At 43.5% G+C, this 288,358-nt stretch overlaps 1 long non-coding RNA gene across 1 annotated transcript; it reads right to left on the reverse strand.

Annotated features, from left to right (window-relative positions):
- Positions 1-4,112: 4,112 nt before the first annotated feature.
- Positions 4,113-142,908, reverse strand: LOC144761718 (uncharacterized). The gene is made up of 4 exons (XR_013595866.1): positions 142,770-142,908; positions 43,433-43,508; positions 10,483-10,595; positions 4,113-4,197 (listed from the first exon to the last, which is right to left on the reverse strand). It is a non-coding gene; the product is annotated as an uncharacterized LOC144761718 (long non-coding RNA).
- Positions 142,909-288,358: the final 145,450 nt, after the last annotated feature.

The raw sequence follows: 288,358 nt of genomic DNA on the forward strand, positions 1-288,358 counted from the left end.
ATATTGTTCTAGGTTTTTTGGCGCTCATGACTGGGTATCTCAGGAAAATTGTTGAATCACTGAGGTGCAGGGCCATGAGTACAAGGATTTCCTCTACGAGGATCCGAATGTCTTGCCATTTTTTAGTATCTATTCTAACCTATTTCAAAAGAACACATTGATCCTAAATGACAGTCTTCACTGTAATTGTCAAGTTGATCTCTATATCCAAGTATTTTGTAAAGGACATAATCCTTGACCTAAATATTCCTTCAGAGGTCCAACTGACTGTTTACTTTTTATCTTTCAATGAAGGTCTGGGGCCTGATTGTTTCCTAGCTACTTTCTATATCTAACAGGCAGAAGGGCAATCATAAATACATCCTGGGAATCTACTGCACATGTAACTATCCCAATGGTTGAGTCAATGTTATGCTCATTCAGAAATCGTAGCAAGAGAAAAACTACACAGAAAACAGGACGATCATAGTACTTAATGAGAGTACAAAACGTTTTTTTAAAGGTATTAGACATCTCTTTAGCTCATCACTTGTTGGACATAGCTCATCTAGACAAATCCAGTTTTGTAAAATCCCTCTGTATTTTGGGCATTAGGGAATCAGCGAATGCACCTGACAAAGCATATAGGGAAAGTATGCTTTTTTTTAGGTACTAACCTTAGATGTTGTAGAAGTTTTTGATTAGATGAACCGGTTGTTCATGGATAAAGTGGTCTCAGATTTTGGCCAAAGACACCATCGGACTTGAGTAATTTCATGTTGGCAACTAATTAGTGCTTTTAATGGACATACATTTCTGATAGGAGAATACCAGTACTCTCCCATTAGAAATATCTGTCCATTTAAAGAACTGTCAAGAGTCAAACGGAATCGAATAAAGTCAGAGTTAATAATAGTGCTTCTGACAGAATCCTCTTTAATTGCTTAACGTAGCAGGGCTGTCCATTTTCCCCAGAAACTTTGTTCTTGTCATGGACACTCTTATATGTGAACCCATTTTATCACAGCATAATTGTGGTGGGTCAGGCACACCAAATGCTGGCAATGTACTCAGGCGACAAGCTAGTTTTTTGACCAAACTGTGACTTCTGTGCCACATTTCATCAAAGAGTTAGCTGAGTTCTGCAAGGTAGTGTGTTTTAAAGCAATTTAAGGGAGTAAGAGAGGTATGCATGTGACAGAAACAAAGCTCAAAATATGGGCTGCTTTCCATTTCATGGGCGAAGCTTGTAAATTGCAGTACACACTTGTACTCCACCCTCTTCTTTTATGGTCATTGCTCCCCCCATCCTAGAGATACTGTGTGTTTTTAGAAGGGAGCATATGTGAATAGTAATGTTCTTCTGTTCCACCTTTATCTGGTCCAGACACTACCCATTTTGGTACCTTTGCGCAGGTTGAAACAGATTCAGAAACGTTATCTAGTGGGGCAAGCCTCAATGGTGGCCATGTGACTCTTTCATAGGTCACCTCAACTGGGTGATTAGGCAATCTCAGATGTGAATTTTACATAGTAACAACAAATCCCTGTGCCACCCAAGTTAGTAGTGCAACAAAATGGGGAGAGATGATATTCACTGTATTAAGCCTTGTCAACTCAACTTCTTTCAAGATGCTATAGATCCCACTTCTATAAATACAATACATAAGCAATTATGCTCATGCTCTGCTAGCATGGAATGTTGGGTGATTGCCATTAAATGGAAGGGTATATCAATAATCAAGATATGAGAGACTAGCTCACATGATAAAATGTAGCATGCATGTTAGACCGGTCATCTTAAGGGTGGTCTTCCCCCAAACCGTTTACCTGCTTACTTCCTCTTTTTTCTGTAGCGCTTTGTTGGCCCTAGACCTCTGAACACTATACCAGTGCTAACCAGTGCTAAAGTGCATGTGATTCTCTCCTAAACATAATTACATTGGTATATCCATGATTGGTATATTTAGTTTACTTATAAGTCCCTTGTAAAGTGGTATCCCATATACCCAGCGCTTGTAATCTAAAAGCTACTTATGGGCTTGTAGCACTGATTGTGCCACCCACACAAATAGCCTTTCAAACATGTCCCAGGCCTGCCATTGCAAGGCCTGTGTGTTCAATTTACTGCCACTAAGACTTGGCATTTAAAACTACTTGCCAAGCCTTGAACTCCCCTTTTATTACACATAAGTCACCCCCAAGGTAGGCTCTAGAAAGCACTAATGGCACGGTGCTGTGTAACTAAAAATTAGAACATGTACCTTCAACTTTTACAGGTCCTGGTAGTGAGAAAATGTCAAATTCATTTTTCACTACTGTGAGGCCTACTCCTCTCATGGGCTTGCATTGGGAATTCCTTAAAATTCTTTAAAGCTGTAATTTTCTATTAGAAAGGAGTAGCTGCATCATGTTTCATATCTTTGGAATGATAATGATAAATCCTCTTACTGGTAAAGTCGGATTTAATATTACTGTTTTAGAAATGCCACTTTTTGAAAGTAGACATTTCTCTGCCCTTACTGCTTTGTGTGCCTTGCAGTCTGTCTCCAATACACATCTCGTATGGGTGAGAGCTACACTTGTGCATTACCACTAGACAGCCACTAGCACATGAAGGGTGGATGTGACAGACAACTCATCTGCATTAATCTACATTCTGACTGCTATTCCTGGGCAGGAAAAGGGAGGGGGAGCTGACACCTACACCTGAAAAGGCAGTGTCCTGTGTCCCATACAAAGGGCTAATTACCGCCACAGATAGGATGGCAGTCAGGACTGGGATGAAAGGGGTCCTGTGAACTTCAAGGGTCTGCATAAAAATCACCCTCAGTTCAGTTGCACAACTGGGTATGAGTACTGGGCTCTGGCCCTACCAAGACAGTATACTACTGGACTAATGAAGGACTGTTCCAGGAGTAAAGACTGGTGTGCTGCAAGGATTTCCACTCTGTATAACTGCTGCTTTCTGTTTTGCTGAGCTGCCCTGCTGCCTGCTGAGCTCTGCCCTGCCAAGTGGTGCCAATCCAGCCCTGGGCCCTTGAAGGGTGATTTCTGCTGTCCAGAACCATCAAAATCAATGCAGTGACGACTTTGCACTGATCAGAACCAATGCATCGCTCTTTAACGCTGATGCAGGAGCCTATAGATGACATCGCCTTGACAGACTGCGCGGCTTGACGATGATGGACCGCGCGCCTCAACAACGATGAAAGTCTTCTCTGACACATCAAGGCTTCAATAATTTGATCCATCCAACGTATTTTCTCAGCGGGATCTTCATGAGTCCTGTAGCTGGCCTGCCCTCCATTCCTGTCAACCTGAACTTTGGATTTGCCCGTTGCAGAGCGACCTCAAGTCACTCCGTAGCACTATTAACTTCCAAGCACTATTTTTTTTATATATTATTTAAAAATTCATAACTTCTGTTCTACTTATTACATTTTTGTAATTTTGGTCTTGTTTTACTCCTACAAATATTTTCTATTCTTCTAAACCTCCATGGAGTTATTTTGTGGTATTTTCATTGTGTTACTGTGCGGGTTGGTTGCACAAATACTTAACACATTGGCTCTTTATATAAGCCTGAGTGCTCTGTGCCAGCCTACCTGAGGGTGAGCACAGATTATCTTTTTGTGTGTAACTAGTATAAACTAACAAGTATTGTGGTCACTACTTGGAAAGGGTGCATACCTCTGACAACTAAAGATCCTATTTCTAACAACACCCTTATGCTTATGTGGAAATGGGGGTTAGATTAGAATATAGATTTGTGAATTGACAATGTTTGATTACTTTCAAATGTTCTCTTTGTAGAACAGTGCTGGCCTTACATTTCTCCCCACTTTAACTATATATCTGTGCTGTGAACAGAGCTTGAAGTTTCGGACATGTGCTCTATGAAACTTATTTTGCTTAAGTGTCTAGCAAAACTATATTAAGGAAAAAATCTGCACAGTTTACGTGAAAAAGTAAGAAAAGAAAAGCAGGCAAGATTGACAATAATGTAAAAAAAACAATATTGGCAGTTTGTGTGTTTCCATGAATGCTATGTTAATATTGCCAATTTAATGGTAGTTTATTAGTTCATGTGGTTAGGATAATGAAGAGAAACAAGAATTTTGCCATCTTACCTTACTTCTCTGATTTCTGGAATATAGTCAGCAGTCACAATAGCAACAGTCAATGGCAGGGAGGCAAACGGGAGTGAATTTTCACCTAGATAGAGCAAATAGATAAGGGTAATTGAACTTATTTCTTTTTAATGAAGTGAAGGTGAAAATTATAGCCCCAAAATGCTGTTCAATGTGGTATTACTGACTTTTTTGGATTAACCGTTCACTTTGATTCTTAACCCTCTCATTGGAAATAACCAAAACTGTAGACGAGCTCCAAGGACATCAAGATAACATATTGCAGGAAACAAATTGGCAACTCTATGAGGAAATGTGGGAAAAACATTTTTGTACAACATCTGGGAATAAAAGAAACACTTTTGGTAACAGCTGTGATTCTTTGGACAATGATCAGACCGTTGATGATAATTACTCCAAGGTCCTTCACCTCTGTTGTGGGTAGTAGCCACTGGCCAAGAGCGGTCAACCATCAGGATTAGTTCCATAGAGACTGCTTAATGTCTGTGCAGAGAACCTCTGTTTTGCATGGTCTCACTCCAGGCAAATATTACTCATTCATGGCCAACAATTAATTATGCATGAGTTGAACATTTTTCTGCTTTGGATAATGAGTAATAAATATTGTTGAACAGTGATACCTCAACAGCATAAAACAATGGGCCATCATAGCGAATTTCCTGAGTGGATATTATTTATTTATTTATGGTCTTGTATCGCGCCTGAATAGACCCCCGGAGGGGTATCTCCGCGCTTTTGTCTGGTGTGAGAGCATAAATGTGCGGGTGAGAGCTCAGAAGTGACTAGGTGGGGGTGGTATGAGTTAGCTATTGGCGAAAAAGGTGGGTTTTAAGGGTTTTCCGGAAAGACAAATGATTGGTGATTTGTTTCAGTGTCTGGGGGGGGAGAGTTCCAGAGTACTGGGCCTGTGTGTGCCAAGGCTCGGCCTCCCTGTCTGGATTTTTTTATTCTGGGCACTTGCAACAGCTGAAGGTTGCTTGAGCGTAATGATCGCCCAGGGACATAGGGTTGAAAGATTTTAGTCAGGTATTTTGGCCCCATTCCTATCAGGCATTTGTGAATGGAGCAAAGGATTTTAAACTGAGCACGTTGCCGCACGTGGAGCCAGTGTAGTTCTAGAAGCAGAGGTCGGGAGGGGGTTCTAGGTGGAACATTTAGAACTAACCTCGCCGCCGTATTTTGGACTACTTGCAGTTTGGTGAGTTGGCCTTCGTTGGATGATAGGAGAAGGCCATTGCAGTAGTCCAATCTGCTTATGACTAATGCCTGAACTAGGGTCTTTCTGTGCGTGTCTGGGAGGTATGGGAACACTCTCCTCAGAAGTCCTATCGCCCGGAAACATGTACTGGCAACCTGGTTAACATGATCTTTGAATGTTAGGGCTTGATCAAATAGTACCCCCAGGTTTTTCACAGACTGTTTCGGGGCAGGAACAGGCCCTAATTCTAAGGGCCACCACTCATCAGACCATAGTTTCCCCGCATCCCCAAACAGCAATACTTCAGTTTTGCCCACATTGCATTGAAGGCAGTTCTTGACCATCCACTCTGATACTGCCCTCATTCCATCTGCAAAGGATTGTTTTAAAGCAGGTGTAAAGGTTTTGAAAGGGAACAGGAGTTGGGTGTCATCGGCATATGACACCGGGGTGAACCCAAAGGACCTCACTATTAGAGCAACTCTCCTACAATTACTTCAAATAAACTCTTATGTGCATTCATAGAATTCTTCATTCCCATTACTGATCTAATAGCTGCTAAACAAACATAAAAAAGGGCTCAGGCAACAACTGCACCCACTGTTTAAAACACAATACGGAAACGATGTTATTGGCAATATCTGCCTTTTGTGTTCCTAACCCAATGATGAGATATGTTTTTATGACCTAGGTCAAATGCAGCAACCCAAAACATTTTCAAATTCACAGACAGTCACAATCCAGTCCCACCAGTTGGCTGGTGCCTGAGAGACTTTGGGGAAAGGGACATTTTCAGAACCAACTACTGCCTGTTGTTCTAGGAGGAAGCTGCCGCCTGATTCATCAAGCTAAATTGCACTCGCAAAGGGCAAGATTCTCAGAATCTTGCCTTGTGCAAGTGCAATTTTTGCATTTGGGATTCATCATCCCAAATGCAAAATTCGCTATTTAAGAATTCGCACATTTGCGAAGAATTGAATTTAAGGAATCTCTATTTGAGATTCCTTAAATGCAATTCATGAAGCATTTTAAAATTGCGAAAATGCAATTTTGGGCCGCTATTTACCGAGAGGTCAGACCTCTCGGTAAATAGCAAAAACTTAGAAAAATGCATTTAAATGCATTTTTCTAAGTTGCATGTTACACACACACATGTCCTTTGGACATGTGTGTGCGCAACACCAATGTAGATTACATTTCAGGGGTGCTACAGGGTGTCCTTTGGACACCCCTGCACCCTTGAAATCGCATCCTTATTTGCGATTAGCTAATTGCTAATCGCAAATAAGGAATAACTCCCCATTCATTCCTATGGGCCTGTAGGCCCATAGGAATGCATGGGGAGTTATTCCTTATTAGCGATTAGCAATTAGCTAATCGCAAATAAGGAACATGTAGGAATCGCAATATTTATTGCAATTCCTACATGAATCCCGTTTTGCATGTCCTTAATAGCGATTCGTTATGAATCGCTATTAGGGGCTCGCAAATCGGGAGAATGATGAATAAGGCTGCTGGTACTTCGTGTACAGTGAATGACAAGAACCACCTTTCTAGTTTTTGATGTTCAAGCCATAGCCTTCCAAGATTTCAAGACCTTTCTCTTGAAAGATACTACAGAGAAGATTTAAAAGTCCAATAGCATATTAAAATATTGTTCGCGGAGAAAGTCGCATTTACCACACTACTGTGGACAGTTTGGCTTACCCAAGAAAGCAGACCATGGGTGCAATTTTATGTGTTAAGGCATTAAAGCCAACGTGTAGTGTCTGGCCTGCAAAGCTGCATCTAATATGATCTATGAACTTGGCAAGTGTAAGTCTTACTGTCTTCTTTTGATATATGCCTGTCAAGCTGATCAGCAAGCTTCAAACATACCAATATATAGCTTGGAGTACTTTTGGGGAGCACACGTTGAAAAGTCACTGATTAGAACATTACAGATGTGGTGAAGTGCCTTGGTCTTCTTCACACTCTACTGTTCCTGGCCTTTCATAGCAAGAATGGCATGAAACATTTCTATAGCACTTCAAGAGAGGCAAATTGCATCTCAGGTTTAAGTTAAATGGCGATATTCAAGGTCATTTGCAGAGGTCGATATGTCATAGTTCATACAAAATATGACTGTTTCAGGATTGTGAGGTGGCGCCTTGGCAAGCTGGTTGTGAATACCCATTGTCCATTATTTTGCTTGCTCTTTCCTCTTGCCTTCCTGATAGCAGGAATCTAGGTGCCCTTGCATGCATCCCTCAGTGGACGGTGACAAAGAGAGCTCAACTCCTGGCAGCAGTTAATTTAAATTGGGTAGGTTACAAGCCCACTTGTCTAATCAAGACTTTACACTTTGGTTTGCGATCCATCCACAATGCACTAACAGCTGGGCCATTTGTGTTCAAAATGTTACGACCGGTTCTCAGACTATTGATATCCCATTCTCTTCACCAATTTTCACCAACACACTCTTCTTTGGACTGTAGACCAGGCTTGGCAGTTCGGGCTGGACTGTTCCCATGAGGCAGAGGGTCAAGACTGATTTGCATATGGCTGGGTCTAAACTAGGGTGGCCTGGTGAGCAGAAGAATGATGGATTTCACCCAGATATCTAGACTGATGGTAAATGCGGACGACACCCAACTGGTGGTATCTCTGGGCCACGATGAAAGACCATTGGATGGGCTGGCACCCTGCCTCGAAGCAGTGGCCGGATGGATGAAGGATTCTTTTCTCCGCCTTAACGGAGATAAGACGGAGATCATGCTGCTAGGCAACCCCTCCCCCTCACTACCAATTGCCCTATGGCCCTCATGCCGAGGACCAGCCCCTCTGCCTAAGCCACACATAAAGAGCTTGGGTGTGTGGCTTGATGATAAACTTAACTTTAGCCACCAAGCCACTGCTTTATCATCAACATGTTATGGGCTGTTAAGGATGCTTCGTAAGGTTCTTCCTCTCCTTTCATTCGAAGCACGCAGGATCATGATCCAGGCGTTGATTTTATCTCGGCTGGATTATGGGAATTCCCTGTATTTAGGAGCCCCACTGTCTACATTGAACAAACTTCAAGTGGTACAGAACAGCGCAGCAAGATTGCTCCTGCAAGTTCCGAGGAGACAATCTGCTAGGCCCGCCCTTCGTCAACTACACTGGCTCCCTATGGGCGCCAGGGTTCAGTTCAAAGCACTGTGTATAGCCCACAAAGCTATCTGGAAAACAGGTCCCACCATTCTTCATTCTATACTACCACTCTATCAATCATCTAGATCCCTCCGCTCCAGCAACCTAGTTCTAGCGGCTACTAGGAAGGTTAAGAAAGCAAGATGGGGAGGCCGCTCCTTCTCTTATTCAGCGGCCAAGCTATGGAATGCTCTTCCTCAGTTAATAAGAGAGACCCGCAGTTTAACTGCTTTTCGCAAACTTTTGAAATCGCACCTATTTAATCAATAATCTTGCCAAAACGCTGTAGCTGCTGCTTCTTGGCTCTGAAGCGCTACGAGGCCTCCGGGTAGTATAGGCGCTATATAAATATTCTTTCAATTCAATTCAATTCAATGTGTGATTTGCTCTGCATTCCGTCCACCATCTGTGTGTCTTTTGCTTTAGTGGGAGAGAACAGCCAATATTCCTGTGTGTTGAGCAGTTCTTCTTTGGATGGGTGCAGAAGTGAAGATGAAAAAAACTTATGTTGGTCATAAGCCAACTTAAATACTCAGAAAGCAGAAGGTGACTTAATTGTTCTTGCAGAATGAGTGCCGCGCTTGACACGCTGGGAGAACCAACCAGGTTTAAGTTCATTTTGCTCAATTTGAGATTGATTTCTTATGTTATGTATATTGATTTGTATAATGTACTAATCACCTGTGAGGGTATCTAGACGTTTGGGCAGGTATGTAGGTGTGTGGTCTCCAATGTGTTTTTACGAAGAGCCAGGTCTTCAGCTTCTTGCGGAACTCACAAAGTGAGGAAGGGGCTCTGATGGGTTGAGGGAGGTTGCTCTATGTCTTGGGTGTGATTTAGGAGAATGAGCAGCTCCAGTTTTGCTTTTGCGGATGAGGGGAATGAGTGAGAGTGAGAGTGAGGTAGAGTTTAGGTGTTTATTGTGTTGATGAAAGTGTATATCGTTGTTCAGGTATTCTGCTCCTGTATTGTGTAGGGCTTTGCATGCGTGCATGAGAAGTTTGAATACACTTTGCTTGTGAATGGGGAGCCAGTGAAGTTTCTTGAGGCGTGATGATCGTGCGGTGTGGGAGGTCAAGTATGAGTCTTGCATCTCAGAAATGGACATTGCATTATGGGCTCAAGTTACTAGTGCCATGATGATGAAAGCCATCCCATAATACCACCATTGATAGTGAATTCAGGCAAGATTTTTCAATAGAAAATCGACTTCCTCTTTCTGGGCTCTAGTTCTCTTCTACCTGAGCTACCTACAAGGGGCAGTGATGATTGATTGGGCATTCAGCACATCTCCTTTGTTTGGCTATTGTCCACAGTCATTGATATGGCGACGCTTCCTTTCAAGATACAGACTGAGCTGCCCAAAGTGGTCTGAATAAGTGGGTTAGGCATTAAGGATCTCTCTCTGTTCATTAAGACTTTTGTAAAACAGAATCATATGCAGAACAGTCTGTCTTCAGAAGCAAGGGCAGGAATTGGGCTAATTCAGGGACAAACGGGTGCCAGTAGAGGTAAGTGCCTCATTTCCTATGACGTCTATTATAGCAACTCATCTTTTTGAGGCTACACATAGACTGGGGAATATACACACACCCATGCACACACACTCTTTCTCTATCTCTCTCTCTCCCTCTCTCCCGCTTGTAAATATATAATTAGCATAATCTGGTAGTTAGTCATGACATGGCATCTGTATGAGACATAGTCCCCAATGTTAAAGTTAAAGGGAGTGTCTCTTTGGATGGGCAGAATCTCCAGTAGATTCATGTACCATTCTAGTAAATCTTTTACAAAATATTGCAGCACATTTACTAGATGACTCCTACACAGAAAAATACCCTGATTACATAAGAAAATGGTGAAATCTAGAGCAGGGTGCCACAGTGTAAATGTGGCATGAGCATTTGACCCCAAACCATCCAACTCCACTAGCAGTCTTGCATAGTTCACAATATCTTCCAAAATCCAACACTATACCTTGAAAATTGTAACCCAAACCACATTATTTGGTTCTCATGATCTTGCCAGGTCTGAGAGTGTTGTTCTTCTTCATTCCAGCACCGGATTCTCCTAGGCCTCTCATTCTGCACCTAGATAAGGATGTATATATTACAATAGTGTGATGGAAATCAGAAATGCTACGTTCTCAGAAAAAGGTGGCACAAATTCAAATTCAGACATTTCAAGAGCTAAAAAAGGCAATGAAACAGCTCGATTTTGCACCATACATTTAATCCACAACGTTAGATAAATGCAACAAATGTGACAGAAAACATAAAAAAGACTGTTTAATTTTGTGTACCACAAAAAAGACTACCCTCATGCCACACTTAAGGAAAAGGAGTAATCTACGCATATGGTGGCAGGTTCTTCCAGCAATACTAAGGGGTTATTGAGTATTTATATGGGGCTGGGCAAGCTTCACACTTCTCTAAGGATTAAAATTAATATATTACAATATATTTGTGCAGTTTGGAAATCTTCCCAGTCTGGAAAGGTTCAGACCAATGTCCATAAATCTCTTTTGTCTATAGTATAATGCAGGCCAAGCTTCAAGAATCAGCAAAGCGAGATTAAAGAAGATTCTCATTACAACAATGCAATGGGGTAATGCAGTAAGATGTCTGGGTTCTGGTGTCTGGGCTCTGGATTGGGATCACTGGATGTTTGGGGGAGTGATGGGTGGGAACATGTTTCTGGGACAGTAGAAGGCAGTTCACTGTACATAAGAGGTAATCAACCAAATGTATGTAAGAGGTGCAAAAATAGCATAGTTGTATAAGCTAATTCAAAGATGGAAAAGAATGCAAAAAGTGAAGCTTACTGTAAATAATAAACTGGATTGTCATCTTAAGGTTTGAACAAATGACGGTCCTAATTTCTGAACAGAAATTGACATTAAACCTGAAGCTAAATAAGTGTGGAGGTTAAAAAATATTTTTTAGAATCTCATTTGATGAGAGCAATATGGATAATCCAAGGAAAGATATGGTTATAACAGCAAGAGAAAAGATATCGACGTTATTCATCTCAAGGAGGACATTGCATGGAAGCACTGCAGATTTAAATTATTTTAGCAGAAACATTGTATTAGCAGTGCTGGCTTGCATTTTGTACTTACCGTGAATGCTATAATGCCACTACACTCCAAAATGGAGGAACACCCATAATGCTCTAAATGCCCCTGCTGGCTTTATCCACTTTCTTGAAACGTAACAACTTTGAGCCGGATTACGATGTTGGGCAGACTCAAGTCCACCTGACACTGTCTAGGTCCAAAGACCAGCCGACCTTCGGTCGACTTTCCCGGCCAGCTAATTACAATGCGACCATACACGGTTCAGTCGCATACTCCCATTTGTCAATGGGAGCTCGTGTTACGGCCATAAATGGGAGGTATTGTTCATTCCTGCACCCCTCGGCAGACACATCAAGGTGCCTGCCACAAGGTGCTGGGATCTATAGGGGGGCCCTTGACCCCAGACCGAAGGCAGCATGCACAAGGGGCCCCAGCTGGGGGCCCCTAAACACGTTTTCTAACATGCTTTTTATGTCAAACAGGCCGTCATGGAAACCATGTGGGAAACCATGCAGCATAATTGCATGGGCAGAAAGGCCCACCCTGTGAGATTACAAGCCGTTTCCAAGTGGCCGACGGGCTCCTTGAGCCAGTCGGAAGGCAGCCGGAATAGCCAGTCGGTTTCATTTCGGACCGCCAGTATTGTAATGCGTTGGTCGGAAAGTAAACCGAGCGGCCGATTATGTTGCGGCCAGGATGGATCCGAACATCTGTAAATCGGCCCCAAAGTGTTTATCTTGGATTCCTCCAAAGAGCAGAGGGGTCTTCAAAAAATTACAATTCTCTTTTCCTAGTATGTATTGTGCCATCTGTGAAACACGGCCTAAATGACAGTTGCTGTAAAGGCTACTGAATGGTGAGAGGCTGTCAATATAGTTAAGGAGCAGCACATTAGATGGTGAATATACACTTCCTATTTTTTCAGTGCATTATAATTACATTATATTAAAGTGCTTAACTTCTTTAATGTTTAGATGTCTTTCCCATTATTTGGTTTATATATTCAATATTTGACTTGAATTTGAACCTCCAATTCTTTATTTTAATGATTATGCAAATGTATTTATTTCTTCAATTCTTATAGTATATGAACACACACATAGCCTGTCTCTATACCTGACCAGCCAACCATAGCACTCTTATATCATTAAAGGCCTAGGTCAAGATATCAACGTATTGTTTATTATTCAGGATTTCTCTGAGGGTAGTCCATCAAAATAGGTGCACTAGATTGTTGGCTAGAGCACCAAGTTAAATGGTCACTGACTGCTTGATTTGCCTGTTAGCAAAGGTTGTTGTTAGATAGTTTAATGCCATCCCTGTTCTCACTTAATACAATGAGCACGGCACTGACGTGTAGTACTGTGCAATGCTATATGTATGGTTTTTGTATTCTCTTGACAGGTCTTCGTTAAATTTTCCCTATTTTGAACTAGAGTTTATTTTTTATACTTAGGTAAGACATATGAGCACTTGCCTGCTCTTGACTTCCACCACCACTGCTCACACTATGGCATAAGCACTGCTGGTGTCTTCGGATAAATGTATATTGTATTACCTTTGAAACACAGGATCTCTCATTTGACATGAAACAGCATTAAATAGTGAAATGAGAAAATTGCCCAGAAGATCACTGTGCAATTAATTCATGACACAATTGTGAAAATGTAAATACCACCAGATACATTAATCTTGAGGAAGTGTCCATCTGAACCGATTTTGAGCATCATACCCTTATGCCTTAGAAGAAATTGACTAAATATTGTACTATAGTAGAATGACTACATATACATTGTGGGTTAACTAATTGATCTTCATTTGGAAGTTCTGAGCCTTCCACATAAATACAAAAATGCATTATTTTTCATTGATCCTCCAAGTTTGTTGATTAATATGTGAAATACTGCCATCTTGACTCCTCAATAACACCAGGCGTGGGGGTACCAAGACCAATTTGAACTCAAAGACCATTAAATTTACTCAGAAAGTAAACTTCTATAAAATAGTTTTAGCAAACATGTTGTTGTAATTTAGGGTTCCGATGTACTAAAGTTAAGTTAATCAGTTACCAGTTTGCGACTGGTTAGCGAATGCTAAATTGTGACATTGAAATGCATCAACGAAGAAAAATAATGTTTACTGTATAGCGAACCGATCATATTAGGAATCATTAAAAGAGACATGAAGTAGAATGAATACTGAATACTACTTCGCCAAAGACATGCATAAAATATTAGCAAATAGCAATTGTTCAGAAAAATTTGATTTTGAACTAGCAATTCACCACCAAGAGAAAGCAGGTAGTAACCTGGTACAAACTGTAAAAGGGGGGGTCAGAAAGGAAATCTGTCTTTCCAAAATGGCAGGACTATATGCAATAGAAAAGATGATAACGATTTTGACAGCACAGTACAAGAATAGGAGGAGGCGGCAAGAGAGGATTTTTAAGGGTCAGGATAGTATTTTTTAACGCAAGAGACAAGGGCACGTATTTAGAATATAGGTTGAGCTGCAAAGTCATATGTGGCCTTATAAAGTATCTGGACCCAGCGCTAGGTAGACAAACACACAGAAGTCACTGTTCCAACAAGTTGTCAGGTCCTATGTTCACTTCTGCTTTTAGCACTTGGCAGTTTTAGGCAACTGCAGGCACATCAGGGGTGGTAACACTGAGAGGGGCATATTTACAAGAGCTTATTGCCACCAGAACGTCACTTTTTGTGACGTTCTGGTGGCTATAAGCCCTTCACCTTATTTACAAGGCAACATTAAGCCACTTAACGTGGCTTAACGCCACCTTTTGAATAAGGCCCCCTTTCAAGCAGCACTTAGCATGAAAGGGGCGGGAAATGGGAGTTGTGGTAGGCGTTCCAACGCAACACAATTGTTTTTTATGCTTCCCCCTATTTACAAGGGTGACGTAAATATGGGGCAGCGCCATATATAAGACCAAGGTAAAACCTGGTCCTAACCAGGTCAAACGAGAAGAAATTATTACTTTCTTCTTGTTTTTGCTGTTTCTATGTGTGCTGTGCTCTGCAGCACACATAGAAACAGCAAATCACCACTAGTGATTGTACCTGTGCAGGAAGGGACACCTTCCAACACTTGCACAATCATTCACCACAATGCAGGCACCCTGGCACTATGGTGCAAGGGTGCCTGCGTTGGTGCTAGGTAGCTACATTTAGTATTAATACCAGGGGAAATGCAGGGTAGCATTGCATTCTGGTAAATATGGTGCATCCCTGCGTGTGGAAACTGTCGAAGTGCAGAGTTAGCAATCGTGGCTAAACGCCATGCTCCAACAGATTCCTTGTAAATTTGCCCCAGTGTTGTTCCAATGTTTTTCAATAATTTCCTCAATGCTATGTAGTCAAAGATGCACAACTAAATAATGAATTACAAAATTCAGCGAAGGACTTTGATAAATACAAAAGTTTACTTAATGCGCAATTTCCACAAATCCCAGGTTGGGTAGATGAGACCTGCATCAACAAAAGTGCTATATAAAAATTGTAAAAGTGAACACTGACTAAACATTTAGGTTGCATGCAGTGCTCTGTATTATTATAGACCTTTGTCAACATTTATGCCCAGACCAACGCAGGGGCTGTTGCACCCAAGATGAGGGCTTTCAGATCAGGAGATGCCACTGCTGGCAGACCAATTTGTTTTATCCTTAAAGGAACACTTAAGGCTATCCAGGCTGTGCAACTCGGGAAGGCACCAGACCCAGACAAAGTCCCTGGTGACCTGTTTCACTCTGAGCCTTCTGTATGGGGACCCTATAATAATGCATTGTCTAATGGGATACTGGCAGGTGGGAAAGTTCTCAACTCTTGAGGAGGCACAGAGATTATCCCAGTTTACAAAAAGGGTGACAGAAATGTTCCTAGTAATCAGTCCATCAGCCTCATTGATAACCTCCAAAAGGTTTTTTGCCATAAAGTCCTGGATAGACTCAAGGGGCCGTATTATAGAAGGGGCTGCTGACACTCATGTGTCCCTTCTGTAATACACATACAGCCTGATTCATGTAGCCAATAGCGCTCGCAAAAGGGCCAGATTCTGAGAATCTGGCCCTTTGCGAGTGCGATTTTTGCAATTGGTATTCATGATCCCAAATGCAAAAATCGCTATTTAAGAATTAGCAAATATGCGAGGAATAGCATTTAAGGAATCTCTATTAGAGATTCCTCAAATGCTATTCATGACACATCAAGAAATTGCGATTTAGCACTTTTGGGGCCGCTATTTACCGAGAGGTCAGACCTCTCGGTAAATAGCAAAAACTCAGAGAAATGCTTTTAAAAGCATTTTTCTAAGTTGCATGTTGCACACACACATGTCCTTTGGACATGTGTGTGCGCAACACCTGTTCAAATGTGCTTTTTAGGGGTGCTACAGGGTGTCCTTTGGACACCCCTGGCACCCTTAAAATCGCTATCTTATTTGCGAGTAGCAAATTGCTACTCGCAATTAAGGGATACTCCTCATTCATTCATATGGGCCTCTTGGCCCATAGGAATGAATGGGGAGTTTTTGCGAGTAGCAAATTGCTACTCGCAAATAAAGAACATGTAGGAATCGCTATTTAATTAGCAATTCCTACATGAATGCCGTTTTGCGTGTCCTCAATAGCGAGTCGCTATGATTCGCTATTAGGGCCACGCAAAACGGCCTGTACATGAATCAGGCTGTTAGTGCTGTAACACATAAAGTGCCAGGGCTGTCAACAGAGGCCGTTCCCCATTTGCACAGGGGTGAAGCCTCATGCAAATCATGGAATTCCTTAGCTTCTGTGCCTGTGCCGTATTACCGATGTGGGGAGAGAGGCAAAGCAGTTGTGAGGAGGGGCACTAACAGTGCGCCACATAAAGGTGGTGCACTCCCAGTGTGTCCCCTGATGCCAGCTCTCTGGAAGGGGAAAAGAGGTCCCATGGAGCCCCCAGACATCCCCTTTCAGGTGGGAGCAGTCACCCACTGCAACTGTCTGCAAGGGGATCGCTAATACCCCTTCAAAGAGCAGGTGGGTTGCCACTTGCACAGTGAAACACGGATCAGCTTAAAAACAGAAACTTCATTTTCACCGGAATGTGCTACCTTCAGCTCGAGTTTGCGCTGCCTTGGAGGCAGCGCATTCACTATATTGTAACACGTTGTCCTAGTTAGCGCTCTGGATTCCTTTTGAAAGGAGCGTCCAGCGCTAACCAAGAAAATGTGCTGGATATGTAATATGACCCCTGGACTGGATTGATGAGACCTCCATTCTGTCCCCATTAGAGACAGGTTTTTAACCCAAGGTGAGTACAATAGATCAATTCTTCCACTTTGATCTTATCAATAGCAAAATCAATCAGGCTTGCAATGGACCATCTATACATGGCTTTTGTGGCTCTCAGGGCAGCCTTTTACCTTGTCCCTAGATACCAGATGTGGTCCATCGTACCATCTATGGGGATAGATCAGGCAATCCTAGACATACCCATAAGACTACACGACAACATCTTTGCTCAAGTCAGATGAGGTTTGTGTGCTGAATCTACTGATCATATATCTGTATAGTGTGGAGTACGCCAAGGGTGCGTACTTGCACCAACATTATTTTCATTGTACATAAATGATATGGGCATGCACTTATGTTACTGTGTTCGTGACTCCCCAAGGCTGGGAGGGAGTTTCACTTCTGCGCTGCTTTTTGCAGATGATACTCTTCTGCTCTCGCAAACTGATACATTCATGGAATTCTTTGACTTTCATGGCCTGGACGTGAATACTCTGAAAAGATAATGGCACTCAAACCTCACAGATCCTGCAGAGGTGGGTTTTTAATGAAGGGGTCTACTCTGCAGGTGCCTGAGAAATTTGACTACCTGGGGATTAGATTTGACAAATCTAGTATATGGAAATCACACATAAAAAAATGCAATAACACTGCTACACTCCACACCAGCAATTGCAAGGAGGTACAAGATGACTGCCCCCAAATCTGTCTCCCCTGCCATTAAATTTTACTGGGCAAAAGCTCAGGATGCTGCACTGTATGGGACAGAAATCTGAGGGTTTGTAAACATTCAAGTTTTAACTTTGAAAGAAAACAGTTTCTTGAGATCCTTGTTCAGTAAACCTCAGGGCACCCCATGACACCTTCATTTTTCAACACCTGCCTCAAAAGGGTTGACAATATGGCAGCAAGGAAACCCTTTTTATATTGGGCTAGACTGTGGTCCACCCCAGAACTTCAGCAATATAGGCTGGCAGCTGAGGAAGTACTATACCTGAACAAGACAGACCTTCCACCTTGGATTGAGTATGTCAAACTTCATATACACCACTTAGGCCTGAGTGATTATTGGAACAATACTTCTCCAATCAACTCTGGTACCAAGGCTAATATAAAAACCGCCTTCTGGAATAGTAACACCATCCGATACCATCAAGAAGCCAAAACTATGGTTTTGGTGGATGTTTTTCTATATTTTAAGCCTACACCTGCAAAGGAATTGTATATGACTGTGATACAATTATCCTTGGCTCGTACGTTTTTTTATTGAATTTAGGATGGGTACACTATTAGTCAACAAATGTACCAACAGATGGAAAACGTATTGTCTTTATTCACCAGCATGTGTATTCTGTAAATACAAGATTGAGGATATTGAACACATACTATTTTTTTGTCCTGCATATGATAGACCCAGGGCCTATCATATGCTTCAGCCACTCTGCATCTCTACAGGTGTGAGAAACTACAAGGAGGCATATCGAATCACACAGCCTGACACCAGTCAGCTTTTGGTATTTGGCATCAGCCGATATTTATATGCAGTGTAGCTACTCAGAAAAAAGGAGAATGTTGCATTCCAAAAATGACACATATTAACCCTGTGAACCTCTTCTGTTCTTCTTTGCTGTTCCTTACCAGTGCAAACATATTGGAGTCGTGAGCACCATGACCTGCAAATTGCATCCTTCCTAATCTTCAAAATTATCCTCATGTTGCTATTACTCTTTTAAATAGTATTTTTTACTAATTTTAGCATTTTGTTGACAATGTATATCTTAAACTTTGGTTGCTTTAATGCGGGAATATCTATTCTTTTTTTTTTTTGAGATGATTCAGGTATTTAAGGTAAAAAAAATTCATTACATATATCATTACATATACCAATTCATATATCAATTCATTACACTGTCATTACACCATCGGGATAAATAATCAGAATAAATAGACACATCATCAGTAATACATAGGCAGTAGAAAAAACAGTAGAAAAAAGCGGCGTGACTAAAAGGGAGATAAGACAAGATTAAAACAAGCACTATAAATAGGCAAGAGTATACATGAGGACCAAACAATCTTATACACACTTCATCTTGTATCTTCAGTGTCTAGATTCCCTCCATTTTCTAACTGGTGCCCATATATTTCTACCCAATTTACGTTTTTTCTTCCCCTTAAAATCATATAGGCACTCCTCAATGTTATGCATTCCTAAGAGCCTTGAGAGCCATTGTTGGAAGGTGGGCGCATAGGTATCTTTCCATCCAGCTGAAATTAATAAAGGTAATATAGCCACAGATATAAAAACTAGGGCTTCCGCCCCACCTTCTGCCTTCAGTTTTCCATCCAAGCCCACTAAGACCACCGTAGGGGATAGAACGATGTTTTGTTCTAGCAGCCCCTCCAAGAATAGCTGTATCTCCTTAATAATTGGTATCAAATTCGGGCAGTTATAAAACATATGGAGTAAATCTGCCGGTCCCGTATTACACCTAGGGCATCTATCATTATCTCTTACTCCCCAGGCAAACAGTTTTGATGGGGTAAAATACAAGTTAAAAAGGGTCTTATAATGCTGAGTCCTTAGATTTGAGTAGCGACAGATCTTTTTATTTAATACTATGGCTAGATCTAGGTCCACATCTGGGTCACCTAGTTTTTGAGCTAGGGTGGTTTCAATCTTTTCCATATCATCCTCTAGCTCCTGCAGAAGATTGTTGTAGCACATTTTAATTTTACTTCCTCCTTTTTTCAAATATTCTACTATTGAATAACTCAACAAAGGAGATAGCCTAGGCCTAAGTGATCTAATTGTTTGAGCCAGTTGTGCATATAGTAACCATTGACTGGATGGGAGCCCAAATTTATGTTGCAGTGTATTAAAGCCAAGAATCTCGTCACCTGATATAACATCGCCTAGACACTTAACTCCCAGCTCCCTCCAAAGGCGACTATTTGTGTTTTGGCCTAAATGGGCAAAAGTGTTAGATTTCCATATGTCAGTATTAGCATGAACTTTTGGGATGTTTAAAAATTTCCCTACCGACTTCCAAGTTCCCCATGCACCCATCAGAATCTTATATCTGGATCTCTTGTAGTATCTCCTTTCAACCTCACACATCAGCAATCCCACTGCCTTCCTACCCACTAAAAGCTCATAAATAGTAGGGATTGTTTGAACATCAAGCGGAGGTTCTGCTCTTCCCGAATCATATTTTAACAATATATTCATTTGAACTAGCAAACATGTCCAATGATATAGCCTGATATTGGGCATCGCCAGGCCACCCCTCTCGAGTGGTAGAGACATACGTGCAATCGACCTTCTAACTCTCCCATACTGCCAAATGAAGCGGATAAATGTTCCTTCAATCTTCCTAATTGTCCCCTCTTCCAACAGCAATGGTATGGCACGAAACAGGTAGAGCAGCTTAGGAAACATAGTCATTTTCAGAACATTTACCCTACCGATCAATGATAAATGTAACACGTCTATCCTCTTAAGCTCCTTTTCAATTGACTCTAGCAATAGGAGATAATTATCCGGGATGATCTTATTCACATTGGCATTCACCCTTATCCCCAAGTACACTGCAGAGTCCACATATCTTTGATCCGATTTAATAATATTATTTGTGCAAATGATCTGTGTTTTTTCCTCATTCAGGCGATATCCTGACTGTGCACCAAAATCCTTAGCCAATTGACATATCTCAACCATTGCTTGTTGGGGGGCGGTTGTGATAATTGCCAGATCGTTGGCGTATGCCAGGATTTTGGTAGAGTGGCCATTAAATATCACCTGGATGATCTGTTCAAACGTCAGAATTTTTTGGATCAAAGGATCTATATACAGCGAAAATAGTATCGGAGAGCAGGGGCAGCCTTGTCGGGTACCCCTTCTGATTATTATCTTATCCGAGCTTTGACCCATGATCATAACCCTTGCAGTCGGGTCACTATACATAGCCTTGATTGCCTTAAAACTCTTCTTCCCAAACCCTCTTTCGGCCAAGATCCCCCACAGGCATTCCCATGTCACACGGTTGAATGCTTTCTCAGCATCGAGAAGGATCATGGCCATATCCTCCCCCCTGGCAGCATGGGCATCAAACAGGGCTACAGCACGTCTTATATGATCTGTAGTGCCACGGCCTGGCACAAACCCATGCTGCCAAGGGGAAACCAACCGACCAATAATCCCTCCCAACCTTTTCGCCCAAACCTTAGAATATAATTTTGTATCTGAGTTGATAAGGGAAATCGGACGATATGATCCTGGATTATTTTTGGGTTTGCCTTTTTTATGAAATATGACAATGTTTGTCTCCTTCCAAGTTTCAGGGATTGACCCTGAGCACACTATACCATTGAATAGATCCAGCAGAATTGGGGCAATTTCCTCCTCTAAACACTTATATACCTCAAGGGGGATCCCGTCAGGTCCCGCTGCTTTACCAGCAGCTAGCTCCTGAAGCGCTATCTTTACCTCCGTTAGAGTCAGATCAGATTCCAATATCTCCCTACTTCTTTGATCTACTTTTGGGCCATCATCTTTAAGAGTTGCGGTCTGTACTGTCCCACCACCCCCTTCATCATATAATTTTTGGTAGAAGGTCTGAAAAACTTTCAAAATCTCCTCCGGTTCAGTGTATTCAATCCCATTTTCCTGTATGCAGGAGATCAGATTATTAGATCTCTCCTGCCTAATCCGAAGTGCTAACACTCTTCCTGCCTGTTCCCCCGTCTCGTAACGATTCGCCCTTGAAGACTGGTATTCTCTAGACTCCTTCTGTGTCACTAGCCCCTGGAGATCCGCTTTGATGGTAATCATTCTATTTAAACTTGCCTGACCATCGATCCGCTGCCCTATCTCTTTAATATGTTGTGTTTCCACTATGCCCAGTTTCCCGATCAGAGTTTCAACCTTCTCCCTATCCTCCTTCCTCAATCTGGCTGAGCAGCTTATTGTCTCCCCCCTCAGAGACGCCTTAAACGTATCCCAGACTGTATTGCGAGAGGCACTATACCGGTTTATCTCATGGAATTCCTATGTCCATTGCCTTATATGTCTCACAAACCTATCATCAGCGAGAAGCTTTCTTTCAAATGACCAATTCGTTTGCCGCCTTTTTACATTATCTACCACACATGTTAGAATCAGAGGGTTATGGTCAGAGATATATTTGGGCAGTTTCGTTATATTAACTTTACAAAGCTTATCTGAGGAGAGAAGGAAATAGTCCAGTTTAGAGTATTTCCGATGCGGGAAAGAAAAATAAGTAAAACCCGATTCAGTAGGAAATTTTCACATTCCACACATCCTCGAGTCCATGCGATCTCATAAGTGAGGTAAGCGCCCTAAATACTTTTGGCTTAGATCCTGCGTAACTAGCTACCCTATTCCAATCCACCGAAACATTCATATCCCCACACATTATAATAGGTGTTGGCCAGTCTACCAGCTCTTCCTCTAGGATATCAAAGACTTCTGGGTCATCATAATTTGAGCCGTACACTGTACACAAAGTATAACCAAGGGTCAGTTCTGCTATTGCCCATCTTCCTGAGCTATCTGCCTTCACTCTCTTTGCCCCACCTAAATTTTGTTTGGCAAGAATAGCCACCCCCCTAACCATTGAGGTTTGTGATGAGCAGGCCAGTATCTCATAACCCCTAATATATAATAGATTTTTACTAGCCCAGGGCAAATGTGTCTCTTGCACGCAGAGAATGTCCAAATTGTTATATCTCGCGAAGTGACCCACTCTCTGACCCTTCCTCCAATCATTTAATCCAGCGACATTAATGGAGCAGATTTTAAGGTGTGACATAGTCTAGTATTCTCTTTTCCTGATAGTAAAGAAGGCAAAGTCTTGATTCATCGACTGAAATTACTGAGGCTCTCTGACTGAAACCAACACCTTTCATATACCGAAACATCTCATTTTTCGATTTTTGCTCCCTCCCCACCCTCCCCCTCCCTTCCCACCAATCTCCCACCCACCCCCCACTCCAATCCACCCCACCCCCCCCCAGCACCACCCACACACCCACTCAAGTAAGGCGCTCAGACCTAGTCTGTGCACGTGATGGAGAGTCGATTGAAGCGGTGGAGATGAAATTTTCTCAGAACCGTTCATAAAAAAACCTCAAAAAAAACAAAACAACCATGCCCTGGATAGTAAACTACCATTACTTAGTAACTTAGTAACTGAATACCTTAGGGTAAACGCACACCACACTTCATATAGCTATAGTACCAAAACAGGGGAAATAGTACATTTAACCTGTTGACCGTCTTATCGACAATAAGGGGTGGTGAGGGACAGAGTCTCTGAATTAAGCAGAATACTCTCACCCAGTCCAAAGATCAGGGCTAGATCCAACACCGTTTTTTAGCTCATTGCACCATCCCAGTTTCAGAACCTGGCTGTATGCAAATTAGTCTGTTCCTGTCCCAGTGCATGATGGGAACAGGGCAAACCAAACTACAAAAGCCAATTCTTACACTGGGAAGGAAACAAGCTTCCGGGGACCGGTTTCTGGCATTACAGCCGTCTTCGGCCCGGCTTGCTTGAATCCTGATGGTGCAATGAGCAAGGGACTCATGTCTGAGTATACCCTTCCACGCTTAGGGTGGACAAAATAATTTACAATAAGGGGTGGTGAGGGACAGAGTCTCTGAATTAAGCAGAATACTCTCACCCAGTCCAAAGATCAGGGCTAGATCCAACACCGTTTTTTAGCTCATTGCACCATCCCAGTTTCAGAACCTGGCTGTATGCAAATTAGTCTGTTCCTGTCCCAGTGCATGATGGGAACAGGGCAAACCAAACTACAAAAGCCAATTCTTACACTGGGAAGGAAACAAGCTTCCGGGGACCGGTTTCTGGCATTACAGCCGTCTTCGGCCCGGCTTGCTTGAATCCTGATGGTGCAATGAGCAAGGGACTCATGTCTGAGTATACCCTTCCACGCTTAGGGTGGACAAAATAATTTACAATAAGGGGTGGTGAGGGACAGAGTCTCTGAATTAAGCAGAATACTCTCACCCAGTCCAAAGATCAGGGCTAGATCCAACACCGTTTTTTATCTCATTGCACCATCCCAGTTTCAGAACCTGGCTGTATGCAAATTAGTCTGTTCCTGTCCCAGTGCATGATGGGAACAGGGCAAACCAAACTACAAAAGCCAATTCTTACACTGGGAAGGAAACAAGCTTCCGGGGACCGGTTTCTGGCATTACAGCCGTCTTCGGCCCGGCTTGCTTGAATCCTGATGGTGCAATGAGCAAGGGACTCATGTCTGAGTATACCCTTCCACGCTTAGGGTGGACAAAATAATTTACAATAAGGGGTGGTGAGGGACAGAGTCTCTGAATTAAGCAGAATACTCTCACCCAGTCCAAAGATCAGGGCTAGATCCAACACCGTTTTTTTAGCTCATTGCACCATCCCAGTTTCAGAACCTGGCTGTATGCAAATTAGTCTGTTCCTGTCCCAGTGCATGATGGGAACAGGGCAAACCAAACTACAAAAGCCAATTCTTACACTGGGAAGGAAACAAGCTTCCGGGGACCGGTTTCTGGCATTACAGCCGTCTTCGGCCCGGCTTGCTTGAATCCTGATGGTGCAATGAGCAAGGGACTCATGTCTGAGTATACCCTTCCACGCTTAGGGTGGACAAAATAATTTACAATAAGGGGTGGTGAGGGACAGAGTCTCTGAATTAAGCAGAATACTCTCACCCAGTCCAAAGATCAGGGCTAGATCCAACACCGTTTTTTAGCTCATTGCACCATCCCAGTTTCAGAACCTGGCTGTATGCAAATTAGTCTGCACTGGGCCAGGGACAGACTAATTTGCATACAGCCAGGTTCTGAAACTGGGATGGTGCAATGAGCTAAAAAACGGTGTTGGATCTAGCCCTGATCTCTTGACTGGGTGAGAGTACTCTGCTTAATTCAGAGACTCTGTCCATCACCACCCCTTGTTGTAAATTATTTTGTCCACCCTAAGCGTGGAAGGGTATACTCAGATGTGAGTCCCTTGCTCATTGCACCATCAGGATTCAAGCAAGCCGGGCCGAAGACGCCTGAAATGGCAGAAACCGGTCCCCGGAAGCTTGTTTCCTTCCCAGTGTAAGAATTGGCTTTTGTAGTCTGGTCTGCCCTGTTCCCATGATGCACTGGGCCAGGTACAGACTAATTTGCATACAGCCAGGTTCTGAAACTGGGATGGTGCAATGAGCTAAAAAACGGTGTTGGATCTAGCCCTGATCTCTTGACTGGGTGAGAGTACTCTGCTTAATTCAGAGACTCTGTCCATCACCACCCCTTGTTGTAAATTATTGACCGTCTTATCGAGGCGTTATCGATATACCAGTCCACATTATTTTCTCATGCTCATGCCCCTTGAGAGTCCAGATATTCTTTAGCTTTCACCTCCGACGTGAAATACAGTGTTCTGCCAGCATTAATTATTTTTAATTGCGCCGGATTGATCAAGTAAGCCTGCATCTTTTTAGCTTGAAAAGGTAATATCAACTGTCTCAATCTCCAACGTCTCTCTACTGTTATATGGCAGAAGTCCGGCCTAACAAAAAATGAAATCTCCCCAACTGTTTTTCGTGCGTCTGGTCTTGCTTTTCCCGATATTGCTTGTCTCAATAAAAAGTTGCCCAAGAATATCAATATCGCTCTAGGCTTATCCGCTTCCTTTGTATGTTTTTTTGGCTTAAACGGAGTACGATGTGCTCGCTGTATTTCCTCTGCCCAGTTCCAACCAGGAAGATCGACAAAAGCTTGCTCAAAGAGCTTGATGATAAAAGCTCTTACATCCGACCCTTCGGCCCCCTCCTGTACTCCTAAGACTCAAAGGTTATTCCGCCTTTGCCAGTTCTCCAAATCCTCCAGCTTCCATTGTATGTCCGTTATCTGGGCACTTTGGGCATCCACCTTAGTAGTGGCAGCCGCCGACTCAGCCTCCGTTGAGACCACTCTTTCCTCTAAGTTCGATACTCGGTCGCCTAGGTTGACACACACTTTAGACAGTTTCCTTACTGCGCCTTGCATTTTTCTAACAGCCGCCTGTGCCTTACGGCTGTCCTGGCGAGTCACTTCTCTATGAGCAAGGATCTCTTTGTGTATCACCTCTAAAAGGGACATCTGTGCTGCCTCCCTGTGTGAACTCCCAAGTAAGGGAGAGTCTGACGAGTGGTCCCAACTAAGCTCCTGGATTTTAATCCCAGCAGGTGGTCTAGCTGAAGATATATGAGGGTCAGGACCATATTCTGGCTCGCTTTCTGTATCCAAATTACTTCCTTCCTGTACTGAGCTGTCATCCTCCGACCACTCACCGCCTTCTGAGACAGAAAAGAAGCATTCGCTGGGGTTTTTTTCCTTATCTTTATCAATTGGCTTTTCATGACCAGGGTGGTTCACCATATTAACCATATTATCCATGTTATCCGTGGTACCCTCTTGGGCTACTGCAGATTTCTTTTCTATTGCCTCATTTGCACTCAAAATTACAACCTCTGAGTTTTCTCCAGCCCCCTCCTGAGCCTCTATAGCCTCCTTCTTCGAATCTGGGCCATTGAATTCCCCAGCCGTTTTTAAGTTAGTCTCCGCTGAGCTACTAGGAGATTCCGCACTTGTTTCCGACAGATAAGGGGGTATAACTGCCCCCCCCCCTCAGCAGTCACCTTTTCCTGCCCCCTCTCTACAGCCACTGCGCCGGCTTTGAGGTCTTTCTCTTTGCCCATTTTAGCTAGCATATCAATGATAGGGGTAGTTGCCGACTTAACTTTACTCCCATGTTGATGTCTCCTTACCGGGGGCGTCTGCCTCGTCTGATGAGTATCCCTTCTTCATTCTCAGCTGCGGCTTCAGCAGCTGCTTTCCTTTTCGCGGCGGCTTTTGAAATCGTATTCAATTTCGGCGCCATGACTCCTCTCAGACTTTTGATCCTGTTTACCCCTCGGATTCGGCAGCCTCTCCTTGATGCAGGGATCCCCTGTCTGCCCCGCTGACTTCGCGGATTTCGTGCCTCCGCGCTCCTCCCCTCCGCATAGGCTTCTCCTTTCGCTGATGCGGGAATCACCTGCCTGCTTCACTCCGCATAGACTTTGCCTCCCGCTGCTCTCACCGCTCGCGTTAGCTCCCGGAGCAGACGTCCAATGGGCCCGCGGCAGGTGATAGGCCGGAACATTAGTCGTTCACCGAGCAGCTGATCGACTGATCTCGCCTTTCTCCTCCGTTTTCTCACCAGTTATTTCGTGGAAAATGTTAAGGAACTGTTATGGAAATGTTATAAGTGAGTTTCCATGCCGTATTGCCGTAATGTGGTACCCTTCGGCATCCGCGGTCAGACCAGGGTTACACGCTCATCTCCACTGCCTCCATCACTCACAGTTGTTCTACACGACTGCCATCTTGCCGGGGGAATATCTATTCAATAGACATTCTTTTTTATCTGTGTGATACTTTAAATATTGTTTGCTATGTTTTTTTATAGACCTTGTACCATGTTACTGTACGAGTACACTATTCATACATTTTCATGCATCGTGGCACGTACAATTGTTTGACAAGAAGAGATTTTAGAGACAGATTACTATTTGGCAAGTCTCAGTAAATGCACTGTGATTGAATTATTACTGTAAAAAAATTTAATGTTCGAAATGGACCTTTTCTCTGAAAGTGATGTTTCTTATTCAATATGACTTTCGATGCTCACTTCATTACCTTAATGCTAATACAGCTAATGAGAAGAGACATAACATAGCACATAGACGAACAAGGTCGCTAGTGGAAGGAACCTTTGGACCATTAAAGAGTAGGTTCAGATGTCTACGCCAGAGTTGTATAGCTCTACAGTATTCCCCAAATAGTAGTGTGGTATTGAATAAAACCCTACCTGCTTCTTCATCACATCGTGTTCCAGTCTCTACATTCGTTGGGAACACCACAATTAGTATAATGTTTTATGCTACGTAATATAGTAAGAGACAACTGTGGTTCCTAAGAGTTCATTTACAGGGCATTTCAATTTAAGGACATATTCAATAGCAATTCACACTGTAATATTGGGAAATACATATTTCTGAGCACCATTTTTTATTTTATAGAGTTTTATATAGCGCGAACTTGAACTGAATCTAGTATCACAGCGCTTTACATAGCACCAGTTGCATTACATGAGGACACATTCATTTTTTTTTGGCTCGAGGAAATTAAGAGATTTGCCCAGAATCACAGGATGTTCAGCGTCTCGAACCCAGTTCCATCAGTTTCGAGGTCGACCGCCCTAGCCGTTAGGTCAACTCCTCTTCCCCATGAAAACATAAACAATGATATTCTAAAATATAAAAGAATTGATCACTGAGATATGAATTTTGTGGAAAAAACTTGCTCGGTGCTGTAGGTGAATCACACAAAAAAAATTAAAATGAGGAAGGAGATGTGGAAAAGCAATGAAAGGCCTAATTTATATGCAAAACATTTTTAGATTACAAAACAGACATGACTATATCAATGTTTGTTCATATGCAGCCTAATTCGAACTGTAGTTTAAGGTGCTTGGCACCAACAGTGAATTATCAACACAGCACTTATAACAGTCAGCCACATGGTGGCTCTGTTTGCCTAAATTAATGATCAACACAGCAACAGTTGTTTATTATTTCAGTATGAAGAAAAAATTCTTATACCTGCTGCTTAAGCCATCCTTATAGCTTTGGGGGTCTGGAATAGTCTGTATTGTCACACTTGTTGGGTGTGACTATTAGGAATTGGCAGGGGCTGGGTAATGCAATCTGCAGTGGCCTCCTGACGGGGCCCTGACACTTATTTTTTGTATAAATTAGGCCCTGTTCAGAGGGTGCAAGTCAAATGCATTTCGGCTCACACTAATGACCGGGTCATCATTGGGATTGAGAATTAGAAAGGAAGCCCAAGGAGTAAGAAGAAGGGGTTTGTGTCCCAGTTCATTTGTGTAGGAAAGTGCCCCTTTTTCCATGGTTACCCCTCACTTGTTGCTTGACATCTTATGGATCCTGACTTCATGTGCCCTGTTTCCCTGCCAATCATGTTCCCAGGTCCTGTGTTCTTTGCCAAGACTGTACCTATGGATCCACAATTCACACATCCCTGCCCACAGGTAAGCCCCTTGTAAAAGATACCATTGTTACCAAAGGCACTGTGACCAATAAAGGCCTACAAGAGCTGCAGCACCTGTTGTGTCACCCTTAGAAGTCCTGCACCTTAACACACAGGCAAGCTGCGTGTTTTTTGTGTGTAGAGACAACTGAAGAGTCCACATGGCACACATCCCTATGTTATCACTCTATAGGGGTTCTTATAAGGAGGAATTATTACCATCCACAGTACCACTCCATAATACTCAACTCACATAAAGGTAACCGGATGGTCTGTGTACTGATCTCAGAAAAATTTGTTATATATGCTAGGGAAAGTGCCCCTTTTTCCATGGTTACCCCTCACTTGTTGCTTGACATCTTATGCATCCTGACTTCATGTGCCCTGTTTCCCTGCCAATCATGTTCCCAGGTCCTGTGTTCTTTGCCAAGACTGTACCTATCCACAGTACCACTCCATAATACTCAATTCACATAAAGGTAACCGGATGGTCTATGTACTGATCTCAGAAAAATGTGTTATATATCCTAGGGAAAGTGACCCTTTTTCCATGGTTACCCCTCATTTGTGCTTGACATCTTATGCATCCTGACTTCATGTGCCCTGTTTCCCTGCCAATCATGTTCCCAGGTCCTGTGTTCTTTGCCAAGACTGTACCTATGGATCCACAATTGACACATCCCTGCCCACAGGTAAGCCCCTTGTAAAAGATACCATTGTTACCAAAGGCACTGTGACCAATAAAGGCCTACAAGAGCTGCAGCACCTGTTGTGTCACCCTTAGAAGTCCTGCACCTTAACACACAGGCAAACTGCGTGTTTTTTGTGTGTAGAGACAACTGAAGAGTCCACATGGCACACATCCCTATGTTATCACACTATAGGGGTTCTTATAAGGAGGAATTATTACCATCCACAGTACCACTCCATAATACTCAACTCACATAAAGGTAACCGGATGGTCTATGTACTGATCTCAGAAAAATGTGTTATATATGCTAGGGAACAGACAACTGTATTTGTTAAGACGAGAACCCTCACTCATCCTAAGATGACATGCTTCATCATTGGGTTCCCTCTTACACACTGCAACCGCAAGGTACACAGTATGGGCTACAACTCTCCCTCAGGAGAGGAGCACAAGGTGTTTTGCGTCATCCAATGTAGGTTTGTATGAGGGGTGTGTCCATTTACCCATCACACTATACAACTGGATATAGGTCTTGAGACACCTTGGCGATTGAATAATCACACTAATTGCAATGCGAATGGGGTGATCTATATAATTACATGCCCCTGTTTAATTAAATACATAGGGATGATTACACGGAAAGCTATGTCACAAAAAAGGGGAACCAGGAGCTTTATTTGGCAGGTTCTGCACACAAGCTCCAGGGCGTAATGAGTTTCAAAGGGGTGTGCAGTTCCTAGGGAAAGGGGAAGGGAAAGGGAGGTCTTTCTTCTTGATGCCCTCACACATGCTCGGAGGATGTCATGCTTAAACATTGGGCCTTGCTCCTTGTCGGGCCGGCGCTGAAATTCCCGACGGGCCAGCGTAAACGGGGCTCTTTGGCTAAGATCTTTTGAAGAAGCCGTTGGGTGTGTGCGGGTGTGAGGGCTGGGTAGTGCACTGGGCTAGTGAGATAAAATAAGTCTAGAGCTGTCCTACTGTAATGTATCGTATTCCTATGATAGCTCTAGCCTAATTAAACTATGGGTAAGCCCCTGCAAGGGTGTAATGTTCCCATAGGGCTAAAGTAGTGTTATTGGTCGACATGTTTGTGCATGTTGAGCCCCTAACGGGTCTAGTGGCACTTCTTCAGGACCATATGTGAAAATTGTGCAGTAAGTGTGCACTACCGTAGGGCTGATTCGATCAATTATAGTAAGGTAGCCAGACCCGGTAGCGGACCCCAGTTGGCATTGTCCTGGGGTGCGAAAGACCTAGAGGAAATGGGGGGAGTTAATAAAAAGGAGAAACCAAGGACATTTCAGACACTGCAGACAAATAAAATTACTTTTAAGTGGGTAGAGTTTGACGTGCTCCCTTGGTGGCTAGGTTAACTTCGTGTCGTGCATTGGCGCACATGGTGGAAGGCGATGGGAGTTTATTTGGAAAAACCTAGTGCACCGGGCATAGTGTTGGGAATATACAGTGTAGCATTCAAAACATAGATCTGTATTCAATTCATGCAAAACAAACTATTATCTTATAAAAATATTTTTTTTATTTCATTTCTTTTTCTATTACTTTATCTGATAAATTATTTCACATCTCATAAACAACATTTACACACATATATTCAATAAATATACTGCAAAGATTGGGTAGTAGTGTTCCCTAAGGAGACGTTGCACAATTCACCAGCTACAGTTGTATTTTGTGCATCATGTAGAGCGTGACACAATTCATGTAGAGCACAACATATGTATAAAGTTCGGGTGCTATCTGCCTCAAGCACCTACTACCCTAAAGTGCTGTTGGAACCCACAAGCAGTGAAAACCATATAGAAAAAACAAAGTTGAGGCTACCCAAAGCACACCTTATCAGTCTCTCTTTCAAATTTCAACTAAGTAATAATTCATTCAGGATCAATAAACCCTCTACTGGACAATAGGACAAAGGGTAGCAAATATAATCTTCAGATGCAAAGATCCAGACGATTCAAAAGTAAGTTCATAGTCAATCTTCTTGTAATTTCATCAGCTCTTTATTGAAAAAAGTATTCGTATAAAATCCCCCAGCACATGATTTACCAACACGCGTTTCGTCTTGCACTAAAACTTTTTCAAGGCATAAGTACTGGTGGTAAGAGTTCCAATGTAAACTCAGATGAAGAATAGACGCTTTTTCGGTCCACTCGTCCGTACCCAATCTCCAATGTTTATATCTATATAGTCTTATACCTAATCAATAGCATAGCAATTCGTCTCATCTTACCAGCACTATTCCATTCTTTTTCTGAATTACATCATATCTGAATACAATGGCTGATAATATGTAGTATCTCTGAAATGGCAAAAAACGATAGTTTAGAGCGCTATGTTTTGTGTGTGAAATCCTGCTTGTTAAGCTGTCAGGTCGCTTACCTAAACTATCTAAATGATGTTCGTCTATAGTTTATTTCCCACCTAGGTTTCACAACGGAGATAGACTGATCAATAGTTGAATTGTAGGGAATGTAAGACGGGGCTGAAAATGTAGATGGGCTTTTATTACTTATTATAACTTTATTTAACTTTTTACTATCCATAACTACTGTCCTCATTATTATCAAGATCATTCACAGAACACTCACCTTATGTTATGACATTTTAATTTTGGTGTACCAAGTTCTAATTTTACAGCCTTTTATCAATATGTGTACCTGTAACTAAAGTTAAAATGAATCCATTATAAATGGTTCAATTTTTAGGGATTATATTCCTATCTATTCCTGCCTTATATGTACAATGTTAGTATATAGCATACTGACCTCTGTATTATTAAGCAGTTTAAATGCTTCGAGGGATAGCCTGGAATTGTATTGGTCCAAGTTGACGAAGTATACATAAAGGGATCATGATGTGGCCTAGCAGAAACGACATGAAGGAAATTAAGCTACTACTAACAAATTCTTCCTTGTCTGTTATGACCAAAAAGAAAGAAAAAGGTGGAGGTTTGTAAAGTACAACATATTGCGCAACTAGCCTTTATGGCCAAAAATATCGATATATATAAACGGCACTAATATCCTCAATATATGTTGCTAGGGGAAGGAGTCCCTTACATATGTCAAGATACTAACTCCTCCTTATTGATCTAATACTCTCTTGAAAAATCACTTACAGATCCCGATAAATGCCGTGCCTACTATGAAGCTTAAAATATTTTGCTAGAATATATATACTAAATAGACAAGACTTAACTGTGCCTTAAGCCCGATTAGTAATACATTTCTACTCGTTCTTGTAATCGTGGCAGTACGCGCTAACTAACAAGCTCTTGCCTCCATCTGTCTTGCACGGTATGTCATACGTCCACGGACCACGGAAATAGGTGGAGGTGGGGGTTTGTAAAGTACAACATATTCCGCAACTAGCCTGTATGTCCAAAGATATCGATATATATAAGCGGCACTAATATCCTCAATATATGTTGCTAGGGGAAGGAATCCCTTACATATGTCAAGATACTAACTCCTCCTTCTTGGTCTAATACTGTCTTGAAAAATCGCTTGCCGACCCCGATAGGTGCCGTGCCTACTACGAAGCTTGAAACATTAAGCTAGAATATATATACAAAATAGACACAACTTGACTGTGCCTTTAGCCCGATTAGTAATACATTTCTGCCTGTTCTTGTAATTGTAGCAGTGTGCGCTGACTAACAAGCTCTTACCTCCATCTGTCTTGCACGGTATGTAATACGTCCACGGACCATGATACAAACGCGGTCAACCAGTTCTCGCCCTTAAAATGGCCTCACGTTATCTACGTGCGGCACGCGATGACATCATAGTCCTGCGTCCTTGTTTCGGGTTGAGTGTGTATATGGGTCCGCCATGTTGGAAACTGCATATGTTGTTACAAAACGATAAGATCCCTCAAAGTAGTTCCTTTAATCTATGCCATACATATATGCGTGAAGATTAATAGGTCTATATCGCTATTATTGCTGTTTCTAATTTTAATGCAGATGGTATTCTAAAAATAAATAAAGCCACCATCTCCCTTTGTCTCACTATCAACTTCAGGATAAAGCGGTACCAATATGTTGGAAATAATAAGAACAGAATATTGGTAGCCAAAAAGAAAAAGAGAAGCCGCTTTTTTATTCTGATGTTTTCAAGCTACATTAATGAAGAAACCTGCTAGCGATATTGTCCAGTATTTAGATTTATATAAATATGAAGGTAGAACCGCCATATTGGTGTATTGCATCCACTACTATAGAATGTTAAGACTCTAAGAATTAATTCTGCTGTTCAAAAATATACAAGGACATATAAATCTTATGAGATCTTAATATTGGTACACCTATTGATTCTAATTTAGATGGAATACTTAGGGATAAATTAATCCCTAATAACTATGTGTCATTAATTATATTGGAGGGGAAGTGAAATACCAATTTGGTATTAGATAATAGAATGGAGTTGTTTATTACAAATTATGGTAAAAGACTAACTGTTTCTTTGATGTTATCACCTGTGTAATATATAAATAGAGCCTCACCTAATTTAGTAACTCTTCCCATACAAATCTATTTTATGATGGAATTTTCTTCCCTAGAATAGAAATAAACGGAATTCAGTTGAAATAGTTAGCCATATGTATGCATTAAATCAAGATGACTATATCCCTTTAGTTAATTGCCTGATCCCATGGTATTTCATGGTTCAGGCCTTTAGACGCTGTACCTAAAAAAAAAATCCAGTAAACTTCTCTCATTTGTCGAATGGACTCCATGGATTTCCCTTGTTTCGGAGAAATTCTCTCAAGTATATACCAGTGCATTTCATCTGGTGTGTGTTTTTTTTCTAAGTAGTGGCCTACCATAGGTGCTGTAGTTTTTTGCGTCCTATTAGCAGACCTGTGCTCTGTTAGCCTCACGTTTAGGGCTCTCCCTGTTTCGCCCACATATCCCAAAGCACATGGGCAAATTATCAAATAACTGACGTTAGATGTCCTGCAGTTGTTTAAATCTGTTGGTATTATTACTTGCCCATTGAAGTGTAGCATTGGTGAATCTATTGCTGCTTCACAGGATTTACAGTTAGCACATTTAAAATAACCTACTACTGTTTGAAGACCTGTGATACTCATTTGTTTTGTAGTTGCTGCCTGATTCATACGAGAACGTACCACATGGTCTTTGATGTTTCTATTCCTTATATAGGCTAACATCGGTTTTGCAAGTGCGTCTCTGTTAGGGACATCAGCATTCAAGATCTGCCAGCTAGAATACACTGCTTGCCGTATCCTCTCATTTAACATTGAATGGCGTGTAATGAATATGAGGCTAGGGTCCTTTTTAGTCTTGGTGTTCTGTAAAAGGTGATGGCGATGAAAGAAACGAGCCCTTTTATATGAGTCTCGGACAATCTTTCTGGGGTAACCCTTAGCGAGGAACTTGATCTTCTTGTCCTCTGCTTTGTGATCATAATCGCAGATTTTCGTGCAATTGCGCCTGAGGCGCAAAAATTCTCCAAAGGGGATACTGTTTTTTTGGACTGTTGGGGGATAGCTATCATAATGCAGGAGGGTGTTCCTGGCCGTTGGCTTAACGAATAAGTCAACAGCCAGGACCCCCTCACTGCACTTGATCAGCACATCTAGATATTCCACTTTCTCTGTATTGATGGTATGTGTGAAATGTATATTATCATCACATAAGTTTATTCATTCGATAAACTGGAGCAAATTCTCATGGATGTCGTTCCATATGAAGAAAACGTTGTCAATGAATCGTGACCAATTGGTCACTGACTCATAGAAAGGGGCAATTTCATTAAATACATATTTTTTCTCAAAATGTCTCATGTATATATTAGCAATAGTAGGGGCACAAGATGCGCCCATACTGACACCTTGTTGTTGCTTAAAGAGATGTGTATTGAATTCAAACACGTTGTCAGTGAGGACAATCTTAACGCACTCTAAAACAAATAGTGTTGGGCATTGTATCTTATATATATGGATGAACCAATGCACAGCTGTGATAGCACCTTTAATCAGGATATAGCTGTACAGAGCTTCTATATCCATAGTAGCTAGAAACTGCCTATCGTGCGAAATGTTACATTTTCTACAAGATTGATAATGTGCCTTGTGTCCTGGGCAAAGGCTAGTGTTCTCGATACATAAGGGCAAAGAAAGGCATCCACATATTTGGCCAATGGCTCAATAACTGTTACTATTGGTCTTAAGGGGGGGTTCGATATATCCTTATGCACCTTAGGGATTCCGTAGATGCTGGCCATTCTTGGTGTTTCTACATTGAGGTAAGCCCATTCTTTTTGGCATATGTCTTCATCTTGTAGAGCTTGATTAGTAAGTCTACGAATTTTGGCAATGACTTGTTTGGTAGGGCCTCTGGCTATGGGTAGATAAAACCTAGTGTCACCCAACATTTCTTCCATTTCGGTCACATAGGTGGAAGTGTCATAGACAACTATTTCGCCATCTTTGTCACAAGTTTTAATGACTTTATCTTTACATGTTTTCAACATCTCTAGGGCTTTATATACATCTTTGTCCATATTGAACGGTGTTTTCTGGACCTATTTAGTTATATTCACAAATTTGTTGTATAGGACTTTTTCAAAGATAGCTACTTCAGGCGGCATTTGATCAACAGTAGGTGTGAAGGTAGATTTTAATGTGAGCCCTGATGGGTTCACATTCTCATATTCACTAGGCCGGTCAGAGAAAAAAAATGTAATCTGACTTTTCTGAAAAAACGTCTGTAAATCTCTAAACAGTACAAAATTGTTTAATCCTGAGTGAGGAGCAAATGTTAAACCATTTGTGAGTACCGATACAACTGAGTGGGAGAGAGCTGTCCCACTCAGATTGAATATGGGTATGGTCGCTGCTCCCGCCAATATCTCTTGTTTCTTGTCTCTAGATATTGGTTGTACCCCATCTGGGGATCTGATTGATATTGCTTGTAATCCAGATGTGGTTTGGGTTGGAACCGTGGTGGATACTGTGGTCTCCAATTTCCTCGACGATTTTGGCGCCTCCCTAAAAAACCCGGGGGGCCTCTTTGGCTACTATTTTCAAATCTTTGAGTTTGGAGGCTGGTGCTCCAAATTGACCCTCTCCATCTGACTCGGAAGAATCGGAAAACATGGTAACCTTTTTGCCATATTTGAACTGTCTGTTAGAATATTGATCACATCGACCCATCTTAGTATCTTGTGGCGATGGGAGGGCAGGGGGTGTTGACAGAAACAATGGTGCTGTACCGAAGCTGGTAAGGTAGAGGAGTTTAGTGAATGCCACGCTCTACAGATGGACGTATAACAAATACAGCCATAGGTTGTTGTGCCGGTAGCATGACTATCGAGTAAGGGTGCCCGGTTGCATGGTACTTGGGGTGCGGATTAAATCGCTACTGTTGGTGAACGCATTGGCAGATTGGCAACTTGTACGTAGGATTGTTTAGGGTTGAAATATGATGCTAGTAAGTAAAAGAAATATAAAATATAAAAACTCAGTGGCCACGCAGTGGCCTTGAGGTGTTAAGTGGCTGCATAGTGCGTCTGAAGTGTAATGATCAGTCCTTATTCATAGTAGGCTAACTGTTGGGATCAAAACCGGGCGTCGTATGGTAGCAGGCGTGATGCCTGTGAGGTCGCCGGCATGTCTTCATAATGTGCAGAAAGTAAGTCATAGAAGCCGTAGTGATCGCGTTTAAGTTACATGAAAATAAGTTGACAATACACAACAAACAACAGCGACAGACTTATACATACATAAGGCGCGCAAAATCTCAGCCAATACCCTCAATGGCGCCTAAAACTCACCAGAATTAAGGATGGTCAAAGGCTGAAGGGGTAAGGCAGAGCACTTAGTGGCTCGTGGTGGCAGGGGGGTCTGGCAACCTGCGGTGATCCTACCCTGGCTCTGAGCCCCGTGGAGGTGACTTCTGGGTTGGAGTCTTATAAATGAAATCTTACCGATAGTCTGGTGCGTGAACGGTGGCGGACATCATGGGTAAGTGGTTAATAGCATAACGAATAAAGTGGACCCACGGGAGAGTATTAAAAGCATGGACAGTGTTGGCAGCCATATTTGGTGGGTGATGTTGCAACTGCGAAGGACTTAGACGCATAGCCAAGTTTGGCGGCCATATTGGGTGTGTAGTGTTATAACAAGGCCATGGTCCTCATAATGGGAAGTCGCCTATATGAAGAGAGGGGGGCGCCTGATTTGCGGTATGTGTCAAGTCAACTAGAGAGGCAGGAAGTGTTCCATATATTATTATGGGTGGTATATGTAGTTGAGGGCTGTGGTCCTCCAATTGAAAGGTGACCTATATGGACAAAAGGGAGCCTGATCTATGGTATTTATACTGGGTGACTGGATTAAAAGGGGCCATATGCCTCGCAAGGTGGAATGTTGGATGTGGTATGTCAGTTAAAATAACATATCTAGATGGTGGTTGTTAGGGACCTGTGATCCAATGTGGTCTGGTCCCAAGTAGACACATATGGAATGATCAAGTGTAGAGAGGGATATTCATGAACAGTTGAGCTGAGCCCAAGGAATGTCATCGTTCAGACCTCGTGTATGTGAGGACAGTTTGAAAACCCAATTTTGCTCTTTTCTCAAAAAGTGCCTCCTTGGACATGTGTGGGAATGCTTCCAGAATAGTCCATGATAGATCATTGATGGTGTGGTGTGGTCAGCGAAATGTGTGTAAAGTTTTGTGTTGTTTTTTTACATCTGATGTTACTTCTATGTTCTGTCCTTCTGATTTTTACTAGGTGGGTGGTCATGCCTATATATTGTAACTGACAGGGGCAGGTGATGAGATAGATACAATTGCGTGTATTGCAATTGGTGTGTTTGTTTTGGTACCATCTTAGAGTGTCGGTAACCATGATGTTTTTGGAAGCTTTCGTAAGGGGGAAGATGGTGCAATGCCAGCATTGAAAATGCTATCACTGGTGGCAAGTTCCATAGGGTATTGGTGACTGCAGGAGGTCTCCTTTTTGGTCTGGTGTTAATGAGTAGATCTTTTAGGTTTTCTATTCATTTGAAGGCAAATCTGGGTTTTTCTATGGTGTGGTCTCCTAGTTGAAGGATATTCCAGTTTTTGGTGATGGCTCGTTTTATGATATTGGACTCTGGAGTGATGGTGGTCACACAGGTCACGTGGGCAGTGTTGTTTTTAGTTTGCCCTTCCAATAGTGACATTCTATTGGTGTTGCATGCTCTTTTTTGTGCCTGATTGATTTGTCTAATGGGATATTGTCTTTTTGACAGGTCAGTTGCGAGTGCAGCTGCCTGTGTTTTGAAGTCCCCCACATTGCTGCAGTTAAGCCTTATGCGTAAAAACTGTCCATGGGAGAGGTTCTCCCTAAGGGCCTTTGGATGGAAGCTGGTGTACAGTAAAGGGCTGTGACTATCCATACGTTTTTTAAAGGTGATGGTCTCTAGTCTGCCTTGTCTGCGTTGGATCATGAGGTCTAGGAAAGGTAGCTCTGTGTCCAAGCTGTTAGCCATACATTTCAGGTAGGTGTTCAGGCTATTACCCAAGTGAGAAAGATGGGGATGAGAAGCGCATCTCCTGTCCAAAACACCAGGATATCATCGATGTAGCGACGCCAAAGAGAAATAGGGCATTTTGGGGGAGTCGTTGATCAGGAAGCCCACTTCATGCTTTGTGATCTACCCCTGATTGAGCACTGTGGTCACCATCAGTTTGATGCATGTGGAGAGGCCAGGTGTCAGGTCCTCAGTGAGGTGGTTATAGTAGCGGGTGTTACTGAGTTGATATAGACATTCTGTTCTGTAATCTGAGGTGGACATGATTACGATGGCCCCTCACTTGTCCGCTTCTTTGATGGTGATGGATGGGTCTGATGCCAAGGTTTTTATAGCCTCGGACTCCAATCGAGATGTATTGGAGAAATCTGTGTTTTTGTGTTTTCCATTGATTTCTTTCAATACTGCTATTTGAAGGTCAGCACCTCTGGTGGTACCATGCTGGCATTTGGAGTAAACGTGGAGAGTTTTCGAAGGCCTGAGTCCATGGGTGGAGAATCCTTGCCAAAATATTTGAATGGTAGCAAAGATAATAGTCCAGGTATACAAATTGTCAATCATTAGGTGGAAGATTAGAAGTAGAAGAGTGTGTAGCCTTAATCTGTATGACAGTATAGGCAATTGATAGGTACATTTACAAAATGTGGCAGGAAAGCCAAAGCAAAATAACTCTGCCCGTCCAGGGAAGCAATGGACTGCCTGTAAGTATTCGCTGCCTGGAGAAAATTGGTGACCTGATGGGAAGAAGATTCCCGCCAGAGAAAGATGGATGGATGAACTCAATTAGTGCAGCTGTTCAAAAGAAACAATGGGCAGAAAAAGGATCCCCATATTGCATTAGGTAGCCTAGATGGCACAGTGAACACTCTGTATCCATGAAAGGTAAAGCCGAGTGTGGGAAATTGGGATGTTGGTTGCCTGGGATGTGAGCCCGGTCAGACAACAACCACAATCCATTGCAGGGCAAACCACAAAAAGGCACTAAACTGTGCTTAACCCTGGGTAGCTAGGCACAAAAAAGCAGTCAGGCTTAACTTAGAGGCAATGTGTAAAGTATTTATGAAGCACACAAACAGCAATAAAGTGAAAATACCACACAAGAAAAATACCACACCAATTTAGAAAGATAGTCTAAATTTTAATAAATAATTTGACACCACACAATGGCAAAAATCCAATCAGTAGAACAGGAGTGATGAATTTGTAATGCTTTTACTTTTAGTAAAAACTAGCACCTGAAAGTTCAACGCATCAACAGTGAACATCTAGTGGCATGCGACCAGGCCAAAGTTGAAAAATATATCAGAACGCAATGGAGCGCAATCAGATACAAGAAACGGATTGGGCTCCGGTTAGTGCTTTCCCTCAGGTTTAGTAAGTTTACTGAGGAAAATATTCTGAGAAGGTAAAGTTTAGTGGGGCTAGGATGCAGGAGGTGTCTGAAGAGGAAGTGTTGTTGTCGAACTTGGCCTTGGGTCGAAGCCACAGTGAAGATACCAAACATGATATAAAGACCAGCTCCTATTTGGAAATGAGTCTAATAAATGTGATAAGGAATTCCCAATGTTATCCTAAGAGAGGGGTAGGTGTCACAGTAGTGAAAAATGAAATCAGGAGTTTTGCACTACCAGGACTTGTAAAACTTAAAAGTACCCGTCTAACCTTTTAGTTACACAGCACCCTGTCATATGGGCTACTTAGGTCCTACCTTAGGGGTGACGTATATGTACTTAAATGGGAGTTGAAGGCTTGGCCAGGGGGTTTTAATGCCAAGTCGATAAAGCAGTTAAAACCTGCACTCAACCTGCAGTGGCAGCCCTGGGACATGTTTTAAGATGCTTCTTAAGTGGGTGGCACTAGAAGTGCTGCTGGCCCACTGGTAGCCTGTAATTTATAGATCCTGGGTATATGATACATGTCTCTACAATCATGTTTAAAGGAGAGAGCACAGGCATGTTCACACTGGTTAGCAGTGGTAAAGTACACAGAGTCCTAAGGCCAACATAATAAATTCAGTAAAAAGTGGAGTGAAAAAGGCAAAACATCATCCCCTGGCCTGAACTGCAGTGGGAATACTAATTATCATCCTTCAAAAAGTGTAGATATATGCGCATCTGATATGCGCTTAGAGTGGTTTTACCAAGGGGGACAGACCTCCCGGAATTTTCACAGCTAAGGGATAGATTGTTGGACAAATTTATGCTCCGAAAGGCCATGTCACTGACCTATAAGAAACTTCTTCATCATATTCACGATGTCTTGAAGCAGTTAAGGGAGCAGTAGGAGCAGGAGGTGGGAGGCTTAGAGAATGGAGAGTGGGAGTAGTGTGGCCATATGCTCAGAGTTTAGTCTAACCCAGCTACAGATCATTCATTGCTCCTATTATGCCCTAACGACAATGACAAATATGGTCAGGACAGGGGACACACATTGTCTCTGTGACTGCGGACAGATAGGTTCTTTCATGTCCTCTGGGATTGCCCAGTACTGCAGGAATACTGGATGGTGGTTGTGTAGTGCCTGCATGAGATAGGAGGTGAGGGCAAAAGTGTCTTCACAAACAATGTGTTCTAAATATTTGGGGAGATACAGACATCAACAGGGCGCCGCAGACATGGATGACAGTGGGTCTGGTAGTGGCTAAAAGGAATATTTCAAAGCTATGGGGAGCCAGGAAGGCCCCAGACCTAGAGACATGTAAACATGACGTGGGTTAGTGCAGGATTGTGGAGTGGGTGGTCTATGAGGGTATGTTATAAATGTTTCTAGAGCACAACCAATACCCTTGGGTGTCAAGGCACTAAGCTCAAAGTGATCTGATATGATGCCTGATGAGTTCCTTAATTTGCAAATAGCTATGTTTCAAGAGCCTTCCTGACAAGAGCATGGTTCTGATTTGGAGAGGAAGAAGGTTCCACTCTTTAGCTGTTGATATGACAAAGCTTCTTCACCCCAGTTTGAGAAACTAAATCTGTAGGTCTATAATTTAATGGGGGCCACGAATCGGAGCATTCTTCTTTATCTATACCATTTAAATGAGTTCTGCAGAAAAACAGGACCAATGCCATAAGGGTCCTATGGGCCAGGCATAGTACCTTAGATTTCACACGCTGCCTAACCGGCACCAGTGAAATTTATTGATAACCTGTGAGTTGGAAGAATGTTTAGGTGTCTGTTTTAATATTCTGGCTGCAGTATTCTGTACTACCTGAAGCCTATAGATGCAGATGCTGCATATCAGGAAGAGGACATTGCAGTAATCCAGTTTGACAAGCACCAGAGATGACATTACAGTTTTCCGAGAGTTTAAGGGGATGAAAGAAAGGATCTTTATAAGCATCCTAACTATAAAGAAGGCTGAGGAAGTGACAGCATTTACCTGTACTCTGAAGGTGAGCCTATTGTACATTACTACTCCTAGATTTTTAGCCTTTTTCACTGAAGTTGGCCCATTTCCTCAGGCCACAAGGCAGGAGGCGATAGGGATGGGTTATTCCCAAACGGAATCACTTACATTTTCCCTGAATTAAGATGGAGACAGTTTTGGCCCGTCCATTTTCCAGTTTCTGTCATGTAGTCATGGAAATTACCATCCCCCAAGTTATGGGGAACATACATAGCTATCACCATATGAGTACCGTCTACACCGGAGGTGAGTTCCAAACCAAACGACTTTATCATGGCCACCAGCAGTTTCACATAGACATTAAACAATGTAGAATTGAGAGCAGATCCCTGTGGAACACCAAAAGTCAGAGTAAATGGTTCAGAGGTGTACGGGCCAAAGGCTACCATTTGGTCACCAATTGGCTCCTATCTGATAGAAAAGATCATAACAATTTTAAAGCTTAACGTAGAGGTTTCCCCTGGTAATGGAAGACAACTTGGAATGGATGGAAAGCCTATTGAGGATATGTGGAAATATTGACCAGCCTGAGGACAAATGGATAAGTCTTAGAGACAATACGGGATGATCGAACAGAGTGAAGAGTTGAGGGGTGGATGGTGAAAGGGGAAAGGGTGCTCGAAGATAGAGTGAAATATATGACAATTTATTTACAAAAATATCACTGCAATTTTAGACACACAATTCCCAGTTAAGTATTCCTCACTATAATAAGTTTGATTACTTACCCACATTAAGAAATCGTATCTGGCTTCCCTCTTGCGTCAATGCTTTAGCAACTTCATGATGATTGATTTAACACAGCTGGTGTAAAGAAAAAAGACAGGTGTCAGATAATTGCTGAAATCAAGGCGATATGCCATACCTTAAGACTGTCCTTGTTCATTGTTTAAATGTATTTAATGAATTGTAAAGTAAACATAAGGCAACACAACTTTCAGGGTTGCAACATAAACTATATTATTCACATTAAGAGAGCAATGGTTTAGAACCTATTTAAGTGTGTAGTTGTGAAAAAGTGACACAATTGTTGTTAATATGCTTTTTCCAACTTCAAAACATGCAAAAGTTCACAATACCTTTATTACAGGATGATCACATTCAATCTATTTAGCAACAGGTGTTTACCAGATGTCTTATATGATAATCAATTTTTTAATTAGCAAAACTGATTTTCAAACAAATTACTTAGCAGTCTTAACTAACACTAGCAGTTTGAAATTTGATGCAGATTTTTTAAAACAGAAGTACAAGGGAGTTGCCTTACACAAACATGAAAGTTGTGCTCAATTAACCAGGCATGTATTTCACAACCCTAATGTCTCGAACTCTGCTTATACGAAAATTGTCATTTTTTTAATCCAACTGGATCTCAGTTCAAACATTCAGCTATCTTTTTGTAAAATAGATAAACTATACAGTAATGCTCGACAAAATGTGGAAAATGCTTGAAGAAAGTCACCAGTTGTTGTTTGTTGGTCAGTTACATAAGGATGGCTTACATTTCAATGAACTCTAATTAAAAATAACAATATACATCAAATACTTTGAGAGGCAAAACACAATTTTCAAATTTAAATGAACAATAATTTCACTACAGAATATATGATATACTTGATGTGAGGTATATGCACATGCACATTAAACTGAAGCTTAGAAACATGTTTATTAATTCAGAAACACCGAACATAGGTCTTGCTACCCTTCATATGATGTTCTATGAGTGAATATTAGAAGTCTAGATCAAGGTAGAATAAGCACTAATATAGGGAAGCAGCTCTCAAACGACCGCCAAGCTGTATGCATGCTCACATTGGGAATCACTCCACTTATTTTAACTTTGGTTTTCTACTTACTGTAAGTGCTACAAATGCATTTATTTCATTTAAATATTTTACTCTTTACTTCATTTTCATCTATAATTGTTTTGGATTTAGGTCATGATTGATCATTTGGATGACCATGTGTATAAGGACAACAATTTATGCCTTGATTTCTACAACGGGAAATAGACATTACAACGTTGGCATTACATCGAGATGCTCTTACAACGCAGTTGTTACAACGACCGCGTTGTTACCACGCAGTGCCATTACTACGCAAGTCATTACATCAACTTGCAGTAAACTACATGCTAACATTAGAAATAGTATAGTTTACTATTCCAACCCCTTCCCTACTGTTACATAGGCTGGAGTTGGAATAGTAAATTATACATTTCTAAAGTCGATGTAATGACTTGTGTTGTAATGGCTTTGCGTGGTAACAACGCAGTCATTGTAACCACCACATTGTGTTGGCACGCGTTGTGATGACTCGTGTTGTAACAAGTCATATTCCTCTGCAACATAAGTTAAACATTCATATTTTAAGTTCAAACATGTGATATTCAAGTGTAATACAAATAATTTGTTCATTCTTTATAAACCAATAGTTAGCATAGCTTGAAAGCGTTAACGACTCTGATCCCACTTGATAACATTTTTAGGTCTATCTGAACAGTACAGCTGTCTGCAAGACATATTATTGCTTAAAAACAGTGATTCTTTGTCTAAAGTCTCGGAGGGGTTTGCAATGCCTACTTAAGGTGTCCACTGCCGTTTAGAAAATTAAATATTAGCAGATGATACATACGAAAAAAAGTACAATTGAAATGTTTAAAATGTTCGATAAAGGAGAAGGAATTGAAAATTGGGTGCTAAGAAACTCAAGTTGGTATCCATATTTTGGTTTGTGAGAGCAGCACAAGTACAATGAATCTAGTATGAATGATTGGTGGCCTTAATTGAGACAAAGATATATATGCCCACAAAAAGAAAGCAGGTGTTGGATCAAAAAAGACAAAATGATATGCTAGCATACAGCATTTCACTTTTCTTTTAGAAATAAAACTACATTTTTAAACACTCCAATGTTCCGATTAAAACCTTTGCATATTTGTTAGTTGACTAATTAGGCAAATAATTTAATTAAATAACCAATGAGAGAGAGCCTAACTCTATGTCCTGATAGACCCCTTGATCTGCCAAAGGGTGCTTCTATTTTGTTGTAGAAGAAGCCTCATCCACTAATATTCATTAGTTGCATGCTTCATCATAGGGTTCCCACAAAAGATGCCTAGTGCAACAGGGTGTGCTTCGACACCTGAATTACAGCAGAGCTTGTTTTTCTTTATCGGGATCAAAACATGTTAAAATGACCTTAAGGTATCCCAGCCAGGAAGGGTGATATTTATTAATGGGAACCTTAGGTAAGGTTAAAAAATCGCAAGGTCGGATGAAGAGGGAGACAGTTATGATCTCTCACATTTTGGTCTACATGTTTCAACCCTGTTTCAAATGCCACTCAGGGTCAAATGGTTTTCTTCAGGCGTGATAGCTTGATCTCTCTTATATTATCAGGTGTTTGCCAAACATTTGTGTACTTGTGCATTTTATGAGTTGTGATATTCTGCCATAATTTACGGTCTCTGTTATGCTCACCACGTCCTGTGGATTAATATTTGTCATAGTTGTCCATTATATCATAGAGATTTAGAAGTGGGCCCTGTAGTCACACATTCATCACAGTGTCACGCCCGATATGGACCTGAATGGTGTTCTCCAAGCTCTGTATGTTAGCATATGCAAGCGATCAGGGCTAGATAAATGTCTCCCAGGAAAGAGGCTTCATGCCAGCACACGTGTCATGATGCAGGAGGCATATGTGTGTTGATTCTGATTGGGGGAAGTTGGATAACTTCATTGTTGCGTGGCCAAACCTAGGATCTATTTATTCTAAAGAGTGGAGCGAGCACCATCAATTCTCCAAGAAGTCAGTATTTATAAAAGGAGACAGACACATAATTTTCTCATGTCTTCAAGAAATAAACAAAGGATTTGTACTTATTTTTTGTCCACAAACAGTTGTCTTTGTTGTAACACATCTGTTGTCTATTAGTATCCCAGTGATAGGTCAAACTGAGATATATCATTTACATCCTTTTAATATATATGTCAGGTAGTATAAGAATTGTCAGGGGTATGTCGTCTGACCCAAGTGTGAAAACATGATGGAGCTACATATTGGTTATATTAGAACTGCATTCCAGGGTATATTATCATTAAGCCCTGTTTTGTGGGTTGAAAAGTGGTAACTTCATCTTTGTTCTGTTACAAACACGATCCTATGTAGGTTTTTTATACCACTCCCAGGTTGTTCTATTATGACCCAACTCCAACCATTTGTTGTGTGTCCTAGCGATAAGAAATATTCCTTAATCTTCGGGGTGCTTCATTTACATCGTATGTTGCTTCGATGTTCAAAAAGTCTGGTCAGTTTGTGGGTTTTCTGATAGTCCACATTGTAGGTTATTGCCTATGGATGCCCGCAGAACTTGTCAAGTCCCCAACCAGATCACGATTAGATAGAAGGGTTACTACAATATGAGGGATGTACCTAGACGTGGCTCACAAGACTATGCTGGGCACATCGGTCTGGGAGATATTGATTGACTGAACTCACCCCCTTCATGCCCAGCTTTGCAGGTTGTCCTGCGAATGGGAACTTACCTACAAAGAAAGAGCCCCAGGGAAGTATAAATCCAGAGATAGAGAGAGCAGGACACAACACTGTAAGCCTAGTGGCATCCATTTGTGGGATTATCTGTGGGGGAGCTGGGCTTGTGATGTCTTCTTACAGGCAGGGGAGATTCTGTGAGGGGGATGGGTGTTCAGTACGAGGAGCCAGTCAACCAAGCAAGCCAAGGAAATGAAAATCCTGTCTTAGAATTTAGCTGGGATAGGTACCAAACTGGGGGATGCTGACTAGGGCAGCTCATAGGAAAATATGACATCTGCTTTATCAGGAAAAACCAAGCATGGTGCTTGTCACCAAGGGCTGCTATACTTTCTTTTACGCCCACACAGTTCCATCCCCTAGAGGCAGTTCCTTAGGGGGCTTGGGAACAAGGATTCATTCAGCTCTGCAATGTTTTCCAAGTAACCTCCCTGTCAATTCCCCAGATGTGTTGGATGTAGAGTGGATTTTAAAAGCGGAAATTCTACAATCATGTTGCAGGGAGGAATGTAGGAACCCAAGTGCTGAATATTCTGGATGATTTCCAGACTGATCTTTGGGGTGACAGGGAGCTTATTGCACCGGTTGATCTGAGCATACCTTCAACAGGCCTGGTAATAACTGCCTTATTGACTATTTCTTTATTAGCCTGAAGAACTGGTAGTATCTTCAGGACATGGCAGTTCTCAAAAGGGTAGGCTTCTAACACAATACCCTTTGCTTGACTAGGCTCCCTTGCTAACACCCTGATAGCCTAAGGTAATACCCCAAAACAGTGATTCTTTGTCTAAAGTTCCGGAGGGGTTTGCAATGCCTACTTAAGGTGTCCACTGCCGTTTAGAAAATTAAATATTAGCAGATTATACATACGACAAAAAGTACAATTGAAATGTTTAAAATGTTCGATAAAGGAGAAGGAATTGAAAATTGGGTGCTAAAAAACTCAAGTTGGTATCCATATTTTGGTTTGTGAGAGCAGCACAAGTACAATGAATCTAGTATGAATGATTGGTGGCCTTAATTGAGGCAAAGATATATATGCCCACAAAAAGAAAGCAGGTGTTGGATCAAAAAAGACAAAATGATATGCTAGCATACAGCATTTCACTTTTCTTTTAGAAATAAAACTACATTTTTAAACACTCCAATGTTCCGATTAAAACCTTTGCATATTTGTTTGTTGACTATTAGGCAAATAATGTAATTAAATAACCAATGAGAGAGAGCCTAACTCTATGTCCTGATAGACCCCTTGATCTGCCAAAGGGTGCTTCTATTTTGATGTAGAAGAAGCCTCATCCACTAATATTCATTAGTTGCATGCTTCATCATAGGGTTCCCACAAAAGATGCCTAGTGCAACTGGGTGTGCTTCGACACCTGAATTACAGCAGAGCTTGTTTTTCTTTATCGGGATCAAAACATGTTAAAATGACCTTAAGGTATCCCTGCCAGGAAGGGTGATATTTGTTAATGGGAGCCTTAGGTAAGGTTAAAAAATCGCAAGGTCGGATGAAGAGGGAGACAGTTATGATCTCTCACATTTTGGTCTACATGTTTCAACCCTGTTTCAAATGCCACTCAGGGTCAAATGGTTTTCTTCAGGGGTGATAGCTTGATCTCTCTTATATTATCAGGTGTTTGCCAAACATTTGTGTACTTGTGCATTTTATGAGTTGTGATATTGTGCCATAATTTACGGTCTCTGTTATGCTCACCACGTCCTGTGGATAAATATTTGTCATAGTTGTCCATTATATCATAGAGATTTAGAAATGGGCCCTGTAGTCACACATTCATCACAGTGTCACGCCCGATATGGACCTGAATGGTGTTCTCCAAGCTCTGTATGTTAGCATATGCAAGCGATCAGGGATAGATAAATGTCTTCCAGGAAAGACGCTTCATGCCAGCACACGTGTCATGATGCAGGAGGCATATGTGTGTTGATTCTGATTGCGGGAAGTTGGATAACTTCATTGTTGCGTGGCCAAACCTAGGATCTATTTATTCTAAAGAGTGGAGCGAGCACCATCTATTCTCCGAGAAGTCAGTATTTGTAAAAGGAGACAGACACATCATTTTCTCATGTCTTCAAGAAATAAACAAAGGATTTGTACTTATTTTTTGTCCACAAACAGTTGTCTTTGTTGTAACACATCTGTTGTCTATTAGTATCCCAGTGATAGGTCAAACTGAGATATATCATTTACATCCTTTTAATATATATGTCAGGTAGTATAAGAATTGTCAGGGGTATGTTGTCTGACCCAAGTGTGAAAACATGATGGAGCTACATATTGGTTATATTAGAACTGCATTCCAGGGTATATTATCATTATGCCCTGTTTTGTGTGTTGAAAAGTGGTAACTTCATCTTTGTTCTGTTACAAACACGATCCTATGTAGGTTTTTTATACCACTCCCAGGTTGTTCTATTATGACCCAACTCCAATCATTTGTTGTGTGTCCTAGCGATAAGAAATATTGCTTAATCTTTGGGGTGCTTCATTTACATCGTATGTTGCTTCGATGTTCGAAAAGTCTATTCAGTTTGTGGGTTTTCTGATAGCCCACATTGTGGGTTATTGCCTATGGATGCCCGCAGAACTTGTCAAGTCCCCAACCAGATCACGATTAGATAGAAGGGTAACTACAATATGAGGGATGTACCTAGACGTGGCTCACAAGACTATGCTGGGCACATCGGTCTGGGAGATATTGATTGACTGAACTCATCCCCTTCATGCCCAGCTTTGCAGGTTGTCCTGCGAATGGGAACATACCTACAAAGAAAGAGCCCCAGGGAAGTATAAATCCAGAGATAGAGAGAGCAGGACACAACACTGTGAGCCTAGTGGCATCCATTTGTGGTATTATCTGTGGGGGAGCTGGGCTTGTGATGTCTTCTTACAGGCAGGGTAGATTCTGTGAGGGGGATGGGTGTTCAGTACGAGGAGCCAGTCAACCAAGCAAGCCAAGGAAATGAAAATCCTGTCTTAGAATTTAGCTGGGATAGGTACCAAACTGGGGGATGCTGACTAGGGCAGCTCATAGGAAAATATGACATCTGCTTTATCAGGAAAAACCAAGCATGGTGCTTGTCACCAAGGGCTGCTATACTTTCTTTTACGCCCACACAGTTCCATCACCTAGAGGCAGTTCCTTAGGGGGCTTGGGAACAAGGATTCATTCAGCTCTGCAATGTTCTCCAAGTAACCTCCCTGTCAATTCCCCAGATGTGTTGGCTGTAGAGTGGATTTTAAAAGTGGAAATTCTACAATCATGTTGCAGGGAGGAATGTAGGAACCCAAGTGCTGAATATTCTGGATGATTTCCAGACTGATCTTTGGGGTGACAGGGAGCTTATTGCACCGGTTGATCTGAGCATACCTTCAACAGGCCTGGTAATAACTGCCTTATTGACTATTTCTTTATTAGCCTGAAGAACTGGTAGTATCCTCAGGACATGGCAGTTCTCAAAAGGGTAGGCATCTAACACAATGCCCTTTGCTTGACTAGGCTCCCTTGCTAACACCCTGATAGCCTAAGGTAATCCCCAAATAGGAAATGTTGAACTTTCCAATAACAGCAATGCCATTAAATGGGGATGAAGCGAGAGGCATCCTGGACTCGTGGAGGCAGTGAACTCTATGGCCACAGAGCATAGATCTATTATTGAATAATCTTGCCCCAGAAGAGAAAGGGCTGTTTTTGGCAACAGCCCATGTCTTTCTTTAATAACATAATTGAATTGTTGGCCCATGACAGAAAATGACAGAAAAAAGAAAGAATTAGAAATGCGCAAGAAGGACAGGGAAGACTCTCTCTGGGACGAGCTTTCCTTTCCTTTGACATCAAAGGATAATGTAAGATTTTGGGCCAAATTGGCTTTGCGACCCAGTGGTGGGCAGAGATCTGTGGAATACATTGTACAATCAAAGGAATGGGTTTCCCATTTTAGCAATTAATATTCCTGTCTGGACAATTCGGAATGGGTTTATGTGGATCCCCTGCTGGTGGAAAAACTCAAGGACCATAGAATCTCCATGTCATAAAAGAAGGCACCTAGTCCAAACCAGATCCCAAATGAGCTCTACAAACTTAACCTGGTTGCCTAGGGGTGTTATCTGAACCATTTCTTGAACACCTCCTGACGGTTTTCAGAAGTTATTCCAATTCACAAGAAGGGCCAGCACAGTCTACAGAAATTATTAGTCTTCTCGACACCTCTTAGAAGATCTTTTGCAAACAAATACTAAATCACATTTTAGAGTGAGTGGATAGGTGATAATAACATACTATCTGAGGTCCAGGCAATGTTCAGGAGTGGAATAAGTACAGTAGATCAGATCTTCCACTTCAACTGTCTCTTCTGGAAAACTGTGTTGGTAAGCAGGAGACAACTCTCTCTACTTCATTGACCTTCGCGCAGAACTAAATAGCGTGAAAAGTAAATTCATAGTCTTTAGCCCTGCTAGAGCCAAAAAAATTGTTGAACTCTAAACTCTGTTGAAACAGCTTCAATAGAGCAGGTATACAAAAAAATATTAAACTTAATTTTATTGATTTTTCTTAAGAGAACATAGACATCTCAGTACAATGTTGCATATCATATATTGCCATATACATGTTGTGGGTGCCATCTATCAATATCTATGCTGCTATCAAATTGGAGCCTAGTACCCTATTACAGTTCACATCTATCAAAGAGATACTGTTAATGTATATAGCCTATAAAAGCGGTATAAACAGTGGTGTAGTCCACATCAGTACGGTCTGATATCATATCCATACATGGAAGCAAACATCTTTGCTATGACTAAGTATAAACAATGATCTTAAAAAACGCAACCCCAACACCCGCTAGCCCCATCCCTCCTGTCCCATGTACATTCAGAAAATCATAAATACATTATTATGAACATTGCAGGCTCTTGTAATAGTAATGCAGTTGTATACAAAGCCGCTTCATGTCATGCATCATTCGGGGAATGTTCGTCCTATTGTACGGTCAACTGTGTGAGTCCAAGGGTTGACTGATTAATGTCTACTGATTTGAGGGCTTCTAGAAGAACATCCAAGTCTAACGCCATTGGAGTCTTGCGTAAGACTCTAAGTTACTCTCTGTGTAAGGCAGCACTCTCTGCACTGCCCCAACGCAGTAGTTCAGTGTGCCAGGTAAATATAGTGGGGGGTTCCGGCGACTTCCATCGCATGGTGATGGCAAGTATCGCTAAAATAAGTGCCAAGTCTATAAATCGGTATGGTTCTTTATAATTGGACACCTGTTTATGTAGGCCTAAAATACATTCCTCTACGGTGTTTTGAGTTTCAAGGTGTGTGACCCCTCCGACTATGTGCCTAACATTGTCCCAGAATCCCTGCACTTTCAGGCATGTCCATAACATATGCAGCAGGTTCGCTCCCTCCAATAAACATCTCGGACAGCAATGCTGTGTCTGTGGGAACATTTTATCTAGTTTATGGGGAGTAAGGTAGGCCCGGTGGAGGACCATGGTCTGAATAAATTTGAACTTTGCATTCCTGGAGGCTTTATTGGGGTGTTCAAGAACACTCAGCCATTCTTTGTCTTCTAATTCCCTGTCTATGTCCCCAGCCCATGTCGCCCATAATGAATCCAGAGCAATAATTGTATGGGAGCACAAACCAGTATAGAGACACTTAATAAGGTGTCTGCCTCTGCCCGTATAGTAAAGCTTCTTGACCAGTTCATGTGTGGGGGGTTCCAGTCTCCCCGGGACCCAGTGCATTGTTATATATTGGAACAATGAAGCGTGTAATAGATATAAGTGCGCCGGGGCTCCTGTTTCATTGACAAAAGTGTCATGATCTAGTAGCATCCCATCCACAAACAGATCAGCCACTGTACTAACCCCTGCATCTAGCCATAGTGTTATTCTGCGCTTAGTGAGCCGGCGATCCATCAGTGGGATGCCCAGAAATGGAATGTTACCTGAGTATGCCATGGGCGCATGTGTATATTGCAGTGCTGCTTTCCAGCACTGGAGCGCCGTGCCTAGCAGAGGAGGGAGACCCTTTGGGATTCCACCACCAGGCAGTAACAGGGTATGTAAGATACCACGATCTATGTCCACCTCTGTATACCCTATGTCGTGCAAGTTAAGCCCGCCGTCCAATATAATTGCCATTGCTATTGACATGCGTAGTAGTATGCGCGCAGGTCCGGAGCGCCCAGACCTCCCCACACATATCCAATTGCAATTTCTTAAGACTGATACGTTTCCAACCAGAACCAACCAGAACCCCAGATAAGATCAATGAGTAATGTGTCCATCAATTTAACCGTAGTGTGTGGTATCATAAGTGGTAGGTTAGTGAAATAATACAGCAGTCGCGATAGGACTACCATTTTTGCTAGGGCCGCCCTACCATTGACGGACAGTGGCAGCGTAGTCCAGAAAGCGATACTGGAATGCAAGGCTCTAAGCGCTCTGTTCAGATTTCCATCCACGATGTCCGTATGGATCCGATATAACTGTATACTAGATATTTGAATGTATGTTGTGCTACCTGGAGTCTGGAATCCCCAAATTCAATGTCTGTGATCTCTGCATGGTCTGTGAAGAAAAAAGCATGCAACTTAGTAACATTAATGGCTAGGCCTGACACTGCTTCAAAATGGTGAAATACCTTGTAGATCCGATCCAGGGGCAATCGGAGATCTTGAAGGTAAAGAATAATATCATCAGCGTATGCAGAAAAAAGATGCGTCGTATTTCCTAATGGTATACCCCTGTCAAGGAGATCCTTACGCATCATTATTGCCAATGGTTCAAGGGCCAGTATGAAGACAAAGGGCGATAGAGGGCAGCCCTGTCTAGTTCCCCTGTGTATGGAATATTCCGCTGAGATATTACTACTAGTACAGGCACGTGCTGTGGGAGCATTATATAGAAGCTGCAACCATGCAAAATAGCCCTCTGGAATCCCAAATTTCTCCAGCGCTCGATACATAAACTCCCCTTTTATAGACTCAAATGCCTGCCGTAGATCCAGAGATATGCAACCCGCATGAATACATCGCTTTGGGCATCCGTCATCAGATAGTGAAGTTTTCTAGTGTTCAGCGATGTGCTACGGGCAGGTAAAAACCCTGTTTGGTCTATATGGATGAGTTTGGCCAGAGAGGGCAGTAGTCTATTGGCCAACACCTTACTGAGTATTTTATACTCTGTGGGTAATAATGGCAGTGGACAATGGCTGGCCATATCTGTTGGATCTCTTCCCTCTTTCGGGAGTGATATTACCAATGCGTGTGCCGTGGTGAGTGGTAGAGAGCCCCTCTCCAATGCTGTGTTATATAAAACTTCTAAGTGGGGCACCAGGGAATCTGCATACGTAGCGTAGAATTCAATTGGCAGACCGTCCAGGCCAGGGGTTTTGTTACGCGGGAGTCCCTTCATGGCTGCCCTAATCTCAGACTGAGTGATGGGCCTTATCAGTTCTTTCTGGGCTGCTGTTGTGATTTGCGGATAAGTGAGAGTGGAAAGAAAAGCCTCTGTGTGGGCCTCCGTACTGGTAGCAGATGCACCATATAGAGGGGCGTAATATTGACAGAAGGCAGCATTTATATCCCCTTGAGTGACGGCTCTAACACCTTCCAGAGTATTAACCTCATTTATAACAACCGCTGGCGGAGCATTTCGGATCAGCCTGACAAGCAGAGTCCCGGAATTATCTGCTTCAGTGTGGTTCTGCCACGAGTATGCCTGATAAACTATGACCCGCAGATTCCAGTAGTTCCGCATGCTTGATTGTAGTTTCCTGTAGTGGTGCCCTTTTGTCCTCATCAGTTATTGCATCTTGTTCTAGCCTACCCATAGTGTGTTCTACCTCCACTAGGGACTTATGGAGTTCTTGTCTGGCTCCCACAGTCGCACTGATTGCCCTTCCCCTAACAACCACTTTGAATGCATCCCATTCAATCAGCCTATTAGATGCTGTGTTGCTATTTTCTGCGAAGTAATGCTCCATAGTATCTAGCATATCGGTGCGGAATACTGAGTCTTCTAATAGCTGCGGCCACATACGTCAGGTGGGTCCTGAGGTGGGCCCCCTGCCCCAAGTGAGGTTATGATCCAAGAAGGTCTTTGGTAGGTATGTGGCTAGGGGCACTTGCATTGCGATCCTGTTGAAACAATATATTTGATCTATTCTCGTGTGGAGTACATGAACGGAGGAATAAAAAGAGTATTCCCTGTGTGTTGGGTGTCGCATCCTCCAGACATCACATAGTTCCCATCCCTCAGCCCATCTGCCCAGCACCTCTGCTTGTTTAAACACTCCTGCTCCATGAAGGGGCAGGTGCGATCTGTCCAAAGTAACATCCATTACTGCATTACAATCACCTCCTACAATCCATGGATGCAATTCCCTCCCCATCAATGCGATATTTAGCACACCCCAGTACTTATCTTGATCAGAATTTGGAGCATAGATATTGCCCAACACCACAGGTTGACCATCAAGCGTTCGTCTCACAAATATGTACCGCCCTTGTTTATCTATCCTTTGCTCCAGGGCTAAGAATGGCACTCCATGTCTCACCCAAACTGTGGTCCCTCTTGCAAAGCTGGAGTACGCAGTGGAAAAAATGTGCCCTCTCCATTTCTTACGAAGCTTCACCACTTCACTATCTACCATATGAGACTCTTGCAGATATATGATCTGTGCCTTACGGCATTGTAGTTGTGCATGTATTCTGTGGCGCTTCTGCACTGTCCCCATTCCCCGAATATTCCATGTCGGTATGGTGTATTTACCAAGTGTATGCATTGTGATGTAGTCAGTACTCGCTGAATTGCAAGTAAAGTTCCCAAGTTACCAAGCCTACCTGGATTAATGTCTACAATGGGACCGCCACCCCTCCTCCCCCCCTCAAAAACCCCAATACTCGGTCTGGTCAAAAAACGATACCGGATCATATAACACAACCAAACAACTAAAAATATGTTAAATATGTAAAGCGCTTCGCATGTGCTGTGACCTTTGTTTCAACAGTGCATGTAAGCTCCTACAGAACCCTGGGCCATATCAGCATGTTACTACTTGAAACAATCATACAGATACTTTACACATCAGTTACAGAATCGTACTGCCGTCAGAAGCACAATATGAGTAAGGGGTAAGTTAACCATATAGATCATTAATTAAATGCGGAGTCGCAGAGGGAAAAAGGGCCACACTGCCTTCTGAGTTCGTGTCGTTTTTGTCTTCTTCCTCAGAGGAGGTATTGGCTTCCCGCCTTGCAGCATGTGTAAAGGTCGCCGTCGCAATAATTGCCTGTGACCTGTTCGTTGTATCTGTTGTGATGTGGGGAACTTCTGGGCAGGAGTCCTGCGGGAGCGTCTGCTACCACGGCCCATTAAGACTCCAGAACCATTTTGATTCTTGGTGGTGGGTTGAGAAACAGATGCTGCAGCGCTGGTTAACTACATTACCTCCAGCCAGTCATCTGCATCCCCAGGGATTTAAAAAAAATATGCTTTCTGGACGTGCAAGATATTCAACCGGGCCGGGAAGAGAAGGGCATATTTCAAGTTTAAATATCTAAGCTTCCTCTTAATCGTTAAGAAGGAAGAGCACTGTCTCTGTACCATGACCGTGTAGTTAGGATACAGCACTATTTTGGCATTCTCAAAACTTATCTGGGGCAATTCACAAGCCTTTTGCAGTAGCATGTCTCTATCCCGAAAGTTCAACAACCTTACAATGAGAGGATGTGTGGGAGCCCCCGGTTTTGGTCATCCGGTAGGTATTCTGTGCGCCCGCTCAATACTGTATTGCGTGGAAAAACCCTCAGCTGTGACATGGTCCTTGAACCACTGCTCTATATAGCGCATTGCATCATTTCCCTTACTTCTTTTGGGCAGGCCAATGACGCAAATGTTGTTCCGCCTAGCTATGCCTTCCACATCCTGCACTCGGTCCAGCAGGATGCTAATTGATCCTGTAGCTGTTTGATGTGGGTCTTGCTCTGTGCCTGATGTGGAAACATCTTCCCCAGCGTCGCAGTGTTGTCTTTAACCTTATCCGCAAGCTTGGTATGGTCCGCTCTAAGCAAAGTGAGGCTGGCTTTCAGGGTCCCAATCTGGAGCTCTATCACCTTCCTGGAGTCCATCACCTCCTGCAGGATTAGATCTAGTTTGTCCACGGGTTCGGACAGAGCCGGAGGCGGGACGTACCCAAACGTGAGCGTGGCATCTGCGTTCTCTGCGGGGTCAGGGTCAAGACCTCCCTGATCCTGCTGCTTTGGCCTGTGGTGCCCCATCATGCAGGTCGGTCTAGGTATAGTCAAAATGACGGTCAGCGTGAACAGTTTCTCAACACCCGGGCAGTGGTCTCTTAATACAGTGGCCTAGCATCCACCACTGTCCTCCTTTAACACCTGTCAATGGCACAAATACTATTGGTCGCAAACCAGTCCAGCACGGGCTTCTGCCCCCCCAGCTCTGCCACTCCACCCCTGGGGCAGGCCCTCATCGCAGCAGGTCGGCACAGCAGTGGGGTGGGGGATAACTGGCTATCTTCTCCAACAGTACAGAGTCCTTGGCCTTAATATCTCCAGCGTGAAATGCACCAAGCCCCACTCTACGCTGCCCACAGGAGAACTTTGCAGCGGTGAGAGGAGCAAAGGAGTACACAGGTAGCAGACGGGGCTCCACCTGCCCGCCGTTCACATCAAGGCACGCTACACTTGCTGCGTGGCCTTTCCAATCCACCACAGCCGTGCAAACAGGGTCTCAGCGTTTCACTATTGCCTTTCACCGCAAACTCTAATGTGGGCGGGCCTCTGGCACCGGGCTCTATCAGTTTCCCCGATCATGTTCGGGGGAGTAGGCCGCATCTCATCCTCGGCCTCGCTTGATCGTCCTCCCCCAGCCGCAGGGCCGCAGTCGTATCCCCACCACAGGGAATCACAAACAGCATCCACAGCGCCGCCTTCTGCACCAGCGCAGACAAGCCTCAGCTCCTACCGTACACCGCTCAGGTACGTAGAGGAGTTGGCCGGGGTCTAGCATGTCCGTTGCAGCCGGGCCCTCCCACCCGGGCCCACGTCGTCGCACCGCCTCTGTCCGTGCAGTCAGGCTTCGGAGACATTATCTCCGCATTCGCCTGTAGTACTCAGCAGCTAATCGGCACTGAGTCTCGGTGCCACTTCCAGCGAGTCTCCCACACATTTGTAGACCACTTCCTGCAGTTTTCATCAAGTTAGTGTCAGTATATTGCGGCCCAGGTCCAGAGCTCGTCTAGAAGACGACCGCCATGCTTGGCTGCTAGCCACGCCCCGTGTGTATACAATTTTGACGATTTTAGGCTAGGGTTAACTCTCAACCTAGACTGGTCCTTACAGGTCCAAAAAGTTGACGGTACATCAATACTTATTCATCGCAACTGCTAAAGTTATACAACAAAACCTTCTCCAAGAAATTTGCCCCAGCGATTGTGATTTTTAATATCAAGGCTCTGGGGGCAGCCCTTTATGGTGCAGACTTGGAACTTCTCTGATTGTAGCATCCTTTCTCATTCTGAGAATAGGCTAATTAGATAGCTATTTGCACTCCAAAAGATCACACCACTGGTCCTATTGAATCTGGCATTTACGGAATTTTCTTGGAAAGACGATCTTCCAATCTTATTGTATTGGCATAGGATGTGGACATCATTAGCTTTGGTGACTTAAAGACATTCTCTAAAATGTATCCTAGCCCTAACAGGCATCCAGGGGATACCTTGGCTCATGCATATCAGGTCCTTGCTTGGAAAGTTGGGGCTGGGAACCTTCTAGGATGTACCAGAGCCCCTCACATATGGTTCCAAAACATCAATGAAACTGGCCTATAGGCAGATGGTACAACAGGAAGTTATAAGCATTAATATAGGTACCTTGACCTTGGATTTTCTGGAGCTCAGCTGTTTCCTAGCTACAAAGACACTATGGAAGGGATCCCTCCTACCCTGCCTAGGAAACAGTTTTTACAATTTAGACATCAGATCCTACCCATTATGACCATTCAAGTGGGAAAATGCGAACCAACAGAGAACAGAGTGCCTGTCATGCAAGGGGCGTCTCGAAGATTTGGGTCACTTTTTATTTTAATGTTATTGTCCAGCGTAGGATGTTCAGATGAGAAAATGGCTACTACCTTTGTGCAGATCACTGCATGTTAAGAGTTCCCTGGTTGCTACCAGTATCCTAAGATCCGACACCTTTAGGTTGGTAGTGTTTGCTGTAGTTTTTGCTGTAGCAAGATACCTCCAGGCAGCTTGGATATGTAGGTCAAAGTTTATCTCTGCTGAATAAGATAGAATACCATAGGAGAGCGACCAAGGGGGGCTAGGAGGCCTTAATTTGTGCAAGGAATAGCATGTGGTAGCCAAGGGGATTGATTATAGTGGGTAGGTGTGTGGAATTAATTTAATAACTCCAAATGTTTCTTTTGAAGCAATGTCCTATCCAGCAGAATTTTATGTTCCTAACGAAATTCATCATGCATTGTTTATAAGTGGTTTTAGGTACTTCTTCTATTTTTCAAGTTGTCTCAAACACTATTTTATTACAAAATGTTTCACAAATGTTTATCTCCCTCTTTTTATCTGAGGGATTCGATATATTGCACTAATCACCTTATTCTATGTGATGGCCAGTGGATTTGCGACTCCTTTTACGGGTACTTTTCGGTATGCTAGATAGCATAACAGATCCATCAGGAGCCATTTTCAGGCTTTCTCTTGAGGCTTTCTGCTTTTCTAGCACCTTGTCTTAGTATGTAGTTATTTTATCGAGGAAATTCCATTGGATCCATCAAACCATTTGTGCTAAAGGTCACAATTTGTATAAGTTCAATCAATTCAATTGCACTGCAGCAAATTGGGTTTTGCAATTTATTGAGTGTTATGTTTTGTAATGATTCCCATTTGTGTGCTTTTATGTTTCTTCAAACCGAAATAAAGTTGTTTGATGATGATTGATAGTCCACATTACCTCAAGTCCAAAATCCAGAGTTTTTGTTGTTATCATCAAGTGGCAAATACTGAAGTTACCGCAGGGGTATTGCCCTGCAATATTCAGGAGGCCCCAACAGTTTAGGATGGTGCCTTTCATATTATGTGCTTTTTTGGTCTGGTGCATACCAAATGTTCACATGTTTGTACAGCATAGGTTTATCCCATTTTGTGAGGCTGGTGTTTAATATGCACCAGTTTTTATTTATGATCTGTTTAACCTGGTTTCAAGATGAAGACTTTGTATTCAAAATTAATTTTCTAGACTTTAGAGTTCAGTTGTTCCCGGCTTTAACACAAGTAGACCTGCATCTGGATTTAAGACATACCATCTAAGATGAGATATGGGATTTTACTGGAAAGGTGATTGGACTGATTAAAAGACAAAATACAGTAAATATAAAAGTAAGGCCAGATACAATATTCCCATGAACTGAACATTCAAAGTTTCCAAAAGAAGCAGAAGAGGGAAGGAAGCCGATGATTTAAAAAATTGACTGGAGCGGAGAATCCTCCCCCAGGTGCTTGGTAGTTCTTGTAACTCTCTTGTAATGGGAAATGGTAAGTGGCAGATACTTCAGTATTTGTGCAAGATTAATAAAACTGGCATCCCGTGTTGTCTTGTGGTACTGAATCTGGTAGTGATGTCTCAAATTCCTTCAGATACAGGATCGTATGCAGTCATTGACTTATGCCATGTGTTCTTCTAAATTCCTCTGCATGAGGAGAGTCACAACTTATTTGCATTCCAATTTTTGAATAAAGATCTCATGTGGTGTAGGATCCCACAAGGGTATACTGAAAGCTCTTTATCTTTCATCCAATCCTGAAGAAAGATCTAGAAAGTTTATTGTTGCCTGTAACTCAGTCTCAGTGCAATATATTGATAATCTCTTAGTAGTATCTAAAACATAAGAGCACTACAAACTTGATACAATTGCTTTGTTAAATTATTTAGCTGACAGTGGATGTAAGGCCTTTCCAACTAAAATGCAGTACTGTAAAAAAGAAGTCATTTATCTTGGGCACCATATTGAAAAGGTGTGCGGAAAGTATCAAACGAACATTTCTCTGCAATTCTGAAAATGATCCCACCAACCACCCACAATAAAGTTTGTATGGTACTAAAAATTGTTGGCTACTGTCATCAGTGGATTGCAGAGTTTATCTTAATTGTAAAACCTTTAGTGAGGCTGACCCACTGTAGTATACAAGATCTGGAACCATTTTACAAATAATTTTCTGTAGCATTCAAAGAGTTGAAAAAGAGTCTTTGTCAGGCACCAGCACTTGGAATGCCAGACTGCAGTCTAACCTTTTTCTTGTTTTGCCGCAAAGGAATGGATGTGCATTATCAAACCTTACCTAAAAGAATAGTGGGTTGATGAGACCCATAGCATATCTATCAGCTGTATTGGATTCAAGTATCTCTTCCAGTGTGCTTGAAATCAGTTGCAGCTGTTTATGTTCCCACTGAACAAAGTGAAGGAGTAGGTAATGGCCATACTTAATTTGATGTCCCTCACCTGGTAGAGATTCTATTGACAAGATCGAGAACACAGCACATGCTAAATAGCAGGATGACACATAATGAGCACGTCATCGTGAAGCTGAAAACATCTTTAATAAGAGGTGTAGTATTTTGAAATAAGCACCGCTGCTTCCTATTTCACACAGAAGTCTCAAAAGACAGGTAGATTGATAAGAATGATGAAACTGTTCATGAATCAGAAAATGACTACATAGAAGTTACTAAGTTATGTACCAAACTAAGACCAGACTATGAAAAAACGACTTTGGAGATGGCTGATCTGACACTATTAATTGATGGTTCTTGTTTAAGAGACAAATATGGAACACTGAGAGCTGCCTTTGCAGTATGTTCCGTTTCTGAGACTTTTCTGCCAAATGTAACTTCAGTACAAATGGTTGAATTGGTTGTATTGGCAAGAGCTTGTTGCTTGTCAGATGTTTTGAGTGAGACAGTTTATACAGACAGCCAGTACGGTTTTGGAGTGGTATATGATTGCGGTCACAAAAGGGTTTTATCACATCTTCTGGAGCTCCAATTAAAACCAGGAGGTGCATATTGAACATATTGGAAGCAATATAACAGACAAAGAAAACTGTGGTGTTCAAATATGTTGCCCTTAACACTGGAAAGGATTTAGTCACACTTTGCTACAAGGATGCTAATCATGTCAAAATAATGTGCATTAAAAAAATAGGACTTTGTGCAAGAAAATAAGAATGATGAATCAAGAATAAGTGCTATACAACATGCAAAAATTCTGGATTGTTTCTTTATAAATTCAATCCAAACTTCTTTCCAAGAGTACTCCTGGTTTATCTATACAATAGGTAATCATGGGAAGAGACATGTAACTTGTTTACATTTCTTCGACTGCATTAGTTTCAAAAACATATTACAGTACTATACTACTACAAAGCTATGGCTGATACTGGTGATGAGAACAACAAAGAGACAGATGACATTGCAAAGTTTCAGGTGGGTGAAAGCTCTGAAGAAGAGCCTGAGACATCTGAAGTACAGTTTCAAAGCAGGAATCAGAGTCACAGTCTGTTACTGTGTAGGAGTCAAAAACATGAATGACAGGAGTATTTGCCTTTAGAAAAGGTAACAAATGTTAAATATAGCACATTTGTAAGAGTAGTGTTATGAACCAAACATAAAGCTAAAATTACTAAATATTTTTTGTTTGAGTAGAGCAGAAAATGAGTTTATAAGGGAATATAATGAGAGAAGAATAAAGATTGTGAGAGAATGGAGAGAAAAAATGACATAATGGAACAGATAAAGGAAGATAAAGGAAGAGGAAGAATTTAGATGGTCAAGTATACATCCTAGGTTTAGAAAAGAGACATCTCCCACTCTTTCTTCTTTTGAAATATTTCTTTTCCTTCCCCTTACCTTTGTAGTACTTATTTTGTCCTATTTCGTACTTCCCTAATTACTGAGTATATTTAGTATTTTAGGCTTACAGCTGGTATTTGTATTCCATTGTACTGTTTCTTGCAAAACTTTTAATAAAAATCTCCTAAACAAAAAAAAAAGAAAAGAGAAGGAACTGTCCATCAACTGTTGTTTTTGCATTTGTCACCCCGAGTGGGACTGGTATGCTCAGACGTGAGTCCCATGCTCTCCACGCCACTGGAGTCAAGCTATCCTGGCTGATGACGGCTGATAGCCAGAAACCGGTCCTAGGATGCTTGATTCCAGTCCAGGGAAGACATGGCTTGGCAGTTAGAGCTGGATTGTTCCCATGAGGCACATGGTCAAGGCTGATTTGCATATCTGAACTGGGGTGGCTTGGTGAGCAAAAAAATGATGGATTTAGGCCCAGATCTCTGTACTGGGGTGAATGTATGACATTGTTCTGCATTCTGTTCATCACTGTTGTTTTTGCATTTGTCACCCCGAGTGGTACGGGTATGCTCAGACGTGAGTCCTGTGTTCTCCACGCCACTGGAGTCAAGCTATCCTGGCTGACGACGGCTGATAGCCAGAAACCGGTCCTGGGATGCTTGATTCTGGTCCAGGGAAGACATGGCTTGGCAGTTCGGGCAGGACTGTTCCCATGAGGCACAGGGTTAAGGCTGATTTGCATATGGCCATGTCTGATCTGGGGTGGCTTGGTGAGCAAAAAAACGATGGATTTAGGCCCAGATCTCTGTAGTGGGGTGAATGTATGACATTGTTCTACATTCTGTCCATCAACTGTTGTTTTTGCATTTGTCACCCCGAGTGGGACGGGTATGCTCAGCCGTGAGTCCCGTGCTCTCCACACCACTGGAGTCAAGCTACCCTGGCTGATGACAGCTGAGAGCCAGAAAACGGTCCTAGGATGCTTGATTCCGGTCCAGGGAAGACATGGCTTGGCAGTTAGAGCTGGACTGTTCCCATGAGGCACAGGGTCAAGGCTGATTTGCGTATGGCCATGTCTAAACTGGGGTGGCCTGGTGAGCAAAAAAACGATGGATTTAGGCCCAGATCTCTATATTGGGATGAATGTATGACATTGTTCTGCATTCTGTCCATCAACTGTTGTTTTTGCATTTGTCACCCTGAGTGGAACGGGTATGCTCAGACGTGAGTCCCGTGCTCTCCACGCCACTGGAGTCAAGCTATCCTGGCTGACGACGGCTGATAGCCAGAAACCGGTCCTAGGATGCTTGATTCTGGTCCAGGGAAGACATGGCTTGGCAGTTCGGGCTGGACTGCTCCCATTAGGCACAGGGTTAAGGCTGATTTGCATATGGCCATGTCTGAACTGGGGTGGCTTGGTGAGCAAAAAAACGATGGATTTAGGCTAAGATCCCTGTACTGGGGTGAATGTATGACATTGTTCTGCATTCTGTCCATCAACTGTTGTTTTTGCATTTGTCACCCCGAGTGGGACGGGTATGCTCAGCCGTGAGTCCTGTGCTCTCCACACCACTGGAGTCAAGCTACCCTGGCTGATGACAGCTGATAGCCAGAAAACGGTCCTAGGATGCTTGATTCCGGTGCAGGGAAGACATGGCTTGGCAGTTCGGGCTGGACTGTTCCCATGATGCACAGGGTCAAGGCTGATTTTCATATGGCCATGTCTGAACTGGGGTGGCTTGGTGAGCAAAAAAACGATGGATTTAGGCCCAGATCTCTGTACTGGGGTGAATGTATGACATTGTTCTGCATTCTGCCCATCAACTGTTGTTTTTGCATTTGTCACCCTGAGTGGAACGGGAATGCTCAGACATGAGTCCTGTGCTCTCCACACCACTGGAGTCAAGCTATCCTGGCTGGTGATAGCTGATAGCCAGAAACCGGTCCTAGGATGCTTGATTCCGGTGCAGGGAAGACATGGCTTGGCAGTTCGGGCTGGACAGTTCCCATGATGCACAGGATCAAGGCTGATTTTCATATGACCATGTCTGAACTGGGTGGCTTGGTGAGCAAAAAAACGATGGATTTAGGCCCAGATCTCTGTACTGGGGTGAATGTATGACATTGTTCTGCATTCTGTCCATCACATTTTTTTACATTTTCATATGAAGCATCAACTGAAATAAAATGGATGTTGCTCCAATGCTGGTTACACTCCTACATTCACCCCTTCCTACGCATCTTATTTACTAACAGCTCTGGAGAATAAGGTAAGTTGATGTAATTTTCCTATTGTGCTCTGAATGAACTTTCAAAGTGTTCCTAACTCTAAAAAAAATTCCAAGGCCCTTCCACTCAAGCTCCATTGCTGAGCCTAGTCCTAATTATTTGTGTATTGGTTTGAACATCTCAAGATACCAATAACATGGAAGATGCTGGATGTTTTCTTAAATTGGGATAGTGATTATAAGCTATGATAGTGTTGCATACTAGTCTGATTTGCTGAAAGAGTTGTTACTTGCAATCATGCCACAAAGATGTTGCGGTTTTACTAATTTGTTATGCAAGAATTGTTAATAAGAACCCCTGAAATTAGGGGGTAAGTGAAAACACTTTCTCATTCTAGTAGTGATGGTACCTGTTTCTTTTCTGATTTTTGATGCTCTTTTGGGACTTAGACTACTTTCTGATTTTGACTATTCCAAAACTCCGAGTTTTAGCCTTCATGGCATTTGTTTTGTACCTCTTGATTCTGAGAGTTTTGTAATAAAACCCCTTTAACTTTTCTCCGATCTAGATCAAAATTATCGAGTATCCCAATGATTACGTTGCTAGTACGCTAAACTGATGTTAGGGATGATGCCTTTTTGCACATGATAAATCTGAAGCAGAATCATGTGAGATCAATTTTCGAGTGATTAGAAATTTGGGGTGTCCTAAATATTGGAAAGGGGTGCTGTTTCCAGAATAGTGTGTGTGATACATACATAAAAAGTGAATGATAATTAGGAGACAATAGAAGAGGAGAAGAAATAAGTTGAAGATAGAGAAGAAATTAATGTACAGGTGCTCAGTTTAGCAATAATTATAAGACACAAATGATAAAAACACTGTATGCTATGGAAGGTTCAACATACTCAATTTTAGATAACAATGAAGATGGCGGAGTGGAGTGTCCCATAAAGCCAATACTTGTACCAACTAATTTGGCTTGTTCACAAGCAAGTTCACCCTGCTATACACCAGAAGAGAATTCACAACACCAGAGGCATACATATAAAATAAATGACTGACTCACATACAGAAAACTGTTCTGCTTCGACCCTGCCAAGTGTCACTCATCAGAGGTTAGATTACTCCAAATCATAGACTGGTACCACATTCCTGTACTTCAGACGTTTTGTTATGCGCTCCATGGAACTCAGTTGTAATGTGCATGATGTATTGAAAATGATTTGCCACTTTGTGTTTGGCACAGTTGGTACATTGCTGTTTTTGCCTGACTGGATCTCTGGGGTCGGAGGTGATTGTCATAGATACACGTCACACAGGCTACAGACAGACTACCTCTCTACTCCAACAGTGAAAGTCGAAAGCCCTTCTGCAGCACAAACATCCAATCTGAATGGGTCACAGCACAGTTACGCCCCGGAAGACAGTAAAGGTAGATAACAGGCAGGAAAGAAACAAGCACCTGGCTTTCTTTGCCTATGATTATATTGCACTGAGTGCCTGTGACAACACATCATCACTGCAGTCCACTACAGTACTAGTGACTTTGGGCCCTATTCACTAGAGTAAATGTACCTATTTTGCGTATGTTTACAATTGTTTGTTATTCACCAACTCTGTTCATAATTTTACGAGTAGTATTTTTACAATTGCGGGGATCCACACTGGTGGCATAGTCTCTGTAGAATCTGCATGGCAGAAAAGGTGGGAACGATACATGGCACACTAACAAGTTAGCACAAACACATGAAATGATAAAAGCTGGCCACACTGAAGCCTCTGTTTCTTCAAACCTCATCTTCTCCGGAATGATACCTGGCTGCTCCCTTGTCAAACTTAATTTGCTTAAGAAAGAGTTTTGTTGCCTGAAGCTGTGCTCAAAAGACCCTAGCCTGTGCAATTAAATGTGTAACTATTGAATAACTTGGAGCCTTAAACCCATCTCATGCCTCTTTAATACACTAACAGAAACTCCCTCCACTTTTTTTGACTCTTGTAGGTCCCTGCGTTCTCCCTCTTTGAAAGTTTTCCCATCTTTCTCTCCCCACCCCTATCCGATTTGTGTGTTTTTCCCTCTTATCTGATGGGAAAAATAAGTGCTGGTTCCCCAAAATAAGTTCCAGTAGCACCCAACGGTAACTACTGGCTTACATTAAGGAACTGTTCCTTGATTTCGTACTTCAACCATGCTGTATGCACTGAGGATAAACAAAAACAATGGTTCTTTTGGGAGTCACGAATACCTAGTTTCACTGTACTTAATACTTTTCACGAAAATTGTTTCAAACATCAAATGAAAAGCACAAAGAAAACACAACACTAAGTTAAGTTCTAAGCATTAACTGTTTTTTAGTATATACGTTTTTCAAATAAATCAGTAGATCTCTGGCTGTCCGAAACAGAAAAACATGTGGACTGTGAAACAATTAGTGACTGGTCGTGATTGGTGACATAGTGCTGTACAAAAATAACAAAAATAACATATATTCACACATCTGGACAAATTATTTCACAAGTGTCCACTCTTAAATGAATAAGCCACAACTGGATACAATATTTCCTTATTCTAGTTGAGGAGTGGCGTGGACAAATTGAACTAACAACATTGACGTTTCGACCCTAAGAAGTAGTGCAGATTCATATGCATCTGTGTCGGGTCTTCATCAGGACTGGGAGGGGTAGGACAGCCTAAAAACACAACGGAAGTGTGGTGATTGGCTTCCGTGAGTCCTACTTATAGGGATGTCAGCCGACACCATTCAACTGCTTCTGAAATGGTCTGTTCTTGACAGATACTGGAAATGGTCTTCACCAGCTGGTGGAATGATTAAGTGGGGTGCCGCCATAGCGATCACCAAAGATTAGGGATTTTCAAGAAGACATCTGCGTCCGAAAGACGGATGCAGACGTCTTCTTGAAAATCCCGCCCTTACCCCCCTGGAAAAGGACAATAGGAGAGCATATCTGCAGTTTCTGCAGATTGGGAAGAGAGGATCATGTGCATGTAATCTGCATTTGTCCAAGCCTAATTGACTTTAAATGCACTTCACTTTGCCCAACTTTTAAACAGAGCGGCATAAGGACTTGTAGGCGGGCAGTGAAGTATGCTTCAACCCTACTCCTACCCAAATAAACTGATGCCATACAGAGTTCTTTGATATAGTGGAAAAGAGACTCATTAGTAATCCTTAAAGTCTACATGTATTGACTAAACTGCACTAGTTATGTTTACATCTGGATGCACCAGCACTTTAAACTGGCATGGTTGACTTGGCATATTGATTTGGCTAAATTGAACTGGTTATGTTTAGATCTCTATGCACTGGCATTTGAAACTTGGCGCATTGATTTTGTAGCAACTGTACATGGTGTACAAATCAAAAGATGGACGAATTTTATGTGATTTTTAATGTAATGTCTCCATTCAATGGTGCACTGCTAATGTTTACATCTCTATGAACCAGCATTTTAAACTTGGCATATTGATTTTGTAGCAGCTGCATATGGTGCACAAATGAAAAGATGGATGATTTTTATGTGGTTTTTAATTTAATGTCTCCATTTAATTGGGAGTATTAATAAACTGAACAATAAACTCATCTAATCCAACAGCAGAGTGATGTGCAGCAGGATGTTTGTGCATTAGGGGCTACTCTGACATTTCAGACACACTTCAAGGGTTCATTCAAATGATTGACAGGCAGACCCGTGCCTTGGATAATATTGGGTACTGTTGCCAAGATATGATGAGGATGGACCAAGATGATGTAGGTAATCCTCAAAATGTTCCAAAGTCTACCTTCACGGACAACACATGGAGAGGAATCTACACATCCACTTGCAACCCCAGCAGCACAGCCACACACACCACCTGCATAGTCACCTGTGCCATCAACACAGCCAGTGGCACCCTCCCTCTACAGGCAGTGTCACCACCACCTGTACAGCCACTGGCACAACCACCTGTACAGCAACCGGCTCCCCGAACTGTACAGCAACCGGTACCCCCACCAATACACCTGGACCTACTTCATTGGCTGCCTTCTAAAGTTGTCTAGAATGTGTTTCCTAGTAATAAAACATACATACAATATGTAAAAAAGTTTTCGGTGTAGCATATGTGACTATGGAAGCAATTCCACGGTGTATCGTATACTAGTGTAATATTTTTAATTTTCTTTATCACACTACAAGTCCCAGAAATCTTTGTCAAGCATTAACAACATTCCTTGCTCATTATGTGTAAAATTTGTCACTTGATTTATCAAGAATTAAAGGCTCATGGATTTATCCTTGTTTGTGTTTTAATCAAACTTGCATTGTTTAGTGTACACCATACATGTTTGTTCAGAATCAGAATCAGAATCAGAAAATGCTTTATTCGATTTCAGAAATTGATAAAATCATAAAAGCAGAAAAATACAAAATCGCAGTTCATTGAATATATACAGTTAAAAATACATTAAACTATGAAAGAAGCTGACAGTTTATACTTTTCCTTTTCCTCAGAATGCTTTTTAAAAAAACAGACATGATACCAACACAATACACATTACTCAATAGTTTTAAAAATTAAAAGGCCGGACGGCATTGCAGCCATGTACCCTGCCTTAAGAAGGGAATAATCCATTTGGCCCGTTCATCTGCATAGAATTTACAAAAGAAAATCACGTGCAAGGTCATTTGAATTGATAAATTATCGCACGGCAGAGACAAAGCTGTCTGGACTAGTCATTAGTTGTTGGAAATGAAACCAGTCGATGAAAACAATCGAACCTAAACCTGGTCAAAATATATCTTCCGTAACCCCATAAACACCATACTAAGTAGGGTTGAATGGAGGTACAGACCAGGGTAAGTTGATGCTGGATCACAGTTTTTTTGTTAAACTCCAACCCCATTCTCAGAGTCTCAAAATGGTTCAGACATACAGCTTTAAGCTCTTTTCTAGATTTGAGTGTAAGGAATCGGGGTTGACATACAACTCAGGTCTCCCCACATCATTAGATAATTTGCTGATGTAATTCAACCAAGGAGTTTCTCTAGCCTGATCCAAACCCATATAATCTCTAATAATATCTCGGTTTAGCCCAAGATTGGGTGTGGTCCAGGCTCTATGCCAAAGTAGCATAGGTTGCATTTTGTTCACATCAGTGATGTAATGGATCCCCAGTTCACTATGACAGTTAAAACGGATGCACTCTGTGGAACAGCTAGTATAAATCTTAAAAAAGCATTTTCTACCACCTGTATTGGTGTAACATCATAAAATCCAAAACCCCTGCCCCATATGTGGCAATACCTTTTTTTTAACTTTATTTTTCAGTTTTATACATACATGAACAAGGTATATAGTACATTGCAGTACATAGTATCGGCATTAACAAAAAATATATGCATTGTGACATGGATGATATGTTACATCCACTGGTGTAGGTGAACATTGGAACGTGATGGGAAAACAAAGACACACAACAAGCTGTTCAACAGTGTATTTGCAGTACACAGAAATATTTGTTGCCATCAACCCCTTCTTAGTTCAAATAGAACTTCAATGCGAGTGGAAGTTAATGAAGACTTTCCAACTTCATGGATATTTGTCCCAGACAATGCTCCTATCCAATCCCCTCAGGAATGATACCACTAGCTGTCTGTGATTCATGCTCAGTTTGTTTCTTAGCAATGTAAGTTTTGTTTGGTCCCCAAATGTCCACCGGTCGCAAAGAGCTAGCGACCAATGTGGAGTATTACTCGCAATTAATATTGCAAAATGCTAAACTGCGAAGCCATGACTGTAGTGAAGGGGCCCTCCTGCTACCCCATAGTAGTGCAACCTCCCTCTTAGCTAACAGGAAACTTAATGCTGCCAATTTCTGGACCTTCCTGGGGAAATTAACCACATACCCCAACAGTGCGATCTCAGGAGTTGGTAGCAGCTGCATGGAGAGCATATCCCCTAACGTGATGTGTACCTGAGTCCAGTATTGATGTATTTTAGGACATGTCCAGGAAAGGTGGGCAAAGTCGGCAAAGGGAGCCAAGCATTTCTGGCAATGGTGAGGTCTGGTATGGTCTATCCTATGGGACTGTGCAGGCGTGTGGTACATTCTGCGGAGAAACTTAAAATGAAGCAACTTATGTCTGTTATTTAATGAGACCTCCTTAGTTGCCCTGCAGCATTGTTCCCACTGGTCATCTGTAATAGGCCTGCCCAAATCCATCTCCCAAGCCGCGCGCATTTTAGCATCAGAGAATGGTCTGGACATCCCACATTGTTTGTATGGTTTTGAGATCAAATGTGGGCCTGTAGGGCTATTGATAAGCAGGGTCAGTGGTGGGGCCGACTCAGGAGCCGAAGGAGAGGAAGGGAACGTGGCCCGAAGCATGGGGAACATGCGCTTCAGAACAAAGGTGTCCATAAAGGAGCGTTCACTGAATCGAGCCTCCTCCGACACCGAGAAGATATGATCATCCGGAAACAGGTCGCCTATCGTGTGGATGTGGAATTTCTCAAGTGTGCGCTGAATCAAGACCGCCCCCGTTATGGGAAGCAATAAAGGGTTTGGCAGAGGCAACGCCGGATAGTACAGCTGGACGAGGCCCAGCAGCCTATGCAGCCTGTCCCATGCCCAGCAGTTGGTGGAGACCGTTTGGATGTCATGGGGGTCTCTGGGGAAGCCCGTGGGTAGGATAGCGGAAAGTTTCCGTGGAAGTATCAGGTTAGCCACCCTCAAATATGGGACGAGTGCATCCGGGTGGTACCAGGCATATGCATAACAACATTGTGCTGTCAGGTAATACACATGTCTGGAACCCCAAAGCCACCTCTCTCATACGGCAGGGTCAAGGTCTGCCAGTTCACACGCGGTGTCTTGTCCCCCCAAACGAGAAGCAAGAGGAGTGTACGCAGTTGAAGAAAAAAGGTCTGGGTGAGAGGAATAGGAATATTGTTAAAAAGGTATAAAAACCAAGGAAGGACCACCATTTTAATTATAGCCACTCTCCTGGCCATTGACAGAGGCAACCGCAGCCATTTCACAATCTGCGATTCAAGGGAGCTAATAGCCCTTTCATAATTTCGTCTGATCATAGTGGCGGTGTCCAGATGGATATAAACTCCGAGATACTTGACAGCATCTTGGCACCACTCAAGCAGGAATTCGCAGTCCCAGGAAGTCGTGCTAGCAGTCAGCGGTAAAATAACCGATTTATGCCAATTGACGCTGAGACCTGAAAACCTACTGATTCAAATAATTTCCCGAATAAGGGGTTCGAGGTTGAGATGGGGCAGTCTAACATACAAAATGGTATCATCAGCATAGAGAGAAACCAGAAGAGGCCCAGGGCGAAATTGTAAGCCGCGGTGTAAATGTTGTCGAACTAGTGGGTCCATTGCCAGTATACAAAGTAATGGGGACAAGGGGCATCCCTGCCTTGTGCCGCGAGACAAAGTGAAAGGACCAGAGAGAGTACCATTCAGTAATAGTCTAGCTGTGGGCTCAGTGTACAGGAGAGCAACCGTAGAGACAAAGCATGCGGGCATACCCATACGACGCATAACCGACAGGAAAAAGGGCCATTCTAGGGAGTCGAATGCCTTCTCGGCATCAAGGAGTACAGCGGCGGCAGGCGTGACGGGATCAATCCTGTGCAACACCGTGAACAGAGTCCACAAGTTAAGAGATGTAGATCTATGAGGCAAGAAACCCGATTGGGCTGGAGAAATGATGGATTCCATTAATAAAGATAACCGAATTGCGATTACCTTCGCCAATATTTTATAATCAAGAATCAGTAGGGATAACGGCCTATAGGAGCCACAAAGTTTGGGGTCATTGGCCAGTTTGGGAAGAGGAATAATGACCGCTTCCCTGAACGTTGGAGGAAGAATACCCACTTCTAGCGCCTCAGCATACACTTTCACTAGTCTTGGGACCAAAATATCTTTATATGCTTTATAAAAATCAGCTGAGAATCCGTCGAGATCAGAAGCAGAAGAGCCCTGCAACGCCTCGATCGCCTCCAAAATGCTTTCCTGAGATATGGGAACGGACAGAAAGTCCTGCATATACCGTTCTAGGCAGACCATTGCAATTTCCGCAAGATATTCCCCTTGTTCTCTCAAGTCTCTTGTGACTCTGGAGGTGTATAATGTTTTGTAGTACGAAAGGAACGTGTCACATATGTCTGGGGTAGAGTGCAATGGCGTGTCTTTTGGTCCTATAAGTTCAGTGATGTAAGCTTTATCCCGAGGAGGGCGGAGGGTGTGTGCTAGGCTCTTTCCGAGTCGTTCACTCTCTCCATATCGTCTAGCGACATGCTGTTTGTTAAGGAATAATAGCCCTCGTTCCGCTGCCTCTCTAAATTCAAACAGCAAAGCTAAGCGCCGGGCTTCCTCGGTCCCTGATACGTTAACACTAAATCTCTGTCCAGAGCAGCGATGTCTGTCTCAATGCGGTTTAAAGTAGAGCGGAGATCTCGCAGGACCCTAGGATGTTTAGCAATACAGACTCACCTGATGTAGGCTTTAAACACCTCCCAGAGTACCGCCCAGGTGTCCACCGACCCAGTGTTAATTTCAAAGTAGTCCTCTATCGCCTCTCTAATTTCCTAATGAAAAACCTGATCTAAAAGAGCGCTTCCAGGAAAGCGCCACTGCCTCTCATATCCTCCTGTTCTGGGTACGTTAATTTTAAGCATGACCGGAGAGTGGTCTGAAAGCATGCGCGGTAAAGTAATCAGTATACCCAGCCAGCCAGCAACTCCCGGGGAAACCAACCAGTAGTCTATCCTGGTCCATGTGTTGTGAAATCCAGAATAGTGTGTGTATTCCGTAAGATGTGGGTGCAATTTGTTTTCAACATCTATTAAAGAGAAGTGGCTACATATGTCTTTAAGCGCCCGTCGTGAGCGGGGTTTAGTGTCAGATGAGGAAGTGCCATCCCTGGCGGGATCCAACAATAAATTGAAATCTCCCCCCATTATCAGAAGGGTCTAGTGTCAATAGTCGCACCTGCAACTCATGGTAGAAATCAGGGGAATCCACATTAGGACCATAAACACAGACTAGTGAGATCTTGTGGCCCATCAATGTACCAGTCACAATCAAAGTCCGGCCCTCGCCGTCCACCATCATCTTGTGTAATCAGAAGGGGATTCTTCTATGTATGAATATGGCAACCCCTGGCATAGCTAATGTAAGTGGAAAAAAAATCCATGGGATCCCCAGTTCGCTGCCACAGGCGTATGATCAGAGTTGGATAGATGTGCTTCCTGCATGAACACAATATCAATGTTATGTCTTGCGATATCATTAAACTTGCCTTCGTTTCCGAGTGTTGTTCAAACCTCTGACATTCCATGAAATCAAAGAAAGCCCGGAAGGACCGGGCTGACGACCTAGCTGTACCATTGGAAAGCAATCACAACAAACGCATAGCAATGCATATCAACCTTGTGCCATATACCAGCAACCTGAGCAATGACTACTAAAGTAACATGAAAAACAAGCAAATATCCCCCCACCACCAGCCTCATACCAACCCCTGCAAAGCAGCACCCAACTCCCCTAGACAAATGACGGTGCAATGCAATAGACCACATCAGTGCAGTAAACAAATTTACACACCACAAACTTAGCCTTAGAAGTAAAGAAACCTTAGTTTTCACCATGAGGCGCAGCAACGCCATGCCTGTCGGGCAATACGGAATGTGATAGTAGCAACAGGATAAAGATGCACTCATGATATAAACACAGCAGCACACAAAAATAAATGAAATGACAATTCAACCAGTCCCGGGGTTAGAGAAGAGCTCCACGCTGGCTTCCGACCCACTTTGCGGAGGGGAAGTGTGGCGCGGGGTGGCCGTCGCTCCGGAATGTTTTTCCTTATACCCTTGACAGAACTCCTGTGCCTCCGCCGGTGTCTAAAAAATGTGGAATCTGCCGTCCACATCTACTTTCAACCTCGCCGGGTAGAGCATGCCGTACTTAAGACCCAGATTTTTCAGGGTGGCCTTGACTCCATGAAACTTGCGCCTTGCCTCCTGAACCATGATGGTGAAATCGGTGAAAAAGGACAACTGACTCCCTGCCACTGGAGTTCCCCACGGTCACGAGCTGAGCGGTGGGTCGCATCCCTGTTCCTAAAATTCATGAGTCTAGTGATGATGGGTCACGGAGGAAGGCCCGGTTGAGGGCCCAGCGACCTATGAGCACTCTCCACTACAAATCCCTGCGTGAAGGTTTCTCTCCCAAACAACTCCGTTAGTAGTTGCTCCACAAAGATGTCCATGCACCTGGTGGTGGCAGTTTCCGGTGGCGGCAGTTTCCAGCACTCTAATAATTCGGATGTTATTCCGGCGACTGCGATCCTCCAAATCCTCATTCTTAATTGCCACATCCTTAAGGATCTTTTCTACCCTTTCCAGCCACTTCTGTGAGGACGATGCTCCGTCTTCAATGTCTGAGACCCTCGCCTCCACCATATCCAACCTCCGGTCATGCGCCTGGACTTTTGCACCCATGTCAGCCAATTTCTTGTATAGGGCATCAAATCTGCCGTCTAGCGCCCTGAAACCAGCTCTCATCTCTTTTAGCAAAGCTGCAGTAAGGGAGGCAGAGCCGTCCGTGTCGTCTGAACCTTGAGCCCCATCTGCCATGTCGGGAGGGTTATCTGAGGTGGGGCAAGGGGGCTTATCGAATTGCAGCGTGCGTTGTTTAGGGTCCTTCCTCCCCATGCTGCAGGGAGAGCAAGGGGACCCCCAGTCGCTGTAGGAGCCAAGTAATGGCGTAAAACAGAAAGGTCAGAGATGTGTGGGGTCGTTGCGCAGGAGCACCGCAGCAGCAGAGCCACTCAATGTCAACTGTGGCAGCATTGGCCAAATGGTGGGACACTGTCAGCACCCCTAGAAGGCGGGAACATAACAGCACAGGTCAGGCAGCCCACACAGAGAAGAGTGCAAAGGAGAGCGCAGGCTGTTCAGTCAATGATGTAAGTTGAACTGGCCAATGAGGAGTGTGCAAGGTGATGGCGGTAAGCAGCAGGGACAGTACATGTGTGGTAGGCCAATACACGATGAAGCAGTAGCAGTATTTTAATACTCGAGTAGAATAGATCCCCAATGGCCGCCAACAGGCAGGGGAGAGCCCAACACGAAGAAGCAGAGCGCGCACCGCAGCGCCGCACAGCCGGGGAGGGAATCTCGGCGCATCACACATGCTTGCACACCTCTCCCTCAAACTTGGCTTTGCTCCTCTTCTGAAAACGAGTGTCCAGGAGGGGGGAGCCGGTTGACCCGATGGGGCCCAGCGCCAACGCAGCCCATGATCTACACAGCAGGGCCCCCTTGCTAGCCCGCCTCACCCACCACCAGAACCAGTATGCCGAGACCGGGCGCAGTGACGCCCACGAGGCCTACAGAGCCCCGCAAATGCTTCGCACACAGCAGGACCCAGCCACCAGTCACAGCGGAGGGGGGGCGGGGGAGGGAAGCCGATCGGACAGTGCGGGGGGATGCCTAAATCAGCACCCGGCACCCACCAGGGCCACTCTCATCGCCATCTTTGGTGTCCGCTCCTCAGCCGGGGAAGGCCGCAGGAACACGCCCATCCTCCGCGCAGGCTTTCCGCATATCAACACCGCCTCCTGCAACGAGCTGATCCGGGCATCAAATTGCTCCGCTTGTGCTCCCGGGACAGATGGAGGGTGTCTGTCGGTGGGGGATCGCTCCTAAATCAGGAAAAACCGATTACATCGGAGCCCGGCCGGCGGAGCTTCAATCAAAGGCAGCCATCTTGGTCACCTCCGTGGCCACGCCCCCTATATGTGGCAATACTTAGACACTTTGCCTGGTAAATTTTCAGTAGGATCTCCAGCGGTCTTCTGCGCATCTTTTTTGAAAATATCATCAAAGCCGCCGTTGACCTTTTGAGTAGAAGGACCCTACTCTTAACTGCAGAACCCCAAGAGCCTGTGTCCTCCAACAAAATGCCAAGGTAAGAGAATGTTTTGGTCGGTACGATTTTGTCATTCCCAGCTACAAGAGTACAACGTTTGTTCCTGCCCTTACCACAGGACATAACAAATGTTTTCTTAACGTTGAGCCTCAGTCCCCTATTATACATGAAGTTGGTGTATGTGGAGACGATCTGCTTGTTGTTAACTTGCGGAGAATCACTCATGTTTGTTTATAAAATTAAACATATTTCATTGTAACTTTTTAAAACTTTCTATTTTACTTTTCCACATACAGCAAGAGTGAATCTTTCCATTTCCATTGAGGCAGAAGTCTATGTACCTGCAGGAGCTCAACATCCAGGTCCTCACCAACAACCTGCAAGAACTGGTAAGTGCATATGCTATCAAGAAGTACTTCTACTGTAGTACTAAAATGTTATTTATTCATTATATAATCTGTCATATCCATTACTTGGTTTTGAACATAAAAGTTAATTGTCTGAAAGTTTTTGTATGTTAAATGTTTTTAATTTGAATTTCACTCTTAGGGTCAGATGTAGGTCGCCAATTACCAGTCGGTAACGGCCGATTTCGGCCGTTACTGACCGGTAATTGGTTTTTGAGATGTAGGGGGCCCGAATTTTACAGAATCTGTAAATTTACCGATTCGGTAAATTTACACATTCGGTAAAATACCGACTCTGTATACTTACCGAATCAGTAATTCCAGATGTAGGTGGCACTTAAAATAGTGCCACAGGCCCTTAAGAATTCGTTATTTTCCATGAAATACTATCTCATGGTAAATAACAAATTCCTGTGTACATGCACATCTGTGCATGTACACGTGTGCCATGTGGCACACATACATGCCCTAAGGGCATGTATGTGTGCCACATTGCACACAAGCCAGAATCAGGGGTGCAACAGGGTGCCAAAGTGACACCCTGTTTCCCCTTGTAAATTCAGTAATTTTACCGAATCGGTATTTACCGATTCGGTAATTGACATTGATTCCTATGGGCCTCAAGGCCCATAGGAATCAATGGCAATTACCGAAGCGGTAAATACTGATTCGGTAATTACCGAATCTTACCGATTCGGTAATTAATTCGGTAAATATACCTACATCCCGATTGCCAGTTCTTAAATACCGAATCGGTATGATTCGGTATTTAAGAATCGGTAATCGGGGATTACCTACATCTGGCCCTTAATGTTATAGGCCTTGTGGTGAAAGTCTGCCCCCTTCTCAGGCAAAAGTGACTATTGCTCCTCGCAATGAGACCACAGCTGGTCTCGCCCCATACAGCCGATGGATAGTAGGCACTGGTACACTGGTATGCTGACTCACTTGTTACTTCTAAAATGACTAATCTCCTGATTTAATGTTCAACATGTTAGCAGTACGTGTTTTGTGCCGCATTCCTGTTGTCACCAAGCTCAGTATGCAAGATAAATGTTTCAATTATTTGAACCCTTATTCACCTCTTCAACAGTGTGAGTGTACGCCCTAACTTTTCACTTCAAATTTTTATTTTGTTATCAAAATAAGTGATATTGTGTTTTTAAAGAGCAGTTGCTTTGGGGCATGGCTTGGCACTGAAACAGGATGGCTGTCTTTCTGTGAGCTCTGTGATAGCCGCGGTTGGAAGATGAGCCGCACTCTCCATGCAACGCCTTCCTTAGTTGGCTTGCCGGGATTCACCGGGAGAAACCTAGCAGATACTCTAGGTTCGCTGAGGAGATGTTTTTCTGTCAATTTAATTACCAAATTTCACAAAATACAGCAAGTGCACTCACAAGAGAGTCACACCCGCCATTTTGTTTTCTTTTCCGGTGCCTCACGATGTTGCACTCAGTCTCTACAGCCTCAGAATGCCACCACCTCTTATTTTCACAAAATGGAGATTCTGCAGTATTACTTGCCCTATAATTCCTCTGATTTCTTTAATGTTGCTGTTTTATAAAGGAAGACACTTACTCAATATTATCTGACATATCTGCCTGCCACCTGTTATTACCCACTGGGCCTCTTACGCCCATTGACTATTTAAATCACTTCTGGGTAGGACCAGGAATGTTCTTTCTCAGCACCAGTAAACCAAAATCACTACTCTCAAACATGTCTCTGTTCTGGAAGATATAGATGAACAATGGGGGTGCTTGTTAAGATTCTTCCTCCAGCTTGACGGACTCTCACTCCATCTCTGTGACCAAAATGGCCTCTAAGCTGCTTAAAACCTCTAATGCCTCAATGCATAAAAATGTTAATAAAAGACCCCCCCCCCATAAAATCCACTAGTACAATCTCAATGGAGCTTCTTCTTGAGGGAATTCAGGCACTCAAGACTTATATGGAATAAACTAATTTACAACTTCAAGAATTGGATGAAAAATGGTCTTACATGGACATCAGAGTTACTCAGATGGAACAAAGAGTTTAGGTACTCCAAGATACTGCGCTGACTGTAAAAATGTTGTAATCTAAAGTAGTGTCTTTAATAAAAGCATGCTGAAAAGACATAGAAAATCGAAATAGGAGAAAATATTTGCACATTTACGGACTGGTTGAAGGAGTGGGGGGCTCCGACCCCACGTCTCTGTTCCAATGCTTTCTTTCCAAAGTTTTATACCTACCCACCTCCTCTCCTCTGAACATACAAAGGGCATGCTCCTCTGGCTTCCTCAACTTCACAGAAGCCTAGAGGAGTAATCCTTTACTTTTTAGAATTCCTGGATCTACTTAAAATCATCAAAGCTGCCAAAAAGCGTATTTCGTGATAGGGGTCCAACCTATTTTTTGAGAAAGACTTTGCCAAATCTACAACAGACAGACGGGAGACATTTTGTAATATGCAATCAGCTCGCCTCTCTCTCAATCCCAAAATTAGTTTATTTCACCCTTGTTTATTCAAAGGAACATAAAATAGCAAAACTACCACTTATGAAAACCCCTGCCTCTTGCAAAAAATGAATCACTAATTGCAGGGGAGAGACGATGGACACTTCCAAGTTTACTGTTACCTGATTTATGGAATTTGAATTTTTCTAATACCTTCCTTGCTATCAGGCTTCTAATTGCCAATTGCCAGTTATATATTATTGTCAATGTTTCTCACAACATACATGTTCTAATTTGTTGTTACTATACTTGCATCTCTTATTTTAGGTATATTCCATGTCTTTACAAGGTTACACAGATATCGTTTTGTGTGATTTGGTCTCCCCTCTATTGTCAGCCATTTGGAGTTCGGTTGTGTCATCCTCTTTCTATGGCCCGATTACCCTCAACCTTTTGCTTGTCATATAGGTGTGCCCTTTTTGTTATTCTCTTCAGTATGTTGACTGTCTACTTTCCTCGCTCTTTCTTTCTTTCTTCCTACTTCCCCCTTTTCTTTCTCTAGTCTTCATTTTTTTTCTTCTCATGACTAAATCCACCTTTTCTTATATTATCCCTTTATGCTGTTGTTTCATTGCTTACTTTTCAAATTACTTAGTCATCCATATAGTGTTATTGGTTTTTCACTGTTATCATTATGTATCAAAGGTTATACATTTCTTGCAATTCCAAAATGTCCTTAAAACTATTTCATGGAATGTTAAAGGTTTGTTTGGGATCACCTACAAAAAATGTTAGTAGGTTTTAACTCATGTTTCCAAATTAAAAGGTGACATTGTTGTATGGCAAGAAACTCATGCACCTGAAAAAGAAATTCTTAGACTGAAAAAACAATTGGTTGGCTACATTTGTATATCCCTGGGTACAGGGAACCATAAGCGACTGGCTATATTATGAAATAAATCCCTAGATATTCAAGTTATCTTCCATGACTCAGATCCCATGGGTAGATAGGGCACTGCATCCATAACTGTTAATATCTTTATTTGTATTTCGTTAATTAAAGTCTTACTAAGGAGACATCAATCGCAAAATATCATAAAATATCATAAAACCAAGACAAGTTCAAGTGACAGATGGGCATAGTGAAACTGCTCACACATGATTACTAAAAGGGTGGCAATAAATCAAAGTGCATGTGTGCAGCAGCTATGAGTAGTCATGAGAATGCTAACGGTAATAGTTCACAAAAGACCCCTTAGAGCAGTGGTTCCCAACCGTTTGACTCCTGAGGACCCCATTGAGTCACCACTGGAAGCCGGGGACCCCCTAGCAAATTATATGAGTTAAATTTCAAATATTAAAACAGTAATTCGAAAAAAATACACACGTGTGCACACAAAACAAATACTCATTGTACTTAGGCGCAGATTTACAATAAGTGACGCATCCATGCATTTCAGCAGGGATGCGCCACTTATTGTGCACCATGACTCCGCCACCATTGATGCACCGCATTTACAATGCTGCGCCTCATGGGGCAAAAAAGCACAGATGCATGACGCATCTGTGCCGTAAAGGTGACGCAATGCTCTGGGGGGCCCTATCTTGTTAATACTGCGTCAATCCTTACTACGCCTGCTTCAAGCAGGCGCAGGGTTTTGACGCAGCATGGGCCCCAAAGTGACTGAGTAAAATCTTGTAGATTTCACTCAGCCACTTTTAGGAGGCGTTCCTGCGCCAGAACGCCTCCTTCTGGCGTAGGGCTTTACAACGTGGCACATCTCCCAGATGCGTCATGTTGTAAATACTCTGCCCCATGGCGCGTCTTTTGCACCGCCACTGCATCACGAAAGTGACGCGACATCGGCTTAAAAGTGGCACAAGAGGGTTGTAAATCTGCCCCTAAGGATTTTGGGGCCAGATATAGACCATTTCATTTAGCGCCTCGCAATTGGCGACACATTGCGAGTGGCACATTGCGAGTCGCTAAAATGAAATGTACAACAGTCTTTTTAACACGGTTTCGGATTCCCAATGGGGTCGCAAATTGCGAGGTTCATTATTATTAATGAGCCTCTCTCAATTTGCGAGCCTATTGGGAATGCCAGCGCTCCTAGGTATGGTGGCCTGCTGGGCTCTGCAAGCCACCGTGTCTGGGACTGCTTTTAAATAAAGCAGTTTAAAAAAAAAATGCAGCCCATTTACCGTGCATTTAAAAATAAAAAAATGAAAATGAAACGTTTTTGTTTTATTTTCTAAGGGCAGGCGGATGTCCCTGGGACTACTGCCTGGCCTTAAAAAATAATTTTGCATGCATTTGCAAAGGGGAAGGGGTCCCATGGGGACCCCTTCCCCTTTGCAAATGCATTACCATCTACTTGAAGTAGGTGGTAATTGTGAGTGTTTTGCGACCGCAAAACATTTGAACATGGTTTTAAGACTCGCAATTTGGATGGGAATGCCCCTTCCAAATTGCAAGTTGCAAAACCTTTTTAGCGAGTCGCAAACAAATTGCGACTTCGAGAAATAGGCAATGTACATGACCCAATACGTTTTTGCACGTGAAAGCGGGTTCACGAACCCGTTCGCGCATATAAAAACAGATTGTACATCTCGCCCTTAGTATTTTATATTGAAGTAATAGCCCCGCTGTCACATGTATTTCATTTGTTTTTTAGCATCTCTCATACCATTGTAGGATGTCAGAGCACTTCACATCACACACATATAGAGACATTGAATCATACATGTAAATCAGTGTGTATATAAAATGTTTAAAGAGTGCTTGGTCTGGAAAAGCACAAACTCAGGATTCAGAACATAACACAGTGGCTAGCACTGACTTTAACATGAAAAATGTATTTCCACCCAAATAAATATTTTTAGCAGCATCAGGATAATGAATAACTGGGAAAAAACAAAAGTTACTAACTGGTACCATGCAGTTTGCAAGCAGCTCTTTGATTACAGTTTATAGGTCCCTCTGCTACATTACGATTGTCACTTATGAAGTGCACAGTAACAAAATAATCTCTGTGACAAAAGCAGTAACCACGAACCTAGGCACATAAAATACTGCTTTTTAAGATGCATGTTACACGTTCTTTGCAGTAGGCACATTAACCCTCTGTGCTACATTAGTTAAGTCAAAGCTGCCACTAAACAAAACTCTCCTCATGCTCCAGCAGGTACATTAATCACTGGCTTTATCTTGACACTCTTATTGTTGCTGGAAAGCTGCTAATTATAGAAGAAACTTTTCTGTGCTTTTAAAACTGTTGCCTGTGGACCCCCTTGGAATGTGTCACGGACCCCTGGGGGTCCGCGGACCACAGTTTGGGAAACACTGCCTTAGAGGATAACTATAAGAGGAGCAATATATCAAAAGTGCATGCCTGCAGCAGCTATAAGAGGATGTACATTCTAATATTTACAGAAAAAATTAGTTCACTACCAGCCCCTCTGGAGACTAGATGCGAAGAAGGTATAAGAGCATCGCTCGCTCACAGTAGCTGTTAATAAGTTACCTGTAACTAATTTAAATGTCTATGCCCCCACACATTTTTATAGATCTTTCTGGCCTGATGTGTTATCTAAAATTATGTCTTTAAATGATAATTACTTAATCGTTGTTGTTGAATGCAATATAAGTTTTGAACTCATTATTGATCACCAATCCAAATCCAAATGTATCCCATCATCCATGAATTCACAAGTTACATATATTATAAAACAGAGATACCTAATCGATGCTTGGAGACTCTGTAACCCTACCCTACAAGAATACACTTTTTATCCCCTGCACACTTGTCCCAATCTAGAATGGACTATCAGTTTCTTTCAAAGTCTCTTGCACAACATGTTGTACAGTCAGATATTGGTTCCATATTAATCTCTGCTCACGCTCCTGTCACACTGGATTTGGATTTTATTGCAGATACACCTAGCACTAAACAATGGAGATTGAATGATTGCCCCAGCTGATCTTGCCTACCAGCTGCCAAACGAGGAGAAGTTTATTCCGTTTTGGTGGGACATGGCGAGGGGTCCTTTGTTCTTCTTCCTCACCGGACTGATTGCCTTCTTTTCCCGGTGCCTGCTTACATCACCTTGGGAGCGGACTTCATCTCCCAGGGTGCAACGCTTTGCCCGCAGCTGCTGTGAGTGAGGGGGAGGCGTGGTAATCACGCATAAAGCGCTGCCTCTCCCCACGCAGCGCGGGAGCCCCAGCTGATCCTTCCTAGCTGCTGCCAAACGAGGAGAAGTTTAATCCGTTCTTGGTGGGACTTGGCGAGGGGTCCCTTGTTCTTCTTCCTCGCCGGACTTCTTCTGTTTCTGGTGCCTGCTTACATCACCTTGGGACCGGACTCCATCTCCCACGGTGCAACGCTTTGCCCATAGCTGCTGTGAGTGAGGGGAAGGCGTGGTGATCGCACATAAAGCGCTGCCTCTCTTCCCCCAGAAGCCACTCCGTATACAATGGTTCTCGCCAATGTTCCAAAGCTTCCAACTAATGTCCGGGTACACTGGGCGACGTTAAAAAATAAGGCTTTATATTTGTTGGGCAACAGGACAGGGATAAGAGACCATCTGTTCTCGGAGTTTAAAATGGCACGGATGATCCCTTGGATTGGGAAGTCATGCAAGTCCCTACCAGGTGATTGTGTGGTCCTTAGTTTTAGATCGACAACACTGGTTAAAGAAATTTTGGAAATGGTTGGGAATTGTCACCAAAGTAGGCAAAATAAAAATTCTTCCGTTAGGTTTTTTTCACAAACCGCAGAATAAACCTAGGTTCAATGAGAAGCAGGGATTTCATAAAACATACAACCAATATGATTATCCAGTGTACACAAGTAATTGCTTTGAAATCCTCACATCTGTAGAGGAAGTAGATTGACTGGGTCCAATTAACAACTCCCCATCAACAGTTTTAAAGGAATACATGGGTGAAGAGGAGGTCGTCACGAGTCTGTGTATTTCCATCTCCGTAGCACTGTCCAAAACCGAGGAAGTTTATAAGGGCACACAGGCTCTCAGTTCCATCAGTGTAGGTGTGGTGTGCTCACCCTAGTTGAAAACAAGTCTTAGTGGTATGATGAATGTAACTCCCGAAAGAGTAGCAGTATGTCACCCCAACACAGCTAGCAATCCCAGCTATGGCCTACTGGAATATGGTCAGGTATTAGATGCTGAGGTGACTGGTAGTTGTAATGATACGATAAATGTTTTTTCAAAAACGTACACATCCATAAACTCCTGAAATAATGCAGTATTACCATCCAAAACTGCGTCTACAGACTGGTCATCATTTATTGATGGCTCCGATGTCTGGATATTCCAGGAGACATGGTCTTTGGATAGAGTCTATCACCCGGGTTTCCTACATTTCTCAAAGTCCGCTACAGGAGGACAGAGAAGAAGACCGAGTGGTGGGCTGACTTGTTGGGTTAGACAGCAGGCGGGAATAAGGGTTAATGAAATATCTATAGACAGCCCTGACATTATGGCGATAAGACTTCGTTCAACTCATGGCCCAGATATGTTGATTATCAATGTGTATGCCAGAGGGCAGCTGGGTGGTAGAGGATCCAGTGTGGTTACAGCTATAGATGGCTACAGGGATAATTTAAAGGGCAACTATAATTTGATCATAGCTGGTGATTTTAATTGTTGCTTTGAACCCCTGGACCACGAGGATGGAAACCTTAGTGAAGAAGAGGACGCACAATGGAACATCCCACAGTTAGAATTAAGTCCCATTAAAAAAATGGACCGAGGCCGCACTACAACTGAAGGGCTTTTGTCTGGAAAGGGGAATGAGGGCAGCAAATGGGAGGACGAAGTCGGATAGGATGGGTGCAAATACTTTTGACAATGGATTAAGAAGTAGTCGGATAGACTACTTTTTTATTAAGGTAGAATTTTGGTCATCTTTCCTGGATATGGAGGGCCAGAGGAGGACCGAAAGTGATCATAATCCATTGATTTTAAAACTACAAGATGTGGGTTTTGTAATTCAGACACTAGGGAAGCTGCGTATAGTACAGAAGAAGTTATATTAACTAATTATATGAGGAGAGTTCAATGGGCAAGGATTGTAGATAAGAGGAAGAATTGGCACAGATGAGGGATGTGGTAACTGGCTCGATGATTAAACTTCTTGACTGTGACTCACAGGAGGACACTAATCTTATTGTTTTTCAGGTCCACGAACACCTGTTTAAGAATTTTAAATCAGCCTTTATTAAAAATAGTATCCCCAGGAAGAAGAGTAATGTGAAGTCGGGCTCATGCTATAATAGCTCCTGTAGACAGGCTTACAAAACCCTATCAAGGGCCATCAAATCTAAAGATCTGGGTGCTATTAGAAAGGCCAGATTAAGTTATAAGGCAGTGCAGCTGCAAGCAAAGAAGGCATGGGATGAAGACCGATGGCAAGACTTGCTGTCGGCCTGTAAAGGGAAGAATATGACACAATTTTGGCAATTAGTTAAATGGGGTAGTGGTGACCAGAAGCAGATACTGACTAACCATGTTGTTCCAGAACAGTGGGTTGCACATTATGAGGTGCAGTTTCAGTCCTCTAATTGTAATGAAGTGATCCCCCTATGGCCACCATTTAGCGGAACATTGTGTTTTACCAGCTTAGAGGTTGAGTCTGTGTTAAAACTAATTTTGAGAGGTAAGGCCCCTGGTCCTGACTGCATACCCACAGACCTGTTTATAAAGGAAAAAGGGTTTTGGGTACCCTATATTAAGTTACTGGTGAATGCCATAGCTAGGGGTGCCCCCATTACCAATACCTGGTCAGGTGCTGAAATCCTACCTATATATAAGAAGGGTGATCGTTCACATCCAGGAAATTACAGGCCAATTAGCCTGGTAGATTCTGTTCAAAAGATCGTTGCCAGATTAGTACTTGGTATTATTCAGGCCTGGATAGTCGAAACGGGTATTCTGACAACCCCATAGGCGGGGTTTCGGCCACATACAAGTACTCTCGACCATGTCTTCAGGTTTGTGTTAATACATTGGCGGGTGGTCATCATAGGGTGGGACAATCTACGCGGCTTTTGTGGACTTCAAATCCACATTTGACCTAGTTCCCAGTGTGAAAATGTGGAGTGCTTTAGTGGAAATAGGGATGCCTCCAGAGCTGGTGGCTATTTTGGTGAAACTACATGACTCAACATACGCGCAGGTCCGCTGGGGTAAGCCGGGGGAAGTCACAGAGAAGTTTCCTGTTTCCAAGGGGGTACGTCAGGGGTGCGTGTTAGCTCCCACCCTGTTTTCCCTATTTATAAACAGGGTTGTTCAATATTTTAGGAACCACCCCACTGACGCCCCATCATTAGCAGGTATGAAGATACCTCTGCTCAAGTTTGCGGACGACACCATGATTATATCTAAGACCAGACAGGGCCTGCAGGCTGCTCTGTCACGGTTTGAGGTGTTTTGCCACAACCATGAGTAAAGTGTTAATGTGGAGAAAATAAAGTTCATGGTGCTTCATAAATCTAAAGTCATCCCTGGGAGAGTTTACATGAACAATGTCCCCTTTGATCAGACGGATGTATTTACCTATTTGGGTATTACATTAGGTAGAAAGTGAAGCTGGAAACCCCAGGTCGACACTTTGGCTTTAAAACATGTGCAACTAGCAGGTGGACTGATCAATGAGTATAGGCTCTCTCAAACCAAGCCCATTGCCCCTGTTCTGCAAATATATCATTCAAAAAATTAGCCCCGCAATATTATATGGAGCAGAATTGTGGGGCTTTGCAAATTTAACACCTCTGGTAGTAGCACAAAACAAGTTTGTCAGATCACTGGTTGGACTTCCGCAATCCTCTCCTCTTTTGCCACTCTACTTAGATTTGGGCTGCCACAATATTGAGGACGCAGCACGCTTTAGACCATTGGCATTTTGGAGAAGACTCTGGATTACCCCTGAGCTTTCTCAGTATGCCAAGGCTCTACTAGAAGTAAGGAGGCTGGGCCGACTGCATGAGATCCAATGGTTCAACAACATTAAAACCACATTGTCCAACATGTGGATGAGTCCCCTGTGGGAAGTCCCAGATGCCTCAGCATTTCCTCCAAAAAAGATCTTTAAGGCAGCATATTGGGATATGGTTAACACTAAGAAGTTCTCATCTATCACAAGGCCAACACTGTCCAGGGAATTTCTAGAAATAAAGCACAAGGCTGTACTGGAAGCCTACTGGGACCTTATTTCTAGGCAGTTTGAACGGAAATTGTACCATCTGTTCAGAGTAGGTTAATTACCAATAAGAGCGTTCACAAGCAGATGGTTTTTACCAGCGGGCGATAAATGTACCCCTTGCCATAGCCACATTGAGACCTTAGCCCACATTCTATTTGTTTGTCCAGCCTACAATCTCTCTAGGACCAAATGGCTTAAACCTGTTTGTATGAATCTGGGCATAAGAACAGCAAAGGAGGCTTTAAGGATCTTAAGATCAGACACGTCGGAACTTATCGTAGTTGGTATGGCTACATTTCTGGGTTGGATGTGGGCTATTCGAACAAAAAAAATGGTGGTAGAGTAACCTTTACTGTAAGAGGGACCAGACACCAGGTTAATAATTTTCTTTTTTTTAAGGCACTACTACTTGTTAAATTTTTTATGAACAAAGGTTTTTGTAAATCTATGGGTGTTTTGGTCTTAGCCTCTGTGATATGATAACAGTTGAATGTCATATTCCTATTTTAAAAATAATGTTTCCATTGATTATGTACAATTATGTGCTTTAATAACAGATATACATTTATTAGCTGTTCATAAGGATCTTTGATCCATGCCGGTTTTATTAACTAATGGAAATAAGCCATAAGATGTAACTCTTTTTTATATATTTTAAATACTGTACTATTCTGTCTTTTATGATTGAGCAATCAAAATAAAGTCTATATTGAATTGAATTGAATTGAATGAGTGCATTCTCCTAGATCCTATTTTTTTACAACATTTTGAGAGGTTTGCAAAAAAACATTTTATGGATAATGAGACACCGAATATTTCCCCTCAGACTATCTGGGACACCTTTAAAGCTGCCTCTAGATATTTAATTATTTCTTGTGTAGACCACAAGAAGAAGTCCTCCTCCATGAAGGTAAGTCAAACTCTGAATTGTATTAGACAACTAGAAGATCTTTATTACCTTTCTAATTCTAAAATGGGTCTGGAGGAATTGATTCAAACTAAATATGCCTTTGATAAGATTTCCAATAGAGAATACTACTTCATATCTCCTAAAATCAAGTGGCCAGTATTATGGAGAACAAAATAAATCTGGGGATCTTCTTGCTAATTACCTCAAACTTAAAAAAGATCAGACCAAAGTAGACTCTATCTTGTCTACCACCAATCACACTGACCATATGAATAAAGACATACTCTCTGAATTTACTACCTTTTTCAGACATTTATAAATGGCAGAATCCCATGCTGACCAGAAGATATACTTAATTTTGTATCCTCTATCAAATCACCTTAAGATCCTGATATTGATTTTATCTCACTAAATGATGACATTCGCACTGATGACAGTCTCACAGCCATACATTTCATCAAAAAGGAGAAATATCCAGGACCTTACGGATTCACTATACACTTCTATCTGCATTTCTCCAAACTCCTCACCCCCAAATTACATCAGTTTTTTACTCATTTTATATCCTCTAACTATGCTGGGGATCCTTTCAAGATGCTTTATTATGTCTTATTCCCAAAAAAGAACACAAATCCAACTTGATGTAAAAATTACAGTTCCATTTCCCTTGTTAATCTGGATTATAACATTTTCGCTAAAATCTTTGTTCTTCGCCTTGAACCTTCATTGACTAAATTAATAGGAAGGGCGTAATAAGGTTTTATCAAAGGCCCACATATTTCTGATAACTCTAGATTATTTTTGAATGTTTTAAATAAATCCAAATCACAGAAATATTCTTTAGCAGCTAATTCCCTAGATACAGAAAAGGCATTTGACCGAGTTAGTTACCCTTTTATTTTTCTACTCTTTCTTAGTTCTGCTTTAGTCCTAACTTTATTAATCTTGTCTACCTACTATATTCTTCTCTCAAGGCCTCCATCATTGTCAATGGTATCATGTCTCCATCATTTTCACTCCATTGAGGTGTTCAGCAAGAATGCCTTCTTTCTCCCCTATTATTGGTTCTTGTCCAAGAGCCCCTTTTATCAAAAATCTGTAAAAACTATGACATTTAGGGTTTCCAATAAGGGGACAAACAGCTAAAACTGTCAGCATATGCAGATGACATACTTCTCTTTATCTCACAGCCACAAACCTCTCTACAATCCTTCTTGAATGAAGTTGCAAACTTTGCTTCTATCTCAGGATAGTAAACTAAATGCTGTCAAATGTGAAATTCTTCCTTTAAATATATAATATTTTCATGCTGACTTCGCATCTTCGTCTGTTCACTGGAATCAAGAAACAATTTAATACCTTGGTCTATGGTTTAATGCTTCGATAAAAGAGACAGTTTCTATCAATCTGAAAGAGGTGATCACGAAACTAACATCTCTAACATCTAAATGGAATCCTTTCTTCTTATCTTGGTGGGGAAGCTTAGATAAAATAAAGATTATGCTAGTCCCTACAATACTATTTTATCAGTCAAACATTCCAATAAATAAACATGCTATTTATTTTAAAAGAATCTACTCTTTTTTCAAATTGTTATGGAACATCATAAAATATTGTATGTCCCTTCAAAAACGTAACCCGCCAAAGCATAAGGTAGGTGTTAATTTTTCAAATTTATGTATTTACCACATAGCAATTTTTCTAAAACAAGCCTGTTATTTACTTATTGAAGAGGAATGTATTGTCCCTCCCCTGTGGGCCCATATTGAAAAATGTTTTCTTCCCCTTTTTTCTTTTCAAGAATTATTAATTTTTACTCAGAAACCTCTCTACTTAATCCCACCCTATTCTACAAAATGCCTGTAAACTTCTTCAATCTATTATTAGTTCTCATCAGAATATCAGAGAACAATATCTCTAATTCTCAATTTGGCATAATAAATATAGTAAAATACATAATTCGTTTTTGGGGGGGAAGTCTTAGATGGATTTATTAACTATTTGATAATGATTCTTGTCTTCCTTTTACACTAGTTTAATCATGTCATTTCATTAATATCCGGCGTTCAATCAACATATGATCATCTCCTGCATAAGATCACTTTTAATTGTCATACCCCTCATCTAGCCCCGCTATTGTTAAATTCTCCTTCAGCATCCTAAATATATAAGAAACAAACTACTTCACCGGAAGATCAAGACAAAACAGATGTGGAGCTGCAAAGGGAATCTGACCTAAAGACTTCTTTTTCAGTTCATATATGGACCAGAATTTGGAATAAATTACGGAAATCCTCTAGAGCAGCTAACACCATTCAAACTTTATTTTTTGTATTTACAATAGACTGTTGATCACTCCAGCCACTCTCCATAGAATTCATCCTACCTTCACCTCCTTCTGTTGGTCCTGCAATAACACTTCCTCTGACCTTAAACCAACGCTATTCAAATGTTCCTCCACACACCAATTTTGGAAATAAATTTGGAAGTAGTAAATGATATTTTTCACAAATACATCCCCTTTTACATCATCAATATTTTTCCTGGAAGAATTTCAGAGGTTTGGTCTTCTCATTCACACAATGTTCATGTACTGGATTTACTTATTGCAGTTGCATTTCAGCAGTACACCAAAGCATTGAAAGACTCATCTGATATATATTTTCAAGCCTAGTGGTATGGTTTATGCTATAATCACAGACTTAGCAATACAAAAGGGGATGATGGACAGAGCGTTTGAGCAAATCAAACACTCACCCCCAGTCAACTGATCTGGGTTTAATCCATCACCATTATTTAGCCCACTCAGTCGCCCCAGTTCAGACATGGCCATATTCAAATCAGTCTGACCCTGTGCCTCATGGGAACAGTCCAGCCCGAACTGCCAAGCCATGTCTTCCCTGGACCGGAAACAAGCATCCTGGGACCGGTTTCGGATTCATAATCCTCATCAGCCAGGCTATCTTGAATCCAGTGGCCAAGTGAGCAAGGGACTCATGTCTGAGCATACCCTGCCACTTTTAGAGCGAACAAAGCAATACAAAAGGGGATGATGGACGGAGCGTTTGAGCAAATCAAACACTCACCCCCAGTCAACTGATCTGGGTTTAATCCATCACCATTCTTTAGCCCACTCAGCCACCCCAGTTCAGACATGGCCATATGCAAATCAGTCTGACCCTGTGCCTCATGGGAACAGACCAGCCCGAACTGCCAAGCCATGTCTTCCCTGGACCGGAAACAAGCATCCTGGGACCGGTTTCGGATTCATAATCCTCATCAGCCAGGCTATCTTGAATCCAGTGGCCAAGTGAGCAAGGGACTCACGTCTGAGCATACCCTGCCACACTTAGGGCGAACAAAGCAATAGAAAAGGGGATGATGGACGGAGCGTTTGAGCAAATCAAACACTCACCCCCAGTCAACTGATCTGGGTTTAATCCATCACCATTCTTTAGCCCACTCAGCCACCCCAGTTCAGACATGGCCATATGCAAATCAGTCTGACCCTGTGCCTCATGGGAACAGTCCAGCCCGAACTGCCAAGCCATGTCTTCCCAGGACCAGAATCAAGCATCCTAGTACCGGTTTCTGGCTATCAGCCGTCGTCAGCCAGGATAGCTTGACTCCAGTGGCGTGGAGAGCACGGGACTCACGTCTGAGCATACCCGTCCCATTCGGGGTGACAAATGCAAAAACAACATGTTTGATTGGCTCAGATGCTCCGTCCATCACCACCCCCTTTTGTACCGCTTTGGCCGCCATAAGTGTGGCAGGGTATGCTCAGACGTGAGTCCCTTGCTCACTTTGCCACTGGAATCAAGCAAGCCGGGCTGAAGACGGCTGGAATGCCAGAAACCGGTCCTCGGAAGCTTGTTTCCGGTCCAGGGAAGACATGGCTTGGCAGTTCGGGCTGGACTGTTCCCATGAGGCACAGGGTCAGACTGATTTGCATATAGCCATGTCTGAAATGGGGTGGCAGAGTGGGCTAAAGAACGGTGATGGGTCAAACCCAGATCTTTTGACTGGGTTTGAGTGTTTGATTGGCTCTGATGCTCCGTCCATCACCACCCCCTTTTGTACCGCTTTGGCCGCCATAAGTGTGGCAGGGTATGCTCAGACGTGAGTCCCTTGCTCACTTTGCCACTGGATTCAAGCAAGCCGGGCTGAAGACGGCTGGAATGCCAGAAACCGGTCCTCGAAGCTTGTTTCCGGTCCAGGGAAGACATGGCTTGGCAGTTCGGGCTGGACTGTTCCCATGAGGCACAGGGTCTGACTGATTTGCATATAGCCATGTCTGAACTGGGGTGGCAGAGTGGGCTAAAGAACGGTGATGGATCAAACCCAGATCTTTTGACTGGGTTTGAGTGTTTGATAGGTGCAGATACTCCGTCCATTACCACCCCCTTTTGTACCGCTTTGGCCGCCATAAGTGTGGCAGGGTATGCTCAGACGTGAGTCCCTTGCTCACTTTGCCAATGGATTCAAGCAAGCCGGGCTGAAGACGGCTGGAATGCCAGAAACCGGTCCTCGGAAGCTTGTTTCCGGTCCAGGGAAGACATGGCTTGGCAGTTCGGGCTGGACTGTTCCCATGAGGCACAGGGTCAGACTGATTTGCATATAGCCATGTCTGAACTGGGGTGGCAGAGTGGGCTAAAGAACGGTGATGGATCAAACCCAGATCTTTTGACTGGGTTTGAGTGTTTGATTGGCTCAGATGCTCCGTCCTTCGCCACCCCCTTTTGTACCGCTTTGGCCGCCATAAGTGTGGCAGGGTATGCTCAGACGTGAGTCCCTTGCTCACTTTGCCACTGGATTCAAGCAAGCCGGGCTGAAAACGGCTGGAATGCCAGAAACCGGTCCTCGGAAGCTTGTTTCCGGTCCAGGGAAGACATGGCTTGGCAGTTCGCGCTGGACTGTTCCCATGAGGCACAGGGTCGGACTCATTTGCATATAGCCATGTCTGAACTGGGGTGGCAGAGTGGGCTAAAGAACAGTGATGGATCAAACCCAGATCTTTTGACTGGGTTTGAGTGTTTGATTGGCCCAGATGCTCCATCCATCACCACCCCCTTTTGTACCGCTTTGGCCGCCATAAGTGTGGCAGGGTATGCTCAGCTGTTAGTCCCTAGCTCACTTTGCCACTGGATTCAAGCAAGCCGGGCTGAAGACGGCTGGAATGCCAGAAACCGGTCCTCGGAAGCTTGTTTCCGGTCCAGGGAAGACATGGCTTGGCAGTTCGGGCTGGACTGTTCCCATGAGGCACAGGGTCAGACTGATTTGCATATAGCCATGTCTGAACTGGGGTGGCAGAGTGGGCTAAAGAACGGTGATGGATCAAACCCAGATCTTTTGACTGGGTTTGAGTGTTTGATTGGCTCAGATGCTCCGTCCATCACCACCCCCTTTTGTACCATAATCACAGACTTGGCAGAGCATACTTTAATCCAATGGCTCTTGCCATGAAAAGAGACATTTTTTGGTTACCTGTGAAGACTTTCCTGGAATTTTCTGCAAAGGCTACCAGTTTACGCAAGCCTAGGACTGAACAGGTACCCAAACCTCGATTACTCTTTATTACCAGTACTGATAATTGATCTTAATTTCTGTTATGGTTATTGTTATACTTTTGTTGCTCATGTTTTAGCAATGCCATTATACCTTTGCAATCTCTTTCTAATAGGATACAACTATATTATATTTCTTTCTCTTTCTTCCTTTTTCTGTTAGTTTACACTGTTGCTATTTTCTATTGCTTAATTAGATCTCTCACACTCCATTCATCGTAATGTACTCACATGCTTGTATACTTATCTATTTTTATAGAAATTGCTAAATAAACGTTCACTTTAACATTTATAAAAGAAGAGGAGTTGCTGACATTTTTCATACTGTCTTCTATTAACACTTACACTTAGTTGCTCCAATAGGTATGGGTGGCCTTGATTTTAGTTTCTGTCAAGAATAAGTCCATGATCATAACCACGGACAAATCTACATCTATGGGAATAGGAGACATATTAGCAGTAGCAATTAAGCCCCGTGCCATCTGCCTAACTGGTAAGTGTGTGAATTTTTGTACTTTACTTAAACTTGTGGAAATGATTTCACAGTGTATGCAAATGTTTTCAAATCATTTTATGGTGGAATATAATTTCTACCAATACCTTGTGGTACATCTCTACTTTTGTTTTTATGTTGACATTATTAAAACCGAAAAATAATAAACCTTTAACTTCATCTAGGAAATCTTTGTGTATTCCAAACTCAAGGACCCAAGTACAGCAGCTGAAGTCATGGGGTATATCCACGCCACACATATCTGTGTTTGGAGTTGGCCTCTGACACCACCACTTCAGTACACTTCTGGACCTGTAACCACTCTGCTAGAAAGATAAATGACTGTGTTAAAGGACTGCCACTCTGCTAGACTGCTGCTCTGGAAGTACTGCTACCTTGCTGTGCTGCCCTGCTGCCTGCCACTATCTCTTGCCTGGGTGCTAAAGACTGGACCTACATCACTTGAACCCATAATGACTCCAAGAGCTAGCTGACCGGCATCCTGATCTGACGTCTCAGTGACATTAAAGACTTCCAACCACCCTGCTGAGGTGATTCCACCAGCAAAACCGAGGCATCCTGGATTAAGGTAGTTTTGTTCAGTGGGCCTCACTGAGTCCTGGTATCCCGCCCATGCTTCATCACAATCGGCCTGAACTTTTGACTTTGGCTCGGTCCAGAGTGACCAGATACACCAAAAATGGCTTGTGGCTTCTAAGTGCTATTTTACAGTTTATTCTTTTAAAAGTCATATTTTAAGTTCAACGTATTGGATTTCTATCATTTTGGTCTTGTTTTATTTAATACATGAACAGCTAATTTCCTAACCTGGTGTAGAATATTTTTGAGTGTTTTTTTCACTGCTTTACTGTTTGAAGTGTTGCAAAAATACTTTAAAAAGTGTCTCTTAAGTTAAACCTGACAAATCTGTGCAAAGCTACAAGAAGTTGAGCACAGGATGATTTTGGGAGTGTTTGTGACTTACCCTGACTAGGATTGTGGTTACTGTTTGACTAGGGCTTCCACCCCAGTCAACCAGGATCCCAATTTCAAACAGTTTGCCTTTAACTTGTTTATTTATCTCATCCCTGCTAATTTCTGAGCTATCATTTGTTGGGTTTCACAAACCTCATATTACGTGCAACTTCAAACACAGATGAAGATGTATTTCAATAATCTGTTTTACTTCACAATTCAAACTTGTATGTGATGTATTTCGTCTGTGCAATCTTCTTCTTTTAGGTACTTGGGGCATAGAGTGGTGCTATTGTACTGAGCTATCTATAAGCAGATGGCGGCAGGCAATCCAATAAGAGAATTTGTTCCTCCTTCAACCAGCAATTTCCATGGCCAGAACTGCTCAAGAGAAAGAGGATGAGGATAATGAAGATGAGAAGAAGTTGGCCAAGGAGGCAGACAAGAGGAGGGCATTTTTGGCTCAATGCCAAAACAACTGAAGGCCGCCCCACGTCCAGCCAGCATTGCTTTCCTACTTCACTTCTGAGGATTGCCAGTCACCAGCATTTACCGAGGCAGCTACTGACGCTACAGAGGCCTATACAACATTCACCTGCTCACAGCACTCCCATCCCAGGTCGACGTGTAGATTCTTCTAGACACTCCTTCCGACGAAGGTGTATTTCAGCCCTACTCTTTAATGTCTGAAAGAGAAAACAGCCCTGTTGAAGGAAAAGTATCCCCTATGCATGAATCTACCATCACATCCTCCCATGGGCCACTCTTTCTGTACTGGGCATGACAGGGCATCCCATGAAGGTGGGTGGCATTGGCTTATATTGGTTGGCCACTGGGAGAATGGTTTTTCAACAGCAGAGGGAAGCTGAACTGGTATCCAGATGAGCAGTGCTTAGGTTGGGCCACTGAATGTAAATATCTAGGAGTTTTACTGGATAGCAGAGTATCATGCAAACCTCAGCTGGAGGCACAGCTTCGGAAAGGCATTACAACTTCCTTAACAATGAGACCTCTAAAGAAAGTTCTACAAGATCTAACCCTTGATCCTCTACTACAGGTCATCAGGGTGAAGCTACAACCAGTGCTAACATACAGTAGTGAAGTGATGCGAGGGAAAGATGCAATTGCGCTGGGCAAAATAATAACCAATTTATAGAGTGATCTTTCACCTCCCGACCGACGTGTTCCCTGTCCAAATTCCTCCTAGAATTTGGTTTACAGGAACAGTCAGTGGAAAGGTGGGGGCATACATAAAAAGTTTGCACAAGATTAGACGAGTCAGGATCAGTAAACTTGCCTATTTTGATCAAATTGACACATCACAAAACTTCAACCACTAGAGAGTACCTGTTTGATTTATTATCAAAACTGGGGCTAACTAGCCAGTGGGCTACCCCTACAACTCATCAGTGGTTTAAGAAGGAAGTAACAAATGCAACAAAAACAATATCCATAATAGAAGATAAAGAAACCCTGGCAAAAAGGGCACATGGCTAGCCAGTGCTCAACAACTATAAACTTCATAAACCACAAACTTATTTAAGAACGGGTTTCAGAATGAAGAAAAAAGAAAAATTCTTAAGACTAAGCTTTGGCATTTTACTGATCCTCCAGCACTCACCCTCCCCCCCCCCCGGAAAAGGACAATAGGAGAGCATATCTGCCATCTCTGCAGATAGGAGAGAGAGGATCTTGTGCATTTAATCTGCATTTGTCGAAGCCTAATGGACTTTAGATGCAGTCCACTTTGCCCAACTTTTAAATGGAGCAGCATAAGGACTTGTAGGCAGGCAGTGAAGCTATGCTTCGACCCCACTCCTTCCCAAATAACGGGCCACCATACAAAGATATTTGATATAGTGGAAAAGAGACTCATTAGTAATCCTTAAGGTCTACATGTATTGACTAAACTGTACTGGTTAGGTTTACATCTGGATGCACCAGCACTTTAAAATGGCATGGTTGACTTGGCATATTGATTTGGCTAAATTAAACTGGTTATATTTACATCTCTATTCACTGGCACTTTAAACTTGGCACATTTATTTTGTAGAAACTGTACATGGTGCACAAATCAAAAGCTGGATGAAATTGATGTGGTTGTTAATGTAATGTCTCCATTCAATTGTGACCTGCTTATGTTTACATCTTTATTGGCATATTGATTTTGTAGCAGCTGCATATGGTGCACAAATGAAAAGACGGATGAATTCTATGCGGTTTTTAATGTAATGTCTCCATTAAATTGTGAGTTTTATTAAACTGAACAATAAATTCATCTAATCCAACAGCAGAGTGATGGGCAGCAGGGTGTTTGTGCACTAGGGGCTACTCTGACATTTCAGACTCACTTCAAGGACTCATTCAAATGATTGACAGGCAGACCTGTGCCTTGTATAATATTGTATAATGTTGCCAAGATATGATGACGATGGACCAAGATGATGTAGGGAATCCTCAAAATGTTCCAAAGTGTACCTTCACGGACAACACATGGAGAGGAATCTACACAACCACTTGTACCCCCACCAGCACAGCCTCTCTCACCACCTGCATAGTCACCTGTGCCATCAACACAGCCACTGGCACCCTCCCTCTACAGCTAGCCTCACCACCACCTGTACAGCCACTGGCATAACCACCTGTACAGCAACTGGCACTCCAAACTGTGCAGCAACTGGTACCCCCACCTAGACAGCCACTGGCAACCCACGTGTACAGCCACCGATCCCACCAGCACAGCGACCAATCCCAGAAGCATAGCCATCAACCCCAGCAGCACAGCCTCTTGCCCCACTAGCGCAGCCACCTAAGCTACCTGTGCAGGGAGGTGCCACATATCCACACACACATACCCAAACATCCAGGTATAGCACACAATCACAAACATCTTGACCCCCACTCTCGCAGTCATAGTAGATATCCCCCGTACATAATACTTTTTATCATGATGATTGTTTGGAAAATATGTACACTGTTCACAAGCTCTAAACTAAGAGGACTTGGACGTTTTTTGTAACGTTTTTTCTGATTATAGTACATATTTTTCAATATCACTTCATGCTTAATACATTTACGATAGTAAAAACCTTGTGTGACAAGCCATCCATTTGAAAGCATCTGCTAAGTACAAACACATTCACATGTAACCACATTGAATGCAACACATTTTTGCAGCAGAAAGTACAGAGTTTGTAAAATAATATTTTATAAAACTTTTTTTTACATCTGAAAAATAATTGCAATATCAAAATATTAAACAACAAAGTCAGAGAGAATTAGAGAAACACACAGAAATAACATCTTAAGGTAGAGTGAACAAGGGACCTTGGAGGTGGTTAGGCAACAGAAAAATATGTCTGGAAGAATTAGGGGAACTAACCTATACACAAAGAGACAATCAAAATAGTCCAAAATAAAAACCTAGTCCAAAGAGTCCATTGTCAAATAAAATAATAATATCTGCCCCTTAAGCCACATGTATTTTTGTAACAAAGGACCTGGCTTGGGGGACAAAGTCACTGACTATCGTCTCTCTCAGTTATTAGAATGATGTTCAACTCCTCCTCCAACGCGGACAAAATTTAACTGGCTGGTGCAGGACCAGACACCCATGGGAAGAGACAAAACAAGGGGTAGTAGGGGAAACAGTGAAGACCAAGGAAGTTGGGGACAGGGCAACAATCAATCAATCAATCAATCATGCCATTTGTATAGCGCACTACTCACACTCACCCGGGAGGGTCTCAAGGCGCTTGGGGGGAGGGGTATGCTACTGCTCGAACAGCCAGGTCTTGAGTTGTTTCCTGAAGGCGAGATGGTACTGGGTCAGCTGAAGGTGGATGGGGATGGAGTTCCAAGTCTTGGCAGCCAGGTAAGAGAAGGATCTTCCTCCGGCGGTGGCTCTTCGGATGCGTGGTAAAGCTGCGAGGGCGAGGCTGGTGGACCGTAGCTGGCGGGTGGGCGTGTAGAAGGTCAGGCGGTCGTTGAGGTACTTGGGGCCCAGGTCGTGGAGAGACTTGTGTGCGTGGGTGAGGAGCCGGAACGTGATCCGCTTGTCGACGGGGAGCTAGTGCAGGTTCCTCAGGTGGCTGGAGATGTGGCTGCGTCGGGGGACATCCAGGATGAGTCGGGCGGAGGCATTCTGGATGCGCTGGAGTCTTTTCTGTAGCTTGGCTGTGGTTCCGGCGTAGAGGGCGTTTCCGTAGTCCAGTCGGCTGGTGACGAGTGCCTGGGTGACAGTCTTCCTGGTCTCGGTCGGGATCCAGCGGAAGATCTTGCGAAGCATACGCAGGGTGTTGAAGCACGATGAGGAGACGGCGTTGACTTGTCTGGTCATCGAGAGGGAGGGGTCCAGGATGAAGCCCAGGTTGCGTGCGTGGTCGGTTGGCTTGGGTGCGGTGCCCAGGGCTGGGGGCCACCAGGAGTCGTCCCAGGCGGAGGGCGAAGATCCCAGGATGAGGACTTCCGTCTTGTCCGAGTTCAGTTTCAGGCGGCTGTCCTTCATCCCAACAGAGGGTTGGGTGGGTTTGGGAGCTAACATAGACAACAAAGCTGCATTCAAGGTGGTGATGGAAGCAGTTAAAGATTTCAGCTGGCCAGACAGTGTCTCTCACAGCATTGGGGCCACTCCCATTAAGTCCTATATGTCCCGGGAGATCACTGTCATAGCCTCCTCTATGGCTGTCATTTTCCCCTGCATTGCAGACACAAGAACAGACACTGATGGAACAAATTGGGGCTCACAGAGGGGTGTGAGGGTGTCTGGGACAGATGTCTCTCTCCACTCATGGTCTTCTAGGTAATTACTGGGAGGAGAAGTAGTTGCAGGGGATGCTGTTGGAGGTCCCTGTGGAGGGGGTGCCTCAGCAATTAGGGAGGGATTTGGAGCAGGCTCAGATGACCTTTGGGCCTGCTTTAGTGACACCATTTCTCTGTGTTCTTCTTGTAGGCCAGGAGGAGACCCAATATCTTCCTCCTACTGACTCGTGGTGTCCACTTCCACTTCCCCTCCCGCAAACCCTGTTCATCCTCCATCCAGAGTCTTTTAACTGTTATTTGAGCATTCTCTAGTTGGGAACACTACCCCGCTAGAGGTGGGTTCTGCCTTCTCCTCACTTGTAACGTTAAGCCGATGTGCCCGCTTGTGAGCCAAGATCTTCTTTTCTGCCCCTGGTTTTGGTATTTGGCAAGCCAGGTTGCTGAAAAGTGTAAATAAACAACTATTTTGTGGTTTACAAATAACTCTCTGAGAAAAGCAACAAAATATAATTTGCTGCCATTGTAGTACTTTGCCCTAACTAATATCATGTGTAGTAAGATACAATAACTGTGAATTGGATGTGATGTAATTAACTAATTCACAAAAAGGAGAAGTTAATACACATTTTACGTATGTCGAAGTTATTTCAAAGAATTGCCATTTGTCGTAAAAGAAAATGACCCTAGCAAATATCAGACTTTTACCTGAGTATAGCTTTTTTTCTTGAAAAAAGTATTATTTATACAGCACAGTACAATTCCCTTACTTAGAATTGCTATTTTTAAGTTGGAGAATAAACTGCATGACATTTTTCAGAAAATGTGTGCATTAAGTAGACTATGGATACATATGTATTGTAAGGCAAAGTTGCACAATGTCAGCCTTGAATATGATACAAAAACAAATAGTAGTACAGGGAAACAAAACAAACAAAAATCATGCTTGCTTTGACATAGTAACATCTCAAACGGTCATACTAACCATAAATATTTTTAAGAAACAAACTCAGCATAGCATCAACATTTAAAAGGCCCTTGTGTCGCTATTTATGACAGTCTCAGTATTTTCTTTGTAAGAAATGCACTTATAATGCAATCATACCCATTTGTGAAATGAGAACTACAAATCCCAGAATTCCTTGTAAAAAACAAGCTCAGCATAATGATACTACACTTGTATCTAGAGGAGGCGAACAGACAATTGGCCGACATCAGTTGTGACAGAGTGTCAAGCCACAAGGAGGTGGCCATCAGCAACAAAGAGCTCAGAAAACATCTAAACACATTCAGGGCACAAGGTCAATTGAGTAAAGAGGAATATCTATTCTTGAACACTGAGTCACTGGTCCTCCCCATACTGTATTTCCTGCCCAAAGTGCACAAAAACACGAACCTGATCCCCGGTCGGCCTATCATCTCGGCGAGGAAAAGCATGTGTGAAAACATTTCCAAATACGTAGGCTTTTTCTTCCAGGACTTGGTTTCTAGCCAACAATCTTACATGGGAGACACCAGTGACTTTTTGCTTAAAGTTAAAAATATGCCATAGCACAATGATTATTTGTTAATATCACTTGACATCACATCACTATATACAAGTATTCGGCATAGTGATGGCTTATCTGCATGTAAATATTTTCTTGGTAAAAGATCGAAAACTGTCACAAGCATAATGAACTCATTTTGTTTCTGATTGATTGGTGTCTTAGACACAATTTCTTTATGTTCAACAAAACTGTGTACCAGCAACTCAGGGGTGTGGCCATGGGAGCCTGCTTCTCGCCTAGCTATGCATGTTTACATGTTGGCTGGTGGGAGGAGCGGGCTCTCATGTTCGACCACTCAGGGGCATGGAACAACAACATTGTGTCTTGGCTCAGATATATAGATGACGTCTTTTTAATTTGGCGAGGTGATACAAATAGTGCTAGAACATTCATAGCTGAGATAAACACAAATGATCTCAACTTGGAATTCAACGCTAAAATCAGTGACACCTCTATTGAATTCTTGGACGTCATGCTGTATGTCGCCAATAGTACTTTGCACTCCAAACTTCACCGAAAGCTCACTGCAGGAAATTCAACTCTGCACTCCTCGAGTTTTCATCCTAGGCACCTAATAGCTAGCATTCCTTACAGTGAAATGCTCCACCTGTGTAGGATCTGTAGCAGTCAGGATGACCTATTAGAGTGTCAGAGTGAGGCTACCAAGAGATTCAGGGCACGCGGTTATTCGGCCACTGCCATCGGCAAAGCCACAGAAAGAGTCAATGCCATTTCTAGAGAAGAACTCCTGATGGGGAAACCCGCACCTGAAACCGTCAGCTCAAGTAGCATTCTTGCTGAGCCAACAAACACAGTCAGCACTAGACTCATCATAACTCACAACACAGAAGAAAGAGCAATCAGATCAGCCATCAACAAACACTGGGGTATCATTAAGTCTGACCCCATTCTGGGCTCACTAGTTGCGAACCATTCTGATATCACCTACAGGAGGGCATTCTCTATGCATGAAGAATTAGTGAGGAACAGTCCAGAGATCAAAACCACCCAGAACTGGCTGGCCGACAGAAAGGGTTTTGTGAAATGCAAAAGTTGCAGAGCCTGTAAGTTTGGCAAGAATATTACGCAGATAAACTCCGCATTCAGAAATGCACCACTCGTCATCAAGTACCGGCTGACATGCAGAACTGAGTTTGCTATGTACATCCATGAATGTAAATGGGGGTTATGTTACATCGGGAGTACCAAGTTACAGGTGCATTTGCGTATCCGGCAGCACCTTAGAGCCATCGGCAATAGTGACCAAGCATATCCGGTAGCCAGGCATTTCAAGGAGGTGCATAACAACAACCTAGACCACCTCCGATACTCAGTACAAGACTGCATACCCACATTGAGACGGGGCAACAGGGAGAAGCTTCTGCGGCAGTTGGAAAGGAAATACATCTTGCAGTTTAACACCAAGATGCACACAGGCCCCATCACTAGTGAGGATCGGCATCAGTTCCTGTGTTACTGACCTATTACCTGTGCCCTTTATGATACCATGTGTACATCTGTGTTGAATACTGCCATGTTTTCACTGTATATACATTGAGCACCCTAAACACTTCGAAGTTCAATTTGTAGAATGAGCTCACATCGATCTGTGATGTCAATTACAGCATTTGTGCATCCTATTGTTCATCCTTGATTTTAGTTATTGCCTGTTTGGCATTGTATCTGTGTTCCGTTTGGCCTTTGCAGTGTTAGGCATTATGGGACTACATTAATGTTAATGTTAGGCACACTTTTAGAGCGCACGGCTACCCCAGAGGGTGTCCCGGCGCTTTAGCAAAGATGCCCCTAAAAACAGAAAAACCAAAAGGTAAACAAACTGCAGAAACGCGGGTTACTAGGTGAAGAACAGAGTCTTCAGCTCCTTCCTGAAGGCCAAGAGATTATTTGCTTTCCGGAGGGAAAGAGGGAGTGCATTCCACAGGCAAGCTGTTACGTGTTGGAAGGAGCGACCTCCCATCCGCACACGTTTGACCACAGGCACCTCCATTTTGGCCAGGTCCGCCGACCGCAGAGACCTCCGTGGCACATAGAAAGCAGTGCGCTTCCTCAGATAGAAAGGGCCGGTCGCATGGAGAGCTTTAAACGCCAATGTGAGGAGTTTAAATTTAATTCTCTCCGCGATTGGTAGCCAGTGAAGCCTGGCTAGGAGCACTGAGGCTCTTGCTCTCCTCGGCAGGCCATAGATGGCTCTGGCCGCCGAATTCTGTATGACCTGCAACCTAGATAACAAATATTTAGGTAGGCCCGCGAAGAGCGCATTTGCATAGTCCAGGCGGGATCCCACCAACGCCTGAACTATATTCCTGCGGTACTGCAAAGAGAGCAGGGGCAGAAATTTTCTAAGCATCTTGAGGATGCTGAAGCATTTCCCTGCAAGTCCCAGGATGTGGGGACGAAAAGACAGATCAACGTCAAACACCACTCCGAGATTTTTTACCTGAGCTGATGGAGCCTCAGGGGGGAACATGTCCTGGGGCCACCACGACTTCCAGTCCGAGTCTGGGGCACAGCCAAAGAAGAGCAGCTCAGACTTGTCTGAGTTGCATTTCAGGCTGTGCCGCTGGAACCACGCAAAGACTGCGCTCAGACAGTCCTTAATTCTGCCGCCGTTGAAGACCTCACCCTTCCTGCAAGTGAACAAAAGCTGGGTGTCATCAGCGTATGAGATGACCCGGGCCCCGAACGCCTCCGCTACCTCCGCTAGAGGGGCCATGTAAATGTTGAAAATGGTGGGGCTCAAGATAGATCCTTGAGGCACCCCCACCTCCAGCGCAGGCATTTCCGCCGAGAACGGCGGAGCCCAGATCACCTGTCGGCGGTCGGCAAGAAAGGATTGAAACCAGTCCAACACCGTCCCTCGCAGGCCAATCTCCCTGAGTCTTGAGAGAAGGCCTGCGTGTGGGACGGTGTCGAACGCCGCCGAAAGGTCCAACATGACCAACATCGCCCGTCCCCCCTGATCGAGTATCTCCCTGATGGTGTCCGTGACCTCTACCAGAGCGGTCTCCGTGCTATAATTTGCACGAAAGCCGGACTGGGAGTCATGCAACAAATTGTTGTTTTCAATAAAGGTGGAAAGAGTGAGCTGAACATGTTTTTCCAACACCTTCGCCAGAGCAGGGAGGAGGGAGATCGGACGATAGTTAGCCCATTGCAGGGGGTCTAACAGAGGCTTCTTGATCAACGGCAGGATAAGTGCATGTTTCCACTGTCGTGGGACAACCCCCGAGCTCAATGAAAGATTCAGCAGGGGGTTCAGCAAGCTGTTCAACGCTGGGGCCACCCTGCCCAGACATTGCGCCGGACAGGCGTCCAGTGGCGAGCCAGATTTCAGTCGGGATAGCAACTCCAGCGACGTTTCGCAGGGCAGCTGAGGAAAAACATTAGACTATCCATTAATAATTTTAATTATCTGCATTCCGCATTTGCCACCAATTTTTCATATATATCACAATATTGAAGAGGCAACATCACGGCCCCAACACTTTCACTATTGTATGCTCCATAAGCATGCAGGCCTCTTCATGTATGTATATATCACAGGACATATATCTCATACATTACTCTTTTTACTTTCCATACGTCAGTGGCGAGTAGTCCCGCATTTAAGCAGTAATATTATCAGTTAGGCTATCTAGTGGTGCCTTTAGCGCTGGCTGACACTACGGATTCTGCTATAACCGCAGCACTCCATGTAACAGATTTCATGCACCTTTATTTTAGCGTGCACTGGCATAATGCACCAGTCACGTACAGGTCATTACACTCCCCTAACCCGCTGGTTAGTGATGTCATCAGTCATGTCATTTGAGATGTCATCAGTGATGTCACTGACCATGTCATGAATGATATAATATGTGACATCATCACCAGTGGATTGCGGGCGCGAGAGTTACAGTTAGTACAACTAACTATAACAGAGGAATTTCAATGGTTTTGTATGATTTTTTCAGTGAATTTCTAAGGTTTTTTAAATGCTAATTCCTAACTATAACCTGCCTGAAACCTATGGTTTGTTCAGTGAATTTCAAAGGTTTTTTAAGTGATAATTCCTAATTATAGCCTGCTTAAAATCTTTGGTATTTTCAGTGAATTTCAAATGTTTTTTAAATGACAATTTCTACTTATTGTGTTGACCACTTCCCCATATTTTCAACCAGAAATCAAATGTGCAATGCTACGTAATACTTCCACTTACCACTAACAAATTAACGTCAACATTTAACTACTGTAAGAACGTCGAACATGTACTACGTGAATTACATCAAACTCACACCCATGTTTAAAGAGCAATATGTGTTAGAGATTGTAATTATACACTTCCGACACCCAACAAAATCACAATACTCAGCGCCACTACCTCTACAACCACCCCCATGGACCTCTTCTTCCTACTACCTCAGAGGCAGCGCAAAACAGTACTACGAGCCTTGCCAAAATAATATATATCCTCAACAGTACACTAGCTCAATCTACAGAGATGTGGCAACCAAGTATGTATAAGGGAAAGAACTCGAACATCAACAATAATGTACACAACGCTAAGACTACTGGTGAAATACTATACACAATTCACTATAGAAATCAAAAACTTTTCAGTGTGTACATATACCATTGATACGTGTAGTGTACTGAATAGTGGACGCAACCATATTATCTCAGACACTAGGGAATATTTCAGTCATGTAGCTGTATTCACCCCCTCCTCTGAAACAGAAGCGGTGTGGGCTAGCCCAATGTAAACAACGTCAATGTAAGACTATAAATAATTAGTCTACGCCTGGGCGTGGTTCACTTCTGCAAAGAGAACAGACTGCGCCACAGCAAAGGTCCGCACCCTGCCATGTGGCTGCCGCCATGACCGCGTGCTTCCTTGATACAGGCCAATTGCGAACTCAGCGCCACAGCACCGCAAACTTATATCTGTATCGACTAGTGGTTTCCATCGACACTGTGGACAGCAGGGTTCACAACTTGAATTCAACTTTGGATCTAAATTTGTCTTCAGTATCTGTGCTGAGAACTGCCTTCAATCTATTCTGCGGTCAGTAGAGTTGACAACTTGATACCAGTTGAATTCAGCTTTGCATCAACACTACGGACAACATTGAATCCAGCCTTGCTTTATTTAAGGCAGAGACAATTGTACTGTGTCCTCAGATTCTGTTAACTGTGACAAAATAGAATTCATCGATCTTTGTGTCGACTACTGCCTTCAATCTACACTGCGTACAACAGGGTTCTCAACTTGAATTCAGTTTTACATCAACACTACGGACAGCATTGAATCCAGCCTTGCTCTATTTAAGGCAGAGACAATTGTAATGTGTCCTCAGATTCTGTGACAAAATAGCATGCTTTGATCTTTGTGTCGACTACTGCCTTAAATCTACACTGCGTACAACAGGGTTCACAACTTGAATTCAGCTTTCCATCTACACTACGGACAGCATTCAAGAAATACTTGATTTATGTAAGGCAAAGATTATTTTCTTATAGGATGCCACAAAAAATGTTCCTCAATGACTGTAGTGAGTTCTGTTTTCAAATGTACACTGCGATCAAAAGAGTTTACCGCTTGATACCAGTGGCGCATAAGCACTACAGACAACATAAAATTCCGTCTCAATTTATTTAAGGCAGAAAAATAGTACTGTGTCGACTACGATAAGGTTTATATATAATAGACCTAGCGATCATGTGTGTTTATGTGTGTTTTGCAACCTTTCTGGCACTTAACCTCTTTTTTCTGACTCTTTTAGTGAAATATATGACCAGTAAGAACAGACAAGATTCATCACCTAGAAACTGCAGGTGATCTCTGTACTTGTCCCTATATCTGGCTTCTTATTGCCTTTTTTCACTTATTATTTCTTTTTATGATTGCAGTAGCAATATTTGTTGTTGGGTCCTGAAGAAAGCAAGGACAATCTTGTCCATTAATTGCTGAAACATGTCGACCTGGTACCATATCTAGAAAGCTAATTTTTTCAAACTGTCTTAACACATTTTTAATATTGGTGGAGTGAGTATCATCCAAATACATTTTGTTCAGTACTCCCTCATCCAATTTTAACACACTTCTTTCTTTTTTTCTTCTTTTTCACTTAGTTATTTGCACTGCACCCCACTAGTCACCTCACGCTCTACCACTCACTAGCTCAGAGGAGTGGCGTACCATACTACTTGCTATTTCAGTTAAAGGGACCATTTACCACCTTGGTTTCCTGTTTTCTGAGAATAATACATCTGGGTAGATGGTTTTAAAGGAATCCCAAATGATGAAGGGTGGTTCCGAGTGGTGACTGATGGGTATCTTTGACCATCTGCTAGGGTGTCATTGATTACCATCCTTTAAAGTCAGTTAGGAAGTTTTTTGTTGAGTGGTTGCTCACATTGTAAACTCACTTTTTCTATAGACCCTCTGGCACTCTTTTGTTGTTATGTACCTTTGCATGTATACCACGGACAATAAGGAATTCAACCTTGATTAATTGTATTGTATGTGTTCAGATTTTTTCAGATAGAATGACGATTGTACATCACGCATTCCAGTGGACAAGAGACATGATACCACTGCGACCACCCCCGAACCACGAATCTTCACAGGGTAAACACACGCTGACTTTTTTCGGTACCATTAAATCACTGCACCACAAGTCATTTCCCCGTAGCCTTATTAAAGCAGAATTCACTAGGCAAAAAACATTGCTCCCAGTACAGCCCCACCTGCATTACGCATTATCGCAGGGTACGTACAAGCTCAGCGACAAAGATACTACTAACTCAGTGCACCATAAATCATCAGAAAGAAGAGTGAACAGTTTTAGGTCAGCAATGAGGCATACTATCACTTTTAAGTGGAATTCATGCAGAATCCAATCGACAAAAGACATTACTCCAATTACTGTGCCTCCCCAGACCACGCATCATCGCAGAATATGTACACGCTAAGCACCAAAGACACTAGTAACTCAGTGCACAAAAAATGATTATCCCGTGGCCTTACAAAGGCACCATTCACAACACAAAAAACATTACTGTCAGTACAGCCTGCCCGGACCACGCATCATCGCAGTGTCCACAGAACCTTCTTGTTTTAGATACCACTAACTCAGTAGAAACCAAACTAAGTATAACACCTATCAAACCCTACACAATATCTCTTTATCATGCTTCCTTGAAAAACTTACTTTATATCACTTATACATTTAGTTGAATAATAAAATGCATGCTGCATACATGTTCGATCTTCCACTTCCACTATGATTGCTGATGATGCACTCCACCCTAAGATCTACACTGCAGACAGCAGGGTATTCAACTTAAATTCGCCTTTGCATCTACACTATAGACAGTAGGAAATTCAACCTTGATTTATTTAATGCAGAGACAATTATACTGTATGAATTTACATTTTGTTAAAATAAGTGAAAAAAACATTGTTCTATAACTGTACTGACTACTAGCTTCTATGTACACTGTGCACAGTAGAGTTCTCAACTTGAATTTACTTTTTCATCTACACTACAGACATCACTAAATACAGCCTTGATGTATTTAAAGCAGAGGAAAAAATAGTGCTGTTGCACCGCTAGTATGTGCAAGCACCTTCAATAGCTGCATCATGTGAACTATGATAACAAACAATGTACAAGATTGAGCCAAAATGTACCTCCATCACCAGCAATAACAAGTACCTCTGGGGTATCACCTTCAACATGGCCACCAGACATATGTCCCCAATTTGTGAAAGTTACAATGCACTGCGTGAAGAGGAATCGTGTAATTTGTTAAGAGGAGCAATCAGTACACCTAGTTTTCACAGCAATTGATAACCATCGATGCTAGTTTTTTTCCCCCCTTCAAAGTTCATATACTCCAGTATGCAACGGAGAATGATTTCAGTGCAGCCCGTTCAGACCACGCATCATCGCAGGGTGAGCACACGATAAACTCCAGACGTACCACTAACTCAGTACACCATAAATAATAGCCACGTGCCCTTGTTAAGGCGAAATTCAATAGTCAAAACCAATTTTTACCAGTGCGGTCTGCCTGGACCACGTATCATCGCAGGCTCCTCACAAACCGCCCCTACCTCAGTGCACCACAACTCATGAACCCTTTATGATAGAATCTTCTGTGTATTAGTTCACATACAATGCTCCTACCTTTGTACAGCAGAAGTCATAAACCGTTTATGATTAAATATCTGTATATGATATCATGATTACTAGTCTACTTCTTACCAACAACAACGTAATAAAATGGAATCGAGCACACGTGCCCGTACCCACTTCAACTATCTACCTGTGTCTGTGTATTTATTGTGTTTGTAAAATGCTGCTCCTCCGCCCCACCACATTATATTGTGCTATAAATAGTGTATGCAACTATCTTACCTGTGACAGTAAGTGTGGGCTATTCCTCCTTTTTTAAAGTTTTTTTTAAGCATATTTGTATGGCGTAAAATCAACCCAAAACTAATACATTTTCAGGCATGCGTACATTACATCATTACTCAACAATAACAGGATGTGGACGCAACTTCGAGGCTCGAACACTGATTTCCAGCACCAAGTTCTACAGTGTCCCTGAATAACCACATACGTATATATATATATATATATATTAGCTGCCCTTCATGTGCCAAACACTGCAACTTAAACCTTTCACAGCCGTGCATTACTACAGCTACAACACTCCACTGAATGTACAACAAAGATTCATAATTGCAGAAATGCGTCATGTCCACCATCTTTTATGTATGCAACTATGACGAATATAGAGTCAGTTATACCCAGTACCTTCCATGTTGCCCAAGTTGTGGGACTTTACAGATATAATGACACATTTCTTTTTGAGACCCGGGTGACGTCAGCACTACAAAACGGACACCCAAATCACTTGATTTCACTTCACATATAGCTCACAACGGGACCACGCCCATAGCTCCAAAATCATGGCTCAGAGCCTCGCGCAGCACTGACATACGTCAGGCCAGCCCACTCCACTTACGCTTCCAGGAAAACATAACAACGAAACATTGCCCAGATTTAATTATAGTGATTTCTTACTTCCAGGTCTAGTTTTCAGAATCGTACACATACACTCCCTCATGGCTGGTATACACCCACACCACACCCATCCAGCAACCTGCGTCACAACACACGTGACCCTACCAATAAAAAAGACGGGGCGCACGTGCTCTACATCATTTTAGAGTTGCTCCAATCCCAAGCGCTGTGATGGCCCTTCCTAGTGATTCAAATGCCTCATGTAGGCCCAAACCACCGAGTAGGGGTCACTGAGTTAGTGGTATCAGTAGCACTGAGCGGGTGAGGAACCTGCGATGATGATGAGAGCACGAGTATGTTGTTAGCCATACCGATATCAAGACTCCGCACCATATATGAGACTTCTTAGTGGCAGATCGGGACTACATGATGCAGAAGGTGTCCTGTCCACAAAAAGGTGAGTAGTGAGGCCTGGGTGCGCATCGGAGGGAGTCGATGGGCTGCAGCAGACTGGATACAAAAAAGCGACACAGCAATTTAGACAAACGCAGTCCCATATAGTGTATCAAATTACATGTAAAAAAAAATTTCCAATAGCAGGAATGTTTTTATAATCGCTCAAACGTCCAGAATATCAACTATACAAATAGTTCTTTTAAATGTGAGAGGGAACGTGTGGGGAAAGGCCGATGTTATTCAACTCCACTTTAAGATAGCAACAATTACCAAACATAACATCTTTCTTTTACTAACTTTTAGATGTAGAGCTTCAGGGTGCATTATGTTCCAGCACGTGGTAAAAAACACACTGGGGACAGAAAGTTGAGCTGAGAATATTCTTTGCAGTCACTCTCTCACTACCTTTCTCCTTTGATAAAAAAATTACACACAATGTTAACTTCCGTTTTATCTTACAGGTTGTGTTTCACAAATTGGCGTCCCCCCAACACCTCTAAAACTCAATATTCGAGGATTCTGAGATGATACGTGGCCATCGTAACAATGTTTGAGAAGGCTGCTACGACACATGGTGTACCCTCTTTGAATCACGCCAATGGCACAAGGTAAGCAAAATAGCTTCTTTCCGAAACAACAACAAGTCATCCGTGAAAGGAGAGAGAGTGGGTAGTGTGCAGCAGCTTTACTGCGTAGGAATGTACAATTACCTCCGAGCAGTGACAATAGATAGATTACAACAGTCTGAGAGGCAAATCTACAAGCCCCTTACGCCACTTTTGTATGTACTATACTATGACTAATTCTATATACTATATTTCAGATAACTAAACTAGAGGGTGCACTATGAACCAGCACATACATGGACACACAACCAAGGCAAAAGGTGATCTACGAGTATTTTCTCCACTATTAACTGCTCCATCTAAAACTTTCACTCTCTCACAGTTTTAATGTTGTTTTCTCTCTCTTTCTCTCTCTCACATCATTTCTCTTTCTCTTTTAAAGTTATGGATGCTGTTGTCCACTCTGCCGTGACCAACCAAAGCTGAGTTCAAGTTGTGAACTCTGTTGGCCACAGTGTTTACACAAGGTAAGCAGAGCGACCTAGATATACAATGCCTCCGATTAAATGCATTAGAAATGACAGTAAGAAAATCTTTATTTGGATAAAGAAAAATATCCGTAAAAGCATTTCCCAGTGAATTCTCAAATCTGTACATTAAGGTTAAAAAAGTTCAAAACATATTTTACCACAATTAATTGGAAAAATCGACCGTTGCATTAGAAATGAATTAACTTATTTACAAGCACCTTGCGCCACTTTTGCGTCACCTTCAACATGAGAAAAGTAACACAAAACAGGTGCAAGAGTCTTGTAAATAAACCCTAAAGAATATTGTCCTGCATAATGACTTGATCTGTCACCTAATTCTGTCTCATCTCTGAATCATTTTACAGACCTATTGATCTGTAATGTAAATCGGAAGCAGTAGGCTCTTCCATACAGACACCGCTTGAATGCAAACCTATAAGACAAGTGAAATGTATGAGGCACACTGCACACGTTAAAAGAAGGAAATATCTTCAACTGTTAATTTGACTTGTAATGTTTGACCTCATTTAGTCACATTGATGATGTCATTTGAGATGTTATCAGGGATGTCATCAGTGATGTCACTGACAATGTCATGAGTGATGTAATATGTGACGTCATCAGCAGTGCTTTGCAGGCGCGTGAGTTAGTTAGCTCAACTAACTATAACTGGCAAATTTCTCTGGTTTTATGAGTCAAATGTCCAACTAACTATAACGTCCCTAAAAGCTATTGTTTTTTAGTGAATTTCTAAGGTGTTTTAAATGCTAATTCCTAACTATAACGTGCCTGAAACCTATGTTTTTTAGTGAATTTCTAAGGTTTTTTAAATGTTAATTTCATATTTTAATGTTTCTAAAACCTATATTTTTTCAATTTTTTATTTTTATTTTGGAACTCTATTATACATTTTTTTTTACTTTAAAAATGATGTAATGTTTTATATCTTCTCCAAAAAATATGTACATTTATTTTTGGGGGGGGGAGAAACTGCACTCCCAAACTGGTAGCGTACCAAGCTCCATCACCACACGAATCCTATCCGCCATATTGCTAAACTTGCAAATGATACGCATTTCGTATCCGACGACTTTGTGTCACTCGTCCCACGTAACATCATATACGCATGAAGTCACCCCAGGTGCTACTTTGGTATTCGACGGGTATGCAGTACCAAGTCACGCGTTACGTCATGTACGTATGGGGTCGCGCCTGCTGCGCTTTGCGTATGTGACGAGTAGACGCTGCCAGGCCCTGTGTTACATCACAGACATATAGTATCGCGCCGGGTACGCCATTGCCTTTTTTTGTCTCAAAAGTATTTCTAAATAACTTTAAACATTATATGAGAGCAAGCAATAATCTAAACTATTTTAAACATTTATATATTTCTAACTGTAATAAGCTTATATTATGATAAATATATTTTGTCAAAATCGCGTCGGGTGCGGCCTCCTTGCGCGCTCAGTGCAGGATTGCCATGTGACCGTAAAAAAAGCATTTGATTGGTTCATAACATTTCCCATTGTAACAGTTGGACGACCCCACCCATTTTACTCATTCTCTCTGCACATATCTTATACTACACACAACATGCAACAATCATCTTGATCAGTATTCATGCTCTGTACATTAGCCTTCCACGTGTGATTGCCATGCATCTCAAACGTTCCATCAAAAACAAATATGTGTTACACGATGCCCCTGGTGTGTGTGTGTGTGTGTGTGCACATTATTGGGCTCCCTTTCGGCCTGGGTATTCGTGGCTCTAAGAAGTATCAGGAGGCATGGGCAGAGTGCACATCGTAGATTACATGTGACAAACAGTAAACAGCAATGTGCAGATTTATTTTGCTGTACGTTCTGTCAGGCTTTACCAATATAGTAGTGTGTTATATGTGAGACTTTCAGATTCACATTTGACATGCATTGCTTGACTGTAATGAGTATTATCAGTGTGTATGGCGTAGCCTCACTGCTGATCCTCCCTCCATCCGAGCACATTCACATATGTACGCTTCGCGATAGTGCACACCAATGACATGCGTGTCTGCACATATCCACAGCCTTGAGAATGACATGTAATGTTCACCATTCAATCTTTTCAAACACCATCTCATTAACAATAGTTTCCTCCCTCCCGATACATGCTACACTAATCTAAATTGCGCACTCTGCGAGGTCAAAACTATGAAATAAAAACACATAAGTATACTTCCTGGCCAGACAGCAACTGAACAACGCCCAGGTCCCCGGAATAATTATTCACACCCCTACGCTGTCCTGGCGTATGCAAGCTCAGCCCACTTTGTGTATATATAAATAGGATAACGATGACGCCACATGTCCCAGTTCTTTCACACTGCCTCAGGTGATATGGCCGCATATCACAATGTGCAATAAAAAAAATTGATCCATGAGGTGTACACCATCCTGGCAATCAACACGGGCTCTAAATTGTGAGCCCTACTGCCCGTCGTCTACAAAAGGGATCCATGAGGTGTACACCATCCTGCAATCAACACTCCATCTGAATTATGAGCACTGCTGCCCGTAGTTTTTGCTCACACAACAATGACAACAGGTAAGCAGAGCGGCCTGGGTGCACAGTGCCTCAATTTGAGCACGGTACGGCAGGACGGGTGGGGTGCATCACCCTGGCTGTGCAGGTGCGAACAAACGATGTTGCTGTGCGTAATGATGTGATCTCTGACCTCATTCAGTCTCATCTCTGTCTCATTTTAAAGACCTGCTGGACCGTACTGTAGGCCTAAGCCAGCGGGCAGCGTTGCCCTAGACACCTCTTGAGCGCCGTGCTGCGGGAGGGGTGGGATGCATCAGCCAGAGTGCGCACGTGCAAATAAGCGATGTTGTCGTCTGTAATGATGTGATCTCTGACCTTATTCAGTCACATCTCTGTCTCATTTTAAAGACCTTCTGTACCATACTGTAGGCCTGAGCCTACGGGCAGCGCTGCCCTACAGGCACCTGTTGAGCGTGATGCTGAGGGAGGGGTGGGGTGCATCACTCTGAGTGCACACGTGGGAAAAAGTGATGTTGCCATGCGTAATGATGTGATCTCTGACCTCATTCAGTCACATCTGTCTCATTTTAAGGACCTGCTGCACCGTACTGTAGGCCTGAGCCAGCGGGCAGTGCTGCCCTACAGATACAAGGCGTTGGCTTTTAGGACACGGTAGTGAGCTTGTTACTAAGTGTACATGCACACAGGCTTCCACCACTGCATTACACGCGCACATTATGCTTCTAGCATGCGCTCTGTTCCTTTCTATATAAACATTCGTGTAATGTATAATTATTTAACCTTGTGAATTCTCGAGCATTCCATCTTCTCTTTGAACCACGATTACCACTAACAGTTGGCAGATCGTACTAAAAAAACGAAGGATGCAGTCAACTCCTATTTTCTATCAAGCTTGAAATAAACCTTCATTTACCTCCAGACGTTTCCACCATTAAATTATTTCTCCCTTTTCAGACATTCCATTGATTGCCTCAAGAAGGACGGAGCGGGAGCTGACCCCGCAATGATGTTCAGGGCATTCTGACACCTTCCATCATGGTAACAAGACACCGTCCCCGACCGGAGACCTAGTCTACCGTACCCCGGATTCGGAGCTTGCATCAACACGTCATGGGACACACTGGTGGTGGCAGGTGATCAGTGAAGCCTCTGTGTGCAAGACCTACAATTGAGCACAGTGCCGCGGAAGGGGCTGGGTGCAGCACCGTGGGTGCAAAAGTGCATGCAAGCGGTTTTCCCGTAGCTAATAATGTAGGACTATATTATCAAAGAACAGCGATAACATTATCACCACTTTAGCGGCAGGAAACTGCTGCTAAAGCGGCTATAATGGGATTGATAATATGCCCTTGTGAATTCCCATAGAAGCCCAGGTACACACCAGAACCTGGGCTTCTATGGGAATTCACAAGGGCATATTATCAACCACTTATCGCCGCTTTAGCGGCAGTTTCCTGCCCCTAAAGCGGCGATAATGGTATCGCCGTTCCTTGATAATATGGCCCATAATCTTTGTCCTCATGTTTTTCATTTTAAGGACTGAACCACACTCATGCTCACGATTCCAGCGTCCTAGACAAACGGGTGACGGGAGGGTAAACACTAAGGGCTGGGTGCAGTAGACCGATGCTCTGTCTCCTCCTCACTCTCTTCTTTCTACTCTCCCTCCCCTTCTCCCTTCCACACACTCCCCATCCCTTCCATTCTCACTATCGTCATTTTATTTGGACTTCCTTTCTTTACCTCTTCCACATAGCACACATTCTTATGTTTCATTTGTGTCTTGCAGATTCCCTACGCTGCTTCCACTGGAGTCCAACTCACGTTTTTTTTATAATACTGTTTCTTCTATTAAAGTTACGTTTCTGTTTATTTGTGTTTTAATAAAGGTTACTTTTTTTCTCAAATAGATAACTGAGTGTATAGGTCTTCTTTTTCTGATAACACTTGTCTATTATTTATTGTGAAAATCATCTGTTTTAAAGAGATTTTAAGGATAAAGTTATCTAATATTAGAGTGCACCTACCAAACATAATCTAACTGACTTTTAGACAAATGAAGCCTGGGTAATTGTACAACTGCAAGAGTGCTATGAGTGTATCACTATATAACACCGTAAGTACTGCCCGTGTGATTACCAAACAAATAAGGCAGTGCCTAGGCCCACCCTGCATATTTAACTAAAGCCCCGAAGTGTGGCAATCCCCGGACTTCAGTTGGCCTCAAACCCCCCGAACAATTAGTAAACAATACACAGAAAGGTGGCAGCCCCCTAGGCTGCAAAATGTCTCAGTGCCCTTCCGCGCCTAATTTACATGTGACATTAAGATCCCCAGTCCTACAGAGACCCCGTAATACAATAATTGGATTTTTTTTTCTTCTTTTTTTCTCTCTATTTTTACCATCGCATCCCCTCTATTAAAGCGATACAAGGTTTTCCTCCTCTCCCCTCAAGTAGTCAAACAAGTATTTGCTATCACAAGGTGAAAGCCATTCACTAGCCCTCTACTAGCAAACAAAAATGTCCCGCGAATGCACACCCCGGGAATTGTATGACCTGCGCTTGACATGTCGCCCTCCCTAGGACCATGATCCATTTGGTAGTATAAACGAATACTAACACTACTTACACACATGTAGTACAGCGACCAGAATGTAGTGAAGAAGCAGAGGAAGCGCAAAATATATATCCTACCAGAATTCGGATGCCAGTTCAATGAGCCGATGACCCTGGCATGAGTAGAAACAGCTACACAAAGAAAACGGGTCTTCAGCACAACGCAACCAATTTTGAAATATTGGTGAGTGGTGCTTTCTTTTTACCTTCTCCCGCTTGTTGCCAAATTTATGTAGTGAAGAGGCAGACAGCAGTGGATCCAATAAGTAGATTTATTACAAGAAAACAAGACACCTGAAACAACCACCAACAGGAGCAGACAGCAAGGCAACCGTCTTCTCCAGCACCGTGTACAAAGTCCGCAAGGTTACCCTCATGACAGCCCTACATTCTAACATTACATACTTAGATTCTAGTAGAATTACATACTAACATTCTACTGTGACTTACACTGGAATACTACACAGAGCACATGACTTTACAGCAATGAGCTCATGGTTTCATCCACGAGTCTTGAGACCGGTAGGGGTTTTGCACTTCCCACTCCCTATATTGTATAAATGTAAACTAACACTTCTTCCATAGGTATGCTACAGCACCCAGAGCACATCACTTTACAGCAATGAGCTCACAATTTAGGCTCACGGTTTAATCCATCAATCAATTAATTTGTAAAGCGCACTACTCACCCGCTAGGGTTTCAAGGCACTGGGGGGAGGGGGGGTTGCTACTGCTCGAACAGCCAGGTCTTGAGTTGTTTCCTGAAGGAGAGATGGTCCTGGGTCTGCCGTAGGTGGGTGGGGAGGGAGTTCCATGTCTTGGCCGCCAGGTAGGAGAAGGATCTTCCTCCGGCGGTGGTTCTGTGAATTTGTGGGACGGTGGCGAGGGCGAGGCTGGCGGACCGGAGCTGGCGGGTGGGTGTGTAGAATGTCAGGCGGCTGTTGAGGTACTTGGGGCCCATGTCGTGGAGAGCCTTGTGTGCGTGGGTGAGGAGTCTGAACGTGATCCTCTTGCTGATGGGGAGCCAGTGCAGGTCTCTCAGATGGGCAGAGATGAGGCTGTGACGGGGGATGTCCAGGATGAGTCATGCAGAAGCGTTCTGTATCCGTTGGAGTCTTTTCTGGAGTTTGGCTGTGGTGCCAGCGTAGAGGGTGTTCCCATAGTCCAGTCGGCTGGTGACGAGGGCCTGGGTGACCGTCTTCCTGGATTCGGTGGGGATCCACCGGAAGATCTTTCGGAGCATGCGCAGGGTGTTGAAGCAGGATGACGAGACGGCGTTGACTTGCTTGGTCATCGTGAGGGAGGAGTCCAGGATGAAGCCCAGGTTGCGTGCGTGGTCCGTTGGCTTGGGGGCGGTGCCCAGGGCAGGGAGCCACCAGGAGTCGTCCCAGGCAGAGGGGGATGGTCCCAGGATGAGGACTTCCATCTTGTCTGAGTTCAGTTTCAGACGGCTGAGCTTCATCCATTCCACGACGTCTTTCATTCCTTCCTGGAGGCTGGCTCTGGTGGTGGTGGGGTCGTTAGTGAGGGAGAGGATCAGCTGGGTGTCATCAGCGTAGGAGATGATGTTTAGGTTGTGTTGGCGTGCGATGGCTGCGAGGGGGCTCATGTAGACGTTGAAGAGGGTGGGGCTGAGCGAGGAACCTTGCGGAACGCCGCAGATGACTTCGAAGGCCGCGGATCGGAAAGGGGGAGGCGGACTCTCTGCGTTCTTCCGGCGAGGAACGAGATGATCCACTCAAGGGCCGTTCCTTGGATTCCCGTGTTGCTGAGGCGCTGTATTAGGGTGCGGTGGCATACGGTGTCGAAGGCTGCTGAGAGGTCCAGGAGGATGAGGGCAGCTGTTTCCCCGTTGTCGAACAGGGACCTGATGTCGTCGGTGGCTGCGATGAGGGTGGTCTCGGTGCTGTGGTTTGCTCAGAAACCGGACTGTGAGGGGTCGAGGGATCCGTTTGTCTCGAGGAAGGCGGAGAGTTGTTTGTTGACGGTCTTCTCGATGACTTTGGCAGGAAAAGGGAGGAGCGAGATGGGGCGGAAGTTCTTGGGGTCCGTGGGTCCGCAGTGGGTTTCTTCAGGAGGGCGCTGAGCTCGGCATGTTTCCAGCTCTCCGGGAAGGTGGCGGATGCGAAGGAGCTGTTAATGATATCCCGGAGTTGGGGTGCGATGATGAAGTCGGCTTTGTTGAAGATGTGGTGTGGACAGGGGTCGGTTGGGGAGCCTGAGTGGATGGTGTTTATCGTGCGGGTGTTGTCTTCGGTGGTGACCAGGGTCCAGGTGCAGAGGGTGGAGTTGGGGGCACTGGTTCGGTGGTTGGGTGCGTGGTCTGTGCGCCGAAGCCGTTGTGTATGTCAACGATCTTGCGGTGAAAGAACGAGGCGAGTGAGTCGCAGAGGTCTTGCGAGGGTGTGATGTCATTGTTGCAGGCGTTGGTTTTGGAGAGCTCTTTAACGATGCAGAAGAGTTCCTTGCTGTTGTGGGTGTTGTTGTCCAGTTGTTCTTTGAATGTTGTCCTTTTGGTGTTTTGGATCAGCTGGTGGTGTTTGCGGATGGCGTTCTTGAGGGCTGTCATGTTTTCTGTTGTCTGGTCGTGGCGCCAGGCTTTCTCGAGGGTGCGGCAGGTCTTCTTGGAGTTTTTGAGGTCGTTGGTGAACCACGAGGTTTTCTTGCTGCCGGGTCTGCTGGGAGGGTTCTTCAATGGTGCGAGTTCATCGGCGCAGTTGGTGAGCCACTGAGTGAGGTTGCGGGCTGCTTCGTTGGGGTCCCTTGTGTTGGTGGGAGGGTGCTGGCTGAGGGAGGTGGTGAGTTGGTCGGTGGTGATCTTGGTCTAGCTTCTGCGGGGAGCCTATTGCGGGTGGTGGTGGTTCGTGGTTCTCCTGAATTTGAAGTGGACGCAGCTGTGATCGGTCCAGTGGAGTCCGGTGTAGTGGCTGAAGGAGATGTGCTTGCTGGAGGAGAAGATGGCGTCTAGCGTGTGGCCGGCATAGTGGGTGGGGGTGTCCACCAGTGGCTTGAGTCCGAGGTTGGCGTGGCTGTCCAGCAGGGTGGTGGTGTTGCTGTCATTGTTGTTCTCCAGGTGGAAGTTGAGGTCCCCTAGGAGGATGTAGTCTGAGGAGGTGAGAGCGTGCGGGCTGATGAAGTCTGCGATGGCTTCGCTGAATTGTGTGCGTGGTCCCGGTGGTCTGTAGATGAGAGTGCCTCTGAGGGTGGTCTTGGGGTCGGTGTGTATCTGGAAGTGAAGGTGCTCGGCGGCGGTGAGGGTGTCATCGGAGTTGGTCGTGATTCGGATGGTGTTTTTGTGGACGATGGCGATGCCTCCTCCGGTCTGATTGACGCGGTCCTTCCGGGTGATCTTGTAGCCAACCGGGATGGCTATGGCGATGTCGGGGGTTGAGGCGGCGTTCATCCAGGTTTCCGTGAGGAAGGCGACGTCCGGCGCTGTTGTGTCGAGGAGGTTCCAGAGTTCGACGGCGTGCCTGTGGACGGAGCGGGTGTTGAGCAGGATGCACTTGAGGTGATTGTTGCTGGTGCCTGGCCTGGCGGGTGCGGTGCAGATTCGGAGGCCGGTGAATTTGCAGGCTTGGCATGTGAAGGGTCCGTGGGTGCGTTTTGGGTTGGCTTGGTAGCAGGCGGGGTTTTGGCCGGCGTTGAGTGCGTGGAGGGTGGATGCGTCGTAAGTCCGTCGTGTGGGCTGGCAATGTCGGGGGCCAGGGGTCCTGGCGCGGCCGCTTTGTGGTCTGCATAAGAGTGCTGATGGGAGGGAGGAACAGCTGGGTGGCAGGAGCGGGGCGGCAAATGGGGAGACAGGGGAGTCCGGGGAGAGCAGCGACGTGGGGGCGACCTATCCTGAAGTCAGGGTCAGAGGTCGCTCCCTGCGCTGCTGCGTGGCCTCCTTAAGAGCACTGACGGGAGAGAGGAGCAGCTGGGTAGCGGGAGCGGGGCGGCGAATGGGGAGACAGGGGGGTCCGGGGGGCGGGGCCGCAGGGAGCAGCGGCGGGAAAAATGAGCGACAGGAGGCAGCAGGAGACCAGGGAGAGCAGGCGGCAGCGGTGTGGGGGCGACCTAACCTGAAGTCAGGATCAGAGGTCGCTCCCTGCACTGCTGCGTGGCCTCCTTAAGAGTGCTGATGGGAGGGGGAACAGCTGGGTGGTGGGAGTGGGGCGGCAAATGGGGAGACAGGGGGGTCCGGGAGCGGGGCCGCAGGGAGCAGCAGCGGGAAAGACGAGCGGCAGGAGGCAGCAGGAGATCGGGGAGAGCAGGCGGCAGTGGCGTGGGGGTGACCTAACCTGAAGTCAGGTCAGAGGTCGCTCCCTACTGGTGTTAATACCCGAGTCTTCACACCAGTAGGGGTGAGTAGTTCGCTTCCCACTCCCTATATATTATAAACGCATATTAACACTACTTACTACAGCGGATAGTATTTATTTTATTTATTTTAGTAGTTTTGTAAAGTGCTAGCTGGACCAAAGGGTATCAGAGCGCTTCACAGCATATACAATAAAGAACATACATGTGATATAGGAGATTGGGGGAACATGGGGGTTAGGGCAGGCGAGGGACTGGCATATGGCCACAGGTTCATCTGCCATAATCGGTAATCGAAAAAGTTTATACATAGAAGGATTTCTTGAACTATGTCAGAGGTAGGAACTAATAATCTGATAGTCAAAAAGTTTGTACACAAAGGATTTCTTGAACTGCATCAGAAGGAAGGATCTGATAGTCAACCATATGTAATCGGTGATCAAAATGATTATACATAGAAGGATTTCTTGAACTGCGACCATGTTGTCAGACTCGGGTATTAGTAAAGATGGAGTGTCGGTTGGGTGCCTAACCAGGGACTTTCAATTCCCTCGAGGGCGGTCGAGGAAGAGGGCTTTGAGTAGGCTCTTGAATTTTGTAAACAAGGGGATTGTTCTGATATGGGGTGGGATGGAGTTCCCAATTTTAGGTGCGTTACCAGCAAAGGATTTGGCTGTGGTTCTGTGCTTGCGAGTTTTTGGTGGGATGAGCAGTAGAGAGCTGGAGCTCCTGAAGTTTCTGGACTGGCCTGCCCTTTGAGCTTGGCGGCCAGATATTCTGGTTTGCCTGTATGCAGGGCTTTGTGCGTGAGGCAGGCTGTTCTAAAGCTGGCTTGTAACTCCACTGGGAGTCATCTGAGTTCTCTGAGGGCTGGAGAAATTTGCTCGAACTTCTTAGTTCTGGTGACCATCCCGTAGTCTATTCTGGAGAGGACCAATGCTTGGGTGGCTTGTTGGAGGTCATTAGGTGGGAGAAAGGGTTTTATTTTGTGTAGTAATTTTAGGTTGAGAAGGGCACTTTTTGCGGATCTTGCTATGTGTTTCTTCATGTCCAGTTTAGGGTCTAGGGTGATCCCTAGAGATTTCACCGAGTCTGCCAAGGAGAGGTTACCATTGAGGGCATCAATGGCTTTGAGCCATTCTTCGATTTGTGGGTTATTATCTTTGTTAGAAATGAGTAGTATTTCTGTTTTTTCTTGGTTCAGTTTCAAGTGATTGGTTGCGAGCCAGAGTTGGACCTCTTTGAGCGTGTTGTTTAGTCTCTGGATGTCATCAATTGAGGTGGTTTCCAGATATCGCTGCGTGTCATCAGCATAAAGATAAAAAGGGATGTTGGATTTTCTGAGTAGAGAAGTTAGGGGTTCAATGTATATGTTGAAGAGCTGGTGGGAGAGTACAGACCCTTGTGGAACACCTCTTATGACAGGGTGGAGGTTGGATTGAAAGTTTTTGATTTTTATTCTTTGTGAATGGTTGTGAAGAAAGGAAGAGAACCAGTGAAGGACCGTCTCTTGTAGACCAGCCCTTTCTTGAAGACCTCTTAAGAGCAGGTTATGGTTTACTGTATCGAATGCAGCCGATAAGTCTAGGAGGATGAGAAGGCAGCATTGATCCGAGTCGAGTGACTTGAGTAGGTCATCTATGACATTGAGAATTGCTGTTTTAGTGCTGCATCCCTTTCTGAAGCCCGATTGGTGGGGATCTAGTAGTTTGATGTTTTCTAGGTGTTGAGTTAGCTGTGGGAGTACACATCTTTCCATGATTTTGGACAAAAAAGAGAGGTTTGAGACGGGTCTGAAATTGTTCAGATCTTCAGTGTCTAGCCCTGGTTTATTTAATGGTTGTGTGACTTGCCCTACCTTGAGGCAGTCTGGTACGATTCCAGAGCTCAATGAGCTGTTGATGATCTTGCACCATATTGGCGCTAAGACTAGCTTCAGGTCTTTGGCCAGGTGAGGTAGTAGCTGTTCAGGGCGTGAGATGAGGGCTTGGCGTTGGAGATTAGATTGACTATCTCTGCTTCCTGGATGGGAATGAATGATGACCACTGTTTTGGAGAATTCAGGGAAGCATTAACAAGGGTTTTGGACATTTTTATCTCACTGAAGGAGATGGGATTTAAGCCAAGTGTGAGGTCGATCTTGGCAATTTTATCGTTGAAAAAGGTTGCGAAGCTGTCGCATCGGGCTTTGGATGCCTGAGTTAAAGGAGGTGTAGGTTTGGAGGTTTGATTCCTTATGATATTGAAACGTTTTTTTGGTCGTTTTTTTGCGTTATCTAGTGCCGAGCAAAAGAAAGCTGACTTTTTGTTCTTAATGGGTTTTTTGTACATCCTGCGTGCTGCTTGGAGTTGATCACGGTGGAAGGCTGAGGGAATATTCCTCCATGTTCTTTCTGCGGCTCTAAGTTGTTTTCTTTCCTCATTGATGTCAGTGGTGAACCATGTTCTGGATGGGATGTTCCTAGATTTCATTAGTTTCATGGGAGCAATTTGATCCAGGGTAAGCGTCATATTGGCGTTGTAGAGAGAGGTGAGATCCTTGGTTGGTAGGTGGTCAGTGGCGAAGGGTAGCAGCAAGTTGATTCTTTCTTCTAGGTCCGCTCGTGGTATTTGGGCTGTGTTCCTGACCCACTTTGGGGGGTCTAATTTGGGAATTGGATTGGTCAAGATCGACTGGTTGATGTGAAAGAGGATTATGTGATGGTCAGACCAGTCAACAGGGAGTGGTCGATGGAGATAGCCTTGCTTTCGGCTAAAATAGCGTCAAGGATAGCTCCTCTGTGATGAGTTTCTTCTGCGCAGTGTTGGATCAGATTGTTAGCTAGAAGTAGGGTTTTTAAGGTTTGAATGAGCTGTTTTTTTGTTTCATTCCACCTTAGATTGAGGTCACCCAGAATGATGTTGTTAGAGTTGCCTAATGCGCAATGGGCAATCAAGTTGGAGAGGTGAACCCTGAATTCTAAAGAGTTGCCTGGGAGGTGGTAAAGAAGAAGTGAGTGGGTCTGGTATCCTGAGTTTTGATGTTGACACAGAGGCATTCAAAGGAGCTGTAAACACGAGAGGAAATTTCTGTGATGGAGATGTTGTTCTTGTGATCCGACAGCGCCCAGTGCCCATCACTTTACAACAATCAGCTCAGTTTGACCCCCGAGTTTTCATACCGGTAGGCGGGAGTACTTCGCTTCCCACTTCCGGTATAGTATGAACGCACGGTACCGGTCAGTAGTTCGCTTCCCACTCCCTGTATGGTATAAACGCCTACTAACACTACTTGCACACATATACTACAGCGCCCAGAGCCCATCCATTTGCAGCAATCACCTCGATTTCATCACCAAGTCTTCACACCGGTAGGCGTAACTACTTTGCTTCCGCTTCCAGTATACTATCAACACACAGTAGCTGTCAGTAGTTCACTTCCCACTCCCTGTATGGTATAAACGCCTACTAACACTACTTGCACACGTATGCTACCAGACCACATCCCTTTACAGCAATGACCTCACGGTTTAGACTCTCGGTTTCATACCCAAGTGTAGCACAAGTTTAGCACCATATCATATCAGCACCATGTCACTCTGAGCAACACGGCACTTTCAGACCGGTAACAGTGACTACTTCGCTCCGCACTCCCCCACAAAGCTTACAGTGCTCCTACCCTCCTTTCCTACTTTTTTCGCCCTTTTTTCCCCTTACTCACCTCAACGGAATCACAAAATGGCGGCCAGCACTTCCTAGTTGCAACACCATCACAGCCAATAAGCAGCAAGCTCCAGCTCGTTACGCCTCAGACAATCAGATGGCAGAATTCCTAAATATCTATATCTGTAAATTTCGATATTTCTCAAACACTACTGAACAAATTTACACCAAATAACCAAAGCATGCTTTCTAGACCAAGACCCTTCACCCTGCCAAATCTGGGGTAATTCCGTTCACCTGTTCGACCTGTAGCCTTGTCTAAATGTTCCTATGGAAATTAACATGGAGAAAACACTTTTTGGGACCCCCCTTTTATCTTGCCCCCCCCTATATATATCGGCAAACACTGTGGTCGTAAGCGGGTGCAGGCTGCGGGCCGGACCAATGGCCAAAATCAATTTTGAAACAAATTTTAGCCGCACACAGAAGTCCTTCAATTTCAGTGGTGTTTTATTTTAAAACAGAGCCAGTCTGTAAAAACTGACACTTTTCGACCAACATGGCCTTTGTCACGGTTGGGAGACACTACTTTTACTACTGTTTTTATGGCATTTCCTATTTGGACCCTCCCATTGCATACTGGGAGTGGTAGTTTTTGATATTACAAAAAACACTTGTTAACTAAAGACCGAGAGCACGTTTTGTTATGTACAATTGCATCGTACTGGTATTACGTACAGTCGCATTGGTTTTAGATATTGTATTCTGATTTATACTTTTAAGGGTGTATGGTACATTGTGCAATTTGTGACATTTTATGATACATATTTACGGGACAACCTTTCTACTGTTTACATATATACATTTTTTGTTCGACATTAGTATGTCAGATATAAATATTCAACATCATATCTTGCATATGTCCATAGTATTGGTTATATAGATGCTGAGAACATTCAGTTTTTTTGCTGCTTTCGGAAGCTCAAAACATTTTCATGACTTTTAAGCCGCAAGGAAAGTTCATTCTAGAGTGTGTAGATAGTATGAACAAAACTTCGGCACCCATTTATCTATTCTTAATTCTGGGAATGATCGCTGAAATGGAGAGTGCCATCTGAATTTACTTTTGAAATACACTGGTCCGGTCCAATGCAGAGCTTAGTAAGCCAGGCATAGTGCTTTGAAGGTAATTCTTTTCTTGACAGGGAGCCAGAAGAGTTCAACCAAAGCACCCTTTACAGCCTGATATTTAGGACTTTTCTTGAGCAGGCAACGGGCTGCGTTCCGCAGCATCATTTGAAGCTTGCTCAGTGGTCCCTGCTTAATACCCAGATACAGGGCATAACAATAATCTAACCTAGATAAGACTATGGAGATGACCACAGATGTTTTAAGGTCAGATGGAACAAAGGGTAATACCTTCCTTAGCATTTTCCTCATAAAAAAACACAAAGATGCCAATTTGTTAGCCTGTTCCACAAATGACAATTTGGGATCAAATTTGAGCCCTACATTTTTTACTTTCAGAACTGTTAGACAAGGAGGTGATAGAGGGACTGAAGCCACCAGGATTGATTCCAAAAGGTCGCATCCTTCCCAAAAAGAATAACTTCCATTTTTGGGGAATTAGACTTTAGGCGGTTGTCTCTCATCCACTTTACAATGGTCTTCATACAGTTGTAGAAGGGATCTGCAACTTCTTCAGCATAGCTTGAGATCAACACCACAATGTGGGTGTTGTCAAAATACACTATTGAGGAAAAACCAAAAGTTTGGCCAAGTATGAAATAGTGTAGTGCTGAGGGGTGACCCTTGGGGCACTCTGCAAGGCAGGTTAAAAGATTTTTAAGTAAAATTATTATAAATCAAATTTGAAATGTAAGGCACATTGCGAGAAAATTAAAATATTCATTCTAAAATGTGCTTTTCTTTTGCAGTATATTCAAACTATAGAGTAGGTTTAACAAAGGCATACTTAAAAAAGAGAAAATGCAATTTGGGACAGTGTAACTTTTTACAAATAGGGTTCTGCGTTCACAATGTTTATTCCCACACAATGGAGAAGATTCATTGATAGATGCTTCAATCAAGGCTCGGTCTGCAAGAGAAAGCTTGACAAGTGTACTGAATAATGTTCTACGAGCAGAACTAGCTTTATGAAAGTATTTTTTACAAGTGTTAATATAAAAATGAAAGTTTATTTTTAAACTTTTTTAATAAGGAATCTAAATATCCTGCAAATCAATCCCTAAATGTGAATTACAAGAAATAATTTAGTTACGCCTCTTTTTTGTGAATTACAAACCACTGACAAGTGTTTAATAAGAATGCTTAACCATGTCATATATATGTACTGATATATAAATATACATGCATACGAATTCAAATTTAAACATGTTAAGCAAAATAACACAGCTTAGCCTGAGACATTTTAAGACATAAGCAAAGTGGGCTCTGATGTTAAAAAAAGATGTATAAAGCGCACGTTCACCTGACGTTTTTTTGTCGCTAGGCAGGGTCGGTTTCAGGTACAGTAACAGTGGGGTTAATTGTAGGCCTGGGCGAATAACCATGTTTTAAGGGATTTCCTGAATTGAGTGTAGGAGGTGTCCAACCGCAATTCGAGGGAGAGGGAGTTCCAGAAATGAAGTGCCAGGGTCCAGGATCTTAGACCGCCATGTTTTTTGTGTTTGAATGGGCAAGGGGTCAGCAGGTTCGTGTTTGAAGAACGTAAATTGCAGGAGGGGACATAATGTTGTATTTTGGAAGCAATAAAGGCCGGACCGTGATCCGAGAGAGTTTTGTAGATCATGCAGCCTAATTTAAAAAAGCAATGTTGGGTCACGGGAAGCCAATGTAGGCTCTTTAACAGAGGTTTCACGGGGTAAGACTTAGGTTGACCGTAAACAAGCTTGGCAGCTTGGTTCTGCACCAGTTGTAGCCGGCGTAGTCGGTAGACTGGGATACCCGTGTACAGGGAGTTAGCTTAATCAATACGCGACATAACCAGGGCGAGAATGACTTGGATCCGGGCTTCAGTGGTTAAATATCTGCCTATTTTTCGAATTCTCCGAAGATTGAAAAAGCAAGCGGAGACCACAGAGCTTATCTGGGCCTTCATAGTGAGATTGTTGCAGATCACGATTCCCAGGCTTTTGACCGAGCTGACTGAAGGGGGCACTCCAATAATTGAGGCCAAAAGTTGGAGATCCAGGGATTTGCTGGGCCACCAGTGAGAATCAGCTCGGTTTTATCGGGATTTAGTTTAAGATGATTAATGTTCATCCAGTTGCTGATTTCACAGTAGAATGAAAGCTCTCCATTGAAGAAGGGGATGAGTCGATATTAAACACTAGCTGGAGGTCATCAGCATAGTTAAAGGTTACAACCTCTCTCTTTCGTAGGGCCAGGATCAAGGAAAAGATATACAAATTGAAGAGGAGGGAGAAAGGGATGAGCCCCAGTAGTACTCCACAAGTCAGTCTTCTTTTTGCATCAGAAAAACTGGCGAGTAGGACTGCTTGAAAACGATAACTGAGGAAAGTGGAGATCCACTTCAGTGAGAGACCCCGAATCCCAGTGCTTCCGACCCGGTTGACCAGCAGATTGTATTGTATTGTATTGTATGAGGTACTTATGTAGCGCGGCTGCCACCCAACGTGTTTCCTAGCACTGGGATTACTATTAAAAGACACTATGCGTAACTGAAGATCTAATCATAGGGGCTGAGTGTTAGTTTCTCGGAAAAAGTCTCATTTTCAGATTCTTCTTAAACCTCAGCAAAGTGTTACTTTGTCTAATCTCGATAGGCAATGAGTTCTAGAGTCTGGATGCTACCAGACTAAATGATCTGCCTCCTAATCGGGCCTTGTTGAAATGTTGAGTACATATCAGATTAGACGAATTTCGAGATAGCCTTACTTACTATTCTTTCCAGGACCTTTATCTGATATGGTAACAGGGAGATCGGTCTGTAATTAGATGGACACAGAGGGTCCAACGAAGCTTTCTTTAAAAGAGGGGACACAACTGCCTTTTTCCAACACTTTGAGACTATCCCATTAGTTAGAGACTGGGAGCATACTTGAGGTAGATCCGGAAAAAGCTCCATTCCGAATGCTTTCCACAACTTATGTGGGAGTGGGTCCAGGGGGGAGCCTGAGGAGATACCAGCTTCAATTAAGTTAAACTCCTCTTGTGATGGGATCTGAAAGATCTCCAAAGTCGGCATGTGTTCTCTTGTGGTTCCTTCATATAGGGTACTGCTACTGGACAATAGCTAAGTATCGACTGTACTATCCTTCTCTCCTTCACTAGGAGTATTTAGTCCAATTAAAATTGTATTAATTTTTTCTTCAAAAAACACTGCCAGACTGTCACACAACTCTTGCGAGGCCGGGATCTTATTCTTTGCGCAGTCAGGGTTAGACATATCCTTTACTGTGTTGAATAAAGTTTTTGACTTATTGGATGCATTTAGGATAGTTTCCTCAAGATATATAGCTTTGGTATTACCCACCATTTTTTTTATAGATATGTGACTGGTTTTTCAATGCTGCTTTATCTACCTCCCCATAATTCCTTCTCCATTTCTTTTCTGCCTTTCGGTTTTCATCAGCCTCAACTCGTCATTGTACGAGGGAGCAGAAGGCTTCTTTTTGCTTTTGTTCTTTTTCAACTGGGCCACTTGATCTAATGTATTAGTAATCTGATTGCTTAGATTCTCATAGTTCACATCCACCGTATTATTAATATCAAAGCAGCAATCATTGATAAGTCGGGGGAGCTCTTTCAGTTTTAATAATTTAGACCACTCCCTGCCCATACGTGAGTTTGTTGATGTATGGTAGCAAATTGCAAATCAATTCCTCAATGTTAATAACAAGAAATAATTTAGTTCTGCCTCTTTTTTGTGAAATACAAATGTTGACACCATTGACAAGCATTTAATAAGATTTCTTAACCATGTCGTATATATGAATTGATATATTAATATACATACATACGAAGTCAGATTTAAACATTTTAGGCAAAACAACACTGCTTACCAGAGAAGTTTTAAGACATAAGCAAAGTGGGCTCTGATCCAGGGCCCCGCCTATCATGAGTGCCCCTCATTAATTGATCAAGTACTTTTAGACAAATTCAAAGACATTTCACCATGCTTTTTGAAAACCTATTATTTCCAAGAAAGAACCAGACAACTGAACAAAAAGTGCAAAATCCATAAATCAGGGGAACGGTAACAACAACCTCCTCCAGCCTTTAAGCAGTTTATTCAGACAATACCAGTGAAAAGTAAATGCCAAACCAAGTTACCCGGGCACTGCCTGATTACAAGGGTGAATATTTATTCAGTAAAAGTGCAGACTTCTCCAGACATGTTTAGCTACAGCCACCTGTTTATATAAAGCTTAAAACTAATGGTGTCTCAGCGTGTATAACTGCAGCATAGGCATTTGCTTTATGTTATTTATCGTGTGAGGCCCGGAGATGGTATCTTTTGTGGGGTGCTTGGCTAACAGAGCTGCGATGGGAAAATGATGCCTGTAGCTGCCATTGCAAGTGAGTAGCAATGGCTGCAAGTGGCTGAGGTGGAAGCCAAAGTTGAACTGACCACTAATATATGCGAAAAACAAGAAACAGGTGTATTGGCATATGGTTCAAAAGAAGCATCGTCTAATATCTCAATGCGTGAAAACAGTTATATTTACATTTTCTTTAGCCAGGGCAGGTGGTCCTGCACATCATTCTAGCAATAATTAGCTATTTTAGGCACACGCAGAAACCATTTTAAAATGTGGGTGCCTTCGTATTCTTAAGGTACGGAGCAGAAACCCCTCAAAGGCACTATACAGTGTAAAAAAGCAAAGAGTGTCTGCTGGCAGTGAAGGCCTGCATGGACAGCCACAGCATGTTTCAAACTTTTCACTGTAGAGCAACAGATGGCGATTCTGTCGCCTTAGAACAGTACAACTTATCACAGTGCAACATGAAAATACTAAGGCCCTCACTACAAGTTTGTCGGAATAGATTGAGGTAATTACCACACATGCAGCCATATGCATCATTGTTCCATTTTGCGATTCCTTAATTGCGAAAATTAAGGAATCGCAATTAAGGAATTGCAAAATGCAATTCATTAAGAAATTTGCAAAAAATTGCGATTTCTTAAAATTCCTTAATTGCGATTCTCTAATTGAGAATCGCAATTAAGGAATTTCTACCCATTCATTCCTATGGGCCTAGAGGCCCATAGGAATGAATGGGAGGGCATTCTCAATTTGCAATTCATCATTGTGAATTCGCAATTTGAGAAAGCAATTTCAAGGGTGCAGGGGTGTCCAAATGACACCCTGTTGCACCCCTGAAATTTGCTTTTGGATACATCTTACACACACACATGCCCCAAGGGCATGTATGTGTGTAACATGTAACAAAGAAAAATGCATTTAAAAGCATTTTTCTAGATTTTTGCAAATTACCATGAAGGTCAACTTCATGGTAATTTGCATTTCTAATTTGCCAATTCGCAATTTCTAAAAGTATGATGAATTGCATTTAAGGAATCTCAAATTGAGATTCCTTAAATGCATTCGCAATTTCAGAAATCGCAATTGTGCGATTTCTTAAATTGCGAATTTCTGAAAAAGGTTGGTGCATCCCAAATCAGGAAATTGCATTCGCAAATGGCCGAAAAATGCGATTCGCACCGTTTGAGAATGCAATTTACCTTGATGCATGTGGGCGTCGGTAAATACTATTACCTCACTGTAGATAATTACGTGTGGTAAACCACCTTTCATTCTGGGGTTATACAAGGAAAATGGGGCACAATGTTCAGAATCATTTTTTAATACATCGATTACGCATATTTCGCGGTTTGATCTGCTGAAATTCATCAGAGGAAAACTGCGAAGGTGTCAAAATTATGGCATGACTCGCAATTTCGGTCCCTGTGCAAACATGTGCTTGCACAGGGATTATTGCTTAACTTGTAATGAGGGCCAAAGAAGTTGTGGCAACACTGTGCACATTTGAAACGCCATTGTAAGTACACGCTGTGTGAGAGCATTGACTGAGCAAATATGTGAGTGAACAAGTCAGTGATTCGCGAAATCTGTGAGTGATCAGGTTGAGCATGAGCAAGTGAGTGAGCAGGCAAGGAAAAGCAATTGGTGAGTGAATGAATGAGTGAACCATTGATGTTGTTTCCTTAACTCTCACAGTGCAATCTGAATTGTTGTATAGCTGTGGACTCTTCCTATTATGTTAACGGAGGTATATTCCTATATTAATAATTCCTACACTGAAAGAAGATACTGGTTGGAACTGAATGCACAGGAGCTGGGCATAAAACTCAAGCAGTACCCTTACCAATTGCTATTTAGAGCCCATAACACACATGAACTCCCTTTTTCCCTGTGGAAAGGCCTTTTGCTTTATCAGAGGTCAGGACGAAATAGAAACAAGTAAAAAGCTGGTGCATAACTTCAAACTCTTGACATCCCCATTTTTACTGAACACAGAAACTAATAATACAACTTCAAGAGATTTAAAGTGTATGAATACCAAAAAGGGGCATGCCAGCTGCTGTGCATTGAATTGTGGAGGAAGATATGTAGTTTTGAGCATGTGGAAACAAACAATTATACCCAATGGAGAGAGGTGTTCTGTTTTGGTGCATCGGGGTGGCCACTCTACCACCTCCATCCTCAAACGTGGAAGCACCTGGATCGCCATGATTCCAGAGGTCCACTTCAAAACCTGCACCCTTTCACCTGTGTTCACAGAGCAATGCTCTTCTGGAAGCAAAGAAGGGTCACAGAGCCTTGTACATACCCATGCTCAGCACTTTACAAGGTTGTCACAGCAGTCACAGATTGTTGTGCTGAGATATTTTTCTATCGCTGTGTTAGTGTCAAGGCCTGCAGCATAGAAGAACACACACACATGAACTGAGACACTCAAATGACGGTGAGCACTGCTAGAATGTAATAGGCTTGTGTCGCATGCAGAATTTTCCTTCGCTCACCAGCATATGTGGCCTAGTGTTGAGATGTACTTAGTTGCATGCAGCTTTATCTTTTACTCACCAGCATATGCAGCGTAATGTTGAGGCATACACAGTTGGTGGTGAAGATGTTGAGGCTGGACCAAAGGAGACAAACTAGCCACCCTTGAGACCCGGGTGCTGCCCCTGCTCAATGGCCACAGCTCAGACAACACTTGACATTTATGCAGTATGTCGGATGTGCTTGACTTGGTTTGCAATTGGTTCTTTCCATCATTTTCTGGACCTAGGACAAATGTGCCCTCCACCAGGAGGACCACAGAATCAGGCATGCAGAGTGGGAAGAAAGAGAGGGTATTCTAGTATGAGTTCCTGACGCCTGTAGTGTCTTGCAAATCAAAAAAAAACACAGAAACTCTTTTGGTTCCCACTGTACACCATAGGCCTGTTACCTAAGCGTTTGAGAGATGAGTTGAAGGCAAGCTTAGAATGTTGAATTCTGACTTAAACGCATAGAGCAAAAAAATATGTAAAATAAAAGTACTCCCTTCTTCCTTCTATCACTTTCACCGTTTTCTGTTTACTTCTTTCTTTCCCCTTATTAGCACAAGCAAATGACCTTAGGGCTACTGTACTTGTGTGATGGGTGTAGCTGGAGACCATGTAAAGTTTGATAGTAATCAAAAGGCTGTAAAGGGTATACTCAATGGCCCCCAGGCGCAGAGTAAAAATAGTTCTGTAAAAAGGCACGGTTAAGGCTGTTCAATAAACAATTGGCCGCGAATAGGGATACTACATTGGGCTTGCTCTCCTCGTTGGATTGCATGTTACTATTGTGCACAATGTAATATCTCTGAGTCTAGCCTAGACCTCACACCTCACTGTAATATTCTAAGAATCAAAGAACACGCCATCCAAGTGAGGTGCGTGGGGTAATTTCCTGGGTCCTCATCGTCATGTTAAAGTTCATATGATGTAATGTACTCTGATGTCACTGTTATGCAAATTAGCATGTTTGACATTTTAAAAATCCTAACTCTTTCGGTCAAAGAACGCTGGCAGATACACTACAGGCTCATGGTGGGTAGCCTCATGGCCCCATGGTGTGCTATATATAATATATGGATCAAGATAATCCAAGGTCAGATCAAGAAACGGCCAGGATGTTAAAGGGAACAGGTGAGTCCTTGCGGAATGTATGTATTTGCCTATCATTTGTCTTCTTTCTTTTACCGTTGCTCAAATTTCAATGTAGAACTCCACATGAGTTAAATAGCTGAAGATGGATCAGAATATCGAAGTTGTTGGAAACAGGGGCTCCTCAAAATATGTTGGGAGCAGGGCCCCCAAAAAATCATTAAGTAGACCCTGTGACTTGCAATAAAAGGTAGAGGGACAGTGATTGTTTGCGGCAAGGTCCAGTTCTGGGTTGCCTCCTGGTGCATTGAACAGCTGTGGTGGGGAAGGGCAAAGAGAGTTAAGGCAAGGGCACCATCTGCCCCTACTAGAGATGCCAGTGATTTTACTATGGACAAGTATGGAGTACAGTTGCCAATTAACAAATAAGGAACAGAAAATCTTGGTTTCTTATCTTTTTTTCACACTGAAAGACTGGACGAGGAATGTCATTTAGTAAGTGGCTTGATTTGAGCAAAATGAACCTGTTCAATGTCTTGTGTGGCGGCATATTGCAGGTTTTTCTTCCTACACCATCAAGCTGCATTATTTCTGTCATAGGGCTGGCAAAGTCAATGTCCTTGTTAGACTAACATATATTTTACCTGGTAACCCAAGGATGAGGAGAAGAGAGCAATTGAGGGGGACATAAAAAATATGGAACAGAGAGAGCACCTCAAACATTCACTCTGATGGAGTTAAGAAAGTAAAATAAAAAAAGAGTCCCTTTAAGTAAGCAGTGGAAGAATATTGTTCATTTGATCAGAACACTGGCTGATCAAAATGATCCTCGGAGGGGAAAAGAAAAGAAAAGGATGGAATGCCATTGAATTAGGAACCCACCTGCGATGGATAGCAAAGCCAGCCAATCATGAGCAAGGAGTTGATCCAAAGACCATGCAACTTATATTAGAAAGAATAAGGGGTAGATGTATCAACATACCCTTTTGCGATTTCTAAATTGCGATTTTTAAGGAATCGCTATTTAGAAATCGCAAAATGGGATGTATGTAGACATTCGCTATTTTTTAGCGATTTCTTATTCTTCCTTATTTGCGAATTCGCAATTTGCGAATTCGCAATTAAGGAATAATTTCCCATTCATTCCTATGGGCCAGGAGGCCCATATGAATGATTGTGAAATAATTCTCAATTTGCGAATCGCAATTTGCTAATCGCAAATTGAGAATAATTTCAAGGGTGCAGGGGTGTCTCAAGAACACCCAGATGCACCCCTGAAATGCACCCCTGAAATGTACATGTGTGTGTGCATATGGCGCACATACATGCCCTATGTATGTGCGTCACATGCCACCTTCAGAAATGCCAAATTGTGCATTTTTAAAAGAATTTGCAAATTACCACCAACTCATTTCATTCAACTACAAGTTGGTGGTAATTTGCGATTTCTTAACCTAAATTCGCAATTCCAAAATGCTACATACATAGGATTTAAGGAATCGCAAAATTGCGATTCCTAAAATGCTTAAGCAAAATAAGGAATCGCAAATTTTTACGATTCCTTATTTTGCGATTATTTGTTACATGTCAAAACATGCAAAAAGACCATTTGCGATTCGCAAACGCCAGAATTCTGCGAATTCCGGCCTTTGCGAATCGCAAACGGCTTGATACATCTACCCCCAGGTCTTCCTATAGACAGCTGACGCAGTTTGTAGCCGAGACCTAATGACCTTTGAATATTTTAGGCAGCACGTGCACTACAAGAATGCTTTACATCAGGGAGATATATATTGTGTACAGTTACTATAACTTCAGAGGAGCAATAGAGATCAAAGGACACACACAGACTCGGATACAATGTTTCTTACTAAACCGATGAGGCGTGTCTGGTGTACACTATATTTTACTTTTTAGTATTTTTATTCATTCTATTTAGGCTGCGTTTATTATTTATGATTATAGTGCTACCATGTGGAAGCATGCAGGTTTGTTGTTCCTCCCTGAATTGCTTTAATCACCATCTTGCTGCACAATGTGCTCGGTAAAAACCATTACATGGATGAACGACCAACATATCATTAAAACGCAGCATTTAAATCACGAAGGTGTTGAAATACCATTGCACGCGCACTTGAACGTGATGGACACTCAGCACAGGGAGCAACTCAGATGTTTTTTATTTATTTTTATTTATTTTTTTAAGCTTATATCGCGCACAGCTACCCACAATGGGTTTCCCGGCGCAAGGGATAGACTGTAGAAGAAGGAGGCAGTTTCACCTAACATGAGTCACAGCAGGCTATTGGGCACGTTGAGTAAAGAGCCATGTCTTCAGAGCCTTACAGAAGCTAAACAAATTGGTCTCTAGTTTTAGAGCCAGTGGGAGGGAGTTCCAATATTTGGGGCCCAGAGTAGAAAAGGAGCGACCTCCCATTTTTGTCAGCTTCCATCTTGGCATAAAGAAATTTCCCATGTCCGATGACCTTAGTGGGCGTATGGGTCTGTAGGGTGTTATCAACCCTTGGAGGTAGGCTGGGGCACTACCCTGCTTGACCTTAAACATATAGCATAGTGCCTTAAATTTAATACGTTCAGGAATGCTCAACCAATGAAGGTCGCGTAAGGCGGCCTTGGCTGAAGTGCGTCTGGGGATGTTTTTTAGCAGGCGCGCAGCCGCATTTTGCACTACCTGCAACACCTGTGAGGTGGCTTTATCTGCGCCCAAGTAGAGAATATTGCCATAGTCCAGGCGAGATGTTACAAGCGCCTGGACTACGGTTCTGCGGGCGGAGAGAGGAAGCATCCACAGGATCTTATAGAGCCACCGCAGCGTTGAAAAGCAGATGGCAGCGACCCTAGTGGCCTGTTGTCTCATAGTTAACCTGTCGTCTATAATGACGCCCAGGTTGCGAACTGCGGTGGAAGGTGTTGGTACAGTACCCAATTCGATGGGCCAATGGCGGGGACCCCAAAGATGTTTATTCCGACCCAGAATGACCACCTCGGTCTTCTCCCCATTCAGTTTGAGACAGTTTCTCCGCATCCAGGTGGCCACAAGAGTGAGGCCTGACTTGAGTGCGGAGATGTTGTTCTCGTCTCTCCCTGATAGGGAGAAGACAATCTGGGTGTCATCTGCGTAGGAAAACAGGGTTAGCCCAGCCTGTTCGACAATAGATGCCAAGGGTTTAACGTAAATATTAAGTAATAAAGGACTAAGGATTGAGCCTTGGGGAACACCGCGGGTAGATGGGCAGATGGTGGAAGCTGCTTTAGGAGAGAACACTTGAAAACTTCGGTCATTGAGGAAAGACACCAGCCAGGCCAAGGCCTGGCCACCCACACCTAGAGATTTCAGAGAGTCAATGAGGATGGAATGTGACACGGTGTCGAACGCTGCGCTCAAATCCAGCAGGATGAGCGCCATGGTGTTACCTTGGTTGACACCGTGCCTCAGACTCTCCGTTACCCCCAAGAGCGCTGTCTCAGTTGAGTGCCTAGGCCGGAAACCCGACTGAGAAGGATGGAGAAAAACTGTGTTTTCGACCAGTTTAGAAAGCTGGGAATTTATATGTCTCTCCAATATCTTCGAAAAGATTGGCAGCAAAGATATCGGGATAAAGTTGGCAGGGTTGGAAGAATCAGCGTCCGATTTTTTTAGTAAAGGTACCACCATGGCGTGTTTCCAAGGTAGGGGGACCTGGGCCTCACTCAAAGAGGTGTTTAGTAGTTTAATGAGGATGGGGTGAATAAGAGGATCCAGTTGTTTTAATATTTTGGCCGGGAGCACATCCAGTGGGGAACCAGAACGCACACTGTTTAAACAGGACACAAAAGAAGTGGCGTCTAGAGGCTGCCAGGTGGTGATTACAGCATCAGTAGTGGTATTCACCAATTCCTGGACCGTATTAGGGGCGGTGAAAGTGGTCTCTGGAGGTGGAGAGAAATGATCGTAAATAAGATCCACTTTGTTTATAAAATAATCCGCTAAGGACTGACACTGGACGGCATCAAGAGCCGGAGGAGGGGCAGTGGAATTTACACCAGTCAGTTTCTTCACAACGTTTCTTCACAACGGAGAATAACACCATGTTAACGTTCAAACGTTCAATTTTCATGAAATTGTTCATAACAACGCGTGGTGAGCGCCAACAACAGTATCTGCACCAGTAAAAAGAAGCATGAGAGATGAGCAGGGGTGGTTATACGTTTGAGTGAAATTTTAACACGAGTTGAGTGAACATTTGCCACCATTTCAGAAAAGGGTGGTGTGTTTTAGCACCGCCCCGATGCCAGGCCCTTCATTTTATCATGCGTACTCTGGATCCGTTTTAGTTAAATATTGGGCACGACGGACTTCCGGTATCGGTATTCACATATTTCTTTGAACAACCTCTGGTAAGACGAACGTGCGTCCAAAAGTATTACGCGGGCCGAGGTGGTTTCACTGGGGTCGCATCTTTCTGCAGTGCTCTAAGAAGCAGGCCTCAGGTCTCTCTTCACCAATCCTGGACGAGCCGGGAGGGGGTCCCCAGTCGGCCCTTTGAAGCCTATCATTTGTTGAAAGGTGTGCTGAGGAAGAGGCGCTGATCAGTTAAGAGGGCCCTTGAGTAGTTTATTTCTATCGATCACATGCCAAGGACTTGGGAAAGAATGCCCGTTACTTTGGGTGTCCGGCGTATGGCAGAGGCATGCCGGCCCCCAGGCCTGATTGGTGTCTGTCAACAAGAGGCTGTCGCGCTCCCCCGGTGAACCCCCTCACTGGAATCATCTCAATATACTGCAGTATTGTTGAGCATAAAGCAATAAGAGGCCTTCGGGCCCCTGCCGGCTCCAGGTGTGCAGTGCAGCAGTTTCTTCAGTGTAAATGAAGAGATTTGTGACACCCACGTGAGACCGAGAGCAGTAACTGTCTGTAGTGCCTTGAGGACGCCTTTGGCCCTAACGACCCCGACTGGAGTGAGCCCAGCTCGGCTGCTATGCATTCAATGTAGTGTGCCGGCGCTTCTCGGGAACAAACAGGGGCGCTTCGAAATTTACATTTATAGGACTGGCTGGGACACTTGACCCACACGCATTGTGGTTTTTTTTCCTCGCCCATACAAATTGCTCATCTATAAAAAAAAAAAAAAAACACGACGTTGCACGCCAAAGTCGTCAGCAGGGTGGGCGCCTGAGTTGTTTAAATGTGTTGCGTCAATCGTGTCCGCTCGAAGGGTCTGCTGGCTCCGATGGCTACTTCATTCCTTTTAGGGATGTGTGCTCGGTCCTATGGCCACAGATTTGAGCCCGCTCAGATCAATTTGCCCTTCCAGATGTCGAAATAATGAGCGCCAATTTAAAGGGTTAACAATCCATATCTGTTATTCAGCGCAAAGATGCCCGAACATTAAACGTACTCTTTACAACTATACGTGATGTTATGCTCGTTGTAATGTGCACTCACTATAAAGTTCCCTTCACTGCCCACGGTCCATCGCATCTATCCTCTCCGGTCGTGCCTGCTGCACACTGGCCTTCCTTGATATACGTACAAATAAGCCCAGGTCAGCTTTATTTGGTGAAGCGAAAACGCCTGCACAGCGCAAGAGGAATATCACCCAGCAGTACTTAAATCAGGTTTACTGTACATCAACCCCATGTCCCAAACGGGACTTGCACTGTCACAGTGTGAAACGGGCCTTGCGACACCAGCGCCGCTCAACATTCCCAGGCATTTTGAAACACTAACGCATTCCCGTTCAATTCGGAAATATATAGAAATAAAGCGCGATCTCGTAGACGCTGATTTTCTCAAAAAATTCAATAAACCCTATAGTAAAAATGTATTGCTCCTGTGGACACTGCAGGAACTCAAGAACGCGTCCTGTGACGTACTTGAACACATTCATTTTAAAAGTAACGCTTCAGAAATGTACCATCCTCCTTTACTTGTATACGTTTATATTACACTTTTACATAATACCTAAATGAAGTATACTTATTTAATAGATTCCTTCTACGATATGGGCCAGTGTGATCTCACGGACACGGTAATGGTATACTGTGGTGATTTAAAAATCTGAACTAAAGTGCAGAACAGCCAAGGGGCGATTTATTCACATGTGACATATTAAAAAGTGGACAGACCTCTTGATTATTGTCCTGTCCTGGATTCCGAGTGCCTATGTGAGCGAAGGACAAGTGCCAGCCTAGACTAGAATAACCCTTAGTCCGTGAAACTGGCACTGAAAGCCTTGGCCTCCTGACAGGACGCAATCAAAGGCCCCGTATAGGCACTTACCGCCAGGAGCCCCCTTCTATGAACCCTCCCCTGCAGTGCACACACCACACTGGCAGCCCTGACGAGCTATGCGTTGCACCGACGTGATCCAGTGCAGCGAGCTGGGGGTGTGCGTTAGCTTCCTGCAGTACCGCTGGACCCGCCGAGCTCTTCCGCATCCTTTCATCATCGGGCGAAAAGAGGTATCCCGGCCCCAGCAGGGCCTCGTGCATTTCAGATAAATAAAAAAAATCAAAAAAAATCCAGGGACCGTGATTGATCCACGCGCTCCACACACAGCGATGTGCAATCGCAAGCCATCTTCCGTGAGTGATCCTCCCGCCCCCTCCCCCTGGCGCGGTGACACGCACAGCCCTGCAGTAGCCTGTATAAATATGGTGCAAGCCGGAATCCCTCGCGCTACAACTTGTGAGAAATGATCACAACACAATTCAAACACGTAGGGCAAATACCCCTGGCTCAATTCCTCTGTGTGGAGCAGGAGCTGGGTTATCATCTTAAACATTATCAGATACATCACTGGCTCCTTCAGCCTAACAACCCTACACTCCATGTCCCCAATGCAGCAGCAGCAGCAGCAGCACCCGAGCCCCACAACAGAGCTAGCCCCTTGAAACCCCCACCCCGCCCTCCCGTCAAAGCAATCAAACCGAGGCACACACAGCATCATAGAAGCGCACGCCTGCCTCCTCGCAGTGCCTGCATTTAATGCAGCATGCCGGGCTCAGAGTCCTGCCATTCCCCATTCTCGTGCTTAAAATATGTACCGATGGGTTCAAATAATAAGACATCCTACCAATATATTTTTATTATAGGCGTTGTACTCACCCCAACCCTGCCCCCCCCCCCCCCCCCCCCAACCTCAGTAAAGATCTCATCAACCCTTTACGAGAATAAAGCCGGGTGGCATGGCCTTACCGGAGCCTGGAGCTGCACAGGAGGATGCGCCGCGGATCTCTTCTCACAGGTGCCGCGCCGCTGCCATCCCCCCGACCCCAGCAGTAGCAGCGGCAGCAGCAGCAGCGCTCGGCGGCCAGCAGCAGCTAGGGGAGAGGCGAGTCGAGGAGAAGGGAGGTGGGCGAGCGCGCATGCGCGGCCGAGACGCCGTTTCTGCTGCTACTACTCCTGCCCCGAGCTCGCAGCAGAGCGAGAGCTCGCTGGGAAGGTCGGAGAATTCCCCCCAAACAGCGGTAAGGAACCCGCACTGTGGCCTTTGCTACCAGGGGCCAAACGCAGGTTCCTGCGCGCAGGGCGCCCCAACACCTCAGGGATCCCCTAACACTTGAGGGGGACATTCAGTCCAAGTCCAATGAATATTTGTGAGATGTGACTCGTATGTGAGACTCAGTGGCCCCTCGTGACTTTCTGTAGGGACTAGGGAGTCCCTTATTTTGTGTTGTGTGGCATGATTGCACCCCGACCTGAGATGTTTAAAATGCAGGGCTGGGTCCCAGCAGTTTCTTAAATTATGAAGCTTGTTGTATGGAGTGGTACCTGCTGGTAACTGAGGATTATTTGAAGTCAAATGCTGGTTTCATTATGTGACCCACCAGATGAAATGGGACTCATTTTATTGACGCTGGCGAATGAATGATAAAGCAAGTAAGCAAACCTAAATGTGTCTCAGGCGAGTATCTCTCTCCATCACACGTCAGGACACTAAAACATTTCTGAACTAAGGATCAATTTTACTGTCATATATTCTGGTCAAAGTGCAAGTTTAACAGACAACCAAAGAATACAACTGTTTGCGTATCTAGAATGTCTCTAGGAGAGCGCATAGTGGTCGACACAGTGATGCTAGAATGATTTGAAGAGTGGGGTGCTGGCCTATAATTTTACGTCACAAAAACCATTGGGGATATTTGAAAGAAAGAGAGTAGCCAGGGAATTAAAATACTCCCACTTTTTACCTAAGCTGTGATGGGGTCTAGCTAGCTAAGCAAGTAAGCGCAAACCTCCTTAGAAGAGTTCCCTTGTTTCTTACATCCAAGCATCCATCCATTCATCAATTCACCCTTCCATCCATTCACTGCTATTCGCTATTTCACCTTTAAATTCTGTCATCCATTCATTCTTCCATCCACCAGTCAATCTTTACTCTTTCCTTTTATCGGTCATTCCATCCATCCATTGATTCCCACATACATCATCAATGCATGCATTAATCCTTACAGCCATCCACAAATACATCATTTCTTTGATTTACTCATTCATCAGTCAATCCAACATTCCAGCCATCCAGCTATCTATCTGCTAGAAATGGGGGTCTCTAGTTGGCAGTGGTGTAAACCCTGCCCAAGTAGGGACCCTTCCTTCTAGTCAAGATGAGTAAAGTACTCACCTAAGTTTGCCTGTGCTTACTATCTGGTAGCTTGGCACAGAGCAGTCAGGCTAAACTACAGAGGCAATGTGTAAAGCATTTGCATATAACCCACAGTAACACAACGAAAACACCACAAATGGACACCACACCAGTTTAGAAAAATGAAGTATGTTTATCTAAACCAAACAAGACCAAAAACAACAAAAACCCAATATACAGATATCAAAATTCCACTTGTAAAAGGTTTTGTGCTAAAATATAGCTCTCAGAAGACAATAGCTTCTACTAGAACTATCTCCACGTCGTGACAGATACAGATCAAAATCACAGTGCTGTCTGGGAGGTGGCTGGGCCAGCCACTGAGTCACAAAGACCCCCAGAGAAAAGTACAGTTTGAGACAATCCAAACAAGAGAGTAGCACAGCGTCAGGGAGGTGATGCAGTGCCAGGCGATGTTGGTTCCTTACTGTCACAGTGAAGGTGAGGCGTTGGTTCCTTACTGCCACAGGGGAGGTGAGGTGTCACTTCTTTACTGCTATGCAGGGGAGGGGAGGAGTTGGTTCCTTAGTTTTGCAGGGGAGGTGAGGCGTTGGTTCCCTACTTTGCAGGGGAGGTGATGGGGCGTCGTTAGCGGTGCAGCGGTTCCTTACGACGGTGCAGCATCGGGTACTACCCTTTTCGGTATCACCTCCATGATGGTATGTAGGAGACTCTTACTTCAGCCGGCGTCGGGTGGTGCTTTGTGCACTCCACAAGCAGGGTCCTTGGCCCAGGTGCAGGGATTGGCCTCGAGAATGGCGTCAGAGTTAATGCAGGGACGGTGTTGACCGGCGTCAGGGCTGTGGTTCATCACAGTCAGTGCTGCACTTACCCAGCGAGCGATAACCACTGTGTCAGGGAAGGCAACATAATTGGAGACAGCGTGGGGAATCCATTTCTTGAGGTTTGCAGCCAAGCAAACTCCTCCAGTTGCCCAGGATTGGGATTGACACCACAGGGCAGGTTAGAACTCCCAACAGTGGAGTTCAGGGAGGCTGCATATGACGTTTTTGTGACCCTGAGACTTCATAACATGAGGCAAGCCCTACTTCAAGCCATTGGAGATCTTCTCAAGCAGGACTCATATCAAAATACAATCTTTGTCCTCTTTCAGGTAGAAGCAGGCAATTGCAGGCCAACCCAACAAAGCAATACATAGCAAAGGGGCAGTACTTCTCCTCACAGCTTTTCAGCCCTTCTCCTTGGCAGATGGGTTTCTTAATCCATAAGTAATCTAAAGTTCTGGGCTTTAAGGTCTAATACTTATACCCCATTTTCCCTTTTGAAGTCTTTGTACAGAAAGACTCTCTTGCTTAGTAACACCAGTTCTGTCCTCTCTGGTACAGCCACACTACAGGGGGTGGAGATAGCATTGTGCCAGACAGCCACAGACTATTCAGGTGTTAGTGACAGCTCTTCCTACCACTCTATCCCAGGATGACTCATCAGCATATGCAGGACTCATCTCAGCTCCGTTTGGTGAGTGTCTGGAGTGAATGCACAAATAGCCCCAGTCAGTCTAAATCCGATTAGTGAATCCAAAAGCTAGCAGAGGCATACAGAATGGTAGAGCAAGAACATGCACACTTTCTAAAAGTGGCATTTTCAAACAAACAATTAAAAAAACATCTTCACTAAAAGATGTATTTTTGAATTCTGAGTTCAGGGAACCTAAACACCAAATCTCTAGCTGTCTCTAATTGAAAGTTGCACTTGTAAAATGGTAAACAACAGCTAAAATGATTGCCTATGGGAGAGCCAGCCTTTCAAAAGTGAAAAACGAAATTGGCAGTATTTCACTATCAGGACATGTAAAACATACCAGTACATTTCCTACCTTTCCAAAACGTTGCACTCTACCCATGGGGATACCTTGGTCCTACAATACAATCCAGGATAAGAGGGCCCGAGGCAAAAGGTTTAAAGACCATCTCAGACTAAATCCCAAATCTAATCTATATATACACAACAAACAAGTCTGAGGGTCTCAGAACATCACCTAAAACTATGATTACATGCGTGCCTATAGTGCACCAAAAAACTGACCCTACACAGGAAGTCCCACCTTAAAGGACGGAATCCCATCACTCACTGAAGTGACATGCTTCATCATCTGGGATCTCCTCCCGGCTGTAAATCCTAGTACAGCCAAGGGCTACAACTCCCTCACTGTGAGGGAGGAGCACAGGGTTGTTTTTATGGATGTTCCCCCTATCTTAGGACTACTAAAAACCAGGATGAAGAGCTGTTTATGTTATATGTAAGTGATGAGCGCAATGCAAATTAAAGCAAAAAGTGTGCAAGTGTGAGATAAAACTAACTATCAGGAGAAAAAACATGTTTTAATGGTTATGTCTTGATGTTAGGATTAAAAACTGTGCAAGTAAAGCAGTTTTAACATAATAACTGCAACTGTGGTACCTTGGTCGTACCTTACGGGTGACTTACCTGTAAGACAGAGACAGTCTGGGCTTGGCAATTGGCTTCACTTGCCAGGGTGGCATGGCAGTTTGCAAATTGCGCGCAGATACTACAGTGGCAGCTCTGAGACATATTTGAAAGGCTACTTGTGTGGGTGGCAAAATCAGTGCTGCAGGCCAATTAGTAGCATTTGAATTACAGGCCCTGGGGACCTGCAGTGCACTTTACTAGGGTATTACCAGTAAATCAAATATGCCAATCATGGATAACCAAACATAATAACAATTTGCACAGAGAGCATGTGCACGTTAACACTGATCAGCAGTGGTAAAGTGCCTAGAATCCTAAAGCCAACCAAATAGATCAGAACAAATAGGAGGCAGGAAGCAAAGCGTTTGGGGATAACCTTTCAAAAAGGGCCAGGTCCAACACTATCCATCCACTCTTTTGGATTTCCTTTTATTTTGCCATCCTGTCACCTGTCTCCACTTACCAATCCATTCATTCATCCTTTCACCCACTCATATATCCACCCACTCATCCAGCCATCCTTCCTATTACCCATCATAACTTTCACTCTTCCTTCCTTCCATTAAATATCCCTTCTTTCCTTTTTCTATTTACCCATCTTTCGTTCCTACCACTCCCTCGTATTGAACCAGAAATTCATTTAAAGGGTTAATTATGAGCTTTTGTCTGCTGAGTTGGGGGGCATAAAGAACCCCACCCTCCCTGTAGCTGCTAAAGTGGGGGTGAGAGAGGTCATGACACCCCTGTTTGACTGTTTATTTTAAAACACATAAATGCTGCCAGAAAAAGAACAATTCAAGGGACCTTTATTGTTCCTTCTCCAACAAAAACATTCCAAGTTTTCTGAGGGTATATGCAGCACATCCTGCACCCATACACTTAGTGTTAACACAGTGTCAACCTAGTTCCAGGTCTACAGGAGGTGAGCAGCACACATTCACACACACTTTGTAGGAGAGTAGGGTCTGCTTCCTATGATTACCCCCACTTTTTGCTGTGATTCTCTGGTTTTTCTACTTTAGTCTGGCTGTGGTCCTGCTAATCAGGCCCACAGCCTAGCTGTTCTCTCTCTAAATTGATACCATGTACTTTATGTGCATTCCAGATTGGTTACTGGGTCACCCTTGTGAGCCCCTGTATAGTGCACCATAGGTATCCAGGGCATAGGTGCACCCTGGGCCTACCTGGAGCTGCAGCATGTATTGTGCCACCCCTGGTTTGCCTTCCAAACTGACACCACAGGTCTATTCACACAGCCTGGGTAAGGTGGTGTAATCACCCCTTACTTAGATGTAGTATACCTATATCTATATATAGATATAGACACATATACACCTATAAGTCACTTCTATGGCAGGCCTTGACAATCCTGGAGGCATAGTGCTTGGTTTTATGTGAGAGTGTGCCCTAGCATGAGCTGACCCCCTCTGCAGCTTTTGGAACCATCTCCTTATAGCTGTTCTATGATATAGCTATACCATATACTCTTAAGTGCATTATAATCCTCGCGATAATGCTAACTTTGGTTTGGCTTTATCAAAACATGTCGTGTAAGGTGTCAAACACTTTGGAATACTATCCCCGCCAATTCTGGCCACAGGGGTAGCTTTCCACCCTTCTAGAGGGAGAAGACATGTAGTTACTGGTTTACCCGGTTAAAATTAAACAGAGCCTCAGCATCACAAAATGGATGCTGCTGCCACAGACACAAGTCTGCCCTCCTGCTGCTGGACGAAACTCCGGCAGGGGAGGTCTGGACAAAAGGTTTCATGTCGCACCTCCCGAGACCGGCTATTGGGTATTGGGGCAGGGAGGGCTGCATTCAGTGAATGCTTTCCAGACACTGCCTGGGGCACACTAGGTGCTCCATGCATTTCCTAGTTCAAACCGGTTGCTGGGGCACTCTGCCCCAGCTCTGGCGCAAAACTGGACAAAGGGAAAGGGGTGTAACCACCCCCTTCCCAGGTCCACCCATAGGAGGGACCTTAAAGTTAGTCCTGCCCCTAAACTTTGTATAAGTATAGGAACCCGGTCCCTAGGACTTTAGATTACCCTGGACGAAACTCTGAAACATAAATCCTGGACCTTTGACATTCCATTTCGACTGGAAGACGGAAGACATCTCCCTTGCGGTCAAGGAGTGACCACCCTGTTCGTTCAAACAGGCACCAACAGCAACTTTGCCAGTCTGCATTTTCTAGGCTCCTGCCAGATCCCGAAGAATCTGTGACACAGGGCATTGACTTCCAGATATCTCTGACCCCGACCTTTGCTCACAGCAAAGCTGAGACCTGTGGCGGACATGAGAGCTGTGGGACCGGAACTCCTGGACATCCTGCATTTTGCAAGCTGTACCCACTTCACGAGGCAACTCAAAGTTGTGCATTAGGATGCTTGAAGCCCCAGACCCAAGCACCATTTGCACCGAAGCTCAGAGGCCCCCACTCCACAAGTGACCCATGGGCCCTGCTTTTGCATTTCAGCTTGATGCGTCTTTGTGGTTCCTAGTCTGTTGGCTAGTGAGCCCCCTGAAGACTTTCTTTTGAATCTAACTTACTTTCCTGGTTGCTCCAGGCTTGCTCCAACTTCTCTGCAAAGGAAAAGTTCCTCAGACCTTGCTGGTCTGCACCGAAGCCAATCTCGACATCCTGCGTGGATTGCATTTTCCAAGGCTTGTTGGGTCCAGTCTGGATACCGACACCGCAGTCAACCAGATCCTTTGTGGGTCAGCTCGAATCCAGCTCCTAGATGTCGTCAACTCCTCCTGGTCCTCGTGGCTGAAGAGACAAGCTTCACATCTTCACCTGAAATCACCCGACATCTGGTGGCATCTTTCTATTGCAGCCCTGGTCACTGGCAAGTGACCCAGACCCTGTCCCTTCTGCTTTCAGTTCAGATCTTCGATCCACTCATGGATCCACCCGGACACTCTTCCTCTGGTCGCCTGCAGCACTTCTTTGCAGCTCTCCATTGAAAATGATGACGAAACCCAACACTCAAAGACACATATGCACCCTGCTTCCCTGGGTGAGGTAACACAAGTACTTCATTGCTCCCGTGGGTCTTGACTCTCGAAGTGTCCTAGTTTAAAAGTGTTCCATCATAGTCCATCCGGAAGTGTCCTTAAATTGTAAATTTGTAACTTGCTCGTTTCCCATAAAAAATCAATGGTAACCTCATCTGTGTATAGACACTGCACGCTTCTCCCGTGGGCCTTCTTCTTCCTAACCTTTGGTTGTTTAGAGTAGCCCCAACGATTCCACAGGCCCCAGGCCTGCTTTCTAATTCTCACGTGGTTCTTATACCACCATTTTAGTATATGGTTTGTGAGGCCCCTAGGGCATAACGTATACTGTGCAACTTATCGTATGCTAATTGAGTAACTTGTGTTGTACTTTTACCTCTGACCTCATAAAGAGTGCAGAGGGGTTGTGTTTAGAATAAATACATATATATTTGATATATACCTTGCGTGGTGTGCTTTCATTTGGTACTCAAGGGATTATAATTGGTACGGTTGACTTTACAACCACCATCAATAAGGGTCGATTAGACTGGTGCAAGGTGCCCACTAGATCTAGTGGACATCATATGCCAGGCTAACTTCTCACATTGGTGTGCAGCGGATGGGATAAGAGCTTGCATTATTTTACCAAATAATCTTGAGAATATCATTTGAAAAATCACATCAAGGTACCTGTAGGTACATATGAATCAAGTCTTATAATACATAAGTTCTACTGAACTTAGCAGTTGTAGGTGGTAAGGGCTTAGCACACCCTGACTACAACTTCTAGAGCAGTTCTAGTAGGAAAACAAGTAGTGTAGGTAGGTGCACACACCACACCACACTAGTCATGTCTTTAAGAGCAGGAGGTAGTGCCTCTCTGCCAGATGTCAGCCATGTGCAGACAACTAAGTATGCCACTTTCACTTTTCAAGATTTGAAAAGCTTGTGTGTTGTCAGAAAATTAAGACAAGGACAGAGTCCAACCACCCAGCATCTAGTAAATCTTTTAGTGGCAGATGACTTAGAAAAACATTAGACCCAGAAGCACAGGGTAGCAGGGAGGGGGGCATTCCTCATCAGAAGAGGACCCTAGTGGGAATCGCCACCAGGATAGTGATGCTGATGATGAGGATGCAGACCAGGATGAGGTTGATGAACCTAACCTGGGAAACACAGGACTACCTGAGGGCGGAGAAGGCCTAGGAAGGCCTCCCTCTATCCCTTCATTTAGGCCTAATGATGTGCCCAGAAGAAACAGATCTATTTGAGATGATTCTGGACATTCTGGCTCAACACTAGGGCCCTCTGCCTCTGCTCAAAGGAGAATGACTTCCCTTCAGATAAGAGAGCACAAAGCTAGGATGACAGAAGTCAAACTTAGGATGAGGAGGCCAGAAAGTGCCCTGGCCAAAGAGACCCTGGCTCTTGAAAGAGAGAGAAAATTATGTGGGCTAGGGCCCACTGGTGGCAGCAATATCCCTAGTGGTAGGGAACGGTCTCATGACCATCGAAACCTGAACAAGATTGTCCCTCCCTATCAGATTGGGGATGGCATCCATAAGAGGATAACTGCTTTGGTGAGGGCCTGCAAAGTACAGCAGGCACCCCACAGTCAATGGGCAGCAATCTTGTGGCTCTCTTTTGAAGACAAAGGAAGAGACAAGCTCCTCACTGTTAGAGAAGAGGATGCTGACAACTACACTGCCCTGAAGCATGCTCTGATGGGTTTGGCCTAGCTACTGAGCAGTACAGGTTGCTGTTCAGAGATACCCAGAAGACACAGCCTCTGGACTGGACATATTTTGTAGATTGTGCTGCTAAGGCTCTGGAAGGTTGGTTACTGGGCAGTAAAGTAAGTGACTATACAGGATTGTATAACCTTATACTGAGAGAACAGATTCTTAATTACTGTCAGAACCAGCAATTGCATCAACACCTGGTTGACTCTTATTTGACCTCTCCCCAAGAATTGGGTAAGAAGACAAACTAGTGGGTCAGAACCAGGGTGAAGCAGAAGGTACAGAACCAAGGTGGTGACCAGGAAAATCAAGACCAAAAGGGTGGGGAGAAAGCAAAAGACCAGAAGTCTTTTCAAGGTCCCCAAAAAGCTTCTAATGGGGTGGGGGGTTCCCAACAATCTAAAATGAAAGAATGCCAAAAGAAACCCTGGCGCAAAGTATGTAAGAGCAATACTCATTGGACCATTGATTGTAACAAGAAGGAGACAGCTCCAGCCACCATTGCCCCTAAGGCAACTGTTCCCCCTAGTCCAGCTCCAAGTGGTGGTTCTCAATAGAAGGGTATAGTAGGGTTAACCCTGGGAACTGAGATGGATTCTGGCCTAGTCAGAATACCAACTCAAGCTGTTTTGATCTGTGATGGGGACATAGCCATGTCCTCTACTGTGAGTCCCAATAACTTGGGCAAGTACAGACAAACTCCTTTGATCAATGATAAAGTGTCTCAGGCCTTCAGGGACACATGTGTTAGTGTCACTATGGTGACACCCATCTTTGCTCATTGCACCATCAGGATTCAAGCAAGCCGGGCCGAAGACGGCTAAAATGCCAGAAACCGGTCCCCGGAAGCTTGTTTCCTTCCCAGTGTAAGAATTGGCTTTTGTAGTCTGGTCTGCCCTGTTCCCATGATGCACTGGGCCAGGGACAGACTAATTTGCATACAGCCAGGTTCTGAAACTGGGATGGTGCAATGAGCTAAAAAACGGTGTTGGATCTAGCCCTGATCTTTTGACTGGGTGAGAGTACTCTGCTTAATTCAGAGACTCTGTCCATCACCACCCCTTGTTGTAAATAATTTTGTCCACCCTAAGCGTGGAAGGGTATACTCAGATGTGAGTCCCTTGCTCATTGCACCATCAGGATTCAAGCAAGCCGGGCCGAAGACGGCTGAAATGCCAGAAACCGGTCCCCGGAAGCTTGTTTCCTTCCCAGTGTAAGAATTGGCTTTTGTAGTCTGGTCTGCCCTGTTCCCATGATGCACTGGGCCAGGGACAGACTAATTTGCATACAGCCAGGTTCTAAAACTGGGATGGTGCAATGAGCTAAAAAACGGTGTTGGATCTAGCCCTGATCTTTTGACTGGGTGAGAGTACTCTGCTTAATTCAGAGACTCTGTCCATCACCACCCCTTGTTGTAAATAATTTTGTCCACCCTAAGCGTGGAAGGGTATACTCAGATGTGAGTCCCTTGCTCATTGCACCATCAGGATTCAAGCAAGCCGGGCCGAAGACGGCTGAAATGCCAGAAACCGGTCCCCGGAAGCTTGTTTCCTTCCCAGTGTAAGAATTGGCTTTTGTAGTCTGGTCTGCCCTGTTCCCATGATGCACTGGGCCAGGGACAGACTAATTTGCATACAGCCAGGTTCTGAAACTGGGATGGTGCAATGAGCTAAAAAACGGTGTTGGATCTAGCCCTGATCTTTTGACTGGGTGAGAGTACTCTGCTTAATTCAGAGACTCTGTCCATCACCACCCCTTGTTGTAAATAAACCCCACAGTCAATGGGCAGCAATCTTGTGGCTCTCTTTTGAAGACAAAGGAAGAGACAAGCTCCTCACTGTTAGAGAAGAGGATGCTGACAACTACACTGTCCTGAAGCATGCTCTGATGGGTTTGGCCTAGCTACTGAGCAGTACAGGTTGCTGTTCAGAGATACCCAGAAGACACAGCCTCTGGACTGGACATATTTTGTAGATTGTGCTGCTAAGGCTCTGGAAGGTTGGTTACTGGGCAGTAAAGTAAGTGACTATACAGGATTGTATAACCTTATACTGAGAGAACAGATTCTTAATTACTGTCAGAACCAGCAATTGCATCAACACCTGGTTGACTCTTATTTGACCTCTCCCCAAGAATTGGGTAAGAAGACAAACAAGTGGGTCAGAACCAGGGTGAAGCAGAAGGTACAGAACCAAGGTGGTGACCAGGAAAAGCAAGACAAAAAGGGTGGGGAGAAAGCAAAAGACCAGAAGTCTTTTCAAGGTCCCCAAAAAGCTTCTAATGGGGTGGGGGGTTCCCAACAATCTAAAATGAAAGAAGGCCAAAAGAAACCCTGGCGCAAAGTATGTAAGAGCAATACTCATTGGACCATTGATTGTAACAAGAAGGAGACAGCTCCAGCCACCATTGCCCCTAAGGCAACTGTTCCCCCTAGTCCAGCTCCAAGTGGTGGTTCTCAATAGAAGGGTATAGTAGGGTTAACCCTGGGAACTGAGATGGATTCTGGCCTAGTCAGAATACCAACTCAAGCTGTTTTGATCTGTGATGGGGACATAGCCATGTCCTCTACTGTGAGTCCCAATAACTTGGGCAAGTACAGACAAACTCCTTTGATTAATGATAAAGTGTCTCAGGCCTTCAGGGACACATGTGTTAGTGTCACTATGGTGACACCCATCTTTGTGAACCCTGAACAGATCATACTAGGTGAAAATTACCTAGTGACCAATGCTAGCAATGTCACTACCACACACAGTATGGCAATTGTTAATGTCTCCTGAGGAGGGGTAACTGGCCTCAAAAAGGTTGTTGTTAGCTCAGACCTCCCTGTAGAATGTTTGCTTGGCAATGACCTAGAGACTTCGGCCTGGTCTGAAGTGGAGTGGAGGACACATGCAGAAATACTAGGCATCTCAGCACATGTGCTTGCTGTGACTAGGTCACAGGTCACAAATTGCAACACTAAACAGGCACTGGATTCTGGAATAATGGGCCAGTTGCCTTCCAGGAGGAGAAGCAGTAGGGTTAAGGCAGTGCCTACCCCCTGCCTCAGGAGGAGGATCAGCCTTCTGAGGAAACTGATTGTGAGACCCAAGAAGGAACTGTCCTAGAATTGCTTGAGCCTGATCAGGTTGAGTTCTTTGGACAGGGGGACCTTCCAGGGCAGATCTGAGGCAGGTGCAGTTGGACTGCCCTTCTCTTGAACCCCTCAGACAGCTAGCTGCTGCTGAGGCTGCAGGAAATGCTAGTGGAACCCATAAGGTTTACTGGGATGAAGGGCCCCTGTATTCAGAGGTTAGAGACCCCAAGCCTGGAGCTTCCAGGAGGTTGGTCATACCTTTGGCATTCAGGGGCTTCCTTCTTACACTAGCCCATGATATTCCCCTCGCAGGACATTTTGGCCAGAACAAAACTTGGGACAGGCTTGTTCCACATTTTCACTGGCCCCACATGTCAGAAGACACCAAGGAGTTTTGTCGCTCCTGTGTCACCTGCCAAGCCAGTGGCAAATCAGGTGGCACTACAAAGGCCCCACTTATACCACTACCGGTGGTGGGGGTTCCCTTTGAAAGAGTAGGGATTGACATTCTTGGACCAATGGATCCCCAAACAGCCTCTGGGCACAGGTTTATTCTGGTGGTAGTGGATCATGCCACCAGATACCGAGAAGCTATTCCCCCTAGGACCACTACAGCACCTGTGGTGGCAAGAGCCCTTTTGGGAGTTTTCTCAAGAGTGGGTTTCCCTAAGGAGGTTGTATCAGACAGAGGTGCAAACTTTATGTCTAGTTACCTAACTGCAATGTGGAAAGAGTGTGGAGTGAACAATAAGTTCACCACACCCTATCGCCCACAATGCAATGGTCTAGTTGAGAGATTCAACAAGACCTTAAAGAGCATGAGTAAGGGTCTCCCTGAAAAGCTCAGGCGGAGATTGGACATCCTGCTGCCCTGCCTTTTATTTGCCTACAGAGAGGTCCCACAAAAGGGGGTTGGCTACAGCCCTTTTGAACTTTTGTTTGGGCATCCTGTAAGAGGACCCTTTTGTCTGGGGAAGGAAGGATGGGAGTTACCTCTCAAACTTCCCAAATAAGACATTGTGGACTATGTACTTGATCTCCGCTTCCAGATGGCTGAGTACATGAAAAAGGCATCCAAAAACCTTGAGGCAAGTCAGGAATTGCAAAAGGCCTGGCATGACCAAAAGGCTGTACTGACGGTGTACCAGCCAGGACAGAAAGTGTGGGTGTTGGAGCCTGTGGCCCCAGCAGCTCTCCAAGACAGGTGGAGTGGACCCCACACTATTGTTGAGCAAAAGGGAGAAGTCACCTATTAGGTTGACCTTGGAACTCCCAGGAGTCCCCACAGGTTCTCCATGTCAACAGACTGAAACCATATGTTGACAGGGCAGACATGGGATTGCTCATGGCTACTGATGAAGGACAGGACGAAGAGAGTGATCCTCTCCCAGACCTGCTCTCTCAGAACCCTGATGATGGTTCAGTTGATGGTGTAGCCTTGGCAGGCAGCCTTACTGACCAACATCAGCAGGACTGCAGACAAGTTCTGCAGGCCTACAGACATATGTTTTCACTAATTCCAAGTCAGACTACCTGGTGCACGCATGAAGTGGACACTGGGGACAGTCTGCCTATTAAAAGTAAGATTTGCAGGCAACCTGATCATGTCAGGGACTGTATCAGGACAGAAGTCCAGAAGATGTTGGAATTGGGAGTCATTGAACCCTCAGAGATCCCATGGGCCAGTCCAGTAGTCCTTGTGCCTAAACCCCACACCCAAGATGGTAAGAGAGAGATGAGGTTGTGTGTGGACTACAGAGGTCTCAATGCTGTCACTAGGACAGATGCCCATCCAATACCCAGGGCAGATGAGCTCATAGACAGATTGGCATCTGCCAAGTTTTTGAGCACATTTGACCTGACAGCTGGATACTGGCAGATCAGACTAGCTGACGATGCAAAGCCAAAGACAGCATTTTCAACCCCTGGTGGACATGATCAATTTGTGGTAATGCCCTCTGCTCTGAAAAATGCACCTGCCACATTTCAAAGGTTGGTGAACCAAGTCCTCTCAGGCCAGGATGACTACCATGCAGCTTATCTAGATGATATTGCTGTCTTTAGCTACACCTGGGAAGATCACCTGATCCACCTGAAAAATGTTTTGGAGGCCCTGCAAAAGGCAGGCTTAACTATCAAGGCTACCAAGTGCCAGATAGGGCAGAGTCATGTTGTATACCTTGGCCACCTTGTAGGTGGAGGCCAGGTTCAACCATTACAGAGCAAAATCCAGACCATAATGGACTGGATTGCTCCAACCACCCAGACTCAGGTCAGAGCTTTCTTAGGCCTGTCTATGTATTACAGGGCATTTGTCAAGGGGTATGGTTCCATAGTGACACCCCTTAATGACTTATCTTCCAAGAAAATGCCTAAGAAAGTTCAGTGGACAGTCAGCTGTCAAAAGGCATTTGATGACCTGAAGCAGGCCATGTGCACTGCACCAATTCTGCAAAGTCCAGACTACTCCAAAGAATTAATTGTTCAAACAGATGCTTCTGAGTTAGGGGGTAGGGGCTGTGCTATCACAATTGAATACAGATGGTCAAGACCAACCAGTAGCTTTTATTAGCAGAAGGCTGACCCCTAGAGAGAAACGTTGGTCAGCTATTGAGAGGGAGGCCTTTGTTGTAGTTTTGGCCCTGAAGAAGCTGAACATACTTGTTTGGTACTCACTTCAAAGTTCAGACAGACCATAAGCCCCTCTTGTGGCTAAAACAGATGAAGGGTGAAAATCCCAAACTGCTCAGGTAACCTATTTCCCTAAAGGGGATGGACTTTACAGTGGAAAATAGACCTGGGAGTAACCTTGCCAATGCAGATGGACTCTCCAGATATTTCCACTCAGAACATGAAGACTCAACTGGTCAAGGTTAGTTTAATGTCCCTGCGTTTGGTGGGGGGGGGGGGGGTTGTGTAGGAGAGTAGGGTCTGCTTCCTATAGTTACCCCCAACCCCCACTTTTTGCTGTGATTCTCTGGTTTTTCGACTTTAGTCTGGCTCTGGCCCTGCTAATCAGGCCCACAGCCTAGCTGTTCTCTCTCTAAATTGATACCATGTACTTTAGGTACACACCAGACTGGTTACTGGGTCACCCTTGTGAGCCCCTGTATAGTGCACCATAGGTACCCAGGACATAGGTGCACCCTAGGCCTACCAGGGGCTGCAGCATGTATTGTGCCACCCCTGGTTTGCCTTCCAAACTGACACCACAGGTCTGTTCACACAGCCTGGGTAAGTTGGTGTAATCACCCCTTATTTAGATGTAGTATACCTATATCTATATATACATATAGACACATATACACCTATAAGTCACTCCTATGGCAGGCCTTGACAATCCTGGAGGCAGAGTGCTTGGTTTTATGTGCGAGTGTGCCCTAGCATGAGCTGAGCCCCTCTGCAGCTTTCGGAACCAACTCCTTATAGCTGTTCTATGATATAGCCATATCATATACTCTTAAGTGCATTATAATCCTCGCGGTTAATGCTAACTTTGGTTTGGCTTTATCAAAACATGTCGTGTAAGGTGTCAAACACTTTGGAATACAACCCCCCACCAATTCTGGCGGTGGGGTAGCATTCCACCCTTCTAGAGGGAGAAGACATGTAATTACTGGTTTACCCGGTTAAAGTTAAACAGAGCCTCAGCATCACAAAATGGATGGTGCTGCTACAGACACGAGTCTGCCCTCCTGCTGCTGGGTGAAACTCCGGCAGGGGATGCCAGGACAATAGGTTTCCTGTCGAGGGAGGTGCCAGCACCTCCCCAGACAGGCTATTGGGTATTGGGGCAGGGAGGGCTGCATTCAGTGAATGCTTTCCAGACACTGTCTGGGGCACACTAGGTGCTCCATGCATTTCCCAGTTCAAACCGATTGCTGGGGCACTCTGCCCCAGCTCTGGTGCAAAACTGGACAAAGGGAAAGGGATGTGACCACCCCCTTACCAGGTCCACCCATAGGAGGGACTTTAAAGGTAGTCCAGCCCCTAAACATAGTATAAGTATAGGAACCCAGTCCCTAGGACTTTAGATTACCCTGGACGAAACTCTGAAACATAAATCCTGGACCTTCGACATTCCATTTCAACTGGAAGATGGAAGACACCTCCCTTGTGGTCAAGGAGTGAAAACCCTGTTCAAACAGGCACCAACAGCAACTTTGCCGGTCTGCATTTTTGAGGCTCCCACCAGATCCCAAAGAATCTGCGACATAGGACATAGACTTCCCAACATCTCTGACCCTGACTTTCGCTCAAAGAAAAGCTGAGACCCATGGTTGCATGAGAGACGTGGGACCGGAACTCCTGGACATCCTGCATTTTGCAAGCTGCACCCACTTCACGAGGTAACTCGAAGTTGTGCATTGGGGTGCTTTGAAGCCCCAGACCCGAGCACCATTTGCACCGAAGCTCAGAGGCCCCCACTCCACGAGTGACCCGTGGGCCCCGCTTTTGCATTTCAGCTTGACATGTCTTTGTGGTTCCTAGACTGTTGGCTAGTGAGCCCCCTGAAGACTTCCTTTTGATTCTATCTTGCTTTCCTGGTTTCGTCAGGCTTGCTCCAACTTCCCTACAAAGGAGAAGTTCCTCAGACCTTGCTGGTCTGCACCGAAGCCAATCTAGACATTCTGCATGGGTTTACCAAGGCTTGTTGGGTCCAGTCCGGATACCAATACCGCAGTAAACTAGATCCTTTGTGGGGCAGCTTGAATCCATCTCCTGGTCATCGTGGATGCCTCCTGGTCCTCGTGGCTGAAGAGACAAGCTTCACATCTTCACCTGAAATCACCCAACATCTGGTGGCATCTTTCTATCGCCGCCCTGGTCACTGGCAAGTGACCCAGACTCTGTCCCTTCTGCTTTCAGGTTCTTCAGATCTTCAATCCACCCTTGGATGCACCCGGACACTTTTCCTCTGGTCGCCTGCAGCAATTCTTTGCAGCTCTCCATTGAAAACGACGACGAAACCCGACACAAAAAGACACCTATGCACCCGGCTTCCCTGGGTGAGGTAACACGAGTACTTCAGTGCTCCCGTGGGTCTTGACTCTACAAGTGTCCTAGTTTAAAAGGGTTCCCTTGTAGTCCATCCGGAAGTGTCCTTAAATTGTAAATTTGTAACTTGTTCGTTTCCCATGGAAAGTCAATGGTAACCCGCGGCTGTGTTTAGACACTGCACGCGTCTCCCGTGGGCCTCCTACTTCCTAACCTTTGGTTGTTTAGAGTAGCCCCAGCAATTCCACAGGCCCCAGGCCTGCTTTCTAATTCTCACATGGTTCTTATACCACTATTTTAGTATATGGTTTGTGAGGCCCCTAGGGCATAACGTATACTGTGCAACTTATCGTATGCTAATTGAGTAACCTGTGTTGTACTTTTACCTCTGACCTCATAAAGAGTGCAGAGGGGTTGTGTTTAGAATAAATACATATACATTTGATATATACCTTGCGTGGTATTCTTTCATTTGGTACTCAAGGGATAATAATTGGTAAAACAACTTGCTTAATACGCTCTCTGAAGTCTTAGCCTGATGACTGCTGGCCCATGCTACCACTAGGATAGCTTTCTATAAGGTTGACTTTACAACCACCATCGATAAGGGTCGATTAGACTGGTGCAAGGTGCCCACTAGAACTAGTGGACATCATATGCCAGGCTAAGGTTTTTACAGACTTTTCCCTTATCATGGGGCAAATGCTGCATGAAAAGAGAGATTTGAAAGGTCAGTGGAGCTGAGGGGCACATTCCGATGTATTGATGGGATTGGACCTGAATATAATGGCCTAAATGTCAATCGACAAAAATATTGTGACCCAAATGTTTACAAAGATATTATTCCACTGGTGTCAATTACATTGTTGCTCAAATATGAATTTACCTTGAAAAACAAAAAAAAGCAGCATATGGCAAAACATGAACAGTTGGCTTAATCAAACAATGTGGCCAAGAGTGCAGCATACAGAAACTGGCCTGAGGACTGACTCAAAGTACAATAATTTTGAATGTCTTTTTATTAATTTCTTAAAGCATCGTAAAACAATTCATAGATCATGAGTCAGGAGTCGAATGTGGGCCTTGTCATGAGGCCATATATGACTCCCATCTGATTACAAATGCAGGTGGGTTTTAACCTTGCATGAATGTAATGAGGGCCAGTGGGTAATGTGTCCAGATTACCATCATGGCAAGCACGTGATCACTGCATGTTTACCGTGTGCTGTGTCCTGATTGGGTGAGTGCTCCTAACTTCATGTGGAATCTAAGTTTTTGGAGTTTTTGGAAAACATGTCCCTCTAGCAATGTGTGTTTAATTCGGGCCAATCTCCCAGGACCATTGTGGTGTTGCTGCCTATCTGTGGGACTAATCTGGGTTTTTCCTGTTTACTTGTTTGTCCTGCTTGTTATGTGGCACCCCACCTGTGTTCTGTCAATCAGTAGCCTCAGTCCTAGGGCGCAGGGCTTGCCAGACCATGCATTTCTGAGTTGAAGTTGAAGGATAAGTCATATCGGGGACTTTCGACAGCAGAGACTCCATTTTGTTTTTGTAGACACACATATCATTGCTTACATCAACATCAATATTAACATTCCCCCTCTAGTTGAACTTTCAACTACATAATTTACCCCATACTTCATGACAGTCACATTGTTGAGGGCTTGTCATGTTTCTGTTTTAACTATTACTACTTTCCTATTTATATGCATTCTACCCAATTTGAGGACTTAATTTTTACAGCAGGAAATCACCTCTTGTAGGAAATCACCCAAAACAGAACAACAATGAGAATAGGCAGCAATGTCCTGTGCAGTCCTGCCCCCACTGGGGGAGCCAGGAAAATCAACCGGAGGACCAGTCCTTCTCAGGGGTACATCCCTTGTTACGCATGTCGTTTTGTAAATGATGCAGTGCTTGGACGGCATCGTCAGTCGTCAAGATCAGAGTCCCACTGTTTATGCCTTTGCCTGTGATGAACATGCAACAGACCTCATTGATCTTGGCACACAACCCTCCTATCCATTCCAGTCATCAAGTACAACATCATGAGGCGCTCTTAGTTCTCCTTCATGACATTAAGGACGAGCTCAGTACTGTTCATCATTTTCATCCTCTCCCATCTAGTTATTTGCAATCAGTGGGTGTTTGCTTTCATCTGCACTGTGTAGAAGGGTATGGACCCTCATGCATTGACTTGTGTGTTAGATAACAGTATGAGTTCTTCTGGAATGTCCTTGAACTGACCACAATAATCAGTAGTTCTTTTTTCTTGAGCCTGATGTAATAGAGTTGTTTTCTTCTGTAGCGGGTGTTGGTACAACTCTGACATATCTTCTTCAGGAATGACCAGGGTAGGATTGTTTATGGTGACCAGGGAGCACAGACTTCCCCATCCGGGGACAAGCTGGGTGTAGGAAAATTAAGCATACTGGCAGTATGTATCCATCAGTGTTGATTTGCCACATTGCATGCCAGTACATGCAGTATTGTGCCACAGTTGTCATTAGAAATAATTATTGTGTTTGGGGGTGCACTCCAATTTTGACTCTTTCTATACTCTCCTCTAAGGTGCTTCAGCAATGCAAGTGCTGTCAACACTTGCTAAATTGAACTGTTAGTTTATAAAAAAGTACTGAGCCTTGAGTGTGCTGCGTACTGTTCACTTGGTGACTATCACCATCAATATAAACACTTTGTATTCAAACTCATATATATTTTTTCATATTTTCAAAAGGTTTTTTTAACTCATAAATGAACACAATTATGCACTTCACTCTATTGGTGAAATTCTTACATAAGTACTCATATTGTATATTACATACAAATGCTTGAAAACGTCATTGTTTTTACACAATCATGCAACATTCATTATTATGCCCGATGCATTTCGGGACATATAAAGTCCCCTCCCAGGGGAAAATCTGTAAATATAAAAATGAAATAATTGCATTTATTCGGTATCCATACGCGCCCAAAGTCACAATAATGCTCAATATAATATTCAGAATAGTTCACATGCTGACCTGTATCCATTATTAACTCTCCTGGTGTGCCTAATTTTAGTGATCAAAACTAACACCCAGTGTTTGTGTATATGTTATATGTACCATAAGGTCATACCTGTATCCTCAAACGTCTGCCTCTTGCATCTACTGTTCCTGTTTTAATACTGCAATCAACCAATGCCACATATTAAGAGACCAAACTCGTTGTTAACACAATGTCAACTCCCTTCCAAATCAAACCGGCTTAAGTATCTTACCTTCTGCGAGTCATCAATGTCAAGGGTCTGAAATAAATAAAACCGATGAATAGTGAGCCTGCAGGCAAAGACCCATCTCAATGCAAGGGCTAAAGATATCTATCCCCACTAAAGAAAACGCTATGCTTAGAACTTAGATTTCTCCTAAATCTTACCTTTGTGCATGATGCGTTGCTACGTTAACAACTTCTGTGGCACAGCGTGTGTGCTGAATGCCGATCGTACAAGCTCTTCAATCAACGCGAAGAAAGAAAGAATGGACTACCGGACCGATATTATCCCATTCGGTGAATACATTCGTCCGCCATGCTGAACTTTCGTAATCTATACCTCATCTGGTAAATAAACTCTAATGATTCAAGATACTGCTGTCCCCGCCGCAAGTACACAGAATTTACTATTAACATTGCACCAAGGTCTTGCCCTTGTGCAAAATACGTTTCATCATTGGCCAATTACCGTAACCCTAATTATATGCTTGATGCCAATTGTGCATGCTAATCTCACAACATGTGAAAAATAAAAGCGGACTCCCGGTCTAGACTCATCCCATAGGTAAACAAAATCGGCCGCCATTTTAGAAAGTCAGAAGAAATACCACGCAGTGTTAATAAACAGTATTGCCAAACAGAAAAAAAGAGCAAATCTAACCTGCTTCATAACTGTTAACGATATAAAAAAGATGCCAAAAGAAATATATATGTGTTTATAGTCTAATTAAACCACAGAGTTCAATGCTTGACTGGAACTGAATATCAGTAGTTTGCGGCAAAAGAATTGCCAGTCCTTAATAGACTATGGTTGAGAATCATTATCAATGTATATTGAATATGCTCGCCGAATCGCAATGTTGCTTCTCCCTATGCCTTAACTAAGTGCTTTACTCAGCAACAATACCTGGCGCGAAACAAGCTAAAACTCTGCTCCATAACATCACCTGCTCAACCTTTGTTTTGTGTTGTATGTGATGTGTGTCCGCATATTATGAAAAATGTATTACCCTGAACTGAAACCTAAAGAAAACATGACATATCTAATCGATCGTTAAGCCCTTTCGGTAGCATGGTTTCCAAGGTATTAATCCAGTATATCTCGCATTGGAGTAATTTTTTATTATTATCTACTCCTGGATGTATCATTACTTTTTCTATAACCTGAAATCTTATTTGCGAGATAGAATGACTTGCTTCAATCCAATGAATGGCCAGTGCCAAAGTGAGATTTTTTTGTCCTGATTCTGCTTTTATGTTTGGTTAACCTTATTTTTATCCTGTGTTCTGTCTTGCCAACATAAGCTTTACCGCAAGGACATTTAATACAGTATATTATGTTATTAGTATTGCAATCACTGGTATGTCTCAATGGAATTCTTACTCCTGAGATTGGATGTGTTAATATATTGCCTGTAATTACATTGTTGCAGTGCGTGCAATTAAAACATCTCAAGGTCCCTTTGGGATCCTTTGGCCGATTATCAATGGTTGTGGTGGTCAATAGTTCCCGCAAATTCCTTCCTCTGGTATATGCATGTAAAGGTTTATTATTAAATATCCCGTTGAAATCGGGTTCATTTGCTAAGAGTTCCCATCTTCCATTGATAATCTTTTTGATTGCTGGTGAGCTAGTTGTGTATTTGGAAACAAATACTATCTCATTGGTTTTCTTTAGAGTGCTGGGAATGAATAAATCTTTATGCTCTTTGCTAGCGGCACTGTTTATACAGTGTTGCAATATACTGTCTGGATATCCTCTTTGTTTGTACCTCCGTTTGTATTCCTCTGTTTTCATCAAACATACAATTGGATCTGAACAAATTCTCTTTATCCGGATGAATTGTGAATACGATACATTTCTAATAATGCTCCTAGGATGGAAACTTGAATGTACTAGCGTGTTGTTGCGGTCCGTGGCTTTAGTATATATTTGAGTATCTACTCCTATGTCATCTTGTTTTTTCATTATTGTTACATCCCAATATTCAATTTGTGTATCATGAATCTTGTGAGTGAACTGTATTCGGGGATCAAATGTGTTTATAGTTTGTACCAATTCATCCAATGTCTTCCGAGTGTCCATCCAAACCATAAAGATGTCATCTATGAATCTACAATAAAGGTTGATTTTAGACCACAAAGAGTGGTTGCTCATTATGTTTTGATGTTCAAATAGGGCCATAAAGATATTTGCATACGCTGGAGCCCCCGAAAAACCCATGGTGGTTTCTGTGAGCTGTGCGTAGTATTTGTCATTCCATTTGAAATAACTGTGTTGTAAACAATAGTTGAGAGGTTGTAACAATAGTATCTTTTCAGTGTCGATGTCTTCAAGTTGGAGTAAAGCCCACTCAACTGCTTCTAATCCTGCTGTATGAGGTATTGATGTATAAAGCGCTATGACATCAGTGGTGCAAAGTAACCAGGCTGCTTGCCTCTCTTGTTGCATATTTTGTAGTTTAGACAAACAATCAGTGGTGTCTCTTATGTACGATTTCCAGCCCTGTACAAAATTCAGAAGAAAATGGTCCAAGTATCTGCCTGGGGGGTCAAAAATTGACCCACACCCAGACACAATGGGCCTGAAAGGAGGGTTCACCACATCATTATAAATTTTGGGTATCATGTATAGTTGATGTCTCCGTGGGTTAGATGTTGTGAGGTTTGCCCTTGTTGATTCATCAATCCAATCTAAGTCTATGGCATGTTGTAAGATTCTATCCAAAATACCCCAAAGTTCTGTTGTAGGATCCGAATCCAGCGGTAAATAAGTATTTGTATCCATAACGTGTTGATTGACTTTGTGTTGATAAAAGGTAGTATCCATCAGCAAAATAGCTCCTCCCTTATCACCTGGCTGCACTGTTATATGTGGGTTATTGGCTATGGATTTCATTGTTATTCTGTCCTGTTTAGTTAGATTCTGTTTTCTCGGTGTTTGTAAGTTCAAAACCTTGACATCTTTTTTAACCATTATTTCGAATGTGTCTAACATCTTATGTGAAATCGGTGCTAAAAAAGTGCTCTTAGGTTTCAATTTCATAGTCTCCGTTGTCTGTTCCGTTTGTCCGGTGTTAGCCACATTAGTAAAGAAATGACATAAACGTAGGGTTCGCATGAACCAGTTGTCATTGGTACAGAATGGAATTGTTCCTTTACCTCTCAAACACAATGAATACAATGTAACTTTCTGCAAAATTAGGAGTTGCCCCTTCCCTTCCAACTACCTTTAGCTGTCTATCTCAGTGTCCCATATTTCCTGACAGGGGTTATTTATGCTGGAATTCAGCCCTTCTCTACGAGACTCATTTCCCTTTGTGTCATTAAGGTGGAGGGCCCTGCTCTGGAACTCCATGCATGGCATCCATCTGTTGTTAAAGAAGACTGCACCTGAAGGGCCACAATGGGACCATAGACAGAAAAGGGAGTGAATGTATTTGTGCACTAATGCAATGGTTTTGTTTCCTCCAGGAATCTTTTTTCTGGTAAGGCTAGTAGCCAAACAGTATCCTCCCCTATGGTGCCTCGCCTGCACATCCTATCAAATCTGTTTGAATCTCATTAGGATCAGTTAAGAGGTACATTGCAATGTGATTGGTCTCATAATGGGTCATGCTCACTACTATTCTATGGGGTTCTTTTCTGTTGGGTTGTATCTTGGCCATAACCCTACCCAGGTACAGGTGGAGAAAGCACTTCACTTTTTCCAGAGTTACCGCTTGGGACAAGTAAAGCCTGTCTGTGCCTACTTCATATGGTATTAGCTAACAAATTAAGCATGTCCTGGCTGATGTCTGAGTGCTCACAGTGGTCATGTGCTGATAACAGGTGTTGTGTAAGAGTGCGCCATGTAGTGCGTGTGGAATACTAGTGTTGTGTTCAGTGTAATTATAGTTGACATGGGAGAGGTCCCTTAGCAAGCGCTGTGCAAATGTCGTGGTGTACTTCATTTGACCAGGCAGATCTTTTGGAACATGTGGATGTTGCCAAACCAACAGTAAACAGAGGCTATTAAATTGTACAAAATTTAATAACTTGTGGAATATTGCAGGAAAGATGTCTGTGGTCCTCCGGTGATTGGTAGATTTCTTTACTTTGGAAAAGTTTGATAAAGTGAAACAGTTCGGTGACCAGCAGTTTGATAACAGTTGAAAGTCTTGCACTTGCATGCTTGGGTCTTTGTTAGGATTATGGAAGTGGTTGCCGGAGAGATGTGGGCTGCTGCAAGTGATTTGGCACCACAGAACACAACACTCCCAAACCCCTCAGGATCGCGGTGGCAGGTCACCCCCTTTTGGTCTCTCACTCATACTTGTCCACAATAAATAGAAAAGAGACACAAGGAAAGTTTATAATGATTATTTATACTATTGTGCTTTAATGGGCATTAGTTACACCACAACTAGCAAACAAATACAGGTCAGTAATTTAATTAGCATAGCTATTAGACCCTCTGTCCACGGAAATGCTTGTGCCTTAGTGTGTGCGTGCTATTCAGGGTAGTACTTGCTAAGCATATTGATTTGTGTGGAGAATGTAGTTTGCTTGTGTTTTAGCAGCGACTCCATGATAGCTGGGAACTTTTTAAGGGACTGATATGCTTTAGCTTCTCAGGATCAATTAATGTAAGATTCTATTCTGATTGTTTGGGAAATAGATACACGGGGAAGTCCACGAACACCAATGCAATTTCTGCCGCCAATGTGACTGCAACCCCACAAGCATCATTATTGGAGGGTAAAAGTGAGATTGAAAGACTCTAGTAGCTAGGTGGTAAGAGAGCTTGCTGCAGTTATTACAATGTTCATACACATGTTGAGTGGAAGCTCACCAGTATTGATGGGCCTTGTAAAAAAACACATGATGCAATGAAAGCCTATCTGTTTCTTATTGTTGAGTTAAGAACTCTGTTGCATCGGTCACTGCCTTGTTCTCCAGTCTGAGTATGCAATATTCAAGTTCCGCAATCCGCTGGTGTCTGTCTCTATCAATACCCTTGAGGCATTCCTTAGCTATATCCCGGAGCGTCGATTTACAAGCTACCCACAGTGTACTAGCTTTTTGCACCATGCCTTTATTGGTTACAAAATAAGAGTGTAGTTCATCAGTCAAATATTCCCCTACATATTAATCCATGAGGAACCAGGCGTTTACATCTGTAATTTGTAGTGCATTGGGATTCCTAAATGAAGCAGCAAAGGGGAGAGGTCAGAGAAACCGTGAGAGTGGATACTGGCTCTCGACATGGAAGATAGATGCACTGCTGGTAGAAAATGTAGTTGATACAGGACATAGTTGTTGTGGACTCCGAGGTATATGTGTAAGCAGTTTCAAGTGGGCACAATACTCGCTAGACAGCACAAAGCCCCAGAGAGTCTGCCGGGAGGTGAGAGGCTTGAAAAGAGCCCATCATTCCTATGAGGGAGGGACGGAGATGTCTAGGTTTGTGTTTGAGACAGCATTAACATCTCCCCCCAGGAGTAGTGCCCTCTGAGGTACTGCAGCCACCACTGTGGTCAGGTCTCAAAAGGTCAGTCCATGGAAATAGGGAGATTTTTCTGTAAATGCTGAGTTGTACAGTTTTCCTTTCAATCCAACATACTGGGCCATAGGGTCATATAGGATTTGTGAAGCTACCAATGGGAAGTTTTTATGAAGATGGACTGCCACCCCTCTGGACCCCCTGTTACACCCAGAGTGATAGATGCAATCATGTCCAAAACACCGCAAGAAAGGGCAGTGGGCACCTATGAGGTGTGTCTCTTTTAAAAATACCACCCCTGTTCAGCGTTGGCAGAGAAACTTAAGGATCACAGTAAGTTTATTATGGTTGAGGAGGCCATTAATGTTCAATTAAAAGAGACTAAATTCCATGATTGGACTTATTTAAGGGACCAGATAATGGTGCGTGGGTACGCTGCACTTAGCGCAGCAAATGGCAGAGGGCAAATGTGGGAGCATTCTTTACAAAGAAAAATATAAAAAGTAACAGAAACACCATGACCACCACCCAACAACAACCACCCCAACCCACTCTTCAATCCCTGAATCATGTGTCGCCCAACTTCCCACAACAACAATATATGCAATACACATATCAAGGTATTCGAGTTGGACCTCCTCCTATGCAGAATGTAAATTAAGAAGTGAAAATGCAAAACATAAAATTCAAAACTGCAATCATATACCTCCTGGGTTCAAGGCACTTTTGGATGACAGTCAGAAGGGGCCAGTAACCTCACGCTGGGCCATCAAGCAGGTGTTCCCATTTAGATTAATTTGCCTCAGGAGGCTCTAAGGCTACAATGAGTGTCAGAGAGACAAAAGGTCTTTCATCTATTGCCTGAGATACACCTTGGGCTGTTTCTGAGGATTCAGGCGATCGTCCACGGCACCCCCCGTTTCTTAGAGCAAGGCCGCCTTTGTGATTGGGAGGGTGTATTTGCCGAATGTGGCAGGCCATGGCCTGGCTGGCTAGCACAGCCCAGGGCTTCATATTGTTGAAGAGTTTCTGCTTTGCTGACCATTCCAAGGCTGCCTTTGAGTTGTTGAAGAAGTAGGAGCGGGATCCATGAATGACTCGCAGTCGCGTTGGGAAGAGCAATATGTAAGGGAGAGCCATTACTGTAAGTTTTTTCTTTAATGCTTTAAATGCTTTGCATTGTTTCTGTGTCAATTTGGTATAGTCCGGGAAGACCATGAGCTGGGTTGGCTGAAACTTAAGCTTGAAATAGTACAAAAAAGAAACTCTTAGAGAAACAACAAATCAGCTCAATCATACTCCATTATATCATCAAGCAAATAACTATTCACTCAAAGTTTTGAGAGGACCAAGAGGCAATCTGAATAAAAATATTTTTTTAATAAAACACAGATATTGAATGCATAACATCCATATAATTAAACAAATTCTAAGTAATCTAACAGACAAAATATTATAACATGATTGTAAATATCACATTTAAGAGAGACAATATTCCAGACATATGTATTAGTTATATGAAAAACTGTTAATTTAAAGAAATCAATATAAAAACCCCAGCCAATTGTAAATAGTTCATTATTCCTCAAATTTAAAAGAATCAATGGGGCATCAACACCTTTCACTGGAAGTTAATACAAGACCACCTTCTTCAGGACAATAGTATAAATCTCTCTAGGTGAAACCACAGCAGTAGCGGCCCATGGAGGGAGATCCGTGGGGTGGTGAGGTGGGGCAGGGGTGGGGCAGGGTGCGGGGTAGTAAACACTGGAATATGGATGAACAGAGCTAAGTAAACATTTAAATGAATAAAACAAATGTTGTTGCCAGCTGTATCACAAAATGCCAGGGTCCCCACAGCAGTCAGGCATGGTATCTACAGCCCCTGGGATCGCCTGGCATGCCAATTGCTGCACTTCCAGGAGCCGCCAGCGTCCTCTCCTCAGCCACTGCATAGTCATCTTTCAGGGTTGTATGGGAAGGCCCATGGTGGGCCGAAGCACCCTGCAAGCTACATGGGGAAGGATGCGAGCCCCCATTTTACCCGAAACAGTGATAGGGGAGTCATGGGAGGGCCCGCACAAAATTAATTGCTCCCAGAGCAGCGGACGAAACAGGGTGACGGAGAAGGTCCCTAAGACTCATCCGCCATCTTGGCTGCTTAAGCCACGTCCCCTTTTCTAAATTTCTAAGCTTTTTATTTTACTATTGGAAAGGGGATCTACATAGGGACCTACAATTCCCATTTAAAAACATTTTGAAACCATTTTGGAAAAATAATTTTTGAGTTTAAAATTAATAGTGGATTTCTTGTGCAAGAATTACTTTTGACCAAGTGGTTCAGGTCCCACCGCTGTAACACTAATGTAGGAAAGTGGAGTATTATGCAGTGAGGATGGTTAGGCTTCACTATGTAATACTCCCATGATACCCCAAAGATGGTTATTAGATTCACAATAATAAATCCTCAGCTCAATCCTGGTAGTGTGACAAAGAGCTGCCAGGTTTTACAAGAGGAACATGTGTTAGGCATTTCAGAGTACCAATATCGCGGATAAGTGATTGACATGACTCAAAAGAAATCCAACAGCAATTTATAGAAGAAATGCTGATTTTTATACGAATATATGTACCAAAACAACGTCAATCGGATAAGTATAACTGTAGTTATGGATTTTAGGGTATAAATCATTTTTATTGTTTTAAAAGGGTATATGCATGTACTATAACCACTACCTACACCCACTGGCCAATGGGGAGCATATCCAAGAAAAAATGATAGAAAACAAGAGATGAGAAATGTAAGAAGAGGCAGATGGATAGTTAGGATGTCTGGGTGTGTTCTGCGATTCAATGGACCTGGGGGACCCGTGTCAGGTATTTGTGTTACCTGGGGTTGGTCTTTGGGTGGTATGCTCACATTAGAAAGTCGGAGGACCCGGAGGTATCATGGGCAGGTAAGTTCCAGGAACTCAGTGGAGAGGAAGGTGACCGTGGAGCCCCACATCTTCTCAAATGTGGGTAAAGTACGGGAGAGGCTGGCTGTAATCTTCTCCATGCCTACAAGCTCCCAAATCTTGTGTAACCAGTCCATCTTAGTTGGGATGTCTGCTGTACCCAGTGCGCTGGTAGTGTTTGCTTGGACGCGCCCAGTGCTAGGGCGATTGATTTCCCATTGTCGTACTTAAGGGGGTAAGTGAGAGGGTTAGGGAGGCCTAGTAGAGTGAAACCAGGGAGTAGTGGAGTTTCTTTTTGATGAATGGTGTCAATATCATTTAGGATTGTATCCCAATATGCCTGTATTTTCGGGCACTGCCAAAGGATGTGTGTGAGTGTACTCCGCTGCCCGCAGTGGCGCCAGCAAAGGTCGTTCCCCCCGGGCATCCAGCATGGTCCCGCTGGGCTTCCAGCATGCAAATCCATCTGAGGTATAATAACAGTAGTGCGCAATTTAAAAATATATCTCCTTTCTCGTCATGCTGCTAGAAGAGGCCCGTGTTCTGTGGAAGATGTCCTGCCATTCTTTGGGGGAAAACTCATATTCAATCTCTGATTCCCATCTGTGCTGCACTGGGGATTTGTCGCTCCCCTGGGGTTTATTCAGGAAGGCATTTATGTCAGAGAGCAAGTTTTTGTCAGAAGTACGGGTAATGAACCATAATTCAAATTTAGTAAGGGGGCGACTCACATGGGGTAGCATATGTGGTTGGGTAACCCAGTGCCACAGTGCTAGATATTGCCAATATGCCTCTTTAGGGATTCTGAATCCTAGGACTAGTTGGGGGAAGTCCATAATCCCTTTTTCGTCAAAGAAGTCCCCTATTTGCTTGCAGTTGGTTTCTTGCCACCGGCGGTGGCTATTGCCCTCTAGGGCTGGGGAGAAGTTTGGGTTACCTATAAAGGGAGTCTTGGGGTAGAGAGGCCACACGCCGCTTCTACCTTATCCCAAGTTCCCATGGTGGCTCGCAGAGACGGGGAGATATATGCCCTGACCGTGCGGCTTCCCTTAGGAAGTCAAGACACTTTCCATATATGCATGCCTGCAATCCCTTGATCTATAAAGCACCAGTGTTTCTCCAATTCTAGTTTGTACCATTCTGTCATGTAACGCAATTGCGCTGCCTGGAAATATATCTCCAAGTTTGGTACTCCGAGGCCGCTATCTGCTTGACTTAAATATGTCTGGTGTTTCACCATACTATATAACCAAAGAGATTCTATCCAAAAAAGTGAAAAAAAGTGATAATGTTTATATTAATTTTAATTTTTCTGAATGGTGCTAGGCTCTCTCTTAGAGGTGGAAAGATGAGAGCACAATGTGCTTTTTAAAATACCCCTCACACACTAAAAAATCAGTTAGTGTCATGCTTCATCATAGGGGTCTTCCCGCCCCTATAACGGGACAGGGCGTGCTACGACCAAACGAACTACGCGGGAGCACTTATATTGTGACAGTGGCTATGTGTGGGTGCACGGGTATCAGTGAAAGTGTAGGGACCTGAAAAAGTGAATAAAAAAGGTTTAAAAATTCCCTGGCTTAGTAGAAAAAAATATTTTATTCACTTCTCTAGCTGGGAACATTAAGAAGGGGTTGTGAGGTAGAGCAATAGCTAGCTACCTAGTCGACATGTTTCGTAAGCAGTCCCCTACTGCTTACTCATCAGGACCAAATAGTGATCCCTACTTGTGAATACTTAGTTCTACAGAGATATGCCTACTGTCCTACAAACAGTACAGCAAAAATAAGCTGACTGTTTGTGCTTCGGTGCATGAGTTGGCCCATGTGAAGCAAAAAATGGATACAATGAGTGCCAAAAAATGGACCTACTGTGGTCTCTATGGAGAAAGAAAGAGAGAAACCAACATATATGCATCAATAGGCATAACGATATGAATGGTAAAAACAAACAATTGATTGCGTACCATAACGCCTTATATATCTAAAGCGATCATCCCCCTAAACGCAATGAAATAGGGAAAGGTGTCACATCTATTGAGACCAGCTGTCTGTCGCTAGAATCATACAGGGACCTCAAGATATTCGGTTCCACTGTTATCTCATCATACACACCAACATTCACGACTCCATGCATTTCCAACAAACAAGCAATTAAGAAAAAAGGGTCCTCATTCGCGTCTATTTCATAAAAAGGAAGAGAGGAAAATGTTAGGCGTTTTATCGACTAGAACCTTGTAAATACGTACTCTTATCAGTAATTCTCAATGCCCCATGAGCTTGCAGGCGAAGGGTGTTCAGCGCGGTTACTGTAAAACAAAACCGCACCTTGGTATTATTTGCGGAACAATTCCAAGATTGTTGTTTGCCCCTGAGACCCATTTATTAGAGACTCGAGGTCGGAGTCTGTTACTCACATGTCCGGCGAAAAAAGGAATCATTATTTCTACCCCCGTGCTGCTCTGAGGATTGCCGGGCTCGTGTGTCTGCTGTTGTTTAAGAAGCTTGCATTTCCGCATCGTCATTCGGCCATTTCTGCGGGAACTAGAGCGTTGACTACTCAAGATGGCTACCGCCTATCGGCACGATGTGAGGATAGAAGCGGAAGTCTCTCTACACTTTCTTTTGTTAAGTTTTAGGTTCCTGACGTTTAAGTTTTAGTCCTTCATAATTCTGGAGAATGTATTCGAAAGATAGCTAATCATTCGTCAATATGCAGAATCATATTTTCAGACTTGTTTTTATGGGTCTTTTCACGCTCTCTTTTATATGTCATTCCCAAGACTCAGTGATGGAAACAAAAGGTTCGTGATTGTTTTTAACAGTCTATATTTTAATCATAGAAAAGTGGAGGGAAATGAACACCGGCGCACGCCTTTTGATGGGATAAAGAGTGTTATGGATAGTGATTTATCTGATACCAGTTGGTCATTATCAGAAGGGGTCCATTATAGCTGACCCCAGGGTATGTCGTCATTCAGCCCAGTTTTATGGGACTGAATGCGAAACACCCATCTTTGTTCTTTTTCCAACAAGAATGTTTCGTTGCTGACCATTTCTATCACTGTGCATGAAATTTCCTCTGGTTTGTGGTTCTTTTCTAGGAAATGGTTCGTGAGTTTTGTACTAGATTTTCTGCATTTTATAGTACTCTTGTGTTCGCCTATCCTGATCTTCACTGCCCTGCTTGTCATTCCCACATATTCACGTTTACAGGGGCAGGTGATCATGTATACGACGTTCACACTATTGCAATTGCTGAAACTTCTCTGTTCCCAGACGGTGCCATTGTTGAATGTTAGCTTTTTGCTCTTCTTGGTTAAACCACAAACTCTACACCCTCCGCACGGGTAGTGACCTTGGACAAAGTTTGGATCTCTTTGTGCACTGTTGTGGTTTAGTTTAGGTCTTGTGTGGACTAAGACATCTCTCAAACTCTGGGCTTTTTTGTGTGCAAACATGGGTTAGGGTATCTGCAAGCCTCCACTGTTCAGAATTTTCCAGTTTTTATTGATGATTTTGGTCACTAGATTCGAGCTGGTATTGTATGTAGTCACACAAATAGGTCGTTTCTCTTCATCTTTGGGTATCTTTGCTTCCAGAAGGCTTTCGCGGCAATTATTTTTTGCCCGTGTATATGCCTGGTTGATGATGCGGTTAGGGTACATCCGTGCCTTAAGTTTTCTTTTCAGATCCTCTGATTGTATTTTGAAATTGTCAATCTCTGTACAGTTCCTGCGTAAACGCAGGAACTGACCGTATGGGAGGTTGTCCCGTAGGTGTCTAGGATGAAAACTATTGTACATTAGAAGACAATTCTTGGAGGTGCTTTTAAAATGAGTAGTGGTCATCAATCTCCCATCTTTTGGAAAAATATTTAGATCAAGGAAAACCAAGTTGCTCCTGGAGGTTGTACTGGTGAATCTCAGGAAATCATCTTGTAGATTCAACCATGTCAGAAAGTGTTCAGAGTTCCTTTCATCTCCATCCCAGATGATAAGGATATCATCGATGTATCGTTTCCACAACTTGATGTTGGATTTGAAGGGATTGTTAGAGTTCAATATTTTGGTCACCTCTAGATGGTGCACGTACAGTCCAGCTATGCTAGGAGCAAATGTGCTTCCCATGCTGGTACCGTGTTTTTGTAAATATATCGTGCCATTATATTCAAAGAAATTCTCTTTCAATGCAAGAGAGCAGCAATCCATCACCACATTACGCGGTGTCTGATATTCCCAGAAATCTTCAAAGAGGACATCTTCGATGATTTCTAAGGTGGCTTGGTGTGGCAGACTGGTATACAGACTCTCCACGTCACAGCTGATTAATAGCTGGGTGTTGGGATCAAAGGTCACCTCTTCTAGCAAATTCAAAACATCTTTGGTATCTCTCAGATACGTAGATGTTTTCTGAACCATAGGTCTGAGAAAAGCGTCCGCAAATCTAGAGACAGGCTCCAGAATGGACCCAATGCCAGAGACAATCGGTCGACCCGGGGGGTTTTGCATGTCTTTATGGATCTTGGGTAGAGTGTATAGATAGGGGATTCTCGGATCCTTTTGGCAGAGAAAGTCCCCTTCTTTCTTTGTGATCCAGTCGTGTGCCAATGCCTCCTCTACCATAGTGCCAATCTTTGTTTTTATCCTTTCTGTGGGGTCCATGTGGAGAATTTCGTAGTTTCTTTTGTCCTGTAGCAATCTCATGCATTCATTGTCATATTTTTCTATGTTCTGTATGACAGTGGCACCGCCCTTGTCAGCAGGCTTGATTATGACTCTCTTGTCGTTGCTGAGGTCTCGTAATGCTTTCCGTTCTTCGTTAGTAGTGTTATGGAAGACACGTTTTTCTAGCGGGTTAATATTTTCCAACTCCATCATTACCGCCTTCTCAAATGTTAGTAGTTCAATTGGGAGAGAATTGTCCATGGGGGTAAACCTAGACTTAGGTCTTAAATTGGTGTCTCCATGCTCTGTTTCATCCTTCTTGTCTTTAAAGAAAACCTGCAGTTTTAGGCGTCGCATGAATTCCTGTACCTCTTTGCAGAGATGGAATTTATCCATATTGGCTGTGGGCACATATCCCAATCCTTTTTCCAAGACTCCTTTTTGTTGGTCTGTTAATTCGATATCAGAAAGGTTCACCACTAGACTCATTTCTGGTTCCTTGTGGCGCCAGTCATGCTCCTTGTTGATACCCGGGGTGATACTCGGGGTGTTTCTTCTTCTTCGGTATTCCAATGTACCGTGGTCCCTCTCCGGTTCCTCCCCTTCGTCCGTCCTTGGCGCGCCCCTAAAAAAGGAGCAGAAGGGTCAAAGTATCCATAGTCTTGTGGTTGGTATCCCCAAGTAGGGAAAGGTCCCTGTGGATGTTGGAAGGGGGGTGGTCCATACTGTTGTTGTGGGGGGTACATCATGGGAGGGTTGAAATTGTTCCATCCTCTTGTCCCTCGAAAATTGGGTCTGCGAAAGTTCCTCCTATTCCCCCGATATCTTCGACTTCTATTCCGACTAGAATTCGAGCTATTGGATCCCGAGTCGGATGTTTCATCATCTGTGGCGTTGCCATTGGTTGATTTATAATCGTCCTTAATATAAGGATAGACTCTTTTGTCCACCGACTGTTGTCTTTTTCCAATTTCTCATATTTACTGTCTTTGAGAGTGGTTTCGAACTCATTTAGTTATTTATCTTTTTCATCTAGATACTTCTTAATGCCTGCAGGTGATTCATAGCTTTTTATACGTATCTCTATAGTTTGTATTTCCACCTTGAGTTCATTGGCCAACCTACTTGCAGTCTTTATAATGAGAACAATCCAATCCCTGGTACATCGCCAAGAGATTTTGGACCAGTCGATTTTAAATGTTTTGTCTTGTAAAAAAATAAAGGGTTGATTGCGAACTACGAGCCCTGATGGTGCAGTGTTTACCTTGAGGTATTCGGACATTAGTAGGCCATGAAGCGCCGTTTTTATCTGGGTTCTCCTTAGTTCCTCGAGTTCATCCCAGTCATTGTTCTTAGTAGAGGGGCCTGCAGTGTTTAGACCCTCAAAGGTTTCCAGAGATGACATTAGGTTGGAAATCTCGTCTTCAGTGAAAGTTAGGCCCAAGTCGGCCATTGTTGACAGCGAATATAAAGTTATTCAAAAAGGGGTCCCTTATTCTATCAAAAGCTTGTCGTGGAATGCAGAATCACTATTGTAGTGGTAGAGAGGAGAAATTTTGATTTCAGGTTGAGCTTCCGCAGCTGTGCGCTGCCAATAATTCCAAAACAAAAGAGGAGCGTAGAGGTACTGATAGAGTCACCCTCCTAACGGAACTTTATAACCAAAGAGATTCTATCAAAAAAAGTGAAAAAAAGTGATAATGTTTATATTAATTTTAATTTTTCTGAATGGTGCTAGGCTCTCTCTTAGAGGTGGAAAGATGAGAGCACAATGTGCTTTTTAAAATACCCCTCACACACTAAAAAATCGGTTAGTGTCATGCTTCATCATAGGGGTCTTCCCGCCCCTATAACGGGACGGGGCGTGCTACGACCAAACGAACTACGCGGGAGCACTTATATTGTGACAGTGGCTATGTGTGGGTGCACGGGTATCAGTGAAAGTGTAGGGACCTGAAAAAGTGAATAAAAAAGGTTTAGAAATTCCCTGGCTTAGTAGAAAAAAATATTTTATTCACTTCTCTAGCTGGGAACATTAAGAAGGGGTTGTGAGGTAGAGCAATAGCTAGCTACCTAGTCGACATGTTTCGTAAGCAGTCCCCTACTGCTTACTCATCAGGACCAAATAGTGATCCCTACTTGTGAATACTTAGTTCTACAGAGATATGCCTACTGTCCTACAAACAGTACAGCAAAAATAAGCTGACTGTTTGTGCTTCGGTGCATGAGTTGGCCCATGTGAAGCAAAAAATGGATACAATGAGTGCCAAAAAATGGACCTACTGTGGTCTCTATGGAGAAAGAAAGAGAGAAACCAACATATATGCATCAATAGGCATAACGATATGAATGGTAAAAACAAACAATTGATTGTGTACCATAACGCCTTATATATCTAAAGCGATCATCCCCCTAAACGCAATGAAATAGGGAAAGGTGTCACATCTATTGAGACCAGCTGTCTGTCGCTAGAATCATACAGGGACCTCAAGATATTCGGTTCCACTGTTATCTCATCATACACACCAACATTCACGACTCCATGCATTTCCAACAAACAAGCAATTAAGAAAAAAGGGTCCTCATTCGCGTCTATTTCATAAAAAGGAAGAGAGGAAAATGTTAGGCGTTTTATCGACTAGAACCTTGTAAATACGTACTCTTATCAGTAATTCTCAATGCCCCATGAGCTTGCAGGCGAAGGGTGTTCAGCGCGGTTACTGTAAAACAAAACCGCACCTTGGTATTATTTGCGGAACAATTCCAAGATTGTTGTTTGCCCCTGAGACCCATTTATTAGAGACTCGAGGTCGGAGTCTGTTACTCACATGTCCGGCGAAAAAAGGAATCATTATTTCTACCCCCGTGCTGCTCTGAGGATTGCCGGGCTCGTGTGTCTGCTGTTGTTTAAGAAGCTTGCATTTCCGCATCGTCATTCGGCCATTTCTGCGGGAACTAGAGCGTTGACTACTCAAGATGGCTACCGCCTATCGGCACGATGTGAGGATAGAAGCGGAAGTCTCTCTACACTTTCTTTTGTTAAGTTTTAGGTTCCTGACGTTTAAGTTTTAGTCCTTCATAATTCTGGAGAATGTATTCGAAAGATAGCTAATCATTCGTCAATATGCAGAATCATATTTTCAGACTTGTTTTTATGGGTCTTTTCACGCTCTCTTTTATATGTCATTCCCAAGACTCAGTGATGGAAACAAAAGGTTCGTGATTGTTTTTAACAGTCTATATTTTAATCATAGAAAAGTGGAGGGAAATGAACACCGGCGCACGCCTTTTGATGGGATAAAGAGTGTTATGGATAGTGATTTATCTGATACCAGTTGGTCATTATCAGAAGGGGTCCATTATAGCTGACCCCAGGGTATGTCGTCATTCAGCCCAGTTTTATGGGACTGAATGCGAAACACCCATCTTTGTTCTTTTTCCAACAAGAATTTTTCGTTGCTGACCATTTCTATCACTGTGCATGAAATTTCCTCTGGTTTGTGGTTCTTTTCTAGGAAATGGTTCGTGAGTTTTGTACTAGATTTTCTGCATTTTATAGTACTCTTGTGTTCGCCTATCCTGATCTTCACTGCCCTGCTTGTCATTCCCACATATTCACGTTTACAGGGGCAGGTGATCATGTATACGACGTTCACACTATTGCAATTGCTGAAACTTCTCTGTTCCCAGACGGTGCCATTGTTGAATGTTAGCTTTTTGCTCTTCTTGGTTAAACCACAAACTCTACACCCTCCGCACGGGTAGTGACCTTGGACAAAGTTTGGATCTCTTTGTGCACTGTTGTGGTTTAGTTTAGGTCTTGTGTGGACTAAGACATCTCTCAAACTCTGGGCTTTTTTGTGTGCAAACATGGGTTAGGGTATCTGCAAGCCTCCACTGTTCAGAATTTTCCAGTTTTTATTGATGATTTTGGTCACTAGATTCGAGCTGGTATTGTATGTAGTCACACAAATAGGTCGTTTCTCTTCATCTTTGGGTATCTTTGCTTCCAGAAGGCTTTCGCTGCAATTATTTTTTGCCCGTGTATATGCCTGGTTGATGATGCGGTTAGGGTACATCCGTGCCTTAAGTTTTCTTTTCAGATCCTCTGATTGTATTTTGAAATTGTCAATCTCTGTACAGTTCCTGCGTAAACGCAGGAACTGACCGTATGGGAGGTTGTCCCGTAGGTGTCTAGGAGGAAAACTATTGTACATTAGAAGACAATTCTTGGAGGTGCTTTTAAAATGAGTAGTGGTCATCAATCTCCCATCTTTTGGAAAAATATTTAGATCAAGGAAAACCAAGTTGCTCCTGGAGGTTGTACTGGTGAATCTCAGGAAATCATCTTGTAGATTCAACCATGTCAGAAAGTGTTCAGAGTTCCTTTCATCTCCATCCCAGATGATAAGGATATCATCGATGTATCGTTTCCACAACTTGATGTTGGATTTGAAGGGATTGTTAGAGTTCAATATTTTGGTCACCTCTAGATGGTGCACGTACAGTCCAGCTATGCTAGGAGCAAATGTGCTTCCCATGCTGGTACCGTGTTTTTGTAAATATATCGTGCCATTTTATTCAAAGAAATTCTCTTTCAATGCAAGAGAGCAGCAATCCATCACCACATTACGCGGTGTCTGATATTCCCAGAAATCTTCAAAGAGGACATCTTCGATGATTTCTAAGGTGGCTTGGTGTGTCAGACTGGTATACAGACTCTCCACGTCACAGCTGATTAATAGCTGGGTGTTGGGATCAAAGGTCACCTCTTCTAGCAAATTCAAAACATCTTTGGTATCTCTCAGATACGTAGATGTTTTCTGAACCATAGGTCTGAGAAAAGCGTCCGCAAATCTAGAGACAGGCTCCAGAATGGACCCAATGCCAGAGACAATCGGTCGACCCGGGGGGTTTTGCATGTCTTTATGGATCTTGGGTAGAGTGTATAGATAGGGGATTCTCGGATCCTTTTGGCAGAGAAAGTCCCCTTCTTTCTTTGTGATCCAGTCGTGTGCCAATGCCTCCTCTACCATAGTGCCAATCTTTGTTTTTATCCTTTCTGTGGGGTCTATGTGGAGAATTTCGTAGTTTCTTTTGTCCTGTAGCAATCTCATGCATTCATTGTCATATTTTTCTATGTTCTGTATGACAGTGGCACCGCCCTTGTCAGCAGGCTTGATTATGACTCTCTTGTCGTTGCTGAGGTCTCGTAATGCTTTCCGTTCTTCGTTAGTAGTGTTATGGAAGACACGTTTTTCTAGCGGGTTAATATTTTCCAACTCCATCATTACCGCCTTCTCAAATGTTAGTAGTTCAATTGGGAGAGAATTGTCCATGGGGGTAAACCTAGACTTAGGTCTTAAATTGGTGTCTCCATGCTCTGTTTCATCCTTCTTGTCTTTAAAGAAAACCTGCAGTTTTAGGCGTCGCATGAATTCCTGTACCTCTTTGCAGAGATGGAATTTATCCATATTGGCTGTGGGCACATATCCCAATCCTTTTTCCAAGACTCCTTTTTGTTGGTCTGTTAATTCGATATCAGAAAGGTTCACCACTAGACTCATTTCTGGTTCCTTGTGGCGCCAGTCATGCTCCTTGTTGATACCCGGGGTGATACTCGGGGTGTTTCTTCTTCTTCGGTATTCCAATGTACCGTGGTCCCTCTCCGGTTCCTCCCCTTCGTCCGTCCTTGGCGCGCCCCTAAAAAAGGAGCAGAAGGGTCAAAGTATCCATAGTCTTGTGGTTGGTATCCCCAAGTAGGGAAAGGTCCCTGTGGATGTTGGAAGGGGGGTGGTCCATACTGTTGTTGTGGGGGGTACATCATGGGAGGGTTGAAATTGTTCCATCCTCTTGTCCCTCGAAAATTGGGTCTGCGAAAGTTCCTCCTATTCCCCCGATATCTTCGACTTCTATTCCGACTAGAATTCGAGCTATTGGATCCCGAGTCGGATGTTTCATCATCTGTGGCGTTGCCATTGGTTGATTTATAATCGTCCTTAATATAAGGATAGACTCTTTCTTTTGTCCACCGACTGTTGTCTTTTTCCAATTTCTCATATTTACTGTCTTTGAGAGTGGTTTCGAACTCATTTAGTTATTTATTCATTTCATCTAGATACTTCTTAATGCCTGCAGGTGATTCATAGCTTTTTATACGTATCTCTATAGTTTGTATTTCCACCTTGAGTTCATTGGCCAACCTACTTGCAGTCTTTATAATGAGAACAATCCAATCCCTGGTACATCGCCAAGAGATTTTGGACCAGTCGATTTTAAATGTTTTGTCTTGTAAAAAAATAAAGGGTTGATTGCGAACTACGAGCCCTGATGGTGCAGTGTTTACCTTGAGGTATTCCGACATTAGTAGGCCATGAAGCGCCGTTTTTATCTGGGTTCTCCTTAGTTCCTCGAGTTCATCCCAGTCATTGTTCTTAGTAGAGGGGCCTGCAGTGTTTAGACCCTCAAAGGTTCCCAGAGATGACATTAGGTTGGAAATCTCGTCTTCAGTGAAAGTTAGGCCCAAGTCGGCCATTGTTGACAGCGAATATAAAGTTATTCAAAAAGGGGTCCCTTATTCTATCAAAAGCTTGTCGTGGAATGCAGAATCACTATTGTAGTGGTAGAGAGGAGAAATTTTGATTTCAGGTTGAGCTTCCGCAGCTGTGCGCTGCCAATAATTCCAAAACAAAAGAGGAGCGTAGAGGTACTGATAGAGTCACCCTCCTAACGGAACTTTATAACCAAAGAGATTCTATCAAAAAAAGTGAAAAAAAGTGATAATGTTTATATTAATTTTAATTTTTCTGAATGGTGCTAGGCTCTCTCTTAGAGGTGGAAAGATGAGAGCACAATGTGCTTTTTAAAATACCCCTCACACACTAAAAAATCGGTTAGTGTCATGCTTCATCATAGGGGTCTTCCCGCCCCTATAACGGGACGGGGCGTGCTACGACCAAACGAACTACGCGGGAGCACTTATATTGTGACAGTGGCTATGTGTGGGTGCACGGGTATCAGTGAAAGTGTAGGGACCTGAAAAAGTGAATAAAAAAGGTTTAAAAATTCCCTGGCTTAGTAGAAAAAAATATTGTATTCACTTCTCTAGCTGGGAACATTAAGAAGGGGTTGTGAGGTAGAGCAATAGCTAGCTACCTAGTCGACATGTTTCGTAAGCAGTCCCCTACTGCTTACTCATCAGGACCAAATAGTGATCCCTACTTGTGAATACTCAGTTCTACAGAGATATGCCTACTGTCCTACAAACAGTACAGCAAAAATAAGCTGACTGTTTGTGCTTCGGGGCATGAGTTGGCCCATGTGAAGCAAAAAATGGATACAATGAGTGCCAAAAAATGGACCTAATGTGGTCTCTGTGGAGAAAGAAAGAGAGAAACCAACATATATGCATCAATAGGCATAACGATATGAATGGTAAAAACAAACAATTGATTGTGTACCATAACGCCTTATATATCTAAAGCGATCATCCCCCTAAACGCAATGAAATAGGGAAAGGTGTCACATCTATTGAGACCAGCTGTCTGTCGCTAGAATCATACAGGGACCTCAAGATATTCGGTTCCACTGTTATCTCATCATACACACCAACATTCACGACTCCATGCATTTCCAACAAACAAGCAATTAAGAAAAAAGGGTCCTCATTCGCGTCTATTTCATAAAAAGGAAGAGAGGAAAATGTTAGGCGTTTTATCGACTAGAACCTTGTAAATACGTACTCTTATCAGTAATTCTCAATGCCCCATGAGCTTGCAGGCGAGGGGTGTTCAGCGCGGTTACTGTAAAACAAAACCGCACCTTGGTATTATTTGCGGAACAATTCCAAGATAGTTGTTTGCCCCTGAGACCCATTTATTAGAGACTCGAGGTCGGAGTCTGTTACTCACATGTCCGGCGAAAAAAGGAATCATTATTCCTACCCCCGTGCTGCTCTGAGGATTGCCGGGCTCGTCTGTCTGCTGTTGTTTAAGAAGCTTGCATTTCCGCATCGTCATTCGGCCATTTCTGCGGGAACTAGAGCGTTGACTACTCAAGATGGCTACCGCCTATCGGCACGATGTGAGGATAGAAGTGGAAGTCTCTCTACACTTTCTTTTGTTAAGTTTTAGGTTCATGACGTTTAAGTTTTAGTCCTTCATAATTCTGGAGAATGTATTCGAAAGATAGCTAATCATTCGTCAATATGCAGAATCATATTTTCAGACTTGTTTTTATGGGTCTTTTCACGCTCTCTTTTATATGTCATTCCCAAGACTCAGTGATGGAAACAAAAGGTTCATGATTGTTTTTAACAGTCTATATTTTAATCATAGAAAAGTGGAGGGAAATGAACACCGGCGCACGCCTTTTGATGGGATAAAGAGTGTTATGGCTAGTGATTTATCTGATATCAGTTGGTCATTATCAGAAGGGGTTCATTATAGCTGACCCCAGGGTATGTCGTCATTCAGCCCAGTTTTATGGGACTGAATGCGAAACACCCATCTTTGTTCTTTTTCCAACAAGAATTTTTCGTTGCTGACCATTTCTATCACTGTCCATGAAATTTCCTCTGGTTTGTGGTTCTTTTCTAGGAAATGGTTCGTGAGTTTTGTACTAGATTTTCTGCATTTTATAGTACTCTTGTGTTCGCCTATCCTGATCTTCACTGCCCTGCTTGTCATTCCCACATATTCAAGTTTACAGGGGCAGGTGATCATGTATACGACGTTCACACTATTGCAATTGCTGAAACTTCTCTGTTCCCAGACGGTGCCATTGTTGAATGTTAGCTTTTTGCTCTTCTTGGTTAAACCACAAACTCTACACCCTCCACACGGGTAGTGACCTTGGACAAAGTTTGGATCTCTTTGTGCACTGTTGTGGTTTAGTTTAGGTCTTGTGTGGACTAAGACATCTCTCAAACTCTGGGCTTTTTTGGGTGCAAACATGGGTTTGGGTATCTGCAAGCCTCCACTGTTCAGAATTTTCCAGTTTTTATTGATGATTTTGGTCACTAGATTCGAGCTGGTATTGTATGTAGTCACACAAATAGGTAGTTTCTCTTCATCTTTGGGTATCTTTGCTTCCAGACGGCTTTCGCGGCAGTTATTTTTTGCCCGTGTATATGCCTGGTTGATGATGCGGTTAGGGTACATCCGTGCCTTAAGTTTTCTTTTCAGATCCTCTGATTGTATTTTGAAATTGTCAATCTCTGTACAGTTCCTGCGTAAACGCAGGAACTGACCGTATGGGAGGTTGTCCCGTAGGTGTCTAGGATGAAAACTATTGTACATTAGAAGACAATTCTTGGAGGTGCTTTTAAAATGAGTAGTGGTCATCAATCTCCCATCTTTTGGAAAAATATTTAGATCAAGGAAAACCAAGTTACTCCTGGAGGTTGTACTGGTGAATCTCAGGAAATCATCTTGTAGATTCAACCGTGTCAGAAAGTGTTCGGAGTACCTTTCATCTCCATCCCAGATGATAAGGATATCATCGATGTATCGTTTCCACAACTTGATGTTGGATTTGAAGGGATTGTTAGAGTTCAATATTTTGGTCACCTCTAGATGGTGCACGTACAGTCCAGCTATGCTAGGAGCAAATGTGCTTCCCATGCTGGTACCGTGTTTTTGTAAATATATCGTGCCATTATATTCAAAGAAATTCTCTTTCAATGCAAGAGAGCAGCAATCCATCACCACATTACGCGGTGTCTGATATTCCCAGAAATCTTCAAAGAGGACATCTTCGATGATTTCTAAGGTGGCTTGGTGTGGCAGACTGGTATACAGACTCTCCACGTCACAGCTGATTAATAGCTGGGTGTTGGGATCAAAGGTCACCTCTTCTAGCAAATTCAAAACATCTTTGGTATCTCTCAGATACGTAGAGGTTTTCTGAACCATAGGTCTGAGACAAGCGTCCGCAAATCTAGAGACAGGCTCCAGAATGGACCCAATGCCAGAGACAATCGGTCGACCCGGGGGGTTTTGCATGTCTTTATGCATCTTGGGTAGAGTGTATAGATAGGGGATTCTCGGATCCTTTTGGCAGAGAAAGTCACCTTCTTTCTTTGTGATCCAGTCGTGTGCCAATGCCTCCTCTACCATAGTGCCAATCTTTGTTTTTATCCTTTCTGTGGGGTCTATGTGGAGAATTTCGTAGTTTCTTTTGTCCTGTAGCAATCTCATGCATTCATTGCCATATTTTTCTATGTTCTGTATGACAGTGGCACCGCCCTTGTCAGCAGGCTTGATTATGACTCTCTTGTCGTTGCTGATATATGTTGGTTTCTCTCTTTCTTTCTCCACAGAGACCACATTAGGTCCATAACGGATAACGTTAAATGGGGAGATTAAAACTGCGGTGCTGGAACGTTGCTGGCCTTAATGATGGAAAAAAAAGGGCTCAACTTTTTCAGCTGCTACATCAGGACCCTGTCGATATTCTATGTATTCAGGAGACCCATATAGCCGAAAGTGATAAGAATCTATTAAAAATTCCTGGCTATAATCTGATCGCATCAACATCTCAAACATCTAAAACACGTGGGGTTGCTATTCTGGTTAAACCGTGCCTAGGGGCCCCTAGACGCCAACTGGCAGATAAGTGTGGCAGGTGGGCTATGGTTCAACTGGAGCTAGGCATTACCATCTGTTCACTTTACGGCTCTAATTTGGACGATCCACAACTCTTTGGTGATCTTGAATTAGAACTGGCCTCCTGGCCTGGCCCCCTCATTTTATGTGGTGATTTTAATTTGAACCTAGGGAACTTAGTGAATAACAAACTGTCCCAGAACTATAACGGTCGTAAACCTAAGGCTTTTAGGGCAGTATCCCATCTGATGGATAGTCATGACCTATCTGATGTATGGGATATGTTGAGACAGAATGATAATGGCTTCACCTACTATTCTTATCCCCACAACAAATATGTTCGATTAGACTACATCATGACATCGCTACAGAAAGCGGCCCTAATAGATATTATTAAATCCCCTAAAACCATCTCTGACCACAACGCGCTCACTCTTCTCTTTGATCTTGATAGTTTTAAAAGACCTAATATCCAGTGGACATTTGACCGTAAGCTCCTTGTCAACCCCGAATATATAGACCATATAACATCATGGGCCCAAGCCTTTTTTGATTGTAATCAATATAGTGCGCCTAGGTTCATTGTTTGGGATTGTTTTAAGGCAGCGATAAGGGGGGAGACTATATCGTTTGTAGCTAAGTGTAAAAAGACTCAGGATAGTACCATCACCCAGCTTAGTCTGGAACTCACCAACCTTGAAACACTACATGCTAGCCAGATTCAGCGAGGAATTTCAACGTCTAATACATTGCAAAAGCTATTGATCTTAAAAACAGAAATGAATAGCTCGCTAAAGCAAAGAGCCGCGGAAATATATCAAGCTTGAGGTACTGGGTTTTTAAGAACCGGTACCGAACCTACAGAACCGGTAACCCAGCGGTGCCAGGGGATCAACACCCAGAGACCTCGGGTTCTCCTGAGTCAGACCTACAGAAACTTCAGAGTCTTCCAGGTGAAGTCAAAGATTCGTTTATTGGCTGCAACCAAGGTGACAGGGTCCTAGAAGTACAATACCAGTATATTCAGGAGACTGCACACTTTCACAAAGTCAGGCTTCTCTTCTTATATCTAATATTCAGCCTTGAGCAATACATTCCTTGGATTCGTGGTATTTCATTTATGGTTACTGTTTACAAAAGAAAAGCAGAGTCATGATGACATGTACATATTTCACGTCGTGCTGCTCATAACAAATCATCCGGCAAGGCCCAACATTTCATCAGATATCGCTGGACCCCTAATAAAAACGGTCACCTCCCCATCATAAAGCAAGTGAAGGAAGGAGTGGAGAAAGATGTGAACGAGATATGGCAGGTGTGCGTGCTGAAATGGTTTTATGGCTGGTTGGGCTTAGATGCTATCTTGCTCGGCCACTGGGAGGGAACTGACCTAACGAGCTCGGCCTGGGGCAATGGTTCTAACTTGTACTGGGGTCAGAGAGAAGTCGATTAAGGAGTATGTGTCCTTGTGGAATCAAATTCAACTGGATTAAGGCCTATGTAGAGGGCAACATGCAGCTAAGGGTTTAGAAGGTAAATGACGATTTCGAGGTGAAATCGTCACTCGAATATGCCGAAAATACATGTACTTGATGTACTCGTCATTCTCGGTCTTTTGATACCAAATTCGTCCTATTTCGACGAAGTTTTTATTCTCGAGTCCAATACTATAATATGAATCCAGATTTTTCAGAACCACAGACCCTCCTTTTGCCCTTACATAGGCAATTAATCTATCCTCATGTCAATCTGAGTCCAGATCTATATTCCTAAAGTCATTGAGATGTTGCTGCAACATCATTCTAGTGCTGAGCTCATGTCTTGACACAGGCTTCCTTACACATGATGTAGCACAGAGGCCACATATTGCAGGAGCACACTGTATGCATAGACAGAACAGGAAAAGAATGGCTAAGACCATCCCAATGACCATCAGAATTTTCCATCCCCAGGCAGATATCAGTCCCCAGAACCATTCCATTAATGACCAATCTCCTTTATCCACATGAATATATTCGGAAATCTTATGTAGTTTGGAGATGGCCCCGTACACTGTTGGAGCATTATCTGGAATAAAAATGCAACAACTGGACTGGATCAATTTGCATACTCCACCCCGGTCCGCAAGTATTACATCCAAAGCGACCCGGTTCTGAAGGGTCATCAGTCGATCCGACTGGAGCTCAGCAGTCAGGTTACTAAGGGCACCAGCAGTTTCAATCACGGTGGATTCAACTACCCTTGTCAATTGCCTTATGTTTCTGCTGTTAACCATGGCTCACCAGAACGGCAGAACACCCATTGCAAAGTCACCAAATTCTTGACCCGCAGTGTCTTCTTTACTCAAAACACCTCGAACTACCCTTGTCCGATGGTAATCCGCCGCTGCTGTGTAGGTGGGAGGTAATAGGAATGAAACAAAACATGAGCCCGAGAAGTCAGGGAGCAACCATGTATAGGCTCTATCATGGCAGATAAAATAAGTACCCTTTGCGGCTAAAAAGGCAGGGGAAGTCTGAGATCCAAAAACATACGTTTCTGTACAGACACTCTTCCCTAGCTGAGCTCTGGGATTCTTACCAATACCTTGCAGACACAGGTGACCTTGATGGGGTACGATCCAGATTGGGGACGATCTCTTGGCTTGCTGTTTCTCACTTACTGTAGTGCCATATCCGGTCACATTCCAACCTACATATGCAAGTATCTCATCATCCGGGGTATCTTCGTAAGAAGTTACTACCTTGATCATGTCAACTATACCCTTGACTAGGGCGCTAGTCTTGAGGTTGTCTTTTACCGAACGTAGGGGTTGGATTTCTCGTGCATATATGAACATTGTCCTATATGCCCATACTGACCCATTGCGACTAAATGGTAGGACCAAATAGGGGATACCTCTATCCGTGGTGTGGGGCATGAGACCACACACCCAACAGTTGGTTGTGTTCATCACAAGTTGGTGTTGGTGTAATAGCTGAACGAAGGAGTTATTAATGAACTCTAATCTCCTATTTGATTCGTGGTCAGGCAAAGAGTGGAAAGAATGAGAGGAAACAGTAGGGGGAGGTATGGGTGATGTAGTGGGCGTGAATGTCACATGAAAAGAGAATAAAACATAGCTTATAAAAAAGACCATTACGCTAAATAGCATAAAAATACACATCATTATAAAAATTCTCTTCCTCATTGTTTCCAAAAGTCTCTGCTTAAAGTTAATTTGTTTGGCAGTTCTCTCTACATCAGGAAACTCCATCCTCTCTAAGGTGCTGCCCGCGGCGGTAGGTTGTTTCTGCTAAAGGATGCTTCCGTCAGTCTAGGGTGGCTCCTTTGGACCAACTGGAACCAGCGACCTATCGTCGTCAGCTGCACCCAAAAGTCTTTAATCAACCGCGACCCTAGCAGCGGAACCCGGATGGCGGTCCGAAAAAAACAAAAATAAGCAAGTTACCTAGATGGGAGAATCTGCACTTTCAAAAATAGGATTTTGGGAAAAAACTAATTTTTTTATTAGTCCACAGGTTTTTCTCTCGGATCATAAAATAAATCACTTTTACTTTAGTCTGTTTTTCTCGGTCGTAAATTGTAGCGTCTTTTCCCGGGTACTGTCTGGTCCGGAAATAGTAGCTCAGGTTCCACAGAGTTCAATTGTTCTGATGGCGGCGTAGTTTCTTGAAAAATGTTCCCACTTTCACAATCACGTTTAGCTTCTTTTACGCATTCATCAGTTGTGCGCTTTGAGTCAGTGCCTCCTGTTCGGACCCATTGGTCATGTGGCAGAGGGAAAGGTATTTTCTTACAATGGATCCCGTGGACCCAATTGGCCTTCCCCTCCACTCTAACAGTCGACCTTGTAGACAGGAGGACGAGGTGTGGCCCGGTCCATCTGGGCTGGTCGTTTCTTGTCCTCTGGAAATTCCTGACCAGCACCCAGGAACCGGGGTCAATGGAGTGACCTGGTGTCTCAGAGACCGGAGGCAAGGTGTTGTGGACCTGTTGATATAAAACACGCAATTTAGCCGTCAATTCATACAAATAGTCAAGCAAAATGGGGTGTTGCAGCTCGCTAAACTTCGTGGGCCTAGGCACTCCCCATATGTTGGCTGGCCGACCAAAGATTATTTCATAGGGGCTGAGTTTCATTCGCGAATGCACAGTCATTCTGGTGGATAGGAGTGCTAAGGGTAGAGCGTCAGGCCATTTAAGACCTGTGCTCGCTTGGATTTTGGCCAATTTAAGTTTGAGCGTGCCATTGTAACATTCCACTAATCCAGCTGATTGGGGGTGATTTGCAGCGTGGAACTTCTGCCTAATGCCTAGCCCTTCACACACTCTTTTCATCACACAACCCACAAATTCACTTCCGTTGTCCGACCAGACCATTCTAGGCATTCCGAACCTGGGGAAGAACTCTTTCACAAGGGCTTTCGCTGTGGACAAGGCAGTATTGTCCCTTAGGGGATAGGCTTCTACCCACCTTGAGAAGGCACAAACAACCACGAGCACATATTTTAAGTTGTTGCACCTCTCCATGTGTATGAAATCTAGCTGCAAAACCTCGAACGGATACGTAGGAGGTGCAAAATGACCAGCTGGAGTTGGGGTTCCCCTACCAGGATTGTGCTTCAGACATACCATGCAATTCTTGACAACATTCTCTGCACACTTGGGAATCCCTGAATTCTTCCACACTGGGGCCAACAACTCGCAAATCCCTTTCGCGCTGATATGGGCCATCCCATGAGCCATTGTAACCACTGCAGGCACATATGCATCGGGTAACAACCATCTCTGTTGCTCTGTCGATTCAATCCAACAAACATTTGCATCCATTCTCCCTGTACTTTCTCTCCACATGCTTAACTCTTTCTCCGTGGCCTCAGCTTGGATGGACTTCACACTTTCTATCGTGTCTTCACATATTCCAACATCACCAGTCCATCTTTCTGGGCTCGCAACATACATTCGGCTCATCATATTCTTTGCCGTATCCTTAGCAGTTTCATCAGCAAATGCATTTCCACGACCAACATCATCAATCACTTTCTTGTGTGCACTACATTTTACGATCGCTACTTTCAGGGGCAACGTCAGTGATTCAAGAAGCTCATTCACCAACTGACCATGCTGAATCTTAGCTCCATGCGAAGTCAAGAACCCACGTTCTCTCCACAATCGTCCGAAACTGTGAGCCACTCCAAAAGCATACTGACTGTCGGTATAGACAGTCACTCTCATTCCTTTGGATAACACACATGCTCTCGTTAATGCCACGAGCTCAGCGGCTTGAGCTGAACCATGTGGTATTCGCGCGGTTTCAACGACGGTGTGCAAAGTTGTGACAGCATATGCTGTAGTCACGTTACCATTTGGGAGTTTAAAGCATGAACCATCCACCCATAATGTACCATAAAAAAAATAGGCGCATGGCCGCTGTCTATCTCCGTATAACTGAGTCAGCACGGACAATGCACAGCCCTCCTTCTCGTGGACATATAATGTGAAAGGCTTACTGTAGTTGGGGTTACCTAACACAGGGGCCGAACATAATGCTGTGCGTAATTCGAGAAAACTTTTCTGACACTCATCGGACCAAGGAATGGGATTGGGTGTATTTGTACACGTTAGTGCCAATAAGGGTTTGGCTAATAACGAAAAATTTGGAATCCACTGTCTACAGTACGATGTAATGCCCAAGAAAGCGCGTACTTCTCTCTGCGTTCTTGGCACATTCAATTTAGCTATTGCCTGAATTCTTTCTGGGGTCAGTTTCCTCCCCTCCTTCGATAAGAGATGACCTAGGTAGGTCACTTCTTGTCGGCAATATTGAAGCTTGGAAAGTGACACCTTGTGATGTAGATCACATAGATGACGCAGTAGTGCCAACGTGGCCATTTTACATATTTTCTCAGTATCCGCAGCTATGAGCAAATCGTCCACGTACTGTACGAGAGTGGAACCTTTGGGCAAAATCATTGTGTCAAGCTGACTTTTCAGGGCTTGACTGTATATTGAGGGGCTTTCACAGTAGCCTTGAGGAGCGCGTTTGAAGCGGAAGCTGCGACCACCTAAACTAAAGGAAAAAATATCCCTGCTTTCCTCAGCAATCGGGATACAGAAGAAAGCATTTTTCAGGTCAATCACCGAAAACCAGGATGCGGATGCTGGAATCATAGTCAATAATGTTGTAATGTCGGGGACAACTGGGAATTGTGGCACCACTATCTTATTTACTTCCCTAAGATCGATCACAAATCTATACACAGGTGGCTGAGAAGGGTCAGTTCGTTTTAAAACAGGCAGAACAGGACTATTGCAAACATTGCCTCGTGTTTCTTCAATTACGTCTTTCTCGATTAACTCGTAAACAATCGCTAGCAAAGCTTTTTCGCCTTCATTGGATATTCTGTATTGGGGAATTCGTGGCATTTTGACATTCGGTTTCAATGTTACAATATATGGTGGAATTTCTAAAAGACCTACATCATTCGGACCAGTAGCCCAAAGAATATCTGGAAGAAATGCCAATTCTGCTGGAAGTGCATTTCTCGACAAATACATGGGAGAAACCACTTTCTTACCTAAAGTAAGTTGTACTCCTGAGGGAGAACAGTACAAAGTCGCATACAATCTTTTTAGCAAATCTAATCCTAGCAAATTTTCACCACAACCTGTTGTCAAAATAAGGGGTGCTTCGAATTCACAAGGACCAACAGAAAGAGATAAAGGGTCAGAAATCGGATTTCAAACCGGGGCGCCAGAAAAACCTACGGAAACGTTCATTTCGCCAGACAAAGGTGCGCCAGGGAGTTTGGAGTGCATAATCGAACTCTTTGTAGCACCAGTATCCAACAGAAAAGGTTCTGACACACCCGATGTAATCACCTCAACGTAAGGTCCACTCTGATCTACTGGAACTGAGACAACTCCCTCTCCTTGTCTAAGGCTGTCCTAGCAATCATTACTCTCCCACTGCTCATTTTCTGTGTAATACTCATCGACGTAGTATTGAGCTGTCCTGTCAGATACGTTATTTTGCTGGTCAAACCTGTTCATAGAGTTTTGTGGTGGAAGGGGACGTGCGTCCTGAGGGGCGTTTCCACGCCCTCTACCTCTAGGCGCTTGCTGACTACCACGACCTCTTACGCCAGAAAATCCATTTGCCCGTTGTGGCAGGGCAGGACAGTCATATTTGTAATGACCCTCTTGTTTGCAGTATAAACACTGGTTGGGACCTACGCGGTTTTGATTGTAATCGAATCTCTGCAAGTTCCTCTGAGGCTGCTGAAAAGTGTTCTGGTAGTGATTCGGACCATTATTATTTTTATTACCACCACCTTTGGAGGATAGGCTTGCTGTAGCAAAACCTTCGTTTCCAGTTCTCTAGTTTTCTTCTCTACTTTATCTTTCTCATCCTTGTCTCTATTCTCGTAGTACTGTGCGGTAGCTAATATCTGGGCTGAAGATGAGACTGCCCAAGAACTTTCCGAATCTTTTAATTTCCTACACAAATCTGGAAGCAGATTGTGGACAAATTTATCGACAAACAATCTCTGGCCACCTTCTGTGGTCATATCTTGACCGCTGTGGTCAATGAATGTTCCTTCAAATCTGGTGAAGAAATCTGAAACAGTTTCTTCTTTCTTTTGCTTGCATGCAGATAACTTATCCCAATTTACGCGTATTGCAGGCATTATTGTTTTCATGTAATCTACTATCCTACCAGGTAGTTCCGCTATCAGGGGCTCAGGCTTGGCACCACCAACTTGTCGTGCATCTGCAGCAGTAATATTAGCCCACGTGTCACCTAATTCCTGGTCATGATCTACATGACGAATTTTTCCCCATAAAGGCTGTGGAACAACGTTCCCGAATAACATATCGATATCGGCCAAATTCATTATACATGATCCAGCAGTTTGCGACAATTCTTTATAGTACCCTGCAGGATTTTTACGCGGATCTGGTAGTGTTTGTTTGAGTGCTAAAACTTCAGCTCGCTTCCATGGAACATGTACCCATACTCGGTGAAAGTGGGGCAGGACAGGTGGGACAGCTGTCGCGTCACCCTCTCTCCACTGTGGGGGAACTTCTCTCATAGGGTATTGTCGTGCCTTTTTCCTACTAGATGCACTAGATTCCGATGGTGACCCAGAACTACTTCCCTTACTTCGATATGATAATAGCATTTCAACTGCTTCTTCCACATCGGGACCTGCAATCATACCCAGACTAAACTTAAACCTTATACGACACATCTCTTGTGGGAGGCAATCCTGATCATTGTCTTCTAAATCCTCGCAAAGAAAAACACACATCTGTTCGAACACATATCTCTGTGTCGCTGTTTCCCATTAATGGAAAACTTCCATGACAGACTGTAAATCATATTTTGCAGTGTCCAAGACCCATTTCCGAGCTAAACTATTCAGGGAATCTCTCTCTTGATAATCGGGCAGTTGACTTCGCAACTGTCTTCTTCCTATGTTAGGGGTCGTAGCAGGCGACCCGAAAAGGGGTAAAAGAAGATTAGTAACAGTGCTGGCCATTTTCTGCCGAAGGGAAGGTGAAACTGAAGGACAAACAGATGAAAAAACGGGGTGAGATAAGGCTGTGGTAGAGATGGCTGAAGAGGGATCAGTAATAATAGATGTGGTACTAGGCAAAATCGTAGAAAACACAGGAGAAACAGAAGTTGTCGGTGGGCCTGAAGGAGGCTGCACCGAAGAAGTAGGAGCCAGCTGAAGAACAGCTGGTGGGTGCTGTGGAAGAGCCGGAGGCGCAGCTTGTGCAACTAAAGGTTGCGGGGGTGCTGTGGCATTCTGCGCATAGGGGGGTGGTGAAGTTAATAATTGCGACATTAATTGGTCTTTTTCACGCTCTTTTGCTGTCCCTTGCTGAAGAGACGGCAAAACTGGATAACACTTATCTATTGCCATTTTACATTGCCTGTGCAACTGCTCATTTATCTGCTCTTCTTCATTATCTTTAAACTGCACGGCAGCTTGCATTACTGAAAGTCCCCCTTCTCTCTTATTTTTCTTAGCTAATTTAATTTCTTTTTGTTTGGCTTCTTTTCGCCATAGGCGGAAAGAGTCAAACATCGCCGGCCGGGCTTTCTTTTTGAAGAGTTTAACTTCAAGGTTGTCTAAGGTTTCAGAATCAAAGCTACCATATTGGGGCCATTCTAAAGCACCATCTTTCCTAGTGTATTTAATCCATACCTCGTTGTAAACGATGGGGCCTACCCCATGTTTAACGTACAGCTCGTAAGTCGGAGTTCCAACTGGAGGAACCGGACATGAGTCCTCCAATCGGGAGTCCCTATTATTACTACCAAGACAAAACCAATTCCCGAGTCTAAGACTAGGCATCCTTTCTCTCTAGTCTAGTTCCAAAACTTCAAAGGAGTTATCGATTACGATATTGCTCGTGAAAACACGAGTCCTTCGGTTATGGTGCTTGCAAGAACCAATAAAAACCTTTATGTATCTCCAAGATACCACAAAGTAAGTCCCACTAAGGACTTGGAGACGCTCCACTTATACTTAACTGAAAAATATCGATGGCTTCACCAGAAGACTCGTCTCAGCGTTTCGCTCTACCGAAAATTTCAAGGGTCCAACATCAGGGCGATAGCCAGGGCAGCAGTCCTTGTAGCCGTCGGGAAGCGGGGAACCTCGCAGTAAAGACCTTCGGACCACGTCGACATGCAGGGGTCGATGAGGTGGTGGGCCCTCCTCCGGAATTTTCACACGAAGCTCCTCACGATCTTCAGACTGATTGGTACCACTGGAATCGCCCCAAACGCTGGGCGCCAAATGAGGTACTGGGTTTTTAAGAACCGGTACCGAACCTACAGAACCGGTAACCCAGCGGTGCCAGGGGATCAACACCCAGAGACCTCGGGTTCTCCTGAGTCAGACCTACAGAAACTTCAGAGTCTTCGAGGTGAAGTCAAAGATTCGTTTATTGGCTGCAACCAAGGTGACAGGGTCCTAGAAGTACAATACCAGTATATTCAGGAGACTGCACACTTTCACAAAGTCAGGCTTCTCTTCTTATACCTAATATTCAGCCTTGAGCAATACATTCCTTGGATTCGTGGTATTTCATTTATGGTTACTGTTTACAAAAGAAAAGCAGAGTCATGATGACATGTACATATTTCACGTCGTGCTGCTCATAACAAATCATCCGGCAAGGCCCAACATTTCATCAGATATCGCTGGACCCCTAATAAAAACGGTCACCTCCCCATCATAAAGCAAGTGAAGGAAGGAGTGGAGAAAGATGTGAACGAGATATGGCAGGTGTGCGTGCTGAAATGGTTTTATGGCTGGTTGGGCTTAGATGCTATCTTGCTCGGCCACTGGGAGGGAACTGACCTAACGAGCTCGGCCTGGGGCAATGGTTCTAACTTGTACTGGGGTCAGAGAGAAGTCGATTAAGGAGTATGTGTCCTTGTGGAATCAAATTCAACTGGATTAAGGCCTATGTAGAGGGCAACATGCAGCTAAGGGTTTAGAAGGTAAATGACGATTTCGAGGTGAAATCGTCACTCGAATATGCCGAAAATACATGTACTTGATGTACTCGTCATTCTCGGTCTTTTGATACCAAATTCGTCCTATTTCGACGAAGTTTTTATTCTCGAGTCCAATACTATAATATGAATCCAGATTTTTCAGAACCACAAGCTAACAAAAATAAAATCTATGAATCAGGGGAAAATGTAGGCAGACAATTAGCTCTTAGAACCCGACAAAAGCAAACATACAGTAAATAAAAATATATCGAACATGAGGGACAACAATATTCTTCTACCCAAGACATTGTAGGTGTGTTTCAAAAATATTATCAGAAACTTTATCAAGGGGAAGATGATCACCAGCCTACTAGTGATACAAAAACCTTTCTCAATGAGTGGCTTCGTGAACCAGAACTAATTAAAAAAATTGATCAAGTAGTTAAGGAAGATCTTGAAAAGGAAATCACAATTATAGAGCTAGAGATAGCACTATCAGATCTCGCTAATGGAAAAGCTGCTGGCCCCGACAAGATCCCTTTAGATTTATATAAGGCGCTGGGCAAACAGATACTACCCTATCTATTAGATCTTTTTTTGGGGGTACAGTATCATTCAACATCACCAGACTCCTGGAAACACACTAATATAGCGATATTCCCCAAAAAGGGGAAACCCCCTCAGTTTCCGTCCTCATACAGGCCTATATCCCTCATAAACTCCGATTCAAAGCTGTATGCTAAAATCCTTGCAAATCGATTGAGCAGGGTCGTCGAACATCTTGTATCCCCGTTGTAGCATGGCTTCATCCCTGGGCGGGGCACGACCGATCATACCCGTAGAGCTATTTCCCTATTTGACATCATAGGCGCCACGGGGGGTGAAATGTCGATGATCCTGCTTGATGCCGAAAAAGCATTCGACCGTGTATCCTGGCGGTTTTTATGGGATATTATGGAATTCAACAATTTTGGTCCTGGTTTTATTAAAGCCATAAAAGCTCTATACATCAAACCAAGGGCCAAACTCTCCATCGCTGGCGCAGAATCAGAGTTTGTAGAGGTACAAAGAGGCACTAGGCAGGGTTGCCCATGCTCCCCGATATTATTTGCCCTAGTAATTAATCCTTTAATTTTAAAGCTTCTTACTTCCCCTCAAATACAGCCAGTTAAGGTGGGCCTGTACTCAACCAAAATTTTGGCATATGCCGACGATATCGCCGTCCTTACAACCAATCCGGCTGATGCAATAATAGAAATAGAGCAAATCACCCAGGTTTTTGGATCTTACTCTGGCTATTCTCTAAATAGGGATAAAACCATGGTTCTCTGTACGAATAACATCACATATGACAGCCCATATAAGGTTAAAAATGTAACTTATCTTGGGGTAAATATATCTCCTGAGGTGAAGAACATCAACCGACTTAATTATGATCCCTTGATCAATATAGTAAAAACTGACCTCAGGAGGGTAGACAATCTACATCTATCTATAATAGGGAGGGCAAATTATATTAAAATGAGTATATTTCCGATAATACTTTATCTGTTCCGGGCCATTCCACTGATGGCCGACATCTCCACTATTAAAAATCTAGACTCTACTATATCTAAATTCTTATGGAGCTATGGGAAAATTAGGAGAGCGTCACCATTACTGACTCTTCCCCTACACAGAGGTGGCCTTGGAATCCCGAATTTGACACTTTATCTTTGGTCAACATTACTTCAACAAATGGGTCAATTTTTTAATGCCAAACCTTCCTTCTCGTCTAATATAGATTTATATATCCCTTCTATTTTTGAACTTGGATTAGGCAGTAGGTGCCAAGGCTTATTTTTGAGACAAGTTGAGACATCATACTATAAGAAGATCAAATTTAAGGTGATTAGTGATTCATGGAAAGTATGGAAACTTGCCTCTAAACACCTAGGTATTCCTAAAATCACTAAATACACCTCTTTATGGCATAGTAAGATCATACCAACTTATCTAAAGGATAATACCTCTAAGAAATGGGAGAATCTTGGCATTCCTACACTAGGTGACTTTTTTGGACAAAATGTTTCTCCATGCTTTGAAGGGTTACGGCAGAGATTTGATATTCCATCTACAGATTTCCTAAAATACTTTCAAGTGTTTACTAGTATCCGTAACTCTAAACTTAACTTTAATTTAGAGAATTTTCATTTTTTTCTATTATTGGGAAACAGGCTACCAGGATAGGAACCCTATATGATCTACTCTTGGAATCTTCTGTCGATGATTTAGATCGTGTTGAGCGATCCTGGGCACTAAAACTGGGAAACCCCGATGTGGATATTGATTATTCCCTAAACCTCTCAGAAACATTATTTTTAGCCCCTAATCTTAAAGCTCAACATTATAAGACTATTTACAATCTGTATTATACTCCGTTTAAGCTTTTCACGTGGGGATTGCGGGCAGATGATTGCTGCCCGAGATGCGGACAGGCTCAAGCAAATCTAATCCACATGTTTGCAGATTGCCCCAAACTTGATATTTTACAAGCTATGATTGGTGGATTTTGGGCACAGGTTTTTGGTCGGAATCTTAGATCTTCTGCTACTTTATATATTCTCGGTCATGATGAATCCTTAGGTTATAGTATGGAGGAACGCAGGATTGTCTTTTTAGGCACCGCCGTCCTCCGTATTATATTGGCTGCGCGATGGAAAGATCCCGCTGAACCCACGTTTCAGATGTGGCTTAGTCGATTTCTTGCCACATATAAACAGGAGTTAGCTATATATAGGACAAGAGGTAGAAGATCTAGAGCTCTTGGTATTCAGATTTGGGCCCCAATTTCTGAATGGTATTCCAATGCAAGACTCCCTTCCTGATATGAGCTGAACTGACATGATGTTATGAATATATATGCTGTTTTCCTTTTCTCCTTCTTTATTTTTTTTATTTTTTTTATTTTCTGTATTTGTCATTGGTAAATATATATATATTTACTATCGAATTATTCAATGTATTATTATTATATTGTGTTGATATTTTTTTTTGTAATGAAAGTTCTTAATTACTATTGATTATGCTCAATAAAAAAAAATAAAAAAATAAAAAAAATAAAAAAAAATAAAAATAAAAAAGGTCAATTTTTTGGCACTCATTGTATCCATTTTTTGCTTCACATGGGCCAACTCATGCCCCGAAGCACAAACAGTCAGCTTATTTTTGCTGTACTGTTTGTAGGACAGTAGGCATATCTCTGTAGAACTGAGTATTCACAAGTAGGGATCACTATTTGGTCCTGATGAGTAAGCAGTAGGGGACTGCTTACGAAACATGTCGACTAGGTAGCTAGCTATTGCTCTACCTCACAACCCCTTCTTAATGTTCCCAGCTAGAGAAGTGAATAAAATATTTTTTTCTACAAACCAGGGAATTTTTAAACCTTTTTTATTCACTTTTTCAGGTCCCTACACTTTCACTGATACTCGTGCACCCACACATAGCCACTGTCACAATATAAGTGCTCCCGCGTAGTTCGTTTAGTCGTAGCACGCCCCGTCCCGTTATAGGGGCGGGAAGACCCCTATGATGAAGCATGACACTAACGGATTTTTTAGTGTGTGAGGGGTATTTTAAAAAGCACATTGTGCTCTCATCTTTCCACCTCTAAGAGAGAGCCTAGCACCATTCAGAAAAATTAAAATTAATATAAACATTATCACTTTTTTTCACTTTTTTTGATAGAATCTCTTTGGTTATAAAGTTCCGTTAGGAGGGTGACTCTATCAGTACCTCTACGCTTCTCTTTTGTTTTGGAATTATTAGCAGGGCACAGCTGCGGAAGCTCAACCTGAAATCAAAATTTCTCCTCTCTACCACTACAATAGTGATTCTGCATTCCACGACAAGCTTTTGATAGAATAAGGGACCCCTTTTTGAATAACTTTATATTCGCTGTCAACAATGGCCGACTTGGGCCTAACTTTCACTGAAGACGAGATTTCCAACCTAATGTCATCTCTGGGAACCTTTGAGGGTCTAAACACTGCAGGCCCCTCTACTAAGAACAATGACTGGGATGAACTCGAGGAACTAAGGAGAACCCAGATAAAAACGGCGCTTCATGGCCTACTAATGTCCGAATACCTCAAGGTAAACACTGCACCATCAGGGCTCGTAGTTCGCAATGAACCCTTTATTTTTTTACAAGACAAAACTTTTAAAATCGACTGGTCCAAAATCTCTTGGCGATGTACCAGGGATTGGATTGTTCTCATTATAAAGACTGCAAGTAGGTTGGCCAATGAACTCAAGGTGGAAATACAAACTATAGAGATACATATAAAAAGCTATGAATCACCTGCAGACATTAAGAAGTATCTAGATGAAATGAATAAATCACTAAATGAGTTCGAAACCACTCTCAAAGACAGTAAATATGAGAAATTGGAAAAAGACAACAGTCGGTGGACAAAAGAAAGAGTCTATCCTTATATTAAGGACGATTATAAATCAACCAATGGCAACGCCACAGATGATGAAACATCCGACTCGGGATCCAATAGCTCGAATTCTAGTCGGAATAGAAGTCCAAGATATCGGGGGAATAGGAGGAACTTTCGCAGACCCAATTTCCGAGGGACAAGAGGATGGAACAATTTCAACCCTCCCATGATGTACCCCCACAACAACAGTATGGACCACCCCCCTTCCAACATCCACAGGGACCTTTCCCTACTTGGGGATACCAACCACAAGACTATGGATACTTTGACCCTTCTGCTCCTTTTTTAGGGGCGCGCCAAGGACGGACGAAGGGGAGGAACCGGAGAGGGACCACGGTACATTGGAATACCGAAGAAGAAGAAACACCCCGAGTATCACCCCGGGTATCAACAAGGAGCATGACTGGCGCCACAAGGAACCAGAAATGAGTCTAGTGGTGAACCTTTCTGATATCGAATTAACAGACCAACAAAAAGGAGTCTTGGAAAAAGGATTGGGATATGTGCCCACAGCCAATATGGATAAATTCCATCTCTGCAAAGAGGTACAGGAATTCATGCGACGCCTAAAACTGCAGGTTTTCTTTAAAGACAAGAAGGATGAAACAGAGCATGGAGACACCAATTTAAGACCTAAGTCTAGGTTTACCCCCATGGACAATTCTCTCCCAATTGAACTACTAACATTTGAGAAGGCGGTAATGATGGAGTTGGAAAATATTAACCCGCTAGAAAAACGTGTCTTCCATAACACTACTAACGAAGAACGGAAAGCATTACGAGACCTCAGCAACGACAAGAGAGTCATAATCAAGCCTGCTGACAAGGGCGGTGCCACTGTCATACAGAACATAGAAAAATATGACAATGAATGCATGAGATTGCTACAGGACAAAAGAAACTACGAAATTCTCCACATAGACCCCACAGAAAGGATAAAAACAAAGATTGGCACTATGGTAGAGGAGGCATTGGCACACGATTGGATCACAAAGAAAGAAGGGGACTTTCTCTGCCAAAAGGATCCGAGAATCCCCTATCTATACACTCTACCCAAGATCCATAAAGACATGCAAAACCCCCCGGGTCGACCGATTGTCTCTGGCATTGGGTCTATTCTGGAGCCTGTCTCTAGATTTGCGGACGCTTTTCTCAGACCTATGGTTCAGAAAACATCTACGTATCTGAGAGATACCAAAGATGTTTTGAATTTGCTAGAAGAGGTGACCTTTGATCCCAACTCCCAGCTATTAATCAGCTGTGATGTGGAGAGTCTGTATACCAGTCTGCCACACCAAGCCACCTTAGAAATCATCGAAGATGTCCTCTTTGAAGATTTCTGGGAATATCAGACACCGCGTAATGTGGTGATGGATTGCTGCTCTCTTGCATTGAAAGAGAATTTCTTTGAATATAATGGCACGATATATTTACAAAAACACGGTACCAGCATGGGAAGCAAATTTGCTCCTAGCATAGGTGGACTGTACGTGCACCATCTAGAGGTGACCAAAATATTGAACTCTAACAATCCCTTCAAATCCAACATCAAGTTGTGGAAACGATACATCGATGATATCCTTATCATCTGGGATGGAGATGAAAGGAACTCCGAACACTTTCTGACATGGTTGAATCTACAAGATGATTTCCTGAGATTCACCAGTACAACCTCCAGGAGCAACTTGGTTTTCCTTGATCTAAATATTTTTCCAAAAGATGGGAGATTGATGACCACTACTCATTTTAAAAGCACCTCCAAGAATTGTCTTCTAATGTACAATAGTTTTCATCCTAGACACCTACGGGACAACCTCCCATACGGTCAGTTCCTGCGTTTACGCAGGAACTGTACAGAGATTGACAATTTCAAAATACAATCAGAGGATCTGAAAAGAAAACTTAAGGCACGGCTGTACCCTAACCGCATCATCAACCAGGCATATACACGGGCAAAAAATAACTGCCGCGAAAGCCTTCTGGAAGCAAAGATACCCAAAGATGAAGAGAAACAACCTATTTGTGTGACTACATACAATACCAGCTCGAATCTAGTGACCAAAATCTTCAATAAAAACTGGAAAATTCTGAACAGTGGAGGCTTGCAGATACCCAAACCCATGTTTGCACACAAAAAAGCCCAGAGTTTGAGAGATGTCTTAGTCCACACAAGACCTAAACTAAACCACAACAGTGCACAAAGAGATCCAAACTTTGTCCATGGTCACTACCCGTGTGGAGGGTGTAGAGTTTGTGGTTTAACCAAGAAGAGCAAAAAGCTAACATTCAACAATGGCACCGTCTGGGAACAGAGAAGTTTCAGCAATTGCAATAGTGTGAACGTCGTATACATGATCACCTGCCCCTGTAAACTTGAATATGTGGGAATGACAAGCAGGGCAGTGAAGATCAGGATAGGCGAACACAAGAGTACTATAAAATGCGGAAAATCTAGTACAAAACTCACGAACCATTTCCTAGAAAAGAACCACAAACCGGGGGAAATTTCATGGACAGTGATAGAAATGGTCAGCAACGAAAAATTCTTGTTGGAAAAAGAACAAAGATGGGTGTTTCGCATTCAGTCCCATAAAACTGGGCTGAATGACGACATACCCTGGGGTCAGCTATAATGAACCCCTTCTGATAATGACCAACTGTTATCAGATAAATCACTATCCATAACACTCTTTATCCCATCAAAAGGCGTGCGCCGGTGTTCATTTCCCTCCACTTTTCTATGATTAAAATATAGAATGTTAAAAACAATCATGAACCTTTTGTTTCCATCACTGAGTCTTGGGAATGACATATAAAAGAGAGCGTGAAAAGACCCATAAAAACAAGTCTGAAAATATGATTCTGCATATTGACGAATGATTAGCTATCTTTCGAATACATTCTCCAGAATTATGAAGGACTAAAACTTAAACGTCAGGAACCTAAAACTTAACAAAAGAAAGTGTAGAGAGACTTGCGCTTCTATCCTCACATCGTGCCGATAGGCGGTAGCCATCTTGAGTAGTCAACGCTCTAGTTCCCGCAGAAATGGCCGAATGACGATGCGGAAATGCAAGCTTCTTAAACAACAGCAGACACACGAGCCCGGCAATCCTCAGAGCAGCACGGGGGTAGAAATAATGATTCCTTTTTTCGCCGGACATGTGAGTAACAGACTCCGACCTCGAGTCTCTAATAAATGGGTCTCAGGGGCAAACAACAATCTTGGAATTGTTCCGCAAATAATACCAAGGTGCGGTTTTTTTTACAGTAACCACGCTGAACACCCCTCGCCTGCAAGCTCATGGGGCATTGAGAATTACTGATAAGAGTACGTATTTACAAGGTTCTAGTCGATAAAACGCCTAACATTTTCCTCTCTTCCTTTTTATGAAATAGACGCGAATGAGGACCCTTTTTTCTTAATTGCTTGTTTGTTGGAAATGCATGGAGTCGTGAATGTTGGTGTGTATGATGAGATAACAGTGGAACCGAATATCTTGAGGTCCCTGTATGTTTCTAGCGACAGACAGCTGGTCTCAATAGATGTGACACCTTTCCCTATTTCATTGCGTTTAGGGGGATGATCGCTTTAGATATATAAGGCGTTATGGTACACAATCAATTGTTTGTTTTTACCATTCATATTGTTATGCCTATTGATGCATATATGTTGGTTTCTCTCTTTCTTTCTCCACAGAGACCACATTAGGTCCATTTTTTGGCACTCATTGTATCCATTTTTTGCTTCACATGGGCCAACTCATGCCCGAAGCACAAACAGTTAGCTTATTTTTGCTGTACTGTTTGTAGGACAGTAGGCATATCTCTGTAGAACTGAGTATTCACAAGTAGGGATCACTATTTGGTCCTGATGAGTAAGCAGTAGGGGACTGCTTACGAAACATGTCGACTAGGTAGCTAGCTAATGCTCTACCTCACAACCCCTTCTTAATGTTCCCAGCTAGAGAAGTGAATAAAATATTTTTTTTCTACTAAGCCAGGGAATTTTTAAACCTTTTTTATTCACTTTTTCAGGTCCCTACACTTTCACTGATACCCGTGCACCCACACATAGCCACTGTCACAATATAAGTGCTCCCGCGTAGTTCGTTTGGTCGTAGCACGCCCCGTCCCGTTATAGGGGCGGGAAGACCCCTATGATGAAGCATGAAACTAACGGATTTTTTAGTGTGTGAGGGGTATTTTAAAAAGCACATTGTGCTCTCATCTTTCCACCTCTAAGAGAGAGCCTAGCACCATTCAGAAAAATTTAAATTAATATAAACATTATCACTTTTTTTCACTTTTTTTGATAGAATCTCTTTGGTTATAAAGTTCCGTTAGGAGGGTGACTCTATCAGTACCTCTACGCTCCTCTTTTGTTTTGGAATTATTGGCAGCGCACAGCTGCGGAAGCTCAACCTGAAATCAAAATTTCTCCTCTCTACCACTACAATAGTGATTCTGCATTCCACGACAAGCTTTTGATAGAATAAGGGACCCCTTTTTGAATAACTTTATATTCGCTGTCAACAATGGCCGACTTGGGCCTAACTTTCACTGAAGACGAGATTTTCAACCTAATGTCATCTCTGGGAACCTTTGAGGGTCTAAACACTGCAGGCCCCTCTACTAAGAACAATGACTGGGATGAACTCGAGGAACTAAGGAGAACCCAGATAAAAACGGCGCTTCATGGCCTACTAATGTCCAAATACCTCAAGGTAAACACTGCACCATCAGGGCTCGTAGTTCGCAATGAACCCTTTATTTTTTTACAAGACAAAACTTTTAAAATCGACTGGTCCAAAATCTCTTGGCGATGTACCAGGGATTGGATTGTTCTCATTATAAAGACTGCAAGTAGGTTGGCCAATGAACTCAAGGTGGAAATACAAACTATAGAGATACATATAAAAAGCTATGAATCACCTGCAGACATTAAGAAGTATCTAGATGAAATGAATAAATCACTAAATGAGTTCGAAACCACTCTCAAAGACAGTAAATATGAGAAATTGGAAAAAGACAACAGTCGGTGGACAAAAGAAAGAGTCTATCCTTATATTAAGGACGATTATAAATCAACCAATGGCAACGCCACAGATGATGAAACATCCGACTCGGGATCCAATAGCTCGAATTCTAGTCGGAATAGAAGTCCAAGATATCGGGGGAATAGGAGGAACTTTCGCAGACCCAATTTCCGAGGGACAAGAGGATGGAACAATTTCAACCCTCCCATGATGTACCCCCCACAACAACAGTATGGACCACCCCCCTTCCAACATCCACAGGGACCTTTCCCTACTTGGGGATACCAACCACAAGACTATGGATACTTTGACCCTTCTGCTCCTTTTTTAGGGGCGCGCCAAGGACGGACGAAGGGGAGGAACCGGAGAGGGACCACAGTACATTGGAATACCGAAGAAGAAGAAACACCCCGAGTATCACCCCGGGTATCAACAAGGAGCATGACTGGCGCCACAAGGAACCAGAAATGAGTCTAGTGGTGAACCTTTCTGATATCGAATTAACAGACCAACAAAAAGGAGTCTTGGAAAAAGGATTGGGATATGTGCCCACAGCCAATATGGATAAATTCCATCTCTGCAAAGAGGTACAGGAATTCATGCGACGCCTAAAACTGCAGGTTTTCTTTAAAGACAAGAAGGATGAAACAGAGCATGGAGACACCAATTTAAGACCTAAGTCTAGGTTTACCCCCATGGACAATTCTCTCCCAATTGAACTACTAACATTTGAGAAGGCGGTAATGATGGAGTTGGAAAATATTAACCCGCTAGAAAAACGTGTCTTCCATAACACTACTAACGAAGAACGGAAAGCATTACGAGACCTCAGCAACGACAAGAGAGTCATAATCAAGCCTGCTGACAAGGGCGGTGCCACTGTCATACAGAACATAGAAAAATATGACAATGAATGCATGAGATTGCTACAGGACAAAAGAAACTACGAAATTCTCCACATAGACCCCACAGAAAGGATAAAAACAAAGATTGGCACTATGGTAGAGGAGGCATTGGCACACGACTGGATCACAAAGAAAGAAGGGGACTTTCTCTGCCAAAAGGATCCGAGAATCCCCTATCTATACACTCTACCCAAGATCCATAAAGACATGCAAAACCCCCCGGGTCGACCGATTGTCTCTGGCATTGGGTCTATTCTGGAGCCTGTCTCTAGATTTGCGGACGCTTTTCTCAGACCTATGGTTCAGAAAACATCTACGTATCTGAGAGATACCAAAGATGTTTTGAATTTGCTAGAAGAGGTGACCTTTGATCCCAACTCCCAGCTATTAATCAGCTGTGATGTGGAGAGTCTGTATACCAGTCTGCCACACCAAGCCACCTTAGAAATCATCGAAGATGTCCTCTTTGAAGATTTCTGGGAATATCAGACACCGCGTAATGTGGTGATGGATTGCTGCTCTCTTGCATTGAAAGAGAATTTCTTTGAATATAATGGCACGATATATTTACAAAAACACGGTACCAGCATGGGAAGCAAATTTGCTCCTAGCATAGGTGGACTGTACGTGCACCATCTAGAGGTGACCAAAATATTGAACTCTAACAATCCCTTCAAATCCAACATCAAGTTGTGGAAACGATACATCGATGATATCCTTATCATCTGGGATGGAGATGAAAGGAACTCCGAACACTTTCTGACATGGTTGAATCTACAAGATGATTTCCTGAGATTCACCAGTACAACCTCCAGGAGCAACTTGGTTTTCCTTGATCTAAATATTTTTCCAAAAGATGGGAGATTGATGACCACTACTCATTTTAAAAGCACCTCCAAGAATTGTCTTCTAATGTACAATAGTTTTCATCCTAGACACCTACGGGACAACCTCCCATACGGTCAGTTCCTGCGTTTACGCAGGAACTGTACAGAGATTGACAATTTCAAAATACAATCAGAGGATCTGAAAAGAAAACTTAAGGCACGGATGTACCCTAACCGCATCATCAACCAGGCATATACACGGGCAAAAAATAACTGCCGCGAAAGCCTTCTGGAAGCAAAGATACCCAAAGATGAAGAGAAACGACCTATTTGTGTGACTACATACAATACCAGCTCGAATCTAGTGACCAAAATCATCAATAACAACTGGAAAATTCTGAACAGTGGAGGCTTGCAGATACCCAAACCCATGTTTGCACACAAAAAAGCCCAGAGTTTGAGAGATGTCCTAGTCCACACAAGACCTAAACTAAACCACAACAGTGCACAAAGAGATCCAAACTTTGTCCATGGTCACTACCCGTGTGGAGGGTGTAGAGTTTGTGGTTTAACCAAGAAGAGCAAAAAGCTAACATTCAACAATGGCACCGTCTGGGAACAGAGAAGTTTCAGCAATTGCAATAGTGTGAACGTCGTATAAATGATCACCTGCCCCTGTAAACTTGAATATGTGGGAATGACAAGCAGGGCAGTGAAGATCAGGATAGGCGAACACAAGAGTACTATAAAATGCGGAAAATCTAGTACAAAACTCACGAACCATTTCCTAGAAAAGAACCACAAACCAGAGGAAATTTCATGGACAGTGATAGAAATGGTCAGCAACGAAAAATTCTTGTTGGAAAAAGAACAAAGATGGGTGTTTCGCATTCAGTCCCATAAAACTGGGCTGAATGACGACATACCCTGGGGTCAGCTATAATGAACCCCTTCTGATAATGACCAACTGTTATCAGATAAATCACTATCCATAACACTCTTTATCCCATTAAGAGGCGTGCGCCGGTGTTCATTTCCCTCCACTTTTCTATGATTAAAATATAGACTGTTAAAAACAATCATGAACCTTTTGTTTCCATCACTGAGTCTTGGGAATGACATATAAAAGAGAGCGTGAAAAGACCCATAAAAACAAGTCTGAAAATATGATTCTGCATATTGACGAATGATTAGCTATCTTTCGAATACATTCTCCAGAATTATGAAGGACTAAAACTTAAACGTCAGGAACCTAAAACTTAACAAAAGAAAGTGTAGAGAGACTTGCGCTTCTATCCTCACATCGTGCCGATAGGCGGTAGCCATCTTGAGTAGTCAACGCTCTAGTTCCTGCAGAAATGGCCGAATGACGATGCGGAAATGCAAGCTTCTTAAACAACAGCAGACACACGAGCCCGGCAATCCTCAGAGCAGCACGGGGGTAGAAATAATGATTCCTTTTTTCGCCGGACATGTGAGTAACAGACTCCGACCTCGAGTCTCTAATAAATGGGTCTCAGGGGCAAACAACAATCTTGGAATTGTTCCGCAAATAATACCAAGGTGCGGTTTTGTTTTACAGTAACCGCGCTGAACACCCCTCGCCTGCAAGCTCATGGGGCATTGAGAATTACTGATAAGAGTACGTATTTACAAGGTTCTAGTCGATAAAACGCCTAACATTTTCCTCTCTTCCTTTTTATGAAATAGACGCGAATGAGGACCCTTTTTTCTTAATTGCTTGTTTGTTGAAAATGCATGGAGTCGTGAATGTTGGTGTGTATGATGAGATAACAGTGGAACCGAATATCTTGAGGTCCCTGTATGATTCTAGCGACAGACAGCTGGTCTCAATAGATGTGACACCTTTCCCTATTTCATTGCGTTTAGGGGGATGATCGCTTTAGATATATAAGGCGTTATGGTACACAATCAATTGTTTGTTTTTACCATTCATATTGTTATGCCTATTGATGCATATATGTTGGTTTCTCTCTTTCTTTCTCCACAGAGACCACATTAGGTCCATTTTTTGGCACTCATTGTATCCATTTTTTGCTTCACATGGGCCAACTCATGCCCGAAGCACAAACAGTTAGCTTATTTTTGCTGTACTGTTTGTAGGACAGTAGGCATATCTCTGTAGAACTGAGTATTCACAAGTAGGGATCACTATTTGGTCCTGATGAGTAAGCAGTAGGGGACTGCTTACGAAACATGTCGACTAGGTAGCTAGCTAATGCTCTACCTCACAACCCCTTCTTAATGTTCCCAGCTAGAGAAGTGAATAAAATATTTTTTTTCTACTAAGCCAGGGAATTTTTAAACCTTTTTTATTCACTTTTTCAGGTCCCTACACTTTCACTGATACCCGTGCACCCACACATAGCCACTGTCACAATATAAGTGCTCCCGCGTAGTTCGTTTGGTCGTAGCACGCCCCGTCCCGTTATAGGGGCGGGAAGACCCCTATGATGAAGCATGACACTAACCGATTTTTTAGTGTGTGAGGGGTATTTTAAAAAGCACATTGTGCTCTCATCTTTCCACCTCTAAGAGAGAGCCTAGCACCATTCAGAAAAATTTAAATTAATATAAACATTATCACTTTTTTTCACTTTTTTTGATAGAATCTCTTTGGTTATAAAGTTCCGTTAGGAGGGTGACTCTATCAGTACCTCTACGCTCCTCTTTTGTTTTGGAATTATTGGCAGCGCACAGCTGCGGAAGCTCAACCTGAAATCAAAATTTCTCCTCTCTACCACTACAATAGTGATTCTGCATTCCACGACAAGCTTTTGATAGAATAAGGGACCCCTTTTTGAATAACTTTATATTCGCTGTCAACAATGGCCGACTTGGGCCTAACTTTCACTGAAGACGAGATTTTCAACCTAATGTCATCTCTGGGAACCTTTGAGGGTCTAAACACTGCAGGCCCCTCTACTAAGAACAATGACTGGGATGAACTCGAGGAACTAAGGAGAACCCAGATAAAAACGGCGCTTCATGGCCTACTAATGTCCGAATACCTCAAGGTAAACACTGCACCATCAGGGCTCGTAGTTCGCAATGAACCCTTTATTTTTTTACAAGACAAAACTTTTAAAATCGACTGGTCCAAAATCTCTTGGCGATGTACCAGGGATTGGATTGTTCTCATTATAAAGACTGCAAGTAGGTTGGCCAATGAACTCAAGGTGGAAATACAAACTATAGAGATACGTATAAAAAGCTATGAATCACCTGCAGACATTAAGAAGTATCTAGATGAAATGAATAAATCACTAAATGAGTTCGAAACCACTCTCAAAGACAGTAAATATGAGAAATTGGAAAAAGACAACAGTCGGTGGACAAAAGAAAGAGTCTATCCTTATATTAAGGACGATTATAAATCAACCAATGGCAACACCACAGATGATGAAACATCCGACTCGGGATCCAATAGCTCGAATTCTAGTCGGAATAGAAGTCCAAGATATCGGGGGAATAGGAGGAACTTTCGCAGACCCAATTTTCGAGGGACAAGAGGATGGAACAATTTCAACCCTCCCATGATGTACCCCCCACAACAACAGTATGGACCACCCCCCTTCCAACATCCACAGGGACCTTTCCCTACTTGGGGATACCAACCACAAGACTATGGATACTTTGACCCTTCTGCTCCTTTTTTAGGGGCGCGCCAAGGACGGACGAAGGGGAGGAACCGGAGAGGGACCACAGTACATTGGAATACCGAAGAAGAAGAAACACCCCGAGTATCACCCCGGGTATCAACAAGGAGCATGACTGGCGCCACAAGGAACCAGAAATGAGTCTAGTGGTGAACCTTTCTGATATCGAATTAACAGACCAACAAAAAGGAGTCTTGGAAAAAGGATTGGGATATGTGCCCACAGCCAATATGGATAAATTCCATCTCTGCAAAGAGGTACAGGAATTCATGCGACGCCTAAAACTGCAGGTTTTCTTTAAAGACAAGAAGGATGAAACAGAGCATGGAGACACCAATTTAAGACCTAAGTCTAGGTTTACCCCCATGGACAATTCTCTCCCAATTGAACTACTAACATTTGAGAAGGCGGTAATGATGGAGTTGGAAAATATTAACCCGCTAGAAAAACGTGTCTTCCATAACACTACTAACGAAGAACGGAAAGCATTACGAGACCTCAGCAACGACAAGAGAGTCATAATCAAGCCTGCTGACAAGGGCGGTGCCACTGTCATACAGAACATAGAAAAATATGACAATGAATGCATGAGATTGCTACAGGACAAAAGAAACTACGAAATTCTCCACATAGACCCCACAGAAAGGATAAAAACAAAGATTGGCACTATGGTAGAGGAGGCATTGGCACACGACTGGATCACAAAGAAAGAAGGGGACTTTCTCTGCCAAAAGGATCCGAGAATCCCCTATCTATACACTCTACCCAAGATCCATAAAGACATGCAAAACCCCCCGGGTCGACCGATTGTCTCTGGCATTGGGTCTATTCTGGAGCCTGTCTCTAGATTTGCGGACGCTTTTCTCAGACCTATGGTTCAGAAAACATCTACGTATCTGAGAGATACCAAAGATGTTTTGAATTTGCTAGAAGGGGTGACCTTTGATCCCAACACCCAGCTATTAATCAGCTGTGACGTGGAGAGTCTGTATACCAGTCTGCCACACCAAGCCACCTTGGAAATCATCGAAGATGTCCTCTTTGAAGATTTCTGGGAATATCAGACACCGCGTAATGTGGTGATGGATTGCTGCTCTCTTGCATTGAAAGAGAATTTCTTTGAATATAATGGCACGATATATTTACAAAAACACGGTACCAGCATGGGAAGCACATGTGCTCCTAGCATAGATGGACTGTACGTGTACCATCTAGAGGTGACCAAAATATTGAACTCTAACAATCCCTTCAAATCCAACATCAAGTTGTGGAAACGATACATCGATGATATCCTTTTCATCTGGGATGGAGATGAAAGGAACTCCGAACACTTTCTGACATGGTTGAATCTACAAGATGATTTCCTGAGATTCACCAGTACAACCTCCAGGAGCAACTTGGTTTTCCTTGATCTAAATATTTTTCCAAAAGATGGGAGATTGATGACCACTACTCATTTTAAAAGCACCTCCAAGAATTGTCTTCTAATGTACAATAGTTTTCATCCTAGAAACCTACGGGACAACCTCCCATACGGTCAGTTCCTGCGTTTACGCAGGAACTGTACAGAGATTGACAATTTCAAAATACAATCAGAGGATCTGAAAAGAAAACTTAAGGCACGGATGTACCCTAACCGCATCATCAACCAGGCATATACACGGGCAAAAAATAACTGCCGCGAAAGCCTTCTGGAAGCAAAGATACCCAAAGATGAAGAGAAACGACCTATTTGTGTGACTACATACAATACCAGCTCGAATCTAGTGACCAAAATCATCAATAAAAACTGGAAAATTCTGAACAGTGGAGGCTTGCAGATACCCAAACCCATGTTTGCACACAAAAAAGCCCAGAGTTTGAGAGATGTCTTAGTCCACACAAGACCTAAACTAAACCACAACAGTGCACAAAGAGATCCAAACTTTGTCCATGGTCACTACCCGTGTGGAGGGTGTAGAGTTTGTGGTTTAACCAAGAAGAGCAAAAAGCTAACATTCAACAATGGCACCGTCTGGGAACAGAGAAGTTTCAGCAATTGCAATAGTGTGAACGTCGTATAAATGATCACCTGCCCCTGTAAACTTGAATATGTGGGAATGACAAGCAGGGCAGTGAAGATCAGGATAGGCGAACACAAGAGTACTATAAAATGCGGAAAATCTAGTACAAAACTCACGAACCATTTCCTAGAAAAGAACCACAAACCAGAGGAAATTTCATGGACAGTGATAGAAATGGTCAGCAACGAAAAATTCTTGTTGGAAAAAGAACAAAGATGGGTGTTTCGCATTCAGTCCCATAAAACTGGGCTGAATGACGACATACCCTGGGGTCAGCTATAATGAACCCCTTCTGATAATGACCAACTGTTATCAGATAAATCACTATCCATAACACTCTTTATCCCATCAAGAGGCGTGCGCCGGTGTTCATTTCCCTCCACTTTTCTATGATTAAAATATAGACTGTTAAAAACAATCATGAACCTTTTGTTTCCATCACTGAGTCTTGGGAATGACATATAAAAGAGAGCGTGAAAAGACCCATAAAAACAAGTCTGAAAATATGATTCTGCATATTGACGAATGATTAGCTATCTTTCGAATACATTCTCCAGAATTATGAAGGACTAAAACTTAAACGTCAGGAACCTAAAACTTAACAAAAGAAAGTGTAGAGAGACTTGCGCTTCTATCCTCACATCGTGCCGATAGGCAGTAGCCATCTTGAGTAGTCAACGCTCTAGTTCCCGCAGAAATGGCCGAATGACGATGCGGAAATGCAAGCTTCTTAAACAACAGCAGACACACAAGCCCGGCAATCCTCAGAGCAGCACGGGGGTAGAAATAATGATTCCTTTTTTCGCCGGACATGTGAGTAACAGACTCCGACCTCGAGTCTCTAATAAATGGGTCTCAGGGGCAAACAACAATCTTGGAATTGTTCCGCAAATAATACCAAGGTGCGGTTTTGTTTTACAGTAACCGCGCTGAACACCCCTCGCCTGCAAGCTCATGGGGCATTGAGAATTACTGATAAGAGTACGTATTTACAAGGTTCTAGTCGATAAAACGCCTAACATTTTCCTCTCTTCCTTTTTATGAAATAGACGCGAATGAGGACCCTTTTTTCTTAATTGCTTGTTTGTTGAAAATGCAAGGAGTCGTGAATGTTGGTGTGTATGATGAGATAACAGTGGAACCGAATATCTTGAGGTCCCTGTATGATTCTAGCGACAGACAGCTGGTCTCAATAGATGTGACACCTTTCCCTATTTCATTGCGTTTAGGGGGATGATCGCTTTAGATATATAAGGCGTTATGGTACACAATCAATTGTTTGTTTTTACCATTCATATTGTTATGCCTATTGATGCATATATGTTGGTTTCTCTCTTTCTTTCTCCACAGAGACCACATTAGGTCCATTTTTTGGCACTCATTGTATCCATTTTTTGCTTCACATGGGCCAACTCATGCCCGAAGCACAAACAGTTAGCTTATTTTTGCTGTACTGTTTGTAGGACAGTAGGCATATCTCTGTAGAACTGAGTATTCACAAGTAGGGATCACTATTTGGTCCTGATGAGTAAGCAGTAGGGGACTGCTTACGAAACATGTCGACTAGGTAGCTAGCTAATGCTCTACCTCACAACCCCTTCTTAATGTTCCCAGCTAGAGAAGTGAATAAAATATTTTTTTTCTACTAAGCCAGGGAATTTTTAAACCTTTTTTATTCACTTTTTCAGGTCCCTACGCTTTCACTGATACCCGTGCACCCACACATAGCCACTGTCACAATATAAGTGCTCCCGCGTAGTTCGTTTGGTCGTAGCACGCCCCGTCCCGTTATAGGGGCGGGAAGACCCCTATGATGAAGCATGACACTAACGGATTTTTTAGTGTGTGAGGGGTATTTTAAAAAGCACATTGTGCTCTCATCTTTCCACCTCTAAGAGAGAGCCTAGCACCATTCAGAAAAATTTAAATTAATATAAACATTATCACTTTTTTTCACTTTTTTTGATAGAATCTCTTTGGTTATAAAGTTCCGTTAGGAGGGTGACTCTATCAGTACCTCTACGCTCCTCTTTTGTTTTGGTTTCACCATACTAGCCTTCTTCTCTTCTCAAATGAAACTGTCAATTAGCTGTTGCATCTGACCCAGAAAGTGGGACAGGGGGATCAGTGGTAATGTTTGCAGCACATATAAATTGCGAGGCAATAAAGTCATTTTGATGGCGGCTAATCTACCCAGCCGAGACATTCTATGGTTCCTCCAGTTTAGGAGCTCCCGACGTGTCCCTTCCAAGAGAGACAAATAGTTTGCTCTGATCGTTTTCTCGATCGTGGGAAGAATCTGCAGCCCCAGGTATGTTACCCCCTTATGGGCCCAGGCAAACGGGAAGCGAGTGGCCAGTTGCTGCTGATCAGCTGCAGATAAAGTGATGCCTAGGGCAAGGGTCTTCTGCACATTGACTTTAAAGCCTGAGACTTTTCTGAAGGCTTCCACTTCTTCCAAAAGAGGTGGCAGGGAAAGCAGTGGTTGTGTAAGAAAGACCACTATGTTGTCTGCCTAGAGGGAGATTTTATGCTCCCTATCCCCCATCCTAATCCCGCTGACATTGGGAGAGTGCCGGATTAGTTCTGCAAATGACTCCATGTAGAACGCCAAAAGTATGGGTGACAGAGGGCACCCTTGGTGCATACCTCTCACAATTGCTATCCTGTTTACCCTAATGCGGGCTTTCGGGCCGTTATATACACAGTTTACCCAGCGTGAGAAGAGCTCACCATACCCAAATCCCTACAAGACCTGACGCAGATAAGGCAAATGTACTCGGTCGAAGAGCCTTCTCAGCATCGACTGACAGGAATACTGTAGGGTGCTGAAGGCGTTAAGTTTTATCCAATAGGTGGCACAGTTGTCTAGAGCCATCACTACAGTTGTGTTCTGGGATAAAACCGGACTGGTCCGGGTCTACTAGGCCCTGCAAATGAAGAGCAAGGTGGCTAGCCAGAACGCTGGTAAAGATCTTCAGGTCCAGGTTCAATAAGGAGATAGGACGCACATTCATGAGGATCTTTACCGGGTTTAAGCAGTACCACCACTTCAGCCATAGTCATGGTGGGAGTTAGAGCACCTGTTTTGCTGAAAGAGTTAAAAAGGGGCTCAAGTGGCGGGGCGAGTTCCGAGGCAAAGACCTTGTAAAAATCGATCGAAAAGCCATCTTTGCCTGGGGCTTTCCCTGAGGCATGGCCCTGGATGGCTCGTAGAACCTCCTCCGGGCGAATATCCGCCTCCAAAGTGTCTATGTCTAAGGTGGGGAGAGGCGTCACTGGCGCTGACCTAACATAAGCCTCAGCTGCGGCAGGATTCAAGCGCTCCGCCAAATAAAGTTCCTTATAGAATGCTTCAAATTCCACCGCAATATCAGTATCAGCCGAGAGGATCTCCCCCTTGGAGTTCCGTATCCCAGCGATATAACGGGTGTTTGCCTGGGATCTCAAGAGGTACGCCAAAAGTCTTCCTGCCCTATTTCCCCCGTCATAGTAGCACTGTTTAGTGTGTAAGAGGGCATACTCACTCTGTCATAGTCTAAGGCTTTCAATTGTTTGTGGGAGGCATAGAGCTGTTGGCGGGCCTGGGTCATCCCTGTGTGGCGATGGACACCCTCCAATTCCCTGATGCTTGCTTCTAATTGTATTAGTTTGTCTCTCCTATCCTTATTCAGTCCCAACGCCATTGCTATGAGTTGACACCTAATAAATGCCTTTAGTGCATCTTAGACCATGGGGGCCTGGACTGCGCCGTCATTGTTAAGTGCCAGGTAGGATTTTATAGCTGCCCGTATCTTGGCCACAGTGGGTTTGTATGTGAGTAAGGTGTGATTTAAGCTCCAGGTCTTCTGACCTGTGGTTCCTCCAGGCAGGGATAAATCTGGAAAGATTGGCAAGTAGTCTGAGAAAGCGGCTGTACCGATGCTGACATCCTGTTTGTGGCTAGTGACCCGAGGGGATGTCGAGAAGAGATTCGTTCTTGCGTAAGTGTGGTGTTCCGCTGAGAGAAACATGTTTTCCTGTGCTGTCGGATAGCTATGTGGTGAAGCGTTCATCAGATCCCCCTCCTCCAGTCTCTGAAGCATAGGGCCAGAGAGTGAACCTGAGTGTCCTATTCTCGCCCCCCGATCTATTGAGTTGAGCGTCTGGGAAAATGTTGAAGTCACCTCCCAATATCAGGTCCTCGTCTGGGGATTCCAGAATGGTATTCAGAGCAACACTCAGAAAACGTTCTTGCTGTTCATTTGGGATGTATATGGACGTAACTATGTATGTGTGGGCTCCCATTAATATTCGTAATGCCAGTACCCTCCCTGGTATTTCCGTGTGAACCCCCCTGTACCACCCCTGGTAAGTGAGTGGCAAGTAGGATGGCCACCCCTGTTGCTTTCTTTGTTGTTGAGGTGAAATACTGTCTGTCGAACCATTTAAAGTGGAGACGCTTCCAATCTGAGCGCAGCATGTGTGTTTCCTGCAGAAGGCAGATGTCACACTTGGTGTCCCTGAGCATTGTGAGGAGTACACATCATTTGACTGGTGAGTTTAGGCCTTGTGTATTAAGGCTTAAAAGTGTTGTCATGTGGGTGATGTGAAGATGTGAGAGAATAAGCATGGCGATTCCCCAAAAGTGTGTGTGTATCCCACTTCCCTCTCGTGGGAAAGCCGTGGGATCCCGGAGTGCAATGCCCTGCCCAAGATCTGAGACAATGCTGGGTGGCCAGCTGAGCCATATACAAGGGTGTCGTGCATAGTGCTTAGAATGGATATATTGTTCAAGGTGTCGCCGCCTGCCTCCTCTGGTGTGTATATCCACTCAACCTGCCCTCCACTGTGCCCCCTGGTCTCCCATTGGGGCCCCCCCCACCCTCTTTGGGAGAAGTCCCAAAAATCCATAAGTACAAGTCAGAGGGAAGGAAGATTAGGGAAAGAAACACGCGGAGAAAGAAGAGAAAAATAGAGTTTGCCTGCAACATGGCAAAATTTGCACTAGCGTGCATGGGTCCATGTGGTCGATCTTTGGACATTACTTCAGGTGAGTTGGGCCTGCCCACCAAGTCCGATAGTGCCCATCCCAGGACGCAGCTATTCTTCATTCCCCTCTCTAGGCCGACATCGACTGATGCTGCAGGATCAGCTCTTCAGGGAGGCTTCAGGTTCCTCTTGACTTTGTAACTGATGTAAAAGGGCTTCTCTTTCTTGTTGACATTCTAGTTCTGTAGGCTTGGTAGGTTTTTGTCTTTTGCCGATGCGCCTCCGTGTCAGTTTCAGTGATGCCCGTGATATTGCATCCTCTTTCTGTGATCCAGGGGCGTTCTACTCCTCGAAATCTAGACCCAAGACCTCCTGTGCTTCCTTGAGGGATCAAACTGAGTGCACCTCCATGTTCCAAATGAAGGAGAGCTTGAATGGGTGACATCAACGGTATCAGATTCCATTGTTGCACAGGAATGTTATGGCCGGCTTCAGGGTTTTCCATCGTTATAGGGTAAGCGGAGAAAGATCCTGATAGACACCCAGTTGCAGGCCCACAAAAGCAGTGGTTGCCTTATCTCGAGTCGTGTTCATGATAGTCTCTTTTTGCTGGTAGGAGTGGAGGCAAGTGAGGACGTGCTAATGCTGCCCAGGGTTATTGGTTGGTCTCCCTGCGCAATGTGTACGATCCAAGGGTATTTCCTTGTTGCCAAGTGTGGGTGATGAGTGGTGAAAGAATCGGATTACCCATTCTTCCAGTTCCCCCTGTTCGCCTGTTAAGGGACACCTTTGAGGCGTATGTTAGACCTCCAAGAGCAATTTTCAAGATCCTCTAGTCGCAGGTAAAGCTCATTGTTGCGGTCTCTGAGCTCTAGCAGCTCCCGTGTCTGCTCAATGAGGTCTTCCGCCCTACGGTCACCATTTTGTTCAAGCATGTCCACGCAGTCCCCTAGTTCCTGCATCGCAGACCTGATTTCTTTGATGGTGGAAGTAACATTCTGTTGTTGGCCAGCAATGTCTTCTCTAAGCGTCCTGAACAGTTCTTCCAAAAATCTGCGAGTGACCAGTTCCTCAGAGTGCTCCCCGGTGTCCTCCATTTCCTTCTCCTTGGTGTGGGCTGCTGGGTGGTCCAAGGTTTGAGCTTGGTTTCTGCAGGAAGTCTTTTATTGAGGAGTCCTTCTTAGCTCTGAGCGTGCTCATCGCTGCTTGTGGAGGCCTGAGGTCTCCCAGACCAAGAATGCTGCTTTCAGGAGGAGGATAAACCATGGGAGAGGCGTGGACTGTAAACACTGTTCAAGCTTTCCCCCTCTGTGCCTTATGAGCGCTCGCCTGGGGGCACAATTTGCAGATTCTCAGTGCAGGGCCTACACAGTATGAGGATAGCCGGGGCGGCCAGGCTGTTCAGCTTGTAACCAGGCCTCCTGGGACACTGTTCAGCTGTAGGGGGAGCACACCTCGCAGGGCAACGGTTTCCCTTCAGCCCCATGCTGAAGGGTCTTGGATCTGCTGCAGGCTCCAAACTAAGTTAATGCACTCTAGGTCCCAGTAGGGGGGTTAAGAGGGCTTCACCCTCAGGGCCACTCAATGGGGGGCGTCCGCCAGATTGCTTGCAGGCCGGGCGTAGCTATGGCCTACTCCTGTGGACCATCTAGCCAAAGTGGTGCAGTGTATCTATTGTTACGATGTTGCGCCTTCGCCTCCCCTCCAGCAGGACCGCCGGCATTCCCTCCCATCGCTATGCTCTCTAGGCCTCTGCCGTCTCAGCTCCCTGACTGCAGTGTGTTCCCGTGTACTGGGCCTGCTACTTTATAGCGTATGAGTCCCCTGTTGGATTCCTTTTTGGCAGCACCCACAGGGTCAAGACTGCTCCCACCAGGCCAATCCATCGGTATTGCTGGGCAAACGCAGTTGCTGGGACACGGCCCTTACTGCCCCGGTGCTGGTGTTGCAGATCAGAGGGCCCAGCAGCCCGCGCAGGGAGGTCTCATTGGTGCCTGGGTAGCACCTTGCTCTGCTCGTGCCGTTGGTTGCCTCTTTGAGGGGGGAGCTGTCCAGTGGAGACCTGTCTCACCAAGCCTCTCCGGCAAGCCGCACCTCGCCCAGCGCCTCTCGGTGGGATGCAGCACAGGGCCCGTAATGTTTTTCACCCGGCTTTGTTCGGCCCTCCGCCGCACTCCACGGCCAACAGCGTCTCCCACCAGGGGCCACAACAGCCGACCTTTGATGACTGTAGCAGAGGCCTTTTGGTGTGCGGGGTCTGTCGGCAACACCGCGCTCAGGCACCTCGGCACCAAAGCGGCCCACCAGCACTCTAGCACAGCGCCGACACCTTCCACTGAAATCTGGTAGGGTTCCAGGTCCCGGGATGCCGTGTAGATGCTCAAATGCGGCCTTGGCGAGCGGAGCACCGGAGAAACACTGTTACTCCACCGCCATCTTGGCCACGCCCCCCTAGTTATGGATTTTAGAAAGAAAAATAAATGAGTGCAAATCAATACGGCAAATTCAGCATTGTGATCAATGTTAAAAAGCACTAGTGACAATCGCCCACTTGAAGGTCGCGTTGTGTGGAACCCTCTGGGGGTTAAAGTGATGTGGGTACCAGGACCAAGCCATGACAGTCAGCTCAATTGTACCTGGCTCGGGAGGCCCGGGTGCAGAGTTATCCTGCCTGTCATTGTGCTGAAGAGGGGGTCGTGAGTTAGCTGGTTTTACAGCTTCTGGTGGGGAAACAGGTGCAAAAAGTCAACAACGGGCCCTCTGCTATGGTGTGCTGAAGGTTTTGTGGAGTTCTTTCCTATTGCAGCATTGAGTAAAGGTTATGCTTGCCGGACTGGCCACCAACAAGTCCTGGCAGCTGTAAGGTCAGCGAGAAGGTATTTTGACATCCAGAGGTCTGGGGGATAACAGTAATCGCCTGAACTATGCTGGAGGCCAGGGCTACATTTCCCACAATGGTTCTGGTATGCAGTTTATACCTGCATACTGCAGGGAACAAGTGCCACTAGTCCAAGGGAGTCATGAGTTACCTTTGGCTCTCAAAGAGGTCCCTTTGTGTGGGGGAGCCAGTTTTTGGTCCCGGACTAGTTGCAGTCTTGCAGTCTCTGGATGGTTGCCACAGATGCAGAGTATCACGCCTTTGTTTTGTGAAAGTCCTGTTGTCAAAGATTCAGGTCTCTTCTTTGTCCTCTTTTGCAATTCGAATCAGTAATAAGGTTCTGGAGCCTGGGGTGCTCTTAAGATCCTAGATTTTGGGGTGTTAGTGGTGCGGGTGCAAGTGGACAATGGGCTCCCAGCCCAAGCAGCTAATTTGCCCCTGAGGTGACCAAATTCAGAGGTGCATCTCCTTTTCTACAGAGAACCCTCTATACTACCACTTCTAAAAATGCAAGAAACCTTCCTTGGCTATACACAACAGGGAGCCCACCCTAGGGGTGTAGCTTGCCTTCAAGGGCATTCACCTCTTGACTACATATTGTTCGACAGCAGTGCCATTTATAATGACGTTGGCACAACTAGCAATGAAGGAGAACTTCTTTAAATGTGAAGAAACTATCTATCTCCAGGTGTCAGGTACCAGTATGGGCAGTATTTTTGCGCCCAGCTTGGCGAACCTTTACGTCCATACTTTCGAACAGGAACATGTCCTTACAAATTCCAATCCACACTTTGAGTCGATACGTCTATGGAAGCGTTACATAGATGACGTTTTTGTCATATGGCGTGGGTCCTTGGATTCCTTGGCAGCTTTTAAAGACTGGCTTAACAGCAGGAATGAGTTTTTGAGATTCACAGTAGAGGTTAATAAAGAGCAGATTGCTTTTCTGGACCTATCCATCTTTTACAGATCGGGAAGTTTGCAGAGTGAGCTTTACTGCAAACCAATGGCGCGGAACTCATTGTTGAGATTCGACAGCCAACATCCCAAGTTGCTTCGTGAAAACTTGCCGTACGGGCAGTTTTTACGAGTACAGAGAAATTGTTCTTCACTGCAGAAATTTGAGGAACACTCGACAACCTGATGAGTCAATTAGAAGAAAAGAAGTATCCAAAGAAACTTATCAGACAAGCTAAGAAACGAGCCCTCAACAACAACCTTGAAGCTCTGATTGCAGTACCAACACCAAAAACACCTCTGGATAGACTGACATTCGTGCACACTTTAAGTGCCCTCACCAACAAGATTCAAAAGAGCGTCAGAAAGCACTGGCGCATCCTGAAATGTTGCTCAGGCAAGATAGCTCCAACTTTGTTTTCATTGAAAAGGAGCACGAATCTGAGAGACAGACTGGTTCACACACGTCCGGTGGGTGTGATACAAGAAAAAGATGTCACATTATGGAACCTTGTGGCTCTTGTGGTATATGTGCCCAGACTAAACGTTCTAAAACCATCGATTTAGAAAGTGCAAAACCTTGGTTACAAAAATAATTCACCAATTTTAATAGTGATAATCTCATTTATCTGATCACGTGCCCTTGCAAATACAGGTGCGTGGGAATGACTACACGGAAAGTCAAGTTGCGAATGTTGGAACATAAGAGCACTTTCCGCTGTAAGAAAACTATAACGAAACTAACAAAACATTTCTTTGACAGCAATCACAAACCAGAAGACTTTGTGTGGACTGGCTTGGAAATAAGTTTTATTCCATCCCACATTAGTGATATTTCCACATTTTTGTTTCAAAAGGAACAACAGTGGGTATTTAGATTGTCAAGTGATACCATCTGCCTTAATGATGTTATTCCTTGGTTATCACTTACCCGGAAATGATGTGCGCATTGGGATGTAGCTCCCTCTGCTTCTTTGTTTCCATAGAGATACGATCCCAGCGTGGTAGGATGATGAGACATGATGTTTTAGCACAGTGGAGTTGTTTTGTAAATCAGTCAAAGGGCAGCACATACCACTCGATAATGAAGAACAGCTAAACAAGATGATTGTGAGCATCCTTCCCGTACATGAACACACATCATAGCCTATCCTTCCTTTTAGGTACAGGCAAGGTGATTCACTGTATAAAATTCAGTCTTTTTCTAAACACGTGATAATATACCCAGACAGCACACTATGAAAGGACCGCACTATAAGTTCCATACTAGGAGGACACCATATGAAAAAGAGAGACCCCCATTTATTTTCTCTAGCTATAGTATTTGAAATGAAATTAAATGAAATGAATGAATGAAATGAAATAAGATTTGTAAAGCGTATGGCTGCCCGTGAGCGTCCCAGCGCTGGTGAGTGTGCTAAGATAAGAAAAGAAGTTTAGGGAAATAACCAAGTTTTCAACAGTTTACGAAAAGAAGGGTGGTCAGGTTGAGCCCGAATTGCAGGGGGGAGGGAATTCCACAGTTTGGAGGCATTATAGGAGAAGAGACGTCCCCCCGTTCGGGCTTTCTTGATCCTTGGGCATAGAGACCAGGTGAAGGTGAGTGTAGCGAAGTGCTCTATTAGTTTTGTAGGGCACAATGAGATCCTTCAGAATGGGAGGGTCATTGCCATAAAATATTTTATGAGTGGTGCATAATGATTTCAAATATATTTTTTCCTGTATAGGCAGCCAATGAAGTGACCTGAGAGCGGGTTTCGCTGAATGCCTGTAAGGAGCCTAGCAGCTGTATTTTGAACAACTTGGAGTTTAGCAGTTACCTTCTTGGGGGCACCAAGATACAGGGCATTGACAAAATCCAACCTTGACAGAATGAGGCCCTGATTCAAGAGCTTCCTAGATTGAGGGGGGAGCAAAGGTAGGATTTTCCGGGAGGTGCGCATGAGATCATAGCAGATCCCAGCAGTTTTCCTGGCTTGTGTGATAAACGTGAGATCTTGGTCCAACCAAATACTCAAACTTTTAATGCCAGGTTTGGAAGTCGTGGGCGGGCCCATACAAGGTGGCCACATGGTTTCAGGGTGAAAGTATGATTGATTGCCCATGACCAGGTTCTCAGTTTGTCACTAGTTAACTTTAGATGGGAACTATCCATCCAGCTAGATATGTCTTCAAGACAGGAATAAAGATCTGAGGGAAAGCGATCCAGCTGACTCAAGGATACGATGAGCTGGGTATCGTCAGCATACGTCAAAAGTTTGACTCCATGTGGGGTAACTATTTCCTCAAGCGGGGACATGTACACATTGAAAAGTGTAGGGCTCAAAAAAGAGCCCTGGGGAACGCCACAGTGTACCGGAGTAATATTGGAAATAGAGTTCCCCTCAGCCACCTGAAAAGTGCGGCTGTGGAGGAAAGATTTCAGCCAGGATAGGGCAAGCCCCGTGATTCCCAGCCGCTCAAGCCGGTGAATCAGGGTTAGATGGTTCACGGTGTCGAAAGCTGCGCTCAGATCCAGGAGGATCACTGCCACTGATCCTCCTGAATCTAAGATCTTTCTGGTCTCCTCTACCACCGCAATCGATGCCGTTTCCGTACCCTGACCAGGGCGGAATCCTGTCTGAGAAGGCTGAAGTAAGTCCCCTGATTCAAGGAAGGCGGATAGCTGACGATTAACGTATTTTTCTGCTACCTTGCTAATCCCTGGAATTAGGGAGATGGGCCGGTAATTACTCAGTACCGAGGCATCAAGGTTGGGCTTTTTGGGAAGGGCTTTTACTATTGCCCTCTTCCAATTCGGAGGGACAATGCCCTGTGAAAGAGAGGTGTTAATCAGTCTGACCAAAGGGGTAAGGATGGTAGAAGTAACTAACTTTAAGATGTTAAATGGAGCTGGGTCTCGCGGGGAGCCGCTCTTAATGGATTGAAAAATAGGAAGGAGTGTGTCTTCAGTGATGGGGAGAAAAGTGTCAAAAGTAAAAACTGCTTGCTGGGAGACTGCCGGATGCCTTTCTTCCGGCTCAACCGGTTTACATGGAGGAAGAAGCCTCAAGATGTTTTGGATTTTGAGATCGAAAAACTCTGCCAGCTCGTTACAACGATGGTTGCAGGGATCGGCGGGTGGAGAAGAGTCCGGGGTTTTAAGAAGTTTCTTAACGATACGAAAGGTTTCCCTGGATGAATTTGATGAAGACCTAATTTTTTTCTCAAAAAAGGCTGCCTGTGAGGATTTTAAGGCCTTTTTGTAGGTTAAGATCGTGTGTTTATAGTCTGATTTTTTTGGGGGGTCGAATTCTTTCCTCCAAGGCCTTTCCGCATGTTTACATAATTTTTTTGGGAGGCGAAGTTCATTAGTAAACCAGGGGGAAGTGATCTTTCCTCGTGGTTTGGGGGCGGATTTTTTTGGGAGAGCTATATCTAGTGAACTTTCAATCCATGCCGAAAACTGAGCATCTCCTAATATGGGGTCGCAGTCGGAAGTTGGAGGAGAAAGTTGTAGGATTCGCTTCCATTCTTCCGGAACAATTTCTTTCCAGGGGGAACCTGCATACTGGGGGTCGGCCTAAGGCGGGAAGTGGCGGGAAACCGCCAGATGAGCGGTACCAGGAAGTGATCTGACCATGGCATGGGAAGAGGTGCCAGGACTTTAAGCTCTGGGATGTTAGAAAATATGGGATCTAAAAGATGCCCTGCTATGTGAGTGGGTTGGCAAGCCCCCAAATGTAGTTGATAGGCTGCAAGATCGAGTTTCAATTCAGTTGCTGCGTTATCTCCGGAGCTATCGAAATGGATATTCAAATCTCCTAAGATCATAAAATTCGGTAAGGTACATTAAGTACATTACATAGCAAGTTAGGCACTCTTTACTTGAATGCATGTATTGATGGCACCATACTCTGATGTAGCTGTTTCCATTTGCTCCAGTATAGACCTGGACTGATATATGTGATTAACAACACATGTTCCAAAATAGATCAGACTGATATCTGCCGTAGTCTATATCAATAGAGTCATTTATATATGCCTGTTGCACTGCCAGACATGGACTGATAAAGACAAACTTACTTTATGTAAGCGCTACCTTTAAACCACACTTCCCGGCATATTTACTGTATTTGTGTAGGCTTCTCACAATGGCGGCATTACTAGATGTGTCTGTTTATTTTATGAAAACGCTATCTTCAGACTACATTTCCCGGCACTTTTGCCGTATTAGTGTAATCCCTTTTTACAACGACGGCATTACCATATGTGGCCGTGTTTCTGATGAACGATACATGTGATGTTCATACGTATTAGAGAGTTGCAGCTTTACTTAAACATCCAGATAGAGACGCAGGTCAAAGGTGCAGTATACAAGGACATTGAATGATACATGACTTTGGTTTGTCTCCGTCCCTTCGGATGTGCTGGACAACAATATTCTTTCGCATCTCCACATGCATGTTTAAAAGAGAAAAAGATAAAAAGAAAAAAAGAGAATAAGAGTGGTTGACACGGGAAGTTAGTTGACACTGCCAGAGACCGTTTATAACCAATATGGTAAAACCCTTCTATATGTCATATTGTCAAAACATAGAACAATAAAGATAGAAGAATTGGTTTGAAATCCTGTATTGGTACTACATTTCCCGGCACACGTGCTGGACTTCTGTAGTCCTTTCACGATGACAGCTTTTCTGAGCGCGGCCGTGTTACTGATGAACAACACGTGTGTTTCTCTCGTTAAAAGACCCGCGGCCGCTCCCGTCCGGTACCTCCACTCCAGCTACCGACGGATAGGTAAGGAGTAGCGGGGGCGAGAGTTCTTTTGTCGTTTCACGGCTATTTGAGTTGTCTTTAGTGCCTGTGAGGCAGTTATTTCGTACACATACCATTACCTCGTGTTTAGAATGCGCTGGGCACAACTTGATTTCACTGAGGTTGTAGGGGAGAGTTGGGAGCCATAAATGCAAGGTGTTAATGTAGATAACCTAATGGCACTGAACACAACTATGAGTTAACTAGACACCTAGTGGTATTCAAGTCTAGTATTGGCGATGCCTGTATGTAGTTGCAATCATTCTCTCTGATTACTCTGTCCATAAAATGTTGTATGGGCTATGATTATTTTTCAGAGCGGGGCCTCCTTATACCCAAGTTGGTGCCGAGTGAGGTGATGTCCAATCCTTGGGAATCAATGGTAAGTATTGATTCTACCATTGTATACATATAGATTCAGTATGTCGTGAAGCAAAACTGCTGCAAATACATTTTTATAAGTAATTATTCCTCTTTTAGATGTCGCAATACATGATGTTTCCATGGAGGATTTGAATATGGTTACATCACAGTCAAAACTGTATGTATTTATTTTTGCGGAATTGCAGTGACAATAGTGTTGTACGTTAAGGTCCTGAAGAAAGCCAGGGAAATGTACCTTCAATGGCTGAAACATGTTGACCACTGAGACAGTGATTTATTCCTGTCTTTCCTTTTCACTTGCACTTTTGCTTTTAGTAGGACGACACAGTAGAGATAGCATCAAAGAACACTTGTGCTATCTCTCTCTTGTCTATCTCTTTTTAGAAATCACACTTTACACTTGTTTATCATTCCTTTGCACTGCACGAACAAATACAGCTTATTAAGCAATAAGAAAAAGATTTCCCCTTGCACTTACTTTTTTTCTTGTGAGAGCTACACAAGAGGATACAACTGTATCTTTCTGTTCCCCCATTTGAAATCAAGGGTGGACGCAAGACGGTTGGTTTGGAATCCCAGATGATGACACTGGGCACTTGAATGTGCAATGATGGGACACCAATTATCCTAAGGTGGTTCAAGTTTGTCTTTTTCACTTATGTCTGTGATTTTTTTGTCTTCTTAATACTGAATCTAGGCAGTGCCAAATGTGGCATTGTTTCTCGGATTGACTCTTTGAGAAATGTTGTTTCTAAGACCAGGGATTTGTGTGTTGTTGTTGATAGCTTTGGGGGATTTAATCCTTTATGGTCTGTATAAAAATTTCCCTTCCCTCTGACCCTTTGTATAGTGTTTTGTTTTTATATATTGTCCCTGCCTGCATGGGTGCAAATGTTCCTGGGGCAGGGGGACAGCTACATCCTGCTCTGGGAGGCAGCCTGGATCTTTATCAGAGGTGATGAAAGCTTTGAAGCTCACCACCTTGATGTGCAACTTTATTAGGCATCCTGACAGGGAGGGAGGTGTCATCTCCTTCACATCCAGGTCATTGTGTCTGACCTCTAGAAGAGTTTACACCTCCTGGCAGAGGGTCAGATACCTCTCTTGGCTGCAGCAGCTGTGCACAGCCAGAGCACAGGAAAGGCTGGGACAACCAGGTGGGCAACCTTTAAGGTAGCCGCCTGGGAGTATGCCACATCGACTCTGAAATGAGAATCTTCTCACGGGTGATGAGGCAAGTTGTTCAATACCATAATACCAACCATGATGTATTTTGGCTGTACCATAATGGAGCTGGCAACCTTTTTTGGTTCCCGGTTGCCAGCTCATTTTATCCTATGGAGCCCTTATCACTTATAGTAGCCTTTAATGGAAAGAGGGTACTATAGGGACATATATACTTGCACTCATATGTCCACACACATAATGAACCCTGCATTTTGGACTTAGGAGGTCTGCGTAAGTGGTGACTGGCATATATTAAAAATAGTGCTTTGACCTTCCCACACATGGTGAGGGCAAAGTCGAGTTCGTGCAGTTTGCACTGCTTCTGCAGTCTGCAATAGCAGGATTGCTGTCATCTGTTACTCAAGGGGGCACAATCAGTGCTTCAGGCCCTGGTGACTCATTTAACTCCTATGCCCTGGGTACCACTAGGACCATTTACCAGGGACTTATAAAGGGGTTAAAGTCCTTGCTAAATGGGGTTGATAATTTGCTTGTCTCAGTTTTAGGGATTGAGTACACATACTGGGGCCTGGTTAGCAGTCCCCGGGGCACTTTCGGTGTTGAAAACCAGCATCTAGTAGTCCAAATGGGTGCCAAAAGTGGGGGGACATTTGAAAACAGCCTGATTTCTATAAAGCACCTATCAATAAACTGTGGTACCTATTCACCATCTGAACGTTGTAGTACGTTTAGTAGTACCACATGTACTGCAGAATGCTATTCACAAATCAATGTGCTGAGACCTCTGCCTCTCCTATCTGTTCTATGCAGAGTTCTCTGCCCTGGTTGCAGAGGTCTTCTCACACAAAGATGTACGTTTTAGAAGTAAATATGGGTGGAACTTGGGGGAGTGGCTGGAAAATACAGGCTACTTGCTCCAAAATGAAGTAGAACATGGAGGGTGAAGTAGGGGCGGTTAAGGAGGGATTTAAGGTGAGGCATGAAGATACAAGATCACACCCACCGAAGAGTAAGGCCATTGCTATTCACAAACCACACTTCCAAAGTTACTACAGACAGTCATACATGCACTCCAGCTCAGCCTAGGAATATTTCCATCAACATACATGGCCACTAACAAGTAATGCAAAACACTCTCATTGAAAATAACAGAGATAGGGTTTAATGTTAAAGCCATTTCCAATTTGAAAACCAATAAAAATGACTAGAATGGCACTCCTATATTTTTCACAGTAGTGTACATCATTCATATAACATACACAGCCTGCAACTGGTGCTGGGAAAAAAATCCCGAGATAATCTGAATATGCCAGCTTGTGAGTTGCCATATGGCCAGTAAAATATTGTATTACCCCAGTAAATTACACTTTATCATATACTGTTTACAGTTTCCTCATTAGTCGCCATGCCAGGATCACAATGTCCGAAATAGGTTCACTGAGTCAGCCCAGTTTCTTCACATTTCCCCAGTAAAGTGTAGAGCGACAAGTGTCGCAATCCCTGTGCCACGGACAGATTTCCTTTCAGGACCCTTCACATTTACTCCAGTAAAATATACCTTATGGCCACATATTATGATGGCACAGTGAAATAAACTGCCATGTTTATCGTGTTTGCCGTAGAATGCTGCACAGTACCTTGCAAGTATCAATATCACTAATATACATACACAGTTTTATGGCAGCTTATGCACATTAGCTTTGCAGTGTTACAATTAGGTACATTATGTCATGGCAGTTTCCCTACATTTTCCTCCGTTAGGTACATAATGGTATGTAAGCAACACAATGCCTTACTCAGATGTACAGTGCTGTGCCAGGTTGTTCAGTTTTTCAGTGGTAAGTTATGTAGAGCCTTGCAAGTGTTACATTGCTCTGTTAGGTGCACACTGTCATGCAAATATCCCACTGCCCAAGTTGGGCAAGCAAAACCATGCCAAGTTAGTTTTGCATGTTTTCCCTAGTGAGGTCTGCGGTGTCTAGAAATGATCATTAAACTCCAGTGAGGTTCGTAGTGCCATTCCAGTTTTGTCCAATTTCCCCTAGCATGATAAACAATGCCAAGTGAGAATCACAATGCCCCATCGGAGGTCCAGGTTCTTCAAATTGACTACTACAGTAATCCAGTGATGTAGTGTCCCCATGCCTGACCAGACCACCAACGTCAGGGCCAGGCATGGCAGGAAGGAAAAAGTCAAGGGTGGTGGAGGAGGAGTCAGATAGAAAATGTAGGAGAGAGAATAAAGATGTGTTCTTACTGCTGCCTGCTGTCGTCTCCGTTAATGCGAGCAGAACACGAAAACTGGCGATGAGAGTGGGATTGGTTGACACCCCCCTCTCCCTCTACTTGCTGATGACACCGCAGTGCCTGCCATGGACCTACCTGCACCTTCGTCATTGCTCCTAGGCCAGGCGCGCTTTGTTGCGGCTTGGAAGGTGTGCCGCACATGTCAGCCCAGTTGTCTGCACCCCGCCGGCTCCCGCCCCATCATCAAGAGGTGCGAGCAGTGCCCAACTGTGCGCTGCATCCTCTGTGTGCCTCTGCAACGCTGGGGCTCCCAGCATAGTCCTGGTTGAGCCCGCGCGAGGCAATGAAGTGGGCGCATACACGTAGATGTCCTGCCGAGCCAGGAGTGCCGGAGCATATGGCCCAGGCTACACCGTCTACATAACTCCGGCGGCTGCCAACAGCAAAACTGCTACTGCCACTCTCCCAGAGGACAGAAAGACTCAACTGCCACGTTGAGTTGGGACAAGCCCTGCTGCCACATGCTTGAAGCCATTGAGAAACAATGGGGTAAACCCAATAAGTCAACAGGACCTGGGTAATTGTATGTATATAGAAAAAGTGGTCCTAGACACAGTGTCTAGGACCACTTTTTCTATATACATGCTTGAGGCCAGCACATGTCTGCTTTACCCTGCGGCCATCTTAAAGTCAGGCACTCATCATTGTGGAGCCCCCGGCCCTCACTTTGGCAGCCATTTTGAAGTCAGGCCAAAGAGAAAGCCTGCTGATTCTGACAGAGTGAACTGCAACATCCCTCTACCTACTACTACTGCCTCTTGTGCTCAGCACTACCAAACGCCACCTACCTGCTGATCCAGACAGAGAGAGTGACGTCAGCTGCGTGTTGCCATGTCCATGCGCCCAGATTCCTTGCAGAATGTCCAACACAGAGTACACAGCCCGGTCCAGTGATGATAGGAGCATCATTCCTGCACCTTCCTGAACCCCTGACGTCTGGAAACAGCATGGGTCCTAAGTGGCAAAGCTGGCATGAGGACTTCGAGGACTTCATGAAAGGCTCACAGATCAGTGACCCCGGACAACAACTCATTGCATTGCGCAATTTAGTGAAAAAGGACGTCGGACAAATCAGCAAAGAATTGCCGCCAAACACTTCTGCTAAATATGCTGATGTAAGATACTTGTTAAACGGAAATTTCCTCCACAAGCGGAATCTTGACTATGAACGTTACACTTTCAATCTAGCATCTTAAGAAAAGGATGAATCAGGGGGCAATTTCATTTCACGCCTCAAGCATTTAGCCGGATATTGTGAATTCGACAATTTCAACACTGAAGATGCGCTTCGTCTACGAATCATAGAAGGGTGCCTGTCGGAGTCATTGTGTCGTCGTTTACTGAAGAAGCACTACTCTCCAGACAACATTGAGGAACTCACGTGAATAAATGATCAGGTTGAAGAACATGCAAAAAAGATGGAAGCTAGCATGATGGAGAAACGGGAACAAGCTTTCCGACTACATTCCCAAACAGACTCAAGACGCCAATCGGATCATCAGAATGTGTCTAAACCCACAAATCAAACTTGCAGTGGAAGCAAGAACAGCAACACTAAGAAACAACCATTACAGTGCTATTGCTGCGGTCAAGACTATCCCCACACAGGTCCATGTCCTGCAACAGTGTCATCGATGTCGCAAAGACAATCATTTTGAAACAGTGTGCCAAACCTACCGCAAGATGTCCCTGCCGATTAAACGAACCACGGGTCCCCGTCACCATACGAGAGCAGTGCAAGAGAGAAGAGATCGATCCACAAGCTCATCAAGATCCAGTGTTTCGTCGCACTGTTCATACGGATCTCGACAATCATCATCAAGAGACTCATCAGCCTTCCCTCCCAATTCACAAGACGGTGATGAGTATGTATGCATGGTAGCAGATCCGGACCAGCTGAAAATAATACCCCAGGTTGCACATCCAAATGAGTACTCACCCCGCGAAATTCGTTCTAGATACTGGAGCGTCACTTAATTACATGTGCACAACTGAATACAGGAAGATGAACACAAAAGCCAAAGTTGGAGCCAGCCACCGTGCGTGTTTACACGTGGATGTCCAAAGAACCGCTGCCGTGTCTAGGACAGTTCCGCACGCCCCTTACATACAAAGACAGGACCGTTCACACACAGATACATGTCATAGAAGGCCCCGAAGTGGCCAACAATATTCTCAGTCTACCCACAGCAGAACGACTAAAGCTAGTAGAATTTCTATACAAAGTTGACGATTCACCTGACATCATCAGCACATTTCCGATACTATTCTGCGGCCTAGGAAAGTTAGCTCACTTCAAGGTCCAATTGCATATCAATGAGCAAGTGACACCAGTAGCCCAGCACCACCGTAAGGTAACCTTCCACCTCCAGCAAGCGGTGGATGACGAGCTGCAGGATTTGTTGAAAGCAGATAGCATAGAGAAGTCAATGGGACCTACTCCGTGGGTGTCCCCGGTGGTGGTTGTGCCCAAGCGAGGACAGGAAAACAAAGTGCGTCTATGTGTGGACAAGCGAGCCCCAAATTCAGCAATTGAAAGGGAGCAGCATCCAGGACCCATATCAGCAACATGATTACTTGCCTGAATGGAGCAACAGTCTGCTCCAAACTAGACCTGAACAAAGGATACCACTAGCTGGAGCTTCATGAGAAATCTAGATACATCATCACTTTCACCACTCACCGGGACTCTTCAATTACATGCGTCTCAATTTTGGAATTTCCTCTGCGGCGGAAATATTTCAAGAAGCAGTGCGGCGTGTCATTCAGCACATTCCGAATGCAATCAACTACAGTGACGACATCTTGGTCTTCGACGAAACACGCAGAAAACACAACAAAGCACTTGACTGGGTGTGTCATGCTCTTCTCAATGCCAACCTCACACTCAACAGTGACAAGTGTGAATTTCACAAGTCAACTCTAAAGTTCTATGGCCACATCTTTTCCAAAGATGGAATGTGACCGGCAGTGGCGTAACAAAACTTGAAGGGCCCCCCCTACAAAGCACTTAGAAGGGGCCCCCCCACAGCGGCCCGGCCCACCACCTACCACCCAGAAATCTAGTATATTTTGAATTGAAACCCCCATCATTTAAATGAAGTGCCTCTATATTGTCTTTCTCTAAGTTCTAATGAGAAAGTGGGAAACACTCTTAACATACAAGCTATACCATTTGTAACAATACTGTCAAAAGCAGATTATTTAACTGAGTCAGCATGAAGAACAATGCCAAGGAGCAATCCTATTCTCTCAGGAACACTATGGCTGAAGAACAAAGAACAATTATGAAGGATCTGATATAGAATTGACATTAATAGACAATAACTTGAAACTTTGAAAGACTGGTGCAACCAACGCTGGATAGAGAGTGCAGTGCTGCCTGTGTGCGCTACCGACCTGATGGTGCCCCTGGAGACTGGAAAACGGGGGCTGCTGGGGGCATAGCTGCCAAGGATTCGGATTGCCATTTGCGACTGTTGTTGATCTATGTTGCATGTATGTTGTATAATATATTGACGTGGTGGTAGTGGATGACTTGGTATTCATTGCAAAGTCATCCTCGTGCATTTGTTATGGATTAACATAAGTCAAGCATTAAACATGTAATGTCACCCGTAACAACGAGAATAGCAATTCTATAAATATGAAAAAAAAAAAATTTTTACTGTCCAGCCTAACCTACTTGTATATGCTTTGAGTAATTTACTATGACTCTGGAAAAACCTTTATCATACTCTAGAGCTGAATAAAGAGTGTTTCAAAAACTGTTTGTATTTAATTTTTATTGTGTGAGTTTCAACTGTTCAAAGTCAAAAGTGAAAATATGCACTGACTTACTATTTTTCTTAAACATGATGTTTAAGTGTTAATATTGTATTATCATTGTAATAATTTAATATGCTTTTATGTACATGTAAGGGTTTTTATTAACTATGCATAAAAAAACTAAACTAAAAACAGTTGAGTCTGTTTCAATAAGAATCTCGTGTTGAGTCTGTTTCAATAAGGATCTGGTGTTTGGAAATGAATCCACGATTTTCTCATATCTTGATATATTGACAGAAGGCATGCATAAATGTGAAGTCTGTGCCCAGTAATACTAATTCGTTGAGCTCACCGTGTTTCTTATGACATGTTTTTATTTTTATTATTGGCTTCAGTGGTACCAATAGACCACTATAAATGGTCCCCTTATGATCCAATAAATAGAGAGTTAGGTCTCTCATTTATTTTGGGTTAAAGTGTGAAGATTGGTCAATCCCTCGATAGATGACAGACCAATGGTATATTCATTATCTATTAATATTGTGGTGTCCCACACATATTCCCTCATCTAGGTTTTCCACAGAAAATCCAGGCCATCAGCTTCTTGATGTCATTTTGGTCCTTATCCCAGAGCACCACTTCACCTATTATAAAGACAACAGAGATATAGAATACAGTAACTAGTAAACTACTATAACTACACCTGCTTGACCACATCACTCCAGCCATTCAAACGGCCACATGGTCCTCCGTCAAGGCACTCCGCCTTACACCTAGGAAAATCTACAGCCCTGAATCCTCTTTCATCCAAGTTAAACCTTGGAAATGTTTGTGAAAAATCACCTTGCACATGACTGTCAGCCCTTCTCACGTCCTTCCCTTCAAGTGGGTAAAACTGGTGGAACATTCTGTGTTCTGGAACTCACTACCAAACACCTGACTGTTCTCTAACAGTTGCCACCCTTATGCAAAATTCAGTGACAGATACTTACTGCCCCACTGGGAAAGAATGAGTCACCCACATAATATGGTAAGTAAGAGCAAATGTAGTTGTATCTCTCACCCCTCTTCCCTCCACTCACAACACCAAAACTCTAACAACATTGGCCCCACTATAAACCCACACTCTACCCACGAAGCAATAATGATGGCATGTATTATCATAAGCAGGTCTGTCTCTCACTTCTCCTTACGCCACTCTATGCTGGCGCATAGGCACAGCTATGTTTTTACTGAGGCCCAACAGGAGATAATGCTTAATTTGAGCCGGTGATTGCAGGTGGGGCCCACCAGCACTCATTTTTGGGGAGAGGCACTTAATCTTCCTCATCATGTTTTGGATCAGAGCAAGAAAGTGAAAATCGGAAGGATATAGAGATAGACAGAAAAAAACAAGACAAAGAGAGAAAGCAGGAATGTGCAAGAGTGAAATAAATGGGCAGAGAGTGTCCAGTGGTGGATTAAAGACAATGCAACCTTGGTATTTCACATTCCGGCATTCAGAAGCACTGGCCATTGGTCTCTGAGCAAAACTCTGGGCCCCTAGACTTATTCATTTACAAATTAAGCACTGACTGGAGCCACCCACTAGTCCTCGAGCACAACACCAGTATTATTTTCAAAATGATCACTATAAACTCACGTTCTACCAACAACGTCGAAGGGAGTAGTTTGCTACCTGTCCACCAGAAAGCACTTGGAGGAAGTATGAGGTGCTTTATAAATGTAACGGCAATGCAATACAACTGACTACAGTAGTAGAATGTAGTGATATGTGTTCATGTTCGTTCCTGTCACTGTGTATGAAAACGTACTTGTTGTCCTGATGAAGGTCAGGTGGACCTGTGCCACTTGTCGAAATGTTGAAATGTCAACATAAGAAATTCACCATGATGAAAAACTGTGAAAACAGGATTGTGTGGTGGAAATGGTGTGTCACAAATTCATTGATGTGTTTGTTCGTCACACAATTGTGTTTAAATATTGCACCTATAGATGTAATAAGAGATTAGTCTTTTATATGTGTATATTGCATCACATCATTTGTAATTGGAATGTAACTGTCATATACACATATGTGATGGAAAATGAAATGTCTCTTTAATTGTTCATATGCCTGGGAGCTGGTGGCTGAGGAACACTGTCCAGAATGTTTCACACCCGTGGGAGCTTCTCACGACATAAGAATGAATGACTGAAGTTATTTTCTCTTGGAACTGCTCATTTGTCAATGTTTATGGTGACACAGCCAGTGCCAGGGCTGGGGACCTGGTGTTTGATGAAATATTCACTATCATCCACCGGTACGATCAGTCTACATCCCTATCTGGCAGGTTGTCTCTATTCTTCCATCCACAAATAGGAGAAGCAGAGTGGTTTCTTGTCCCCATACAGTAAAGCACAGCAGACACACTCTATGCTCACCCTAACCCACACACACATGCATAGTGCAAATGCACTCTTTATATATATGTCCCCTGCAATCTACCCAGAGTCCCTTACTCTAGCTGTCCACAGGCAGTTGGCCTTATATTAAAAGGTAAGTACTACAGCTAGCAGTTTATAATGCAATATTAACAGAGCGTGCTGTGGTTTAGACTACATTAGAGAGGCTTACTGCACTGCAAAGGTTCAAACACCAGAGATTAGAACATTAAAAAATAAAAGATTTCACAGTTATTTACATGTTTTCCAAAATGGCATGAGAGAAGCATCCCTTCCTCGTTCCGATTTGTAGTGTAGTGTGCCAATGCTTTACCACCCCAGTTTAGGACACAAACTACTTTCAGGTTACCATTTTCTCAAAGCAAGCGGTATTGATTTATTTATTTATTTATTTTGAAAGTTTTATATAGCGCGAACAAGATCTTTGCAGATATCAGAGCACTTTACAAAGCATGGATACCAACAGGAGAGTAGATAACAGTCCATTGGGCATAGCGTGGTTGCAGGTAATAAGTGAGGTGAGGTAGGTACATGGGGGAGCATAGTAAAACAGGTACATCAATAATGCTAATAGTACAAATAAGTGGGAGCAAAGACAGTCAGGTAAGACAATAGTACAAGTAATAAAACAATCACAGGGATCGAGCGGATAGTACAGGTCGGTGCAGAGTCTTTAACAAATCCACAGTAATAGTTCAAGTGAATTTAGCCATGAGGATAGCCTTTACTTCTTTCTTAAAAAGTGTAGTGGAGGAGATGAGCCTGGTTTCAGGAGGGAGTGAGTTCCAAATCCTGGGTGCCATTCCTGAGAAGGAGCGTTTATAAGTTTTTTCCTTCCTGAATCTTCGAGGTTTTAGCAAAAGATTATTTGTGCCTCTAGTGTTTCTAGAGCCGCCAGAAATTGTCAGCTTCTGGTTGAGGTATCCGGGTGAGCTCAAGTGTACAGCCTTGTGTGTCATGCAGGCGATTTTCAGATGTATTCTGGCTTCAAAAGGCAGCCAATTCAGGGATTTCAGGTCAGGGGAAATATGCAAGTGATTTTTTGACCCAGTGATGAGTCTCGCTGCAGCGTTTAGAGAAGCTCTTAGGGGTGCAGTAGTAGTTAGGGGGAGACCGCAGAGGGCGGTGCTGCCGTATTCTATTTGCGGGATGACTAGTGCTTGTACTGCAGTTTGGAAGTCTTTGGCTGGGAGGAAGGGTTTAAGTTTCCTCAGGGTATTGATTTGGTAGTTCGCTCCCTTAGTTGCCTTGCTGATATGTTGCTGCATGTTGAGATTGGTGTCGAGTGTTATGCCTAAAGATTTTGCTGAGTCCACGATGGTGGGTTGGACATTGAGTGCAGTTAGGTGTTTAAGCCAAATTTGAGTGGTAGCGATCTTCGCGGGAGGTGAGATCAGAAGGAACTCTGTTTTCAAAGCATTGAGTTTGAGATGATTATCGGCAAGCCAGGATTGGGTGCTTCTGATCATTGAGTTCAGGAGCAAAATGTCTTTGGGGGATTGTAATTTGAGATATAGTTGGGTGTCATCGGCGTACATGTGAAAGTGTACATTGAATGCTTGTAGCAAGGTGGTGAGAGGTTCCATAACTAGGTTGAACAAAGTTGGGGATAGGGAGGATCCTTGGGGGACGCCTAGCGAAACAGGTATTGGCGAGGACATCAAGTTGTTGCTCTTGAATTTCTGCGACCTGTTGTGTAGAAAGGAAGTGAACCATTTGAGAACAGTCCCAGATAGACCCATTCTTGTGTTTAATAGTTCGAGTAAATTATTATGTTTGACGGTGTTGAATGCTGAAGAGAGATCAAGAAGGATGAGGAGGCAGGTATCGTTTTGATCTAGGATTTGAAGGGCGTCGTCAATTATGTGAGTCATAGCAGTTTCTGTACTGTGTCCTGCTCGGAAGCCTGATTGATGAGGGTTGAGGAGATCAAACTGATCAATGTGTTTAGTCAATTGTAGTTGTGCGCATTTTTCCAACAGTTTGACGAGAGTGGGAATATTGGTAATGGGACGATAATTGTTTAGATCAGAGGGGTCGGCTGTAGGTTTCTTTAGTAAGGGCGTGACTTGTCCTACTTTGAGGGAGTCAGGGATGGTTCCTTGTTGAAGTGAGCTGTTGATAATTTTAGTCCAGAGTGGAAGGAGCAGAGGTGTGAAGACTTTGACGGCGTTAGCAGGGAGGGGGTCCGTGAGGTGATTTGATGGTTTCAATGTGCTGAGCAGTTTGCCAATTTCTTCTTCAGTGTAGGTGCCAAAGGATGACCAAGTAGCATTGTTTTTTGGTTCAGTGTGTGCTATGCAGTGGGGTTTAGCGTAAAGGCTTGCGTCAATGAGGAGATCGCTCTTTATGTTGTCAGTTTTTTTAATAAAGAAAGCGGTGAAGTCTTCACAGGAGGGTGCTTCGCGCATAGTGCTGAGTGGTTGGGGTTGTTCCTTGGATTGTGTTCTGATTAGCTCAAACAGTTTTCTCGGACGGTTTTTTGCTTGGTCGAGCTGGAGGCTAAAGAAGACTGATTTTGAGCGTTTTATTTTCCTGAAGTAGGCGTTTCTCTTATTCTTCAGGATTTTTAGGTGTAGTGCAGAGGGAGCTGATCTCCAGGTGCGCTCTGCCATTCGCATGGCTCGTCTATCTTCATTGAGACTCCCGTCGTACCATGGATTGGAGATTTTAGCGGGGATTCATTTTAGCTGCATGGGTGCAGCCTCATTAATTATCGAGGTCATGGCGTTGAGATAGTGGTCAGTCAAGGATTGGACGTCCGTAACGCCGGTAGGAGGAAGTAGGAGGTTGCAGCTGCCAGGGGGTAGGGAGCCTGGGTTGAGTTTTTTCAGGTCTCTTTTCCAGATTTTAGGCTTGGAGGATTGGACCGGGTTGAGTTTGAATTTTTCATTAATGAAGAATGTGACAATATGATGATCTGACCAGTCACAGGGTTGGATAGACTCGAGTTGGATAGAGTCCTCTTTGGAGATGATAAGGTCGAGGATAGAGCCTTTCTCGTGGGTCGGGCTGTTGCATATTTGAGTGAGGTCAAGGGCGTTGAAGTTTTTAAGACTATTTACCACCGCGTCATTGTAATCATTCCAGTGGAGATTGAAGTCACCATGGTATATTTGGGTGAGCTGTCGTCCGGAATTGGTTGAGATCATATCCATGATTTGCTGGGCGAAGGTGAGATTGTCCCCAGGTGGGTGGTAAATGCCGTGAAGAGAGCATATCGGTTTGCCCTCACTGATAATATCGAGGCAGATGTATTCAAAGGAAATTGGGGAGGGTAAGGAAGGGGAGGTGACTTTCAGAACAGAGAGGTTGTTCCTGTATATGCATGCAATTCCACCACCTATTTTGCCAGACCTGTCAAGTCTAATGATGCGGTAGTTGGGGGAACCAGAATGTCCATTATAGGTGTAGAGGACTCTTTTAGCCAGGTTTCAGTCATGATGATTAGGTCAAGGTCCAATGTCAAGATGAGATCAGCGATGGCGGAGGAGTGTCTAGAGGCCGATCTGCAGTTGAGGAGAGTGCATTTGAGACGGGGTGTGTCGAGGGAGGTAGAGGGTTCTAGAGAGAGGGGGACTTTTCTAAGGTTATTAGGGATTGAGATTCTGTTGTTTAGTGTGGGGGGTCTGCGGGGGTTTGAGTGTATCGTGGGAATGAAGAGGTGTGTGGTGGATGTGTGGATTAGGGGAGCTGGGTCGTAGGAGCGGAGGAGGGTGAGTATGTCTAGGTCCGAGAGAGTGTTGCATGGGCGACGGGGGCGAGTGTTGCGATTGTAGACAGGGATCTTGGTCCAGTGTGGGGGGTGTAGAGTGGGAGAGTGCGAGAGAGGGTTGCATGGGCGACGGGGGCAATTGTTGCGATTGTAGACAGGGATCTTGGTCCAGTGTGGGGGGTGTAGAGTGGTTGGACACAAAATAAAGGACATTAATGGAGACTGTATTATAATTAACTTTAGAGATTCTAGAGTGGTACAGTTCATTAGTAGTTTCATGAATTACGAGAATCCGGGTAGCATTTTCTCCTTTGACTTCCGCACTGACAAGATATACAGGATTTGTGCCACATGACTTTTACCAAAGCAGCAACTATCTTCAAGGTGGGGATCACTTTAATGTTCAAACTAGTAACAGCTTTGAACCTCTATCTGGGCTTGGGGGGGGGGGGGGTGGATTGACCAATCGCTGAGACATTAAAGGTTAGCCATAATGGGGAAGAGGCTTCCCCATTAGACAGGGATATAACAGGAGATTTTCGATCCCCGGACCGATTAGTTACAGGACATGTGGGCATAGTGACCGCATGTTCCGATATGCCTACTGTGTCCGGTCAAAGTTTGACCGATGATATAAAATTCAATCAGATAGAAAATGCTGTGTATTTTAACGAGGGTGGCACCAGTAAGGAAATGATAAAGTGGTCGCTTATTTCGTGGAACATAGCAGGTCTCAGACCTAAACTGGACAACCCTTTATGGGTAAAAATGACCAATCATCACGATGTCATATGCCTGCAAGAGACATGGGCCAAGGAAGCATATCATATAAATGGTTTTAAGACAATATTTACTCCTGCCATTCGTTCATTACATGGCAGAGCCAAAGGCGGGCTTTGCACCTACGTTTCAAATTCTTTTAAATGTAAAAGCATGGAGACTTTTTACAACTGTTTTTATCATATAGTAGGGCTACATTTGAATAATACTGTCTGTATTTTGATTGTGAATTTGTACAACAATGTCCCTTAAGCAGATATACTTGGCGTCTTTAAAGCCCTGAAACATGAACTTAGCAATCTAATTAGTAACGATAGTAAAGCGTTTCTAGTTATATGGGGGGGCGATTTTAATTGTGCCCTCTGTAACAGAATAGGAAAGGGGAATTGTGGCTTAGCAGGAGAAAGAGAGCTTTCATTTGCCCATTTTGAACATACAGTAACGGGGGATATTCTGAACGAAATAATGTTCATGAATGACCTTGGTTTTGCTAACATGTTGTGTCAACCAGAAGTCCCTTTCTCTGCTACCTTTATGGGTAGAGGGTTATCATCGGTAATCGACTACATTCTGATATCTACATGTTATAAAGATAGTGTTTTCCATTACTCATTGCAGGATATTTCCCTTAGTGATCACTATCCTATAAGGGTGGATATTACAGATCCGCAAGTTGATCCTGGTAGTACTGAAAATTTATCTAGATTATACTCAAGACATATTGACATTTCAAAGCAAAATGGATATACACTTAAGTGGACTAAGGTGGTGCCTGAAGAATTTCTGGGTAAAATTATAAGGGCCTGTAAAACGAGTTTTAACATCTGCCTGGATATGGGTGCTGATAATGCAGAAATTATCTCTAGTTTCAGGGAAATAACAACATGTATTAAAAATAATCTATGGGTAGAATTTAAGAACCCAAAAAGTAAACCTAAAGGCTGGTTTGACCCAGAATGCACTAAGGCATATTCCAATCTTAAGAGGGCCTTGAAATGTCAACCTAGGGATCAAAATTTGATCAGGGAATTTCGTAGAATCTATAAAACTGCAATAAAAAATAGAAGGGATATGATGAAGAAGGAAGCGTGGGAGGCATTAATTGATGCCTCCCAACTGAAAGACATGACAGCCTTTTGGAAGGCTGTCAATGCGCCCTATTTCAAAGATAATACTAAGGCAAGGCTGGAAACTGCCATATCTGAGGATGAGTGGGTGAGCCATTTTGATACACTTTACGACTCCCCATGTACTAATGGACTACCATTGAGCGAGATGTTAGCCTCGGATAAGGATTCGACTTCTCCGATTAAATATAAAGAGGAGTTGAAATTTACTCTAGAAGAGGTAACTAAGGGGATAAATTCCAGTCAGGGTGGTAAGGCACCCGGGCCGGATGGCGTTCCTGTGGATGTTTTCAAGAATAATATAGCCTTGTGGGCGCCTCTACTTACAATATTATTTAATGCTGCAGATAAGGTGGGACTAGTCAGTACATGGTATGAATCAATTATTGTCCCTATTTTTAAAAAGGGGGACAGGGCTAGCTGTGCATGCTATCGCCCAATATCTCTGCTTGATTCAACAATTAAAATAATTGGACGGGTCATCTTAAATAGGCTGCAGCTATGGGCTGAGGAGCACAAGGTTGTTAGTGACCTCCAATATGGTTTTAGAGAAGGGATAGGGACAGTTGACCAATGCCTTAATTTATTTATTATTCATGAGACATATACTAGGGTCAAGGAAGGTAGGTTATATTTAACATTTGTGGACCTAACATCCGCCTTCGCCTGTGTAACACACAGCAAATTATGGTTGATTATGACTCGGCTGGGTGTGGACAATAACATCATCCAATTCCTTAGAGAATTATATTACGGTGCAAGGGCTACGATCAGATATGGCAAAAGAGGGGAGTGTACTAGAATGTTTAATATAGCAAGGGTGTGAGGCAGGGATGCGTTCTCGCACCTTTCCTATTCTCTATATACATTAATGATTTAGAGAGTGTCCTGCTTCAAGACTGTCAAGATATGCCCACGGCACAAAAGCGATCAATACCTGCACTTATCTATGCAGATGATGCAGTTTTGATGGCAAGGACCCCCCTGGCTATGCGATTAATGAGATCATCATTCCGTACCTTTATTTGCAATGCGGAAGCTTTACTCTCTGAATCACAGATGGTCTGGGTGGGAACTTGGATGGGGAGCAGTGGGGCATTGGTCTTGCCAGAGTCTAACCTGCTCCCCCCCAAATCCATTTAATGTGCAATTTTTTTAATGTATTTTTTACACAAGTCCTTGACCTTTTAAGAGACTGGGATAACATTTAAAGGAGGCATTCTGTGAATGAGAATGCAGGGATGGTGCGTATGCTGTCTGGCACGTCTTCCTCCCTAAATTCACAAACAATCACAATGCGTTTTAAAAAGAATCCTGTTTGTGAATATTAATGAGTCCGGATTTTTTGTGATTCCTCGCAGGTTGTGCTTTTAAGCAGCAGTTTATTTGTGTATCAGTCACCGAGCAAAACTGTGGCGAGTTGCAAAGCTGTTGTTGTTTTAAAACACTACTGCTTTGCAACCTGTCCTTACACATTGGGGCCTTTGTTTATTGCTTCAAAACATAAAGTGCAATATGTGGAAAAAATGTATAGTGTGGCAATCCCATTAATCTTCATGACCCTCCCACAACCCGAATCCTGAAGTCAGGCCTGCAATGAATATTGACCAGTGGAGACACGAGGCAATGCTTTAAATGGACCGGAACTGAGTAACTGGCACTTCTTTAATTTGAAAGGGGGTGTTAGGGACCCGTCAGCACCTGCTTTTAAAACTGCCCGGCAAGACCTGCAGGATGAATCTGGAGCCTGCCCCTGACACTGTAATTGCCGCGAAGGCGGCTGAGTCTGACCGGGCCCGGTCGCCCGCCTCCTCAGTTTCCAGTCACTCCTGACCAGGCATATTCTGTGATGTAAAGACTTGGGGTGCATACCCCATCAACACACATTATCTTTCTAACAATATTAAATGCTATGAATTTACTAGCTCCAGCTACAAACAGACCTGACCATTAAAAAAAAAACGTCCTGCCAGCTGCCTGGAAACATTTCGCAGGTACTCGGGTTAAGTGTATTTGAAAAACATTCCAGTGAGTTTTAGGTGTGTCATGGTTACCAAGAGCGAGAGAATGATATTAATGAAAAGTAAAGTGTTTTTTCTCGTTTTCAGAGTTCTAAATGTGCAGGTATCTCATTTGGGCAGCACGTGAAATCTCACATAAACTGGCTGGGATGTGCAAGCACTTTACAAATGTTGTTAAATAGAGGTAACTGTGCACAGGACGGCAGTTTTTAAAGTACTTATGCTTAGGTTAGGAAATTAATGGAAAAAACTACCTAGGCAGTGAATATAGAATAAATACACAAAGATATAAGGACCAAGACTAAAATGAACAGTTTCCAAGTAATTACACAACATAATAAAAGGTTTCTATTTTTGTTAATAATATTACAGAATCAAACTGATAATCAGAAGCGTGAACTCCAGTTCAAAGAAGTGGATGAACATTATTAGCGTCTCATCCCTGACCTAGGTGTTAAAACCATTTTTATCTGGGGTAAGTGACAAGTAGACGTGTGGTTTGAATTTAGGAAACTTTCTAATAGCCACCGGAGACGAAATTAGTGAATGATAGAGTGTATTCTCCACATAGGTATGTACAAAAAAGAGAGAAGTAATCTCTCAGATATAAAATAGATAAAATACACACACTCCTATGTTTGAAATGACGAAGAATTCTCAATAATGAGGCGCAGTGGCGATATAAACATTTAAAGCACTGAACTACTCGTCCCTACTCTTTTCCATCTAATATCTTCTGTGTATCTGTCCTATTAGAATGACATTCAAAGTTTTATCTCGAATACCTATGATATATGTAAGCACAAAGAATATTTTCTGACATGTAAATGAATGTATATAGATTCTCTGAAGCTATTACGCTGTGTATAAAGAATCATTCAAATAAAGCTCATGAAACACTAGTGCATGTAAAAATATAGAACATGTAGCGAGAGCATGCTATAACATCAATATATGTTATAATTAATTGAAAATTTGAGTAGGCTATAATAGAGGTTGTCATGTGATTTATGCTTTGCCAATTTTTGGACGAATTAAGGACTGTTAGGTTGGTTCATTGAACAGTGTTTCCTTGTTTTTTTTAAAAATGAACACATAGTGTATAATAGTTATCGTGTAAATTTTTCTTATCTATGCTGAGATAACATTACAATAACTGAAAATAGAAAAATTGAACTATATACTCTTTTATCTTTTGCAGAAAGTTGTAATCTGTCTTGAAAAAGGCGCTGGTCGCCGAAACGCGTCGACATACAACTCACTCTTTTAGTTCATTAATTTTTATGTGATGTTTTTTATATATACTTAATTTTCATGTAATGTATAATTTTTAGCCATTGTCAATGTGTTTACAATAAACTTGTGAAATTACTTGGAAACTGTTCATTTTAGTCTTGGTCCTTATATCTTTGTGTATTTATTCTATATTCACTGCCTAGGTAGTTTTTTCCATTGATTTATTCCCTGACCTAGGGGCTGACTGTTAATGTGGTGCATACAGGGAACCCTTGTTGTTTACAAATAGGTTAGGAAATTAGACACATTTATGATTTGTTGTCAATTCTTGTGTCTTTCAACTGCAATTAAGTTTCTCTAATAAGCCTCTACCTGCATATTTCTTTTCAAACTGCTGCATTTTCTAATGATCTCATCATCGATCGCACCCCACCACTAGCCTCACTGAAACAGACTCCAGACAGACTCACCCGAGGCCTGGCCGGCCTGTAGCTTCAGAGGCAGACAGGCTCGAGCACCGAGCGGGCAGCCGAAGACAGGGCAAGGCTGGCTAGCCAAGCAGCACGGACAGGTAATAATTAAATTATGGCCGGGGGCCCGCACAGTGATGGTCTCTTTCTGACACTGGTTGGGCTGGGTCCTGGGTGGGATGCATCAACTCACTCCTCGCACTCACGCTCACTTTTAAATTGTGATTCTGCGCATGACAATGGTTTGGTCACAGACACCAGCCCCCCCTATGCCTCACCCGCGCAGACGTAGAGACATCAGCGCGCATGGCACGCAAGTACTAAAGACCCTCAGAGAGGCCTTCTCAGGGCCCGGGGGACGAAATTGCGCACCATTTAAATAATTAAGATGCCGGGCGTGCGGTGCTCACCAATTCTATTTAATTCATGCTGGCTTTGCTCCCGCCTCGTGAGGGGGCCCCTGGAGCACTCCCCCCCCTTGCAACGTGGCTCGGAGGCCCGGGCCCTGTGTTATGCCCCTAGCCGTGGGCACCTGCCGCACCATTTAAAATGAATGAACTAAGAGCCAGGCTTGTTTGCTCCAGACTTAGGGGGGCCCTTGAGCACGGCGAGGCCCCCCCACAATGCGGGGGCTGCGGGGGCCTGTGTTATGCCCCTGGTGACCGGATCCTGAAAAAGTCTCTGCACTATCCGACACACCACGCCCCGGGATGTTAGTGATATACGATCCTTCCTAGGTCTAGCTAGTTAAGGTGCTCAATACATCAAAGACTATGCTACCATCAGTTATCCGCTGCGGGAACTCACAAAACAAGGTCAAAGCTTCCACTGGTCAGTCAAGTGCGCACATGCCTTCAATCATATTAAAACAGCTGTGAGTTTCGCTTTCAACCTGGCATACTTTAACCCTCAGAAAAAGACAGAAATACCAGTCAATGCAAGCCCTATAGGACTTGGAGCCATCCTCGCCTAATACGATGATGACGGAGAAACTCGCCATATCATAGCATATGCTAGTCGCAGCCTTACTGATACTGAGAAGGCTTATTCGCAGCCCAAAAAAGAGAGCCTGGTAGTTGTGTGGGCGTGTGAGCTATTCCATCTGTTCGTCTATGGGAAGCACTTGACACTGATCACCGATTATCAGGCCCTACTCACAATCTTTGGAAATCCCCGTGCGAAGATGCCACCACAGATCGAACGGTGGGGGATTCGCCTCCAAGACTACACGTACACCATCATTCACAAACCGGGGAAGGCAGAGAACCCGGCAGACTACATATCACGACTGTTAGACCTGGCACCTTGGCGTGGGTCTCTCTTCCATTTTTTGCTGTTGCCTCATGTGTTTTTGCTGGTGTTAGAAGCTTTGGGCACTGTGCCACTGCTGTCCAGTGCCACAGCGCAAGTGCTCCCTCTGGTACACTGAAGAATGGATTAGTAACTCCATGATTGGCAGATTTGGTTTACATGTCAGACCTTAGTACAGTGCACTGAGTGTGCCCAGGGCTTGTCAATCCAAATGCTGCTGGTGGGCTTGCAGCACTGGTTGTGCCTCCCACAGAAGCAGCCTTGTAAAATGTGTCTCAGTTGTGCCATTGCAAAGCATGTGTACAGTCTGATACTACCATGCTGACTGGGCAAGTGCCCCCACTTGCCAGACCCTAAACCTTCCCTTTTCTTCATATCAGACACCCCTATGGTAGGCCCAAAGGCGACGTGCATTGTAAGTATAAGGTAGGACAAGCCCTGATGTGTGAGGCATGTCCTAATAGTGAACTACAGCCATTTTCGTTTTCACTATTGCAAGGCTAGCTGTTCCCCATAAGCCAGAATGGGCAATTTGATTATTACATCTTATAATCCTAACTGACCAAGGGAACTCGGTAGAAATTTGAGTTTAGTATACCTGAACTCAGAATGATAAAATACTTCTTTTATAGTGTAGCCGGTTTTAACATTCTGTGTTTGAAAATACCACTTTTAGAAAGTAGGTATTTTCTTGTCTAACCATCCAAGTCTGCCTCTGCTAGGTTGTGTATTCCTTGTCTCGAGTTTGAGTGACAGGGGTTGACAGATTCCAGGAGACAGGATGAGTCAGCACAGGGCTAAATAGAGGGATTTACATATAGATGTGTGGGAGGAGTTGCACCTGGGACCTGGGACCTGAATAGGGCTGTGCCTTCCCTCCACAATGCTGGCTCCACCTCCTGCAGTGCAACTGATGTCTCTGCCCTGCACTGTGAAATGAAAGAAAGAGTCATGTAAACAGAGTGCTCCAGGACTGACCAGAACTGGTTTGGACTAGGCAAAGGCCTCTTTGCCTTCAGAGAACAAAGAGAACTGTGTATAAAAAGGGAGACCCAGACCCCAGAGATTTAGATCACTTTTGGGAAACAAGAAGAAACCTTTGCTGAGGAGAGGAACCAGAGAGACTGAGGAGAGACTATCACTAAGCTGAAGTGCTGCTTGGGGGATTTGCCTGCAGTGGCTGCCTGACTGCCAAAGAAAGGAGAGAGGAACTTTGTGTGTACTTTCTGCAACTTGTGAAGGATATCCAATTGCTTGAGAAAGAGATTGCCTCCTTCTGAAGTCTCAGGGACAACAGACTTCAACTACCAGCTCCCCAAGAGTTCTTTGGAAGTGCCTGCAGTTGTGTTGAGCTTTCTGAGGGACTGCGTGTCACAAGGAGCTGGAAGCGCAACACACAAAGAAGAAGCGTGTCGCCGCTGCAACCGCCGCCATCACATCAATGAAGAATCGCAGAAGCGTCTCACAACGCCGGAGAAGCATGTCGCCACCGCAGCAGCTGCCGTTGCATCACTGAACAAGGGTGTCGCCGCTGTAGCTGTCGCATCGCATCACAGAAGCGTCTCGCATCACCGGAGAAGAGGGTCGCCGCCGCAGCCGCTTTCGTCGCATCACTGAACAAGGGTGGCGCTGCTGCAGTTGTCGCATCCCCTCGCCGAAGCGCCCCACATCACTGAAGAAGCATGTCGCAGTGCCTGTCGCGGCTCAGAAGAACCGTTGAGTCGTAGCACGGCCGTCAGGCTTGCACGCATCGTGTTGCATCAAGGAGAAGACACCATCTTTGTTTTCATCACACCGGATCTTCATCGCATCACGGTGCTGCGAGCTACATCGCCACGGAAGCGCAGTAAGAAACCGATGCATCACCGTTCCTGCGTGTAAGGAACCGAAGCATCACCTTCCCTGCAAAACGTTTGTTGTATAGCTTTGCACATCCAAAGGTACATTGAACTCAAAGTGTCGCATTTACCATCTTAAGAGAACTAAGCTATTTCTACCATTTTTAAAGTACAGTATTGTGGATTTTTGTAGTTTGTGGTCTTGTGTTGAGTCTATATAAAAATACTTATTTTTATACTACAACTTGTGTGGTGCCCATCTGTAGTGTTGTCACTGGGTTACAGTATGTGTTCACAAATGCATTACACACTGCCTCTGAGATAAGCCTGTCTGCTCATGCCAAGCTACCAAGGGGGTGAGCAGGGGTTATTTTAGGAGTGTACCCCCTTACCCTGACTAGACGCAAGGGTCCCTATTTGTCAAAGGTACCTACCTCTGCCAACTAGAGACCCCCAAATCTAACAGCGACACCCCCAAGTCTCGAAGCGGTCAAGATGCTCGCTGACAGAAGAGCACCTTCATTTTGTCATCGATCAAGCACGACCACCCGCGGTCCTACTTGAAGTCATCATAGACGCCACTGCCAAGGATGCTACGCTCCAGAACATCATGCATCACATCTGCACGGGTTTGTGGAGGCACCTAGAGAATATACCAAATGATGAAACTGTTAACATGCAGGAACTTGTATCATTCCAACTAGTTAAAGACGCTCTCACAATCAGTGCTAACGGACTGCTACTGAGACAGAATAATCATCATTCCCCCACAGCTGAGGCAAGGAGTTGTCAACCTAGCGCATGAAGGACACAAAGGCGTGGTGACAACTAAGAAAGCACTACGGGAATGAGTATGGTTCCCGCCCCTTGACCACCTGGTAGAAGCCACACTTCAAGACTGCCCTCAACGTCAACTAGCAGGGCTTGAAGAATTAGACTATCCGCTTCAAATGTCTGACCTCCCAGAAAGTGTGTGGCAACAAGTCGCCATTGACTTCTTTGGCCCACTGAAGTCTGGGAAATACATCATCGTCATCATGTACGAGTAATCCAGATTCCCTATTGCACAACAGGTCTCATCCACGAGGGCAGCAGCTGTCATACCGGTCATCGACGAAGCGTTTGCCGTGTGGGGAATCCCGACAGTAGTGAAAACGGACAATGGGCCACCGTTCAATGGGCACGAGTTTGCAGAATTCGCGTGCCATCTAAGCTTTAGACACAGGAAGATCACTCCCATGTGACCTCAAGCTAATGGGATTGTCGAAAGATTCATGGCCACGCTGAAGAAAATGATACAACAAGCTGAGCTGACTCAACGTGACGTTCAACCAGCGCTTAATGAAGTACTACGGGCATACAGGACCAAGCCACACAGCACTACCAACAAGTGCCAGGCCACCCTGATGCTCGGAAGAACCCCACGCACCAGAATTCCAACTGCTGATATCATCACACAGTCCAACTCCCCAACCGTGGATCATGAGTTGCTAGTGAATATCGACAGAACCAAGAAGGCGAAAATGAAAGAGTACGCAGACAATCGGCATCACGCCAAGGCATCCAACATTCAAGAAGGAAATTGGGTGCTGGTCAGACAAGAACAAAAGACCAAATGGACAGTTGCTTCTGTACTCAACCAGTACAAGTGATGAGGAGGAAAAGAACTATGATCACAGCTGCCTCTGAGACCAAGAAAACGACACAAAACATATCACATTTCAAGAAATGCAACCCTGCAGCATACACCCAAACGGCAGAACCTGACTGGGACATGGATGGATCGAGCCGAGAAACTGAAGATCTAGAAAACCCCCAGCCTGCCGTGATCTGGCACGAGTCAAGGGAGGGACGCCCCTCTCGCCGACCGCAAAGGACCACCAGGAGATCTGTCCGGCTCATTGAAGAACTCTGAGCGAACAGTCATGGAACACTTAAAATAAGACCTGACATGTGATGTCATGGCCAGGCATGGCAGGAAGGGGAAAGTTAAGGGTGGAGGAGTAGGAGGCAGATAGAAAATGAAGGAGAGAGAATAAAAACGTGCTCTTACTGCTGCCTGCTGTCGTCTCTGTTATTGCGAGCAGAACACAAAAAGTAGGATTCCCTTGTGATGTATTCCTATAGGTTCTGTATCGATCCCCCTATTCCTGACCCTGTTCTGGTTAATAATTAACTAGCAGCCATCCCACGGTACAAAAAAACGTTATCTGATTAAGCCACACCACGGCACAGGAACGCGTTATCTGATTAGGTCATAACGCTTGCCATCTAATTAGGCAAGCACTATTCCTCCAGCCCCTGATAAGGCATACGGAGTTCTCAAAACAAATCAAACCTATGACAACCTGGGAAAATCCCTGCGGCCATTGTTTTGATTTCACCGAGAACTTCAGCAAAAGAATGTGCGAACAAGCCCGTTCGTATGACATCCTTATTGACGTATCCATGCCCATCCTTACGTCAATCTCGGCACCTTACAGGTATAAATATTACCGACATTGCCTTAAGCAAACACACGCGGTGGTGACGAGATCGGAGCAGCGAGACGTGCTGAGGAGCCCAGCAGAGAGCGAAGCCCACACGCGCTGCCCCGCCTTCCTGACGCGCTGAGAACGAGGCGCTGCTTTTCTCCTACCGAGAAATCCAGCTCCGGCGCTTCCAAGCAGCCCTCACAGGCAGCTGGAATATCAAGACCAGAGACGAGAGATACCAGCCCTCAATCATTCTAGATCTCAGGTACAGAACTGAATAACCCCTTGCAGAGAATTCTTGAGTCAGTCCCTTGGCAAAACAAACTTAACTTAAACTGCTACTTATCTACTCCCGCCCACGTATTAGGCTTAGGTCAGGTACACTGGGGTAGGCGTGGTTAGAAGCACCAGTTGAGTACGATTAGTCAAATGTATATATGTATGTATCTATTTTATCAGTTTTAAATATCATATGGCTTAGAAACCATATCAATGCTTCTGCAGTATTATTTTGTACTCCTGCTTTTATTGTATGCACTTTACTTAACCATAAGTATCGCAATAATATCGATTCATTTCTCTTGTACAAGAAAAGAGACTGATCAATAAATACCATCTTTTATTGAACACGCCCGTCTCTTCCTTTTCTCTACAATCTGGTGAAACTAAGAATGCACGTACTGACTGAGTGAAATAAGTTGTCTTTTGTTTTCACACGACTCTAGAGATACACTCTTGATTAGGGGAGAGCAAAGTTGTCATGTTCTATGGTTGTCAGAAACTAAATCCCTTCTTGTCTATCCAGGGAGGTTAAACTCCTCCTTGCCTATTCGAGAAAGTTTCTAGTGAACTCTGAGCTAGCTGGCAAAACCAAAAACTTTAAGTCTAATATCATCAGTAGAAGACCTAGTTAACCTCTGCCCTAGGTCTATACTATTGAAGATATTATTCCAATGCGCAGAGCCTATTGGGATAATAGGAACTACACTACATGGCGCCCAAACGTTTGGATAGGTGATAAAACTAATGCAAGACATTAGAGTAACTCAGTCGTGCTTTTTCACACAGAACCCCTTTTTTCCCATAATACTCCAAAGACGTCTGGAGTGGGTGAAAGGTTATATCCGCCAAACCTCGCAGGAGGAGACTCCTATGTATGGTTCTTGGTTTAGTCAACGTTGAAGGATACACTGTTCCAAAATATTGTGCATCTAATCTTTGTTTCCATAGAAACCTGATCTGCAAACAAACAGAATAACCTTCCTGTCGGTAAAATGATAGAAAGTGATGAAGAAAGGGAGACAGTTAGACTAGCAGCTGAACTCCTAGTAGCAGACAATACTCTGCTGGAAAATGACCCAAATGCAATACTCATCCCGGTCAACATAAGGATATCTATAACCTTAAAACTTATAGAAAATGGACTGACATCGAGAGGTGGTACAGTCATATTCGTAATTGAGGCACACGAATATCGGCAGACAGAGGTATTCTATTCATGGATAAACTTTCCAGCAGCAAACGCTGTAACAAAAGAGTTCCACTATTATAAAATAGAGGAACCACCGGATACCTACACTCCTTTCGAGGAGGTGGAAGTACCACTCAAATTCCAAGAGCACCTGCTCTTGTTTAAAGGCGCCCTAAAACATAATAATCACATCACCAGGCTCGGTCCACTAGGTAGACCAGGAGCAACGTGGCCGGTCCTAGCCGGATATACACCACATCCAGACATTGAAGAAATGCCTGCACCAGATCTTTTAATACAGCTAAAACAACTAATCAAAATACATAGACAATTAGTCCAATATGTAATGCGGACTTCAACAGTCCAACCAGCAAGTAAAATTCCACAGCTGAACCCTCATCAGGGTAACACAAATAAAATTACACCACAGAACATACAGTCCTGTCTGGGTAAAGTACCCGCAAAACGGGAACAAATACCCTTCTGGCTAGCACAAAAAATCACTCAAATAGAGGCGGTGTTTCCAGACACCACCCCGGTAGAAAAACACAGGATTCTGACTATCTGTCTTCCAATGGGAATCGCACCACACGTGGAGGACTGTGACACTTGGGGTACAGTCTTTGCTTCCATATACACAAAAACACATGGTGTACCATCCATGTCAGTAATACCAGATGTGCTAAAACAGATTCAAGATGAATATGGTCCAGAACCCGCTTTAACTCTTGGTATGAAATTACTGAAAGACTTCAAGCAGGTCTCGGCTATATTATTAGCCAACATAAAGGGAGAAGCAGCAAACGTGGCGATCCGCCAAAGGTTAAAAGAGACAGACATAGCAGACCAACCAACTGAAATTGCCAGAATCATAGAGAAATCCTATGAAGAACTAGGAAGGGATAGTCTGGGTGGAATACCGGTAAAACCTCAACTGATTGAAAGTCCTGAAAAGGCATTTATTAAAAATAATTTAAACACTCAAAAAAAGAGCTGGGATGGAAACAAACAATCCAATCCTAAAGAAAAAAGATTCCAGTCCAGAGGAAGGTCTCCTCGGCGGAGAGAAAGATCTCCGAACCAAGGACGCAGGTCTCCCCAAAGTGAGCCCTCTGGGAAAAAATACAACCTTAGAAATAGGGATAATCTGAAGAAACCTGATAGATATCAAGATAATGATACACGTCCCTCTCAATCTTTTCAGACTTCCTCGCAGAAATCGGAAAGAAGAGGACGATCAGAACACAGGGAAGAGCACGTCAAGTCCAAAGACAAGGAACCTGCTCATCCAAATAAAAAGTTACAATTTCCAAAAAAGAAGGTAGCCAGTATTAAAGTAATCAAAGATGCCGAGAATACTGAGAACACAGCTGAAAAACGGAGAATGGGCTCAGACAATGCTAGACAGCGCAGCAGAAGTGAGCATAGCTCGCAAAGTCCTTATGAATCATCTGGAGACAGTGGACACGAATGAATACATTCAGGTGGAAACTGCAGATACCAGAGTTAGCAAACCTCATAAAATATATGAAATAACATTACGTATAGAAGGGGATAAGACTAGAAAAATAAGGGGACTATTTTGGGATAATCTCTCCCAGGGCTATGACATCCTTCTAGCTGAGAAAGACTGGCCACCAGAGTTTGTCAGGGAGTGTCCTCATGGCGAAGAAATAATTATGCCTGCCTTCTCAAATCATATTCCAATTCATAAAAAATATACACTTGCTAGAAAGTGGGCAGTAGCTCAAGCTCTTGCCTTATATAAAAATCATGTAGGATGGGATGAGGACTCTCCTCCTCACAAAATCCAGTTAAAATCACAACCTACTGCACAGAGGCAGTACCCAATTAAGCAAGAAGCTAAAAAACAGGTAAAAGAGATCCTAGATCAACTTGAATACCAGGGGGTGATTGAAACTTGCACCTCACAAATGAACAATCCTTTGTTTCCTGTCTCCAAACCAGACAACTCATATCGCCTAGTTTTGGATTACAGACACCTTAACTCATGTTGCAAAACCTTTGCAGTGCAAAACTCGCATAGTGCTGCACTAATGAATAACATAGTGCGCAAAAAATACAAAACAACATTAGACATCTCTAATGGATTCTTTTGTCAAAATATAGCACCAGAGAGCAGATATTTGACTGCGTTCTCGGTAAATGGCTCGCAAAAAAGTTTCTGCCGTTTACCCCAGGGGCACAAGAACAGCCCAGGATTATTCTCAAAGAGAGTAACAGAATTACTACAAACATACGATGACGAGGCATTATCATATGTCGACGACATTTACCTAACAGATGATGACTTGGATACTCACTTGAAGAGAGTGAACACCATAATACTTGGGTTCGCAGCAGAGGGTTACAAATTCAACTTTAAAAAATCAAGAATTGCCCATCTAACAGTCCTGTTTTTAGGATATGAATTATCAAGTGAAGGCAAAAGCCTGGCTGACAATTTCCTAGAGAAATGTGCTGTACTCCAAGCTCCTAGAACACTAAAAAATTTACAATCAATTCTAGGCTTCCTAAACTTCGGAAGAACATACATTGCAAATTACGCAGAAAGGGTTAAACCCCTTTATGATCTAATAAAACCAGATTTTAAAAGAATCAATTGGACTCAAAAACACACAGAAATTTTGAGATCTTTACAAACAGACATGTTAATTAAAACAAAATTAGAAACACGTGACAACACACGCAATCTTGTGATTCGAGTCATCCCAGGAAGATGCGGATTCACATACCTGACCTCTAATGAGGGAGAAAAGGTACCAATTGCATACAAATCACACTTGTACACAGAAGCTGAAAAGAAGTTCAGTATTAAAGACAACATTGTTCATGCAGTTCAAACGGCTATAGCAAAAGAAAAAGACAACGCTGACGGTGGACGTATCACAGTCAGAACAGCGGAGTCAGCCTTTGAGGCATTAACAACCCCATGTAATTTACCAACAACAGCGTTGAATCCAGAATGGATACAATGGGTGAATTCAATTACAACGGACAGAGTAAAATACTACTTTGATCCAGAATTAAAGGAATTAAGATATCTAGAATATGAAATGACATACCCTCTGCCAATCGACATTCTGCCTTTACGACAGTACGCCTGTGTAATACATTAAGACGGGCATGCTCAAGCCTCAGTTTGGGGAGAGCTGGCTTACAAGGCCACATGCGAAATTATAAAAGAAGTGTGGCGCGGAGGTAAATTAACACCTCTACTTACAAAAACACACTCAGTGGAAAACAATTCAGAACAACAAACGGAAATAATAGCGTTAAAAATGGCGCTAGATAATGCCGATCGCGAATTCCCGACACTTATTGTGTGCGATTCGTATTACTGCGTCAAATCATACAATAACGATTTACAGAAATGGATTCAAAACGGTTACAAAGATGACACAGGTGCAACAATAAAGCAAAAAGTGCTTTGGGAACAAGTAGTTCATTTGCAAAAAGAACTACCAAAGACTCACGTGATACATACACTGAGTCATCAACGTGATGGCGTTCACGTTGCAGGGAATTCATTGGCTGAGAAAGCCACAACGGCAGCAACTGAATCGGCTTCCGTAGTCAAGAAAAAGCGTGCAGTAAAACACATTGACGGTGAAACTATGCTGGCGGTGAAAACGTCATCGAAAAGCGACTGCTCAGCACTACCGATCAACTATCCACTCAATTATACATACATAATCGATGCAAACTCAGTCCCTTTTGCTCGAATCCCTGGAGTGGGGGATAGAGTGATTCCAAACACGGACAGGAGAGGCTTGTTAATAGCAGACGCACATATGGGTGAAGGTCTCAGACACCTTAAACAAAAAGATTCTCTGGAAGAATTACAATCAGTGTACTGGTGGCCAGGCATGAGCCTGCATCATCAGATTTTTGTAAAAAACTGCCCAGACTGCAATAGAGATCGCAGTGGCGAGCGAGGAGGACTATTACCATGGCACATCGCTCCAGAAAAACAACAACAATAATAATATACCTATCACGAAAAAGCGTTATATTAACATAAAAAGACTAATTTCCACTTATGAAGTAAGACCCCAGCACTCGGCTGACGTCTGGACTGTTATAAAAACATTTGCGAGTCTATAATGGCATATACGCTAGAGGCATGCTACGTCTGGCTGAATGTTTTTTCTTCTTGCCCTAAAGCGTATGAAAAAACATGGCCAAATGAGCATAGCATAGCGGGACTCTTCTCACTTCCTACCTGAGGGAACGGGATGGTGTAAAGAAAAAACCAAAGGCATAAAGCAATCTATAACAGCGAAGGTATTAGGTTCGGGAGCTGGGTGGGTCAAACATCTAATAAGTGTCCAACGTAGTCTAAATAACCTGCCAAGAAATTCTCTGAGGGGATTCAGTCCGTACGAATTATTATTGGGAACTAGAATGATGATCTTAGATCTTGACAGTCAGACTTCAGTGGTTAAAGAAAAAAGCTTTGATATCAAAGATCGTTTGGCTATTTTACAGGACTTAAACGAAACAAGGAAAGACCTGAGCAACATAAAGTTGAAACAACAGCCAACGACCACTGAAGAAAAACCACCTGTCCCAGCAAGACCTGTCTGGATTCCAAAAGTCGGGGATCTAGTCAGAGAAAAGATCGCGGTAAAGAAGGAATTTGGGCCTTCTTACAGAAAAGCAGTTCCCGTTTTGTGTATCAACGGGACAAGATCAGTAGTACTACCGCCACTTGCTGGTAAAAAGGAGAACAGGGTTGTATCAATCGACCTGATAAAACCACAGTCATGTGGGCGATAACAAACAGTAGGCCAAGTGGACTCCCGATAAGTAGCAGAATACCAAGGTGTGCTACAAACATAGAGGTTCAATCTAAGAGGCTACTCACATTTGAAATGCCAACAGAACAACAACAAGGACTATGCAACAATGCTATGGAACTTAAACCTCTAAAAACCCAAATAAAAACATTTAGCAGAGACACACCAATCTACAATGAAGTAACAAATGACTATGCTGCTGCAACAAAACACACTAATAAAGCAAACAGCAATCCTGAAACAATAGGAACAATAGACAGAACGGCATCCGGTTACTTCATCAACTTCAGTGATTCATCTGAAGACCTGAGTGAATCAAAGGAACAAACATCAACAAAAACCTTTAAGGATAAAGCTAAGGAACTTTTTCAACATCTGAAAGAAACCTATCTGATTTCTCCATGGATTGAATTCTGGGTGGCCTTAGGTGCAATAATCCTCATACTTTGGCTCATCATGGTACTATGTTTGGGACACTTCATTGAGGGAAAATATGCTAAAATGGACACAGCAAGCCAGAACATCAACTTGGTCCTCAAACCACACACGTCTTCACACGTCGAGAAAAGAGAACTTTCTTCAGTCAACTTCACAGCCAATCCTATACCCGGTGGGGTAGCATGGGACAATACTGATTATGAAACCTATGGTCCGGTTGAAATCCTGAAGTATCCACATCAAATCAAGATCTCATTGAGTGACTTTGTAAAACCAAGCTCAGTGGCTGATGATTGGGACGCTGAAAGCATTAATCATATGATGTCTGACCTAGTGATGTCTGCTAAATTTTACAAAACATGATTATTTGCAGGGTTCGTCTAATTATGATAAAATGTTCTGCTATAATCACTATAGTAATGATTATCTGCATAAATCTGCACAACCTAGAAATGTTTTGAATTATAATCAATGGGAACACTGTGCAACCCCTCCAAAAGGTAGCTCAAGAACTTTTTATGACAAATATTCATATTTTTCAGGGTTCAACACAAGCAATGCAGAAACATTTTATTTCAAATTATCAAATAAGACAGGTACAAAGACCATGCTTACAAACACTAAATTGATATATTCAGACTCGTTTTTTGAGCAAATGACTACATTTGGTTTTGATTACTGGGACAAAAATGTTGAAGTAAAAAGTGTTTGGGGTACAAAGGAATGGCAAGTACAAGGTATAGAATCATTGTTTAGAGCCTGCATGATCCCAGAACAAATTATATTTTTGAATGACACTGTTCAACAAACAACCTGTCTTGGCCTAGCCAAAATCAAAGACTTAAACAAACCGTCTATTCCAAAGCCATCAATGAACAGTAATAGCTCTATAGATGTTGAGATAGACGTAAACCATATATTAAGCCAAAACAGAACACATCCTGATTGGAAAAAGTGGTTGATCTGGCCCACAGATACAAATAACTGTCAAGACAGATTCCTGAACAAAATCCAAGGGTTCACATTGACAAGGCCAGACCCTAGATATTCCCAAAGACAACACCCAGGGATAATTACCACGTACAGTGTGGGCAAGCTCTGCCTTCAATGGCTACAAACATCCACACTGGCAGAAATTAAGCAACACCTGACTTTACTTACTGATGGTGCTGACTTGCGTGATTTCATTATGGGACCGCGCAAACAGCGTCAAAAACGCTTCATAGCAGCCTCTGTATATGCAGCTTATAACAAAGCCTGGAAAATAACTCAAATTGAAACATCAGAGAGAATACGGGAAATTGACCGTCTTAATTTGGAAAAATCACTTTCTGTAGTGGACAATGGGTTAATGACTCTGTCCTCCAGAATATACTCTTTGGACAGCATTGTGTCTTCAGCAATCGACATAATATCGCAAGACTTACTGTTGTTACAACACGGTCAGTCTCAATTGCGTTCTATTGTACGACCTGGCTGGACGTTACAAAATCTGCGTTCAGGCTATGTGCCTTGGCGTTTAATCAACACAACGTCACTGTTCAATATCTTTAACCTTACTGATAAACAAATCAGTATGGCACAGAAGGGTGCTGATTATACAATCCTGAGCATTGAGAAACTCGAGAGATTACCATTGACAATGTCAGAACGACCTGTCAGTGAATGGATAATACATGGAATAATAAATATTCCAATATCTACTTTCAGGTTTTAATATTGCCAAAAATATATACAGGCTGGCATGTACGAAAAATTGGGTAAAGGGTACATTAAGTCAACATGGAACTTGCCCTATTCACATGCTTGTGTCAGTAATAAAGGCCGGAAAGTGTTTCTTAGTGGCAATAATTGTGCCATGTCACTAAGCGGTACACTTCTGCGTAATGGTATTAGTTTACACGGAGCCTGTGAAGGGTCCTCAAATAACCTTTCATGTCACCAGCTAGGCACACCTGCGACACAAATAGAACCATTCTTTAGGAGACTATCGAACGGGAGTTACATTATAATCGTAGACCGCAGATGTTGTAGCTTGGTGCCCGGAATAGCTTATCTCATAACTACGACTGCGAAGGTTATGTGCTGTGAACGAGTATTGTTCCCCAGCGCAATGCCAGACAGGGAGGCAAGGTTATGGCCGAATTTGAAAATTGCTTCCATTCCAGTTGATACTTTAAGCAGAATGAAAACAGTGCTCCTTCAGACGCCGACCAGGCTCACGTCATCAAAAGAAACGTATGATCTCCAAGTTGCAAGGACAACGGCAGAGATTCATTCATTGTTATCAACTAATTCCCCCATACATTTCGCAGAAATCCTGAACGAAATCTTAAATATTTCTGATACCAGTGGAGTCTCAAATGTATTTAAGACAGTGTTTTCGGGGGCTTTAACACCATTTAAAGCCATTCTGGGTATTTTTCCGGACTTTGTCCATTCCATCTTTGGTGGATTTCCTCTCCTTTTGGGACTAGTGGCAGGAATCCTATTTTTGATTCTGTTATTTCGCTATGGCAAACCGTGTCACAGACAAAACACCTGCGACAAGGGAAGAAACAATCCTAGCCATTGGATACCGGGACCGGATATCTAAAATCCTTGGACTGTCCCGGTTTAGAGACCTAAACATGACTTGGTTTCTTTCATTTAGACCAATGTGGCAAAGCTGTGTTTTACCTGTATTAAGGTGCTTGCTATGCGGAGAAGAATGCGTGTTGGACACCTGTCTGACGCTACAATCGGATGCGCCAATGGATGCAGAAACTTTGTTGGGTCCGGTCACGGCTCATGCATTGTGCTGTCCCCTGCGGCTACCAATCCTGATGACGGCATTCGTGGAGACTTCACCACTACGATTGAGGGGTAGTGAGGTTCAAGATGAAAGCAGCATCGATCAGGTACGACCTTCTGTCAGTTATGCTGATCAAAACATCAATGAAGGCAATCATGCTCATGAATGCATGGTAACATCTTTTTCCGAGTTAATGGAACTTTCGCAGGAAGCTGTTGACAGTTTTTTCGAGAGTCTAAATGATATGATGTTCTCACCAGAGCAGAAATAATGACTTTTGAGCAGGCTAGCACACGGCGTTCCCAACACCCTGAATTTGGCCTTCAACTCTGATAATAAAGTATCATGAACAATTTTTTCCAGTTTACGGACAGCGAAACATAATTTTTTCAGCGGCCCCAAAATATTTGCAGTTTTTCGGGACACTTATCTTCTGCTTAAAGTAGAAACTATTCTTAGGGAACTAAATTTCTATTTTAAGAACTTTAGAGACATTAGCTGCCCTCTGGCATGTTCATAAATATTTTATTTTGTGATGAAATGGTCTCGCATTTTTTTTTCTCTTCTGTATTAAGAGCCATTTCATGTGTTAATTTTCAATATTTTATTAATAATGATGTATGAATATGCGTGATTAATTTAGCATTTTCTACTGCTTGAGTGCATATAATGCATATATTTATCTTTTAGTATACTTCATGGTTTCAAAATGCCTATGAATGTATTTTGGGGTGGTACGGTATACACATGCTCTGCTAGTATATTTACTATGCCTAGATCTTGTAAATATGGACATAGTCTGCGTGGAGTGGGTGTGATGTATTCCTATAGGTTCTGTATCGATCCCCCTATTCCTGACCCTGTTCTGGTTAATAAATAACTAGCAGCCATCCCACGGTACAAAAAAACGTTATCTGATTAAGCCACACCACGGCACAGGAACGCGTTATCTGATTAGGTCATAACGCTTGCCATCTAATTAGGCAAGCACTATGCCTCCAGCCCCTGATAAGGCATACAGAGTTCTCAAAACAAATCAAACCTATGACAACCTGGGAAAATCCCTGCGGCCATTGTTTTGATTTCACCGAGAACTTCAGCAAAAGAATGTGCGAACAAGCCCGTTCGTATGACATCCTTATTGACGTATCCATGTCCATCCTTACGTCAATCTCGGCACCTTACAGGTATAAATATTACCAACATTGCCTTAAGCAAACACACGCGGTGGTGACGAGATCGGAGCAGCGAGACGTGCTGAGGAGCTGAGGAGCCCAGCAGAGAGCGAAGCCCACACGCGCTGCCCCGCCTTCCTGACGCGCTGAGAACGAGACGCTGCTTTTCTCCTACCGAGAAATCCAGCTCCGGCGCTTCCAAGCAGCCCTCGCAGGCAGCTGGAATATCAAGACCAGAGACGAGAGATACCAGCCCTCAATCATTCTAGATCTCAGGTACAGAACTGAATAACCCCTTGCAGAGAATTCTTGAGTCAGTCCCTTGGCAAAACAAACTTAACTTAAACTGCTACTTATCTACTCGCGCCCACGTATTAGGCTTAGGTCAGGTACACTGGGGTAGGCGTGGTTAGAAGCACCAGTTGAGTACGATTAGTCAAATGTATATATGTATGTATCTATTTTATCAGTTTTAAATATCATATGGCTTAGAAACCATATCAATGCTTCTGCAGTATTATTTTATACTCCTGCTTTTATTGTATGCACTTTACTTAACCATAAGTATCGCAATAATATCGATTCATTTCTCTTGTACGAGAAAAGAGACTGATCAATAAATACCATCTTTTATTGAACACGCCCGTCTCTTCCTTTTCTCTACAATCTGGTGAAACTAAGAATGCACGTACTGACTGAGTGAAATAAGTTGTCTTTTGTTTTCACACGACTCTAGAGATACACTCTTGATTAGGGGAGAGCAAAGTTGTCATGTTCTATGGTTGTCAGAAACTAAATCCCTTCTTGTCTATCCAGGGAGGTTAAACTCCTCCTTGCCTATTCGAGAAAGTTTCTAGTGAACTCTGAGCTAGCTGGCAAAACCAAAAACTTTAAGTCTAATATCGTCAGTAGAAGACCTAGTTAACCTCTGCCCTAGGTCTATACTATTGAAGATATTATTCCAATGCGCAGAGCCTATTGGGATAATAGGAACTACACTACACCCTCTGTTATGTTAAGTTCTTCACATTTCCCCCATAAGGCGTGCAGTGCCACGAAAATTGCACCTTACTGAATCAGAAAACAGTGCCATTCTAGGTTCTTCACATTTGCCTCAGTGAGGTACCTAGTGCCATGCAAGTATTTCAGTGACCCACTTTGACCCACAATGTGAAATACAAGCATCATGTTGTCCTCAGTAGCCAAACATTACATGCTAGGTTCTTCACATTTGCCCCAGGAAGTTGCTCAATGCCAGACAGTTAAGTAATACTATTCCTTTAATACTTAAATACAAAGGACCTCATTATGATGTGACTCGGAAAGCCTCCAACCACAGGTCGGAGGCTTTCCGAGTCACATCATAGGTTTCACTTCCGACTGCCGCATTATAGTGCAGGCGGTTGAAAGTGAAACCACCTGGTCATCCAGGCTGGATTCCGACGTGCTCAAGGAGCTTGTTGGAGACATCTCTGTAATCCCTAAAGATGCCATTTCAGCAGTTGGCATTACAATGTAGGTTTCTGACAGGCTTTCCATGTCAGGCTTTCTGACATGGTAAGCCTGACGGAAAGTGACTTTGGGGCCCGCTAGCAGGGCCCCCTTCTCCCTGTGGCCTCCAGTTGGGGACTGTGCCCCCTTGTTAATCCCTGCACCGTGTGGCAGGCACCATGAGGTGCCTGCCACACAGTGCAGGGATTAACATAAACTCCCATTTCTCTATGGGATCTTGTGGTACTGTAGTGTAGTTCCTATCATCCCAATAGGCTCTGCGCATTGGAATAATACCTACAGCAGAAAAGGCCTAGACCAGACGTTAACTAGGTCTACTACTGTCGATACTAGACTTAAAGTTTTGGGTTTGCCAGCTAGCTCAGAGTTCACTAGAAACTTTCTCGAATGTTCAGGAAGGACTTAACTTCCCTGATTAGACAAGAAGGGATTTAGTTCCTGACAACCATAGAACATGACAACTTTGCTCTCCCCTAATCAAGAGTATATCTCGAGAGTTGTGTGAACAAAAGGCAATTTATTTTACTCAGTCAGTACGTGCATTCTTAGTCTCATCAGATTGTAGAGAAAAGGAAGAGACGGCGTGTTCAATAAAAAGGTGTTATTTATTGATCAGTCTCTTTTCTCATACAAGAGAAATGGATCGATATTATTGCAATACTTATAGCTAAGTAAAGTGCATACATTAAAAGCAATAGTATAAAATAATACTGTAAAAACATTGATATGGTTTCTAAGCCATAAGATGTTTTAAAATGAATAAAATATATTACATACACATATACATTTGACTAAACGTACTCAACTGGTGTTTCTAAATACGCCTACCCCGTGTACCTGACCTAAGCCTAATACGTGGGCGGGAATAGAAAGTTAAAGTTTAAGTTAAGTTTGTTTTTGCCAAGTGAATAACTAAAGAATTCTCTGTGAGGGGTTATTCAGTTCTGTACCTGGAATCTAGGTTGAATGAGGGATGGTATCTCTCGTCTCTGGTCTCGATATTCCAGGCTGCCTGCGAGGGCTACCCAGAAACGCCGGTGCTGGATTTCTCGGCAGGAGAAAGCAGCTTCTCTCAGCGCGTCAGGAAGGCGGGGCTGCGCCAGCGGGGTCTGCTCTGCTCTGGGCTTCGGCAAGTATGGCTGCTCCGTCTCGTCACCACCGCGTGTGTTTGCATAGGGCAATATCGGTAATATTTATACCTTTAAGGTGCCGAGATTGACGTAAGGATGGACATAGATACGTCAATAAGGATGTCATACGACTTGCTCGTTAGCACATTCTTTTGCTGAAGTTCTCTGTGAAATCAAAACAATGGCCGCAGGGTTTTGCCCAGGTTGTCATAGGTTTGATTTGTTATGAGAACTCCGTATGCCTTATCAGGGGCTGGAGGAATATCGCTTGTCTAATTAGATCGCAAGCGTTATGACCTAATCAGATAACACGTTCCTGTGCCGTAGTGTGACTGCGTCAGATAACGGTATCTGCATCATGGGGGTTTTCTGCCTCATGGGCTGACTGTTAGTTAACTTGTTGGTTTGTTTAACCAGAATAGGGTCAGGAATAGGGGGATCGATTCAGAACCTATAGGAATACATCACACCCACTCCACGCTAACTATGGTCATATTTACTAATCTATGCATAGTAAAACATAGTACAACATACTATAGAGTATTGTGTATACCTTACCACCCCAAAATACATAAATGCATTTTGAAATTTTCAAATATACGGAAAGGTTGCAGGCATATGTATTGTATGCACTCAAGCTGTATAATAATGCTAAGGTAATCACGCATTTGTATACATTATTGCTATTTGGTATATGAGAATTTACACATGAAATGGCTCTTAATACAGAAAAAAAGTTCGAGACCATTCCATCACAGAATAAAATACTTATGAACATACCAGCGGGCAGCTAATGTCTATAAGCTATCTAAAATTTAGAAACCTTAGTTCTCTAAGAATAGTTCTTACTTTAAGCAGAAGATAGTGTCCCGAAAAATATGAGAAAATATTTTGGGGCTGCTGAAAAATCGCTGTCCGTGAACTGGAGGGAAAATTGTTCATGTGACTTTATTTTTAAAGTTGAAGGCCGAATTCAGGGAACGCCGTGTGCGAGCTTGTTCAAAAGTCTCTATTTCTGCTCTGGTGAGAACATCATATCATTTAGGCTTTCGAAAAAACTGTCAACAGCTTCCTGGGAAAGTTCCACTAACTCGGAAATAGGTGTAATCATGCATTCATGCGCATGATTGTTTCCATTGACATTCTGATTCGCATTGCTGACAGAAGGTCGTACCTGATCGATGCTGCTTTCATCTTGAACTTCACTACCCATCAATCGTAGTGGTGAAGCTTCCACGAATGCCGTCATCAGGATTGGTAGCCTTTGAGGGCAGCACAAAGCATGAACCTTGATCGGGCTCAACAATGTTTCTGCATCCATTGGCGCATCCGATTGTAGCGTCAGACAGGTGTCTAACACGCATTCTTCTCCGCATAGCAGACACCTTAATACAGGTAAAACACATCTTTGCCACATTGGTCGAAATGATAGAAACCAAGTCATGTTCAGGTCTCTAAGCCGGGAGAGTCCCCGGATTTTTGATATCCGGTCCCGGTATCCAATGGCTAGGATTGTTTCTTCCCTTGTCGCAAGAGTTTTGTCTGTGACATGGGTTGCCATACCGAAAAATAAGGACCAAGAATAGGATTCCTGCAATTAGTCCCAAGATCAGGGGAAGTCCGCCAAAAATCGAATGGACGAAATCTGGAAAAATACCCAGTATGGCTTTGAATGGTGTTAATGCCATCGAAAATACTGTCTTAAATACCTTTGAGACCCCATTGGTATCAGAAATATTTAAGATTTCGTTTAGTATTTCTGCGAAATGTATGGGGGAATTAGTTGATAACAATGAATGTATCTCTGCAGTCGTCCTTGCGACTTGTAGATCATATGTTTCTTTTGATGACGTGAGCCTTGTAGGCGTCTGAAGAAGCACTGTTTTCATTCTGCTTAAAGTATCTATTCGAATAGAAGTAATTTTCAAATTGGGCCATGCCCTTGCCTCCCTGTCTGGAAAGGAGCTGGGGAACAATGAGCGTCCACAGCACTTGACCTTCGCAGTCGTAGTGACTAGATAAGGAGACCCGGGCATAAGACTACAACATCTGCGGTCTATAATTAGAATGTAACTCCCATTATAGAGTCTTTGAAAGAATGGTTCTATTTCTGTTGCAGGTGCGCCTTGCTGGTGACATGAAAGGTTGTATGAATTCCCTTCACAGGCTCCATGCAAACTAATTCCGTTACACAGAAGCGTGCCGCTTAGTGACATCGCACAATTATTGCCACTAAGAAACACTTTCTGTCCTTTATTACTGACACATGCATGTGAATAGGGCAGGTTCCATGATGTTTTAATGTACCCCTTTCCCAATTTCTCGTACATGCCAGCCTGTATATATTTTTGGCAGTATTGAAACCTGAAGGTTGAGATTGGAATATTTATTATCCCATGTATTATCCATTCACTGACAGGTCGTTCTGACATTGTCACTGGTAATCTTTCGAGTTTTTCAATGCTCAAGATTGTATAATCAGCACCCTTTTGTGCCATACTGATTTGTCTATCAGTAAGGTTAAAGATTTGGAATAGTGACGTTGTGTTGATTAAACGCCAAGGCACATAGCCTGAACGCAGATTTTGTAACGTCCAGCCAAGCTGTACAATAGAGCGCAATTGTGACTGACCGTGTTGTAATAACAGTAAGTCTTGCGACAATATGTCGATTGCTGAAGACACAATGCTGTCCAAAGAAAAAATTCTGGAGGACAGAGTCATTAACCCATTGTCCACTACAGAAAGTGATTTTTCCAAATTAATACGGTCAATTTCCCGTATTCTCTCTGCTGTTTCAATTTGAGTAACCTTCCAGGCCTCATTGTATGCTGCATATACAGAGGCTGCTATGAAACGTTTTTGACGCTGTTTGCGCGGTCCCATAATGAAATCACGCAAGTCAGCACCATCAGTAAGTAAAGTTAGGTGTTGTTTAATTTCTGCCAGTGTGGAAGTTCGTAGCCATTGAAGGCATAATTTGCCCACACTGTAGGTGGTTATTATCCCTGGGTGATGTCTTTGGGGATATCTAGGGTCTGGCCTGGTCATTTTGAACCCCTGTGTTTTGTTCAGGAATCTATCTTGACAGTTATTTGTATCTGTGGGCCAGATCAACCACTGTTTCCAATCAGGATGTGTTCTGTTTTGGTTTAATACATAATTTACGTCTATCTCTTCATCTGTAGAGCTATTGCTGAACATTGTTGGCTTTGGAATAGACGGTTTATTTAAGTCTTTGATTTTGGCTAGGCCAAGACAGGTGGTTTGTTGAACAGTGTCATTTAAAAATATCATTTGTTCTGGGATCATGCAGGCTCTAAACATAGATTCTATACCCTGCACTTGCCATTCTTTTGTACCCCAAACACTTTTCAATTCAACATTCTTGTCCCAATAATCAAAACCAAAAGTATTCATTTTTTCAAAGAATGAGTCTGAATATATCAATTTTGTGTTGGTTATCATGGTCTTTGTCCCTGTCTTGTTTGACAATTTAAAATAGAATGCTTCAGCATTACTTGTGTTAAAACCTGAAAAGTATGAATATTTGTCATAGAAGGTCCTTGAGCTTCCTTTTGGAGGGGTTGCACAATGTTCCCATTGATTATAATTTAAAACATTTCTAGGTTGTGCAGATCTATGTAAAAAATGGTTACCATAGTGGTTATAACAGTACATACTATCATAATTTGTAGAACCCTGCAAATAATCATGTTTGGTAAATTTAGCAGACATTACTAAGTCAGACATCATATTATTAATGCTTTCGAAGTGCCAATCATCAGCAAATGAGCTTGGTTTTGCAAAGTCACTCAATGAGATCTTAATTTGGTGTGGATATTTCAGGATTTCGACCGGACCATAAATTTCATAGTCAGTGTTGTCCCAGGCTACCCCACCAGGTATCGGATTGGCTGTGAAGTTGACTGAAGAAAGTTCTCTTTTCTCGATGTGTGAAGATGTGTGTGGTTTGAGGATCAAGTTGATTTTCTGACTTGCTGTGTCCATTTTAGCATATTTTCCCTCAATAAAGCGTCCCAAAGTTAGTATCATGATGAGCCAAAGTATGAGGATAAATGCACCAAAACCCACCCAAAATTCAATCCATGGAGAAACCAGATATGTTTCTTTCAGTTGTTTCAAAAGTTCTTTAGCTTTATCTTTAAAGTTTTTTGATGATGGCTGTGTCTTTGATTCACTGAAGCCTTCAGAGGAATCATCGAAGTTTATGAAGTAGCCGGATGCAGTTCTGTCAATTGTTCCAATTGCTTCAGGATTACTGTTTCTTGCATTTTCACTTGGTACTTCATTATAGATTGGTGTGTCTCTGCTAAATGTTTTTATTTGGGTTTTCAGAGGTCTGAGTTCTATTGCATTGTTGCATAGTCCTTGTTGTTCTTCTGTAGGCGTTTCGAATGTGATGAGCCTCTTCGTTAGGACCTCTGTACTGGTAGCAAACCTTGGTGTTCTGCTACTTATTGGGAGTCCACTTGGCCTACTGTTTGTTATCGGCCACATGTTGTGGTTTTACCAGGTCGATGGATACAACTCGGTTCTCCTTTTTTCCAGCAAGTGGCGGTAGTACAACTGATCTTGTCCCGTTGACAGACAAGACAGGAACTGCTTTTCTGTAAGAAGGCCCAAATTCCTTCTTTACCGCGATCTTTTCCCTGACTAGATCCCCGACTTTTGGAATCCAGACAGGTCTTGCTGGGACAGGTGGTGGTTCTTCAGTGGTTGTTGGCTGTTGTTTCAATTTTATGTTGCTCAGGTCTTTTCTTGTTTTGTTTAAGTCCTGCAAAATAGCCAAACGGTCTTTGATATCAAAGCTTTTTTCTTTCACCACTGAAGTCTGACTATCAATGTCAGAGATCAACATCCTAGTTCCAAATAATAATTCGTACGCACTGAATCCCTTCAGAGAATTTCTTGGCAAGTTATTTAGACTACGTTGGACACTTATTAGATGTTTGACCCACCCAGCTCCCGAACCTAATATCTTTTCCGTTATAGATTGCTTTATGCCTTGGTTTTTTCTTTACACCATCCCGTACCCTCAGGAAGGAAGTGAGAAGATTCCCGCTGGGCTATGCTCATTTAGTCATGTTTCCCCTCAGGCTGGAGGGCTAGAGTGAAAACAATGGTCAAACGTAGCATGCTCTTAGCGTATATGCCATTTAGACTCGCAAATCTTTGTATAACAGTCCAGACGTCAGCCGATTGCTGGTGATCTACATTATAAGTGTAAACTAGCCTGTATATGTTAATCGCAAGCCTTCCTTTATACTCTTGATTTTTTCTTGAGTAACACGACGAGGTATTAAACTGTTTCTCTCCCCACTGCGATCTCTGTTGCAGTTTGGGCAGTTTTTTACAAACATGGTGTGACGCAGGCTCATGCCTGGCCACCAGTACCGTGATTGTAATTCTTCCAGAGAATCTTTTAGTTTGAGGTGTCTGAGACCCTCGCCCATATGTGCGTCTGCGATTAACAAGTTTCTCCTGTCCATGTTTGGAATCACTCTATCCCCCACTCCAGGGATTCGAGCAAAAGGGACGGAGTTTGCATCGATTATGTATGTATAATTGAGTGGATAGTTGATCGGTAACGCTGAGCAGTCGCCTTTTGATGACGTTTTCACCGCCAGCACTGTTTCACCGTCAATGTATTTTAATGTACACTTTTTTCGAACTACGGGAGCCGATTTAGTGGCTGCCGCTGTGGCTGTCTCAGCCAATGAATTCCCTGCAACGTGAACGCCATCACGCTGATGACTCAGTGAGTGTGTCACGTGAGTCTTTGGTAGCTCTTTTTGTAAAAGAGCTATTTGTTCCCAAAGCATTTTCTGCTTTATTGTTGCATCTGTGTCATCTTTGTAACCGTTTTGAATCCATGTCTGCAAATCCTTGTTATATGATTTGACGCAGTAATAGGAATCTGACACTATAAGTGTCGGGAATTCGCGATCCGCATTATCTAGCGCCATTTTCAATGCTAGTATTTCAGTTTGTTGTTCTGAATTAGTTTCTACTGAGTGTGTTTTTGTTAATAGAGGTTTTAGTTTACCTCCGCGCCACACTTCTTTTGTAATCCCACATGTGGGGTTGTATGCCTGTTCTCCCCAAACGGGGGGTTGAGCATGTCCGTCTGTATAAATTACACAGGCGTAATGTCGTAAAGGCAGAATGTCGATTGGCAGAGGATATGTTTTTTCATATTCTAAATTCTCCATGTCTCCTAGTTCTGGATCAAAGTAGTAGTATACTTTGTCCGTTGTGATTGAATTCACCCATTGTATCCATTCTGGATTTAATGTTGTTGTTGGTAAATTACACGGTGTTGTTAGTGCCTCGAAGGCTGATTCAGCTGTTCTGACTGTGATATGTCTACCGTCAGCTTGATCTTTTTCTCTAGCTATTGCGGTTTGAACTGCATGAACAATTTTTTCTTTGTTGCTGAAATTCTGTTCAGCTTCTGTGTACAAGTGTGATTTGAATGCAATTGGTACCTTTTCTCCCTCATTAGAGGTCAGGTATGTGAATCCGCATCTCCCTGGGATGACTCGAATCACAAGATTGCGTGTGTTATCACGTGTTTCTAATTTTGTTTTAATTAGCATGTCTGTTTGTAGGGATCTCAAAATTTCTGTGTGTATTTGAGTCCAATTGGATCTTTTAAAATCGGGTTTTATCAGATCATAAAGGGGTTTGACCCTTTCTGCGTAATTTGCAATGTATGTTCTTCCGAAATTTAGGAAGCCTAGAATTGACTGTAAGTTTTTTAGTGTTCTAGGTGCTTGGAGTAAAGCACATTTCTCTAGGAAATTGTCAGCCAGGCTTTTGCCTTCGCTTGATAATTCATATCCTAAGAACAGGACTGTCAGATGGGCAATTCTGGATTTTTTAAAGTTGAATTTGTAACCCTCTGCTGCGAACCCAAGTATTATGGTGTTCACTCTTTTCAAGTGAGTCTCCAAGTCATCATCTGTTAAATATATGTCATCGACATAAGATAATGCTTCATCATCATATAGTTGTAGTAATTCTGTAACTCTCGCTGAGAATACCCCCGGGCTGTTCTTGTACCCCTGGGCTAACCGACAGATTGTTTTTGAGTGCCATTTCATGTGTCATAATGTTTTTATTGTATGATTATTTAAAATCTTTACAATCTTTACTAGCAGTAAGAAATGTACGTCCACAAAATTTAAAATACAGGTTTAAAACTTGTCATTAAATCTAATAATTATCTAACAATAGTCTTTACAGTTTGTCATATGCCTCATTCGACGATATTGAGCCCATTTATTTTGCTTTAGTCTTTGTAATTTCATTTGCCTGTTCCTTTTCTTGTATCTGTTTTAATGCCATGGACATGAACTTAATTCCTCGACATGTAAGAATGGGGGAAACGCCGCTTAGCCACCGTATAACCGCCTGTCTGCAGGTCCGGATTTTCAGTGTATTGAAAATTCCCCGAAGATGTCTTATTCTTAGGCCTTGCAGTATAGGACATACACATAATATGTGGGCCACTGTTTCGTTCTTGTCTCCACATAGTCTACAGTTGGCACTGTCTATTTTGCGCTTCCAGGAAGGCATTAAGTCTTTTGTAAAGTGCGAGCCCATACGGTACGATATATAAGTTTTTTTTAAGTGTTGACAGTAATGTTGGGCTAGAAAAGCTTGCGGTTTTTGGGTGGAGTATGTATTGATTACTGTCCAGGCGTGTCTCCGTTTGCTTAGGGTTTTTTTGTCTGTAAGCAAGGAGATCTTTTTTGCTGATCCATTTGCAATTTTGCAAAACTGCTTGTGGTCAATGTTTTTGTTCCATACCTCGTGGAGTCCAAGGGTTGACAAGCTCTGGTTAAGGAATTCTCCCCAATGGTTGGTATTCGGCTTGTTTATTTGGAAGTTTATATCCTCCCAGCACATTTTATCCCAAGAGTCACCTGGTGCGAGACGGAGCTTGTGACAAAGTTTTACGAATGTAGAATTTGACCTAATTACTTGATTTTGTAAACCAAATTCTAATCGAACTTGGGCTGCTGATGCTCCATTTGGCAACCCAAACACCACTTTGTATATTTTATTTTGTAAGCTGTTTAAGATTGGTGATTCGCTCCCGAGCCATCCAGTTAGACCATAAGACAAGATTGGAATAATCTGGGCGGCCATGACTTTTAGTAAGTGGGTGTAGTTTGGGCCGCCCACTGTCTTATGCAATTGTCTATATGCATAGATTAGTGATTGCGCTTTTCCTCTTAGTACCTGGATGTGCTTATTTTTTTTTATACCGCTCTCGATGGTCATCCCCAGATATTTGTACGAATCCTGTTCTACGAGTGGAGATTTGTTGATTGTCCATGTATATTTAAGTTTCTTTCCCTCCGTGATTCGCAGCACTTTAGTTTTGTTTTTATTCAACTCCAGGTTTTCCTCTGATAGGTACGTAACCAGCGTGTTCACTAGGCGTTGCAGCCCGACAGGTGTTTTGCTGAGTAAGACAATATCGTCGGCATACTGCATTATGGGTACCGGAGTGTTTCCTAGTTTTGGTGCGTGGCTTTCTATTACTTCAATTTTTCTTCCAATATCAGCAAGATATAGATTAAAGAGGCTTGGAGCAAGGACGCAGCCTTGTTTAAGTCCGTCCTGTGTTTCGATTTTGTTGGTCAGGCTGCGACCGTTTCCTTGTTTAACCCTGGCCCATGTGTCACTATATAGTGTTGATATTGCATTTATTAGGTATTCCAGCATCTTCCACTCTCTTAGCTTGCTCCACAGCCTGGGCCTGCTAACATGGTCGAAAGCTGATTTTATATCGACAAAACAGGCATATAGGTTCTGTTTTCTTTTTTTAGCCTTGTCTGTTATTAAGCAAAGACTGACCAGATTGGTAGTTGTCCCCATCCCTGATCTGAATCCTATTTGAAACCTTGGGATTATTTTCCTTACGGTTTCCCAGTCCTGCAGCTCTTTCAATAGGCAAGATGCATACAACTTGGCTTCAACATCTATTAAGGAAATTAAACGGTAGTTTCCAGGCTCTTTCCGGTCCCCTTTCTTGTGAATTGGGTGGATGATGTTTCCTCTCCAAGTTTCCGGGAGCGTTCCTTTTTTTAAGATGTCGTTAAAAAGTGTGGATAGTAGGTTGGCCCAGAAGTCCGTGTCTGATTTATAGACTGCGGCTGGAATGCCGTTTGGCCCCGGGGCCCCCTCTGATTTTAATTTCTGTATTAGTCTTTTTAATTGTGCGTGTGTTATCTTTAGTTCTTCTTGGGTAGGGTATGATTCTGTTATGACGGTGTCATGTGGATTTAAACTAGAGTCCTCATCCTCCATTGGTCTTCCTTGTTCTTTTTTTCTGGTTATTTGGGGTTCTTTTTTTAAATAAAGATTTTTAACATGTGTCTCCCATTCCGTGTTGCTGATCCCGGGGTCCTGTTGTAGTGTGGGTCCCATGTTTATTTCGTTTATAATTGCCCAGAACTCTCTGGGGGATGATTTTTTTGTTGAGATCAGTAGCTTTATCCATACTTGTTCTTTGTATTGACCTTTAGCTGCCCACAGTTTTTTTCGGTATTCCTTTCTCATGATTCTGAGGTCTGCGATGTTTGTGTGTTGGCTCTTTACTGCCAATCGCTGGGCTCTGGCTAATTTCTTTTTTTCTAGTTTTAAGTCCTTGTTAAACCAGGGCACTGGTTTTCTTGTGTGGTCTTTGTTTCTTCTCGGGTGTGCAGAGTGGTTTTCCATTAGTACCTCTAATAGATTTTCCCAAGTTTTTATTGTCTCGCCGTTGTCAAAACTCTCGTGTTGGCGCATGAAAGTGGTGGCCGTGATCATAATATTTTGAATGTCCTCGCCCCTCCATTTCAATTTCCGTAAGTTAAATTTCTCTGTTTCTTGAATTAGTTGTTTCATTCTCTCGGCTGTAGGGACAATGATGTCAAGCCTGAGAATTTGTGGAAAGTGGTCACTTTCAGGACGCTGAACTATTGTGTAGTCCACTATTGCGGCTGTTAGATTCGTTGATACCAGTGTGAAGTCCAATACTGATTTAACACTGCCGCTCGCGTAGGTGAAGCACGGTTTCTTACTCTTTAGTATTGTTAGGCCCATTTTTTCTATGTTCCTTCGAATGTTTTGGGTTGTTGCGACTGCTGCCCTTTTTACTCTATGCAAACTTGACATAGTTGCGTTAAGTAAGTTTTGATTGAAGTCTCCTGAGATTATCATGGAGGTTTGTTTATTTGTTTTTTGTAAAGCTTTGATAAGGGTTAGTAATGTTTCCAGTTTATCCATTTTAGTTTTCTGGTCTGGATGGATGTAAATGTTTAATATTAGCAGTTGTTGCAGAGGCTGTATTGTTATTTTTATTGCTTGTACCCAGTTTAATCCAAGGTCCATTGTTTCTTGGGTCCAGTTGTATTTCTGAGAGATGAAGATTGATAAACCACCACGAGGGTGACCGTATTTGGCGTGTTTTTCTGCAAGTATGTGATAATCCGAGAAACCCAGAATTCCTAATTGTGTTAAGTTCCATGTTTCTTGCAAGAGTATTATGTCTGAGTTGTCAAAAAAAGTTAGAGTTTCGTGATCCTGCTCTAGAGAGTTAAAACCATGCACGTTCCAAGAACATAGTTTGATTTGGTCTCCTGGTGTTGTGTCGTTTTGTCTCCCAATTGCATGTTTTCTGGATACGTTTGCATGATTAGTTCTAGGAGCTCTTTTCGTTTAGTGCGGTTGGGATCCAAGACCAGTCTTGGTTACTACCGTAAACCCGATAAGTAAGTGTCTGATTTTTCTGTGTAGATTTTGTTGCTATTCCTTTCTCTGGGGAGGTTGCTCGAGCTGAGTATAAACACGATTTTGTTTGGGGCCTTTGGGGCTCCTTGTAGTTTTGATTTTCCGAGCTGTTATATAGAGGATAAGGATATTTCGGTTGTTTGTGTTGAATTATTTTAATTCCCCAGTTCTTGAATATTTCTTTGTGTGCGTAAATTTGTGCTGCTATCTCTTTCGATTTCCAAGTAGTAACTGAGTTTTCTATTCCTGGCCTTGCTCTGTTATGCTGAAACTCTACTACTTCCATATCTTGGGAGACAATTCCCTTAAGTGCTGGGATTTCCTTGATCAATTTTAAGATGTTTCCTCGATTGAGGATGTCGTGTTTTCCCAATGTTTCAAACTCTGGAATAAATGTAACTATTGGTTCGATTTCATCTGGTATTACTCTTGTGTTGTCTGTTTCTAGTTTTGAAATATTTTTCGTACTGGTAGGCCTAATTTTCGAATCGCTTTCTGTTACGGTGGCAGGTGGCATTTCCATTCCAGTTACAGTTTGCATCCCAAACCTAATTCCTGTACATTGGACTATTTGTGCTTGTTCGTTGAGATCTTGCTTTGTTATAACACTTCTACCTATTGCATTGATCGTGATCTTTAATGCTTTTAGGTCATGATCACGTTGAGTCGTTATTTGTTCTCTTACAGGCAAGCTTGCATTTTTCCTTTGGGGCTTTTTTTCCTTGTTATTAATTTCCTCTACCTCTTTTGGTTGAAGTGGTGAAAAAGTTGGATGTGGATTGCTACTGATGGTGTGGATGACCTTGTCTTTATCCCTGGCCGGTGGGACATTGTCTACATCCGATCTTACTCGAATGGTATCCTTAAAGTTACATCTGGGTTTAATTTTGTCTTCTATTAGTTGTTTGGGTTTCGTTGGCCCTTGAGGGGCCTTTGATTCTGATTCTTGTGATTCTTCCATCTTTGCGGAGTTCTCAAAGGAAAAACTTACCCTTTCCGGGTCTTGTTGGTCCTGCAAGATGGCTGAATTATTGAGCCTGTCCCTTGGTTTTTGGGGGTCTTGGCTTTGTCTCTTTCTGAACATTGGGAAGATGTGATCCGGAACGCAGAAGAGTTTTTTCTTTTGTTTAGGCCGGGCCTTCCTCGCTCTTTTTCGTTGGCGTTTTGTAAGTTTATCCTGTTGTTCGGTCGAATGCGTAGGCGAACCTTCGTTAATTTGCTCTTCATGGCTTTCCAACGACCCTTTATCAGGACCTTTGACTGCTTTCTTCTCTCCCCTATTGGGTGATTGGTCCTGAATGTGGCTTCCAGATTGGCCTCTTAGAGTTCCTTCCTTTTGTGTGTCCATCACGTGTTCCCAATTTCTGTTTTGTTCGCCGGAGGATTTGACTGCTCCCAATATGTCGGTTAGAATCTCAGGGAGGGCTGCCAGTTTTTCAATTATACTACCGCATTTGCACCGACTAGTTTTTGTGTTGTTATGTATTTGTGATCCACTTCCTGTGTTTGAGTTATTTCTACTTTTGATCACACTGTTAACCCCGTTTTCCTTCTTGGGTAGTGCTGTTAATATTGTGTCTACTTTTGCGCTTATTTTAGAAATATGCTCAGCTATGATGTTTATCAAGTCTATTTGTACTTCCATTTTGTCCGACTGGAAGTTTAAAGCCTTTATTGCTTGGTCCAATGTACTGATTAGGGATTTCCCCCAATTTTGAGTATATTGAGGACCTGCTCTGTTTCCTAAATTCGCACTTGACTGATCGTTCCTACTTGTTGATGAAATTAGGATGGGGTCCGTCTGGCCTTGAATTTTTGCTTCGCTTCTGACAGTAATGGTATCGTCGATCGAAATAATTCGGCCGTTGTCGTGGTCCTTTGTGTTTCGTGGAGTAGAGGCCTTTTGCTCATGTATATGCCCCTTTGAGGACTGGGATTCAGTTGTCGAATGATCAAAATCTAGTGCTCTATTTGTTTTCTTCTTAGTAATACTGATCGATTTTCTTGTATTATTACTTGAAACGGGTTTATCGGGCTCTTTCTCCCGGTCGGTTTTTTGTCTTAGTGTGACTCCCATGTCTACTCCTTCTACTGGTTTCTTGATGTTTATGTGCTCTTTGTAACTAATGTTTTGTAAACCTGATTGTGCAAAGAGATTTTCCAGTGATTCTAAGTCTTGTGTTGATGACAGGTAGTTTTTGGAGTTCTTTTGTTCCTTTGTTTCATGAATGCATGAACATGCAGTAGGTATGTTATCGCCTTCTTGTCTGACGCCCATTTTCTCAGATGGACTGAGTGCGTTGTGTACTTGGACCTGGACTGTTTCTGTCAGTTTATTCTTGTGTTCAGGATTGCCTTTTACGTTTTCCTGTGCACTTCGATTTGTTTGCATTCTGTCCTTGGTATAAACCTTTGATGATGTGAGCGTTTTTGATATCTCCGGAAGTATTGGGCTTGGGAGGTTTTGTGACTCTGCTGTAGCTGAAAAGATCGCCGATACCGGGTCTTTCAAGTAAAAGAATTTGTTTATTTTATGCTGGCCGTTTTTGCGTGTCTCTGAGCGAGGCTTCTCCGATATTGCCTCCAACTTAACCAGTGTAGACCCTAATTTCCCCTGGTTATCCCTTTCCGTTGTTCTCTCATTATCTACGTCTGATGCTGAAGATAAAAACTCTTTGGGGGTTAGATTCTGGTTAGGTTTTTTTTTTTGCTTTTTGCTGGGATTGGTATGCCTCTTTGTGCCAGATCTCATTTTGTCTTGCTCTGCTCCCTAGTGGTACCCTTTTTTTGGTTATTTTTCCTTTGACTAAGGTGCTGCTGGCTTCTTGCTGCTTCTTCAAGTGTTCCTGTTCGAGCTGACAGGGATTTGGGGGTCAGAAAGGTGGGTGCGATGGTGGGTGCAGTGGTGTGATGGTAGATACACTGCTGTTGTTGTCGTTGTTGTACGCTCAGTGCACGGGGCTCAGCACTTGACAGGCACACCCCCTCCCACCCCTGACTCTCCTCCCTTCCTCACCTGTGAGCTGCTCCCCTCTGCCGTCGTTTATAAACAGGGGTGGCTGGTCTTTTTTTTTGGTGTTTGTGAAATTTTCAGGGATTTAAAGTCTGTCACCCTTTTCAGATTATCTCACTCCTTTAGGGACTCCGTGGGGACTCTGTAGCGGTACCGTACCACAGGACTCACCTGCCGTTGGGGATACAGCGTGGCGGTGACAGTGCCCCTGTTAGTAGATTAGCAGATTAGCAGATGGTGGTGGTGATGGCAGGCGGCGTTATCACACTCCTTTCTCTGCTCTCCCCACCGCTCACACAGCCCGCCTGCCTGCCCTGCTCACCTTTACCGCCTTTAGCCAGCTGCAGGCTGTCCTTTAGTTCTGCCCCAGCTGCGTCCGCGTCCGAGACGGCCGCCTCCCCGGGGCTCCCCACCGGCTTCACTCTCCGAACCGGTCCCGCAGGTTTGCGCCTGGACCTGCTGACCGGATTACCAGTGGTCCGGCTGAACGGCTGAACGGCTCACGGTTCACGGCTCCAAAAATCGTCCCAAAGCCTCACCGCTCCTCTCTCCAACCGCCGCAGCCGAAGCCGAAGTAAAACGCCGACAGTAAGCTTGAACGGAGGGTTAGCTCTCTGGCGCCCTCACCTGCTCAAACTGCTCAATTGCATGGACTAGTTGAGTGCCATTTATTGAGAATGCAGTTAAATATCTGCTCTCTGGTGCTATGTTTTGACAAAAGAATCCATTAGAGATGTCTAATGTTGTTTTGTATTTTTTGCGCACTATGTTATTCATTAGTGCAGCACTATGTGAGTTTTGCACTGCAAAAGTTTTGCAACATGTGTTAAGGTGTCGGTAATCCAAAACTAGACGGTATGAATTGTCTGGTTTGGAGACCGGAAACAAAGGGTTGTTCATTTGTGAGGTGCAAGTTTCAATCACCCCCTGGTATTCTAGCTGATCTAGTATTTCATTTACCTGTTTTTTAGCTTCTTGCTTAATTGGGTACTGCCTTTGTGCAGTTGGTTGTGATTTTAACTGGATTTTGTGAGGAGGAGAGTCCTCATCCCATCCCACGTGATTTTTATATAAAGCAGGAGCTAGAGCCACTGCCCACTTTCTAGCAAGTGTGTATTTTTTATGAATTGGAATTTGATTTGAGAAGGCAGGCATAATTATTTCTTCGCCATGAGGGCACTCCCTCACAAACTCTGGTGGCCAGTCTTTTTCAGCTAGAAGGATATCATAGCCCTTGGAGAGATTATCCCAAAATAGTCCCCTTATTTTTCTAGTCTTATCCCCCTCTATACGTAATGTTATCTCGTATATTTTGTGAGGTTTGCTAACTCTGGTGTCCGCAGTTTCCACTTGAAGATATTCATTCGTGTCCACTGTCTCCAGATGATTCATAAGGACTTTGCGAGCTATGCTCACTTCTGCTGCGCTGTCTAGCATTGTCTGAGCCCATTCTCCGTTTTTTCAGTTGTGTCCTCAGTATTCTCGGCATTGTTAACTATTTTGATACTGGCTACCTTCTTTTTGGGAAATTGTAATTTCTTTTTTAGCTGAGCAGGTTCCTTGTCTTTGGACTTGGTGTGCTCTTCTCTTTGTTCTGATCGTCCTCTTCTTTCCGATTTCTGCGAGGAAGTCTGAAAAGATTGAGAGGGACGTGTATCAATGTCTTGATATCTATCAGGTTTTTTAATATTATCCCTATTTCTAAGGTTATATCTTTTCCCAGAGGGGTCACTCTGAGGTGACCTGTGTCTTTGGTTCGGAGATTTTTCTCTTCGCCTAGGAGACCTTCCTCGGGACTGGAATTTCTTTTCTTTAGGATTGGATTGTTTGTTTCCATCCCAGTTCTTTTTTGGTGATGTAGAATTATTATTAAAAAATATTTTTTCAGGACTTTCAATTAGTTGCGGTTTTACTGGTATTCCACCTAAACTATCTCTACCTAGTTCCTCATAGGATTTTTCTATGATTCTGGCAATTTCAGCTGGTTGGTCTGCTATATCTGTCTCTTTTAACCTCTGGCGGATCGCCACGTTTGCTGCTTCACCTTTTATGTTGGCTAATAATATAGCCGAGACCTGCTTGAAGTCTTTTAGTAATTTCATACCAAGAGTTAAAGCGGGTTCTGGACCGTATTCATCTTGAATTTGTTTTAGCACATCTGGTATTACCGAAATGGATGGAACACCGTGCGTTTTTGTGTAGATGGAAGCAAAGACTGTACCCCAAGTGTCACAGTCCTCAATGTGTGGTGCGATTCCCATTGGAAGACAGATAGTCAGAATCCTGTGCTTTTCTAGCGGGGTAGTGTCTGGAAACACCGCCTCTATTTGGGTGATTTTCTGCGCTAGCCAGAATGGTATTTGTTCCCGTTTAGCCGGTACTTTACCTAGGCAGGACTGGATGTTCTGTGGTGTAATTTTATTTGTGTTCCCCTGGTGAGGGGTCAGCTGTGGGAGTTTAATCGCTGGCTGAATTGTTGAAGTCCGCATCACATACTGGACTAATTGTCTATGTATTTTTATTAATTGTTTTAGCTGTGTTAACAGGTTAGCTGCAGACATCCCGTCGATGTCTGGATGTGGTGTGTATCCGGCTAGGACCGGCCACGTTGCTCCTGGTCTGCCTAAAGGACCGAGCCTGGTGATGTGATTATTATGTTTTAGGGCGCCATCAAATAAGAGCAAATGCTCTTGAAATTTGAGTGGTACTTCCACCTCCTCGAAAGGAGTGTACGTTTCAGGAGGTTCCTCTATTTTGTAATAGTGGAAGTACTTTGTTACAGGATTTGCTGCTGGAAAGTTTATCCATGAATAGTATACCTCTGTCTGCCGATATTCGTGTGCCTCAATTACGAATATGACTGTGCCACCTCTAGGTGTCAGTCCGTTTTCTATAAGTTTTAAGGTTATAGATTTCCTTTTGATGACCGGGATGAGTATTATATCCGGGTCTGCTTCTTGCATGGTAGCATCTGCTGCCGCGAGTTCAGTTGCTAATCTAACTGCCTCTCTTTCTTCATCACTGTCTACCATTTTACCGACAGGATGGTTATTCTGTTTGTTTGCAGATCAGGTTTCTTATGGAAACAAAGATTAGATGCACAATATTTTGGAACAGTGTATCCTTCAACGTTGACTTATACCAAGAACCATACATAGGAGTTCCCTCCTGCGATGTCTGGCGGATATAACCTTTCACCCACTCCAGACGTCTTTGGAGTATTATGGGAAAAGGGGTCTGAGTGAGAAAGCACGACTGAGTTACTCTAAATGTCTTACGTTAGTTTTATCGCCCTTTCCAAACGCGTTGGGCGCCATGTAGTGTAGTTCCTATCATCCCAATAGGCTCTGCGCATTGGAATAATACCTACAGCAGTAAAGGCCTAGACCAGACGTTAACTAGGTCTACTACTGTCGATACTAGACTTAAAGTTTTGGGTTTGCCAGCTAGCTCAGAGTTCACTAGAAACTTTCTCGAATGTTCAGGAAGGACTTAACTTCCCTGATTAGACAAGAAGGGATTTAGTTCCTGACAACCATAGAACATGACAACTTTGCTCTCCCCTAATCAAGAGTATATCTCGAGAGTCGTGTGAACAAAAGGCAATTTATTTTACTCAGTCAGTACGTGCATTCTTAGTCTCATCAGATTGTAGAGAAAAGGAAGAGACGGGCGTGTTCAATAAAAAGGTGATATTTATTGATCAGTCTCTTTTCTCATACAAGAGAAATGGATCGATATTATTGCAATACTTATAGCTAAGTAAAGTGCATACATTAAAAGCAATAGTATAAAATAATACTGTAAAAACATTGATATGGTTTCTAAGCCATAAGATGTTTTAAAATGAATAAAATATATTACATACACATATACATTTGACTAAACGTACTCAACTGGTGTTTCTAAATACGCCTACCCCGTGTACCTGACCTAAGCCTAATACGTGGGCGGGAATAGACAGTTACAGTTTAAGTTAAGTTTGTTTTTGCCAAGTGAATAACTAAAGAATTCTCTGTGAGGGGTTATTCAGTTCTGTACCTGGAATCTAGGTTGAATGAGGGACGGTATCTCTCGTCTCTGGTCTCGATATTCCAGGCTGCCTGCGAGGGCTACCCAGAAACGCCGGTGCTGGATTTCTCGGCAGGAGAAAGCAGCTTCTCTCAGCGCGTCAGGAAGGCGGGGCTGCGCCAGCGGGGTCTGCTCTGCTCTGGGCTTCGGCAAGTATGGCTGCTCCGTCTCGTCACCACCGCGTGTGTTTGCATAGGGCAATATCGGTAATATTTATACCTTTAAGGTGCCGAGATTGACGTAAGGATGGACATAGATACGTCAATAAGGATGTCATACGACTTGCTCGTTAGCACATTCTTTTGCTGAAGTTCTCTGTGAAATCAAAACAATGGCCGCAGGGTTTTGCCCAGGTTGTCATAGGTTTGATTTGTTATGAGAACTCCGTATGCCTTATCAGGGGCTGGAGGAATATCGCTTGTCTAATTAGATCGCAAGCGTTATGACCTAATCAGATAACACGTTCCTGTGTCGTAGTGTGACTGCGTCAGATAACGGTATCTGCATCATGGGGGTTTTCTGCCTCATGGGCTGACTGTTAGTTAACTTGTTGGTTTGTTTAACCAGAATAGGGTCAGGAATAGGGGGATCGATTCAGAACCTATAGGAATACATCACAGTACAGCTGGTATACAGCCACAGCACAAGCTCCCGGTTGCATTGTAATATAGGTTTCGGGACCGCCGACGGGAGGTCGATCGATCCCTATACCCCAACGGTCCGCTCGACATTGTAATAAGGCCCATAGTACTATGCACTTATTACACTTTCCCAGTTTGGTAAACGGTGCTTTGCCAGGTCTTGATGTATGCTCAATAACTTACAAGGTGCCAATTAAAAATAACAACACCATATAGCTGTACATTGCAGTTCAAGGTTTTCAAATGAACTCAGATAAGGTGCAAAGCCACATACTAGTATCATAATGCATCAGTGCCATTCTGTGTTCTTCACATTTGCCATTTAATCTACATGCTGCTGTACAAGTATCACTATGCACCCATTATTGGGAACACTTACAACTCCTGGTTCTTCACAATTCCCCAGCTATGTTATGTCATGTTATACTATGCTTTTTTGAGTAACTCAGCAGGCTTCTTGGCTGTAGGAGTGAAGAACACAGCATAACAGCCTACAGAGAACAACTGGAAAAGAAATGTTTTGAAACCTAGACAGAGGGTACAATGAACTAGGACATAACAAAATAATGTTACAAAGTTTAGGATACAGAACAGGAAAACTTTGATTACCAAGTTGTGACTTTAAGAATCTAGCTATTTTTAGTAAAATTGTAGAGGTTGACCTGAGATTTGGACCACAGTTATTTGGCAGCAGAAACTACAGAAATAAAGTTGTTGCAAAGTTGGGCAACCTAAAATGTAGTGAGTTGACATACTCTATGTGTAATTCTATATCAGCGATGATTGTTAATCTTTTCCTGTCATGAGTTAACGAGAATAACACTTTCTTATCCTACAACGATGGAATATGCAGCTAGACACCATCAAGATAATCGGCAAAAATGAAGTCAAATAAGTAACAATTAAATAAAATATATATATTTTGTTTATTCCGTTTTCAAAAACAAACAACCAAAAGGTTCATCAATATTGATACACAATTACAAAGCAATACTGGGCATGATTTTACAGTACAACGAGTACACATCCACATTTAGTCCATTACATATAGATTTTTGACAATCGCAACAGATCCTTGACTGATACATACAGATAATCTAGACTACTGATACACTGAGTAAATAGGAAGTGAACGGGCCCCATATATCTCTTGGTCTAGAAGCACTTGGTAGCTCTTCTGCATAGCATGTAAGCTGATCTCGGCAATATGCCATGTCTCGTATCCAATTTTCATGTTTTGGAGAGGGCCTCCCGCCCAAATGAAGGGAGACTTTTCGCTTTGCCAACAGCAACGCTATAGCCACTAATTTCTGATTAATAGTTTGTATGTTTTTGATAATACCTAGCAGGCACGTTTGGGGAGTGCATTCCACTACCTCATCCACCATACTGGTAAGAGTGTGAGTAACCTGCACCCAATAAGTATACACTTTAGTTCAATCCCAAGCTAAATATTAAAAGTCTGCGTTTGGCGCTCCACATCTTACGCAGCATGCATTATCTCTCAATCCATACTTATAAAGTTGTCCTGGGGAATAATAGGTTTGGTGCAAATATTTGAAGTGGATCATTAGAAGATTTCCATTTGCGGTCAGTTGCCCTGTTAACATACAGCATATATTCCAATCCTCCATACTCAGCAGTGGAGAGGGGATAGCATTCCACCTATCTATAGGCTCTTCACCTGACACCCACATGTCTTTTTGTGAAGTGTTATATAGTCGTGTAATAAGTTTTGATCATATTTCTATTGTGTAAATCTACTGAAGTGCCCCCAAAGCCTGTGACTCCTCTGGAAATTGCAGATAGAACATGCGTAGGGCTCAGTGAAGTCAACTATATATGAACAGCAACATTGGGGACCCCCCACTCTGCGCCGATAGCATCGAGGAGTCTATGTATGAATCTCTCATCATCTGAAGGCCAGCTGTATGTAAAATACTAAGGGGCCTATTAGAATGGCGGACGGACCTGAGTCCGTCCTCCACCCCAGAGTAGGAAGGACCGTCCGCAGGGGCAGCGGCAGTCCCTCCGTGCAAATTAGGATGTGACCGCCACCCTGGCGGTCACATCCTGTATTTTTAACATTGCGGCGGGTGCTGCTTGAAGCACCACCCGCCGCAATGTTAAAAATTAAAGTTGTGCATTTGCATGCACAAAGCGGCAGGCACCGCGCGGTGCCTGCCGCTTTGTGCACGCAAATGCAGGGGGGTGGTACCCCCCATGTGCATCCCCCACCCCCCTTCACCCCTGGGGGCCCACAACGGGCCCCCATACAAAAATCCATATACCTTTGCACGGCGGAAATGCCGCCGTGTAAAGGCATAGTACTCCAGACATCCTAATATGGCTGGCGGTGTCTGATAGACACCGCCAGCCATGTTAGTGCTTTTCCGCCGCGGACGGGAGGCGACCGCGGCGGAAAAGCTGCGTTTGGAAAAAAGATCCCCCAGTCCCCCAGCCATCCTAATCTGGCGGGGTGTCTTTTTTCAGTCCGCAGCGGTTTTCCCGCATCCTCCGGGCCGGCGGTGGCTTCCGCTGGCCCGGAGGATGCGGGAAAACCGATATAATAATCGGCCCCTAAGTGAGCCACTCTCTTGCGTAACGGAAAATTCAGAATGATGTAACAATGTCATAGCTGTAGCATATAGTGGGATTTTATTCGCCTGTCTCTCAAGTTCATTCCACGCATGCACTATGCATTGTACAGTATCTATGTCTCCTCATTCAAAAATAGTACTATTATATGTGATCATCGCCTTGAGTGACACCGGGTGCACAGCGCCTACCTCTGCTGCCACATTCGGGGTATAATCAGGAGCTTGTTGCCAGTAATAGGCAAAGTGTGCCTGAGCACATAAATATAAGTCTGGGGCCATAAACCCACCCTGCTCATATGGGAGCGCCAACATTTCCCATCTATTTCTTGTTTTTTTTCCTCCCTAAGCCAATGTAATTAATAATGTACGAAGTGTTGGAAAAAAATATTTTGCTAAACGTATGGGAATCTTCATGAATAGATATAGACACTTAGGCAGCACTATCATTTTCATCAATGCTATTCTATCCACTACAAACAGCAGTAGCTTTATCCTTCTGGCCACCTGCTCTTCCAATCATGTGATTGCTCTCCCATAGTTAGTTTGTATAACCACCTGTGGATCTTTGTGAATCCATATCCCCAAGTACTTTACCGGGTCTGTGCACCATTCCAGCGGATACCCAAGTTGTCTTGGCATCGTACCTGTAGTCAGGGGGTTAATAATCGATTTAGACTAGTCAATACCCAGTCCCGAGTATCACTCGAATCGTACATACTCCTGTATGAGCTTCTCCAAATGTCTCCCCGGTTCCCTCACATAAAGCACCATGTCGTCATGGATACTGCAAGCGGTTGCTGATGAAAGCGCAGTGTCGTCTCTGCCTTAGTATACATGCCAGAGGCTCAAGCACCACCGCAAACTATAATGGCGATAGGGGGCATCCTTGTTGCGTGCCACGCCCTATCGCAAATATCCCAGATGTGTGTCCATTAATATTCACACGTGCTACAGGGTCAGTATATAAAAGTTTGATCCAATTAGTGTAAACCATCGGCATCCCCATGCGATGAAATACCGCAAACATATATTTCTAGGAGATGGAATCAAAAGTCTTAACGGCGTCCAATAGCACTGCCACCACAGGTAGCGTTGGTTCTAGTATATGTAGCACCGCAAATAATGTACGTAAGTTATGTGAGGTGGAGCGGGCAGGCACAAAACCTGATTGGTGGGGAAGCTCCATCTTGGGCAATATTAAACTAAGTGAAGT

Source organism: Lissotriton helveticus, chromosome 6 (assembly GCF_964261635.1).
Source record: "Lissotriton helveticus chromosome 6, aLisHel1.1, whole genome shotgun sequence".
Classification (NCBI taxonomy): Eukaryota; Metazoa; Chordata; class Amphibia; order Caudata; family Salamandridae; genus Lissotriton; species Lissotriton helveticus.